Below are 269,000 nucleotides of genomic sequence, written 5' to 3' on the forward strand. Positions count from 1 at the left end.
TCGTAATGGTTGGCTAGCCATCTCGTCGTAAGCCGTAAGTAATGGTAAGACCTCACACTATCATCGGAGCATTGAGATATGAATAGGCTGGTTTTGGCCAACAGGGCACGCTCTGTAAGTAATGTCCCCGAGCGCGGTGTTCACCTTTATTACGGGGCTAGAGCAGTATGGCGGGTGACCACCAGCGAATCCCCAGTGTTGTAATGTTCTTTTATTTGTGGACACTTCGAATCAGTTTCTCCCTGTTGTTAGTTCAATGTTATTCTCCAATCATTTAGCTTTTTCTTCTTGTTCAGTGTACTGGGGGTTGCCGTAAGTCACCTATGAACGCCGCTTCCGTGTTGTGAGTGAGAACCTATCATATTGTTATACCGGCTGACAAGTTCGATTATACATGTTTATTTCCAACAACAAAACAAAAATCGAGCAAGTATACGAGTATTAACAATTAGTTCTATCTAGGCTGCAGTCTGACACTCGACGTTAAAGTTGGTGAGATACATGGATTGTGCATTACTGCCGGAGTCGACCAATTGGCAGGTTATAGTTGTTTGTGTAGAAGACGCAACAAAGTTGGCAGCACTAACGTAGTGTTGCCATGTGCTAGTGGCAGCGACACTCCAGCTCTTCACAACAGCATTATTTACGTAGCACGTGACAGTTGATGATCCCTTCACGTCAAGACTCAAACTGTAACTGTTGCCGATTACAGTGTCGAAGGTCTGTATAACATCGGCTTCTTCTTCTTCGTCATGAGCACCCATGAGTACAAGATGCACGCAGTAGTTGGATCCAAAAGCGTCGCAACCGCTCGCGACGTCCGCAGACGCATAGCTCCAGACCGCGGTAGACCATGGCGAAAGGCTACCATTATCGAAGCTTGGGTTGGAAATCCGGTTTCCACTCTCGCATGTGGCAAGCGGGGTCGATGATGATGTTGACGTTGATGTCGTTTTCTCCACAGAAGAGGAGGAGGCTGTTGTTGATGTTGATGTTGATGTTGATGCCATTTCTTCTGAGGTGGTTGTGGATGAAGAGGATTCGAAAGTATATGACGACACCACGGAGGTCATACTCGAAGAATCGAGCGAGGCGGTAGCTGATGGCCCGATTGAGCTGGTAGTCGAGTCTCCGGGCGTCGTCGTCGTACTATAAGAGGATTGAGTGCTCGTTGTGGACTCCTCTTCCGTAGAGGTCGAAGAAGCGCCCGAGGCAACCGACGACTCATATATAATAGAAGATGATACTGTGGACGCACTGGGCGAGCCTGATGTTGCCGAAAATGCTATCGATGAGGTCGAAGACAATGTATGCGACCCGTAATGAGAGGATGGAGCAGATGTCGTGTACACGGCGGTGGCAGAACGTGAGCGACAGGCACGGCCATCCACCAACACGCACAAGGCGAGGGACAAAAGGAATGAACGCATTTTCGAATACGGAAAGCTGGAATGATGGTGTTGCAGAGTAAACCACGGCGAGTGCAATGTTGAGAACTGCAGAACGAGCGTGCTTGTATTTATCTCTTAGTTGTGCTGGAGATTACAGAAATTGATGCATTTTACTTAAGTGGTCCACTCAGCTGTCCCGAAGCCAACTATTCTGCGCCACCAGCGCCCTTTTTTCAGCTGTCTTGGCTGTAGTCGTAAGATGGCGGCTCTGGTCTCAGCGCTAGAGCGCCTAGAGCCATAATAGTACTATTAAGAAGCGAAGACCACGTCGTGGTACTTCCGAGTACCCAGTAAATCCCTCCCTAGCCTCTTTTCAGCTACAGGCCATCCTGGCCACCACTAACTTAATACGCAGCGGAGCGTGGCGCTTGTGCTCGAGAGCACGACGGCATTGTTGATTCAATCGCTCACACTCCCTACGCCTTGCTCTTAACATGGTTGATCGTTGCAAGAGAAAGAATACTCATTCTTTTCTTTTCCCTTGTTCTTCTTCCCCTTTTTTTTTTTTTTTTTTTGGAAGCCATTTAGAAGCAAGTCCGGAAACCATGTTCGCGGCTTGTCAGTCATCACACAATACCCACTCTCGTCTGATTCTGCGACGCGCTTCCCAGCTGCTATGATTTCCGCTACATCCTTTCTTTAAGCATCAAACCAGAGAATGTTATTTTCTCTGGGGATCCGCCTGGCTCAACTTGCTACTCGGCTTACTAAGATACCTAGCGACGCCGAAGAAAGCTCCCTTTGCCAGGAGGTGCGGTGCTATGGTTCCTTAATCAATGTTCGCTCGGCAGAAGCTTCTTATGACACGATTGAGGAGTTCACGAATCAGATGATAAAGGCGCGATGCACCCTCGTTCGGTCTCACGCAACTGACTTGGCACCACATACCGTGATTGTGGCCTACGATACATTGGGAGTTGAGCACCAGGAGACGCGTGGAAGCTCTCCGCGCAAGAAACTCGGACAGCGTGTACAAGGACCCTCAAAGGTTTTGGTACGTGTAAGTAGTCAATGATCCAGACGAGATGGTTGGTTGAAGCTTTTTGTGCGCCTAAGTGACCGTGCATGATATCATCAGTGGGTTGTTTTCTCCTCGGTATATCACCATGCAAGTGACTAAAAGTCAAGGAGCGCCCTATGCCATCTATACAGTCGATAACGATGCCGTGATATAATGGCGGTCAAGATTCGTATAGATCATAAGTATGTCCTTGCATCAGAGTGAAAGGAACCCTCCTGCTACATCGCATCCACATGTTCACGTCATCAGACATGTAAGTGGATTGAAAAACTATGAAACGATAGAAAGCTGGTAACAGTTGTCGTTGTATTATATCATCCAACTCAAGACTTCTCTGGCCCTTGTGGGTCTTTCCACCATCCTCTAAGATGCAGAAACAAGTTTGGCTCGATCCTCATCATCAACGAGTTATGGTCATCTTCGTCTATGTGTGTGACAATACAAGCAAATATCATCCCAAGTGAAAAGTCCCAGGCGACTAAAGCTGCTATTGCAGCTTGGGATGTCTCATTGACTTGACTGCCTTTTGTTAGATCACTTACCAAGCCCTTAAAAGTGTCGTGTTGTGCACGTAGCTTTGAACGACTCAAAGGAACACGGATTTGCAAAACTTTGGGCTCAAAATACTGCAGTGATTTTGCCCGAGAGAATTGAGCTTTCAGGAGAAAGTTGTAATGAAGAAAGACTTTGTAGTGTAAGAGTCCAAGCCTGTTCTAATCAGACATGTGATAAACACCCATAGGTCAGAACAGCTTACCTCTGGTACTGCTCGCGAACAACAGAGTCTGAAGACGAATCGTCAATTCTACGCTGCTCATAGACACCTGCTTCCTGGAAAATATCGAACAAATGCTTTATAGCCATGACGGTGTTGAGTAAGTCCTCGGTTCCTCGGTAGGTTGAGATAATGAGCGGAATGAGAAAAGCTTGAAACTGCGGCAAGCAGTCCAATGAAGGACACGTCCAACGAGTTCTTTGCGGTTGCTTGCCAATCTGAGAATGCTCTCATCAGCGCCCTAATTCTTGGTCCATTTGTATTGTCAGAATATAACGTACGAGTATTTTGGTCATTTCCTGCATCATACTGTTATGTCGATTCCTGGCTTCCAAGCGCGCATCATGCGATGGTATCATCCACAGTCCCGCCAATAAAACAGCCTTCACCAATTGAGGTGCCTGGGGTGTATTCATATATGTGGTCTCATCCAGAAGAGGCCAATGTGGATGGAACTGGGAGAAGTATGCCCGCTCCAGTACTTGTCTACTGGTAACACTGGTGAACCCAGTGTTTGGCTCTTGGGAGAAGCCCACTTGTGGTCCGTAGGGAGCCGAGACATTACTGTAAGCTGCGGGGATGCGATTCAAATCTTCGAGCTCTCGAGACTCAGAAGGCGGCCCTAGACGCTTCAATGTCTTGACCCCATGAGATAGCCGCTCTTGCTCGATGGGCAGCGATGCGCACCTCGAACTTAAGCGCACGTGTCGCGTCAATAGATCTCTACAAAGCAGTCAGTATCGAGTACTTCTAATATAAGACGAATGTTCACCTTCTGTAAAAACTCGCACCACAGGAGTTGCAGCGGAAAGGACGGAGCTGTTCGTGGCTCTTTTCGTGCCGGACAAGATGCTCCTTTCGATTGTACGACCGGTGGCAATCGATATGCTGACAGGCGAAACGTCCCGGCATGCCTGATATCTGTGTCACTGCCAATAATGGCCTTTATGCAAGGGCGATGTGTCAATTATTCAACAATGCATATGATGACCGATGTGGGATATTAGCCCATGGAATGGCAACGATGGAATTATAACACGGTAGGGGGGTGGATGATGTGTAGAATGAAACGATGTGGGCGAGGTCAACCTTAAGTGAGCGTCGGAAATACGATGTGGGATACGCCATGTGGGGGTGGATAAGCGATGTGGGATACCGCCAAAAGATGGCCAGCCTCTGATGCGTCTTCGAACATAAAACAACAGAACAGCAGAGTCAACGAATTTCGCTGTTCTAAAGAGGAGACGAAGGCTGCCACTCATAAAGGTTTCAACTACTATTGTGATTCTGCCCAGTATCGACACATAAATTAAGGCATAGATGGCCGACGGCGTCCAGTGCTTCTGTTTTCGACAGGCGTTAGTATTCCCAAGGACCCCAGAGCGTGGACGATTGGCTTCAGCTGTCACTGAATGGACATTTGTTGAATTCGCAGAGAGGCCCAGTCTAAGTGCACATATCCGAAGGTAAAGACTAAAGGTGTAAGGCAAGATGTGTGAGAATTGCTCATATAAGAAGTGCAAACAATACCTCTTCCCAATCTCGGAGTCCACTCCCCAGATTCCCCAGATCAGTGCAAACCTAGCAGCCTAGATCCTTGCAGAGAGTCTGTCCAACTCTGATAAATAATTGTCAATAGTCAAAATCACGCCCTCAGTCTCCTCCGAGATCTTCGTCATCGTGTAGCCTTTGAACCGCTTTGAGCCATTAGGGACAATCACGGAGTGAGCAGGAATGTTTTGGCGTTGAAGTATGAGAATTTCGGCCTCGATGCCCGAACTACTGTCGCAAATAGCATTTCCGTCACCAATCATGATAATCACTTTGGTTTCGAAGACGCTCCCCATTCCCATGCGTGAACCAATAATCTCGTTCGCCTTACTCAGGCAATAAGAGTAATCCTCAGTGCCTGCGGTGTTCACGCTGTTGAGCAGCTGCAAAGTCGTCGTTGTGATCATTTCTGGAGGAGCCACATCAAGGTTATTGGGATGTCCATGAGTAATCACTGCTACTTTTGTGTCGCTGTTCTTGGTTTTTAGAAAAACAAGCAAGTCTCGGTAGACCTGCTTAACCTGATGGAATACGTCTTGCGAGCTGTTACTAGCGTCCACGCAAAGAATAACGAGTTGATCCACGAAATCGACCTGACGACCACGCTTTGCTTTCTTGGTTTCAAGTCGTCGTGCTTTTGCCAATGCCTGGTCTCGCTCGCCTATGAGTGATTCTCGACTCTCTTGGACCAGGTGCAACTCGTCCTGGAACTCTTGTAGTGTTTTGTAACTGGTATCAAGTAGTCTCTGCATACGCTCTATTTCGGCATCATGCGACTCTGTTATATTCGCCATGTGTTCTTCGTGGCGGTCTGCGAGCCTTTTTTCACGTTTCGACGCATTGTCTGCAATTTCAAGAGCCGATTGAAGTTCAGATATCGTGTGTCTATGTGCCTCAAGTTGTGCAAGGTGTGATCGAATCTCTGACTCGTGAATCATTTTTGAATCTTCCATGTCCTTGGAAAGTAACTCAAATGCGGCTTTTGCATTGCTGGCCTGTGCCTTGGATTCCTGAGCTAAAGTCGAACTCGTGTCCCTTTCTTCCTGGGCAGTCGCAAGTTGTGCCTTGTATCCCTCAAGCTCCGAAAGAAGGTTATCGGTTACCCTTCTGTAGTTCTCACTCTCAGAGTGATGTTGATTGCGCATTCCCCTGATCGATTGCTGAAGTTCGTCTATAGCCCGCTGGAGATATACGGCATTTTCTTCATGTTTGAGAGCGTCACTTTTATTGGCTGATCGTAGTAAGCTGTTGTCGGCTTGTAGACACTTGATTTCCTGACACAGGTTCTCACGCTCCTCTCGCTCAAGTATGAGTTTATTTGCGAGTTGAAGGACTTTCATGTCCAGCGCCCTCTCTGTGAGGGACCATGTCTCAGGTTCGGTTGGCTCGGAAGCATTGCATACTGGTGTTCGAGCTGCCTTGAAGGCCGTCGCAAGTGAAACAATACTGGATCTTGGCGTCGTCAAGCCTAAATTTGGGCCAACGTTACTTTCAGGACTCTTGACTGCTTCAGATGCCAGCCTCATCATCAGCGATATGTTTTCACGAGGGCCGCTCGCCGGTGTTGGTACAGCCTTCGGCGATGAATTATCTGTGAGGCCTGGTGTAAACATGACAAGCGATCCCACACACGCACGTCGCGTCTTTTCGTTGAGGTCAAACCAAAAGGGTAAGGTGAATTATTTGAAAGGAAGACCGCCAGAAGTGTTTTGAAGCCGAAATGGGTAATTTTGAAGATAACGGGGACCAACCCCCTTTCTTCTTCTGTGTGCGGGGCACTTCGCTGAAGGGGCCAGAGGCGGCCATGGCTCCAGCTCGTTATCAAAGGAAGTAGGGTGTCCTATTATGGCAGACTGACCTTTCAATGGCGCGCTATTCGCTGTCAAAATGTAAACCAGGAAGAGAAAAGAAAAACTTAGTGCGTCTCAACCAATGTGGAGGCGCATGCCACCGCAGTGGAAGGCCTCGTGGTGGGCCTCCTGCATCGCTGTCAGGCTCCAATGTTGCCTGATACGAGGCAATATTGGGTGACAAGGTAATAACTACAAGATAGTGGATTGGCTGGTGCGCTGCTCGAATAAATCCCAAAAAGAAAAGGCATCACCAAGAGCACGTTAGAAGCAGGGAGTGGCGGTGGCAGCCACTAATTCCAGCCCTGGAAACATATTATAGTCAGAAGAAACCCAACCTTTTTGCTCCACCTAGACTGTTTCCAAGCCGTTCACTTCTTGAACCGAGACCCATTTAACTACTCTCTACCCCTTTGACTCAGTTCGACACCCGTAGAACACCTGAGATCGCGGGTACATATGTCCGAGTATACCAATACCAGCTGATTGCGTAGCTGCTGACCGCAAAACAGCCATCTACTAAGCCTGTGGGCGCCTCGCTGCCTCAAAAGTAGGCTGTACTGTTCTACAGCCGCGAAACCTTCAATATTACAGCGTGTCCGCGGTGGCGAGCTGCATTGCGCCGATAAACGCCAGCTTTGTAGTATCCAGTACAAAATGGCGATATCATCATACGAAGCGGGCCAGGTTATGAAAGCATGTCCAGGCTGCTCTTATCACAGGGCTATCAACCTGCTAGAGGTACACATAGCATCTTATGTCAAAACTCATATATAGTCGGTCGCTAATACTCACGAAATATTAGATGTGCGAAGGGAATTTAGAACAAGCCATCGCCAAATACAGGTTCCTGGAAGAGGAGCTTCAAGATGGTGAGGAGAGCGACAGAGCTTCACCTGGCGCAATCTCTCGCACTGAGTCCAAGAATTACGATGCTGCTGTAGGGGAATGCAGCATAGCTTCGGCGGCTGAAGAGGATCGACACTTCGCTTGGTCTACTCTGCCATGCATTCCAAACCCTGGTAAGCTGACCAACAGCGGATCTGATGAACTTTGCGCGCTTGAGCTAGAGAGACTTGTTGGAGCAATTCAAGCAGGAATCAGTCCTGAACGCCTGCGCGAGTATCTCGGGTGTTATGACGCCAAGAAGCTCCGCAATACCATCAACACATTGATCCGAGGGTATCCTGCAATATTCTATGTGGTTCAAACTCACAAAATTTCCTTGATACGCCAATGGATCAAGCACGGGGGAGACCCAAATGCAACATGTGGCAAGGACCAATTTCCCTTGATTGCTTTTGCCATACTACAACAGACCAATACAGGTCGCACAAACACCCAGACCCTGGCAACCCTTCTTCGATGTGGTGCCACACCTACGAGTATTCCTCAATCGTTCTACGATCCTTATCATGAAGACCTGCGTGAAGGAGGCCCGGAAAGCATTCACTTGCACGATATCATGGATGAAAACAAGGCTTGGTGTACGCCCCTCATACGCGCACATCTGGCTGCTGCGTTAAATATAACGCAACGATATGAGTTGTACAGGGCCGGAAAGAAGGGCGAGTACTCAGGACGAGAGAAAATGCTTGTCCAGCGTCAAAACTCCGAAGATGTTCTTGGTGTATATCAAATGGTCATTGGACAGTCGATTGCTACGAGATGGCTCAACGACAAGTTGCTCACGTAGGTCGTGCCAATTACAGAATGTGAAATAATCCGCTGACGGTAACACAGTTACTTGGCGAGGCAGGTAAAAAGACCATTAGTACTTGTATTTGCTGGTCCCAGTGGTCATGGAAAGACTGAGCTTGCTCGACAATTTGGTGGCTTGATGTCATTGGACATCCATGAGGTCGACTGTACTATATTCAAGCGTGAGAATGAACTTTTCGGTCCAAGAAAGCCCTACGAAGGTTGGGAGTCTGGATCGCCGCTCAACAATTTCTTGTCTCGCAAGAGTGGTGAGCGAAGTATCGTATTCCTGGACGAGTTCGAAAAAACCGGCGAAGAGATCCACAACACTCTGTTGATTCCATTCCAGGATGGTGAGTCCTACAACCACTTGCATAAACATACTTGGTCCTGGTGTATCTAACGCATAGTCTTAGGTCGGTATGAGGATCGGCGTGATGATTCACGTGTGGATTGCTCCAACACAATATGGATACTGGCTACTAATAAACTAGACGAAACGATACACTCCTTCTGCAAGGAATACAGAGACACTCTATTCGACTCCGACGACGAAATGGCGCAGGATAAGCTTGTTCAAAAGCTCTGTAAGCTACTTCGGAAAGAATTCATAACCCACTTTGGGGCACCGATTACAGGACGCATCACCGAGTTCCTTCCGTTCCTTGTCTTCTCTCCCCCTGAACAGACAATTGTGGCACACAAGGCATTCCTGGACTTCGAAGCAGACGTTACCAAGCCGGTATACTTGGCTCCCAACAAAGACGAAGACGTCTACATTGGACAGGTGAAAATTGAAGTCAAACGTGAAGCTACAGTGTTCGCCACGATTGCTCACGAGGAGTACATACCTGGGCTGGGAGCTCGGAGCGTCTTCCACGGTGTAGAGCGTATAATCTGTGACCCTCTTGCCAGATTGTATCTGAAGAACGGCGATGAGTTCTGCGCGGGTCAAGGTACCACCAACTTTGTTGTCGGTTTAGATATCGATCAAGAAGTGGAGGTAAAGGTGGTCTCAGGGCCTAGTTTAAATTGACGTTGTTGTCTGGCAAGACGGGGGAGAGCATGGCCAGAGGGTGATAGAATGCAAGTCAAATATCCTACTGAGCTCAATCTCATATTTTAATATATTGTTTGCCATGTCTGTTATGTTGCTCAACGCAAACCACAAACCGCAAACCGCAAACCGATAACTAAAGCCGGCAACAAATGAAGCGCTGGCCCTAACTACCATGCACAGAACACAGCTCAATAGTTCTTGAAATATTCCTGAAAGAGACACTATGTAATCATTTCTGGACTCGTATATTCCCTTACAGAGCCTTTCGGCTGATTGTGTGGATCTTCTTGTGGAAATTCGACGTCGGAATAAGCCATTTGCATACATTTGTCCCCTAACAGTAACGCCAACTAGCAGGAGGTCTGCCCCACCTTGCAGGCTCACACTCATAATCCTGTCTCAGCAGGCCATATCGGGCCTAATCTCAGTATAGGTATACCTACAGGTGGGTATGCATAGTATTCTCCCGCTGAATCGTATGGCCTGGTCAGTAGATTTCTATTGAGGGTCTACAACCTTCCAGTCCATTCACAGCAGAATGGAGAGCCGCGCGCCGAGCTTCCACCTGTTCCCCCTCCTCCCCACCGAGCTCCGGCTCAAGGTCTGGCACCACGCCCTGCCGTGCCGCACCATCCCCTTCCGCTTCAAGCTGAACCTCGACGCCTGGAACTGGGCCTCCGAGGGCGACTGGTGGTCGCAGCTGTACATCAAGGCCGCCGACGGGCCCTACCGCCCGCACACACTGCTGCGCATCCCGGCCGTGTGCTTCGCGAACCAGGAGACTTACCGCGAGCTGCGGCCCCAGTACCCCAACTTCCGGATCCGGCCGGAGGCGTTCGCCCGCGTCGTCCCGGACCAGGGTGTCCAAGGATCACCGGACCAAGGGGGCGGCTCAGACGCGGCGCCGCACTTCAACCGCGACCGGGATGTCATGCACTTCCCGAGCCCGTACCTCTGGAGTGGCGCCAGCCTGGAGGGGACCCCGGACACATTGCACACTGGCGGCCCAGGCGCGCTCTTCCTGGCCGCGGCCCTGAGTGCGCGCCACGTGAGCGTCGACCTCGAGGAGTGGGGGGATCTCGACGAGGCCTTCAAGACCCTCACGCTCGCGGTGCTGGACGCAACGGGCCCGCTGCGGAGTCTTGGGTTCGGGTTCACGGTGAACGAACGGCATGTGCGGCAACACCGGCTTGCCCCAGTGCCGCGCGATGCGGAGCGGTATGTGCTCCCGGCAGAGTGGGACCAGGACAGCGTACGAGACCTGGTCATGAGGCGGGGTGTGTGCCTCCTACCATGGTTCAGGGGCGGATGGAGGGCGTCGGATTTCGCGGACCAGGGAGATCGTAGCCGGCAGTATTGGACCGACGGTACCAAGGACGGCAGGTCACTTAAAGCAACGACGGACGGACGTAAGGTAGATGAAGGCTGCGAAGGCGCTGGTGGGGAGCAGGAGTATGCCGTGTATGCGGTCCTTAACTTCGAGGAGCGCAACCTGGTCAGCCGGCCGATGACCGACGTGCGGTACCGGCAGGCAGTCCCGCAGCTTGAGCAGCAATATGCTATGTGCTGCTCCGGCGATGGAAGCCAGAACTTGAGGGATAATACTAGACTCCCGTTTGAGCCGTGGCTTTCGGTGCCCACGGATATTTCTTGGTCCTGGGAAACCAGGAGAGATCTCATTCATGGGTTCTGCTTACCCACTTATGGATTGCCGGCCTAGAAGGAAAGCATAGACTGTAGACGATAGACTGGCTACGAAATATCCAGTGTGCATGACTCATGAGAAGCAATGAGGAACTATTATCACCTTAGGTAGGCCCCAGGTAATGGGGAAGAGAGGGGCGTTTCACGTCTACCACAATGTCTCCCTACAACTACAACGTGCTTCAATTGACTGGAACATTTCGCACGTCTAACTGAGCGAATAACAGTAAGCGATCTACCAACTCCAGAGCTGCCTGAGTGCTCTCCTATCCGATCAGGCTGGGTATGTGCATGACGAATCTACGATGTACCAATGATCAAAAGAGACAGGAGACAAAGGAAACCAACTACCGCCACCTTCCGTCCATCCACGGACACAATGCTCATCTCAGAGCCATAGACCAGCCCCCAGCACACATTGTCCAATCATGCGGCGAGTCTATTCTCGCAAATGAGCAAACCGCCCGTTGCCCTGCTGCTGGCCGGCGAACAGACTCCCGATGCCGGGCATTAGACTCCCACCAGTCTCAAACGTCCCTGCAGGCGCCGCTGGGCTGGCACCGCGGCTTGCTGACCCGCTGGGAACCACTGCCCCTCCTCTGCCGGTCCTGGGGCTCGACACACCCAGCCTAGGACTTCGCGGAACACTACTCTGCCTCGTCTCCCTTCGACCGTTCTTGGCGCTAGCAAGCTGTTGGTGCACCCGATTGAGTTCTGCTTCCCGCTCTCGGATGATGGTGCTCTTGTCTTCAAGCAAGCGCTTGAGCTCGCGGACTTCGTTCCGGTCTTGGTTCTGGTTGATCGTGACGATATTATTATCGGCCTTTCGTGTAAGCTCAATCACATGTTTGTTCAACTCGTCGTTCTCCTTCTTGAGCTCGAGTGCGCGCTGTGATGCTTGCTGGTACTGTTCTCGGGCGTACGAGCAGTCGCTCTGGGAAAGGTTGAGCTTCTTCTCAAGGTCGGCTGCCTTTTTCTTGGCATCGTCCGTGTCCCTCTCCATCTGTACCATTTTCGCAAGCTCGGGGTTCTCGCCCTTTATCAGAGACTCCTCTGCCTCAGAGAGTTTCCTCTGAAGTTCTGTGTTTGTCTCTCGAAGGATTAGAATTTCCTTCTCATGTGACTGCACACGCAAAGACAGCTCTCCCTTCTCTTTAAAGCTGTCGTCAACTTTCTTTTGAAAGATGCCTCGATCTCGGAGTGCAGCCATATACCTTGGTTGTATTCTGTTCATCGAGGCTGTCCAATTCTCAACCTCTGACTTCGTCCGATCTGCCAGATCGCGGAATACGTCGCGTTGCCCTCGCATTTTCTCCAATTCTGCCTCCAGTTTCGCGATCTAGGGTGCATTAGTTGAGTGTATGCCGTGAAGTCAAGCTGATCAACCTACCTTCGCCGCTAAAGCTTCAGCTTGTTCGACAGTGATCCCCACAGTTGGTTTGCCCTCATTACTTGACTCACCGATGAGGCCGCCCAGAGACTCGGGGATATTTCTGATGGCAATTGTAGTTGTGATCACGTTGGGCTGGGCTATCCTCGGGCGTTTAGGTTCAGTTTCATCTTGGTCGTCCTGCTCCTTGTTAAAGTTGTTAGGTTGGGACGGCGAAGTGATTTGTGTGCTTACAAGTGAGCGCTTCCGGCTGGGGGGCTGTCCTATGACTCCAATGGGAACAAGGCTCGAGTTGGTCCCCTCAGCCTGGGAACTGGCAGCAATGTGTTCAAAAATTGACTGGGGAAGTTCCTGCGGTGTCCAGTAGAACTCTTCATCGTCGGGATTCTCAACGTAGTTGGAGAAGAGCTCGGCGACTTCATGGGCCTGGGGGAAGCGACCTTCCGGGTGTGTAATTTCTTCTACAGATGCGCATAGAGCAAGCATGAGGTAATTCTTTCGACCCAGAGGCTCAATCTTTTCAGATATTCGCATGTTGATGTGCTGTATGCTGGCGCTGGTGACAAGCGCCAGAACAATCGGAGCCGCCTCTTGATTTCTGGTGGGTAGTAAATCTTGTCTGAAAGTGTGGTCAAAGGCAATGATGACGTCAAAGTCCTTATGTATAAGGGTGAGGTCGTCAGACGTTGACGCCACCATAACGGTAGGTCTTTCTCGGGGCTCAGGGGATTCAACAAGACTGGAGCCTCGAAGTTGAACATGATGGTAGCCTTCGGTAGTGACGAGGTTGTTGAGCAGTTCTATAATCTTTCCTGGTCGGGCCAATATGAGGACACTTTTCTGAGAGTCCACGTTGCACAGGTTCTCCAAGAAGTGACCAACAAACGAGAATTTGCTGTTAGTGTTTCTGACATGTTTTGTAACCTGGACTGGCGTGATCTGTGGTAGCGTTTCCAGGAAAGGCGGTAGATCACAGACATCAAAGAGACGCTCGAACATCCTATCAACCTTTGCAACCAATTCCGGCTCAGGAGTGCTGAACGGAGGGGTCGTAAAAGCAGCGTTGTAGGCCACCAAGTCATCGTTGGTCTCCTTGATGATCTCGACGTACTGCGGACGGATATTACTGGCCAGGGGAAGAGTCAGGATATGCTCGTCTGCACCATCTTCAATGTAGACGTTCGGCAATACATTCGAATTGGAGGCTTCATGGTCGCCAGAATTGGAAAGGACCGATTCATGATGATCATTTGGCATCTGGTCGTCGTCAGTTGGAATGGAGGGGCTTGCGGTCTGTTCAAGCTCCGGCTCAAGCTCGGGTGCGGGCGCCAACCCAGTCAGATGAGGATCTATCGACAACGTCAATGCGGCCGGGTCCAATGTTGCAGGTTGCTCCTCAGGCATCGCATCGAAAGAGGTTGGTATGGTGGAGCTCTCAAACATATGGGTCTCCATCGGCAGATGATCTGCAGGCTTGTGTTCTTCAACGAAATCCGCGTGGAGTGCAGCATCCTCCGGGTGATCTGTCTCCACGGAAGGCACCAGGATGGATGGCGAGATTAGAGGCTCGGCGAATTCGGCCAGTTGCTCGGGATGAGCGGTGTGGTCATCAGCTAGAGTGTTTGCTGGTTCCTGAACAGCCAAGTTCGGCACCTGGTTGGAGTTTCTGGGCCCCAGGTTGCGCTCTCGTATCAGTCGCAGCTTCTCCTTCATCGACATGGGCGTCGAGCTTGTCGTTGGCGCGTCATCCATGTTGCCTGTAGGGGTGACTGACCGTCTTGGGGATAAACTAGATCTTCGCCCCGTGCGGTCAGATGAATGCAGAACAAAATCAAGTGGCTTGGAAGAAAGAAAACGAGGCGCGGCAGCGTCGAGACTCTCGACTCCAATAACCTCAGACAACTTGTCTATGGATTGTTTAGAAATGTGTACGTGCAACGAATCAGAGGGTGAAGCGTGTTCGTAGCTTTGGGGGGCAGATGATGAAATCTTAGTGTTACCATCTAACTCGCTGAGAGCTTGGCTTGAGTTTTGAGAGAACTGGACGGTTCTGCTCGCCAGATGAGCTGTCTCTGGAATGACTTCGTCCCGTTCTGCCGTGCTTTCGCCGTGGTCACTGTAGACACTAAAATCCGGTTCGGCGATTTGGCTCTGAAAAGCCTCCGAGTGACTGGCGAAGCGGGGCACTATTTGAGCCGCCTGTGGGGAAGCCTGTGAAAGGCGATGTGATTCACTAGCGATTGCAGGCGTCGAGTAGCCAGAGGTTTGGAGAATTTGAGAGGTAGGCTCGGGTGGCTGCTCCCTTTGGGAATCGACTTCCTGGCCGGACGGAGTTGGCAGGGCGCTTTCGTCAAAGTGGAAGGGTACCTGACTAAGAAAGCCAGGATCCTGCGTAAACTGTGGTCCTCGCGATAGTGACGCAGCGCTATGGGTTGCTTGCGACTCGTCGCCAGCTGGGTTGGAAATATCTCCGAAAGGGGGCCCAGCAGGCGGCGCTGATGCTGATTCGAATAGTATAGTCCCAGATTGACTGGCTGCCGGCTCTAGTTGACGGGACGGTATATGCGATAGAGAATCCGGCACAGTGGCTTCCTCACTTCGTGAGCGAGCCGCAAGTTTCGGTACACTATCTTGACTCTTCGTCAATGCGTACAGGTCCGCTCCGGGGCCGCTGTTGGTCGTATCGGATATTGAATACCCCGACACCTCCTGAGAATCCGGTATGGTACGGTTGCTATGCAGATGTCCCAGTGCCGGTCCGACTTCAGGACTGGACACTTGAGAGGAGAGCTTCTGACTTGATTGTGTGGCAGTCTGGCTCTGGCTGGCCTGCGACAGCTGCACCTGCTGGTAGTCGTTGGGATTGAATCCCGGCCGCCGCGACAGCTCGACAGTAATCTTGCTTCGGCTACCAACTAGATTTTCGGGGGGAGCTTCTGCAGTCGTGCGTGCTGGAACGCCCAGTGATGGCTCCTCCGTATCTTCGGCGTCCTGCGAATCAAGCACCAATGTACGGTCACGGCGGTCCCGTCGTTGTTCTAGTCGCCTTCTCTTGGCCTCGCGTACCTCGGCCAAGCTGCCAGGTGCGAAAACACCAGCTAATGGTGTGCGAGTCTCGCTCGTCCAAGGCCGCGTCCCTGGCTCCTGTATGATGGCTTGGGCTTGCAACGGGTAGGCCGTCTCGTCACAGGATGCCAATGCACCACCTTGCGCTTGCTGCTGTTTCTCTTCCCACTCCGCTATGGCATTGGACGTGATGTTCTCGGCCGGTTCCTACCAATGGTGTCAGCCGTGCGCCACTATATGTAGTCTATCCGTATTGCGCAACCCACCCAGGTCGGCTTATATGCCCTGCCCGTGCTTTCGTCGATGCCCTCCCACTCAATCAGGTAGTAGAGCTTGCGCTTCTCGGTTTTCTGCCGCAGTATGCCCTTGATCGTCCAGTACTGGTCCTCGTCCGCGGTCTCCTGGGGCGGCGCTGCCCGCGACTTGCGCTTCTTGGCCGTCGTCGAGGGCGCTCGAGATGTACTACTGGCCGGCCGTTTCCGAGGGTTCTTGCTGCTGGTCGGGGATCGGGGAGCGCTGGGGTTCATCGACGCCGCTCTAGCCCAAAACGATGCGCGCTGCAAAGAGGACCGGGCCCATAGTCAGTTTCGCCCTGCTGTGCAATCGTAGAGGAGCCCGCCCGCGATAGTGTTTCTCTCACCTAAGCGATCGTCCCGGGCCACTTCCACGATCGACGTTCGCCCAGGACCTTGGGAGCCTTGCTGCTGCTGGCTGGCCACGGCGCCGCAGGGGTCCGAGGCGCGGGAGCGCTGTGGCTGGTGGGGAATAATTTGGGGGGTCCTGCGCCACACAGGCTGCCAATAGGGCACCCAGAGCAAGAATGAGATGGGTAGCAGTGTGAAGTTGCTTCTGCCTTGTGCAGAGACCGCACCTGTGGAACCAGAGGTTTGGACCTCTCTCAACGATAGATCATCGGACGATATATAGCGATTGATGTTGTGTAGCTCCCTGACGCAAAGTCGCTTTGTTTTTTTGGCAACACGTTGCAAAGGCGCCGTTCTCTCCCAGGGCCAATGATCGTGCTACGGTGTCACCAATGGCAAAGGAGTGTGTGAATTCAACAAAGATACGTGGGATCTGTCGGCATGTCGGCCCAGCAATAACAAACTGCGTCCTTAGTAGAACCATACATCATAATGTCAGATACGTGGCACACGCATCGCGATATTTCGACGACGTCGACACTCAAGTGAGCAAGTAAACCCAAAAAAACAACGGGGGCGATGGTGGTCAATTAGCGGACAGACCAACTAATAATGCGAATGCTGAGTGAACGGAATAGAAACACACTGTAAGGCTGCAGCAGCCATGAAAGCGAAGTTTGCGGCTCTACTTCAACTTTCAACTTGGGCTGCTTGCTACTACCACTGGGGGCGAATACTCGATATATCATTCACCACAGATGCGTGAAGTAAGCCAGTAAAAGTTTCCGTTGGCATATCGCGGAAATGCCAGGAACCTGATCAGTAGTGATGTAAATCGAAACTTGTTATAAGGCAGAAAGTTGATTTACTCTCTTCATTGACGTGAAGTATGCCCTTAAGGGTGCCCTTTCTAACTTTGTATCTTCCCTTTTCCCTCTAAACCGAACTCGGTCTCCAACGTTGTTCTTAGCTCCACTTCCCGCTCAATGAAAGACAGGATGAAGGACAGTGCTGGAAATGCGATGCCGATCAAGAAGACTTTACTCAGCGCTCTTGTAAAAACTTCAATGATCTGACCGCGGGCAGGCTCAGGAAAGGACTCCACGAAATCCCGCGTTGCGCTGGAGTACGCGTCTCCATTTTGGAGCGCCAATCTCGCCGCGGGGTCCGTTATCATATCGGCAGCGTACTGACTGCTGTATATATTGAGAATGGCTGCAGGAATCGCGACGCCCCAGATGTTGCCAAAACTGCGGACAAACGACCAACTTGCTGCAGCGGCCGCGGAATCTGCTTCATCCACACCTGCTTGGAACGCCGGTAGCAGCGTGTCCAGGACCATACCGGCACCAACAGATGGGAGGATCTGAAGGCAGACCCATTCTGCTGTGCTCGAGTTTGCGGTAAGCACGGAGAAGGAGCCTATACCTGCAGCGAGGAAAGCAAAGCCGATGATGTGAAGCAACTTATATCTGCCCCACTTTGACAAGGCAACCGCTCCAACTGCGGCCCCAGGGACGGCAATGAGGGTGATGGGCAGGATTTGTACGCCAGAGCGGGTGGGTGTTGACAGCTGGACGGCTTGGAAATAGAGAGGCAGGAAGAAGAAGATCCAGTAGTTCAGTATCGAGATGATGAAGGTGTTCGCGTATACTACCGCGGAGGTACGGTTTGAGAAAAGACGAAGCGGCCTGCCAATGGTCTCAGTCAGCGGATGATTTTCCATAAACACTTTCTGAAGGAAATGTTACAGAAGTCCATGAAATAGGGCTACTATGATCACGGCCTTCGGTGAAGTCACAATCAACTTTTGAAATGGAGACCGACAGATCGACATGGCCCGAGACTGATGCGTTGAAAAAAAAAAAAAAGGTCGCGGGAGACAAACATCACAGGCTCCAGCACCCATGTAGAGCCTTCAAGGCAGAAGAAACCAACCAGGCCGGCAAGACCGACGATTAGCGGGACAAGAACACGATAAGATGACCATGGGTACTCAGAGCCTGCCCAAGTCAACGCCATGAGTACCGAAACCGTGGATGCCACCAGGAGGCTGTTGCCTGTGAGATCAATTCGCTTGAGCTTTTCTCTTATTTTGGTCTCCTTGTCCCATTTGACGCGTAGGAATAGCCATAAGAGGACCAGAGAGACCCCGCCAAAGGGCAGGTTGATGTAGAACACCTATCGAAACCATGGTCAGTGGACTACAATTGCAGTGCAAGACATCATTTGCAAGTGCCACTAACCCATCTCCAGGTCGTGTTCTGGACAATAGCGCCGCCCACGACGGGCCCAATGGCCATGCCGATCGCGTACGTCATGGCGAGGATGGCCTGGTAACTGCTTCTGAGCCGGAGAGGGACGAGGTCGGAGATGACAATTCCCATGATGGCCGTCATACCTCCGCTCCCGGCACCTTGCACGGCGCGACCAGCGATCAACATAGCTGGCCCATTTGCTCCTCCAGCTACACCGCTGCCGAGTGTGTAGATGGCGACAACAGAGAGTGCAACATGCCTGCGTCCGAAGAGGCCTGCAAGCTGGCCAGTGAGCGGCTGCACAATGGAACTGGGTTCTATTCAGCAGAGGTTATATCATGATAGAGAGAGAATAGGCGACAGTTTTTGTCTTCGTGCGAGGATTCTGAGCTTACGTGGCCAGGAAAAATATATTGGTGACCCAAATATAGCTGCTCCCCAGTCCTAGTTGCTTGACAATGGTGGGAAGGGAGGTGACCACGACTGTATTCTCCAGAGAACACAGGATCTGCATCGTACAAAGAGCTAGGATAATGGACCAGAATCGGTAATCTCGGTTGTAGGCGTACTGATCTTGAGGTTCACGACTTATTTTGTCAGTCGGGAGCTGGGGTTGGTCGACATCAGGGTTAGCTTCGACTTCAGTGTCGGCTTGTAATGCGATGTTTGACTCGATCTTCATGTCCACCGTTTCGGACGTCATGTCTATGATGTCGATTTCTGGTGAGAAGCATCCAAAATTGTAATATTGCGAACTATGAAGGGATTGATGAATAATACCTTTTTGCTTTAAATTATCGTATGGTCCAAAACTAGATTACTGTTCAGGGTTAGGTAGAATATTTGTTAACAAGGTAGTACGCAGTGTACGTTGTCGTTCGTAGTCGGTACAACCAAGATCGACTAGTCTCCGAAAATGGGGCAGACAAGCCAGCAGCACACCGGAGTTGTTCATTAAGTATATAACAAGGTTTAATCGGCTTCGCCGCCCCTCCCTCTGCCATTTCCCGTAGATATTGCCCTATTTTGAAAAGTTTCATCAATTCGCTTCCAAGTCCCTTGCCTTGCTGGAGCATCTAATTTCATGCAGCGAGGAACTAACAGTTCGGCAGGCCGGGTGTCGTTCGAAACTAGGTATATCTGACCACAGCGACTGCTAACATTTCCGTTTGCCATGCGGAGAAGTCAGTGGCAGCCTTCAATTTTCAGCCAATTATGTTCACTGCAGGCCTTTCCGAAGCCGATGGTCACCGACCGAACAGTTGCAGCGTCGACTGATTCCTCGCATGTAAACTTCACACAAATGCAGTTGGTCAAATCGTGCAGGACGGCCAAGGTTATCAGACAGTGGCACTCTCCGGGGGGTGTTTCTCTACCAGAAAATGTCGTTTATGAACTCTCATGTGTCTGTGAGCCTGTCCTCCCTTGACAGTTTCATTGGCCCCCGCGTCCCTTTATTCTATGTTGCAAAGCGGCGCATGCATCAAGGGATGCAATCGATTTGTGGGGCTGTCGAGTTGGAAGAATCCATGTCCAGTATGTCCATATTTCCGCTCCTGGTTTTTCATGCCTTGCGTCCTGTACTCGGTCACTAGGTCAGATCATCGCGAGATTAGTTGGACTGCGTGCAGTGCTACCCTAGTGCATGAGTTCCAAGGTTGGTCTACAGTGATAGGGATATACATAAATTTAAAAAGTAATAACACCAAGATTCCTTCTACATATGAAGCATCCGTCAAAATTGAGTAGCCGAACAGACTTGTGAACAGAGTCATCTCTTCCCTCCACCTACCAAGCATTCTGCAACTTCTTTTGAGTTGATTTATTGGACAGCAGACCCCCCTGGGAGAATTAGCAATTCTTGTCCTCTTCTTTCCTTGATTTGGCGCCATTGTGTTCTATCAATCACTAAAATGTCATCAGAGACTTACGACGTTGTCATCATCGGTGGCGGGACCTCGGGCCTTGTTCTGGCCAATCGCCTCTCTGAGGACCCAAACTTACAGGTTATTGTCCTCGAGAGCGGCCAGGACCGTAGCGCAGACCCGAATACTCTAACTCCAGGAGCTTGGCCGTTGCTGTCCAATTCTCCGGCTGACTGGACATTCCAAACGGTCCCAGAGAAAGACCTCAAGAGACAGATCACAATCCCGCAAGGAAAAGCCCTCGGGGGTTCTAGCGCCATCAACAGCTTCCTCTTCACGTCCACGTCCAAGGCGAATGTGGAAGGATGGAGGAATCTTGGCAATGAGGGCTGGGACTACGCTACGTACGAGGAGGCCCTCAAGAAATCATTTACTCTACACAAGTCCCAGGGTGTGGCTGAAGGCCAAGGTCCCCTCCAACTTACACTTGCCACGGGAGAGACTCTTTGGGAAAAGGCCTGGATCAGCGGCCTTGAGTCCGTGGGGTTTCCAAGGACTGATCCCCTCTCCGGCCGTCTCGGAGGAGCAATCATCGCACCGGAGAGTATCAATGCTAGCACCAAGCAGAGGAGCTATGCCGCCAATGCGTATCTAGATCCAGTGAGATCGAGACCAAACCTGGCGGTTCGAACTGAGACAACTGTGACCAAGGTGCTTCTTGAAAGACCTTCGACAGATGCCGATGCTGTCGCAAAGGGTGTTCAATTTATCTCCAAGGACGGATCTACCCAAACCATTGGAGTTCGCAAAGAGGTGATCATTTCTGCCGGAGCCATCAACTCACCCCGACTCCTCGAGCTCTCTGGTGTAGGCGATGGTTCTTTACTTCAGCGCTTGGGGATCAACGTCGTAGTCGACAATCCGCACGTTGGCGAAAACCTGCAGAATCACCTCTTCACCGGACTGACGTTTGAAGCACGCGACGATGTGGACACGATCGATGCCTTTTTCCGCCAGGAAGCCGATGCTGTTGGTGCTGCCATGCAGGACTATGCCACCAAGGGGACGGGTCCTATGGCAACCAGCAACATGGTAACAATGGCCCAGCTTCCATTGCCCGAGTTCCATTCTGAAGAGGGACGCAAAGAGCTCGACGGGCTCTTCAGTGCCCTAGGCGCCGGTTCTGGCTCTCCAGCGACCACGCCGGCCTTTGCCGCCGCACACGAGAGGTTCGTGCGCTCTGTTCTCACCAGTCCTTCGGAAGCAGTGGGCAACTACGTCTTTGGCTCAGCATATGCGCCTTTCGACGCTCCAAGCCCGACCTATCGCGCTCCGGGCAAGCACGTCTCGGTTGCAATTGAGTTATCGCACCCGCTCTCCCGCGGCTCGGTGCATATCACCAGCGCCGACCGGGAACGCACCGGCACGAGTGAAGGACTGACCGTTGACTGTCGTTACCTGTCGCACCCCCTCGACCTCGAGGTGCTTGCGCGCCAGGTTCGCTTTACGGAGGACATGATCAGCCGCGCGGAGCCCCTCACGCGCTACTTGAAGCCGTACTCGAAGCGTTTCACGGACCTAGAGGCAGCGAAAGACTACGTCCGCCGTACCGCGGACGGCGCTTACCACTACACTGGTACATGCTCCATGATGCCACGTGCTATGGGTGGCGTGGTGGATAACAGATTGCGGGTCTATGGTTGCTCCAACCTTCGCGTGTGCGATGCGAGCGTAGTGCCTCTGGAGCCAACGGCAAATCCCCAGGCAGTTGTCTATGCGGTCGCCGAGATGGGTGCTAAGTTCATCAAGGAAGATCTGCGCTGAGTCAAGGCGGCTTCTGAGGCCCTTTACGTATTCGCCGTTGACAGCTGCGAAGATACGGCGATCTGAGAAGACTCTTCCAATGTCCATAGACTTATAGTCATTGTTTCGACCTTGGTAATAAATTATACTATAAATTGAGTAACCAATGAGAGACTATTAGCACTGATTGCTCAACAACTTTACTCCCCGTGCTCACTGGGGACCCATAAAACTGCAATTGATGAGATACACCTGGAATTTTTGACTTAGATGATGGGTTGATGGGTTGAACGACCCAGGTTAACACCAGCGGTACAGCATGTAGTATGTGTCTGCCACTCCTGATTCCAAATCGAACACACTGCTAATAAAAACCACAATGTACAAAAACTTGACGCAGCAACGGCTCGACTTGCCACAAGCTTTGTAGATTCATTATTTGTATTATTAGTACCGTATCTTTCTATAGGCCATTGCGGATAGCCCAATTGCCTGGCTTCGATCCGCCTACACGGCTATATGTAAAACGACACCCACAAAACCATCTAGATGAAGCCGTCTCGTTACGGATGCAGCAAACAGCCCTCCGCTCAGATGACCATGATCTAACCCTCCGCTCCCCTTTACTCGGCGCCCACCACCGCTTCGTACACTTATCTACACACGCGATCAACCGCCACGAGTCCAGTTGACGTTGATTCATGATAACCGCTCAAACGCCAGGTCGTCAAGATGCCAAAAAGCCACTAATACAATGTGTTGGAGAAATGGTGCCCCACGAGGAGGCGCTCCTCTTGTCTCAAAAGTCCAGCTTGCCTTCGCCCCCCACTCCACGGGAGTAGGCCCGAAACTAGAACAGAAGTCACCGAAGTGCCGACGCACAACAGTCGCTTAAGCCTTGCGGGATCGGGTGGTGACGCCGTTGGACTTGGCCTTGGTCTGGCTTCCGGAGACGGCGGCGGCGACCGTGTGGGGCTCGGGGACGGGGGCCTGCGACATGCGACGGACGGCCTTGCGCGCACTAGGCGCCTTGCCCTCCTTCTTGTAGGTGGCGAAGTAGAAGGAGATGAAGAGGACGAGGTACGAGCTGAGAACGCCCATTCCAGAGAAGGCGGCGAACTCCTCTCCGGCGCACTTGCCGTGGTTGGGCATCCAGGTGAAGTAGGTCGAAGTGAAGTAGGTGTAGGATGCGAAGTAGACAAAGCCTGTGAAGACGGTGAGCACGCGAGGGAAATAACCACGCAGTGTGATAGCAACATACCGAGGTCGATGATGAACTGGATGATCTGGCCCTTGGTGACCCACTCCTTCCACCAGATGCGGACACCACGCGCGCTCTGGAAGTAGTACCAGTACATGATGACGTGGACGGCCAGGTTGAGGGAGATGACGACCCAGGAGACGGAGGTGTGGCCGAGGAGCTGGGAGAAGCAGAGAACGGCAGTAGCGCCATGGTGGTAGCAGTGGAGGAAGGCTGGCAGCATCTGTTAGCAACGAGTCTTCTGACGGAACTTGTCGGGGGATCGGCGCAAAGCTTACTCAGGGGCTTCTTCTTGAGGAACAAGAAAACGGTGTCCAGAAGCTCGAGGTACTTGGTGAGGTAGTTCAACTGCGGGCGTGTCAGCACATCAAGCTCGCGGAGCGGAGGCGCAAACAGGGCGCGCGGGGAGACGTACGTAATACAGGACAACCAGGGGCTGGGTCCAGCCGCCATCGTGGTCGCAGATGGCAAAGAAGAGCCCCCTGCGCACGATGGTGGGCAGGAGCTGTTCAATGAACAGGGCCAACAGACTGGCGCTGATGGCGGTCAGGTAGAAGTTGTGGATGAGGAAGAGGGACTTGAGCTTGAAGGGCTCGCGGTTCCGCATCAGCTCGCGTCCACCAAAGATTACAATGTAGTATATGACAACGAAGATGGAGGTCTCCTTCAGGGTCGACATGGGGGTCTCGCCGGCGACGAACTTGAAGTCGTCGGCAGGGTAGCCGGCGACATACTCGAAGGCCTTATTGAAGATGGGCCAGAGGTGGATGCCGAAGGGCCGGTCGATGGTCGGGATGGGGAACGACTCGTAGAGAGCCGCGGGGGGTGAGGTCGCCATGGCGCCGACTGGGGTCGATGTGCAGATGCCGAGGGAGAGGTCCAGGGGAGTAGAGAGAACAAAGGGCGCCTCGAACTGGAACTGAGGTCGCGCGCGAGACGGTGGGCGAGGACGACAAGGACGGCGGCGAGGTCGCGTCGGTCGTCTGTCTCGAGCAGAGTGGGAATGAAAAAGGGCCCGTCGAAGGAGTGACAAGAAGAGAGCAAGAAAAACGGAAAGAAGAGGAGAGACGGTGCTTCGCAATCAGACCATCAACCCGACGTGCGTGGCGTGCGTGCTGAAGGAACGGGGGAATGCAGAAGAGAAGTCTAACAAGTCTGTCTACCTGGGGGGGGGGGGGGGGGAAGAGGAGGACTAAAGGTCGTGTCGTCCCAAGGGCAGGCCGACGAAAAGGGGAAATTGTCGTAGTCTGGGTAGTCTGTTATTTTTTTTCCCCCTTCAGAAGTTTCCCGGCCTGTCATGGCGTGCCATCCGGCTGACAGGCCCCTCGAGCCCCCTGTCGTCAGCCCAGCCGTGCGCCTGTCTGCGCCTGTCGGGCCCTGTCGGCCCCTGTCGGTCGCTGTCGATTAGCGGGCTTGGGCGCATGTGGGCATGGCCAAATGGGCGCCGTTCGGGGCCCAGACACCCCGCGAGCGAACCGGCCGACGGCGTTTTTAGCAGGTGCGTGTTCTGCACTCCCAGCGTCTTTTTTCTGGGTCCCAGCTAGTTAACTTGGCCACGGTAATTTGCGCTGCTGCATAACAAAATGTCCTCAGGGGCCGTGCCGAGCCAATCACAGGCCGTGGTGATAATCTTCAATCTCGGCGCCACGTGACAGTTACTTTGGAAGAATACTATGTACCGCTGAGCAGGATGGACGAGAAAAGACCGAGCCGAAACAGCTGGGTTGCGTCTGTCTGCTGTCCGTTCTGGTTGACGCGATGCGAACCGTTGCGGCGGGCAGACCGGCAGACCGTGGTTGGCCGACCTTGCCGACAGGGAATCGGATCAGATCCATCTGACTTTCTGTCTGGAGAGTCGATGGTTGAGACCAGGGCCCATCCATGTGACAGCAGGACCAGGACGACAGGACAGGTCAGCCAAACAATGGGCTTTCCAATTGGCATCCAGAGCCCCAATCCCGGTCACCAGTCCCCAGTACCAGTCCCCAGTCTTGCCAGTGGCTCCCAAGTCCCCCCTAAACAGCCAGCTGCCATAACCTCGGATGAAAAAAAGACGTAACATAACTTAGCAGTAATGTGGATCTGCAGGCCAAGAGCATATGATAACAGGCTGGATAGGAGCTGCCATCGGGTTGTAATTACACCTACTCCTGTGGATGTCTTTCAACAGATCTACGAATTAATAGTGTGTAGTAGACTGGTCCTATGATGAGTCTATGAGATGGCATGTTCGAATTCTCGAGCATTCGTTGATTCAAGATGGTGTGAGGCTTGAAAGTCAATTGGTTTCCCGTCGCCAGGGCGTGCTTGGGGGAAGGACCACGATACGACAACATGACGTTGGTGAGCCGAACGGTTGGAAGCGTCGTTCCATTGGGTCAACTTGTTGCTTGACGGTTCGCTGCTCGCACCGCCACATCCACGGAGGGCATCCATACTCTCTGTACGAGTTACATAGTAGACGGTACACAGTGCAGGAAGATGCCGAGATGTCCTGCATTGACCACCTACAGCAGCACCTCTGCAGCCTGGCAGTCTGGCAGCTCTGGTTGTCCAAGAGTCGAGTCTGGAGAGCCACCAGCCCCAACCCGGAAGCCTCCCAAGCTGGTTGGTGCAGTCCAGTGCCACAAACAGCGGGAGAGCTGGGGCTGCTTGGGGGTGATCAGTGGCCTGATGATGACAAGCTGTGCCGCCTGTGCAGCCGGGACCGCCAGTGCCAGCTGTGGCTTGAGCACCAGCAGAAAAAGCGAAAAGCTCCCCCTAGCTCCACTACCGCCCCCCGCCGGCCAATCAGCGGCCGCGCATTGAGCGACTTCCTTTTCTCCTTGGGCGAGCCTTTTGAGCCACGATAATTCCAAACCAATTCTCACGACTCCGTCCGTTGCTGCCCGTTGCCCGTCTCGAAAGCCCCGTCCCCCGTCGACATCACCACACATACGTACCATCATCCACCGGCACCCGCACGCTGCCCTCGCCATGGCCTCGACCTCGATCCTCCGCACCGTCGCCCGCGGGCCCTCGACCGCCTTCTTCCGCGCCTACCGCCCCGTCGCCCCCAGCCGCGCTGGCCTCGTCGTCCCGGCCCTGATTGCCGGCTCGAGCCTCAACTTCAGCACCACCGTCGCCCGCCGCAGCGACCCGCACGCCGAGGAGACCTTTGAGGAGTTCACTGCCAGGTGAGCATGCCCTTTCTGGGACGCCAATGGGTGCGCGATGGCGGACAGCGCCCGCTTGCTGGCTTGCTGCCTTCGAGCTCCAATTCCACCTCGGACCCTCTCGGGGAGAGGGCTCGCGCGTCGGAAGCTTGGACATCGCCCCAATTGAGCGGCACACCCATCGACGACGACATCAATGGCTGACCGGATGCTTTCTACAGATACGAGAAGGAATTCGAGGGCGTGCAAGATGTTTTCGAGCTGCAGGTAAGCGACTTCTCGTCCCGTCATCCGCGCCTCCATTTTTCGGCCCATCGTACGATGGTTCCAGCACCCAGCTCCGGCTCGTGCGTCATATTTCCCAAGACTGCAGCACGACACAACATGACACAGCAACACGACATACCACCAGACCTCCAATAAGCTCTAGGCGACAGGATGCTGACCACTACCCCTCCACTGCAGCGCAACTTGAACAACGCCTTCGCCTACGATCTCGTCCCCTCCCCCTCAGTCATCATCGCCGCCCTCAAGGCCGCCCGCAGAGTCAACGACTACCCCACCGCCGTGCGCATCTTCGAGGGCATCAAGGCCAAGGTCGAGAACAAGGGCCAGTACCAGCAGTACCTCGACGAGCTCAAGCCCCTGCGCGAGGAGCTCGGCGTCCTGCTGAAGGAGGACCTGTACCCGGAGCAGGCCAAATAAGCGTGCACCAGGAAATATGATAAGATACCCTCGGCAGACTCGGTTCTGGAAAGCGTCAATGGACCCGACTAATTGGAGCTGGACGAAGAGGGGGCCCTTTTCTTTTTTTCCTTGACGGCCGCCGGAGCACAGGGGCGCGAGGCTGCCCATCCTCCCGGGTGGGCAGATGTGTGTATATGTCTACTACTTACAACCTTTAGAAGCAAAAAAGTCCGAGGCGGCAAATGGTGCAAGGGCAGACACGGATTCTGGTGAAGACTAGAGGCGACACTTTTCTTTTGTCTGTAAAGCATCAATGAGAAGTTCATCTCACTTTTTACTTTGCTCGGTATATTCCCGTGGTCTCGTCGTGACATGGAGCTTTCAATTGTCCACCCACTTTGAGACCTCATGCCCCCCACATATGACTTGCTCACGCGCCAGACTACGAGTAATCAGAAGCAGGATACTGATTTGCCTATGACAGCAGCCATGGTTGCCTTGATCAAATTCTTTTCCTCAGAAGCCCAAGCCTCCGAAGATAGTTGCATAAGATCGCAGGGTAAATATTGCTACGATCCCCGTGGGTCCGATCAAGCTCATGCTGCGGCAAGAGACTTTGCTGTTGCCAGCGCACCTAGCTGTACCCCGTCTATCCGGCCCCAGGCGGAAGTATTTCCATTTCGGCCCAACGAGTGGCACCCGTATATTCATTCATGTTCCTGTAGGGGATATGTAGTTCATTTAGTGGCCATAGTCCGTTGCAATATCCCTTCATTCTCTCGGGCGCTATATGCCTTGCAGCTTCTCATGAAAACTAATTTGCTGAGAGCACACAACGCCAAGAGCTGGTGCCTGAGTCGAATCTTGTTCTGAGGTTTCGACTACGCAGCTCATCTCGGTATCAAAGAGGGGACCCATCTCGTTGAGTGGCCTCTATACGTTTGCTAGAGGCTTCTAAGATGGCCGCGGCATCTGGCGGTACGACTATAGATTCCAGCCGTATGCTCGACCCTTTCAACAAGTCAGAACGCCTTCTCGGTGGGTTGAATTGCCGTAAAATTAAAGAAGATAGGAACCACGTTGAGTGGAGTATGCAATCAGTGTCACGTGTATGCCAGCCTCTGGGTCTCCTGACTGTCCAATGGCACCCTGAAACGCCTTGCAGCCTGATTTTCGCTGAATGCGCCTCTGCTTCCGCCGGTAACACAAGACCGCGCTTTCTGTACAACTTCAACCTAGGTACTAGTCTGTCTGTAGGCACTTGATTATCGTATTACCATGATTCTTATGCAGTCTGCCATGGTTCTTCGAGTTGAAAGGTAAAACCCGCTGGGAACTAGACTTCCTATAGCACACAGTTCATTAGTGGCCAATCCCCACTTTGAAATCTTTAGTCGCGACTTATGGCACCAAGCACTCGCCAATCTAGACCCAGATGACAAGAGTTACCTTGATTTTGACGGTCACGACCAACTGGATATTGTCGAGCAGGTCTTGAGTTTAACCGACGTCGCTCAGAAGCATTGTGAGGCGAAAGCCTGGAGTTTCAAGAGAAAGAGCGGGGAGAGGGTGATCGTCCGGGACGTGCTTGCGAAGGTAGCCAGATGGATCAAGCACTTTGTCGCCGTTGGCGATGCCGTGGTGCAGTATGATCCCGCCCACGCTGCCCTTCCCTGGGCCGGTGTGCGTTTTATTCTTCAGGTATTCCCGCCTTTCCTATAATCGCTCAGTTCTCCAGTTGATCTCGGCAGATTTGTATCGATGATTTCAAGACCTACGACTTCCTTGTTGAGAAGATACCGGTAATCGTACGGCAGCTATGCCGCAGTGCGTTGATGGAGGAACTTCTTGCTCACACCCCACGAGCTGCGGCCTCTGAGCTCGAAAGAGCACTTATAAAGCTCCATAGCGCTACCATTATGTACCTAGCACGTACCAAGGCATACTGGGAGCAGTCAACCAGAAGTGAGTAGGGGTACATACCCTCCAGAGACATACTGACACGAGCAGAGCGGATTCTGAGGAGCTTGACTCTCTCTACGTCGGACCTTGAAATCTCCTTTGACAAGATTACGGACGCACAAGCGGATGTACAGACATGCTTCCAAATAGCCAGCGTACAAGGTGAGTGGCTCTTCAAGGAAGTCCAAACACATACTCACAGGACTCAGCACAACTGACGAAGTTGGACAATCTCCGCGTGGCCCTTGACGAGTTTGATGGGCCATTCAGTCGCTGGGATGACAAGTTGAACAAAATCACAGACGAATTAGACAGTAGAGTTGCCATACACATGTTCCTATGAAATTCTCTAATATGATTCTAGGATCCAAAAGAGCAGACATACTCAAGTGGCTTTCAGGAGAACCTTATTTGAAGTACCACAAAGCCCAACGGGAAACCTTTCTCGAAGGCACTGGGCAGTGGCTTTATCACATCCCACGTTCAAGAGATGGAAGGAGGAAAGTGCATCGTCGATCCTATGGCTACACGGCATTCTAGGCTCAGGAAAAAGCAAGCTAACGTACGTTGCGCTATATCAACCAAGAACACATTAACTGACAGCCACAGCTCCTTGGTTGTCGAAGATGGGATTGAAGCCTTTAAGAGACAACAAGCTCCCCAGCCAGCGTACTTCTACTGCTCACGCAACCCTGCTGAGCCAGAGCGCTCGGACCCGGCATGTATCATGGCGAGTATTGTACGACAGTTATCCTCGCTTGACCCGGGCAAGCCGCTTCTCCAACCAACAATCAGCACGTACCAGTCTCATGAGGACGAGGGTTTCGCAGCTGGGAGCCTGGGGTTGAAAGATAGCCGTGACCTGCTTTTGCAGCTACTGGAGAAGTTCCCCACAGCTACCATTATCATTGATGCACTTGATGAGTGCCGTACCGACACAAGGCGGCAATTACTCGACTGCCTGGAATATATCCTTCTCGAATCTACTACCCTCGTGAAGATATTTGTGTCCAGCCGAGACGACCAGGACATCGTCTGCAAGCTGCAGGTCTATCCCGGCCTAGAGCTTTCATCTAGATTGAACTCAAAGGACATCACTTACTTCGTCAAGTCGGAAACGGATCAACTTATCGCAAGAGGACAACTCCTTCGATCCAGCACGAGTAGGATTGAGTTATCTGCAAAAATTGTGGAGGACGTCACCGATGGTGCCCAGGGCATGTAAGTTCTAGTGCAAAGTGTTTTGAGAAACTCAAGTTATTGAATGATAATACATAGGTTCCGCTGGGCTAGCTTGCAATTGCAGCTTCTCTGCGATCAAGTGAGTGATGCAGCTGTCCGGGAACGTCTCGGACGGTTACCGCCCACATTAGAAGCCCTGTACCAGGAGCTTCTTGACAAAATTCGAGCGTACACCGCTGATGCTGATCGACAATATGCCCGAAACACGCTGGTATGGTTGCTTTGTGGCCGGAGGCGACTCAGTTTGAATGAGTTCCTCGCAGCAGTATCAATCATTCCAGACCATCCGCCATCGGCCGTCACCAAGGGCCAAATATTGCAACTTTGTCACAATTTGATTACCTTCGATTCAACACAGGACAGTTTTCGATTTGCGCACTTGTCAGTCCGAGAGTTTCTCGAGAACGATTACAATTTCAATCAGATGGCAACCAACAGTATAGTGGCTGATTGCTGTCGCTGGGCACTAATGAGTTGGACGAAGCCTGTTATTTCAGATAACTCTGACACAACAACCTTTGCCGTGGCTCGCTTAGAAGATATCCAGCGATATGCAAATACCTACTGGGCAGAACACTACCAAGCTGCCGGTGAACACAGGAAACAGGGCTCCCTGTACGAGCGTATGCAGGATTTCTTGTCAGACACTGCTACAGATTCAGCATTCGTTTTGTGGCATCAGTTCAAGACCTCCTCGGATGTCGATATTTGTACGCAACGGAAAATACGCAACTATCAGGCTCACGGCCCATCCAAGCTGGTCGTAGCAAGTACGTACAATCTGTTTGAGATAGTCGAGGCAGAGAAACAGCATGGTATCTCGCTGAAAGAAAATGAGGGCAGAAACTGTCTCACCAGCGCTGTTGAGTATGGAGATATATAACTTTGGTCCAGTTTGTTGGACATAGAAGAAATATCGGTATCCGAAGATGCGCTGATAGTTGCTGCGGGAGATCTCGAGGACAGGAGAGATTTTATGAATCTGATCTTCGAAAAGCGAGGAGAACAGGTCCAGATTACCGAGAAGGTCGTTCAGAAAGCTGCTAAAACCTTTCGTTACGGTGGTGACATCATCACTTTGTTTTTGCAAAAACGAGGAGAGCGGCTCCCAATCACTGAGTAAGTAGTTCAAGCTGTTGCTGAAAATGGTATTTGGGGCTTAAAAGTGATGGCTTTGCTTCTGGAACTCTGAGGAGAACAGATTCGAATTACCGAGCAGGTAGTCCTGTGTGCCGCTAAGAATAGGTCGGGCGCCAGAGAGATGATGGCTTTCCTTCTGGAAAACCGAGGAGAGCAGGTCCCGATTACCCAGCAGATATTTGAAAGGGCTGCTTGGAATAGGTTTGACTGCGTATTCCCTTTGCTACTGGAAGAACGAGGAGGGCAAGTCCAAATTACGAGCATCCTAGTTCAGGCCGTTAGCAGCGAGTTTCAGGCCCGACAGACGATGACTTCACTACTCGAAAAAAAAGGATACCAAATTCTGAACGAGGAGGTAATTCAAGTAATAGCCCGGAGATTTGATGAGGGCATATTAGCTCTCCTTTTTGAAAAGCAGGGAGAACAGGTCCGGATCACCGAGGAGGTGGTTCTGGCTGCTGCCTGGAATCATCATCATGGCCCAGAGGTAATGGCTCTACTCCTCAAAAAGGGAGGAGACCAGGTCCAAATTTCTGAGGAATTACTTGAGGTTGCCATCGAGAATTATCGAGGCGGCGAGCTCTTAGCCGTCCTTCTCGAAAGAGTAGGAGACCAGGTGCAAATCACAAACAAGATGCTTAAGGCTGCCGCCAACAATGTTTATGGCTATATGACAATGGCTGTGCTTCTCAAAAAGGAGTAGACCAGGTCCAGATCACCAACGAGGTTGTTCATGCAGCCGCCAAACGTTGGAATGGTGGTGCAGATACGATGGCTTTGCTGCTCGAAAAAGGAGGAGACCAAGTCCAAATCACCGATGATATTATTCGGGCTGCCAGATTAAATTATTGTGGTGCAGAACTGAGAGCTGTACTTATAGAAAAGAGAGGCCATCGGGTCTAAAGTACTGATGTGTGTTTGAGGCTGCTCTTAAGAATCGGCGCGTTGACACTTTAGCTAGCTAGAGGCACATAAATGGCCTTCTCGGAAACTCAATTCAGACCACTTATCATACCGCCTTTCGAATCAACACCATGTGTTGTGTACTTTATGGAACCGAACTCCCCTGAGAGCGAAGCTGATGACAAAGCACAGTGGTGCGAGCCCTATGTCAACCTGCCAGCCCCTGTTCAAACCATCCACATTACATGTGAAACATCGGGGGCCGGGCTCCAACCGTGTGGAGCGATACTGCCGCCTATTGATCCGGTTGGGAACCGATCTCCCACAAGTACGGGCTCCGTATACATCTGGAAGCATAATGATGTAGTTTGGTCATGGCCATTTAACTCACGAGCAGCATTGCTGTCTTTCGAACTTGCTGCGTCGTTTCGCAGCGGCAATTACACCGCCTTCCTGACATTCTGCCAGCGCCCCACAAGCCGGGGCACCTCATGTGACTTGGGCTACCTGGACATTCAATAAGCCCAAGTGGGACGTCATCCAAAGCAAAGCCTACGGGTTATACAAACCTACCCTCTCTTTTGAAATCCTGAAATCTGCAGACCCCAGGGACTCGTGTCCACCTCCCGCGGCCGCTGTCTTTGCGCTTTCTTTGCCTTTTGGGACGATGGCTTCAGGTGGATCGGGCGGATCGGCCCGTGCTGAACCTTCAGCATCTTCGTCCACATCGGAGTTACAGTCGGCATACAATGACCTGCGGCGGCTGATCCCGGCGCTGGCTGCGGAGCTTGATCAGCTGCGTGCGGCACTGCGGGAGCACAATCTGTGGCTTCAGCGCTATGGGCACACGGCGCGCGCAGATACAGCAGCTGACCCGTCTGCCCCTCCAGCGACTGCGTCGGGTACGGGAGCATCAACCACAGACCCGGAGCTGCCGGCGTACTCTGCCTCGGATGTCCCGCCCTATACTGGTGGCCCCAACTCAGTCACGGCCTCGACGTCAACCCGGGAAGAGGTGCAGCAACGCCGCGATCAGCTGATCGAGTGGCTCGGGGAAGGCGAGGATACGCTGAGAGAGTACTCGGCTAGGTTCGCACAACTAGGCCAAGACCTGGAGATGCCTCCTGAGGACTTATTGGGCACATGGAATGAAGCTAGCCCGGACAACGCATTGCCGGACTATGAGAGGATTGAAACGAACGAAGAGCTCATGGTGGGTGGGGTTGGGGAAGTTCCGCCGCCGTATGTGAGAGGGCAAGCAATGTCCAAGGGACAGGACCACTGATCCAATTACCCCATGGATTATGAAGGTCTTGAAAGTGGAAGGAGACCCTGACGCCAGTGCATACTATTCTTTCCATCGTAACGGCCGGAGACGTTTAGATTCAAGACGTCTCCTAGTTGTCAGAGTGCCCGATAGGTATGTGAGCTTCTGTGCATCATGGAATAGAAGTCAAGAGTGCCAACATCTTAGAGCATGCCATAGCATTGAATTATCCTTGTGGCTGCTGCGCGAAAGCTCCGCACACGACACAGATCGTATTCTGATGCTTGCAACGATAGCCATGCCTCGTCCAACAAAGCAGAAGCAAAGACGATACTTTCGGGTCTGAAGAACTTTGACCGCCTAGACGACTCCAGTACACATTGCCCTTTGTAATTGGGACCTCGGAAATACGCAGTCCAACGGTAACGCAGAACAAGCCCCGAGCGAGCAGTGATCAGGAGTTTGCCTTCCGCCTTGGTATGGCCCGGCAGTCCAAACAGAGGCTCAGTGGCGATGTAAATGACATAAACCGGTGTGCAACCTTAACCTGAATGCTTCGTATCTCCAGTGAATGCCAAGATTCCAGGTCCATATCGATTAAGCATGTGTCAGCCCGATGTGGGTTCCTCCCGGATGGCAGAACCTTGATATGATTATCCAATCCCTGTGCCCCACACATCACCCATGGCAATAGACTTCATAAATGACAAACAGGCCGAAGGCCAGGTTTGATTCAAATCATACCAAATGTGAATTCCAATGGTGTGGTTTGTGCAGTGACGTGGTTCTTTCAGCCGATGAAGCCAGATAATTTTTCTAGCGAATAGCAATGACTCGGTCTACAGCATTCAACAGGGTTAGGCAGAAAGATGTTGTAGCCTAGAGGCTTCAGAAAGAAAGTCAACTATGGTACTGCACACAACCGACATTTCGCCCAATACATCCAGACTTGAATATGGTTTCGTAGTGAGTTTGACCGGCAGATCCCTAAACAGAGTTGAGACCCTGTTATTTCTTGAGCAAGAGATCGTCAGAACAGTAGGTAATCTTTCGTTCACGCTCATTTACCTGGACTGTAGCACCACAGAGCAGGACGAAAAGGTCCATAGAGTTATGATCCGCCTTCGTTAGGATTGTCAAATTGGGTTGTCGTCTGAGCGGTACACATACCATGCCCGGCTGGCTCAGGGAAACAAAGCGTAATTGTGGTGGAAGAGGCGAAAAACAGCTCTGTCATTGAATTGCTACAATTCAAGGCTTGATCAACATATTTCTAAACGAGAAATCACCGCGAATTCTCTTTTCCTGAAGACAGACTTTAGGCTGGGGAAAAGTTTGACTGTGAAACGTGCGCTTCTCATTCAACGGAGGGGAAATGCCGTGAAAAGTTATGAGCCAAGATATTCGAACGTCGTGTCAGTCAACAAAGCGTAACCTACTTATATAAAACCTTTATTTGAACCAATCATACCGAAGGAGCTACTCACTAACTTCGAGGGTTCTGGCGGGGTTGATGTATAGATATGGTCTCGAAAACTTTCCTAGAAAGATGTGCATCTTCACAAGAGGAAGACGAATTCCACTACCCCCGACATCATGTCTATATAAAGGCAGAGGCCAACCACCGATCCTAGAGAACAATGAATCAATTGTATAACATCACCTTCTAGCTCTTAAACCCACACACTTCTAAAAATGCCGTCACGTTCGACGCATGGCACGTTCACGGTTGGCTCAGATTGGGGTCAAATCGACTTGACATCACCCAATGGGTCCCTCATGCTAGATCCTAGACATCCTGTTTCTCAGAGCATGCAGGGAAAGGTTACAGCAACCGACAATACCACAATTGTATGGACAACAGGTACAAGAGACAGCTTGGCGAATGCGACAATTCCCTTCTTGATTGAAAATAATGGCAATCCTGTTGATATCAAAATTCAGCATGGAGATGATGGACACTACCCGTCCGACAAGCAAGGTTGGGCCACGGCAAAGTTTGGTCAACACAGTTACAAGAATGACACTGTCAAAGAAAATGGGTACAATGCCGAGTTCTACACTGAGTGCCCTGTTGACAAGGATGATTGATCTTCATTCCATGGTGGAGAGTTCGGGTTGAACAGGTGTTTTCAAACTCAACACCGAGCTTGGCTAGCAGGGATGATTTGAGTCTTCAGGAAACTGACTGAAAATACACTTCAAAAGTACTTTAGCAGCAGACAAATCCGGTAGCTAGGAATGAGTCAGACATCGGGACATTCATTTAGTCATATGCTCTTGACTTGTATAAATAAACACTCGTTGTTGAATGAGCTGAAGCATCTTGCTAGTCAATTGATTGCCATTCCTTGTTAATGTTAAGAGACACACAAAAGGAGCTTTATGTATGTCGAGATAAAGACATTCATTTCACAGGGAAAGAACAACTTACTTTTCATTCCGAGTTTAGATTGTTCACTCCAGTGGATTCGCACGTCTTTTCAGGCAACATTTCCGGTATTAGTAAGTTCTTGGTCTGCTTGAGCGAATCATGTCGCGAGTGAGTTGTTTGAACGACCCACTGAATAAGCTTTGTGGCCCTCGTCGATCCTAGTTCGAGCTGTGGCTCCGTGCCTCTATTCGACGTCTCGCCATTGCCATCGGGCCATTTGTCTACGGAATCAACATAGCGGATTGTTTGCAATGTTCGCGCAATAGGGGCTGCATGAGATAGGGACTTCATATAGACTCAGCCTTACACCCGCAAGGTCGTACCTATATTCAGCGTTCCGAAAGTAATGATTATAGCTCAGGATGCGGATAATCAATCGCGAAACACATTGCGTCCCATCGTCTGCTAATTCTGCACGCTCATCTGCCAGTACTTGCCAGCCGCACCACTCTGTCAGAAGCGGAAATCCGAGCAAAGAAAGATCGCACTTATGTCACAATTTAGATTTACGTTGGAAAAGTGAACTCGCACTCAAAGTAGCTTGTTTTATGGTCCAATGCTGGCTGCACTGTCCTTTCTTTTAAATTAGTCTAGATGGTTCTGCATTATGTATATGTGTATGTGTAAAAATCAAATAACTTTTAGTTTTCCAATTCCCAGGGTATTCGCTTCCCGAATTCTAATGCCAGTATAAGATCAAAATCATAGTCTATGCAAAGACTCCTTTAGGTTCATACTTCGCCAGGAAGTAGCGGAATCCTCGCTGAAAAAAATATGAAGAGTGATTCTTTCTCTGGCCGATTATTCGCGGTCCACCGAGACACGGGGGGAGTTCTCAGTAGAAGAGGCAGGAGTCTGGGTTCGGGAGGTGCCGATGCCGTAGTAGGTGGTGTAAGCGGCAGTGACGCCCTGGTGGTGCTCACGGGCGTGCTTCTTCACCTTGCTCCAGGCCTTGTCGACGGACGAGCGGCGGGGCTCAGTGGATGCCGTGGACGAGGGGCGGCGGCTGGGCGCGGGAGCAACAGTGGTAGGGGTCATGACGGCGCCGTAGTAGGCGGCGTATGCGGCGTTGGTGGACTCGTGGTGCTCCTTGGCGTGGCGCTTGACAGCAGCCCAGGCGTCCTGAGCGGTCTTGGTGAAGGAGGTGCTGGAGGGAGACATTGTTTCTTTGGTTGGTTGTGTGTGTGTTTGGGTGTGTGACAAGAGTATAAGAGTGTGGGTCTTGTAGGACTGAACAGCTGAGTGATCTGATTGGGTTGCTAGGTAGCTTGAAGCACTGGAAGTGTCTTATAGAGCTGGTCTGTTGACGGAGATGTGAATGTGATGATTGAATTGCTTGTTTATCTTGACTCCACCCCATTTCCTCCACGAGGACCCGCCTCTACTTATACCTAGCTCACTCCATTCTATTACCTGTTTCTGCGTCCTTGCTCTGAAAATTTTCCCGTCATCGTGGGTTGAACAATTCTCACCTGTTAGTCATCGCTGGACGCGCCCTGCAGCTGAGGCGATGCAAGCCGACGCCTTGTGGGTCCGAAAGCGGGAAGACGAGATGGCCCTCGATCCCTTAGCGGCATAGCGCTGTAACGACGCCTGGCCCAGGACGCGCTCGGCCTAGCATCGGATCCATCATGGATTGTGATTCAGGTTCGGCCCAGCGCCAATGAACGCCCCTTAGCAGAATTTTCAGCTCCCTGTAACCACCCAGGCCACCTGCGATCCGAGCGGGAGCGGCTGTCATCACACGCAATCCTAGTTTTCCACCTTGCTGTCGGATGGAAATAACATCATCAACGTACCAGACGCTTCCGCCATTTGTCACGATAATTTCGAGATCCCCGACGCAACCAGCCTGCGAGCTGCACTAGAACAGAAGCAGCCACCTCGATCATGCGTGTGACTCTCTCGAGTTTTGTCGTACCACCGTTTTCACCGCTCGGATACGTAGTTACATGTTGGCCCAGAAGCACGAGGTGACCAGGAGGCGTCTCACGATTACCTAACTGCAAGTCAATTGAGTGTTTCGAAGAAAATTCCTTGCAGAGGCAACAGCAAACAAGGCAAGTTCCAGGGGCACAGCTATTTTTGTCGCTCCAGAATTCAGAATGGGAGGCAGCGTATTAAGGTAAACCGTGCAGAGTGTCGGCAGCGCATGCCCTTAGAGGCAACCTCGTAGCGCCCGCGGGTGTGGAATTTTCTCGCTAAATTTTCCTGCCAGTCGCCTGTTTACGTGCTGGAACGTGGCCTGGCAAAACCCACCCAGCCACCACGTCCACGACGACACGACCAAGGCACTGGGCAGCCATGGGACTCTGCTGGCGTACCTAGGTAGGTATTCAATTAAGTAATAACCAGCCCACTCAGACATTTTCTGCCTTCGCTGAGCCGTGAGCTGCCGCTGTGGATCCGATCCGACCGCGGCCTTCCGATCCGAACCCCGTCTGACTGAGTACAAGGTACGATCATATGACTCTTCGCCTAATTTTGTTGGCAAAACCATCACGATCTCACACTTGAAGCACCACGTGGGAGTGAAAGCGCACCGAGCTTCAGATCCATGTCGGGTCTCAAGATCTGCTTGCGATTAGTGTGCGGGTCGAAGCAAATGGTCAATTTGTTTCTCCGTGTCCACTAGATTGACCACGGGCTCGAACTCAAGGCAGTATTAGAGCTGATCTGGGCTCAAGTCAACCTGAGCGTGAACTACCTTTCGGATTCAAAAGCAACAGATCATCACCCAGGGTAGCGACACAACCCTGGGGATTCGTTGATCTATAAGTCAAGATCTCTAAACCAACGAGTGCTTCACTTCCTCCATCGACAACTTCGCCGTCTCTGGACGCAGACCACATTACAGACCATGTACAGGCTGGCGCACTCAGCATACTCCCTCTTCTTTAGGGCACTGGCACTAAGCAAGGTGGTAGTGCGTGGATAGTTAAGTATCCTGTAGTGCATCGCCCCGAAAACTGTTCAACAGTTCCCAGAGATGACTAGCCCACTGCTCAGAGGCACCTATCTGCTGCGCATACAAAAGTGGTCAGTATCAGTCAGTCAAACAACTGTATAGACGAATAGAGTAGATTGCAACCGTCTCTGGTCCCTTGCTAACGCATATATGTTAGATTAGCATAGGATAGCTCATCCATACAGAGATCTAGATGATCCGAATGCGCCCTATAGCACACAGGTGCTGAGACTGACTTTCAAGGCCTACTCTCATTTCCTCTAAGAAAAACATTAAGACTTTGAGGCTGGCAAGAAAGTAGGTAACCTCAAAGTGCCAAGTTGGCCTAAGCACCTGTAAATTTCTCTTCTGCATGCTCAAGTCTTAAGTGTCGACGAGTAACATATCCCCTGAGTTGCGGGCTAAAGCCGGTTGGCTACACCGGCAGTCCCGGGAAAATTTTGCCCCGCTGTATAAGCTCATAGAGGGCTGGGCACGCTAGGCCAGGCACCCGTCCACTCCAGCCAGCGGCTGACTGCGGAGACTGCGGACGTAACAAGAATCAAGGAATCTGGAACGATGTAGCACTACCACCGCAGTCGCATGACATGCTCTCGACTTGCGGCCCATCGTAGCGCGAAGCCCCTCGGTATTCACTCCTGTCACCATCATGCAGCTGCTGGATCTACCAACCGAGCTGTTTCGCGCAGTGCTAGTAGCCGTTGTCACGGAACTTAGTCCTCTGCGCTCACTACATCTGAGGCGGGTATGCAGTGGGTGAACTCACACTACTGGAAGTCTAATAGCATCTGACATTAAACTCTATAGAGATCTTTGACAACGAGATACTGGGCTGCTTGGAGACCGTAGATGTGTTCGATCTCAACTCACCACTCCGCTGCTTGAATCTGAACCGCATCAGCTCACGAAACAGAGCCAGGCAAAACCCGATCATCCCTTTCCTTGTGAGATTCTTGCAGCGTGAGCCTTACATCAAGCATGACCCTGACTGGACTGCAAACTTGTCGGCGCTGCTCAAAAGGGTTCTTGACGAACTGCAGCTTCAGCCCTCGGCCCGATCTGATGCTCTACGCTCCTTGTGTGAATCGTTCGACGACTTCAGGCCGACTAGGCATGGCTTCTATCTGGTGCAATGCCTGAAGAGGCCCATCAGTCAAAAACCGCTGCATGCTCACGTCTTGCCTGCAGCTATCTTGTTGAAGAAGCCAGAGATCTATGAACCGCTGCTGAGTCAGATGCCAGACCGTTGGTACCAGGCTGGGGTCTTCGGTACAGCGCTATACGCTGCAGTCAGATCCCGGCAACTCCACCTTGTTCGTCGATTCGTCGAAGACCCTCTGTGTCAACCGTCGGCCTCACAACATCAGGTTATACATATGGCCGCCTCGAACAATGACTTTGACATGATGGAATACCTCCTGGAGTGGTACGATGGAGATTCGGATCTAATCGAATCCGCGATCTGCAGCTGCGCCAGATGGGGACATCTGGAAATGGCGAGACGCCTGCTGGAATTCACAAGATCGCGGCATCAGACCGTGCCGCTGGACAGCCTAGGGGAAGCCTGGTATTGGTCGGCAATGTATGGCGAGATCGCTTTCATGGACCTGCTTGTTGAGTACGGGCATCAGGAGTTCTTGACTGCGTGGTCGACGTTGGTCAGATCAAACTCGATAGGTCAATTCTGGAATCATGTTAGGCCGATCGATTTGGCTTGCTGGCGCGGGGACGTCGCAATGGTGAGATGGATGCTAGACCAAGGCGTAGCCGTCCAGTGCAAGGGTCCCGCGGACGCGAATATCAACCGTACCCGTGCAGCCGCGCTCGGCGACAGCGCCGAGGTATTTCGCATACTGCTGGATGCCGGAGCACACAGAGGCCGTCATGCCTCTTATAGTTGGGTTGCTGAAGCTGAGTTGGCTGTCAAGGTACGTGCCAACAAGGTCTTCCGTTTCCTCCTGCAAGAATCCGGGCTGCTGAAGATCTCGACCGTCATCAACTTCCAAACAACCAAAGACTTCCGGCGCCTCATGCTCCTGGCATGCACGTACGGCAACCTTGAGGCCTTCGATATCCTGCTGAGTATCGGCATGCCCTGTGACATGCCTCTGGGGCCGTTTGGCCTCAGCTCACCTTGGGGCGGCCGACTGGACGTGGACGAAGGGTTCGACAGCTCTTGGACACCCATCATGTATGCCCAGGCTACCACAGATCCTGGCGCTCAGAAGATTGTGGATAGGCTGTTACAGTCCGGTGTTGAGCCTCTGGATGTTTGCAAGTCCAGTGCTGCCCGCCTCTTCGAGGACGGCGTGTTTCCACGGCGCCCGGCGCCAGTAATCCACCGCCTGACCGAGATCGATCAACCAAGGGTCCCACCGCGGACGCCAAGAGGTAAATACGAAGAGAAGTATGGGAGTGCAGTAACCCCAGAGGAAAGTCTTGGTGCACAATCCAATCATTAGTATAGTTAGGAATCGGTAGGAATCTCTAGTTCCACTTGATATTGAGCATTCTATCATTTGGATCGATTACACGCCCCTCGATGATGCTGAGCCTTTCAGAATTTGTAGAATTGTGCCATATTCCCTTCCGTCTCTCCAATTTTGCTGTCTGATGACCTATCTGTGGGATGTGGAAAGGCATCAAGTTAAAGCATCACATGGCTCAAGCAAACTCAAATGGTCAGCCGCCCTCATCGCAATATACAGCTGCAAGGCCGGCGACATATTCTCGGCCATGACAACAAGACAGATGGCTTAACGCTGAAGATCGTCTCTCGAGTTGAGAGCCTTGTTTCGACATGCCAGAACTGGCAGCAGGCTGGTTGCAAGATCCAGCCTGGAGCTCATCAAAACTGGAGCATGTACCTGTGTTTACCCAATAAAGTTTATCAGTATGACGGAACTCTCAGAGTATCTGCCCCTTGATCGGGATCACCAGCTCAGCGCCTACGATAGACATCAGATCCCAAATATACACAGCTATGATGATCACCTACTTCAACGTTGGCTTCACTCATGTCTTGTTGTCCTTCTAGAGAGCAAATCTGGAGGGCCAGTCGCAGGCGGTCGGATCAGCTCACCAGCTGCAATAAGAAGATCGGGGGTTTCCGTAGACGGAGGTACAAAGTATAAAGTTGGAAATGCGAGCAATCCTCTTCGGAGAAAGCCCGATTCTGTCTCGATACGCAGCACGGCTCAATATAGGTTTTCCATCAAAGTTTACCATCGTGAGGCAGTCGGAGAATGGTGCTTTCGCACAACTGCAAGGCATAAATACAGGCTTTCCTCCCCAGTCTTCGTCGTAGGGCTTTTCAAACCATGGATGGTCCCCAAAAACACGTACCGTAAACCGGATCAACCACAGCATCCCAGCACTCAACACAACAATCAACAACCTAAGGCTACATTCATCCAAAGCAGTCAGACTTTGTGACTCGACTTTGGTCCGAAGCAAACAATCAACCTACTGATATAAGCTACCCAGCATTGTCGGCCACTACCAACGTAGACCTGACATTGTTCAAGTCACAATAAACTATACGCCCTGGACAATCGACCCAGCTGTCTACATCCATCGTCTTATAATCAGCCCATCTCTTTACTTCAACATGGATCCTTTCAACCCCCAGAATTTCAATGATTGGGTCAACCTAGACGGGAATGATAGCGCTTTACCCAACGAGTTCGATTTTTTCAACATCCCAGACAGTGAACAAAATGCAGAAGTCCTTGGTGTGCCCATGGCCGAAGCCCACACGGAAGAGAGTATCGCGGCTGAGTATCCAGCCAATCTAACATCTTCGCCTGAGTATTCAATGTCCGGACTAGACTCAGGACTCAACAACGACCAAGCCAATAATCTGCAGCAAACCACCGCTTCCGGAAACGTGCCACCAGTCGCAACTCCAAACAATCTCGAGGCGCCTCATTTTGACGGCTTGCAAGACTTCAGCGTGCAACGCCCACCATTTCTGAACCGACCAAGGGTGGAACAGGCACCGTCACCGCTGAATGATGTTGCTGGAATCGAAGCTGCAGCCCCGGAGTCGTCAGGTACTGGCGATGAACGTCAGACTCCTCCTGAAAAATCAAAGCAGCAGATGCGATACGAGAGGAAGTGTCGCAAACAAGAAGAATGCCGGCGGGGACGAGAGGCCAAGGAAGCTCAGAACCGACAGAACTTCCAGCAGCCACGCCAGTTTCCTGTGCGTGCCCCCGTCCGGACCCCTAACATAACGAGGACGCCCATTGCGTCGCGACACAGGGCCGGCCCGCCTCGTCCGCGGCAACACCAGAGCCGCCGCGCGTTTGGACATCGTATGGCTGCCGACGATGCCGTGGCAGAAATGAACCAGCACGGCTACACATTCCCCGTTCCGGCCAGTGATCCATATTCAGGGAGGCCACGCCATCCCACTCCCCAGCTCGACGGCGCGTCTGGCCTTGACCACATACGCACGTCGCCTCCCCTCGGAGCTCCTGCTGCAGAGACTGTAGCAAGCAGTGAGCCCACTCAGAAAGTGTGGCAGATGGGCTTCGGCCAGCAAGCCATGGGTAACCTGCCCAGCCAGCAATTCGTATTCGGTCCAATTCCTCAAGGGCCGGCATCGGCTCAAGGGTTTCCAATACAGGCTAGCTCTGTGCTTCCGCAGTTTGCACATACGCCCCTGGGAGGTCAGAGCCCCGGATTCTTGAATGTAGGAGCTCAACATCAAGGACTCTTTCAGCAACAAGCACAAGCCGCTCCACCTCTACTCTCGCCGTGGCTGCAGTTGGGTCTTCAACAGAATGCCTCGATCAATACCTCGAATATGCTGAACGGGAATGGTATAGCCACACCATTTCCAGTGCAACCTCTGCTTGGATATACCAATGGCACACAAGTCCCATTTGTACCGGCTCCCGGAAACACCGCAGGTCAAGCTGCACCGGCTGTGGCCCCAATGAACCCTTTCAACGGCATGGAACTCGATCCGATGCTTGGCCAAGTTCCGAATATCCCGGCTCAGTCTCTTTCGAATGATCCTATGGTCCAGGGTCTTGCAAACACTCAACAACCTGTACCGGACAATCTCATGCCACAGAACGGTCAAGGCTCTGCCACTGAAATACCGGATCAAGCCGACAACCAAGTTGCACCCTCTCCAGATGCACAATCCCAAGACGGGCAGGACGAACAACCGGCCCCAAGATCATCTCCCGCACCACTCTCCCAAGCGGAGTTGGATATGGAAGAGTTAAATGAACGGATATCATCTGCACATGAGGCGGCCATGCGAAGTGTCGAGCAACCAAATGGCTCCATAGTAGGGCCAACGCCGCCTTTCACGCCCGCTCCTCGAGCCATGAATCCGGGGCAGATGGCGACAGCGTCAACGAGTGGCCCGAGTGTTGGCGAACAGCCTGGCCGACCTTCTGATCAGGGGGAAGCGAGCCGGTCTCAATCCAGACCGCAAGCCACCCGCGAGACAGAAACACCTGCACCAGCCGCGCAGGTAAACGGACTGGGCCGGCGCCTCAGGTCCATAGCCTTGAACGAGCAAGTGGCCGAGCGCAATCATCACGGCCTGAATGCACTTCAGAGTCGAGCTGGTGTACGACCCGACCACCACCATCACCAGTATCCTCGTGCAACCCCTTCTGAGCCTTTCCCCGTGCGCCCAGCGCTTGGAGAGGTACGGGTCGTCCACGGGGCGCACGGCCTGGATGGCGCCAACACGCTGCACGGGGTGGCGCGCCGGACGAACAACGGGACCGTGAGGCCGACGGATCTCATGATCGGGCCCAACCCGCGCGACCTCTGGGCCGGGGCCGAGGCCGCGACTTCCAGTTACCACGAAGGGCTGGAGCAGCGAGGCTTGGACAACTTTGGCTTTGCGGCTGGCGACTTCGAGGTGCTGGCCAACGAGGAGGGGCCGATGGACTTGGGGCTGGATGAAGAGCCGAACGAGAATGACTGGACTTCGATGTGAGGTCGTCGTGCCCGGTGGAGGTGGAGGGGACAGGATTTGATGTCGGCATGGATGGAAACCAGCGTGGTGTTTTGGAGTGGCTTTAGTGTATGTTTTCGAATGCATGGTTTACCTCGCATAAAATGACGATGCCCAACATAGCGTGGGCAGCCCACGGTCGTCTCAAGTACGACGCACCTTGACAAAGGAGCTAGAGCAAACAGATCAATAGAAATTTATTCCCCAACTTGCCATTGCATCCAGCCATCTTCGCTACGTGTAAATGCCTGCCAGCTATACGCTCGATGTGTGTTTCGGGAGCATTTCTGGAAACCCTGGACACTCTGCCCTCTCATCGCTGTTTGGGGGGGATGGGTGGTAGTGGACATTGTAGCAAAGGCCTAAGGGAGGGGCTTCTACCTACAGATACTTAGTTATAGTGATACGTGGATCCTGTAGAAGAAGTAGCTGGAGCTCCTCGTTGCAGGTGGCGCTGGGAAGTAAAAGTTGCAATCGTTCAGTGGCATTCACCAAAGCAGGCTCAGTATATGGGTTGGGCTAGAACATGTAATGCAGATGTTACAGGGATCATTTCAGCGGGTCCACCACGACCCAGAGGGCAACTTGGTGCTTTTCCTGTTGTCAGTGTCTCAAAGAAGGGCACTGATGTCTGATGGTAAATGCTATCTGGTACTCTACAAGGCCGCGCCGATTCTTGTGCGACTTCGCCCTGACCTGGTACCTACATGCATTGCCATGATTGGAGGTATGTTTGTTTGTTGGCATCTCCCATCCTGCAGAGACGAGGCAGCTAGTTAGGCCATAGCCAGGAGAATACATAGTAGAGCAGAAGTTGGGAGGATTATGTATAGTGACTACAAAGACATGATTGAATGCAACGCGAGTGCACTGCACATCGAGACTGGAGCCGGCCGGACTTGACGATGTGCCCTCACACCTGAGTAAGACATGGGAAGTCTCCACTGGCCCTGGTTGAAGTTGACCTGGGGCCAATTGGGACAGGGAAGCCTGGAAGATTGGAAGTAGGTTGACACAGTCACATGACCGAGACGCTAATCTGCCGAAGCTAGCCCGGAAGCAAGTCGCGAGTGGGTCTGATCTGGATTTAGTTTAGGGAGAGAAGGCGACGAGGGCGAAGGGACCTCGAAACTCGAATCTTTCTCAGCACTCATCAGCTAGCTGGTTGTGTCGCATCCATCCTCCTTCGTCGCACCTCAGAGAGAGAGAGAGAGAGAGTCCGACTCGTTGGCCATTCTCATCGCCTTCATTTGCGCACCCCATCGACGCACCCCATCGCATCCGAGGCAGCACCTGCGCCATCATGTCCTGGAGAAACCAAGGCATCACGGGGTCGAACAACATCCCGCTTGGGAAGCGTCGCTTCGGCGCCGACGACGAAGAAGAGCCTCCCCGCCGCGAACCGTCCCACGATGGCTACAGCAACGGCAACGGCAACGGCAACAGCGACCTGAAGCGTGGCCGCAGCCCCGAGCCGCGCACCGACGCCGACGGCCCGCGACGCCGCAAGAAGCGCAACCGCTGGGGCGATGCCTCGGAGAACAAGGCCGCCGGCCTCATGGGCCTGCCCACCGCCATCGTCGCCAACATGACCAGCGAGCAGCTCGAGGCCTACACTCTCCACCTGCGTATCGAGGAGATCAGCCAGAAGCTGCGCATCGACGATGTCGTCCCCGCCGATGGTGACAGGTACGTCCACCTCCTCTCTCTGTCCCCCTCCCTCCGCCCCTGGCCCTCATAGAAGACCGTCGGACTGACATGCTCTCTTCCCAACGCTCGCAGATCCCCATCGCCCCCGCCCCAGTACGACAACTACGGCCGCCGTGTCAACACCAGGGAATACCGCTACCGCAAGCGCCTCGAGGATGAGCGCCACAAGCTGATCGAGAAGGCCATGAAGACCATCCCCAACTACCACCCGCCCCAGGACTACCGACGTCCCACCAAGACCCAGGAGAAGGTCTACGTGCCGGTCAATGACTATCCAGAGATTAACTTCAGTGAGATTACTAACCCTCTAACCTTTCTAACCAACTCCCTTTTCCTTGCTTGTAACGCACCGTGCCAGGCCCCATGCCGCAGCTATGGCACCCGGGCTGTGCGCTGGTACCGGCCTGGCATTCGCCTAACTCGCACACTTACACACTTGCTATGCTCTCTTTTCACCTTGTAGATAATCAGACTAACACTTAGCTCCTTCCTCAAGTCGGCCTGCTCATTGGCCCTCGTGGTAACACACTCAAGAAGATGGAAACAGAATCCGGCGCCAAGATTGCCATCCGCGGCAAGGGCTCCGTCAAGGAGGGCAAGGGCCGATCCGATGCCGCCCACGCCAGCAACCAGGAGGAGGACCTCCACTGTCTGATCATGGCAGACACCGAGGAGAAGGTCAACAAGGCCAAGAAGCTGGTTCACAATATCATTGAGACCGTAAGTCCTGCTTGTCCTCCCCTTCCCCTTTCCTCTCCCCGACTGTGGATCATATGCTCACATGACATCCACCTTAGGCTGCCTCCATCCCCGAAGGCCAGAACGAGTTGAAGCGTAACCAGCTCCGTGAGCTTGCCGCCCTCAACGGAACACTCCGTGACGACGAGAACCAGGCTTGCCAGAACTGTGGTCAGATCGGCCATCGCAAGTACGACTGCCCTGAGAAGCAGAACTTCACTGCCAACATCATCTGTCGCGTCTGTGGCAACGCTGGTCACATGGCTCGTGATTGTCCCGACCGACAGAAGGGTGCCAGCTGGCGAAACGACGGTCCTCCTAACCGACAGCCTGCCGGCCGCATTGGTGGCGGTGATGCTGTTGACCGTGAATACGAGGTATGTTCTTCCCGTTCCCAACCCAAGTTGCATCATGCTGACAGTATCATAGCAACTCATGCAAGAGCTCGGTGGAGGCTCTGGCGGTCCCCCTGCCCGCATCGAGGCCGGTCCTGGTGCCTATAACAACGGCGGCGGTGACGCCCGACCCTGGCAGAAGGGACCGACTGGTGGCCCTGCCCCATGGCGTTCGCGTGAGAACAACAGCTCCTCCGGCAACGACGGCGGCCCGGCTCCCTGGCGCTCCCGCGACCGTGGTAATGACCGCCAGGATACTAACGACTATTACGGCGGCCAAAGCCAGGGCTACAACGGTGCTGCAGCTTCTGGTGGTGCTGCACCATGGCATCAGGCTCCTGCCGCCCAGCCCGCAGCTTACCAGTACCCCGGATACGCCGGTTACGGCGCTCCTGGTGCGGCTGCTCCTGGTATGGGTCCTCCCCCAGGTCTGCCAGGTAACGCGGGTCTTGGCGCACCTCCTGGATTGCCCAACAACCTGAGCGCCTTGATTCAGCAGTACGCCGGTGGAGCTGCTCCCCCGCCTCCCCCGTCGGGTGAAGCTCCTCCGCCGCCACCTGGTGATCAACCACCACCGCCTCCTCCTCCTGGTGCCTAAGGCGAAGGCGCACGGATTTGCAGCACTAACTCGACCGTATACCGACGACATTTCGTCCACAGGATCAGTTTCTGACGCTTAGATTTCTTCCGAGTTTTGTCTCTGACCACTGACAGTCGTTTCCTTGAGATTAGTAGCTATGCCCATCGCGGCCTCACTAATACTAGTACTGTAGTGCAACTGAGGCAGACTGGACATGGCTTCACGAACGTAGGCCTCGGGCCTGAATTTGTATATTAGTTGATCGGCTGTAGCAAATGAAACAAGAAAAGGTCAAGGAAAATTGAATACACTTCCACGTGCGCTGTATCGTCATCAGTGGTCCAACATCAAACGGCGGCTATACGTATGGGCAGAGTTTTCACCATGAGAGCCGTGGATTCGATCACTGGCCACCATCAACATACCTGAAAGGATATCTACTACAAGTCTAGTGGGCCATGCATTTTTACACGTTGCACCACTGCAGTAGAGATACACACCACTGCCAGGAATTGCTACTTGAGAGATGTTAACAGACATAGCATGTCTCTAAAGTCTACCTATATATCAGCGTCGTTTCTGCTAGTTGCCTCCTTAGCTGAAGTTCATCCCGCTCACTCACGCCGATTTCAACGGGCACGGCCTGATGCTCCAGCTTCCCCGTCCTTTGCCGAGCCTCGAGCTCGTGTATCTCAGCAGGGTTCGGTCGTCCCTGCGCTGCAGACCCCTCGACCTCGTAGCCGTTGAATTGTGTGTCCGCCAGCTCCGGCTTGGCAAACCACCCAAACCCGTTATCATTGCTATGCTCTGTGCTTGATGAAACTCGCCGCCCGGCCCGGTAAAAGAACAAGGCCACGCCTCCGAGGACCCCGATCCCACCTATCGCTGCACCAACACCAATTCCGGCCCTCGCCCCAGTGCTCAGTCCACCGCCACCACTCCCGTCGTTGGACTTTTCAGAACCAGATCCAGGCTCACCGCCAGGGCTTGGCGCTGTCGTATTGAGACCAGGACCCATCGCTTCTGTCCTGGACTGTGCGCCGGTGTTGCTATCGATACGGGCTGCGCCAGACGATATAGACGATGGGACAGTACTGGCTGCTGTAGAGGCTTCGAATTGCAAAGTCGAGGCCGTGATTGGGACCGTCGACAAGGGCATACCACTCGTGCCCGTGGAACTCAGAAGACCACGAGTTGGGGAGTCAATTGGTATCGCACACTGCGATCCTATTTTGTCATAGCATTCTTGCTTCTGCGTGTCCGACGGATTCCCAGCCCCTAAACACTGGTTAAGAGCTTCCACACAGATATTGTTCGGTACGCTATCGGTATAGTATCCCATTGCGGGGCGAAAGCCATCTGGACAAGTGCAATTTGCCTCAAGCGTTTTCTTTAACACGTGCCGATGTTCATTAGCCCTCATGAGCGCCATGAATGGAGGCTACAAGACAGAAGGCAGCATACGACTGTCCAGCTGGCGTGACTTACAGGGTAACAAAAGCTAGTCTCCGCATCAGAGCAGACCGCATGGCAGGTTTGGAGATGATCGTTGCACCATGACGCTAGTAACCGATCATTAGTTTCGTGCTTATCTGCCTGAGGCTGAAAGCATACCACTTACCTCTAGCATTCATACTAACAGTATCGGCATCGATTGAGATGTTGCCACCGATCCCACCCCAAGCGATCGTGGCCTTAGTAACCGATGCCAACCATAATACGTAGGCCAGCAAGAACGCAGTTCCGGAGCCTTGGCGCATGGTATGAAGTTAATGTTTCGCGCGCAAAAATACGGATGAAGTCCGCCTTCACAAGGCGCGATTGGAATTGTGTTCTGGAGGGAAGGACAGAAGAAAAGAATGTTCACGTTGTAATGAAGGGGCAGGCACAGATTGCACCCCAATCATGGACAAGATACTGCGCCGCCTCTATGCCTTCGCCCCATTGAAACACCAGGAGTAATGAATAACGCGGGGTGTGCGGCTGTTGGTTCTACAGCTGTTGCAGATTACCCAATCGGGTCTTGCAGATTGTCGCGTCAGGGGAAGAATCCTCCAGCTATAAGTCTCATTTCCGATGTGCATTGTTTGATGAAGAAGCGAAAAGCCACAACCGGCACGGTTTCGTGGGAGGGTGCTGCCATGGTTTGGCCGCCAGATACATGCATTCTGGTGAATCAGTATAGGTACAAAGCACTAGACGTATGTGTTGGAGAAAGTATTCACTCAGTGCGGCATTGGCTTATAGGATATCATCCGTCAAATTTCTCGTGTGTCTAAGTCCTCCCCTTGATTCGATTCATTTCCTCGACGCGCTTTTTGACCCAGTCATGGCAGCTGATCTCTTGGTACTTTTTCTTCTCACCCGGCGCTACGCAGCTATCCAGCACATCACAGCTCTCATTCAGGTTGAAGCCAAAGAAGAAGGGCATGCTAATGCGTTCCTTGCCACTCCAATTCTGTACGCGGTGTATCGTGCTGACATACCTTTTTCGACGTCGCTCAGCATACGCGCCAGAGATATTTATGACTGCGACTTACAGATCGTTCGTGATTCGTTGCATATAATCCGCAATGTTCACCACAAATGTGCCCTCGATAGGTTTGGCTTTGAGCCACTGTCCCTGCTTATTGAGGACCTGCAAACCGCCGGTACTATCTTGCCAGAGCATAGTAAAGAGCTGGAAGTCGGTATGCGACCCTATGGAGACTTGGACAGACTCATCAAGGGCTGCGGCTGGCTGTTCCAAAGGTGGGTAATAGTTGACGCTGTCATGGCGGCAAGACTTAGTGGCAAGTGGCAACGGCGGTAGGATGATACATCGATAAGTCGGCCCAAAACTTACCTGAAGGTCGCATCGGGGTGCGAAAACTTGTCGTCAAAATAGTCCTCCGGAAGGTGCAGCGAAAGCGCAAAGGACCTTACCAACGCCCGTGCCAGTTTCAGGCAAGATCGCCAGTACTTGAGAATAGCATCCTTGAAATGTGGCAAGTTCGCAGTCGCATCCCACAAGAACTCCTCGCTGGTCGGGCACTGGGAAACCTTGGCAGGAATTGCGTCCATGTCAGTGACAGATTCATCATATTTCGGGTCATATTTCCAGGAAAAGCTCTCGCGCACGTCGACAGACTCGAACGGGTTGATGCGCTGAGTCTGAGGTGGCTTGTAGCCATTGTAGATTCGCGACTGGCTTGCATGGGCCCGCTCCTTGACGGCCCGAGGTTGGCGGAAGAATTCCAGGCTGGCCGCGTGCGCGGCTTCGAGCGCGTCCGCCGGGACACCGTGGTTGGTGATGTAGAAGAAGCCGGTGTTGGTGCAGGCGTCACGCAGCTGCTGGGCGACTCGCTGGCGCGCGGCCACGGACGAGCTATAGATGGGAGAGATATCAATGATAGGGACCTCCGAGAGGTCGGCATCACGCGGAGGGGTCCGCAGAACGGTTCTGGTCACAGGCCCATCCCCGGAGGTGATGCGCAGTTCTGTGGTAGGGCATTCGTCCACTGCGACGGTCTTGGTGGTGGTTTCGGTCGTTGCCATGGCTTATATCGGATGTACGGCTATATCTATTACCCCATGCGGCTATATGAGCTCAATGTAATAGAGGCTTTGACAACAAGATCAAATGTGGGGAAATGGGACGAGTATAAGTTGGCTGAATTCTTTTGCACCTCGATGAAATTCAACACCAGCCTGCACAAGGCTGATGGAAGATGCAATGATCAAAGGCTGACCTAACATGATGTCTTGTGTCCCAAATCGGGTGCGTGAATAATGGGTTTACTTTAAGGTTATCAATCGCTAGCGGCCGAAGAACAAGGCGGAGCTGCCGGCTCAGGCCTTCCGATCGGGCATAACCGAGATAGCTCCCGAATCGGACTCCGAGGGGTTTTCCTCATCGTTCCGTGCCTCGATGACAGCCTGTGAGGAGCCCCGCGCGAGCTCCCGCATTTCTAGTGCACGCACGACCACCACCCACAGACACATACCGCAGATAAACCCCAGACTAGCCTTGAATCCCTTGCTGAACTGTGGTGCATCTGTGACCGGGTAGAGGAATTGCTGGATGACAGTGCTCAACGCTGTGCCAGCTGAGTTCATGACAGCCAAAGTCAATCCGCGCACTTGGCGATCTCCCGACGTCAGGATGTTGGCCCAGGAATAGTAAATTGGGCTCAGCGGGCCATCGGTGCCGGCAAAAAGATACGAGACGATCTTCAAGCCCAGTGGGATATCCCAGACAACCAGACATATTGTGCCGAATATGAGGAGGGCGAGATTGAAGGCAACAACGGCCATGCGATAGCCTGTCGCATCGACAAATACATTGAACAACAGAATCAGGACAATGTTCCAACCGTTGATGGCAGTCGGTACATTGTTCACCTGGTAGATAGACCAGCTGTGCTGTGTATCGTTCTTAAGGTATAACTGCATCACTGTGTTGGCGACCTTGCCGACCGTAGTATTCCAAAACCTGAGAACAAGGCGATGTCAGTACATGCCTTTCCCTTTGAATTTGAAAAAGCATCTGGGGAAGCAGATTGTACCCACATGAACAGAACGGTGAGAACATAGAGCTGCCACGTCTTCGCAGCCCGCTTGAACATGTCCCAGCTGAAGTGGTTGATCGTTTCTTGCCTTCCGTCTTCGATGATGCGTTCAAGGCATCTAGCCTTCTCTTCGGGGCTCAGGTAGAACGCCTTGGTATCATATGGGGTGTCTGGAAAGACAATGAACCCGTAGATGGCTACGATCACAGTAATGATTCCATCGATAATGAAAACCCTGTTTGTAAACTCCAGTGTCAGCGACCAAACAGCACGAACCGGGATTGACTTGAAAATAAAATCGAATGGTTTGCGCCACAGCCAATTTCGTAGCAATCGCAAGGAGTTGTGACTGACCACCTCCAACCTGCAATCCCATTCCTCCCTTCCAATGTAGCCAATGCTGCTGACTGCAAGTATCCGGATATCATTGTGCCGACATACGCAGCGCAGGCAAAGATGGCAGTCCGTTTTCCTATTTTGAGTCTATTAATATACTTGATCTGTCTCATTTCATGTGATTTACCAGTCAAGCTTACCTAGCTCTGTCTTCTTGTACCAGCTGCCGAGAACGTATTGGACGCCAACAAAACAGGATCCTTCCAGAAATCCAATGAAGAACCGAAGGGGATAGAGCTTTAGTGTATGTTTAGTGCTGGATCAAAATAGTTGTTTCTCCTATCTCTATAACATGTGTCACTGTAGCGCGTACCTGGTTTACGTCATGGATGGCATACGTTCCAATTGTCAGAATGGCCCATAGGAGCTCCAGCCCCGGGAGGAGAATACGCGGTGGAATCCAAGTCAAGAGAATGTTGGCAGGAATCGCGCCAAGGATCTGCCCGACAGAGAAGCAAGTAACAGCCAGATTGTACTGCGTGCCGTACATGGCTAGGTCGTCCTTCATACCAGACACATAGGCATTACTCAGGTTTGCCTGGTCCAGCCACTTGGTGAAGTACGCGAGACAGCCATAACTCAGGATGAAGAAGTCGATCTTGAAGAGCAGCTTCTTTTCCGCAGACGTCGTCCCCTCAGGATACCAGATGAAGAACTTGGGACGGTCCTTGCCATAAGACGACGCGAAGAGGTTCTTGACATAGTAAGATATTGGTAGGGACATCTTGTACTGAATATGTATCCTGCCCAAGGTTTTCGGTGTATAGAAAGTCCCGGACTTTGGTTATACGAGGAACTACAGCGGTCAAAGATGCGCCTGGGACACGGTTGATCTGCAGCCCGTGGATTATCACATTTGACAAAGTGAAGAGCGTCTTATCTTGAGAAAGCATGCGATTGGACCAGATACAGCGAGTTCTACAGACCAAAAGACTAACACAGATGGTTCAGTCCCCAGAGCCGACGGCTGTGCGGCAAGTGGGGATAATCCCGATAGCGAGAGGGGATTAGCGAGACGATCTCGGCGTTGCGCTGCTAGTGCGACTGGCCCTCAACGGAGTGATCCGCCTTAACGTGCTTCTTACTCTGCATTCAAGGCGTTTTGCGCGAGTGGCAGCAAATTTACTTGCGACAAGGCTGTTCCTACTTGCGTGTTAGATGCCGATAGTTACTCAAGGTGTTATTCATGCCATTACTGAATCTCACCATTGCGGGGCTGACATAGATTAACGATCCAACATTGGTAATCGGCGTCCAGAGGCACAATTATCTCGGCCACCAACAAAACAGCAGCGGCATGGCGGAGGTTGCGAAACCGATCCCCAGTGGTGGGCTGGAATCTGTCAAAGACGTGAGTCCTCGATCATTGCAGTTTTCAGTTCTCTTATGCATGAAATATCTGACCGTCACGTTCTAGGGCTCAAAACACGTGTATTACCATTCAGGCTCCGAGGCTACCTATCGAAAGGTATCCGATAAGCCGACAGGCTTTACGACCATTCCAACTGTCGATTTGACTGATTTAGACGGCCCTATTGCTCTGCGCAAGAAGATCGCGGAAGAGATTCGCGACGCTTGCCACACATGCGGGTTCTTTTACATCAAGAACCATGGCATTCCTCAAGAAGTCATCACCGAAACCTTCGAACTTCTGACGAGGTTCTTTGCGCTAGACTTGGACACGAAGATGGATGCCCATGTTCAGAAGAACCCGGCAATTCGGGGTTATGAGCCAATGTTGGAGACTAGACTAGATCCTAGGACGGCAGGAGGTAGGTGTCTGGCACTAAACATCGTATATCAACACGCCGAGTTACTTATGTGCCAATAGATATCAAGGAAGCATTCACTATGGGGGACTGCGCCATAGAAAAGGAGCAGGACTATGTCGGAAGGACTGGGAAGCAACCACCTGCGCACATCACCCAACCACAGAACATTTGGCCGGAGAAAGCACCGTGGTGGCGCGAAGGGCTATACAAATATTATCAGTAAGTTTAGCATCGCAAGTTCAGAGTCAAACTGTTGGGAAGCAGTATCGGGGTGGTTTACTCACATTTTGGCAGTCATGTATTTCCTCTGGCGATGAAACTCGTTCGAATATTCGCACTTTCCTTTGGCCTGGAGGAGACTGCTTTTGACAAGGACTTTCAATTTCCCATAACGGGGATGCGTCCGCTTTACTACCCGCCTACGCCTGTGTCCCAGGACGCAGCTAGCGTCGGGCTCGGAGCTCACGCCGACTTCAGCTGGCTGACGTTGGTCTTGCAAGAAGACAACGTGCCAGCGCTCGAAGTGCTCAACCCCGACGGGCTGTGGGTGGACGCGCCTCCACAGCCCGGGACACTGGTCTGCAACGTCGGGCAGTACCTGGAGCGTCAGACGAATGGCCAGTTTCCCGCAACGGTACACCGCGTGCGGAACAGAACAGGCCGGGAGCGTTACTCGCTTCCTTTCTTCCTGACCATGGACTCGGACGTGGAACTAGATGTCTTGGAGTGCTGCAAGAAACCGGGTGAGACACCACACTACGCGTCCATCAACGTTGGGGATCTGTATGTACGGCGTGTCTTGCCTGCCAGGAAGAAACACCCCACGAGCATCAAGTACCAAGACGTTCCTCAAGACGAATGGTCCTACAAGATGTTGTTATCGTAGACAGGATATAATAAATTCGTGTAAGATCAATGAACTTGATTTTTCTGGTTGTGCCTGGCCAGAACAACGACTATCAACTTGTCTCACGTCGTATCGTAGATGTTCTATGTTGTTGATGGCCTACCACATTTCGTGGAGATCCGCAAGGCTAGTCCAATTGTACAACCTTTTCCCTCCGGTCAAATTTCTTTGTGAACTTCCTCATCGTCAGAGGGACCTACCGAATCAGGGTCTAGTAGGCTGGCCCAATCCTGACGGTTTTCTGGTCCCACTTTCGGCGCCATGTCGAGCCCCTTCAGTCGGTGCCTCAACATTAGAGTGACATGAGAGTTCGGCAGACTGTATTGAACGGCTGTAATCTTATCGCGTATGCATACTCTCTATTTCTCTGTTCATGTGAATTTTGTCAGCGTGAAGGGATATTTGGCAACCCGAAATATACGCTTCCAATTTTCAAAAGCGATTAGCGTAAAAGTGGACGATACTACCCTGCCCCCCGCGAAGCAATGAGAAAACCAGGAAATGACGCCATCCGCTCCATAAACAACAACATTCTGGTCAATTTCACTCGTCCCCTAGTCATAGCATGTGCTCGTTGGCTTTCAATGTTTTTCATTCCATTTGTATAGGCTGCTCATGGTCACCCGACGGTCGGGCGACAAAATTGTTCCAGTAGGCTAACCCAATGCTTCAATCCGCCGCGTAGCCGTGATTTCATTCATTAAGAAACTTGACTGACAATTCTCAGGCCGGGCTCTCATTCAGAGCAAATTCAACTAAGTAGTCGTGCAAGACGGCCGTCTCATGGTTGCTCTTTCATTGAAAATGTTGTGGACCGTTCTAGCACTCGTCGGGGTGGCCCTAGCTCGTCATGGCCAATGTGGAATTAAGAAACCCAACATCATCCTCATCATGAGCGATGACCAGGACCGGCTCTTGAATTCGTGTGACTACATGCCGGTTCTGCAGCGGGAGCTCGTGGCCAAGGGCACAACGTTCACGAACCACTTCGCGACAGTCTCGAATTGCTGCCCCAGTCGTGCATCACTCCTCAGAGGGCAGAATGCACACAATACCAACATCACGCACGTTCGGGCCCCGGGGTACGTTGTTTCTCTGAAATACTAGGATTTGGAGCAAAAGAGCTAACCGTTTTCCAGAGGAAACTACGATAAATGGCTCAGGTCCGGCGAGGATCACGACTACTTGCCGCATTGGATCACGAAGGCGGGATATAGAGCTGAATGTAAACCCAGTTTCACAACACGTTGATACCAGGCCATAACTGACAGTAGAAATATAGATGTTGGTAAATTCCTCAATGGGTACAATACGGTGAACTACAATGTGGCTCCGAAAGGATGGGACCACGTGGATACTCTGGTAGGTTGGAGTGCACAGCTTCTTTTCAGTCGCATGTTAACGACATCGCGCTAGGTTGAACCATATATCGGCGATTACAATAACCCAGTCTGGGCGCTGAATGGACAGAGACCCGTCGTCTACAAAGGCTACCACCAAACGGACACGGTGCGAGTGAAGGCGTAAGCAGCCCGAGCTGGGAAAGATTTGTTTCCCTGTTGATTGTTTGCTTACCTGTTGCAGCCTTGATCGTCTCGACTATCTGACGAGTGAAAACCAGACAGCTCCTTTCTATCTGACCATTACCCCATACGCACCGCATGTATCGGGGTCCAACCCGCCAGTGCCACAATCTCGATATAATGAATCGTACAGCAACGTAACCGTGCCGCGCTTTGCCAACTGGAACCCACCCGACGATATCCAGCAGCAGAAGAGCGTCTTCCTGAAGAACCTGCCGCCAATGAACAGCACGCAGATTGAGTATGCCGACTTTCAGCACCGCCAGCGTCTTCGGTCTCTCCTAGGGGTCGACGAGATCATTGAGGATGTGGTTAAGATGCTCGAGGAGAAGGGCCAGCTGGATAACACTTACAGTGAGAACCTAGTCTCCCCAAAAATTTCCCAGCATTACATGGCAGAATGAAATGCTGATAATACATCTCAGTCATTTACACGACCGACAACGGCTACCACATCGGTGCCCACAGGCTGCCCGCCGGCAAAGCGCTGCCCTACATCATGGACTCCAACCTGCCGCTCTTTGTGCGGGGCCCAGGGATCCCCGCGGGCGCGACCTCCAGCGTAGCCAGCGCCCATCTGGACTTTGCGCCCACCTTCCTGGAGATCATGGGCGTGCCGCAGGAGCAATGGCCAAAGTTCCTCGACGGGCGGTCCCTGCTCTCGGAATGGCAGCAGGACCCGGATGCCGGGCGGCCGCCCTTGCCGGTGGGCGACGCGCGCGAGATCATCAACATCGAGTTCTGGGGCGACAAGGTGGTCGAGGCGCCGTTCTCCGTGGCGGGTCTGCTGAACAACAACACGTACAAGACGCTGCGGGTCGTGTCCGAGAGCAGCGCGTGGATGTTCGCCAAGTGGTGCACCAACGAGATGGAGCTGTACAACACGACGGCGGACCCGTGGGAGGTGCACAACCTGGCGTGGGGCGGCAGGGAGCGGCGCACGCCCGAGGTCCAGCGCGTGCTCGACCGCCTCAACGCCCTGCTCATGGTGACCAAGAGCTGCGAGGGCGACAGCTGCCGCGACCCGTGGTCGGTGCTGCAGCCGCCGGGAGCCGAGGGGACGCCGGTGGCCAGCCTGACCGCGGCGCTGGACCCCAGGTACGACGATTTCTACGCCGCCATCCCCGAGGTGCACTTCGACAGGTGTATGATGTACCAGGACGAGGAGAACGAGAAGCCCTTCTACCCGCCGGGCGCTGAGAGAGGGCTCGGGAAGGCGTACCGCAGCCCCACGGATAACTTTGTCACGACGTCGCCCAACGGGACCACGGTGCCCAGCAATGCGTCTCCGGCGGGTGGTTGGGACCAGAGATATATCTCGATTGACCAGCTGAACGCAGTAGGCCGTGAGCTTACCGATGACGAGCTTGGTCTTACTCCAGGCTTGGTAGCTCGCGAGTACGATGGCCCTGCCCTCGTGGACTAGACATCAAATGTGCACCAGTAGCTACAGTGTGATCATCTCTATATTCAGGGACCGCGGCCTCATCGGGCCGAGTGAGGCACTTGAGCATATTTAATTGATAGTATATTATTGCCCCAGACTCCGTGAGGTTGTAGTCTTATACCGTGTAGAACTTATTACCGTTGACCAGTCCAGTGCTCAATTTCGTGATTGCGACCCAGTCAGGGGTATACTGCAGCGCTTGGTCAAGCGCGGGAATGGTGCCCTGGATATTCGCATCGTCCCATTTGCAGTAGACCTCGAGCTCCACCTTGCCGCTGGCCTCGGCATCCTTGGACCATTCTACATCAACTATCCATGGCTTACTCCGGTCACGACGATAGAGCATCAGGCTGTCCACGCCTCTTTCGGGGATCGCCCCAAAACGATCGTCTGGTCCATTGCCTCCCAGAACCGAAAAGCTGGTAATTGGTTGGGGAAACCGTACACCACAAGTCTTAGTGTCGAGACCATCGAGCTCAAAGCGCAGCCCGTTGGAGCTGGATGTGCGCGTGGCATTGAAGTTGATCCAACTTGCGAGCTTCTTGTTTCCTCCGCCAATATTCGGCAATACGCTAGAGCCGTTGTATGTGCAGAACCCCATGTCGGGCCTGTCAGTCGCCTTAGCTTCGCAGGTGACCTCCCTGCCCATAGCTGAAGGCACAACAGCCAATGCCTGTCGCACATACTCTTCCACTCCCATGAAATGGACAAGCGATTCCCCTGTGTCCAGATTGACGTCTTGCGAGAAGTAAATCTTGTATCTGCTTGACGCGTTGAACGGGAAGGCGACGAGGTTGAAAGCCAAGGTGGCAATGAAGACGACGAGAAGGAAGAGAGGAATGTGGTGCGTGATTCGGTGCATGAATGGAGTCATGGGAAGCAGGAGCAGCACGCTAACAACTGCCACCAACATATAGGGAACCAAGGTGCTACTGCCATCCGCGCCAGTTTCTTTGACGGCAGCCACTAGCTCAAGTCCGAGTTGACCGAAAAGCATGAGGAAGAATGGTCCCAGCAGAAGGAATTGGAAGATCCACAGCCAGCTCGGAAGTCTACCTGACCACAATTGTTCGTGGCCGAATGGCTTCCTCTTGGAGTCTTCCCCCGGTGTTGCTTTATCCATGATGGCGGAGATAGATCTTCTGTAAACTGTGCCAAAAGTGAAAGGACGCTTCTTGTTCCTGTTTCCACCGACTAGGGGGCTTGTCTCATCCGTTTCCTCGCCCTGCCCATCATGGTCAGCACCATTTTCTCCCACACCGGCCTCATCCGTCTCTTCCTCGTGCGGAACATTGGAAACGTGATCATCGACATCAGCATTCACGAAATCGCGTATGTCGTGATCATCGTGGACTTTCTGCGCAAAGTCGGTCTTTTTCTGCAGGGCACAGAGTTCAAGCAGGTTTAAAAGGGTAGCCAGGAAGACTGCAGATTGAAGAAAGACGACTGGATAACCAGCCGCAACGTGGAAACGATCCTCGAAGACTGTGACTACCACGAGCAGAGCCCAGGTGATAATGAACAGCCAGAGTATGGCGTAGCCTCGATGAAGGGCGCTCGGCCGGGCGAAATTTGCCCCCGCCATGATGGCCCAGAATACGAAGTAGAACAGAGACAGCATCATGGCCCACACGGTATACTCGTAGCTGTAGATGACGAAGGGGTTGATCTTCCTGACAAGATACGCCGACGCCACAACTAAGGCTCCAGCAACGGCCAGGGCGAAGGGAAAACGGATGATTCCTTTCCAGCCGCCAAGTAGTACCGGCTCAAGGACAGCATCCTCGTAGGCTGACTTTTTCGATGAGAAATAGTAGTACTTGTCATTCCGGGATAGGATGAAGGTCAACATCAGTAGGGCAAGAGGGGTCACAATCAAAAGGCTTAGAGACCAAGCAAAGAGGCCATGGAGCTCAAAAATGGCAAAGGATTTGCCGAACAGATCAAACCAGACGCCGTCAGATGGAGCGCCGTTGGCAATCTTCTTTCGATTCCCGTCGGAACGGTCCCCGATGAAAGTCTCTCCCGTATCCCCCGAGAGGCTCTTCATCGTATGCACCGAGCTCGAAAGCATGTGCCAAAGGCTGTCTATAGACGTGTGACGAGTGTCATCCTGGTTCGTGTGGTAGCGTGCGCGTGGACGGTAGAAGGCGAGATCGAGGCCACGCATGCCGTATACATCATTGAAGATGGAGTAATCAGTGCCGCTGCGAATAACGCCCAGTTGCCAGGCATCAGAGAAAACCACGGATCCAAAGGGGTTGGGGCCTCCTTGGTAAGCCTTGGTCACCTCGGCATCCGTCGTCCTGAAGAGGTTCGCCCTGCCTCCCGCAGCCGCTCCCTCGAGGTTCAGGAAGACGTGACAGAAGGGCATGAGGGGATGGTTTCCAAACACGCGCGCGCCCCAAAGCCAGTCCTCCTCGTTGTTGTTCAGCAGAGCTACAATTCCTTTCTGTGGTTGGTGACCCTTCACAGAAAAGTACTTGATGAGCTGGAGGACAGACACGACGGCCATGCCATCGTCAGTCGCACCGTAGCCTGTCGAGACAGAGTCGAAGTGAGCATTGACCAAGACGCCGCCCTTGCCGATCATCTTTTCCACATGGGCGACATCTTCCCACCAGTTCCAGGTGGGGTCATCTTTGCCGCGGATGTAGACCATGATATTGTTGCCTTCGAAGTAGGTGCCGACGGTGGTGGGCTGGAAGTCGGGGCCCTGTAAGGGCTTGGGGGCGCGCAAGTCGCCGACGGAGGTGACATTGCCGGCCAGGTCGTCGAAGATGACGAAGGCCGAGTCTTCAGCTTTGTTCTCGGCCTTGATCTCGCGAATGCGCTCGAGAAGCCAGGCGTGGACTACATCATTTTCGCGGCTGTTGTAAGGGTGGTAGGCCCGGGCGAGAGTGGCTAGATCGGACCAGGCTTCGTTGAGGTTGAGCCCGACCTCAAGGCTGTCCGCGGCTGGGGCGGGAGGGACGGTCTCGTGGATAATGACCAGAGGTATAAGGAGAGCCAGGTAGACGACGGTGGTCCAGAAGGTGACCTGGGCGGGTCTGAAGGCTATGGGGTTTGGCGCACCCATGCTGGCGTCTTAGGTGAGGGAGACGACGTAGCAATGCCAGACGAATCTAGGGAGCCATGAGACGAAAGTCGATGGGGAACACGAGAGTTTGAGATGAGGTCCTGGCCTCAGTGCTTGACTTCGGGGTCGGACAGTGTCGTCATTGCCTCCAAAGTCGAGTGTTGATTTGGGCCGTGACTGGTCGAGGTGCCGCGAGGCTGGGGGGAAGGAGGGGACCTCGGAAGGGCGGCCCCAGGGATGGGGCTAGCACCGGCCGTTGGTTCACTGAACTCCCCCTCAGAACGCCGGCCGTCGCTGACGAGAACGTTGGAAAGGCCGCCTACAACCCGCTAAAGCCGCTGTGGAGGATGCCCAAGCTCCAAGCTCCAAGCTCCTGTAGTACCTAGGTATGTAGTGGGGGCACTAGATATGCATCGGTTGTCTCTCACCTTCCTTATCTGTCTTGCTAAACATCCTCCTCCTCCTCCTCCTCATCCACATCACCGAGATGGATCTGATATTGCTCTCACGGCTGCGACGTCCATGTTCCCCCAGTATTTATATTACGTAATTGAAGTTCTTTTAACTATAATGATTATCCAAACGCTCCTTAACATATAATCTTCGCGAGCATGCACTGCGCGACGTGATATGCTGACTTAGTAGTCATTTGTGTGTAGGAGCTGATCTGAGCCCCAGCATAGCCGCCAGGAGCTCCACTAACCACCTAATCGCCCCGAAGTGATAAGGCGTCCGTCACTGCGCTCAAGCTGACTTCAGATACTCACTGCTCCCCACTGTGCTATTGCGAGACGGGCCTACAACATATGTTGCCCTAACATTACTTCACACCAGAGTTGCCCATCCAGCCAAGGTTCGGGCTTGACAGTGGGAACATGATCATGGACCGAGAAATGGAAAAGGAAGCACTCCTGCCAGGCGGGAACCCACCTCCGGCAGCATCACCATCGCGCCGAGCACCCGGTAGCGTACGTGCCACAATATCAAGGATCTTCTGGTGGCTTTTCTGCGTGGTGCGCATCGTTGCTTTGGTCCTCGTGGTCGTCCAGGCCATCACACATAAGCCCATTTTCAACGCTGGGACCGGCCGTGATGAATTGACTGCTGCGTCTCTCGAGAGCTGCGCCTGGGACATCTTGGAGCCACATGCCTCGCTGCTCTCCGTACCGCCCATTGGGCGGGATGAGTACATCGCTCGACAGGCAAGACTGGCTGATGCGCTCAGAGCAGCGGGGGTTGACGCCTTCATCGCAGAGCCGTCGGCTTCCACGGCTTACTACGCCAATATCTCGTACACCTTTGAGCTATCGGAGCGGCCTTTCCTTATGATCCTTGATAAGGATGGGCAGTTCTCCTATCTGGTACCCAAGTTCGAAGCCGGCCGCATCGCAGGGCTCGACATGGTGTATGAGGACAAGAAAGTCATTGTATGGGCCGAGGAGGAATCGCCGTACGAGGTACTTGCCAAGGAGACCGGCTTCGGCAAGGTCATGCTCGACGAGCATACAAGGTTCATGATTGCGGCCGGTCTGCAGAAGGCTGGCGTCGAGGTCGTTCCCATGTCGGAAACTATTCAATCTTTGAGAGCCGTCAAGACGGAAGCCGAGATTGCTATTCTGAAAGGTATCAATGCCTTCACGCTTGAACTCATTCGCTCGCTGCAGAAGTGCATCAAGCTGGGCATGACACAGGAGACTGTTGTCTCATCGGCACACGCTCTTTTCGGCCGTGCTGGGGTTGGCAGCGGATTCTGGGCCATTGTGCTCTTCGGGGACCAGGCAGCCTATCCCCACGGAGGGAAGCATGGCAAGACTTTGAGTGACGGCGAGTTCGTGCTCATCGATATCGGCTCAAAGCTGCACGACTACGGCAGCGACGTGACTCGAACCATCTTGCCATCAGATGCAGTCGTGAGTGATGAGCTGTTGGGCATCTGGCAGACTGTCCACGCAGCACAGTCGGCAGGCTTCCACCGGATGTGGCCCAATGAGACTTGTTCCGTTGTCGACGCGGGCTCGAGGGAAGTGGTGAAGAAGGCCGGCTACGGGCCATACTACACGCACCGCCTTGGCCACGGTTTGGGTTTGGAGATGCATGAGCACCCCTACCTAAACGGCGCAAACAGCGAAAAGCTAAAAGTTGGTGAGGTGGTTACGAACGAGCCGGTATGTGCATGATCTTCCTCTCCGTGTTCGTGCTATTGTCTAACATCTCTGAAATCAGGGGATCTACGTAACCACGGAGCAGGCTGCAGACGTAGGGAGGAAGGTCGGCTTTGGTGTCAGGTTGGAGGACCCAATCCTCGTAACAGAGCAAGGAGGTGTTCCGATGACGGGACGGCGTGCAAAGTCGCCATATGACCCCTAAGCCAGCTTCGTGGTGCAGAATGTGGTGACAGGTGGTAATTGTTGACCACTCGTCTGCTGCGAGTGAATATCAAGGCCTTGCAACATCAGCCCTGGGAGGTCTACGGTTCCGAATCGATGGATAATTGATTTCTGATACAATCCCACATCACCATAGACAGTCTCCCAGCCAGGTAAAGTATACAGTATTTCATCTGCAGATTTTGCTCCCAAAAAATGCAAGCAGGGGGGCTGGAAATCCGCTGAGCTCGGTCCCGAAAGTCGGTTCACATAGAAATATTTCATAAAATGGGCGACTAGGTTCAGTGTCCATTTAGTTATTCTGGTCTTATCATTCTGATTGCTATGAACTCAGCTCTGAGGTATTGCTTGCCTAGAAATATATCAGATATAGGGCGGATCATATCCTAGATAGAACAATCTCACATCTTGATGGCCTCATAGAGAAAACTTGGGACCACCCGCGAAGAGAAATTTGCGGTATTTATCGGTCATTGTCTTTTGACCACTCGCTGCTGCACTTTGGGCCATAGAGATGCATTATAACATGCTCAACTACCTTGGCGCGCCACCATCTAGGGGGAAACCACCAGAACAACAAACTTTGATAGCAGGGTCGATCTCGCGATCACCTTCGAGACCTCTCGTCTTTTCTCACATATCGTGCATTAATACTTCATTTTTACCGGCAGAGACCGCCCTCCGCTCTTTACTGTCCGGGCCGTAGAGTTGCGTGTCGGGTGTCTGTACCAGCACGGGCAACGGTTCAATGTCTGTGGACGGCTTAGCAATGACTAATACCACGATGCCATGGATCGGCCTAGGTACCAATAGCGACCGAGCAGTTAATTCCCTGACTCTTGTGTCATGTGTCTTGGTCATTGCCATTGCAATTCTCACCTATCTGAAGTACCAACGTATCCAGGAGGTACGAAGGGAGACTGGACAGACACCTGAGGGTATGAAAGGAAGGAATGAAGACACTGATGTGGTTATGCCTCGTTTTCTGAGACCACAGATCCCAATCTTTGGACATATTTTTGGTTTTATAAAGACCCGTCACGGGTATTTTGTCAGTCTTTGGTGAGTTCTCCCCAGTTGATGTCAGACTACGTGGCTACGAGCTCAACAATAAAACTTCTATTAGTGGTTCAACGATAGCGCCCTTGTTCCGAATCTCACTGGCAGGAAAGGAAGTAACAGTTGTCACCCCTGAATTGGACCGAGGTCTCGGTAGAATCAAGAATCTCGGTTTACATCCACTGGCCCTTATCGTATTCAAGACCAGCTTGGGGCTTGGCAAGTTCGTCCAGAGATTGCTCAAGGAGGAGGACGAGTTGAGCCGGCAGTTTCATCCTGAAGGGACCCGCCTCTTCCATGAAGAATTCATTGGAGGCGAAAAGCTTGCGTGTTATGTCAAGAAGATTGACGGATACATCCGCAGAGATTTGTGGGACTCTCTGATCATCATCCTTCCGCGCACTGAACATCGATACTGAATGTGATCTAGATCCAGAATACCTGATGGTGGCCAAGTTCAAATCGAGGACTGGATCTTCCGATGCCTCTTCGGTGCCCTTGGCAAGTCTATCTGGGGAGAAGAGGGGCCGTTCAAGGAACCCGCATTCCTAGGTCATCTCCGGTAAGTCAACTAAACATGACAGCCATCTTGCAGAGCACTAGTCACTCACTTCTTCCAAGTACTCTCTTACTCAACCTATGGGCGTTAAACAACCCCATTGGGTTCCTAGTTCCACGGAAACTGCGGGAGTCTCGACAGTTTGTACGAGATCGACTGGACGGCTGCGGCGCCGAAGCCTACGCGAGGCGTTCCTCAGGGCAAGATACCACGGACCTCACCGGCTCTAGTCTCCTCAATGGTGTTCAGAACCTATGCATAAAGGCCGGGGCGCCGCTTGACGGATGGACGGACTACCAGTTGTCGCTAATAGCCGGGCTCGGTCCAAACATAACTGCAGCCGCAGCATGGTTGATCCATCACATTCTGTCCGATACGAACCGGCTATCACAGATCAAGGCTGAGATCCAAAACTATATCAGAACGTCGAATGGTGTGGTCTACGTCTGTGAAGTGAAAGATAAGTGTCCCCTCCTCCAGGCGACCTGGTACGAAGTCCTTCGCTACCACGGTGATTTCACACTTGGTCGGTATGTCCACGAGGACACCAGAATCTCTAAAACACGCAACTCGTGCAGGTACATCCTCAGAAGGAGCTCGTATGTGCTTGTGCCCTTGGCGCCTTATCACCACGATGCTGGCACCTGGGGTGAGGATGCCAATGAGTTTGCTCCAGAGAGGTTTCTGAAAGATGGCCGCATCGACGAAAGTCGAAAGCAGGGACTGCGTATCTATGGCGTCTTCGAAACGCGGTGTCCCGGGAGGTTCCTTGCAGCACACATGGCCATGATGTTGACGATCCGGATGCTTACGGAATTCGAGATCCAACCGAAAATGGAGAAATACGAGGTCCCGGACGCTGTTAGAGATAATTTGACGGGAATGGCACCCCCGGCACATGATATCGAGGTGGCAATGTACAGGTGTGACGATAGGGTGAACGGCCTTGAGATTAGATACCAGCGGCCGAAAGTAAAAGATGATGGGGGAAAGCCCCGTTGCCAGTAGCAATATAGATAGACCATCAGACCTAACGCTTTCTGCCGATCATAGATAGGTTGTGGTTCATCACCCTAGGGGATGGAAGAGCATTTCTAAGTTAGCATAATGTACATGCCTTTCTCACGCATCACATCCCGCCAGTCTATTGGGCCCAGTTCAGAGTCAAGGCCTCGGGAGCTGTTCCATGAGCATCGGTCCACCCTCCGCCAAACCTCCTGTACAAAGGTCTTTGCTTTAGCTATATTGCTGATTCGATGCCTCTTGGCACGTCCGAACCAGGCGATCGCCCTGTGGCGTAATCCCATGTCGACCGCTTCAACAGCAGCAATGAAGCCCACCCACAGTGTATCTGCATTTTGGGCATCGCTCGATAATGCGTCAATGTTCTCCAGATGTTCCAGGGCCTTGTCTACGAGATACTGCCCTGATAGGTGAAGTGAGGTGTTCTCGCCAGTAGAATCGGTGGGTTTCCGGGATGAGCTCGGCACCGAACCGCCATTGCACAGGACTCTGCGGAAGAAGATCCCTGTGCTGTAGTGAAAAGCCCACAGGTGGTTCTCTTTGATCTCGTCATTTACAAAGTCGGAAACCCCCGCACCATCCCCAGGTGTCTGAGTCCTGAACGCATCCGGATCATTGAAGACGTCGAATATATCGGCTTCCAGATAATTGATTGCTTCTGCGTTGTCTCGAAGCCACGTCCCGCGGCCCGAATCGCGGTCGATTACCCTTGAGAACTCAGCGATCTGGCTTAAGCACCTCATCGTCCTCATGGATATTCCAAAGGTGGTATCCAACGTATATTGGGACGGGAACGAAATCGGAGGGTTTGGCAGTTGTGCTACGTCCTGCATGTCGCCATCTTCGTCTTCATTGCCCTGTGAAGCGGCCCAGCCAGAAGAAGTTGCGATAACCTGGTTGCACCTGAAAATCTGCAAAAGGGTCTCGCCCTCGGTATCTGTAAGCCAGCAGTCAGTACCGCCAGTCAGCCTTATTATCTTCCTGCCCAACAGCAGGTTCTGGTACCCATTTCCTTCGTTTTCTCCGCTAAAGACCTTTTGAATAAATGATCAGCCAAGCATCCACGGTGTCAATAAAGAACACTTACCTCTATTGATGACATAGAAATGGCTGCTGCCAGTAGAGCTTTCCTATCTGTCGTGTTGATCGGAGGCGAGTCAAAAAAGGCGATGCTATCTATAGCGGATCTCAAACTCTCCGCGGCTGCCCGTTTACAATGCGCAGCCCGCTGTAGATAGTGTGCCCTTTCGTGAGGCGAGCATTCAGCCTTGTGATATGCCGCAGCCGAAACTACAGCATTCAGTAGGCTTTCCTTGGCTCGAGAAGGTGGCTGCTGTAATGCCGTTGGGATGTAGAGTCTTAACCACGGATTATGGGACGGCGCAAGAACCGGCATCATAAGATGTGCCGAATGTTCTTCCCAGTGGGTGAGTAAACCTATGGTACTTTTGAGTGGCTCGGCCACCAGTCCAGCACTTGGCTGAGGTATGTACCACGACATGTCGTGAATTGGTGGGCAAGCGTGAGGCACCTGTGGTGCCAGAATCGAGTCGAGCGTGCCTTGGACCTCATCCTCACGAGGCATGCCCAGTGAGGAAATAATGGGTTCCGTGCCGTATAAGAAGGATTGATCCGTATCAGTCGATCCATTGCTATTCCAGAGACATACGCTGGGGTTATCTTCCCAAGCGACATTCAGAGCGCTACCCGATATATTGCTCGGCACCGGGCCACCTTGTGTCATCAAATCGCTTCTTGGCGTACGAATGCCCATTGATGGGCCCAACTGAATTGAGGGAGACGAAAGGGATGCAGCGCTGGTTTCAGCTGTGCCATAACCATCACAGATGTACCGCCTTGATCTCTCGCAATTGTAGCACGTAGGTTGGCGAAGGTCGCACTGGCACGTTCAGCATCTATTTCTTGTGGACTGGGTCACAACACAACTAACTTTGATTTTCCTGGTACGGCAGATACTACAGCCCTACATATTTTAAGGCTTGAATTAGTCTTTCAGCAAGTACGACACTCTGCAGGGATCATTTCGCACCGAATATAGTCTGCTGGCTTTGCGGCGCTTGCGAGGTGATAGCGGGGCATCCGTCATATCTTCCGTCCGACTTATTATCCACTACAACGAGGAGCGCCTGAATAGAGTCAATAATCGCCGTTTTCAAGCGTTCGCCGCGAATTTGGACAAGGCCAAGTTTGGAAAGATAAGAGGTCAACGCTGACATCAAGGCGATTTCGGCACGAGCTCGACTCCACAGGCTAGCCTGAAGCTATTTACCTAGTAGGCATAGTCCAAAGAAATAGAGACCTGTGCAGAGGGGAAGCCTGGAGGGGTAACATGGAAAAGCACCGTCACCCCACACGTATCGAGTTCCAGCGCTGAGTGGCATGACTTGGATTCCTTTTTCTCGACAATGACATGGTAAGTTATGAAATTAGTGAATATAGTCGACAAAGCATTTGGCTTATCGGTTTGTGGTATTCTTGTCATACGACTCAGTTTAGCTCAATCCTGTAACAGTCGAACTCTATGCTGACTTGTAGCACGTCGGGTGCTTCGTATAATTTTCGACGCGTGCATCACGAAGATTCGTAATGGCTCATACCAGATTAAACAAGACTTATCTACAATGTGATCAGCATAACATAGCTTCCCTTTGAGAATGTGGGTGCTTTGATGTATGATACTCCAAGTCTTGTCACGTCTCGAAGAGCGTCAGAATGTCATCCCATTGACGTGATTAGAGGCTTCTTCTGGTGTGAGAAATCTCATAAAGATCATCGCATTAGCTAGAGTATAAGGCGAATGGCTCTTTCCTCTGTGTTGGAGGCTACATCTGATGTCGTCCATGGTATCATCATGATCCACGTTTCACACTTGCTCCGGTCCTCCTAGACTATGTTGACCTCCAATCAACGTGACGTAGCGACCCTAGGCTATCACTAAATGTACGATTATTCCTTCCGCTGTAGTAGCCACAAATTCTTTCAGGGAGCTCTAAGGAACGGTTATTGTTGGACTCGCATTCATTCTTGCATATTACCGGAGGGTATAATTTCCACATACGGCGATGCGAGCTAACGCTCCGTGGCAAGTGTAGACGAGTTGAGTTGATGTAGATAGACTAAGTGGGGGTTGCGTCCGATTGACTAACGTCGATGGCTCATTGGTAGAAAGTTCGGCCCGAACTTATGGGCTAGAAATCAGTATGGTATCGATAATCCTTCGAGAAGTGAGCCGGTTTAGGACGATTACTCACACTGTTATGTAAAAGCCGACTTTTCCCAGCACATTGTATACACAGAGACTCAAGTTCATGTTGTTAACTCCTGCCTTCTTACCGCTTCATGTGCTCATCTCTCTTTCAATATGCCAAGTACCGCTATGGCTTTTTCCTACACACTGCACAGCCGCCCGGTTGCAGCAATTGTCATCGCGACTCTGCTCGGCGCGATAGTAGTGAAAGTACGTCAACAACCCTTTCTAATCTAGATCAAACGTATCGTGCTCATCAAATATACTCAAGTGGATCTATAGCAGACTTGCTCAGCGTAAAAGAGCACATGGATTTGCGAGTCATGAAAAGGCAATCATTGAGCCTCTTGTTGATTTGGAGTGGCACAAAACTCCAAGACAACAGTTGCGCCCTTTCAAGTCGATCTATCATATAACCATGGGTGAGTTGGACGCTGATAGCAATTGAAGTACACTCGCCTTACACCCTGATGAATAGCCATTCAGAATGACACGCCTAGCGAGCTTGTTACCATCGACCAAGATTACCTTACTCGTGTCCAGCTTCGCCGGGCTATCCTGGAAGAGAAAGGCTCGGGGGTCCACGGATTCACACCGGATGGTGTGGGCGCAGTCGGCGAACTATACGCATACTTGTTCGAGAACTACCTGCCCGTCCGTTTCCCCACGGTATTCCGGCTGTCGAAAGACCGGGCGACACTCACCAACTTGGTCACCAAGAAATCATTTGCGGTCTCGCCTCCCATGGACAGCGCTGAAGCACTGAGAGTTATTGGCGAAACCATTGAGGAAGATGTTTTTCTGCTCCAGGAGACTCCCGATGGCCACGTTTGCGTCGCCTTTGTTTGCTGCTTCCCATCGGGATTTGATCCGTCAGACAAGCTTGGCAAGAACCTCAATGATATCCATAAGCCGGTTCCATCGTACGGTATCATTCAAAATAGCATGCAGCGATACCTCAGTCGATTAGTCACCGGCAAGAGTGTCAAGCGTGTCAACGTGAGTTGAGACCATATGGCCCAATCTTCCCAACGGCCAAAAGACTGACCGGAAACATGACGCAGTGGACCGTGCAAACGCACAAGGAGCTATGTAATATAAGTGGAAATCATATTAACAGCGAAGAGGAGGCAGCTTCCATGCCAAAGGACGTCAATATCGAAGAAGTGAGTAGACATCAATCACGTGCGAATGACAATGTGCTAAATTTTCGCAGACCTTCATGCGCAGCGAACTGCAGCGATTGACACGACTACCGAAGAGTAAAGCCGTGCTCTTCTCTTTCAAAACCTACTTATACCCAGTGCAGGAGATCAAGGATGAGGGCTTAGGACCGAAGTTTGCGGAGGCAATCGAGGGGATGGGCAAAGGCAATTGTCCCGGAATGTGGACTTATAAAGGCGCTGTTAGGTGGAGCGAAAGCGTTTGTCGTTATCTGAGATCCTGATACTAGGTTTTTGTTTGCCCAAACTGCCTATATACAGGGGTATATTGGTTCGAGCATTTCTGGACTATTTGACGTGCTGAAGTTATCGCTTGCCTTCTAGGCCCTATTGCAAAAGCTACAAGTACACTGTGGCTGTGGGTTACACTCAGGTTATAGGTCTTCCTAACTGGCAGCCGTATCTTTCCAAGTACCCTCCTGTGAGCACCATCTTGATTCTCCGAACCCTTTGAAGCGTATAAAGAAGGATGCTTATTCACCTGATGATGTAGGTAGACTGACTGTCTGAAGGCTGGCCAACGGAGTCACGGTTGGCTGATCTTAATACTGGTGACTTACATATGAATAAAAGTCGCGTAATTTAAACCGCTGGATGCATTCGCCTCCCACATGGAAACAGTTCCGTCAATGGGGATTGCTTTGTCAGGTTGACTGACATCTCTGTCAATTAGGTATTCGATCAAAAGGCCTAGGCATCACGGATAGCGGTCCCGACATGCTGCTTCAGCTTCGGGACACACAAAACCACAGATGCACACGTCGTCAGGACCATCATAGAACATTTACGAACAAGAGACTACTTTTTATATCCCACTTCAATTAGCAGCGGGTAGCGGATCAGGTCGGGGCAGCAGCAAGTCGAGCATCGTTCTTTACCATAGGAGCGGAGTTGTCCGAGGATCTTCCGGCACCGCGTCCGGTACCGCGACGACTTCCTTTGACCAAGCTTTGGACAATAGTCCTCCCTACAACGATACTGCCATTGTTTAGAGGCAAGCGTCTGCTTGCCGCCGAAACATAAATATACGAGGTCGGCTGCCTAACATGCAGCATTCCGGCACTTTGCGCGTTGTATAGGGTTAGCTCTGCACGACCAACATGGGGCTCCGAGACTCGCGCTGGGCTTCCTCAGCCCGCGAGCCGTCACTTCGCACCTGGCCCCAACATGTCACCAACGTACAGCCAGCGACACCTCCTCCAGAGCAGAATGCACTACTTCCGGCATCCATATCATCCAGAACAACAGCTTCAAGCACTCTACCGTCTCTCGCGAAGTCATCGCAGAGGGAGCTTGACCGATACCTCAAGCTGGTCGCGCGCCTGAAATGGAAATTGCCGTTCCTGGCCGAGGGCTACCGCATTGCGACAGATCGACTCGGCCGAGCCCCGCAGGACGTGGCAGCGAACGAGATCCATTTCAAGATCGACTTCTACGAGTATTACATGCACATCGAGCGGGCCCTGGTTCACCTGATGGGCGTCTTCGGCATCGCGGTCACTGGACTGGGCGACTCGCTCCACAACCCGTCGAGCAAGCACCAGTCTAAGAGCGGCGGCGAGGACGGACACGGGCTAGATAGGCGTGACCGTGGTGATGGCACGGGTGGTCTTCAGAGGAGCACACACCGCTTCCACGCGAACGTGCTGGCAGCCCTGGACCGGCCCGACAACCCGCTCCACGAGGCGCTCGGCCAGGGGGAGGTCAAGCAGCAACTGGCGCGGGCTAAGCAGCTGCGGAACCGATGGAAGAATGCCGACTTTGAAAACGCCGAGCAGGCGCGTGGCTTCACGCCGGCGCCTCTGGAGGCCTACAACCTCGAGAAGATTCTTGAGACCTTGTTCGCCGGCTTTGACGCGGGATACACCTTGGCGGAGACGTATGTGCGCAGTCTCGACGGCGGCGCTGGCACCGCCCACGGCGAGCCCGGCTCTGATGCGGCCATGAACTGGGAGAGGGAGGAGGAGGACTGGTCCTTTATCGCTGACGCGATGGACTGGGAGGCTGTTTAGTGAGCGGGTCTCGGATCACAGGCTTGGTGCTGGTACAGGTTGACTGCATGGTTGTACGGCGTTCTGGAAGACTGCTTGGGATTGAAGCGCATGATACCCACGCTGGTTGTATAGATTGTTCTGCGCTAAAAATAGACTTCAGCATGACTTATGTGCTCGCGATGGAGCATTGACATGGAGGATCTCCTTTCTCTTAAGTGTTAAACTCATGATGAATCTGCGAGCACCAGAATCCATGCCCAACCCATGATTAATACATACACCATCGGGCAGACCGAGACAGTATTTTGGGAGCGCATATCAGGGCAGGGTCTCAGCCATCTTGGCTCCCTGCATAGACCTACCGCCGTGCGGCAAGTTGACTCTTGGCGGGTTGAAACAAACACGAGAATCCTATGATTGCCATCATACGCTATATCGCGCCGTCATTCCTATAGCTATTCCGTTATTACATGACCTTCAGCCGAGCAGTTCACTTACACCGGCCTGTGCCAAGCCGTGGGTCTTCCAATGACAGCCCCAGGAACTGCCCATGTGCTGCACGGCCGCTATCGTTATCAGGCCCGCAACCCCAAGCAGCTCAGCCCTACGCGACGTCATTCCTAAGCTCGCGATAGGCCTTCGAGCTGCATCAAATGCAAGCTCCCCCTTTCTCCGAGTTATCACAAACCTATAACCCTCCGAAATATCCTGAGCCTGGCAATCCACGACCATGGCTCCGCCCGTATCGATTCGCGGGCTCCTGACCTACGCCACTAACCTGTTCTCACAGGTCCCTCTCCACTTATCCGACGTCCCGAGCCCGCTCTCCATCCTCGGCAGCGGGCCAAGCAGCCCCAGCTCCGACGTCGCTCAACAACACCAGCAGCCGGGCATCACGCCCTATGTCCCGCTGACTGGCGCGCCGTCATGCCCGCTCGATGGGCCCATCAGCTGTAACAACAAGACAGCCGGGGACTCGTGCTGCTTCGTGTATCCTGGCGGACGGCTGCTGTTGACGCAGTTCTGGGACGAGGTGGTGCATGTCGGTGGGTCGGAGGAAGATTGGACCCTCCATGGCCTGTGGTAAGCTGCATTTGGCATCCGAGGCTTTCGGGACGGCAATCCAAGGCGATGAGGTGCTAACTTGGTTGATGTTTCGCAGGCCCGATCTCTGCGATGGCAGCTACGACCAATACTGTGGCATGGCACCGCGCTTCAACAATATCACCGAAGTTCTGAAGCACTATGGGCAAGACGAGCTCCTAGGATTCATGAACAGGTACTGGGTTGCCAAATAGTAAGTGTTGCTTATTTCACAGAATACATACAACGGCGGCGGGTTTGCTCAGAGCTCGTGGGCGCTGACATCGTTGACACAGCGGCGGCAATGCCCACCTATGGGCCCACGAGTACAACAAGCATGCGACCTGCATCAACACGCTGGCGCCCAGCTGCTACGGCGACTCGTACTCGGCCGGACTCGAGGTCGTCGATTACTTCGTGCGCGCCTTCGGGCTGTTCCGCATGCTGGACACGTACGTCGCCCTGCAGCAGGCGGGTATCGAGCCGGACCACGACAAGACCTACGACCTGGACCTGATCCGCAACACCCTGGAGGACTTCAGCGGCGGCAAGGTGGTCCTGCACTGCACGGGACGCAGGCACGACAGACTCCACGAGGCGTGGTATGTCTACTTTGTGCAGGGCAGTCTGCAGAGCGGCGAGTTCGTCCCGGCCAAGGACAGCTTCAAGGGCGACAAGAGCAACTGCGCCCAGAAGGTGCGGTATGTGCCCAAGAGGCGGAAGGGCCATTCTGTATAATAGTTTGGTTAGCATGACCCTGTATTGTAGTTTGCTCCTGCTGCTATCGGTAGGTGTTAGGACCATGGAAGGCACACAGCCAGCCAGGTATCGATCCATATACACGAGGCAGCAGCACAAGCAGTTCTCAAACCTACCTGAGTTGTCTTCCAACTACATTCCAAGTGAACCTCCAAGTAGCATCATTGCCACGAGTACTTCTATTCACATAGCCGTCTCAGTAACACCACCGTGATGGCGTATGCACCCGCGAATGCTCAGTCCTACCGGCGCCCACCGGCTCCTCCTCCCTTGCGTACGCGATGGCCCCGAAAAACAACAGTGTCAGTGACAAAAGCTTGGTCTAGTGCCTTGAAGCCGTCCATGGACAGCAATGATTCATTTGTCTTGTTTCGGTGGCTACCAGAAACGATCCGCAACAGAATCTGGGACTTGTGCTTTCCGCCGTCACGAGTGCAGTTAACAAACAGTTTGGATTCCGGAAACCTCCCATTTGTCAACAAATTTCCCGCTGTAGCCTACAGCTGCAAAGAGGGATACAATGCTGCCAAACGAAGATACCCAACGGAGGCCATTGACGTACGCCTGAGGACTTCGCGCAGCTCAGTACAGTCTCGCCAGTCACGATACAACCCGAGCAAGGACATCGTCCTCCTGGGTTTCAACTCACAGTGTCTGGCCTGGTACCTGGAGATTACACCTCGGTATTCTTGTGTGGATATAAATCAGGAAAAGATTGCGGTCATAGAGAAAGTGCTTGGACACAGCGTGTTCAGAGCAGGGTTGCTACCCGGAGGGCAACTGAACAAGGTGCAATGCATCTATGTCCCAACTGCGGTTGTTGAAATAACACCAGACATGAATGATTACGAACGATGGGAGGCGTTGGTAGGTGTTGGGCATCGTAAAGAAGACGCTGTCGGTATATTTGACCTTGCTCAACGGGAGACCTTTCTCATACTCGAAGAAGCCGCATCTCGGTACGATGAAGCAGCATTGGACGCCCAGCCAGTGGGAATCACTCCCCATATTCGGCTCTACCACAAGATTCTGTATGCCAGAGCTGCGGCCTATGATTCTAAGTTCGCTCTCATCAACACGGCTGTTAAACGAGAGCCTAATATGACAATCCGGCACCAGTTGTATTGGAAACTAGTGCGAATACTCCGCCCGGCACTGGCGATTATCATCAAATACCCACCAGCGCCAACGAAATGAGATGGGGATTCGGTAGATTACGACAGCACTAGAACAGAAAGCAGTACTTGCCCAGCTGGGACCGTATATGTTTGGTGAATCTTGCCGACTTCGTTGAAAGTCCATGATATGCAAGAAACTGCCCAGATTCCCTTGAATTATCTGCCAACCCGAAATGCATCTTGTCCCAACTGCTCAGGGCACAACTAACCTACCGCAGACCCAGATGTCAGTCGACGCCGAAGTCAAGCAGTAGCGCTTTGCAGCAACGGAGCAGACATCAAAACGATGAAGAATAAGAGGCTGACATCTTTACTGCGCCGAGACTCTTGGACGATGACATTCGACCGAGGCAGGCGCACTGGGCTTGATAGTCCGGGCTTGAGGCTCTTCTGGGGTTCTACCTGCTAAGCGAGTCGGAGAATGGGCGGAGTTGAGTATCAAAGTCTTGCTAATCAGCGCGGAAGGCGAGCTTGACAGGTCGTTGACAGGCTTAATTAGAGCCATATGGATGCATGTGCAATGAAACTCTAATACTTCACAGCGAAATATACTATACTCGAGACGCTTTAGTTGACGTCGCATTTGAAGGAGTGCTATCGGACCGACATGCGGATGGAGTGATCGTGAACAGCTTAGCTTGCGGGGGGACGATGAGCAAGCGAACCAGGCCTGGGGTTCGCTCCGCATCGCACAGGCACGCGGAACTTCGCATTCTGAAGCCTTTCCCGTTCGGTGCGCATGGGCATCTCTGTTCCTGGGGATGAAGCGAGCTTGGGATCGAAATACAATGCATATCTTGCGCTGCCGAGACGACAAGGCTGTCGCAACTCGGCCGTTCTCGCAGTCGAGACGTGCACCGCAGCTGCGCAAATGCAGCGCTGCATTCGACCGTCCGAAGCGTGCAGGCAAACCGCTCGCTCTCTTTTCAGGTACGGCCGCCCGGCTGGCGCTCGCATCGTTCCTGGCGAGTACAGGTGAACTAGGTAGGACGCGCAGGTGCTGGGTCATACATCCAGCGTCTTTGTGCGACGCATCTTGCATGCCCAAGAGTTGCAACGAGATTTGAGCACACAGGTGCCGCTGAGACGTTACTAGCATTTCAGCCTCGAAAGCGCGACGATGACCGTCGAGGAGTGTCATTGCGCACGTTGGAGCTGTGGCTGAGCATGGAAAGACAGCATTAGTCAATCAATCACAGTTCGGTCTGTGAGGCTGACCTAAGACAGCGGGCGCATCAGGCAGCTGAAGGGAAGAGAGGCGTCAACGGCAAGGCCGATGCTAGCAGGAGCCGGATGACGGGATGATGCTGATCAGCAGCCCGCCGTTGCTCCCTTGCCGCCTATCTTCGCTAATTCGTGCCGACTGGCACGCTGGGTGCTGGCAGACAGCAGCAGACTGGCAGATTGGATTGAGCAGCGAAGATCCAACCAGGCCTTGGCTCAACAAGTCTATTGAAACGGGGCCAGCTTTCACGCGTTTTGGTCGTCAGGCCATTGAGGCTAGAAGGTGACGAACTTTCGACAGCTCATGACTCGCTTTTAACAACAGCATCAGAAACAGGACCAGGACCAGCCGACCACAACTGGCCTCTCCCAACGATTGCGACCTCGAGGCGTGCTTCCCACTTCATGTCGCACGGCATAGAATGTTTCGATGGCACCCCTCTCGCTCTTCTACGCTCTGCCCCTCCAACCCAACAGCGGCTGCAGCAAGGGATAAAGGCGAAAAAACGACCCTGTGTGCTGCACGTGCAGGTTCGACAGCAGAAACTCAATTTGTCGACTTGTCACCTCTAGAAGTAGTCCGTACCGAGAAACTGCAGCGGCCTGCATGCTAAGACCAAGGTCAAGAATATCGCGCTGCCATGACCCGGCCAATGAGCTCCGGCAAGCGTCCCCTTCTAGGCCCGACCAGGTTTGGCGTCCCTGCAATAGAAGCCACCAAGAAAAATTCCTTTCCCTTGTAGGTTTCGACGATCAGGGCCAAGAGGCCGGCATCGACTTTGGATCATCTGCATGTGCTTGCGCATCCATGATGATCCATTATTAGGGATGTACCACCCAAACGAACACGCGAGAAAAGAAACCAAGGTACGTAAATACATACCGGACGGCTGTACCTACCACAAGGCATTCCGGCTCCACCTTTTGTCGTCGGTATCGGTCGTAAGAGCTACGATAGGGTGTGCCAACGCGTAGGAGTCGAGGAGGGGCCTGGCAGAGTCGATTCAACTACCGATGTCTTAAGAGTGCAATAAGTTGAGTTCGACTTGATGTTTGCTGCGCGGTTACAGACTGGCTGGATAGTATTGATGCGCAATAGATGGAGGCAAGGGCAATGTTTCACCTCACTACAGGACACCGTCTACCCGGGTGCAAAAGGCGCGGATCCAATCCTTCCAGTGAAGAAACATCCAAGACAGCCTGGAAGACACCGCGTTCCAGCACAACGGGACGTTTCGTGCGCCTTCTTGAGTGGTCGCGGTTCGCCGCAGCCGCAGCATTCACCGAGATGCTATCTGGCTTTCGGCGTTTCATGCAAATCGCCAGTCATCGGGGCACGCTGAAGTGAGATACGACGGCCATATGGAAAAGCCATCAGCAATACGAGTGACCAGGCCGTGTCGTCCAGTAGACGACGAGTCGGCAGCCATGACTTCGCCTATTCGAACTATTTACGTACAGCCAGCTCCAAGGGCGTCGTCGCACAACTTGAAGACGTCAAGCGTTTGCTTCACCGTTGACTCGGACCGGGACCCATCGCATTACCCAACACATTCGACACTTGCTTGGCTGTGTGGTGAGGCTTGCAGTGTGTCTCTCCTTTGGGTTTACAGCACTGCCAGACAGGAACCGCTCCACGCGTGCCTGAGTATCAAGCTGGCCAGGCATGGCCTGCCCTCACTAGTGCTAGCCCCCGGAAGTACGGCTTCGTGGGCTGCCAACCCGACAGGTCTTCCCCAGACAGCAGCAACGAGGAACTGCACTAACCAACAGCCACTGCCACGGGTGGCTCATCCTTTGGTGTACGGCGAGCACTTTGCATTGCAATGCAATTCCAACTCGCAGCCCGCTGGTTCATTGAATTGCCCTGGGCTGGGAGTCCAGGTTCAGAATCCGCTTGGGCTAGCGAAACTGGGGAGCAGCAAAACCAATGACCACAACGCCGCTCCGCCCTAGGGGAATGCATGAAGCCCGTACCACAAATAGTAGTAGGACAAGCCCGTCGTGTTCGTACTCCTTCGACGGCCTGTTAGCAGGACAGTGAGCGCGGCGCCATGCGCACACTGGGCGAGTCGACGACGCAGACGATAGTTCATGGCTGAACCCGCCAGACCATTGACCAGCGCTCCAGGCGTGCATACGCCGCGTTTGGCCATCTGCCGCTCGTCGCCTGGGAAATGCGGAAGTACCCCGTAATCTCAGCGTCCGCGCCACAGGGCTGCCTGCGTTCCGATGTGGATTGCCCGTTTTGGCAGTCTGTCCCCAGGCCGTCCCTGTTTCTCCCACTGTAAATGCGGAACGCGATGCTAACAGGAGCGGACTAGTGGGCGCTGTCCCCCCTGCCCCCCGGTCTGGCACGCATGGATTATTCATGGCTTCGTCCAATTCGCGCGCGCCATCGTCGATTAGTCGGGGGCCGCCGTTTTTTTCTGCCCCCAGCTTTGCCCAGAGCAGAGGCGAGAAAGAGTCTGGAGGGAGTTCCGGAGTGAGAGAGGCCCTCCCCCCCCCCGGCTGCCCACTGCCCAGCGCCCACCACTGCCAGCAGCCCAGAGTACGGCACGCTCTGTACGTACTCAGTAGCGCAGTCCTGTGGCGGCGCTGTCGACCTGTAGCAGTGTACTGGCGCCGTGGTGTCTGCGTGTGTGTGCCCCAAGTACTGTACCTGAGGACTGGGTGTCCTCGTCCGCTCGTGCCCTGTACCCGTTCCCCCATCTGCAGCGACTGTACTGCAGCGACGGTACTGTACCGTCTGTACATTCTGTACCATCTGTCCCGCGTGGTCCGTTCACGCTTTTCCCAGCTCATTTCCCTCGTCCTCCCCCATGGTTTCCACCCTCCACCTCTTTCTCATCCTGTCCAGTTTGTCCCTCTCGAATTTCGTCACCCTCGAGCCAACTGTTTCCTCACGATAGTCTCTCCTTTCATTGCAATCTGGACGCTCGAGTGCACCTCTCACTGTCGCTCGGTATATCGGAGAGGGTGACAACTGCTCGTCATCTGTTGTTGTTGCCCAACCACAGCCCCTGGACCACAACATCCCCGCGTTTCCCGATGAATGGTATTCCTCCGCCTGGATACCAACGACGGGCCGATTAACGACGCTTTCCAACACCCATCACTTCTCACCTCCAGTCTCTCCGCAAATTGGTCCGTGGAGCACACACGTGTGTCGGTGCTCTCATCCCGCACAACGCCTATTGTGCATAGTATTTCCTCCCAGCCAACCCCCCGTGGGACGGTATCACCCTCGCCATCCGCCAATCCTTCGTCAACCTCATCGTCGACCGTCAAAGTCTGACTGGAGCCGTCGATCCCCTCGATCCCCACCGACACCATGTCGACGGCCGTAAAGAGGGCCTGCGACGCCTGCCACCGCCGCAAAGTCAAGTGCGATGGCATCAACCCGTGCCGCAACTGTTCGTCGGCACAGCTAACCTGCACATACAATGCGATCCCGCAGAAGAAGGGCCCCAAGGGATCGAGAGCCAAGGTCATCAGCGAACTTCGCGAGACACAACGGGCTACCAGCCTGTCTGCAAAGGTCCAGAGCCGTCTCAATGGCATCAACAGTCCGCCATGCGCTCCCACGCTGGCGCCAAACGCCGGCCTTCTCGCCCCGGAACTGGTCAAGGAGACGATCGATTTCTTCTTCGCAAACATGTACCCGATGATGCCCATCCTGAACCGTCAGCGACTTGAGCAGCAAGCATTGTATATGGATCAGAGCCTCGACACCTACTGCCTCGTCAGCGCCATGTCGGCCTTCATGCTTCTGCAGCCTGGCTTCGTCATGCCCGGCGGCGATCCCCTCTTTGAACATCCTGGCGCCGGCATCACATCGTGCCACCTACTGATGGAGGAGGCAATTCGAGTTCGCAAGGGCTATGAATACACAGAATCGCCGACCTTGAACGGCCTGTGCACCAGCTACTTCTTGTTCGGCTGCTACTATGCTCTGGAGATGCACGACAAGGCATGGTATCACCTGCGCGAGGCCACAACCCTGGCGCACATGATTGGCATGACCCAGGAGGACAAGTACTTACAGTTTGACACAATTGAGAGTTCCAGAAGACGTCGCCTCTACTGGCAGCTCTTTGTAACAGAGCGGTAAGTCACCCTAGAGATGCTTTCTTTCCGTTCGTCGTCTAATGATAGTATTAGGGCATATGCCTTGAAATATGGTCGTCCCGTATCGTTGCCGGCTTCGATCAACCCTCCCACTCTGGGTGACGATCCTACCGATCCTTTGGCTCACCAGCTCAATGGCCACATCCTCCTTGCCAACCTTTTCAGGCCATTCGACGACACCTTCATGCTTCTCTGGAACAAAACCCGCAGCGAATGCACCCCGGCTTACCTCGGCGCTCTTCAGAAGCAACTCTCCGAGACCCACTTACCGTACGGCGCAGACTCCGACCTTCGCGCAAACCAATCGTGGTTGAAGACGGTTACTTGGAACCTCAGCATGCAGAACGGAATGTCGCCCGGCAGCGATGACATGTATCAGTACCCTATCGACATGTCGCGTGACCTGGCTTCCCTTACATCGCATTTCTCGACTCAGAGCACAGAGTTCTTGGGAGTGCCACTTGTAGCGAAGCTGTTGGACATTTCCAGCAACCTGGCCGACGTTCTGTCGATGCAGCCCTCGTCGGGTGACCCGTTCAGCATCACACCTCAGCAGCAACTGCAGTCGCTCCTGCAAGTAGTTTCAGTCCTTCGAAGTGGCGAGCACCACTTCTTGCCTCTGCTTCTTAGCAAGGTGCACGATGCTCTGCCGCGTCTGGCCAACCCACTCCTCCAGCGTGTCCCAGACAACATTTGCAATATCGACATCTTCGATGGCTTCGGCAACGCAGGCATGGCACAGCCGCCGGTTATGACGGATTTCAAGACAGAACAGCACTTCAAGCCCGAGCCCTACACGCCCGCCCCGGTGCCTCGAGTCGATGAGATCGCCAACGACTCTGGTAGCTCCAATGGGGCGCCAACGGCCACCGATATGAACTCGCCCTTCGCCATGGCCAGCTCCCCTGCTGTCATGTCGCCTGCTGGCGTCGAATACCCCCACATGGCCGAATATAACTCGATACCTGACATTATGGGTTCGATGGGGCAAAGCCAGGCTTCAAGTCTTGGCCAGGCTGGTCATCTGAATCAGCAATCGATGCAGCACCAACAACAGCAGCATACCGGCTATCAGCAAGGCTTGCAACAAAGCCACACTATGCACAACCAAATACAAAACTCAATGCACAGCCAAGTAAATCAGGCAATAGGTCAACAGCAGGGGCTGACAGGACTGAATCAACAACAACCCGCGGCCGGTCACACCCAAGGGTATAACCACGTCAACCACGGTATGGCTCAAAATTTGATGAACAACATCTTACACCGTCAACCGCCACAGCGTTCAAACAGCTTCATTCTACAACAGCCTCAGCAACAGCAAACTCCGCAGATTCCTCGGACTGTCGGAGACTTTCATGCACTCCAGCGTGCAAACTCAGACAACGTTGGCATGAGCACGCTAGGCATGAATTCAATGGGATCAGAGATGGACTTCAGCACAATGAGGTAGTCGCACTGGGAACAGTGATGACGCTCAAGTTTAACGAACACGATTTCGCCTTATCTGTTTCTCATTATTCAGCGGTCCACTTATCCGCCGGACCACTCCTGTTATATTTTGTTTCTTCGGCACATATTATAGAATGTTGTTCTCATCTTATCATCGCGCATAGCGAGGCGAAGCATATCTAGCATCGCTTACATGGAAAAAAGTACGCTGGCTTGGTTTGACACAGCCGATGGCGGGGTTATCCTTATCCGGAAGGGGCTTCGGGGAGGACTTTCTGCTTTTCACTTGTATTTCATTTGTCACACGGTGTTTTCTGCGCAAAGTGGATCAGGAGTCCTGGATATCCGGTGTTACGGTCATGGCTTTTACTGGGTATGAATAATAACATTCACGGATGTTGGAGACTTTTGAAAGAAAGAGAATGGACACATGACGAATTGGCTGTTGGATGAGAGCAACACAGAGATGATTGATCCTGGCATTTAGTAGCCAGTCCCAGGGATAGGAGAAACCTTACCCCTGTTAGGATGTTATGTAGTTGAACAATCTAGAACTTAAGAATACTTTCAAGCATCCCTTATCCTGCCATCTATGCACAGGTGACGACTTTGTGAGGACCCCGGTAACGTTTCAAGTTACCATATAGTCACATTTCCATCCAACAGAGCTTCCCTGTATCCTCAATGAGGCCTCTTCATAACCCAGACGCTAGCCAAAGATTTGAGAATCGTCAATCTGGCCAGCAGCTAGCAAACAGCTCGAAATGTTACACCCACAGATACTGTGATAGACGGCGTCGCTAGATAGATAGAGCCCGTTCCATTAGCGAGGATCTTGAAGGAGAACACCGTCCGGAGCCTGCCCTGCCATGCAAGCAGGCCACAGCACGTGGTCTGAGTCTAGATGCACACGCGGGACAGAGAGCGCTCTTGAGGTTCCCTAGCGTTGCGGAGAGTGTGATGGGGCAGATTGCTGCGTCACGGTATTTTTGACTAGGAGCATGTATATTAAGGTAGGTCGATAATCGCAGATCTGCCTAGACAAGCGCGCGCGGTTGCTTGCATTTAGGGCAAGGGGGGAAATTGTTGAGCGCTTCATCTTCGTTGCGAGGCCCAGGTACGGCTCGGGCTGGCTGAGTTCGTGAGTCGTGTGGTCTGGCGCTTGTGTTGCCGGACGCCGGCTTGGTGTCTTAGCTGTACGCTTTCTAACAGACTACCACCCAAGGGATCGCCCGCACTACCGCCCGCATCCTAATATTAGAGCCAGGTTATAGACCGTCGCACTCGTGGGTCCTGTTGTAGGGCTGTAGTACTATACTAGCTGATGGGAATTCGCGTGGTGCTGCTCTAGCATCTGCGCCGGTCCTTGTGGTGGAAGACTTCTAGAACCCCAGCTCTCAAGATAGTCGTGCAAAGCTATGGTGTATGTGGTTTTCGCCGGCGTATCTCAGTAGGCATCATCAAAGCCGAAGCCAAAGCGGCTCCTTCACCTGCTCATCTTAGCAGGCGTAAAGACGACAGTCATCAATACCCAGATACACTTGCCAGCATCGACCGAATCGCAGCGTGACAAAGTGCAAGATAAACTATATGGAAAGTATGGAGATGTCATGGCTGTGAGAGTCACCACAGCTTATCACATTTCCCCGCTAGACAGCGGAAGGCTCTCAGCGCAAAATTTGTCGACCGCTTTGGCAGAAATTCAGAGCCATCCGACTTGTGCATTGGTAGAGAAGGTCTGGTGAACCTTTGCCCACACATATCGTTCTCATGGAGCTTTCTGAAGAAGTGGAATGACAACAGGAGACTCCCGACCTTCGCGACTCGGTGCTTCAAATGCTTCGACAACCTACCTACATCTGCTCCATATCCGTTACTAGTACAACAACCGAAACTAATGATACGGAGAAAGCACCATATTTCGAAGATAGAGTTGAAAATGGTGTGGTCACTGCCACTCTTCAGAAGGATACCCCTAGCCAGGTCGCTCGAGGACGTAACGGCAGAACACGAGGATTATCGCGGCTTGCTATGCTCACACGTGTATTTCAACGACGAAAAACTCAAACAAGCGTTCAATCGTATCTGCTGGAGGAGTCGTGAATCTACGGCTGAGAAATGGGCCGACTGCGACCTGAGGAATGACTTTTGTGGGCACGAGATCCGGTGTGAGTTTTGTCCTTCGGTTTACCGATGGGAAGTCCATGGAGAGTACGTTATCCTAAAGCAGAACGTGAAAATTGACATCGATTTGACGTTAAGTCCCTCTGAAGTGGGATCAAAGATGTCTTACGAATGGGCCAGCCTACTAGACCCTGAGTCGTTTGGATTCTACAATGACCAGGAGACCCGATTCAGCGTTTGGTGCCAGGAAAAGGGTTGTATAAACGGATCAGGCTGGGGTACGTATCTTCGCAAAATGTGGTAAACAATTAGAATAGAAATTTTACGATATAATATCAATTGTTTTCAGGAACGTCTTGTTATTTAATGCGAGTGGGTGTTTTGGTCTGCCGAAATCTGGTGGATCAAGTGCAAGTGATAGCGAAGTAACACAAGAGCTGCGCTGCGACAAGACTTGATCGTTGGAAGCTTTGCGGCTCGCCATCCTTCCCTTGATGAGATTGAACAATAGTGAAATGGTGTGGATGGCTCACTCATGTCAGAATGTGTCTGCGCGCTTCCCGTGCACTAACTGCGGCGACTCTCGTGAAAGATGGCCAGTCTCCTCTGGCCGGCTGCTCACAAGACTATCAATTCTTCTGGACGCAGCGTGACAGCGTTATTTCTGCGTATTAACCAAGGACTCAATGTGGAATTATCCGGCTGGCGTCGTCGCTGGCTAATGTGTAACAGCTTCCCAAGGCTGCGCTTCGGGCAACCCGACGCAAAGTTATCGAAATGAAATCAGCTTCGGAGACGTGGTTGTTGAGCCACCAATAGTATCATAAAATGCTTGAGCTAGTTTTGATAATCCTAGAGCTGGTATTGGGACGGTTTGACTATCCAGATAGAATCGTAGACTATAAGCACATACTAAGAGCGGGTATGTAGTTATATCCCATTTCATTTCCCGCCTCTCCTTCCGCAAAGATCTCGTTACTTGGTCTTCGCGTCCTCCTCAGTTTTGTTGCCATGTTCTAAGTACCACTTTCGGGGTTAGCAGCAAGTCCAACAAGTCAGCGGCGATGGATGGGCACCCAACTTACCTTTGCGGCTCTGCGGCAGCCCTCCTCCCACCCAACGCTAGGGTGGTACCCGAGGAGCCTCTCCGCCTTCCCGATCTTGTACCATCTCTCCATGGTACATATACCGACGGCGACGGTGCTGATAACCGGGGGTGTACCCCATGCCCACCCCCACCACTCACACGCCCAGGCTACCCACATTGCCACGTTCGTCGGCACCACCCTGACGTTCTCGTACTCTGGACTACCCGGGCCATCTCCGACGCCTGCGTACTTCCATATGGTCCGCGAAAAGTCATAGTAGGAGTGCTCGGCCCCGTTGGTGACGAAGAAGGCCTGCCCGCCAACCGCATTTCGGACATCCGGGTCCGGGGACAGCAGCTTCTCCGCCGCGAGCAGGTGCGCTTGCGTGCTGTTGCCGACGTATGTCGTGGCGAAGCGGGTCTTGTTCTCCCCGATCTGGAGCCCTTTCATGGCGCTCGTCCGCATAATGATGGGCGTGACATCGTTGTCTCGCTCGCCATGGATGGCGGATGGCCTGAGAGACGCCGTCCTCATCCCATCCGGGTCATCAGCGGCCGTCACGAGCCGCTCGCTCTCGGCTTTGGTCCGCGGGTAGATCAGAGCCTTGGTGTCGGAGTCACCGATCAGCGGCCAGGTCTCATCGGCATCGCTGACGATGACGCCAGGTTTTTGGATGACGCTGACCGAGCTAGTGAACACGAAGGCCTTGGTCCCGGCTTTGGCACACTGCTCCAGTAGGACCCGGGTGCCGTCTACGTTGATGGATCGGACAGTTTCATCGCTCACGTGTTTCCGCGCACCGACCACGGTGGCCGCGCAGTGAAACACCACCGTTGGTTTGCACTCGGCGAGACACGAGGCGATAAATGGCGCGTCTCTGATGTCTCCGCGGTGATACGTCACGCCTTCGAAGATATTGACTGTCGGATTGCGGGTCACCACTGCCACCTTGGCCTCTGGAAACTTGGCCCTCAGCGTCTCGACAATGGAGCTCCCCTGCAGCCCACAGCCACCTGTGATGAGGTATGATTCTGTCGCCATACCGATCAAGCCGCCTGCAGCGGGATGTGAAGGTCAATTGACAGCCCCGTCAGGGAGCAGGCAATTTGAGGTCGCCGTCAGTGAGCGTGGATGATACGTTTGCTGACTCAGGTCAAGGCATTCCGGCTGCCGGCCCACAAACTTCGATAATATTCGAGAGAAGCTGGGGGTAGTTCATTGAGGTATTGCCGAAGACATTCGCACCTGCTGAACGATGGACGATGGCCTCTGAGGTTGCATTTCTCTCACATTCATGTGTGCAAACCATTCCATCTTGGTCCCGGGTCCCGGGCTGATCGGACCGCGGGGCTAACCTGGGAGCTGAGAGTAATCAGCCAATGAAAGGGAAAGGTTGCAGCGGGAACAGCCTTGTATCTGCACAAACCTGCTAGCATGTCTATTCAAGCCTGTGATTCGCGCGTACGATTCTGAAAGCTGAACGGACTTGTCAATGGTTGTTGCATAGTTGTATAAGCTATAGCAATTGCGATACAATGAATCTGTCTTGCAGTCCATCACCTGTTGCGATTGATGACGTAGCGAAATTCAAGCTTGGATGCCGCCGTACCTATGCCTCTTGAAATAACATATTTCTTCCGCCTTCCCCCGTCGAGCTGCCATGACCTATTGGCCTCGCCTCTTACGAGCGGGAAAGAGACATTCGACTTTGGCGTCAGCAGTGGACAAGAACTCGTATTTCTGCACTATGATCCGTGACTTGGCCAGATTGAGACATCAATGGTCTATTGATCTGACATGCTTTGCGCAGAATGGTGTGCTCAGCCAATGAGAGTAGGCGGAGTTTTCAGCCCGGGATACCGTGCGCTTGGAATACGAAGTCTACTATACTGCCGTGTTGCAATCCACATCTGAGGTTGCTGTTTATAGGAGGGCAGTATAAAGCTGAGGCCTCTCGACAGATCTTTCTTCGGTATCAATACCTACCCCCATCAAGCACCCGACAGAGCAATCCAGCAACAGCCAATTCCACGCTCGTTCACCATGTTCACCAAGACTCTTGCCCTCCTTTCGGCGCTTGGCCTTGCTACCGCACAGAGCAACTATCCATTTCAATCTGCACCCTTCAATCTCGTGATTTCCAGCTCTATCAATGAGACTCTCAATGGACGCAAACTTGGGGGATGCCATAGTGGCGCGGCAGTCGAATCGCTATGTCTCTACGATGGTGCCGCCCAAGAGTCGTTCTACACCTTCTACTTCAATACAACAAGCGACGCAGCCGACCCCGATACGCTGCAGACGGGCCTCTTGACGTGGAATCTGCCGCTGGGGGACGGCAACTTCAACGAGCCCATGTCGTTCAGGTACAACCCGGCGTCGAACCTGGCTTTTCCGTTCATCTGGCCCAGCTACGATGATGCGCAGCCCGTGGCGTTCACGACCGAGGACCTGCTGGCCGTGCCCGCGTACGTCAACGACGCCATTGAGCCCCCAACGCCGTACCGGCGCGGAGTGACCTTTTGGAACAACCGGTGGGTGGTCTGCCAGACATACTGGCAGGGGTACAGCTATACAGCGCTTCAATGGGTGCTGGGAAACCAGGCGCCGCAGAACCCGAGCTGCGATGCCGTCACTGTGAAGAGGGTATTCATCTGACAGGGGTGGCGCTTTTCTGTAGGGAATGAATAGGCGCGCTCATCCAGGCTTGTGGACGCGAGAGATGTGGCAGAGCAAGATGCATTTGTTGAACGAAGTCATGGACATAGGTCATTGACAGCATGATGGATCATGTCTTTGAGAATAGTAATATTGATATAATAGTAATCGAGAGGCCTAGCCAGTTGGTCTTGCTATATGAGCACTCAACAACTCGAGCCCCTAGAGACCCTATCAACAAGTGACGGTACACAGTACTATGTAGTTGCCCATGGCCTGGGCTGCCAGTGGGCGGGCCGATGTCAGGGGAGGACCCCATCGAGATCGCAGCCAATGACCGCCCGGGTATTGTCAGAAGGCCCAAGCTTCCGCGGGGTGCAGTGGGCCGCTCGCTGGAACTTTGGCTGCAGCTCCACCAGACTCTGGGCCGACTTCGCCCCAAATTTTTGAATCACCCAGCTAAACTCCCGACTGAGGCTTCTGAGCTGACCCAGGAGCTGTGCTGCACGCAAAAATCGGGACTCACGACTCGGGGCCCATTGACTCACCCACAAACCTCTACAAAGACCGCCATCTCGTCCTGGGTCTTCTGGGACGCCAATTGACAGCCGTCTCCTTTTTCAGCCTCCCTTGACGTTCCGATCGAGCTATCGTGACCTCAAAAATGGCCTTCCAGACCCTGCTCCGGGCGAGAGCCCCTGCAGCTCTGGCTCGAAGCTGTCGGGCTCCCTCGAGCCAGTATGCGTACGTCAATTGAATATGCCATGGAATCCCTCGGGATGTGAGCTGATCATCACGCTGCAGTCGCTTCCTGAGCTCGACGCGATCCCTCCGTGCCGACGACAGCGACCTCAACAAGGTCTCGCGCTCCATCACACAGCCCAAGTCCCAGGGTGCCTCGCAGGCCATGCTGTACGCCACCGGCCTCGACGATGCCGACATGAAGAAGGCCCAGGTCGGTATCTCATCTGTGTGGTTCGAGGGTAACCCCTGCAACATGCACCTGATGGACCTGTCCGTCATCGTCAAGGAGTCCGTGAGGAAGGCCGGCCTGATCCCCTACCGGTTCAACACCATCGGAGTCTCGGACGGCATCTCCATGGGAACCACCGGCATGAGATACTCCCTCCAGAGTCGTGAGATTATTGCCGACAGCATCGAGACCGTCATGAACGGCCAATGGTACGACGCCAACATCTCCCTCCCGGGCTGCGACAAGAACATGCCCGGTGTGTTGATTGCCATGGGCCGCGTCAACCGCCCCAGCATCATGGTCTACGGTGGTACTATCGCCCCCGGCTGCAGCAAGGACGGAGCCCAGATCGACCTCGTCAACGCCTTCCAGGCTTACGGACAGTACATCACCGGAGAGATCACCGAGGAGCAGCGTTACGACATTATCCGCAATGCCTGCCCTGGACAGGGAGCTTGTGGTGGCATGTACACGGCCAACACCATGGCCACTGCTATCGAGACCCTCGGTATGTCGCTGCCCAACAGCAGCAGTATCCCCGCCGCCCACCCTCTCAAGAGGGCCGAGTGTGAGGGCGTGGGTGAGGCCATCAAGCACATCATGAAGGAGGATATCCGGCCTCGCGATATCTTGACCCGTCAAGCCTTCGAGAACGCCATGGTCGTCGTCAACATCCTGGGAGGCAGCACCAACGCCGTCCTGCACCTTATCGCCATCGCCGACAGCGTGGGCATCAAGTTGACTGTCGACGACTTCCAGAAGGTCAGTGACCGCACTCCCTTCCTGGCCGACCTGAAGCCCAGTGGCAAGTACGTCATGGCCGATATGCAGACCATTGGTGGCACACCCGCTCTCCTCAAGTTCCTGCTCAAGGAGGGTATCATTGACGGCAGCGGCATGACTGTCACCGGCAAGACCATGAAGCAGAACGTCGAGGAGTGGCCCGAGAGCTTCCCCGAGGACCAGAAGATCATCCGCCCCTTCAACGACCCTATCAAGCCTACTGGTCACATCCAGATCCTGCGCGGCCAGCTCGCTCCGGGTGGCAGTGTCGGTAAGATCACTGGCAAGGAGGGTCTCGTTTTCAAGGGCAAGGCTCGCTGCTACGACAGAGAAGATGACTTCATCGAGTCTCTCGAGCGTGGCGAGATCAAGAAGGGCGAGAAGACTGTCGTCATCATCCGATACGAGGGTCCCAAGGGCGGTCCTGGTATGCCCGAGATGTTGAAGCCCTCGTCCGCCATCATGGGCGCCGGTCTCGGCAACGACGTTGCCCTGCTCACCGACGGTCGCTTCTCTGGCGGTAGCCACGGCTTCTTGATCGGACACATTGTCCCCGAGGCCATGGAGGGCGGTCCCATTGGACTCGTGCGAGACGGAGATGAGATCACCATCGACGCCGAGAAGCTTACCATGAACACCAACGTTACCGATGCCGAGTTTGCCGAGAGGAGAAAGGAGTGGGTTGCACCGCCACCCAGGTACAGCAAGGGTACTCTGACCAAGTATGCTCGCTTGGTGAAGGATGCCTCCAGCGGCTGTGTCACTGATGGCCGGGACTAAAACCTGTGTCTATCCAGGGGCTTGAGTGTTATTTGGTATTTTAGAAGAGTGTGGGTTTCTGCCGAGGGGATGTATTGCAATCCTGTGTATATACGATATCATTCTGAGCTTTGGGCTTTCCACGGTCGGCTGGTCTAGGTCCGGAAAATCGGCGTAGCGATATCTTTTTGTTACTCGTTATTTACTACTCATCATCCTGAAACTCCTGCCCACAGCCTGGTGGATCAACTGACTACTCCTACTGGACAATATCACCAATACTTGTACGAACGGACTCGGTCAATATCGATCTAACGTGATTCCAGTCGGACAATCGCTTGAGTCCAACCCACCCTGGGTTTATCCGAAGTTGTGAAACTGGAATAATTAATAATGAATGTCTCCTTTCTTTACATTATATCGTGATGCCAGTTCATGCCGAACGCCTGATGCGAATTACTCAACTGTAATCTTTGCCTAGGCGGATCCTCAGCGTGACCTGATCTAGTGGAGCGCGTCTGAACGCCAAGCAACCTAGAATGTATTCAAAATCTGTGAGGCGTCACAATGGAGTCCGCGATGACGTTTGCCCATTGACAACAGTGGCGGCCGATTCGTCCAAAATAGGCAATCCATCTTACAGTTGGGATCCGAGACATGATTGCCTCTACAAGGTCTCTGCTGTCAAGCCACTGCAAGCAATTGTTCACGGACATCCGTGACGGTTTTAAGTTCAGAACCACCCCATCCTTGGGAAATTCGGATGGACTGGCCTATCGCATTCGGCACAATTTGACGGCTGGGCCTGCGAAAGCCTAAATAGACAGTCTAGATTGAGTTCACAGTGGACTTCCGGTGAGACACATATGCTTATCATGGATCCGAGCAGTTGCAAAGCAATCGATTGCAGCCCCTCGGCATGACAAAACGTTTGTCTCTCGGTGAGAGGGAGGTGCAAAACGGTGCGTAATTATCACAACCAGATCGGCGCCAATCGTGTTTGCACAAGAGCACCAAACACACAGGAAACGAGCGGGCTGTATCAAATAATAAAAAACTACGTTGCAAACTTCATCTTTCCTCCAACCCGAAGCCGTTGACTGTAAATAAACTGGTTCCAAGCTCGAGCCAGCTCTAATTCTTCACTTCGAACCAAACGGGCTGCCCCCAAACAACATGACGGACAAGAACAATGGAAAAGCCTGGGTAGTCATGCCTCTCTACTATTACCCATTGGCAGAGAAGACATGGAAACCGCTTCATGATGCGTGAGTCCTCCTAATCCATCCCGACGCAATCCTCCATAGCTCCAAATTCTTCATCTATCTCAGCCGTTCCTCGCCTTATTTCTGGATGAGTACCCGAGTTCACCACCGCTGACCTTGGAGCACCCCGATCCAGGATTTCAGCTCATCCCGATACCAACTTTCTCGTCGTGGTAAATCCACGTAGTGGGCCGGGTGACTATCCGCTACCCGGACAAGACTATGTCCGTGAGATACCGCGGCTGAACGCGTTCTCGAACGTCTGCACCGTGGGATACGTCAAAATAGACTATTGCCGAAGACCAATCGCCGAAACCTTCGCAGAAATCCGGCAATACGCCAACTGGACCACGCATCACAGTGGCCTCTATGTCGAAGGAATCTACGTTGACGAGACACCGAACCACGTATCCGCTGAGAGGTCGGTGTACCTGGATGCGGTTAGTCATTACATCAAACATGCCCCAGGCATACATAGGGACCGAATGGTGTGTGGCACCCATTTCTTATATCACTGGATCTCCAGCGTCTCAACATTCTGTTTTAGCCTGCACCTCTTTACAAGTGTTAGCCATTTGCGGCCGAAGGTCATTCATTGCAATTTCTATGGGAGTGTTTCGATACTGAATGGTACATAATGAGCAGGTCGTCCATAACCCTGGAACTCCTCCCGAAGGCGACTTGACTGCTTTTGGCAATCCGGATCTTGTATGCATTTGCGAGGAGCCCTATCACAGACTTCGCAGCGAGAACTTGCAGAAGAGACTGGAAGATTTTCGTATCGATCGGAGCCGTTCTATATATCAGATTTCTGGAGTTCCAGCTGGCGAAGTTGAGGATGTCGCGCAAGAGTTGTGCCGACGGGGTCAGTACGTTTTCGTTACTGATCTAGTGGACGACTTCTACGAGAGCTTCGGTCCAAGTTGGAACGAGTTTGTCGGGGCAGTTAATCGGTCTCGATGTGTTGAAGTAAAATGAGCATTATCGCTTTGGATAAACAAACGAATGGGACTCGTTTCACAATTATGTGGATCTGATTGTCGTGTTCCACAGCGGACTTGTGTAGGACGCAGTGGAATTGGTCTATTGGCTGCGAATGTCCGAGATGTACGTACAGCAACCCAGGTGCTTTTCATAATTTCTTAAAAGATGCACTGCATACTTATGCAGTTCCTATATGCACAGCTATCGCGCATGCGCCAACATGAGCCGATTGGGTATCTGCGAGATTCATCGCAGGAATTTTCGATCGGTAAGTTGGATATATTTGGTAGTATTTCCATCATTACAAAATTTGGCACGTATGAGAAGTGCGGAAGCTCATAGTGCTATGGCATGACACTGTATTGTAGATTGGCTAGTAAAATTGAAGGCAGCACCCGTTGGTCTTATATCATCATGGTCAACGGACAGGTCAGACGTACGAACTATCATGCCCAACCTAGAGTGGCAATCTGAAGTGGGAGTGGCCAGGTTGACAGGTATTGCGTACTCGTCACATACGAGCTTCTAAAGATTATTCGATGTCTGCCAATAGTTTCTTTGGCTATGATACAAGCTCTTCGGACCAAGTTGGACTTCACATGACTCATGAGAATGACCTGACTTACTTCCGGAGCAAAATTCCCCACGCTGACCCCTGAGAGGAAACTGAATTTGCCCCTTAAACATGTTGGTCTCTCGGCCTCGTGACTGGTTTCTCAAGGTTTGCCCAAGGTTCTCCTGGTGCATCCACAAAGGTTAAACGCATGAAGCGGATGAGATCCGTACAAGGCCTCCTTCTACTCCATGTCCTGTTCAACGCCCCAGTGCCAAATAGATTTAAGACTCATTCTTCCATCCGCTGACCCATAGCATGAAAAACATTGTACACCAGTCACTAGCAGCCCGCCGTAGCTACTGTGGAATTTAGTAGTTGACTTAACAAAACAAATTGGCCGGATCGATAAAGGGTGGTATAGGATATAAGGTTGTCACGAGCAGAGCGCGATGCAAGATTCACGTTTACGGGCATACGCGCTACACGTCGACATACGTGTTGTCCGTGGGGCGATCTACCACACGAATCTAGATGCGACCCCTGACGCCACGGCGGACATGAGCTCGGTCGATAGACCGTCATAGGAACAGGAGGCCATCATCCAATCTTTCAACGTTATGCTTCCCGAATCATGTGTGAAAAGCATACACAAGCCACATCCGTTTGCCGCTCTGTTCGGATGATTCACCAACACGTGTTTGAGCCATCAGATGGAAAGCAAAACCAATTACACTACTTGTCAACTGATGAGCGGGAAGGTTAACTCTTATGAATCGTTCGTCATTTTAATATTTCACATCTCCAAAATATAATCAGCCCGAGAATCTGGGTGTGATTACTGAGCCTTGCCTAACCTCATAAGTGTTCACATTTCCTCTTCAAGATGACTCGTGCATGATCGATTTCCTTTTTAACGCTGAGCGGCTTGGGTTGAGAACGGATTTGGACTAACCGCATTCAAAGGAATACAGTCGAGATGCAGCCAGATCCAGCTCTTAGGTTGGTGATATGTAGGCATCCTGGTATTCAACCACATCTGCCTGCACGATCCATGTAGTAGGTTCCGCATTACATGAAATCCACGAAGCCAAGAAACCCAGTCCTGAAAACGCTACAAAGAAATGACAGGTGGCACAGCGGCCCGATTCCTTAATGGCTATGTCGACTTTAACTGATGTAACTCAATGTTTTGCTTCCGCGCCCCAATAAGACGAACACCAGGCCCAGTTGGACTCGAATCCCCCTCAGAATAGATTATCGTTTTCGCCCGAGCAGTTGCCAAGATGCATCATTGCCCCTGGAATTAAGCAGATGCCCTGATTCTGTGAAGCCCATCAGCCGATTTCAAGACCATTGCGGTGCCTCAATGTTCCATTGGGCCTGTAAGGATCTTGTTTGGCCAAGAACTTCACGCGGGATTTGTTTTCATAAGCGCCATACGGGAGTGGACATCGGCCTAATTTGCTGGACTTCGTCTGTTGCGTTTCCTTCCTCAGCTCTTCTCTCAACTTCTGTTGTTCTCCTTACCGTGTACTTGCTAGAATGGGGCTCAGCCATTTGGATCTGTCACCTGTGGGGTGGCAAGGCATGACAGATTCTTGGTGGGATAAAGCTGTTGCTGGCTTCCTCCTTGGCTCATTTATCCTGGGCCTTTTGTATTCATGTTATCATGCGGCTCGGTATACGCTGAAGAAACTCAAGGTAAGCCTTCCGCACTATAATGGAAAGCATTTGGCTGGCTCTCAAAATGCGATTCTTGTCCTTGGGCTCACGCTAACATCTGACATAGCATCGCCAAAAAACAGCGATATCCCCACCAGTCGCTCGATATCTCCGAAACATGCGACGAAAAATCAAACATAATCCACCAGCCGCACTTGCTGAGGAACCTGTCGGCGAGAGAACGAAGACATTTGGCGTCTTTCTGGGTAGCTTTTCCGATCCACCGACCCAAGCACAGCTTGACCTGCTCTCGAGGTGGCAGGTCTTTGCTGTGGATCCCTTTCAACCTGGCGTCCTGAACGTTCTGCAAACCAACCGTGCCAGTTCCCAGGAGATACTCGCACGCCTAGATGTCTGCAAGTTTATAAGCTCAAACTCCATAGTCAGCCACGATGATGTGGTTCAGAGCCTGGAGAATCTTACGCAGACATTTGAAACACTCTTGGGCAACGCACAAGGCGGAGCTACGCCCTTCACCGGCATTCTCCTTACCAATTTCAGGTCATACTACCAACCAGCAATCATCAACGAACTAGCCAAATACGTCAGATATTTGGGTCGAGAACTTTGGCTTGAGCTGTCCTATCCACACTACCTGACCAAAGCAGAAGCTCAGGAAATCAACATGAGCTTTGTCCGAGGCCTGGTCTACCGGAATGGCACCATACGACCCGACGGTGACCGGCAGAACTATTTTCAAATGGAACCAATGAGAGCGGTGATGCGGGCTGTGGCAGCTCAGTGCGCTTCCCATGGCCCAAAACTCGTTATGTGGGAGTCAGTGGATGACAGCGATCAGTTGCAGTACTCTGTTGTCACACGTACTTACAATTGGTGCACGTTCAATAGCGCACTCTGCTGGATTGGCCACAACGACGCGTTGTATGATGCCGACATTGCAAATATCCGGACTCTTACAGCAAAGCCATTGGGTGCTTTGATGTGGCTGAAAGACGAGGATAACATGAGAGCTCACGATGCCTGGCGTAAGAACGACCATATCGCTACCACTTCGCAAGGGCATGAAGAGATCTATGAACATCTGGCTCCTTTCATATCCGACCTACCTGCAAGGCTACGACTAAGTACTATAAGTATACCTAGGCCAGTACGTCTGGACAACATCTTCGCGAGACGCCGGCCTCGTGCATCTGACCTTTACAACATCGGCAAGGGTCTGCGTGTGGCCATCTCAGAAGATGAGGAGGTCACTGGGCTAGGTTGCTTCCAGTTGGGTCATGTGGCTACATTTTCCGAATTCCATGAACTCGCCCAAAATCAGTCGAGACTGAAAGACTTAGATCTTCTCGCAGAAATTGATCATGACGACCTTAGACTTGCCCGTCAACGAATCCAGGCCCTCCAAGGGGTTGAAGATTTGAGTCTTGTTGCCTCACAAGCAGTCGACAAATTAGTGGATCTCCTCAGTACACCTACTGATGAGAACGGAAATCATCGCATACAGATATATTCTGGTCTCCGTTCGGGATTCCAGACCGAGACGAAAACTCAATACTGGGGTCTGTATGAGATTGATCCTGCATCCGACTGCATCACACTATACCTCTCAAATTACGCTACGGACCGAGCATCGACGATTTTGCATACGTTTCTCTCTAGCCAACAATGCTCCCGTCTAGAATGTTTCATGGCAGAGCAAACCATGGCCGAACTCAATGGGCAACTTTCGCCGCGCTGGCAATTGCCCGAACGCATTGTTCAAGATATCCAGCAGCTCTCGCCGGGCGAACTGCTCCAGTTGCATATGCGTCTACAGGCTGCAAAAGAAAGAACGGATCTCTTCAAATCCATATTTCGCTGCCTGGAACATCAATTGATGGACGAGACAATGCTCACACAGCAGCGTGCTTTTAATGCGGTAGCATATTTGGGCGGAGACATATCAGTTGAAGAGCTGGTCACTTCTCGCTTAACGTGGCTATCTAATCGAGGATGTCATACCCCTGGGCTCTCAGAGGCCATCCAACTTTTCGAGGAAGTGGACCAACGCGTGGTTTCCGTCCTCATGAACAATGACAGCCATATCTACGAACGCCTTAGTTCCGCAATGCAGGCGTTGATGCTGGCTGATAGTATTGATGCTGGTGCCGACATCCTTGCACTGTCGGTGTTCTGTGCTTTCCGAAAACTCGCCATGGATGAGCTTTACCTGGAGGTCATGGATCGAAACCCTTACCCAAATCATGCCGCCGACCAAGCTGCTTGCTTCGCTGAGAACTTTGGCCTGGGCTCCCGCTGTGATTCATTTTTCGATACGACACCGAGGATCGTTGGAAAGATCATTTCCGACCGCTATCGGAGGTACTACATGAAGCATCAACCGCCGAGACGTGATCATATATCCACAGAGCTCCCTACGACCTACGCGGCAATGCAGGCCGACTGCGATCCGGGGGATGGTAGCGACAAAATATCATTCAGGTACCGGGTCACATTCTTCAGCATTTTCGCCGTACCGGCGCTCATCGATGTCATGTTGTTGACAACAGTTGGACGTGGTCTATACTTAACGACATTCATGACTTCAGAACAGAAAACCATGGCCACCGTGTCGCTCATGTTGGCACTACTACTCAGCGGCGCCTTCGGTCAGTGGATTTGTTCCGGAGGAAGTTACGTACGTTCTTCGCCACCCTTCTCAAGATTTCGGCGGTCAATTGACTGACAACACTCTTAGTACTTTTACGCCAATGCGTTCCCGGCAATGAACCTGTTTGTACTCACTCGGTTCACTGCAGGCATCGCCGTAAGCTTTTTGGTCGCTATCATTGGCTTCATTGCCATTATTATTACACGGACTGCTACGGCCGCTCTAATATTCGTGTTCTACTTCATCATGCTATCCACATACTTCTTGGTGCTAAATGCGCTCTCAATCTACCAGATGCCGGGTTCTGAGTTTCTATCTGGAAGAACTACCATCATCACATGCATACCCATTTTGTTCATTTCCCCGATTGTTAGCATGATCACCGAGAAGGAGCTTAGCGTCTATCTGCCCGTATTGAGCGCCTTTTTGGTAGTATTTCTTTGGAAAGCTCGAAATGTGGTTTCTCGATGGAGCTCCTGGTATCTCAACATCCCATCCGTTACCGACTCCGAGATCATCAACTGGTACCGACAGAGCGCCAATGACACCGGAGTACAACTGAACGGCATTGGCGATAACAAGATGATGCCCATTGCCCGTGCGGCGTTTTTTGATGCCGTCGTCCGAGAGGACAGCCGCTGGTTCTTCACCAAATCCACCAAAGATCCACTGGTCAGAAAAATGGCGAAAGGCTTCAAATCGACGCTGTTCCTGATGCGATGGTATTGCCGCCACAAGAGATCATGGATGCCTCTTCCGTACAGCACCACTTGGAATCTCACGCTCAAGGCCGGTATGGAAAACATGATGAACATGCAAAAGGGGCTGAAACTTCATAGTGCGTTCCTGCACTGGCGATCGACCGGCAAAGACGTGTGGTCCGGCTTGCTATACTTTGTAGTGGCTCTCTTGGACAAGTGGGCCGCACTCTTGACTGGAAGCAGTCTTGTTGGTCTTTCAGTGGATGCCGGTGACAGATTTCGACTTGCGCTCGGTTTTGGTCTATGTTACTACCTCTTTGGCGCCGTCTCTCTCGACATCATATCGCAGCCCCTCTGGGAAGCCGCGCACGAAGCCGTCGACATTCCCATCACTTCGCTCGACTCCCTCAAGCAGGCGAACGCAGAAGATGGCCTTGCGAGGCGCAATCTGTATTGGAGATCACTCTGCAAGCTTTTCTTTTTGCACCTCTGGGGTGCTTCGCTCTTCGCGGCACTAATGTGGACTTTTCAGTCCTCCCAAGACAATTCGGTTATGTTCCTCGCCTACGTTGGCGCATACTCGGGTCTCCTCTGGTACCAGTACAACAAGATTTATTGCGGTCCCGACGGTGCTAAGCCCTTACTAGCAGCCTCGATCGTCGGACTTCCGATTGGTATTGCGCTGCACATCTGTCTACCCAGTTGGCCGTACAGTGGTATTGTTTCCTTAGCAGTCGCAACCTGGATAGCCTGCATCTACTCCATGTTCCTCACAAACATCGGCCGGCCACCCTTCCTAATCTGGAAGCCAGAGTGGCGATCCGTGGAAACGGAAGAACAGTCTCCATTGGCAGTTACTTATTCTGCGAGTACTCTACATCCCCATCATGACATTTCGCAGTTCACGTTGGGGCGAATGTTTGAATCCATCCGTGCTGTCCCTCCCGAGGATCGATACATTCTGGACCCGTCTAAGCACCCAGGCAAGCGAGTGCTTGAGCTACTTTCTCTTCGGAGACAACTGCATTACCCCCCGACATTGAAAGAAGCATTTCAATCTGCTCGCGGTATTGTCGACCTCGCTGCTAAGAGCTGGATTGCTGGCGATCTGATCGTCGAGCTCAGCTCTTCCCGTAGTATGCCTTTCGGAGAGACCAAGGTCCAAACTATCAGTCGCAAGACTAGAGACCGACTGCACATAATAGTCATCCTGGGCCCTGATAGTGTCCATCAAGAATGGGTCATGAATCTGGAACGGAACTGGAGAATCATCACCGAGGCCATTGTCCAATCCTTCTCCGAACACCAGCTCGGCATGTCTCACGAGGATGCAACATTAGCACAACTCTTGGTAGTGGATCACTTCAGCCATGATGATGTGTCTATTCCAGAGGGTATCAAACACCGACTCGAGACTGACCCATCTGGACGAGTCAAATTCATCCAAAAGAGCGACGATACTCTGCTGCGTTATGTTCTCTTGGGAATCGATTGCGATCGAGAATGGGAGATGCTTCCCGAGTCCGTCCAAGCATTCATGCTGAGGCGGTGCAGCGGATCATTTGATGCCCCTATCGTCGAGGTCGAGGAATGGATCTGCTCGAGATTTGGCTCGCAGAATTCTCATGATGCACGCACGCACATTGCTCGGTGCGACCTTGGAGCATCTATGATACAAGGTGTGCTAAGCTACGCAAGATCCGTAGAAACCGACGGCTTCTACAGCACGGAGGAGACCGAGTATGGCGGCAACAGCGAAACAAACAGCCTCATCCCCAGGCCGAATACTCATCAGGATCCAACCTTCCTCTCTACACTCAAGAGAATGGTTGCCATTTCTCTACGCAGCATCAAACTCGGGATCAAATTTTTCATCCTTTCTTTCGTCGCAGACCCTGAGTACCAGCGAGAATTGGACTTCTTAGTCTGCCAAACCAATCGGTATATCTGCTGGCCATTTGTGTTGTTTTTAAACACCATATGGGCATACTGCAAAGTTCTACAAACGATCATTATTCCTGTTGTCCTATTTCATGGCCATGAACACGTCTCCAGAGTTGAAAAGCTGGTACGAGGTACGACGACAATCCTTGAGAAGGACAAGATCATCACAGAGGATTTTGATGGCCCGTCAACCTGGTTCTGGACCACGACGTCCGACGGTTCACTGCGTGTGTCCCAGTATAACGGGCGGCATAATCGTGAGCCCAATGACTCGGCACAGCTTTTGTGTGTCAACACCTACAACGACAGACTGGTGCTTCAACGCAGGAGAGTGTACAGGAATGGCAAAGTTACCAATATCTTTCACTACGATTATGATAACCGTCAAACAAAGATGCCATTGCAGCGCCATTGCATCAGAGGAGAACTCGAGGGCCAGATCGTGAAATATGATCATCGTGGTTACATCTCAAGTGGCTCATCCATACGTGGTGACAGTCTGGTCAGCTGGAAATACTGCTATCGTCGGGATGCCAAGCACGAGGACGAACTTCTTTGGGCCGAATACACATTTCCCGACACAACTATCAAGGTGTTATGGAGTATGCCACACCAAAACCCCGATAAGAGACTGGACGAATGGGTTCCTTTCTCCGTGGTGACGGAGGCAACTTTCATCCAGGGTCATAATACCTTCCATGCGTCTTGGGATTTTGAACACAAGCTCCACCCTGAGGTCTCGGTTACTCTAAACGGCAACCCTGTGTCCGCACCCCCTATGATCAGTGAGGATTGGTTTCACGTCCTGAAGAAGCCAGAGAACTGCAGCTTCTTGAATGAGAACCCACTGCTCTCATTTTCTTCTATCAAATCCAGCCTTGTTTCACGAATTCTTGGTCTGAACGCAAAACGCTACCCAATCTCCACCGCCGCTGCCCGTACCCAGCTCTGGAAGGCATGGAAGAATGGCCGCGAGATCGATGCTATCAGTGCCCAGTGGATTGATGAAGCGCTGCTGCGTTCTGATCAAGTGATGCGGCCTTACTGGAGGCGTCGAGACTTTGGTCTGCTCGGGGCAGCCAAGAGGTACATCGACACTCAGGCCGATACTGTCATGGCAAGAGTGGATGTCGACCCTCAAATCAGCTCATGGGTTCATATCGCATTCAAATTAAGTGACTTGTCTACCTTTGGTCGGGCGGGGGATGCCCGAATTAACACACGGCACTTATCCTCGCAGATCATGGACAACGAGCATGAACTCCACGTTCTCTGCATGGATACCTCAACTTGGCCAAATGACCCTGGTGGTGTATCCGCCTGCCGTCGGGACATGATCAACGACCTAAACACAATCAAGTGGCATGTTCTTGCTGAATCCGCCAATGATTACGGTGTGCCGCGGTTTCAAATTGAACGAAACGTCCAGTCGCTTACCATCTTGCCGCTTTGGGGCCTGGACTTTCTCAATCCTGTCCACGGGATTCTGGAGAGCAGTCTCGATACCGCAGTTGTTCAACGCTCCTTTGATACGTGTGCTGCAGATATAATGCAGAACTTCATTCCTATACTTGGCAGCTTGGTAAAGTGCGCCCGAACTGTCAAGCTAACCCGCGAACACGTCGAGGAGGCTACCAATGCGCTGGTGCATTTGAATACGTACTTTGAGACATCTCGCAACTGGAGTGACGTTTGGAATCACCCTATTGTCAAGGAGAGATGGCGCGAGCTCTGGCTGAGTGAAGACATTGACGATGCTTTGAACATTTCCGAATGGTGGGATTTCGAGATGCCTACGATCAAGCAACTCGACGAAGCTTTGAATCTGTGGTCACGATACCTTTTCATCTTCTCCCTTCCAGTCCCGGAACACATACCCGACGTGTTCCAGGCATCCCACCATTTCACTGGTGCCACCTATGGTATCGTCTGCAAGAAGAAGCGGAACATATCCCTGCACATCTGGGATCATTGCATCAGCTACCGAGAGTTCACCACGTTCATGAGCTCGGCTGTTTCTCATGATGCACCATTCGTCAATAGTACCCTGATCTCCCTGACACATCTTAGTTGTGTGTTGCTGGAGCACCATGCTGACGTTGTACTTCCCTGCTGCGATTACTTCAACCCCGGCTGGGAAAAGGAGCTCGGCACTGGCGAAGGCGCTATTGAGCATCGCCGGTCTTTTGCACGCAAAATCGACCCTGTCATCAACGGAATCTGCAACATGGAAAAGTTCGAGCCCACTGAAGTCGTCAGAACGAACCAGCCAACAGTTGTTATGCTGTCGCATGTCCAGTACGTCAAGGACATCAAGAATGCTATCATGGCCGCCAATTTGATCGTCAATGAGTGGGGATTCAATGACTACCATTTACACATTTACGGCGATCAGGAACGTGCTGCCGTTATTGCGACTGAATGTCAAGAGCTCATTGCCTCGAAGAACCTTCAGAATCACGTCATTCTCAAAGGCCTCGGCGCTGCTTCTGTCGTTCTTCAAGACGCCTGGCTATTTCTCAACTCATCGATCTCTGAAGGTTTGCCCTTGGCCATGGGTGAGGCAGCTTTGACTGGCGTTCCCGTTGTCTGTACTGATGTCGGCGCATCGTATTGTGTGGTCACTGATCGTGCCACTGGTGACCGCTTCAGCGAGGTGGTGCCGCCTAACGACTCCGAATCTCTTGCCCGTGCTCAGATCAGCATCCTTGCCCTACTGGGTCCTTGGAGCAAACACGCCGAAGATAGTCCTGGCGTCGAAGTGCCAGTCCTCGAGTATCCGGTGCCCTCGCCCGAGTCGGTGAGGAAAATATCTAGGCGCATGTACTCAAAGCAAGAGCAACGCCGGTCTCTTGGTATGCTGGGCCGAGAGAATGTACTGAAAAACTTCTCGTCCGATCGTTACCTGCGCGAACATGAACAAATGTTATGGATTGGAAAGCTACGCAGCCCCGCAAACCGCAGTCGGAATAACGTAAGCAGCACATCCGAATTGGGGAGGACTAGTACTTGGTCGCGGGAGATCAAGTCGCCGTACTCAAACTGGGCTAGGCCTGGATCCAGACTCACACCCGAGTCGTGGGTTTCCCTCACAAGTGAAGAATACCCTCGGGGAGGCTGGCTATCGGCGTCATCGAGCACACTGATCTTGAAGGAGCTTTTCAGCAAGGAAACTTATAGGAAGTCTAATTTGTCAATCGTTGAGACCCAGGCTCCGAATTCTTGAGTATCGTTTTCAATAGTTCCTGGCAAATCGTAAATAGATTATATATAGATCACAATATCCCCCTGAACGCAGTCTGACCGAGTTTGTCCCCCGTCCCTGCGTTTTTCTGTCCACCTGTATGTTTGTATGAGTGACTTTGTCGTGCATGCGTTTATGATACCACCGGCAGCATTGAACAACCAAGACTGGTGAGACATGCAAAAAACACACGATGAAGTCTGCCCGCAGCTCAGCTCAGCAGCTCGGGAGCGCCACATATCTCAATGCTCAACTATAAACATGAGCAAAGCAATGTGGAATAGCCTGATGAAATGGCGTTTATAGCGCCGTTTCTGTTGCTTGCACCACTCAGGAACCGAGTGGAATTCATTGGCCGACACAACACCCCGGCTGCAACCCAGTCCGAAAGCTCCTAGCTCTGGGGTAGCCCAAGATACTAGTGTTGGTCCATAGCGTTTCCAACTTTATGTGCAGTCGCAGCTCACTAAGCCAAATGAATGTGGCTTCAGGCCCGCGATGGCCTTTGCGCCACAGCCTCTAGATCAAGTCGGCCCCTGAGGCGACAGTTTTTAAGCTATAGTCAGCATCGGGAAAGAACCGCATTCGATAACTGAAGCTATCTGCCAACGGCTGAGCGAAGAATTTGCAGAGAGGGAGTGAGGAAGAACGCCCCGGTCCATCTTTAAAATAACAGAAGCAAGAAAGTGACTAGACAAACTCTAGGCGCATTCTCTAAAGAGCGAAAACCGAGCTACTGGCTGCACCAAATCAGTCTATAAAGTGCCCAAGATGCCGCTCACCCAGGAGTACCATTACATAAGGTTATTCTGTCAAATCTAGATCCTGTGCGTAGATTTGTGGTCCGGATCTGCAACTATGGTATCTGTCAAGCTTCCGGTTGGGCTCATGTCCTTATTGGCTGTAAGCCACGTCGAATGCACTCCCAGCAGGCAGGAATGCCCTGCAGACCGGCACGTCATCCAGGCCCTCGCAGGTCTCACCTCGAGAACAGCATTTTGTTCTTCCTCCCTTTTCCATCTTACGGTCATGAGCACCGGAACTTCCATCAGTTCTATTCCCACGACAGAGGTCATTACCAGGACTACGGGAACCAACACTATTTGCGCTCCTGCTGTCACCTCTTATGACTCCACGTAAGGAATGAGACAAGTTGTCCGTTCCAAGACTTACATTCATAGCTCTACTACCGTCACCGAATGTGCTTTCACCGCCGTCCAGAAGCGCCAAGTGACAGCAGAGCCATTGCGAAGACGAAAGTGCTCACGAATCACAACCACCTCGAGCTCCATTTCTTAAACCTCGGTTGTAACGACCACCACGTCGAAATGGCTTGAAGTTTCTTGGTATAGTCAACCTTTCGAGCCTGCGTACAGTTATAGCCCTATAGACTGTCAGAGCACCGACGCCAGGACGTCTACGTCAAGTTATGACAACGACCATTCGAGTACCGAGTCATCGACCTCGATATCCAGCTATGCCGATATCATTTCTTCAAGCAGCCAATTTTTTGAACCCAGTTCTACTTACAGCGATTTTATCTCGCCAAGCACGCAGTTATCTACTTCCTCAAGCAGCTGCGGGAACAATCTGAGCTCGACGTCCGGCTATAATGAGGGTTCGTCAAGCAGCCATTCCGTCGAGCTTACATATATTTCTAGCGGGACGTTTACTTATTTGAGAGTTTCAAAGTTTATGAAAGTTGTCCAAGGAAACTCTATCAACACCAGTCAATTTCCCTACATTTCTTACCATATTTGCACTAGTATCCACAGTAGGCAATAACGTTATACCGGTAAACCAATTGGTGAAGAAAACTTCACGGCGGAAACATATATCTATAAAAGCCACCTGCTCTATTGCCTTTCTTCTAGTGAAAGAGAACAAAGGTTACACAAAGACTCGCATAGAACTAGGAGAAATCGTTGACCTAGTTATATCAGTCCAATTAGACACAGCGACAGCTCCCAATGTTCTCGCTTGGCTAATCACTGGACTTTCTACCTGCCCAAGGCACGTACCGGAGAAATTTAGATACCAGAAATCCCCTCCTCCAGAAGCTCTCGAGCCATCTGACATAGTTTTCAGGGTGATCCCGAAAGCATGGTGGCTTTCTGAATTTGCATCAAGAGCAATGATACTTGGAGCATCCGTCAAGCATGGATCTACACTCGTATGCAGTGGCCCTACACTAGTGAACCTCCCACAAACGGTCTTCCTCGTCTCTATGCAGGAAACAATAACAAGGGCGGTCATTGCGATTGCCAAACCCATTGTGTAAGATTTGTACCAAAGTTGAGATATGCAGGGGATAATCGTTGTCGTATGACCCCGAAGTAGGTAATAGGTGCAAGTTGAGAAGGTTGTCGAGCTGATTGCAAAGTAGAGCGTTGACACTAGCAAATCCGTGACTGTCATGATGTGCTCTTGGGAGCTGGAGACTGGAAGAACTATGACATAGATGATGGTGAGAATCCAGCATCCAGACAAGATGATCAAGTGGAACGCGCGGATAGCCCGGCTTCGTTTACAAGACAGTTGGTGGTAGCGTTCTTTAAAATGGCTCAGTTCCCCACGATTGCCTTGCACCTCATCGAGATAAAATCCGGCCTTGTTGCCTGTTGGACTTTTTGAGTTTGTTTCCGTATTCGTGACGTATCGCGTGGTGTAGGCAAAATCAGCAGTCAACCACGCCGCAGGCAGCAAGCGTAGCAAGCCAAAGCTGGCTAATGGTATAAAAACACTGTCCAGGGCAAAATATCGATTCCCAAGGGAAGCTCCGGTCCCAGGAATATATCGATACACTACCTGAACACCTTGCAACGCGGTGATTGTAGTCTTGAGCATTTCGGTAGAGATGATCTGCAATCGGGGATGCTCGGGCAAGCGTGTACAGTAGGGCAAGCTGTCAAGCACTATGGCCTCTGATCCATTCCAGCCTCTAGAGGTCCAGAACAACGCATTAGCGCCTGCCATGTCCAACGGTTGCCACGATCGAGCCCTGATGCGTCGCTCTGCAATAGCCATATATCTCCAAATAATTGTCGTAGGGTTGTATAAACATATACGATCATGCCATTTCGGTTTTGTCAGACATACATAAGAAGGTTGTGGAGCTCCTGAAAGGATATGAGCCAGAAGAGGCGCCAGACATAAGGTCCAAAGAGTAATCCAGTCATCTAATGAGATGTTCCCACTTTGGTGGTAAAGCGGTTGCAGGATCCACGTCATAGTAGTTCGACACGTGCTCGACCATCGTAAACCTTGTACAGACAAGTCGAATGAAGTATGCCTCAGTGAAATTGGTCCGAGGAAAGGTTTATGCCAGTATTGGGTGGTTGTACTCGACGTGGCTACATTTAGGCCCCTCAGCAGCGACGTGGCTGTGTGGAGGCTGTGCAACAAATCAACGGCAGTTGAATCTGATGCTGACATGCGGTATTCGTGCGTCGGATTTAAAGCCAGAGGGACCTAGATATGTCGAGTACTTCAGTCTAGAGGCGTAAATCAGGAAAAGGCAAACGTCGCCAAATATATGCTTAAAACGTTACTTGTGACTGGCTAATCGGGCTCTTTCGCCTCCCTTCTTTCGTTGCAGATTGAACACAAGTGTACTGCTTGCAAATCTCTCCTATTGTCCCTATATAATGGGACGCCAACATGCTTCGTGAATGTGAGAGACTTATTCATTTGCTGTGAATAACTGAAAAACTTCAAGCTACTCACAGTCCGAAAGTTGCAGTTTTCGTCCATCATCCCATACTCTTATCACAACGGATAGTAATTGCTGACAGTACGACAACGGTGTCAACTGCAATCGCTAGTGATAGTCAACGAGTAATCATTCAAGCGCAGCCGCGTCCGCCGGCACGGAGCAGAGGTCAGCTCCTGTGGCTGCGAGCTCGTCCTGACTTTTAAGAATTGCGGCTGAAAGAAAAGAATGGGATCATTTTCCTCACAATTTCCTCACTAAATGGGGTCATTAACAACTGAAATTTTGGGGAAACGCAGAAAAGTAGACAATACGGTGAGTAGAAGTGCACATTCCAAGCTGGGTGAATAATGGAGTCTGGAAGGTTTGTATTTCCCTCCAATATCTCTCGACGGCGGTGCAACTGGGATGGTCCTAGATAGTTTAGTTGTCTAATTACAAGCATCATTTCCAGTGCAGTAAAAGGGTGTCATCATGCTGCAGGCCTGCATACTTCACACTACCCTTCCACACCATTCTTCGCTTCTCTACGTCTTGCGCCTCCCCGCTCACCTCGGCCCGCACCGCCCCTTTGAAGTACATACCCTTATGACTGGCCCCATTAATCCAGCCAATGTCGAACATGGCTGCCACAACATCTTTTGCTGACCGACCAGGGGTGCGATACATGCCGCTGGGCTGCATCCAGGACAGGAAGCTAGCCACCCAGGGCATAACAACGCTCACTACAGAGTACATTGGATGCCGCCGGGAGATTGCGGTGGCCATCCAGCCTGGATCAACGCCCAGTATGGCGACGTTGTTGAGTAAAGGATCGCGGTCCAGACGCTGCTGTAGTTCACCTCTAGAACCGAAAGTTAGCCAATATATATCACATGGCGTTCCATTTGATATACATGCATCATCATAGCTAGGCAAAGTTTTGAGGCTCCATAACGACGCAAGCCTGCGTCTGATGGATCCCCATCGCCATAAGGACTCCAAGTTCCCTTGGAGAGCGGCTCAATACTGTCGCCAAGAATTTGCTTCCACCTGTCATCATCAAATTGCCCACCCATCGAGCCTTTGTTGAATTTGTCATACGGACTAAATAGTCATGTTTTAATACGACTTCAACGTACAGAAAGCAAAACTCACTCGTGGGTGTGGCTCCCAAGTACCACTATTCGGCCGTTTTCTCGATCCATGCTTTGCAACAGTAGCAAAGTCAAAAGCCACTGACTCAAGTAGTTGACCGTCCAGGTCGCGTCCAGTCCATTTCCCAACCATCTCTGGTTCTCAAGCTCCAGGTAGCCTGCGCTGAGCACGAGTGCGCGGATTCTGGGAATGTTACCTGTAGCCACCCGTTGGTTGAGATCGGTGGCTAAGGCGCGAACGCTGTCAAACTGCTCAAGGTCCAGTGACACAATCTCATGAGGGTGAGGAGTAGTTCTCTGTCGTCCCTGATCAAGAGCGTAGGATAGCGCCGTGGTCTGCGAAGGGTTGCGGACAGCATAGATACCGCGGTAAGTAGCAGCAAGTTGGGGCGATGAAGCGATCTCTGCGGCAATGCAGCTGCCGAGGCCTCCAGCCGCCCCGGTAACCACAATCACGCCTTGGACTGAAGAAGGTTCCATTCTCAGCCAACGTAGTGATTGACTTGATGGAGATATGAAAAGAGAATCCTTTCTTAATCAAGCAGAGCGCAGTCCTAAGGTGGAGGAAAGCAGCGGTTCTGTACGTCAGAATGCAGAGAAACGGAAGGAGCCCAAGGAAGACAGGGGAGCAACGGGCTCGTTCGTATTGTCTTGCCGTAATAAGGTACCGGGCCACTGTTTATGATATATAAATTCAGTTGTTATGCAATGTTAAGTATTTGGAAGGGGATTCATTGAAAACTCCAGAGCGTATGTTATGAACTGGCTGATGCAAGTGGTTGTTGTAGTTGGGTACCTGTACAAGAGCCAAGAGGTAAGGGATGGTCTACCCCACATGTAAAATAGTAAAGCCGGTAACTGTGGAGGGAACTCCTCTTTCCTTCCTCCCTTGCTTTAGGCTTTTGCAAAGTCACAAGATTTGCAGCAGTCTTAATCTACCTGTGGTGAACTGAGAGCGCAAGCATAACTTTTACACAATTGTTCGCCAGATTATCTCTCGAAGTAACGCTGGAGAAACCAGGCGAGTGGGGTAAGTTACTTCAACCGAGCTTCGTAGGTCTATACTGATATCGCATAGCCGGGCCTTGGGGCAAATTCCTTATTTTATGGAAGGATCTCTTAGCAGCTTCAAATTTTACAAAGGAGGGTGGTTCCGGGTGTTGCTGTAGACTTCTGGGAGCGGAGCGACAAGGAGGTTCAGTCATACCTTTGGCAGTTTGAGAACGCATATCAGATGGCGTGCGTCAAGAGGAGAATTTCTCAGTCCCGTGGGGAGGACGATGCTTTCTCACATAAAAGTACAAATTTGGTAAACTCTAAAAGACACCGCCAAAAATGGCAGCGTATTCTGACACGGTTGCTGTGCCAGCTGGGTCAGAGTCATAAACTCAAGAGAATGCATAATAACACCGAAGTGTTCCACTATGCTGCTTCTGTGCCTTATATCACGCGCTCCAGTAGCCCCTTCGAAAGATCCCAGGGTCCACATTATGTGCAGTATCTTCCATACCCTAGGCCCTTTTGTAGTGTTCTGGCGAGCCTCATACAAAATTCTTGCGCTGTATCAATGCTACGGCGAAGTTGTTCCTACGGGTCCAAAGTCTGTGTCTCTTCTTAGCCCTGGGCATGGAAAGAGAGTTACGGTCATCGCAAAGTTGGCACTTCCGAGAACCAGGAAAACTCTGAGTTCTTTGGGCAAGAGTGACATTGTGGCGTATCCGGAGAACCACAGTCGCATGCGGCAAATACCGGTCTGTATGCAGGAAATCAGAAGTAGATCCGGCCACCATCCGCGTTGTGAGTCTTCTCGCATTCTAAGTTCAATCACTTGTCCCTGGGCTTTCTGGTCAACTAAACGCTATTTTCTGGCCATAATTGTATCTCATACACTACTGATGATGTTTTCTTTCAGAATTGTTAGCATCGCACTCGTCAGGGTGTAAACAATTGGTTCACCCAATGCAGGCCGCCAATAGTGGTATGGTGGCTTCAAGCTTTAGCCATAACATGGCGTGTGCTAAAAGTAACGGAATGTATATGGATAGCTACCTTGTCATTGAAGAGATGTAGCCGCCCAGATCGCTTAACGATCACTTGCCTGTGCCTTTGCCGTATGGGTACTCATAACTCTCCCCATCGCTATACTCAGTCCTGCGGGGCTCCCATGTAACAGTCTCAACTTCACAAGTGATGTTAGACTCCGATTTGCTAGACTTCTTTTTCTGTCCTCCACTGGATCCTCCGCCTGACGTCTTGCCGCTGCTGCTCCCACCACCACTTAACTTCTTCTTTGAAGACTCAGATGGCTTACTTTTGGACTGGCCTTGAAGAGAGTACTGGGACTTAGACATTTTGCTCAATGTTTACTCGTCGGCGTGAATATATTTAGATAGGTATATAAATGTCGAAAAATGCGTTTGTAGTTGGAAGGTTTGATGTTGGAAAGCAGGAATTCCGCAACCAGGAATTATGGGTTTTATAGGTTGACCCCTTTAGCGAAACACTCTTGCACCAGGCCTATGAATCACTGTACTATTGATGATTTCACTTGTATTTCCTGCAGTAAGAGAACTTGGAATCGCCGTTTCAGAGACGTTGTGACTGCGTGGGAGTGGTGAAATACCCTGTGATAATTAGTATTTATGAGTTCTTGCTGAACAAGATTGACATTTTTATACATTGAGTGTATTCAGAAACACAATTCCTTAGCATGGGATGAGATGGCTCAGACTCATGACGAGGAGCTGACCCCCACATCAGACGCGTAACCATATTCCAGGTGACTGGTAGCGAATGACCCTGAATAGTTACAAATGTGATGTTTAGCGTCTGTCAAATGTTGCTTTGAAGTGTATGACGAGAGACACACTGATTGCTCTGCTGCACTGTGCTCAGAATTTCTCAACGTATACTTGTTGCGGCTCTGTCAGATTGACAAGCAACAACGGCTTCTCCTTCAATAACAATAGCTTTTTTGATTATGCAAATGAATGCCGAAACACAAACAATTGTAGGTCCTCTCCGTGTTGTTTCTTCAGAGGCTTTATGCTAGAGACTACAAGAACAAAGCAATTGAACTTCGTGGTAGACACAAATATATAAAGCTTTGCTTCGGCACCCATTCTTGACTCATGACTCGAATGCAGTTGCCATCATCATCATCTTCACCGCCATCATAATCCAATCTCACAATCGACATTTGAAACCATTCCCGTGCACAAAGTACGCCGTGTGACAATATGTGCAGGCTTTTCGAAATACTCAACACACCACAATCGGGATCTGGCGCCTTTGCCACACGCGACATACCAGTTGGAACTGTAATTCTTCGCGAAAAGGCACTTCTTATTTCTCCAAGGATCAAATTCGTTGACAGAGAAGACCAACCCGGGCCATATGACCCGTGTATTCCCGGCCTTGAGGACTTGATGGATGCCTATGATGGCCTGACACAGGAAAAAAGGAGCAGGTTCTGGAACTCAGCTCTTATCGACCAGTGCGGTGGGTTAGCCAGGTCGATCAGGCACTAGACTTGATCATGAGCCGCAGTGGTCGATCTCCTGACACGCGCGAGCAGTACTTGCAGCTGTGGTTCGCCACCAGAACCAACTCATTTATAGAAGATGACGCCGGCTACCGCAGCCGGATCCCTGACAAGTCCTTTCCCAACCTATTTAGCCTTGCCATTACACAGGTGGCACTCTTTACCGTCGCCAGCCGCTTCAATCACTCGTGTGCCCACAATGCTCTCCATGCGGTTGAGGCTGGGTTCATTGAACTACGAGCCCGATGTGACATTAGGAAAGGCAAAGAGATCACCTTGACCTACATAGACCCCTGGGTAGAAGACCGTGCGGCCCAGTTAGAGCGCTCTTGGGGGTTCCGGTGCTGCTGCCCGATCTGCGACGAATCCAACACCACAATGTCGCCCGAGGTGCGTGGAAATTACGAGAAGATGTTCAATTAGCTTATCTAAATCCCGACGAGAATATTATTGGAAGATTCTCAAGTTAGCCTAAGTCGAGTTTAATAATTTTCAAATACTAATAGCTGGCATTGTGGCCTCAGCTTTGATGTGCGCTATGCATTGTTCACACCGTAGGCCTTAGAAATGGCTGCCACGACAGTTGTGTCTGTGACTGGTTTTATAAAGTTCATATGTCTTTATGGTACATAAATGGCGATTAAAAGACTCGACATTATCTCTGGCGAGGAAGATGCGTTTTCATGGTAGTGCTATGTAAAACTTGTACGGGTATACGACTCCCCAATCTTCCTTCCAACTTGATGCATGCTTGTAATTTCCTTCATAGTCCACTCAACCAATCAATTCCACTATTATCGCGTGTCACCTTATCCTGTTGCAACTTGGTGGCTGTGGTTCTGAGATCTAGCTTCCTGGGATTGGACAAACTACGTACGACGGGAAAGAGTTTTTGAAAATCACCTGCTTGTTCATGTATAGATTGCCCCTGGGGCTTCCCATGGCACTTTGACGAAGTTGGACAACTCGGAATTCAACCCAAGTATTACACACTCGGCTGACCCGTGAAATTGGAATGATGAGCGAGGAGTGTTGTCACAAACTAGAACAGGGGCACACTAGGAGAATTTGTGGGCAGGAGTTGTATCGTCGGTGCCCTGCCGACTTGGTCCATAAGCGTAGCCGGGGAACGTGGGGAACCGTCTGCCCTGGATCCGCCGGCGACAGGCCGTGCGTTGATGGGAGTCGTGTATGCAGATGGTGGTCAGGAGCTTACGAATCCGCCACCGGCATATACAAGACTAGCTGGGGCAAACGGCCAGGCATATCTAGACGTATCTGGTCACCCACTGCCCGCGCACACGTCATGAGGCTCTTTGTCTATACTGTCGGAATGCACAAGGGCAAGAAGAACAAGCCAGTTCTCGGAGAAATTTCGTTTACCTGTCTCATTTATCTTTCTGTCTTTGTAGGCACCATATCGGTGTATGATCTAGATTGCGTTCGACACCGCTTATGACCAGTTTCCTACATTCTGGGGTATCATATGTGTTCTTTAAATCTTCTTTGTCTTCCGCTCTAAGCCCGGTTCTTGGCCGCTTCGGCAGCCCACAGCTTCTTCTCCTTCTTCAGCTCCCGCTTGGCGTACCAGAAGGTAGCCAGGGTCCAGATGCCGGCCCAGATAAACGGGACGCTCCAGCCGATGGTGTAGGCGGCGTCGGCGTTGTTCAGACCGAAGATGAGCGCCGTGTTCAGGATGGCGCAGCCCTGCGCGCCGAACGCCCAGAAGATGCCCAGGCGGCGCAGCATGGAGCGGAAGACGTGGCTGGCCTCGTAGCGCCGGTCGAAGGCAACGCGGAAGTCGGTCCCGCCGGAGCCGTCCACGGCGCACACGTCTTCGATCAAGGAGTAGATGCCGGGCCGCAGCTGCGCTCCCTTGGGGATGGAGGAGATCCGGCAGGGCGCGGTGACGTGGAAGTATCGACAGCCGTCAATGGTGAGCAGTAGTGTGCCGAACACGAAAAGCATTGTTGCCAATGGCATGGCAAGTAGGCGGATGTAGGGGTCTTCTGGAACGGAGCCTCTGCGAGATTTGTCAGTACGGAGAAGGGTTGGGAATTCGGTAATGATGAGGACGTACACAATTAGCTCTACCATGACAATAAGCCACGCCAGGGTGAACATCCAATGGAACCAATCGAGATACCATCTTCGGGCGCCGATGACCTGATGGCGGTCGTTAGCTTTCGTGATCTTGGCGAGAGACACGGCAGGATGAATTGGCCTGACTTACCCGACAAGTACTATCCTTCTTCCACAGCCTCCAAAACCGGACGAAATACTCCAGGATACTCACACCACCCAACGCGGCCGTGACAATACTGAAGACGGTGTTGGCACTCAGCTTCTCGTTGGCCGGGTTTCCTGGTCCTACACCATACCACAGACCGAAGTAGAGCCCGATCGGCATGACGGTCGAGTCGAAGACGACGACGAACCAGAAGATGAAGATGGCCATCTTGCGTGTGCGCAGGGTATAGTTCAGCTTGGGCGGCTCCGGCTCGTACAATTGGACGTGCAACTGCTCGCCGCCGCCGGGCATGGGCTCGACCGTCGTGAGCTGTACAGCGTTCTCGGTGGCATCCTCTTCGGGAAGGCCGGGCTGTTGGGATGAGCGTCTCCGGGCCATGACCAGGCTCGGCCGGCCGAACGGTCCATCGTACCGGCGGTCGAACTCCTCGCTAGCGCGTACGTTGCGAGGCTTGGTATTTGTTGCTCTCTGCATATTCAGGCTCGTCCGGGGATGCCCGAGCGCCGGCTGCGATGCCAGCGGCGAGGTAGGCGAGCTGTGCACCGCGGTGGCAGCGTTGATTGCGTCGGGCGCGCTCTGCGTCCTCCTGTCATCTTGCAGCGCGGCTATGCCAGGCGGCGATGGTAGCGCATCCGGCACTTCGGCGTCCGTACGAGCTCGGTCTCGGGTTTGTTGTGTATCAACCGCCAGATTCGCTTGCTCGCCGGTTGACACCGGCGGGCCTCCTTTCTCTTGTGACATCCTAAGCGTGTGTGCCTGTATCCATCTGCTTCCACAGCGGCGAGGGTGAGAGAGAGAAAGTCCCGGTGTCTGTTATACAACAAGGTTGATGTTCCAGGTAGCCTGATGGAAGAACGATCGGCTCTGCGACAGTGATGAATGAGTCGATACCGGACTGGGCCGCCGGCAAGTCCCAACAGCACTCTAGATTCTGACCGCGGACAAGAGCTGATTCGCGCCAAATATAAGTGCAGCGCTAGCTCTACTATCCCAAGGTAGAGTGCGGATTCGCGGTGGATTCGTGGGCGAAGAACCAGCAAGGCGTGCAATTCCAGCGAACGATTGTCGAAGGATGAGGTATGTATGTGGTCTGGACGATCGATAAGATGCGATAGTGCAATGTCTCGGAGGATAGTGGAAAGAAAGGAGTCAGGAAGCGAGAGTCTAGAAGTGGAAAGCCTTGGTCCTACGTTGCCGAAACGTCACTCGGGCATTGGCACAAGCATTGGCACAAGCACAGGCACTGGGGGGATATTTTCAGGATCTAGTCAGTGGATAGAATAGAAAACGGATCACGGATCCCCAAATCGGGATTGTGATGTCATTGTAGACCGTTGACGCCAAGCCAAAGTTTACAGGGCTAAACTGGACGTAGACGGGGGTGGCACGGGCCGTCCGGAGTACTTCCTCCACTGATCTACACGTAAAGTCGACACCCAGCAGCCCAGGCCCACCAGGTACCATGGAGCCGTAGGGCAGTTGGCAGGGCCTGGGCTTGCTAGGCCTGCTAGGCCTGCTAGGGGCCTCGGCGATGTATGATGGTATACATGGCTCGTATAAACCATTTTACGAAACAGTTACTGTAGTCCGGCTTGTTGATTACCTAGGTAACTCCTCGACATATAGGCGCATCATCCCCTGCGAGGCTGTCTATGACTTGGGAGCAACGGAGCCATGGCGGGGTGGAAGCAGACGGATGAAATTGACGAGGCAAGACTGTTGCTATCAAGCGGTGCAATCAAATCCAGCCCACAACATCTGAAGCACCAACCTCGCTAGGTCAATCGTGGTGCGCCCGTCACGATGCATGCTGAGCGTGTTGATTGCTTGAATTGCAGCGACAAATCCTCTCATGTCATGTAAGCAGGTGATACCCCCACAGGGAAACCTGAAATGTAAACAGCTCCCCAATAAACGCCAGTATGAATGACCCCCCGGTAACTCAGGCGGCACAAATGCTATACCCGGCCCAACATGACTCTAGAACTCCACAAATGCTATGATGCTGTGTTAACCCTTTCTTGCCGCCCATGTATGAACTTCGTCCGTCCTCGACCGCGGCAGCTCCGGACGGAATCACCACCAATCCCGAGCGGCCGTATCCCAAAGGCTCGGGCACACCTACGGCTCGCCAAGCAGTCGCGCCGTGATGTCGCCCATGTATGCCTCCTCGAGGATGTAGTCGCGGCCGTCATTCTTGTCAATGCCCACGAAAAGGAAGGCGTCGACGACCCTATCCACGTCGAAGCCCATGTTGACGAAGCGGTCGACAAGATTTCGGTTGTAGCCCTGGTACCTGTTCCTCGCGTATGTCAGCAAACAGACCATCCGAACTCGGCGAGCAGCGGGCTCGCCGGGGAAGTGGACAGGTCCTTACCTGGCGGCGTCGATCTGCTGCGGCTGGGCAGCCGCCGACGTCGCGGCCTGACGAGGCTTGACGCCCGAGAAGGTTGCGTTCTTGGGGGCATCGGCGTGGAGGACAGCCCACTCGTGGGCCTTGATGTTGAAGGCCTCGGGGTCCGTCATCATCATCTTGGCCACCTCGGCGTCCTGGGGGTCCTTGGGCTCGGGGCTCTCGAAGAGGGACTGCAGCGACAGCAGCGTCGACTTGATGGTGAGGACTGGCGACCACGCCGTGCTAAGGGTGTCCAGGCAGATGGCGCCCTTTTGTTGCAGGGTGAATCCGTCAGTGCGTGCTCAATGATGCAGCCCCCAGCAGATGGGGACTTTGGGCGGCGGTCGAGAGACTTACAGTTTGACTGCTGATGTTGGGGTGCCAGACCTTTGTGTCAAACTTCATGATGGGCGGGCGGAAGGGGTACTCGGGCGGGATCTTGACGTCGACGACGAATTGGCCGCCCTCGTAGGGGGTGCCCGGAGGCCCGAAGATCTGGGCCTTGAGATGGGTGAGGTCGCCGGTGGCGTCGGCAGGAGAGGCCGTGATCTTGCTGAGCTTGGCATCCTTCTCAATGTCGGCGAGCTCCTTCTGGATGCGCCGAGTCCGGGAGCTGGCCATGTTGTCGACAGTCGGGGTCGGGAGGGGAGAGGGCGGGAGCCGTTGGAATGGTGGTTCGCCGAGGTTGGATCTAGATTTAGACCAACGGCAGTGCAGTGTGTTTCAAGCAGAGCCGCCGATGAGCAGCGCAGCAGGGCGAAGACAAAGGGCGAGGTACGGTGAGGCGCGTGCAGGTTCTGGCGGGCGTTGGTCTGCCGTTTCGCAGCTTCGGTCGCGTGGTCATGTGCAGACAGACAGTCGAGACAGCCCAAGCCTAAGCGACCCCAGGGCAGCAATAAAGTGCAATGGAGGGGTTCTGGGTGGGTTTGGATGTGTAAGACACTGCCAGCCTGCATCCATGTGGTGGTGCTGCTGTAGAGGCTCCCGATTCCTGAGTGGTCGGCCTCCTCCCCTCCTCCCTCCTCCCCTCCTCTAGCCGGCCCCTTGCTCTGCCAATCAGAACCTGGTGCACGGGCTCCGACGTTCTTTGTCCCTAAGGTTGTCCCTGGCCCCTGACGACTGCTGCCGTACCAGCTTCCACGGTTGCCAGCTTCTCGACTCGCCAGGTTGATTGTTCACGATAAGTACTTTCCATGCGCTCCGCCCCGAGCCTCAACTCTGTTAGACTTCATGACTTTAGTATGTTGGGTGACTATGCTTTTGTTTTTCTGTCTCCATGGATGAGTCGAGCACTTTGAGAAAGCTGTCACCTCTGTTCCCCGAGACTTCGTTCAAGACTTCGTTGGGCAAGGCGCTGGCGCTTTGCGTCTTCTATTTTATTGTAAAGCGAGACTCTCCTATTGCTTCAGTTTCGAGCATATGCTCAGATGAGGGCGGCTGCAAAGTAGACTGCTGGGTGCATCCCCTAGAGGGAGCAAGTACTGCACTATCTGTTACGCGCTGTACCGCATTTCAGCTCAGGCGGAGAAGCCGTCAAGCCATGCCAACGCGCCCCTTGACGGTCGGTTCAATAAATATAATTCAACAATAGCAGTTCGATTCTAGCAGTTGATTACTTCACCGGTGGAGAGCACCCGGGTCCCGCTGTCTAAAAGTCTCTGCGGCGGCCGTTCCCAGTTTAAGACCTTACCACCCCTGTCCCGCACATCCTGCCGGCTCTCATCCCAATCTTCTACAGTCATGTAGGACGCCTGCCCATGTGCGTCCATGAAAGTTTCAGTCTTCTGCGGTGGCTTGGGCATGGAAGGCCAGTCAATGGCCTCTGGAACGTCGCCTGGATGGGCGGCATAGAGGGCTCCTGCCCTTCGCTCCCGCCATTCTTGCAAAATGAGCTGGTATGATGCAACCGGGTGGTTAAGCTTCACCCCCGGGTGCTTCACCCACTCTAGTCCAAGGTCATCGAGGTTCTGCTCTTCGTGAGGCTTACTCCGGAGACTACTGAATCTCGTACGCGGTGAATATAACGCCCTTGACATCGTTCCGGTCCTCGCAATAAGACTCACCCTCCCCAGGTGAAGGACGATGAATTCGGGCTGCAAAATTAAAGTCGAAGAGCATGATAGAGTCTGTTGACTCGTCAACCACGAGGTTTCGCGGGGCGATGTCCTGGTGCGCGATACCGTATCGGAGGTTCAACTCGTCTACAACCCTTATGAGCTGCTGTAGCCACTCCAGTCTGAAAACGCGCGACTGGTTCTGCTGTAGACTGCCACCAGGCACGTAGATGTTGGTGAATCCAACCACCCGACCCTCGAGCTCGTCAACGACAACCCGGTCAAACGGAACAATATTTGGGTGGCGGGGCAGGCGCATCCACAGGTTCATCTCCTTCCAGGACCATTGCGCATACTGCCACAAGAAGTAGTATTTAAATACAACCTGCCCGAGGGTCAGCTTAATCACAGGGCAAGACAATCCATGGCCGGCACTTTGGTTTCACCTTTTTGGCAGATCCGCCCAGGCATGGAGGGTATGCGACAAGGTCCACGTCAGGGCCAAGCCTGTCGAGTTCCTCAAGTTCGTCCCGCCGTACTGTCTGAATCCCTTCCGGGAGAAAGACTTCGTGACGGAATGGATAGTGCACGCAGCAGGTCGGATCGTTCTCCGGATCAGTATATGTCGAGATGATCTCGCCGGTATGCGATACATGTATCCTATAGATGTCGCGAGAAAGTTGGCTGCTATAGCGGCTGTAATGCTTAATGGCAATACTATCGTCGTCCTGCTCCCCGTCCATAGTTACTGAAACCACCCGTCTCTGGTCCCAATCGGTAACGTGCCAGGTGCTCGACTCACCGACAGGGATGTCGCCACTCAAACAAAAATACTTGAACTCGTCCTCAATCATATTGCTGTGCTGTTTGGCAATCAAGGCGTTGGCATTGAACAGGAATGAAGCAGGGCACTGGAACTGCGGTGAGATGACTGCAGAGTGTGCAAATCGCTGCGGATGAATTGTTTTATACGGCTATAGTCTGGACTATGCCTGACGAGCTATACCTCCAGAGACTCCCGAGGTCACTTGATATAAACACCAACAAGAGTGCATACCTAGGTAGTATTATGAATATGCTTAACCAGCTACGTCGCGAGTAGCACATAAAACTGCAACTGGATGTACCAACTGGATGTACCCATGTTGGTAACATATCATGGCTTTTAATGGAGGGGTAAGTCTCCTTTTCCCACACGTGCTCCCTCATTGTCCACTCCCGGGCCGGTGTGCTCCTCCCCTGTAACCGGGCAGCCGGGCTATTCGCTTTTCCTCTTCCGCCCAGATTTGACGAATCAGCCGCCTCTCCATTGGCGGGCGGCCTAGCTCGAGGCGAAACCCCACCAAACTTTTCTGGACAAGAGAGCATCTGAGGCTGCAGATAAAGACACACACACGCACACACATACGACCATACAACACCACGAGAAGGGGCTCACACATCTCCCACCGACAGAGCACAGACCCAAGGCAGAGAGGGAGAAACACACACACACACACACACACACACACACACACACATACACACGCCTGCTCGGATGCTCATCACCACACAATGGCGACCACCACGGTGACAACCACCACCACCACTACCACCATCCGCACCAAGAAAGATGCCGGCCTCGCCACCGAGAACGAGCGCTACCTGCGCTGCTGCGCCGAGGTCGCCAGCGCCCTGATCGAGGACTACGAGGCGTCCAAGGACCCCAAGAAGCCGAAGCGCGACATCAACCTCAACAGCCTGCGCTCCAAGCTGTCGCGCAAGCACAAGCTCGCCAACCTGCCCCCGCTGACGGCCATCATCGCCGCCGTCCCCGAGCACTACAAGAAGTACATCCTGCCCAAGCTGGTCGCCAAGCCCATCCGCTCCTCCTCGGGCATCGCCGTCGTCGCCGTCATGTGCAAGCCCCACCGCTGCCCGCACATCGCCTACACCGGCAACATCTGCGTCTACTGCCCCGGCGGGCCCGACTCGGACTTCGAGTACAGCACCCAGTCCTACACCGGCTACGAGCCCACCTCGATGCGCGCCATCCGCGCCCGCTACGACCCCTTCGAGCAGGCCCGCGGCCGCGTCGACCAGCTCAAGTCCCTCGGCCACTCGGTCGACAAGGTCGAGTACATCATCATGGGCGGCACCTTCATGTCGCTCGCCCCCTCCTACCGCGAGGAGTTCATCGCCCAGCTGCACAATGCCCTCAGCGGCTACCAGACGGCCAACGTCGACGAGGCCGTCGAGGCCGGCGAGATGAGCAACAACAAGTGCGTGGGCATCACCATCGAGACGCGACCGGATTATTGCTTGGCCCCACATCTGACCGACATGCTGCGGTACGGCTGCACCCGCCTAGAGATCGGTGTGCAGTCGCTGTACGAGGACGTGGCCAGGGACTCCAACCGAGGCCACACTGTTGCCGCCGTCGCCGAGACTTTCTGTCTGGCCAAGGACGCCGGGTTCAAGGTTGTCTCCCACATGATGCCCGACTTGCCCAACGTCGGCATGGAACGTGATATCGACCAGTTCAAGGAGTACTTCGAGAACCCGGCCTTCCGCACCGATGGCCTGAAGATCTACCCGACCCTGGTCATCCGCGGCACTGGTCTCTACGAGCTCTGGCGGACGGGCAGATATCAAAATTACACCCCGAACGCTCTGATCGACCTGGTTGCTAGGATCCTGGCGCTAGTACCGCCGTGGACGCGCATCTATCGTGTGCAGCGAGATATCCCCATGCCACTTGTAACGTCCGGCGTCGAGAACGGCAACCTCCGTGAGTTGGCACTGGCCCGGATGAAGGATTTCGGCACTACCTGCCGTGACGTGCGCACACGAGAAGTCGGCATCAACGAGGTCAAGCACAAGATTCGGCCCAACCAGATTGAGCTCATTCGCCGCGATTATACCGCCAACGGAGGGTGGGAAACCTTCCTTGCCTACGAGGACCCGAAGCAGGATATCCTGGTAGCTCTGTTGCGGTTGCGCAAGTGCACCGAGAAGTACACATATCGCGAGGAACTTACCGGACAGCAGACCAGCATGGTTCGCGAGCTCCACGTCTACGGCACGGCAGTTCCCGTGCACGCGCGCGACCCCAAGAAGTTCCAGCACCAAGGTTTCGGCACCCTGCTCATGGAGGAAGCGGAACGCATCGCTCGAGATGAGCACGGCAGCGACAAGATCAGTGTCATCAGCGGAGTCGGCGTGCGCAGCTACTACAAGAAGCTGGGTTACTGGCTTGATGGTCCTTACATGAGCAAGTGGCTCGACGGCAGAAAACAACCAGGCGCGTGAGGGGATAAGCCAAGTTAGTTACTTGAACAGGCTACGTGTGGGAGTCAACGCCACGCGCCGCGGACGTCTTAGGGCCACGCGAGGTAGCCGATCAGCCCACTGTTGGTCACCGGACCCGACGTCGTTTTACAGATGCTATAAGGCCAGCGCCACGAATCACGCACGAGGCGATCACTCAACATGCTCGCAGTACGGACGCAAAATATGTGAGCCGACTGAGAAGCGTTGGGCCGTTGCCAAGAAGGATCCAACCACTTGCGGTGGAACTGTCAGCTAAAACACTCTATCTGACATAAAGCTGCCCAAGTAAGCAAGGGTTCATAGATGAGAACACTCCTGTAGGCGTGGAAAAAAAAAAAAACCGTCGTTTCGGGGGAAATCTTCTCATGGCGCATCGACGAGACCATGTCTAGTCAGGGCCACGGACCGGACACTACCCATAGTCGCGGCATCTTTGCTGCGAGCCTCAGCTTGGCGAACTGCCAGCTTTACAAAAGCTTATCAACTAAACTACACTGCCCACGGTTATTATAAGCTCGTCCGGTGGGGCACTAGACTAGATCCAATAGAGGAACCTGGCGGCGTGAGCTCGCGCGCACATGGCTGTCAGCATCTTACTTCGGCTTGTGTGTATTCACTGGATCCTCCCAACAGCCGCATTCGCTCGCACATGGACATGTGATTAATCTTTGCTTCTCCCGTACGCCGACCCCAATCGCTGTGACGCTTCGCGTTACGGGATCAGGCCAACACGGCAGTTTGCTTCATTGGGGGCGATGCGTCATGGTCAAATGATGGTTTAAATTCCTTATCCGTCGCCCAATATTCGCTGCACCGCCCCCATAGCCCTATCAGTGATTGTAGACCAGCATGGCCGAATGCGTGATCATGCAGATGGACCCCCATAGGGTCGGCGCCATTGTTGAAGATTTACTGCAACGGGTTCTTCCGAATATACGCATCGTCCCCACTCGGGTGGGCTGAAGTGAGCCCCACGTATCTTTATATAGAGTTTTGTTCCTAGCTAAAAAGTAAGGATAGGTGTCTCACCATATACTGCCCCAGTGAACTTGCCTACCTCTCGGAACTGGCTCAACTAATTCCCAGTCTTTAGATCGCTCTGAGTTTCAGACTCTTACAAAGGTCTGCCAAGGCCGTTGGAACAATTGCTACACCTACTTTTTAATACCTTGCTGATCCACCTGGGCGCCCCGTTAACTCGTTATGGTGGCACCCATCCTAGGATGCTCCGCCCCCAAAGTTGTGGTTGGGCTGAGCACCCGGCCGCCCATATCGTCAAGGTAAGCGAAAGCGGGCGGTGCTGTTGCTGCCGACGGGACCAACCGCTGAACCACATACGTACGAGTCGAAGGTTCCAATTATAGACGAACCCCACACGATAGGCGCAATGATTAGGTCCATGGCCCCGGGTGTTGTGCTTGTTGGCCAGCCTTGCGATACCAGTGTGACAACCACAACAGGGTGTGGGTTGTGTGGAGCTGCAGTATAGGATCGAGGTCCAGCCATGCATATAATACCATTGGAGCTCCCGGAAAGATGGCTGCGGAATAGGCAATGCAGTATCTTCTGTGTTGCGCAGGCTCCAGTCTTGGATGAAGGCAGCACACGATGGCAGTCCAGTTTGAGCAAGAACCACAGTACGATGTCTCCTCGCTATCGCAGGCGGAAGACGGGCGAGCAAAGGCCCAGCCCGAGGACTGGAAGCCGTCCGGTCATGAGATTCTCATCATCATCACACTGGCTATCGTCAGTCTACTCGTGGCGCTGGATGCTAGCATCATCGTGACGTCTCTTGGTGTAAGTCACTGCGTACCATCTAACCTACTTCCTTCTCCCATTTCAAACCTGACCGAAACGTAACAGGCAATGGCCAACGAGCTCCAAGCCGACACGACGGCGGCCTTCTGGATCGGGACGTCGTACCTGCTCGTCAACGCCGTGACCATGCCGGTCATCGCGGCGCTGTCCGAGATCTTCGGCCGGCCCATCTGCCTCGAGTTCGCCCTGGCCGCCTTCACGCTCGGCACCGTGCTTTGCGCCACGTCGCACAGCGTCGCCGTCATGCTTCTCGGCCGCTGCGTCCAGGGCGTCGGCGGCGGCGGCGTGCACGTGCTCAGCGGCGTCATCCTGACCGACATCGTGCCGCTGCGATTCCGGCCCAAGTGGTTCGGCGTCGTGCTGGGCGCCTGGGCCCTGGGCACTTGCGTCGGGCCCCTCATCGGCGGCGCCATCGTCCAGAACACGACTTGGCGCTGGGTCTTCTACCTCATGTTCCCCATCTGCGCCTACGGGCTCGTCGCCGTGCCGCTGCTGCTGACGCTGGCCCCGCGCGCCGAGTCCTTCCGCGACAAGCTGTTGCGCGTTGACTGGTTCGGCAGCTTCCTGTTCATGGGCAGCGCCACCAGCTTCCTCGTCGCCATATGCTGGGGCGGCACCCAGAAGCCGTGGGACAGCGCCGCTGCCATCGCCCCGTTGGTCCTCGGGTTGCTGGGCCTGGCGGCGACGCTGGTGTGGGAGGCTCGGTTCGCCAGGGAGCCCATATTCAAGCGGGAGCTGTTCAATAACGTGAGCAGCACCATCACGTACGTTTGTGGTGGCGCTCAGGGATTCTTGGTAAGTAGCTGGCCCAGCATTATTATTCGTACCGTCAACAAGTGTACTAACACTTGCCAGATGTGGGGTTGTTTCTACTACTTCCCATTCTATTTCATGTCCGTGATGCAGACGACACCTCTCACGGCCGGAGTCAACTTGCTCCCAGCCGTGTTGATCACTGTGCCCGGATCCATCATCACGGGCCGGCTGGTGACACGGTACAACAACTACCGCATTTTCGTGTGGGTAGGGTGGGCTGTGGCCGTGTTGTTCTCCATCCTCAGCGTGGTCTGGCGGTTCATTGACGTCACAACGGCCGTGTGGGCTATCTCTTTCGTCTTCTTCGGTCTCGGTCAGGGCATGGTGCTCAACGCGCAGCAGTTCGCCGTCCAGGCCATGTGCCCCGCCGGCGACGAGGGCCACGCCGCTAGCATGTACCTATTCCTGCGGCAGTTCGGCGCTGCAGTCGGCGTTGGTGTCGGCGGGTCGACGTTCCAGAACGTCATGGCTCTGAAGCTGGGCTGGGAAGGCCTGCCGATTGAGATCGCGGCCCAAGCCGAAGGCTACATTGCCGAACTGCACCAGTTGCCCGACGACAGCCCTGTTAAGGCCAAGATCATCGACGCTTACCGCTTCGGCTTCGCCGGCGTCTTCCAGGTCTACCTCGGCGTAGCTGCCGTGGCGCTGCTCCTCAGTCTACTGTTTGTCAAACACTACAGCCTAGACCGTGATCTGGGAACGGAACACGTGCTCAAGGAAAGCAAGACGAGCAAGATGCTTGTTGGCGAGGGGGGAGCCAGCTCACGAGCTTTGAGTGGATCGTCTACAGCTCCGCCGTCGAGGTCGAGTTCTAATACGGAGATGAGTAACAGCAGCATGCACGCCATGGCAGAGGCACAGCCCCTGGATATGACAAAGTACGGTTGGAATCCTGTGGCTGCATCCGATCTGGAGCCAATATACCCACAGTGCGGCTCTCACCCTGCCGTAAGTTTGGTTTATACAGAGTACACCCCGTACGCCCCAACATCCGGCTACATGACGGTGGACAACGCGTATAATCCCTCGCGCTACCCTGCTTACTCGGCCGCATCGGGGAGCTCGATGCCGGACACTGGATCGTGTGACGCCAGCCATCAATATGCGCAGCCGGGTGGGTACATGTCACAACGATATTAGCCTACTTGATAGGGCAGGCAATGTGGGCGGCATGCATTTTCCTAGGAGTCCGGGATTGTTCTATGCATCAACGGTTGAGGCACTCGCAATGGACTTGGGTCACGCCCAAGACAGAAGTTTTTCCCTACGGTACGGGGTGAACAGGGCGTGGTAGTGTGTAAGATGCGTTTGTATACGAGTTAGTAACGATATGATACCCTAGCGTCATGAGGCTTTCTCCTATGGAGAGTTAGACAACAGATGACGTTTTATCAATGCTTTCCTAATGTTCACGTGTATTGAAAATGGGAGTCAGACTGCATAGGTAATTCACAAGAATGCCGCGCACGAAGGGCTCAGGAAGGAGAGGCTTGAATCTAAAGCAGTATATATGAGATCTATATACGAATCGACTACCGACATCAACAAGCAGCAAGCATCGATGCAACTCGACCAGAAAAGGGGGGCCCGGCATTCTCCCGATCTTCTCCCGAACCAGTACCCAAAGATTTGCCTCCCCATTGCCCCTTAGAAGGTATATATACAGAGTCCGACATACAAGCAAGACGTCAGGCCCAAGGAAAGTTAATTCCCAATCGATAGAGAAAATGTGCAAACAATTCCAGCGCAAATGCAGATACAAAACAGGCGACAGAAGTACAGCCCAGAGCAAAGACAAGGAAAAGTACTCGGATAGTCATCGGAACTGTAGTCCCACTCATTCTGCAAGTCCGTCTTTCTTGGAAATGAGTGGTGCATGTGTGAGTGCGTATGATCAGAAGTTGATCACCTTGCTCTTGACGCAGACACCCTTTGCGAGAGTCTGGATGGAGCCGCTGGAAAGCAGCTCCAGGACCTGCAGGGTGGCCTCAAACTCGCGTGTGATGAAGTTGCGGATCTCGATAGCGACGAGTGAGTCAAGCGGGTAGTGGGACAGGGCGCGCGTCACGTCTAGATCCTCTTTCTCCATCATCATGACGGCAGCGCACTTCTCAACCAGGCCCTCGCACACCACCTGCTCGGCCTCTTCGAGAGTCTTGGCCGCCTTGGCCGCTGCGTTCCACGAGACAGCCTTGGAGCCGCCCGCGGCAGCGTTGGCTGCCGCCTCTGCTTCTGCCGCCTCGCGCAAGTGCTTGCACTTGGCATCCGGCGTCCAGAAAGGCTGCACGTCAGCCGAGATACGCATGCCTGTGATGGTATGATTGTTGCACACGGCACCGAGCTCGCCACTGATGGCGCATCCGAGGAGGGCGAGCACCTCGGCTTCGCAGATTGTGTCACCAGCCAGGTTCTTGGCAACTTCAGCAGCCTTCTCAGCATCCTCAGCTAGGTATCCCGTGTCCGAAATGGCTGTGAGATCCAGCGACGAGGCCGGCAAGCCACGAGCCAGGCGGTATTGCACCAGGGCATTGAGGAAGCAGTTAGCAGCGGCGTAGGCGGCTTGCCCACGGTTTCCAACAGCGCCGGCAACGGACGAGATGGCAACGAAGAAGTCAAGCGGTGCGTTCACCAGCGCATTGTGGAAGTTCCACCCTCCCTGTACCTTGGACTCTATGACAGTAGTATACTGGTCATATGTCATCTTCTCGAACAGGACGTCGTGAAGAACCATAGCTCCGTGAATGAGACCGCGGACAGGGGGCATGCCTTCAAGCCCCTGGTTGACGAGGTCTTCAACGTCAGCAGGATTGGCGACATCGCAGCGCCGAACGACAACGTTTGCACCTTGCTCGGCAGCTTGGTCAACCAGTTCCTTAACCTTGCCGGTTGCCGAACCGGATCGAGAGACCAAAACGAGGTTGCGTGCACCGCGACTGATCATCCACTTTGACATGCTCCGACCTAAACCACCAGTACCACCGATGAGAATGTAGGTAGCGTCGGATTTAAGTAGCTGCTTCGGTCTCTTAGGAGGGGTTGCCTGTGTGGTATTGGTCAGTCACGTTTTCCATGATATGAGACACAGTAGCGATATACCTTGACAATGTCTGTCGCATTTGGCACGACGACCAGCTTACCATGTGCATTGGCACCCGTCTGGAGACTCTTGAGCGCAGACTCAACCTCCGAGATGGGGAATGTCGTGATCGGTGAGGGTGGCGCGACCTTGTTGTACTTGATCAACTTAGAGACGTCTGTGAGGACTCTCTGCATCAACTTCGGCCTCTCAGCAGCTAGTGCCATCATATCGACAGTCATAAAGCTGGAGTTGTGCTCGAATTGGTCCATCTCGAGCTTCATGCTGGTTGACGAGATTCGCGTGCCAACATCGATCAAGCGACCAAACTTGTTGAGGCAATCCCAGGACTCGCGTACCGCGTCACCGGCAAGGCAATTCAGCACGACATCGACGCCATTGCCGTTAGTGACTTGGCGCAATGACTTGCCAAAGTTGTTGTTGCGGCTGTAGAAGATGTGATCTTCTGGGATGTTGTACTCTTTCATCAGAAATTCCTTCTTCTCGGCGCTACCAACCGTCACAAATACATCAGCCCCGATCATCTGAGCCAGCGATATAGCAGCCTGCCCAACTGCACGAGCAGCAGCATGAATGAGAACCGATTCATCGTCCTGCAGGCGACCCAACTCAATCAATGAGTAGTAGGCAGTGCTATAGGCTAAAGGAAGCGATGCACCAGCCTCGAAGGTCATGCCAGCTGGCAACTTGAAGGCGAAGGATGCCTTGGTACGGGTGGTGGTTGCAAAGGCGCCTTGGGTCATGGCGGCAACACGGTCACCTGCAGTGAGGTTCGTAACGTCACAGCCCACTTTCACAACGACACCGCTGGCCTCGACGCCAAAATCGTCAGTGGCAAGCTTGCCGTGTGCAGCCGTGAGATCACGGTGGTTAAGACCAACTGCCTTGACCTGGATTTCTATCTCGTCAGGGCGAAGAGGCGACCCCTTGCTTTCGTCGTCGACGAAGTGCAAGGTCTCCAGTGCGCCAATATTGCCGATCTTCAGCTTCAGCGATCTATCACTCTGGCCAAATGGCGTGGGCTGCAGAGCGGCCGACTTGGTCTGGCGATGGACGACAGCATTCATCTCCGGATCGTTGATGATGCGCGGGGTCAGGAACTTGCCTTCTCTTTGCATGAATTCCATTTCGCAGTTTGCTGGGCTATCTTTGCTGAACACAGCCTGGAAGACCTTGAGCACAGCTTCGACGACCGCATCAGCCTCAAGCGGAACTCTGCCGTCAAGGTCGAGAGTCGAGAAAGGCAGCAGGGTCTCCGAGCGGATAGTCCTGCTTAGCCCAGTGATCATGTTGAGATCGGGCGAAGTCGCCTTGTCATAGGCCCCACGAACGACCCAGAGAGCGCCTGCGACTTTAGTGAGGATCCTCTGCAGAGCTTCGAACTCTTGCGCCTTCAGCGTTGAAAGCAGGGGCTTCTCGATCTCTGGCAGGAAAATGGCGACTTTGTCCTCTGCATTCGCGGAAGCCAGGCTGCTTATTTGAGGCATCTTGCCAGTAAGCTTCTCTAAACCTCCAGCGAGCTCTGTTGCGATCTTAGCTTGAAGCGCTGTTTCGGCGTGTACGATGACGATCTCCGAGTCGGTTGATTGTGAAGGCTCGGCAGGCTCAGATTCCAAGGCGGGTTCCCAGTCGAGCTTATAGCACAGCTCTCTATGGGACTCCTCGGTTGCTGCCTCACGGTCAATGATAGGTGCGATCATGAGGTCCTCAATGGTGATGAGAGGCTCAGATGGATCATCCATGGAGGCAGCAAACATGCTGATCTTTGTGGTCATAGGAGCATCCATTGAAAAGTGACCCTGCGAATAAGCATTAAGTAGTTTACCAGGCTCCTTTGTCGCTTCTGTGATTTTCTTGGAGATGGTTATGCGATCGACCGATGATGGTAGGTAGATAGTATCGATTCCACCGTGGCCACCATCGGCGATTGGCCAATAAGTTGATATCAAAGACTCTAGCAGCGCTGGCTGAAGAACGGCTGGAGATATGTGATGATTGGGCATTTCCTTGGCAATATCGGGCACGGTGATCTCTGCCTTGGAACAATCGTTATTTGCAGAGCAATTGGTAATGCCCTGGAAAGTGGTACCGTAAGATACCCCAAGCTCACCTAAAGTCTCATAGAGCTTCTCTGATGAGACTGGCGCTGAAGCGCGAGCTTCGACTGATAAGATAGTCGACTTCAACATGGCCTTGGCCTCGTATGCACGGCGAGAGTCATCAACACCATTGCACTCGTCATTTTCGACAGCAATGAAGCCTTTGCAGTGCTCTTTCCAGCCTTGCGACTTGCTCCAGGAGCAGATTCTGAATTCATCCCAAGCTCCTTGGGTGCTCTCCTGATCGGGACGCAAGGTCGTCGTCATCTCAACATCTTCGTCTGGGATGACCAGCGGGGCAACCACTGATACGTCTCTGAGCTTGTATTTGTCAAAGGTCAACTCTGCGGCAATAGCTCTCTGAGAGGCTGCCTCGATTGCCATTGTGATAAAACCAGACATCGGGAAGACCGTCAGTGACTGAACCTTATGATGTTCGAGCCATGGGAGATCCTCAAGCCGAACAATGTTCCTCCAGGTCGGCTCTAAATCATTTGAATAATGTGCGACGGTTCCAAGGATATCGTTTCGAGGAGCATTCCTGTTCTTGTGCTTCTGCGTCAAGCGTGAGTCGTGCCAGTACTTAACGGTCTTGTTCCAGGGATAACGCGGCAAGTCAGTAAGAAGCATAGGTTCTGTCTTCTGTGACTTGGGGAAGTTGATCGCGTCGAAATTCAGAGTCTGTCCCTTTGTGAACAAGCTTCCTGCAAGGGCCAAAGCAGTCTCGACAGCATCCTTTTTCCGCGATAGGGCCGAGGCGTATGGCACCTTGGTTGCATCAGGGCCAACAGCCTGCATGATCTGCTTGATGGGCCCCTGGAGAGCGGAGTGGGGACCGAGCTCAATGAGCATGTTGACACCCGTTTTGTGCTCGCCAATAGGAGCCAGCATGCTCTGAAGAGCCTCATTGAATCTGACAGCACATGTTAAATTCTGGACCCAGTAAGTTGATTCCAACTCAGAAGCGTCGCATTGTCTGCCCAGAAGAGAGGAGTGGAATCTTGTCTCTGTCGGTGCAGGAGACCCGATCATTTGGATGGACTCCTGGTAATCTTTGGCGAGCAGATTCATGTGGTGAGAATGGTACGCAGTATCGACGAAGAGTTTCCGGTTGAACAGCTGCTTCTCGTCTACAATCTTCTTGAGCTCATCGATACCCGACTCGTCACCAGAGATTGTCAAGCTGGTAGGCGAGTTGAAACAAGCGATCTTGACCTCGCCATCGTTGAGTTCAGAGAGCAGGGGTTCGAATTCTTCCTTGCTTCCACCAACCGCCAGCATGGAGCCGCGGAGGTCTGGGTATCTCTCCTTCAAGACTGGGATAAGTCTTCCGCGGTGGTAGGCAATAGCCATGCAGGACTCAAAAGGCAGAATTCCAGCAGCGTAAGCAGCACCAATCTCGCCACTGGAGTGGCCTGTTACGGCTGCCGGGCGGATGCCCCACGAACGCAGCAGGTCAACCAAAGCGAGTTGGACTGCTGTGCATGACGGTTGGCTGATGTGGGCAGCGCCCACTTGAGAGGTCTTCTCATCTTTACTGAGCTCCTCCACCAGCGACCAAGACGCACCGAGCGATGACAAAACACTGTCGGCACAGTCGATGGCATTCTGGAAGACGGGGTATTGGGCATACAGCTCGCGACCCATACCATACCATTGAGCACCCTGACCGGTGAAGACAAACCCAATTCTCAAAGGGTCAACCTCCTTGCCAGTAGTATAGTTACCAGCTGAAATAGCCTCAATAAGGTCAAAGGATCGGTTTGCGGAAATCGCCACTCTGTGCTGCAGCAATGATCTGCGTTGACCAAGAGTGTAAGCCACATTTCCCATCAGGTCCTTCTGGAACATCTCAGGCCTCTGCTCCAGATAGACGACCATGTTTTTCATGACAGTCTCAAGAGTATTCTTGTCATTTGCAGACATGACAAACAGTTTGCGTCCAGGGTTGTCATCTTTGAGATCCGCGTCATCCTTCGTCGCTCTAGTCGCGAATGGGACCTTTTCCAGGACAACATGCGCATTCGTGCCGCCAAAGCCAAAATTGTTAACACTGATGTACTTCTTGTTTCTCGGCCACGGTCGTTGAGTAACGGGGACTTTGAAGTTCCATTCCTTCCACGGTATCTTGGGGTTCGGCACTTTGAAGTCATAGTTTGGTAGAACAAAACCCCGCTCAAGCATCATGGCCGCTTTGATGACTGCCACGATACCCGAAGCTCCTTCCAAGTGTCCGACGTTTGATTTCAGCGACCCTAGGAAGAGGGGATCCCTCAATGTGCGACCTTCACCAAAGACATTGTGAATGGCAGTCGCTTCAATTGGATCTCCGACTCTTGTACCGGTTCCGTGGGCCTCGATGAAACCGGTGTCTCTGGGGTTAAGACCGGCATTAGTGTAGACCTGGTTCATCAGATCCGCTGCAAGGTCGGCCTGTTAGCAAGCTGTATCCTAGGCTGTATCTGTGTGTAGGGATAACTCACTCTGTGCGTTGCCGCAGGGCATCGTGATACCGGGAGTCCTTCCATCTTGATTGATGCCACTTCCGGCAATGATGGCTTTAATAGAGTCTTTATCTTTGATGGCTTGATCGAGGGGTTTCAAGACGATGACGCCACAACCTTCGCCGCGTCCAAAACCAGTGCCTCTATCGTCGAAGGAATATGATCTACCCGAGTCCGAAAAAAGTCTAACTAGTTAGTGCGGCACTGATATGTTCGCGTTGCCAGATCATACCTTGATTTTGCAAAAGAAATGTAAAACTCTGGAAGCATATTGAGATGGCAGCCACCGGTAATAGCCATGCTGGACTCTCCCGTCCTTAGACTCTGACATGCTAAATGTAATGCAACTAAACTAGAGGAACAAGCTGTATCGGAAGTGAAACTGGGACCTTTGAGGTCAAAGAAATGAGAAAGTCTGTTTGACTGCATGCCATATGCGCAACCTAGAGTGTCGATCAGCTAACAAGGCCTTGGGCACATAAACCAAGAGACTTACCTGTCGCCTGATGCATGGGAATAGTATCCGAGTCGCGGAAGAGATGCGACTCATACTCTGGAAATGAGCCACCGATGAAGACGCCGACATCCTTTCCTACAATAGACTGCTTAGGGATACCGGCGTGCTCAAGAGCCTCGAATGTGCCTTCCAACAGCAAGCGCTGTTGAGGGTCCATGGAAATGGCCTCCTTCTCAGTCAGACTGAAGAACGGGGCATCGAAGGCGTGAAGGTCAATGTTCAGAAAGTGACCACCAACTGGGTTGGCGCAACCAGCCTTTCCAGGGTTGGGGTGGTGGAAAGGGGCCAGGTCGAACCTCTCTTTGGGTATCTCTGAATAACCGCTCCGAGCTCGTGCCAACATCTCCCAAAACTCCCCTGGTGTGGCAACGTTCCCGGGCAGGCGACATGACATGCCGACAATCGCGATAGGCATCTGAGGTGGTGTTGGGCGGGACGACAAGGGCGTTGAGGTGCAACTTGCGTGTCCGCTGGTGGTATATTCACTGGTATGTCCATCTGGGAGGCCGTTGGTATGACCATTGGTATGACCATTGGCAAGGCCGTTTACACTGCCATTTGCAGTGCCATTGGACAGACCATTGATGTGAGAGCCGAGTCCATTAGCTAGACCGTTCACTGTGCTCGTGGCACCCTCGCCGCTGATGGCTGTTGGCGCCATGGCTGCAGGCTCTCGTAGGGTTTGTCAATGTTTGCAGTAGTTCAGAGAGGAAAGCCACCGGATCTCGTCATCTAAGTGAGGTATAGTGGTTTATATGCCATTGCCCTGTGGGTCGGAAGCCAGCCGCCTTGGCCGGGCAGTCCCCCTTCATCTCTGTATATGGCAGGCGCGAACAGATTGCACATCAGTTTCTGCGTCTAGGGATGGGCACTGGGCCTCGGGAAAGGGGGTAATCTTTCCGACCTGAGAACGGAAGGGTCTAGTGGCTGGTGCCTTTAGGCGAAAACGCCCCTGTGATACTTGCTCGAGTATATCGGGAAGAGAGGTCTTGGCGGTCTGATGGAAAGAGACGGACTCGACCGATCAGGGCGACGATTGGCCAAGTGTGATTCCTGGTTACTCAGTCCAATGTCTCGAGACATGGAGCCCAGGTACCATGTAGCGTGGGCACAGAGGCAGCTGCTTTGGGGAGCCGCTTAAGGCATGACATCAAAGTGCCGGAGCTGGACCCCGGTTGAGGCAAGAGGTGAAGACTAACGGCCAGCAACCGCAGCAATGGAAGTGTTCGAGATGGCCGTAGGTTGAGCGTTGCATTACCGGGATACATGTGCGTCGTTGTGCCCTTCTTGGCGAGCATGGAGCTGCGCTGTAGCTATCACGGGCGACTGGTGCGTGTTCCTGGTATGATGTGGAGAGCGATCTGCTTCGTTCCATGGACAGGGGTTCACTGCGCACTCCTGGGCTACCATTGGCACCGCGCCGTACCTCCCCTCGCATGGTACGAGAGGGAACATGGAAACAGACGTACGTAGACGAGCACAGACGGTGTACTCACTCGCCGTGGCCTGCTTAACGGCGACTGATTACGTGTATCCATCCTAGCCCAAGCCCAAGTCCATCCAGTCCATCAATCAAGCCCATGGACGGCTCGATATGACAGGCTTGCGCAGCCAATGGCCTCGGCCAGTCGAGCAATAGATTGCTCAGATAAGCTTGATTTGATCCGCGGCGGACTGGCATAGTGCTGAGCGGCTCGCCGATCAGAGCCAGCCGTGGAAGAAGCCAGCCGGTTGTTTGCTGGGCCAAACGGATCGCGATAGGTAAAATGCGAAAATGGAGCTTGGATTAATTCCATATAGGTAAGTGACGCCAGGATGGAACTGCAGCCATGCGAACAGGGGGGGCGACGGCGGCCAGGGTGCATGTGAATAGATTGAAAGCTTCCATGCGTCGATCTCAGCCGGTTCCATAGACTGAGGTCAAACTTAGCGTTGGCGGCCGAGGCTGGCCCTCCCCTGTGGCGTCGGCACTTCCAGCACTTACAGCACTTAGGAGCCTAGTGTGGGGGTGGGGCCGGGCCAATCTAGCGGCTATGATCGTATGTTTTAGCGCCCCCCTGTAGCGTGCTACTGTCAGCCAGCCAGCCCATGCCCCCTGGCCCCCTGGCCCCCCTGACCCCTGGGCAGTCAGTCCGTCGCCGATAACAGCAGCCGGCGCACTCGTCACATGAAGCTGCTATCGGCCGACCGCATCGTCGTTATGCTTAAACGTCTCAACCTGTCACCTTCCACTTGAGTTTACCCGTGGTTTATCTGTGCTATTCCTCTAATCGCAGGCGCCGGTCATAATACCCGGAACTCGCGTAGTTCTCGGCGACAGAGCCTCAGTTACCAATCTGGGCGAGACCCCCGGAAACGTTGCCCCTAATCTCGACGAACTTTGTGTTTGACAGAGTCGAAACGTGCCGAGACTTCTGCTTTCCTCGGGCTTTCGGCCCCTATTGGCCTATACCTCAGACACGGATATTTCCTTCTGCCAACCATGGTTCCCTCTGGCGGCCCATGGGGATGGGTGGATGGCATTGGCACATGAGATTGAAAAGACGCCCGTTCCACATTCCAAGTTCAATTATTCAGCGATGCATGTGAGTGGCCCGACCAGCATAGATTGTGCCTGTTGAAGACAACGTCTCTGTCCCGTGGCTTCGGCGCATGCATGTGAATGTGAAGCTCGAAGAAAAAAAAAATATTGATCTTCCGCCGGGCTGAACCTCTGTTTTGCCCAGCTTTTGTCTCTTGCTCGTCAACTTTATCTTTCAGTTCGGGTGTCGGCATCTGCAACCACCCCAACTAGATCGGTTTCTAAGATTACTATTTCAAGATGAAGTTCCTATGCCTGCCAGGTGCATACGGGAGTGCGGAGGTGAGTGATCACGTCATCGGAGCCTGGCATCTATATACTGACGACAGTCCAAGAAATTCCAAGTACAACTCGGTATATCCACATATTCGATCCCGACTGAGAGTTTAAACTGACACATTCTCAAGCGCCGCTTGTCAATGAGCTCACGGGCGACAAGTCGGCCGAGTTCCATTTCATCAATGGGCCATGCGAAGCTGTCCCGCCCAAGGGTTTCGAGGATTTCTTTGGAAAACCGCCATTCTACCGATTCATCGAGCCCGATGACAAGACGAGCGAGGAGACCGACCCTCTGTCACGTATTCGAGACTTCCCAGAATGCGATACGCCCGAGGAAACCATGAGGGAGCTGATGAAAGAGGGCGTGGCCAGCTGCATTCTGAGTACTATAGCTGCCATTGACTATCTTTTCAGAATCATGGAAAAAGAGGGCCCATTTGAGGGAATCATTGGCTACTCTGAAGGAGCAACCGTTGCTGGAACATTGTTATTAGCTGAGCAGCGGAGACGCGAGCTCGAGGGAAGAGAGCCCATGATTAAATGCGCCATCTTCTTCGCTGGATGGCCACCATTGGACCCCAGCACTTTTGCCATGGTTCTGTCCGACGAGTCTGAGGTGATGATTGACATTCACACTTGTCACATCAGTTGGTCTCTCGATTCCACTTTTAGGTTTCTTTCGCTAACAGGGTGCAGTCGGGTCACTGGATCCCTACGTTGGAGGCTCCTTGGCACTATATAACACGTGCGATCCCGACGTCGCTTACATGTTTGACCACGGGAAGGGACACACATTGCCAAGAGAGAAGGCCGTGATCAAGGAATTGGGTGATGTCATAAGAAACATGATCACAGAAGCAACTGGGGCGTAGCTTTTAGACAGCGTTTTGGGTATGCAGCTCGGCGGCTTTCTTCAGCATATAGAACTTGGCTTTGTAAAACACAAAAAGCAACCCTGCAATCTAATAAGTGTAGGTACCTAGGTACTCAATTCTAAACGTTTTCGCAGCTCAAATTACGTATGATGGCGCCCAAGCACCTTGTTCGCATAGATTGGACGGGCGTGAAAACGATCCGCGAGTCCGGGATGCATGGGCAAGTAGGACCCATCAACTCAAGCGTTCCCGACTGTTCTGTCAATGGTTGGGTCCGACAAGTCCTCGGATATGTGATAGTGCAGCGGTGTTTCGTCCAATGTACGGCCATCACGAGCGCCAAGACTTGAGGTTGTCGGTTCTAGTTACGGAAGTGGAAAGCCAGAATAATAGGGGCATTATAGCGGTCACATCCTCGATGCATAGGGAAGCCCAGTTAAACACCCCTGCTTTCGGCAGTCCGATAAGGGGTCGACGTGGGCCGCAATCTAATCAAATTGAAGCGCAACGTTCCTGCAGAATCCACGGAGGCATGCCGGAGAGCGCCTCCGTACCGGCCGTGTCATTTAGCCAGGCGACAAGTTGAGCGCAAAGCTTTCACAAGGTTTCGCAGGCGCGCGCCGTTGGCCAGCGCCATAAGGTATACCTGAAGCCCCTAGAACTCACTTCTACAATGTTTTTCTCCTCTTCCCAGCCTTTTCGCAGGCCTGTAATCCCCGATTAGAGCTTATTTCTTGGCGCAGGATGCACTAACTACATCCCTCCCATGCAACAATGCAACATGGAGAACCCGGGCACCGACAACCGCCCGCGCCGAGCCGGGCAGCATTCGAGTGATGCATCAGACCCGGTACATGCAAGAACACCGTCCGAGACGTCATTCTTGTCACTATCCGATTCTAGTACCGACACGCTCAGTGTAGCAAACCCTGTTGGTGATCCGGCACTGGCAGTGCCACGGCCTGACTTGTCTGTGAATTCCTCTTCACAGCACCTGCTCGACGCTGCGGCGCCAATTGCAGACAGTAGGGACAGGCCAAGGCCGCCGCCACTCTCACCGTCAATAGCATCGTCAGCGACTGAACATCTGAAGTCGCCGGCGCCATGGATAGACCCCCATTTGTCGCGAGACTTCAGGCATGTCAACAGAGATACTACAGCAGACATTATCGATGAATACCTGGCACCAAGATCTCCTAAGTCTCGAGCCACTTCAGTGTCTTCAAGACTGTCTGTAGAGTTCGCCCCTGAAAATGTTGGCGCTTCAAAAGCACACCGCCCGGTGCCTCTGAAACCTACAACCGCATTTGAGCGGCGACAGCAGAGGAAACGGGCCAGAGATGTTGCCCAGGATGCCCTGTCACCCATCGAGTCAGTAACGGCGTATAGCGGGTCGCCAACTAGTCCCACAAAACCACCTACACCAGTAACACCAGCGGCACCGGCGACACCAGCGACACCAGCAAAACTAGGCATTGCTGAAGACCACATTTCTCCTGGCCCCACAGATAGTCCTGGTAGTATACAAAGTCATAATGGCCCTAGCGGTCGTGGTGGCCTACGAGGTCGCGGGGGTCAACGAGGACGCGGCGGCTTGCGGGGTCGGGGCGGCCGACAGGGTCGCGGTGGCATGCGCGGCCTCGATGGTCCACGAAGCCTTGAAGGTACAGGAGGGCCTCAGGGATCCAGTGGTGCGGGCGCTAAGGAACCTAATGATAAGAAGAAGTCTTCCCAAGAAGAGAAGAAGGCGGAAGCGGCACCGCCGGGGCCTCTCAATGATCGGAGGAGGAAGAGGTTGGCGAAGGGCAAGTATGGAGACACGATCAAGGATTTCGTTGTAAGTAGTACCTGCCTTTCGGCACGCAAACATATGTCTTACCAGTTGCAGAGGATCTTCTCTTATACCACCAAACGAGACCGAGTTTTCATAGCTATTTCAGCCTTTGCTGCCATAGTGACGGGACTGACATTTCCGGCAATGACCATCGTTTTTGGAAACCTAGTTGGAAGTATTACCACTGCTTCTTTCGCCGGTCATGACGTTAAGTTGGTTTTGACGGGGATCATTAATCAGAGCGTGTAAGCAACCATCGCGGATCACGAGTCCGAGAACCCCTTGGCTGACGCAATCCACAGGCTATACATGTTGTATCTCTTCGCCGCGAGATTCGTTTCGGAATACATCGCAACAGTAAGGTTATTTGCGCGCCTTGGAAGCTCCATACTGATGCAATCACAGCTTGGGTTCAACATCATGAGTATTCGCGTATCTTCTACACTTCGACTGGCCTATCTGCAGGCTCTCATGAAACAGCGGGTATCGATGCTGGATACTCAACCTCCCGGTCAACTTGCAGCAATCATTACTGCAACAGCCAACACAGTGCAAGACGGTGTCTCGGAAAAGTTTGCTCTTCTGATTCAAAGCATTGCCCTGATGATCGGTGCAATGAGCAATGCCTTCTATCACAGCTGGAAACTTACCCTCGTCACAAGTAGTGGCTTGGTCTTGATTATCATCTGTTACTGTATCACAACACCATTTGTCGTCAGAAATATGAAGGCAGTCGAACAAATCAACATCAAAGCTTCTGGTGTTGCGAGCGAGGTTTTCGGGGCAATACGAATGATAGCGGCGTTTGGCGCCGAGGCGCGAATGGTGAAGAAGTATGAAGATTGGGTTTCGCAGTCTCGACAGCGAGGCATGCGGCTTTCCAAAATTGTTGCTGTGCAAAAATCGATAGGTGTGTAATTCCTCATAATAACATGATACTTTGCTAACTTGAGCAGTTTACTTCAGTGTCATCGGCACATTTGCGCTGTCTTGCTGGTTTGCAGCTAGAATGATTGTTGACGGTGAAATACCTAACAACAGCATTCTTATCATGTACGTTCTCTACCAAGCTCCAACCTGAAGTAAACAGCACTGACATCCATCAGCGTCTTGATGTGCGTGATGATGACAACGAACACGATCGGAAATATTGCTCAGCCTCTGTCTGCTGCCTCTCGAGCAGCTGCCTCGGCTAGAATTCTTTTCAATGGAATCGAGGCTCCTAAACCCAAGCCCGGAGGGAAAAAAGCGCCGGAAGTAAACGCCGCAGATAGACTCGTCCTTTGGAACGTCAATTTCACCTACCCATCCCGGCCAAAGCAGAAAATTCTGGATCAACTGAAGCTGGTCATACCAGCCGGTAAGGTTACTGCCATTGTTGGCCCTTCAGGCTCCGGGAAGAGCACAGTGGTAAATCTTATTGAAAGATGGTATGAACTCGATGGTGCAGCGAACAAAAACAAGCTAGTAAGTATAGGTACCATTGAATCGCGTTGAAAGTCGCTAAAACTGACCGACCTTGTGCAGGTCCAATACTTCCGCAACGGTTCGGTAAAATGTGGTGGTGTACCTCTGCATGAGATTGATCTCAAGTGGTGGAGATCTCAGATAGGACTTGTCCAGCAAGAGCCATTTCTGTTCAATGACACGATCTTCACGAACGTTGCATATGGGCTGATAGGAACGGAATGGGAAAACGCAGAGGAGGACAAGAAGCGGGAGCTTGTGGCGCAAGCCTGCAAAGAAGCCTTCGCCGATGAGTTCATTGCTAGGCTTCCGGATGTAAGTGACCAATGTCAAGGAGTGAATCAGAAACTGACCTATGTCTAGGGCTACGATACCGCCGTGGGAGAGTCAGGTGGCAAACTAAGCGGTGGTCAGAGGCAACGGCTCGCGATCGCCCGTGCCATTATCAAGAAGCCGAAAATTCTGATTTTAGACGAGGCAACAAGCGCGATTGATGTTCGGGCTGAAAAGGTGGTACAAGCAGCCTTAGACAAGGTGTCGAAGGGCCGTACGACAATCATGATTGCCCATAGGCTGTCAACTGTCAAAAAGGCAGACCACATCATTGTCATGGCCAAGGGCAAAGTCTCGCAGTGGGGAAAGCATGAACAACTGATGGCAAAAAAAGACGGTCCATATTACTTACTCACTCAGGCCCAGCAGCTTTCCCTAGGTGATGAGAAAGAGCCATCGGAAGATTCATCCGATATCACCGAGTCAGAGGTACGCACAATGGATTTGATGGAGAAGGATGAGGAGACGAAGAAGAAGAGGGTGTCTATGGGTACATCAAGCGATGGAGACGAGGAATCCGAGCCAAAATCCAAGGGCCTGATCAAGTCTTTTGGTCCCCTGCTCCTGGAGCAGAAGCAGCATTGGCCATGGTACTTGACCATGTTCTCTGGTGCGGTCGTAGCCGGAAGTATGCATACACACCAACTTTCTGCTATTAGGGAGACTAATCACAACGTTACAGCAAGTTCGCCCGTACAGGCGTATCTATTTGCCGCTCTTTTGTCCTCATTCAACGTTGGAGGACAGCTATTGCTGATGTTGACCAATTTTTGGAGCCTCATGTTCGTCATTCTGGCGGGCTGTGTTGGTGTTGGCTACTTTGCGCTCGGATTTGCCTCCACGCGAGTCGCCTTTGTGAGTTTACCAGTCCACCCAAGAAACTGGGACTTGTATAAGTTAACAATGCTAGATTATTACCACTTCATTTCAGCGCGAATATTTCAACAACATTATCGCGCAGCCTATTTCTTGGTTTGATAAGGAAGATTCCAACCAGGGATCCTTGACGTCGCGACTTGCGATGGATGCACAAGCACTCCAGCAACTTCTGGGTATCAACATGGCTTTCGTCATCATTGCCATATTGAGTGTCACCGGATGTCTGGCAGTGGCATTCTATTTTGGCTGGAAGCTTACAGCGGTCGCACTATCTTGTGCTATGCCGTTAGCCATCGGTGCAGGTTTCTTCCGTTCTCGCATAGAGAAAAAGTTCCACAAAATGAACAACAAGGTGTTTGCCGAAAGTGCCAAGTTTGCAACAGAGTCTATGGGCGCCATTAGAACAGTCACTGCCCTCACACTGGAAGACAGCATATGCCGGAGGTACGAAAATCTTCTCGATGACCATGTATCGAAAGCATTCAAAAAAGCACGCTTGGCTACCATCATATTTGCCGCCAGCGATGCCATCCCTCTACTCTGCATGGCTTTCATTCTTTGGTACGGAGGGGGGCTCCTAGTTAGCGGTGAATACTGGTCCTTCCAGTATCTTGTCGTGTACATTGCCGTCATCCAAGGCGCAATGGGTGTCGGCCAATGGCTCAGCTTTGTGCCAAATATGGCGCAAGCCACGGTAGCCGCAAACCGTCTGGAAGAATTGCGGAAGAGGGAGTTTGATGCTGAGCATGGTATCAAGATCGATGATGAAATTCTTGAGTTGGATGACAAGAACGACATAATGGGACCCAAGATTGAGCTCCAAGATGTTTGGTTCAAGTATCCTACGCGTGACGTCCCAGTACTATGCGGGTTGGATATGACGATAGAAAAAGGCCAATTCGCTGCAATTGTCGGGCCTTCCGGTATGCTATCACCACTAGACGTGTACAATCAAGACTAACAATTGCTTAGGTTGTGGCAAAACCAGCGTCATATCTCTACTCGAGAGATACTATAACGTCAAATCAGGTAGTGTTCTCTACAACGGCTTCAACATAGAAGACATCAACCTCCGTGACTATCGAAAAACGATCTCGTTAGTCGCACAAGAAGCCTTCATGTTTCAAGGCTCAATTCGTGAGAACATTCTTCTTGGCGTCGATGAGGATGCAGTATCAGAAGAAGATCTGCATCAAGCGTGCCGAGACGCCGAGATCCACGACTTCATCATCTCTCTGCCGGACGGATATAACACCAAAGTAGGGTTTAAGGGCATCCTACTCTCCGGTGGCCAGAAACAGCGAATGGCTATAGCAAGAGCCCTGATCAGAAACCCGCGTCTGTTGCTTCTCGATGAAGCTACTTCGGCCCTTGACTCCGAGACGGAGAAGCTGGTACAAGGCGTCTTAGAGAGAACAAAGAAGTCGAGAACTATGATAGTCGTCGCCCACAGACTGTCCACCATACAGAATGCAGATATTATATACGTCCTAGGCGACGGTAGTGTAGTCGAAAGCGGGACACATGCCCAACTATTGCAGAAAAGGGGGGTGTACTGGAGTATGGTAAGTCTATATTCCGCTCTCTTCGTCACTAAACTCCTACTTACTACGAGATTAGTGTCAAGCTCAAGCTTTGGATCGATGAACTGCCCTCTGCGCATGTCTGCGCGACTGCGGATAATGTCCTGGGCAACTGTACTCCTCGAAGCTGTAAGATAGGATAGATGACCGAGCAATATCAAGAGTGAATAGACACCCTAGAATTATTGTGCTTATCGAAGAAGTACAATCTAGCAAATGTTCAATTTGTGCTTCAAGTGAATACACCACTACCTATTCGAACCCCATAATGCGCAATTGTACGGCCGAAAATCCAATATATTCCTTCGCCTCGCATTGGCGTCGAGGGGCGTAAATCACGCCTGTTGATCAGAGCCAAGGGAGTCGTAAATAGTTTTTCCATCAATATGCTTCTGCCGGGTGCCTGTGAGGTTGGCAGGAGTACTGTCAACGGCAATGATCCTCTCCTCCGCCAAGTGGCTGGGGTCAGCTGCAGTGCCGAACTCGGTGAAACTTGCATTCTTCGCCTCATCGTCGCCGATGCTGTTGTCCTCCGTGATGTTCTTGCCGTGGGGTCTTGAGTGGGCCCGGTCGTATTGGCTGTGGACGTAGCTAGGTGCCTGGGGGACATGCTTGGCTTCAGTGCCGGTGCCCGCCTGGGCATAGCTTCGGCCCTCGTGGGGTTTTGAAGCGGATGCAACATTCTCACGCGAGGACTGCGAGGCGGCGGCCTCATTACCAGCTTGAAATGCTTGAGACTCGGCAGCCAATGAACTTGCATGAACAGCACCTGGGCCTTCGCGGGTCACGGGAGCATTCTCGCCGAGAGTCACCTTCTGGCCGTGGCTAGGTGCTTTGTTTGGAGACATGATTTCAATAGGCGTCACTGGTATGTGATTTCTTTTCTTCGAACGGTTGTTCAATTCTAGAGTTGAAGGATGGGTGTAAATGATAATATTTGAATTGGATTAATCGAATCTAGAGGCAGATTGAAAATGTGGTGACGAGCTTTCTTATTGGGAGCTTCGAGCTGTGAACTGTGAAGCTCCGGCTATGACGACATAGCGTGTCCGATGCGCCATCAACGTCAGAGCAGGCGGTTAATGACTTCACTTGTGCCTGAATACGCCGTATTCTGTTTGTTTCACTGATTATCGAAACAGTTTGGTCTCCAGAAACATTGGGTCCGTTGTGGGGGTAGAAGTCAATGCAATTGCTGATTTCTACAGATTTATGCGATTGGTGTGGAGTTTTGGCCGCCACATTACCGGAGTTTTTGTTCCGACCACGCAGCGTCATATTGCTAAACCTTTACGTGCATGCTTTTGAACTAGGGCACTTGCGGCTCTTCGCAGAGTGATATGTCGTACTTGAAGCATTCCACATATTCCTTCTCGTGCGGTTTTCAAGTAAAATAGAAAATCAAAAATCGAAAGTCCTTGTACGTGTGCAGCAAATACTCACTATCCCTACGGATTATAATGCTGACAAGATCCATTCAAGCTTAGCACTGGAAAGGCGAAGGCAATAAACCCGCCTCAGATGCCATCTGCAATGCCTTGATTGTTGCATACAGCCCTCCAACGCAGATGAAGGCCCCGGCCAGAATGGTAAGAACATTTACCACCAGCATGAGCGGTCTTTTGACCCAGGCGCGTGCTCCACCTTTGAAGTGGTAAGTATCGTGGAGCCAGAACATTCCCGCGAGACCATAGGTGTACCAGGCCGCGAACAACGATGCTGTAATACCAACCAGATAGTTGAAGGATGGGATGCCGACAGCCAGCACGAAGGCTGCAACGTTAGCAAGAAGTATCAGAAAGGTCCACATGCCCCAGCCGGTAAATGTATGCGAGTGAATATGCCGGCTGTGCCTGAAGATCCGCACGAACACGAGTTTCGCTGCCGTGTGGCTGTATAGTGCCCCAGCGATGAGGAAGTTTGGAATCGCGAGACCAAAGCTGATCTTGGCCCACAGGGGCTCCAGGCTGAGAAGACTTGGGCTCGAGACCCCTGAGCCTACATACCAGTACGTAACAACTGCGAAAACGATGTAGAATGTCGTGGCTACTATTTGCAGGGCCCAAGCGGCCTTCATGGCATCTCGGGGTCTTTGCATCTCAGATATCCTTTGGACATATCAAGTTAGCATTTCTCCAGCCAAGCACTTCTGGGGCGTCGAGCTCCTGAGACACTAATCCATGGAGCGGCAACATCCCAAAGTCGGCATATTCCAGCGTCGGACTACGTATAGTATTCCAGGTGTGCGTAGGAGAATAAGACTCAAGGTGGTTATGCCAGCATACGGGGGGGAATGGACGAGCCAAGAAATTACCGATTACGCACAGGATGAAAAACATAAAATGCCCGGCATAGGCGAAAACGGGATTGGTGATGCTGATGAAGGCCGACGTAAAGTCTGTCGAGATCGTGATGGCGATATCACCTGGCGCAACAGGAGACGCTCCAGCGCCAGCCATTGCAACGATACCAGCCACAATGATGGATATTCCTCCAGCTACCGAAAGCCAGCCAAGGTTTCCAAGGGTCCTTGGGAAACTGACCATGACTGTAGCGGCGGCAAAAATGCCTGTAAAGGCCAGGGCACATAGCTTAGTGTCCGAGAGGACTGTTAACGCAAGTTGGCCGGCAAGCATCTGACTGCCTGTAGCGCAAACGGCGAAGATGATAGTCCCGCCGGCGAGTATCTCTCTCCCGATAGGCCCAAACATGATCATACCAGCATCGCCCATGTTGTGGACTTCCGGGTGTCTGAGCTTGAACTGTATTAGTGCCCATGCCGTATACGTCGCAAATGCGCCGAGAAAGAAGATCACGACAACTGCCGGGACAATGCCGACCGCTGCTAGACTACTAGGCAGACTCAGCATGCCATTCGACACGATCTCGGTGATCATGAGGAGCGCCACCATTGGCCATGTTAATGTCTTGTATTTGATGTCATGACCCTGTTCCTCGCCGAAGACGTCGTTTACGAAGCCTGGGCCTGTATAACCGCCTCTCTCGCGGTCGCTTTCTGCTAGGACACCAGCGTCGGGATCGCCCGGACCTAGTCTTTCACCTTTCTCCCGTCGCACATGGCCAGGATGGTAGGTGTTACTGCTCATAGTCGTTTTCTGACTCGAGGTGGTATGCCGGTTTCTTGTCACGCGTGTATGAGCGCCCCTCTCGCGAGCCGAGCGCAGCAGGTGGAGTTGTTGTCAATGATAAGGGTAAGTAACACTGAGAAACCAATTGAGACAACTGCCCGGCATGTAACAAAATCCGCCTGGGGTAACTCGCTGAGTGCGTTACTTGTGATGAAGGTTCCTGTACTTCCTCGCGATACTATCGTGTCAGCATGCCCCGCGCGTGTCTCACTCGTGACATTGCATTAGCGATGATCATTCCCACTACCCTCTCAGCCGTAATCCTGCGACTCTCCACTGCACAGGCGCACGGCGCGGGGTTATCTAGTACAGTAGCATTGCCGACAACGACGCTGCCACATGGCTATGATAACGATTTACAGGGGTTTCGAAAGACTAGGGTTGCTGAGCTAGGCATCCCCATAAAACCTCAACTTCCTGTTTGGGAAGGAGAGCGATGTTTCATTGCTTCACTTAAGGTTGTCGGTGACGGCTAGCACGGTTGTCGGACCCTCCCGACTACCTATGTTGCACAATAATTTGGCCAAGGACAGTATATTGTTACCTTACAATCTCGTCAGTTCACGTGCCATGGGCATCTACAAGCGATCTTGGCGTTATCGTCCTGCACCGAGGAAGGGTCGGTCCGCCAAAGCTGGGTTGCAAGCTGGTCATATCCAAAGTCACAGTCTAACTCTTTCTGTATATGCGGAGCAATGTTCATTGAATCTAAGTCTTTAGAAATGCTGTAAATATATCGATCTTTCAATATGGAATCCGGTTATGCGGCCCCATCTTGGTGCCCAGTAGACGGTTCGGATAACTTCTAATACGGTGACCCCTCAGAAAAAGAATAAACCGTTGAAGTTTGAGCTACACAAACTGAGCTACATTGCAGCAGCAAAACGTATTCTGGTAAATCGATTCATTGTCCACTGCATTACTGGAAAAGTCACCCAAAAAAGGCAGGGGAAACTAGTGATGTAATCAACCCTTGCACATACGACAACCACATGAAATCAAAACGAGATGTATCGTTGGATTTCCATCGGCCAGTAACGTGGTCTGGCTTCAACTTGTCATCTCTCCAAACTGTTGAGAATATACATGCCATGTATGGACGCCCTCGACTGGTTTTCTGCAACTTCCATGCACTCCATTCGTGAGAAGTGGCACACTCAGCTATATACATTAGGCCGCAGCATGGTAAATATCGTAGTGAGGAATCATATGTGTGATGATTGATCTTGCCTAAAGCAAAAGAAAATGTTCCGTTATGCATGTCTCCCAGATCGAGGCGAAGAAAGCGTCGTGCGCTCTACCAAACTCTCAGTAAATAAACGCCCTTTGCAAGTGTCATAACTCGCGACATTGACGATGTTACAAAGTGCATCTAGCTGGGAGAAATGCCAAGTGGAGCTCATTAATGCGGCTTTCGCGAGACCATGAGGGCCCTGCTTCTGCGTGCGATTCCTTCATAAGGGTCGACCATGCGCTCCGCCGAGACTGGTTATTATCCCATCATGGAGTCAGAGATCAGGGTGAACGGTAAACCCACAATGTCAATTATACAATTATGCGTACTCCGCTTTCATGTTCAATTGCTTTACCAACTGGCTTATCTAGGATCCCGCCAGGTTTGCTAGTATCCGTCGGTTCGTTACCGTCTATATGACTGGAAATAACCTTTTGGGAAATCAGACGTTCGAGTGATCAACAAGCACTGTAATACATGCACTGGAACGCAACAAATTTCAACGGAGTGATAAGCAATGTGCTATGAGGCCTTTGGGAAAATCAGGGCACTGGTCGGCCACGAATTCTCGAAACCATTCTCACGCTATTATACTGAACCTGCTACCTGAGTAAGTACGTATTGCTCGACACATCATTCCATCATCGGCTTTGCCGAACCTTCACGATGAGCCAGCATATTGTATCTGATTAATTTTCAAATTTGCTGAAAGTAGCAATTGTTCTCATGCTATTTATAGAGTCCAATGGATGAATTGGCTGAGCAGTTCGCTAAACTGAGGAATACCCGCATATGGCCGTTCAGCCTACAAGAATGGCCACGTGCAGGTGGACGAGTTATCTAACATGAACTGGTACCAGTTCCATGGGATGATATGGGGTACATCAAACCCCACGCGGGTGCTTTAAGATATGCAGCTTGAGATGCCTGCTGCGTTGGTAGCTGCATTGTTGCAACCCATTCGAGTGCAGGTCGCATCGAGCGATCGTATGCCGTGCTTGGCCCTGTACTAAAAATGACACAGGGGATCATTCAGGCGAGTGGCCATATAAGGGACATCCGCAGGTTCCGATGCTACTATTACCAGTGCTATCAGCCACTCAGGTCTCAATCACGCACCCGCTAGTAGATACTTGTCCTACCTTGGTTTATATGCTTGAAAGCTCTCCAAGGTCTTGCAAGGTGAGAAATTTAGAAAATAACCCCTTCTGGTCCTGATGAGGGTCTGTAGCGTGGACATCCAAAAGCAGAGGTATTGGTAGGGTCAGATCATGTTGTTGCTCATTCGCCCCTTATACGCGCGCAGTGAGCACCTTTGCGTCTTCCAATTCAGAGCTAGCAAAGAGTGTACTATACCAGCATTGCGTTTCGTATCAGTTGTGCTTTCACTATGTTCCCAATACAGCTCGTTTTACGAAAATTACTTGAAGTATACGGAGATTAAGTTTCTTGAGAACAAGCACGCAAGGCTCCGCTTAAAGCACCCGTAGCTGCAGCTACAGCCGATTATGGCCGTATACAGTGCTGTTGAAACGTAACGATTACCCATGACAGAAATAGACATATCAAAAGTGACAGAGTGGGCTCATTGCTTATCCTGGTGTAGGAATGTATTAGAATCAACCGTTGATTCAGCGTATCATTTCATGGCCAATCTCAAAATAGCACTGTCTAACCGCAATGACACAAGGTATTACATAACCTATGATACTTTCCACGTGATTCCTCCCAATGCAGATGAATAGAACACGTCAAGTAGTAGCTCCAAGAAGACTGAAATGTCACATGTTGATGATTTGACTTTGAACAGGGGTGTTTCTTTTCCCTCGAAACTCACTTTCGAACTACCCAGCCCGATCCCAAGCTACTTTTTTAAGGATGCTAGTATGTTGGGAATAATATAGTCATCTGTGAACTTCCAGAGGACGCTCGAATCTTGCGTCTGCCACGCCGCTCCATTGTAGAAAGTATTCCTCTCGCCCTGCAACGAATAGAGCTTCTGATAGAATCCGGCGGCAATCGCATCATTAGAAACCATGAGATTAAAGGGAGAGTGACTGGAAAAAACCAGCCATTCGGGTTCCGTCACCGGCACTCCATTCTCTTTTTGATAGCGCTGTATGCTCGCCACAATATCTGCCTGGATCTGTTCGTTCGGGAGCACTGTCGGTCTTCCGTATTTTATCGATGTTATTCCACCACTGATAGGAAGTGCAATCAAAGAGTAGAGACCTGGTATCTCCGGAACATTGTAAGGCTGATCTGGTTCCGCGGCCGAAATAGATATGTTCAGGTTTGTATTCTTGAGGATACCGGTGTAGTATCCATTGGCGAAAAACTGGCCAAAGAGGTCCTTTTCATCCTCTGAAAGATCATACTCCTGCAGATTCTCGAGCATTGGGGGGATAGTTGACAAAAGTTTCTTCGCAATTACCAGCTTGGGGCCGGTGGGTGTCTGAACGGCAACTCGTACCTCGTCAGGGCATGAACGGTCTACTTCCAACACAGTGCTGTTAAACAGAACATCAGGGCCGAGGAATTCTGCAGCTTTGTGGTATAATTCCGTCGTGGAGTGATGCTCAGTAGTCCGAAACCCTCGCTCAAGTTGTTCAACCACTTCGGCGTTGAGGTACTTGAACGTGTAAAGCATGCTGATGTTCAGGAGTGGTGACGCTCCCTGGTTTACGGTGAAGACCAGGGGGATCATGTCCTGCAGCCCGCACTTTGCAACAAAATCTCCGAATGAGATAAGCAGCTCTGGATCGACTGGGTAGGACAAGTTGAAGCCGTCTTGTAGGGCCGGGTACTTATCCAGATGACTCTTATAGACTGCTAACGCAGCGCCCACTGCTTCCTGGCTCGGTGGGACAAAATCAACCATCTGCCCAGTACTGAAGTCGGCATATATACTTGGGCCTGTGTCTGACAAGGGGGCCAGTGATAGATTGAAACGGGCAAAGTAATTATCGACTGTTTCCGAGTATGCAAATACAATGACCCCGATATCGATTGCCGTACCAGTTGAAGGGTCAATCCAGGCTTCGGCGTGACCACCCAGGGTAGCTTTCTTCTCGACCACGATTATCGATTTACCATGATCTCTAAGTCGGATTGAGCTGTAGGTTCCTGTGGAGCCGCCTCCAACAACAATAACGTCCCGCTTAATAACATCTTTTGGATCGTATTGGGTAGGGTTGGTCGCAGTAGATGGAAAGTCTCTACAAAGCACGGGGATGACGAAGGTGCTAAGTCCGCATAGAATGCTGCAGATCAAATGGGGCACCATGACGACCACGCTATCACGGCCTTATTACCAGTTTTTGTGCAAAAGACAACAGAGTACTGTTCGAAATTTCTGTGATATGTTAAGCTGGTTTGATGAATGTTGCGAAATATCTTCATCGTAGACTTTCATCACTATATGGCTCGATCAGGAGGCCGAGACACCGTACAAATATTTTTGCATCTGGGAAATGACCGCATGACTGCTTCTGATAAAAGATCCTTGTATACGGCGTTTGATGCAAGCTCTGACCACAAGTTCCGATTTTGAGCCTATGATTACGAATCAGCTGGATGCAACAGGAAATCGACATGACTTCACGTAGCACTTGACGTAGTGGTGGCGCGTTAGTGTGCCAGAAGAACCCACAATACAAATAAAAGAAACCCTGGAAGGCAGCCTCATTTGGAAGTGGCTTGTAGGGAGAAGAGATGTAGGGGTAAGTCTCCGAGATATTGGGATCACCATAGGGTGGTGCGAGGGGCTTACTCACCACCGCATAAGGAAATCCTTCGACGTTCTTATCTCATCTGAGGAGACTATTTCACAACTTGTATACACGACGTTTTTAAGTCTACGAGCTAAGGACAGGTGTCTCCCTGCGGGTTAAAGTATAACGAGTTTCGTGGCGGTCTTTTGTCCCAACCCCAGTGGAACCTAAAAACACATGTACAGGCACCATTGAACCGACAGACGTCATACCCAGGTCTATCCAGCTCCGGAAGTAGCCGTTGTTACCGACTTGCGGTGTACATATGTGCTCCTAGAGCGTACAGTGAACACCCTCTTCGTCTCGCCGAAACGCCAATCAACTCGCTCAAAGCAAGGCTGCTCACACGCCACTAGCTGCTGACTGCATGCTGACATGGCCTCCCCGGTGCCGAAAATGCGTATTGGCAATTGAGTCGCATCTCCGAATTGAGCCAGTCGATTTGTGAAAGCCTTCACAGCCTGCTTTGAGTTTCTGCTGCAGAGAAAGGCACTGAATGCTGGGTGGTGTCTCGCTATAGCTAGGATGGGCGCCGTAAAAGACCTTCATGGCATCGCCTTGCCTGGTCGATACGAGATCCGCCCGATAGAGCCGCAGCACGAAGAATGGTGTCGCGCGTTGCTCGCCCAAGCACTGCTGCTGCGTGCGCCAATCTGGCGACCATTAATCCCTGAGCCGAAAGTCAAGACGATACTGACAGGCTGGCGGACTCTGGAGCCTTACTATGGCCACTCTCTACGCAATGGCCTCTCCTACGCCGTCTACGATAAAGAGTATGTCTTCAAGCGTCCTGAATCTGTTGCCAGCGGCGGTGCATTCTACTGGGATGAGATTAATGCCGAAGACCCGGCACTTGAGGTCAAGGGAGAGCAGTGGATGTTGGATGGGCTAGACTTTCCAATCGTTTCCCTGGCTCTGTCATACGACCTGCTTCAGCCGCCACCCAAGGAAGCATATGCGGCCATGGGCAGGCTACTCCCCGCCTGGGGTGCGATGATGGCGCAGTTCACAGACACGGCCCAAACCATTCCCAATCTCCCGCAGCCCACTGAAATTGGTCAGTATGCACACCGATCCGGGTGCGTAACGCGTTCAGAGTACGAAGGGAAGGGACTGGGGAAACTGGCATCATGGTGGGTGATGCACGAGATGGCGGCCAAAGGGTTCCGGGGGCTGTTGGTAGGCGCCGGAAATGACCAGATTTCGAAGATTTGGCTGCATAAAGATGCGCCATTCAAAGTCGAAACAATCATCAAGGAAGACCTTTGGGAGGTGGAGCTAGAAGTCGATGGGCAGAACATACGTCCGTATAAGGGTCATCCGTTGCGAGACTTCAGATACCTTCAGTGTGATTTGAAAGAGAGCAAGACTGGACTGAGTTCGGAGGCAATGGGCCGAGAGTATTAGAGTAACTCATAGAGTATACAAGAATGGTGAGTAGCACCCTGAATGTGCAACTTACACTTGCAAGCTGTTTTATAGCAATGTCTGGACATTTATACTACCATAAAACATACCAAAGTCGAAAAACTCAAGAACTTCAATCCCCGCTAGGGCTGAGACACTACTTTCCACTATCTCCCATCTTTAAGTTCAAGTAGAACATATTTCAGACCCTATGAAGTGGTTCACATGGCGCATTCTCACGTTTGTCGAAAGTGTACTGTAGGGCTTGGTCTCATTAACAACAGGTTCAATAGTGTAGTACAACTCAGTGCTGCGTATATCGTATCTCTACTCTATCGGGTAAATATATACACATAACCCTACCGGAGACACGACAGGTCATCCGCGATCTGGTTTCTAGTATGCACTCCTGTCTTAGCCACCCATTCTACAGTTTCATGGACAGACTCGTGTTAATTTTCAAGCTTGACCCCCAACGCATCATTGTCTCGTTGGTGGAACGACACAATCATCGGTATTCGCAAGCTGAAGATCCGTTCTCGGCGAGCCTGGCGGCGGCGGCAGTGAGAACGTGCCGTCCCACCAGGGGTTAATCTCATCAGCGTAGAGCAGCTTCTGAATGAGCCATGCGACGGCTGTGGGCACCCACTTCACGTAGTCCAGGTGGACAGGCATGACATACAACGTTCCGATGCACACCAGGTCACCGATGTTACAGATGATCAGGGTCTTGTTAGCATCGAAGCCCCGGATCTGGCCGCCGTCTTGCCACGTTTGCGTGTCACCGAACGTGACAACGCCGGCAATCTTATCTTTCACCGGGTCACTCAGCCCCTGGATCGCACGGTGCGTGAGGGCTGCCCCCTGGCTATGTCAAACGTAGCGAGTCAGTGGTGTTCATCGTCTTTGGCACTACCTTGCCGAGAACTCTTACCTGTAGCCTGAGGCCACGATCTTCGAGTTGGGACACTTAGCAGCAGCACTCAGAAGTACCTGCATCAGCCCAACCCCAAACGGTGGCGCGCCTCCCGGGAAGAAGTTGGTGTCCGGAAGACTAAGATAGTCAACCCCTTCGGTGGCCACATAGGTCACTCCAAACGCAGCCTTGAGTGCGTTGGATATCCGGGGCCCAACCGTGTTCCCCTGCGTAACCATGAGCCTCCTCATTTCCAATATAGTCTACGAGATAAGAACATATGAACAACGAATGGCCTACCATATTCCCAGGCTCTATCGTCGCCCGGGCAAAGATGAAGATGACGGGCCTGCAGCCGTACTTGCTGAACTCCTGGCTCCAATAGCTGCTCGTCCAGGACTGGCGAGCGTCCAGGTGGCTGGACTCGGCTGACCACGTTGGGAATGCGGCCAGGACCAGCAGCATCAGGTTTGCTGACGGCCACATTCCGGACCACTTGCCGCGCGATCTTGCCGCCACAATATGACAGGAAATAGTCTTTCCCGGACGGTACTGAGGAGCGGGATGGAGACCTCCCCGGTCTGTGCCTCTTTTTCTTTCCAACGTGGCTCGTGTGTAGGAGGGGAGAGATGTTGAAAAGTCTTGGCAAAGGCAAAGGAAGCTAGCCCCTATGCTGAAGATTGCAGAGATATAGGCTGCAGCAGAGGGCCGCCAGAGGCCCGGGTTGACGGAATCGGGGTGGTGTCTGAGGCTTGCGTGATCTTTCATTTACATGGAGTCATATGCAGGGTCGTTTTCTATTCCCAAGTCCCAGATACCTCTGCGGCATGTCACTTTTTTCTGCATTGGCCCGGCTCCGAGTACTGACGCGGCCAGGTGATATCGACGCCGTCGCTCCGGTTCCCACATTTTCCCATCAACCGCGTCTCTTTCTTTCTTCTCGTTGCTTATCTTTGTAAATTATGGCGAGATATGGGCACATGTCTCGGATTAAACAAAACGGAAGCATGGCCGTGGTGTTAAAGTTAGCAATTGCCGGTAGAATTGGGAACCCCCCCTGAACCCTCGGAGGAATGGCTGCCGCAGATCCGCACACGAACCTATTTTACCGCAACAACCGGCTCTGCGGTGCGACAGATCTGATTTTCCTGACGAGCTACGTTACAGTCCTCCGCGTTACGCCATCCTCCCCCGCTATGTTGTTTCCTGATTCTGGCGTGATGTGGAAGTGCGAACCCTGCGATGCCCATACCCCGAGAAGAGGCCAAACGAGAGTATAGTTTTCTTCCCTTTCTCAAGGGCGTACACCCGCTCGCAAACCTTGCCCAAACAAGTCAGCCGGAAAGAAATGTATTCTACCTCTTCCGCGACCCGTTAACGACGCGGTCAATCATCAACCCCCCGATTGTGCTCTCCGTGACGTGCCTCTTGTTCTTGCGGTCACCGTCCCCTTTACCCACCAACATGGCCGTGGCGGCCGCACCGCCCGCTGCTGTAGCCATCCGTGCTGTCCGCTCCGGGTTGTGCCGCGATCGCCACCCTTCGATCAGGCCGGCACTGACGGCAGCCTCTGTGGCCTGTCTCCAGCTCGGACCGCCGCTTGCGGACCGCGCACGGTGGCGCCGATGGTGCGATGAGGTCCTGTGATGGTGGTCACGGGAGTCCGAGTATACAGAGCGACCGCGCCGCCGAGGTCGTTCATCTTCATAGTAATAGTTATCTCTCGGCGTGCCTCTTTCCTTATCGCTGTGGTGGTGGTGATGATGGTGATGGCGACGGCGGGGCCGCTCTTCTTCGTAGTGAGCGTCGTCGCCACTGTCATCAGTCGTAGGGTAGTATTCCACTTTACGATCGCGTCGGTGCGCTGCATGATAACTTCTCTCCCGTCTGCCATCGTCCGAACTGAAGGCACTGATGGCTTCCCGTAAGTGGCCTCGGTCTAGGGCGTCGAGGAATTTGTCCGTCTTGGAGGCGGGTCGCGGAGGTGGGCTCGGGCTGTGGTAGCGCCCGGGACGGCGGTCGTAGGCCGGCATGGCGACTAGATTGCTTTCCGATATGAGTAAACGCAGAAAGTCAATTTGCGCGTTATTTCGGTATCAAAGAATCTTTACCGGCGATTGTAGCTATGAATAGGAAGTGACGTCGACTTGGTATAGTGTGCACTGGAGAGACACACATGATATAATCTTCCCGCACCATGCCCCAAGTCAGTCCACCACCACCCACGGGCAGACATATTTATATCACCGCTGCACCAAGATTACACACCGGGTGCCTACCATTGCGTGAAAGCAGAAACTTCTTCTAGAAGGACAAAAGGATGGGGCCAGCCTGCATTAGCATGTCTTGTCCGTCGCGCCCGCAATCCCATGATGGACCCCGATCCGGCAATCGGCGCCGACTATCACGGGGCTGTGTGGGGCGGCCGTGGGAGCGGCGCTGACGCAATTCTGACATGATTGCGGAACGGGGCAGCCTCGCCCGGGCAAACTCGTCAAACTCTGCACACCCACACGGCGAAGAAGCACACGGTGAGTGGCTCGGCTTCGTCGGTGAGGCCAGGTATCCGACAGATCCGATGACTTGCATGATACCATGTTTTGGCGTGGTCCGATCTCAAGGCGAAGGGCCGCCCAGAGCCCTGCAGATCTTCACTCAACCTAGACACATACAAATTGACACATGTACAGGCCGTTCTCTGATGGGCAGCAAACACCAACGAGGACTTGACCGTAATGCACATGGATGCGAAAATCTGGATATCAACTGAGAGTCTTCTTCTACCAGAGTGTGTGTCCTAGACACAAATGTACAGAATGTCCACAGCCTCATTCGACCGAAGGGGACAGTACCGTCAACTTTAGCCCCTTAACCCCATCCAACCAACAATCCAAGCACTTATTGTCGAAAGGGAATAGATAAGCTGCATAAAACGGAGCTCACACTCTTCCACTTTGTACGTGCCCTGCCCTGTACTCCTGGTCCGGTTATAAACATGCCGGCATATCCACATGCAGAACTCCAACAAAATAGGTATTTTCTAAACAAAGTTCGTCTCAACCCGCACGCTCAAAACTCAAGTAATATTTGGAACAGGGCAGGCTGTTGAACGAGCCGGCGCGACGGCAGGGTGATTGGGTCGCGTCGAGCCGTGATCGGCTATCGCTTCTTCACCGCGCCGGACCGGCCCGTCTTCACAGCCTTGAGCGCACCTCCTTGCTGTCCGGGCTTGGCTTTCGAGACCTAGAACACGCATTAGCAAACCATCCTTATACTTGAACGTAGAGCCGGCAGAGCACTTACTGTAGTGGCAAAGTCCAAACTGCTGATCGTTTCCTTGATATCCGCGCTTAGCGGGCTGACCATGACAAACATGAGACTCTTGCAGTTGCCACCCAGGCAGCTCTCCAATAACTTCGTGAGAGCCGAGTCGCGGTAGGGGATGTGGCTTGCGTTGTCAGCCAGGGCGGTCATGACCTTGCTCAGGGTCGAGAGCGAAGTATTGATGCTCGTAGCTTCCTTGAAATTCTGTCCCTCGACTTGAGATTCCTTGACGCGCTCAGAGCCAGCGAGATCGATCAGGTTGAGCACGCCCTCGCTCCGGTTGCCATCCATATCCACACCTTCGAGCTTTAGCGTGAAGACCGAGTGGGATCGCGACGAGGCGCGGTTCATCTTCGTCGAGGCGACAGTGCGGTTCCTAGCCGCCGTCTCGAGCATAAGCTGAACCGCCTCGGGCGACTCAAGCAAGGTCGCCTGAGAGTCAACATAGTATTTTCTTGACACAGGGTCCTGACGAAGATCGACATGGTTCCGTGTGCCGTCACGACCCAAGAGATCGTAAAGCTTCTCGTTGTAGACCTCGGTGAAAGATCCCCACATCTTGTAGGACCACCCAGCGTCCTTGAGCGCTTCGGCTTGTTCGTAGATCATGTCCATGGCAGTGGGGATGATGGAGTCCTGTTCGGAACTCATGGTGTACGTCTTTCCGGAGCCCGTCTGGCCGTAGCAGAAGATGCACACCTTCTGTCCGTCCAGCGCACTTTGCACAAGTTGGCTGATCTCCTCGAAGACAACCTTATTGCCTTCTTGTTGCTCGAACACACGCTCGAAATCGTAGGATCTGGGCTCCAACAGCTCCTGCTCCAGGTAGTTCTTGGTGGGCACCATGACGGTCATCTTGCCAACATGGTCATCATAGTCGCCGACCTCGGTTTCGATCTGCGCATTGCCGGAGTCATTACGTCCTGGTCGAATGCGACACATGACGCGAATGTTGCCCTTGAGAGTCTGCAGCTGCTCGAAAAGCTTTCTTCGCCTTCTCTCCTCGGTCCTGAGTTTGGCCTTGTACTCGTCGGCTTGCTTCAACGCCTCTGCTGCTTGATCCAGCGCCGCTTGCTTCTCTTCTCTCATAAGTCGGAAGTTGTCGAGTTGCTTCTGTTCGTCTCCCTTCAGGTGGATCAGGGCCGTGTGGCCGGCTTGGACCTGCTTCTCGAGATCTGAAATGCGGGCCTCCTTGAGTAACAGTTGACCGTTGAGCTCATCTTGGGTTCGTCGGGCCCGATCGAGCTGCTTTCTGGTGTCCTCAAGCTCCGACAGCTGCGCTTCCAGATCCTTGCCGTTCGCCTCGCTTCGCAGTGCCGCGTTCTGCTTTTCCTCCTCCAGAAGCTTCTCCAGGTCCTCAAAGGCCCTGTGCGCGTCATTGAGCTGCTTCGCGAAATCGTTCGCCAGCTCCTCCTTCACCGTTTCGAGTTGCTTGCGGGCTAGCCTCTCCAGGTCGTCCTTCTCTCGAGTGAACTCGCGGAGCCTGCTGTCAATATCGTTCCGGTGGTCGCGCATCAGATCTTCGGCGTCATTACGCCTTGCACGCTTTTCATCTTCAAGCTCACGTGTCAGTGTAAAGATACGCCTCTCGGCATCATCTAATTCGACTTGAAGTTCCGACTTTTTGGACTCAAGGTCGCTCTTCAGTTGTTCGAGTTCGCTCGCTGTTTGGCACGATCAGTATCGTAGACATAAAACATGGGCAGCACGGTTCTCGGCAATGACTCACCTTTTAATCGTACGGCAGCAACATCTTCCTCCAAGGTCTTCTGGCCGTGGATCGAGGTGTTGATCATCTCCTTCATGGCCTTGAATTCGGACTCGAAATTGCCCAACCGCTCGTCGACGTCCCAGGCTACAAACGCAAGTGTGTTAGATTCCTTAGTTAAAAACTCGGCCTTTGTAGGCGAAGCGGACAGCAGGGGGGTCTTGGCAGCTCGGTAAGATGAATCTAGTCTTGCAAACTGTTGCGTCATCTCTTTTGCGGAAGGTGTCCTGGGGACCACTGGGCCGTCCTGGGACTTATCCTCCTCTGAGGCAGCTGACTTGCTACTTGCCGGGCCACGATTGCGCAGCGTGACATTCGGTGGTAATTTGAAACTCGGTGTGGGTGATTCTCGACCGGAAGCCACTGGATTCCGCCGGCTGCGTCTTGATCTTATACCAACTCCAGTGATGGTCAAGGAGTCGAAGGCTTCGCAGATAGAGGCTTCTCTAGCTGTAGGAAGGGGGGTGCTGTACGCTGCCGCCGCCGTGCCTATAGCACTGACAGAGTTGCATTTGCGCACTTTCTTGTGGGAGATGGGCAGGCTGCTTGAACTCGGCTTCTTGCGCACGCGCTGCTGTTGGGACGTGGGTATCGTACCATTTTTGCCCTGCTGTTGCTGCGGTTGCTCCTCGGCCCGTAGTCCCATAGACGTCACGGGCCTGCCGTTCTTAGTGGCTGCTGACCGTACGCTGGCCGACCGGGCGTGGGCAGATCGTGATGGTGGTCGGCCGTTGGGACCTATACTGCTGGCGTAACTGCTGTTGGATGTGTTGCGCGAAATGGTCGAGCTCGCGGAGGGTGCGTACCGGGACCCGGAGGTATTGGATCGGCTCTGTATATCATAGCCCCAGTCAGTTTGCTCTGAAACCCAATTCCACTCGAAGAAGTAGTTGTAGTAACATCTCATGTTGCAATGAAGGTCATAGGATCGAGGTAGAGGGAGAGGAAGAGTGACGAGGAGGCGGAGAGACTTTGAGACTGTCCCAATCCACCTCTTCGAGCTCCATGTCGTGAACTCCGACCACGGTATAGTCCTGAGACATGTTTTTGTCACTGAAGCTTGCATCTATGCGCAGAGAAACACTATTTCCCTGTGGTGTCTCTTTATTCAGCCACGTGAAGAAGAAACGAAAGCCTTTGATCCGATTGGGGATAAGGCGGGCGCCGATAGTTACGAGTGAATCGCAGCATTTTGTCACGGGACGAGGTATCGTTGTCTGCTCCCGGCGGGACAGGGACACTGAGGTCCTTGGATCTGGGGCGCGTTCTGGTCCCGGGGGCTTCGGATAGAGAGAAGCCCAGGCAAGCACAATGGAGGCCAGGAGATGCTCGGCCTGGTCGTATGTGCGGTGGAAGGCGAGAACTAGCACGAGGCGGAAGAGTTGTACGAGAAGCTTGCAGAGCTTGCTGTGGGGTGAATCGTTCAGATGGGCCATAGTATCGATGCAATGCTTTGAGATTCGGCTTGGCCAGGAGGCTCAGGCTCCGGACGGGTATGGGCCCGCACAAGATGGCAGCGTGACGAAGGTCCAGGCAAGGGGCAGCAGACAGGAAGGAGGTACGGCCAGAAACGCGGAGGGAGTTGCGACTTACAAGTTGCATGTCTTTCAGAGAGGTGCCCTTGACCATGCCGCGCACGGGAGTAGGGGCGACCAGGCCGGACCGGGTACTGCCAGCGGGGAATTCGCCTGCCCTGTCGGCGAGGGTCTTGCGCTTGGGGTCGGGTTGGCCTGCTGCATTCATGGCGCGTGAGTATGGCGAGCCCGGGACACGAGGCGGGTAGTGAGGGTCTGGCGCACCGGGTCCTGGGAGGGCGCGCTTCATGGCGTTCATGGCCGAGGGGGGCGCGGCCGAGTACTGGGCTCTCGTGTTGGTCTGCGACTCGGAGATCTCGTGCAGGCCCTGGGCGGAGGTGGTGGAGGACTGGAAGTGGGCGATGCGGGATCCTGGGCGCGGCAGACCCGAGGGGCGGTTCATCTGTAGGTCCCGAGTCAATTCGCGTTCGTCCATGTGCTCGTGCTCGTGCTCGTGCTCGTGCTCGTGGCCGCGCCGCTGCAGCTGCGACGGGGCGCGACCAGATTGCATCCCGAGCCGAGGGCTGGGGCTAGGGCGCAGGTGAGAGTGAGGGTGAGGGTGAAGGCGAGGGCGACGCACCGCGTTCTCCGTGTCCATGTTGACGGGGTTCCTTCGGCGGACGACGAGCTGGTATGCGAGCGAGGCTAGGAGCAGGGCTCCGGACGGAGAGGCGCCAGCTGGAGAGGAGTTGATAAAAGGCGTGTTGACGGCGGGCAATGTAAATAGTGGGCTGCAGTGTTCATCCGCATGGGGGCCGCGGGCATGCACAAACACACAGAGAGAGACCAGGCGATCCGGGCTCAGCGATCCTCTAGCGCGTCGGTGCCGGCGTCGACGTCGACGGGGGGGGCGATGAACAAATAAGTTAGCACAAAGTGTGCACAGGTGGGCGGGCAGCAGCAAGTCCGGGATTGGGACGAGATGAGATTGAGAGCAGACGGAATATCAATAGCTTAGTGGATGGGCAGTGGGCGGATAAGGCGGTAGCTCGTCGTCACGATATTCGTTCGGCAAGGCTTGGACCTGTACAAGTCTCTGTGCACCCGCGGGTCCGTTTTCGTTTTGGGCGGCGCTAATCCCGTCCAGCGCCGCGAATCAAAATGTTGACCCGGGCTCCACGCTGGGAAAGGCGCCGCTGCCCGGGGCAACCAGAGACCGCCCGCGCGAAACAGCGGGGAGGAGAGGGACCCCGACCCACTGGAGCACTGGAGCACCAGCCAGAGTCGCACCGCCACTGTTCAGCCTGAGCCAGCTTGACTTTGACAGGGGCTCTTCACTACCCCACGAGCCACACTTGGCTCAGTATCCATCTGAACCTGCAGGTTCACACAACGTCCCCGTCACATGTCATGTCATGTCATGTCGTCTGCTAGCTTAGTTGGACCCTAACTTGAGCAGACGGAGCATCCCTACACGGCACAGCTGCCCAAGCTCTATTCGGGCTGCAGAGAAATGTGCCGACGATCCTGACGCCATTATCACCCACCGACCTACCGGCATCTTTGGACTTCTCAACGGCTGTATCCCACCACGCGACCTTCACGGAAAACCTCGGGGGTTCTGTCTCCCCAGACGAGGCCCGACCCAGTCAGTCAGTCAGTCAGCCAAGTCAGTCAAGTCAGTCAAGTCAGTGTCTGCAGCCAGATCGTATGCCTGGCCCAGGCTATACTTGAGCCCTGACCTCCGTCGTCCGCGGCCCCAGTCCATCTCAACCCGCCGTCAGTCCATCAGCAAGCCAGCCAGCCAGCAAGCAAGCATCCATCCAGACCCATGGAGAGGTTCAGTCAGTTCCGCGATCGCGGCAGCGGCATCTCGCCCTTCATCCCGCATCGCACCCCCGTCTCGGCCCTGCTGTCCGTCGGCCACTTCTTCCTCTTCGTCTTCCGCCTGCCGCTCTTCCTCCTCTACGCCGGCTTCTACTTCGTGCTGCTCACCCACCTGCCGCTGCCCCAGTTCGTGCGCAAGCTGCTGCTCTGGGGCATGCTGGTCATCCCCGGCATCTGGTGGATCGACCTGCAGCTCGACGGCGTCAAGCGCGGCCACCTGCACAAGAAGTCCATCGAGCGCATCCCCTACGAGGGCACCCTCATCGCCGCCCAGTTCACGAGCCCCATCGACGCCCTGTACCTGGCCACCATCTTCGACCCCATCTTCACCGTCAGCTACCCCGGCACCCAGAAGGTCACCCGCATCTCCACCCTCGGCGCCATCCTGCGCGCCCTCGCCCCCGTCCAGCTGGCGCCCCCGAGCCCCAAGAACCTGACCAGCCTGCGCGGCATCGTCGAGAACAACCCCCACCGCGTCGTCGTCGTATTCCCCGAGTGCAGCACCACCAACGGCCGCGGTCTCCTCCCCTTGTCGCCCAGTCTGCTGAGCGCCCCCGCTGACACCAAGATCTTCCCCGTCAGCTTACGCTATACGCCCCAGGACATCACGACCCCGATTCCAGGTGCATACTTTGGCTTCTTCTGGGAGCTGTTGTCGCGCCCAACCCACTACGTCCGAGTCCGAATTGCCGAGGCCGTCACCACAAAGTCGGAAGCTGTCACCGGCAAGCCCGCTGCTCTTGACTCCGAAGACGAGGACGCGGATCCTGGGGAGGACCCCATCACGCCCGAGGGTCGACAGCTGCTGGATCACATTGGCGAGACCCTGGCCCGGCTGGCTAGAAATAAGAGGGTCGGTCTCACGCTGCGCGACAAGGCTGCGTTCGTCGAGGCTTGGGGCAAGCGCCGCAAATAGAAGGGCGACTAAAATAGGCACAGAGTACGTCTCGATCACGGGGTTCCGGTGTTCCGGTGTTTGTGTTAAGGCCCATGTATGGATACAAGAGTATGTCACCACACGTTCAATGAGAACTGAGCCATCTACGCTGCCCTCGATAGTAAGGATTTATGTATCAAGAAAGTAAAAAAGAGGAACAAAAATTAAAAATCAAGTTTCAAGTGCACACTGCTTCGTCTCATGCACATGCGCAAATATCTCCATGAGCGATCAGCCACAATATGCAGCCGCTCGGAGATGTTTAGCTATGCTGTCAGGTTGCCTCTGTTACCATTTCCTCTTGTTATTGGAAACAGCAAGAGAGGGTGCCAAGCTCGTGCTTCCCATGCGTAGCGGCATGATTGCATGTTGAGGAGCACGAGGCTAATGTAGCCCCGTTGATACTAGCTGGTTTTCAAGTAAATCAGCAATTATATAAAATTCGTGGAGCGTTGAGTGTCAACGAAGCTGACTATAGTCAAACTTGGCTACAGGTAGTGCGACGTTTTTGATTGCATCACTTGAGAATATGAACTCTTGGCAACGTAATCTATTAGCCAAGCCATGACATTGCTACTACATGCCAGAGCTCTCTCCCTCTCTCTCTCTTTCTCTCTCTCTTTCTCTCTCTCTCTCTGTCTCTCAAGCCCGCGGCTTGTGCCCCAACGACGACAGCATACCTGTCCCACCATGGCAGTTGATGTACTCAAACACCTGCTGCTCCGGCTCCAGCACCAACACCTCGTGGAACAGTCTCAGACTGATGTTATTTTCCAGCGTCTTTGCATATTTCAGAAAGCCTCCAAAAATGTTCAGATGCGTCGGGTGGCCCTTACTCCAGCCCTCCAGAGACCGCAGCTCGTCGAAGAAGGCCAGGCCAAAGGTCCGCTCCCGGCCGAACTCGAGCGCGTCGGGCCCGTCCTGCACCCCCATGAAGCGGCAGCTGTAGCAGCCGACCTCCTCCCCGTGGTCCCGGAGAAAGTCCATGCCCTTAGTCAGCGTCGGGTGCATCGTCTCCAGGTACAACTTGCGCTCCTCGGGCAGCGTGTCGGACCAGTCCTGGCCAGAACGAATGATGGCCAGGTTGGGCTTGCCGGGAACACGAACGCGCCGGTGCAGGGAATCTGTCGTGGTGTCAACTGACTTGGAGGCGGCGGGGTCCCATTTCTCCCCGACTATCTCGTCCGTCTGGGAGATGGGCAGCCGGTCTCGCATGCTTCCCCAGTAGACGTGCTCCTGAATGGGGCGGCTCATGCCTTCTCTCATGTGCGCAGCGCCTTCAGCAACTTGGTCGTTGGAGAAGACCGTCTCCAGCCGGTCCATGGTTGGGAAGAACGCTTCGAAGAACCACCCGTGCTCTTGCGCCTCGGCATCGAGACCTTGCCACCAGGCCCTGAAGCCGCTGGCCTCCGACCAAGCATCAAAGTCTCCCTTGCTGGGCCAGTATAGGAAGTATGCGATGTTATAGAAACCGCGGTTGTCGATGACGGAACCAAGCTCTTGGAATCTCGGTCGGGACTGCTCGGGCACGTTTTGGGATGAGGTGAAAGAAGAAACTGTGGCTAGGGATGGCTTTACGTCTGCGTCTCGAGACTCATGCTGTATGCCAATCAAGGCCATGACAAGATCTTTGGCGCATTTTAGATAGCGTGCGATGTAAGCGGGAAAAGGAGGGTCAAACCCGGGAGGAGTGCGTGCTGGCAAAGCCCTCTCGGTCCGGAGGTGTTCTGGAATGGCTGCTTCGAGCATTTCGTCTTAGTGTTAAGCAGATAGTAATTTATAAATGGGTCTCAGAACATGTATCAAAGTTCGGTGGACTACATCTCTTTTTTAAGGAAATAAGAGGTGGCTATCAACTCCTTTCGAGTTTCGCGGCGGAGCACGTCACACGTGAAAGCCATACGTAAGTTCTGACCAAAGGTTACACAGGGCGTTATACGCGAGCACGCGACCTGCATCACGAGCCCATAGTGACTTGACTATGCCCCCTATTCGGGTGTCTACATGATGCCGGTGACTGCGGACCTGTAAGGACCGCAAAGATATTACATACTCTGTACGATGAGTGGCTGAATACCTTGAAGTCCAATGAGCCCAGATCCGGCAAAGTGGCACTAGACCACTGACCGGGGATAGGAGTTTGTAAAGCCAGAACGAGACGGTCATGGTCTGTTGTGCGGATCAATGGCGTCCGCAACGATAGCTTCATGCACAATTTCAAGTCCACGGAGTTGGTGTGGTCATAGCCCAGACTAGTCGTAGTCGATCTGGGGCTAGTGTTAGTGCTGGAGATGGGTTTAGAGTTCGCGACTATTCTCCACGTGGACGAGTGCCACGACCCCACTGTCAGTTCCTTTACCTCCCACTCAGCTGCTAAGTGCACTCTCCGCCTTCTCGATCTGACATCTTCCTAGGTCTATGAGCCTTGTCATCGTTCCATCGGCCGGGTGTTCGACGGTGACTTTCTCCGAAACGCTACTATGGAGCCTAGAAAGCAGGTCAATTTCGCCTGCGAAAGCTGTCGTGAAGGGAAAAGGAAGGTAAGCCAGTCTATCCACTCGTAGCCAAGCCGTATATATATACCATGACTAATCAACACACGTATAGTGTGACGCAGAGAAGCCACAGTGCTCCCGGTGCAAACGCCAAGGCAAACACTGTGTCTACGCGACCGAAGACAAGCCTAAGAGGTCAGTTTGCAAGCATTTGTACCCCCAAGGAGTGTCCCACTGATGCTGTTGGCGCAGGCGCAAATACTGGGACGAGGAATACGTGCAAAGTCTTGAAAATCAAGTCAAGACACTGCTCGCAGCCCTGGAAGCTAGCACATCCCAGAAACCTACCGCTCCAAGAGTCGAAGACGGCCCGTACTCCGGCCAAGGCACCGCGTCAACACCCGCCGAAACCTACCAAGGGATTGCACTGGTAGAGCATCCTGTGGCAATACCACCACAACGCATAGAACCTACGGAGCCCGAAGACCGCTCGCTCACGGCCATGGAAGAGCTCAGTGTCATGATGTGGAGGACCAACATTGGCGACGGCGTCACAATCATCGGGGATTCCCCGTCTGGCCCTCATCGGGTGGATCCGGCGGAAACCCCGAGGCCAGCAGACTTCATCACGCCGCCGATGAAGATTCTTGACTATTGCGGTAATCAGGAGCTGATCCACGGCCTAGCCGACCTCTTCCTGGAGAACATTAACAGCGAGCACCAATTCACGTCTTATAAGTCAAGCGACTTCCTTGTGGGGTATCCATACCAGAACTTTGGCTATACTTTTCTTCACAGCGCAATGCTAGCCACGGGAGCTGTGTTTTCCGATAGGGCGGATGCCGCAGAAATCAGTGATGCGTTCGCCCAGTTCGCCGAGTCTTTGGTGTTCATCTGCTTCAGAAACGATCCGGGGATCCAGGTACTACAGGGACTTTGCATGCTATCGTGGCGATCCCTGGCCCTAGGCAGAGACCACTTCGGGTGGACCTTTATCTCCATGGCAGCCGGGCTTTGCGTGCATTTGCGACTACACGTTCTGGCATTGGACGAATGCTCTGCAAGAACGTGGCAGCCGCAGGTTGCAGACATTCGTACTTTCTGGATGTTCTATCTCATTGATCGCACGGCCATCTCGATTCTCGGAAGGAACTGCGTTCTGCCATGGAGGCGCGTCAACGTACCGAATTTCGAGGGAACCATTGACCCCTTGACTGCCGATATTGCTCAAATATCTTTCACCTGGCAATGTAAGCTTTGGTTTCTCCATGACGAGCAGATGGATCAGATGTAAGTAAATTGTCTGCATCGAATGGACCTTTCTCACGTTCAGTTTTGCCTCAAAGTTCGACTCGATGCCTGCGCAGCAGCAGATTCATCTGTTGGTCTCTACACACGAGGCTCTGAACGGCTTTTTCAAGTCACGAGATCGAAGACTCGACCTGAAGGGTCGTGAGACCTGCAGACATGTACTGTTCTTTCACTTGGCGTATCAGATGGCGCTCCTGATCACTTTGCCCCCGTTTTTGAGGTGCTTCTGCGCACCAAATGCCGACCACTCCGGCGACTCCGAGTTCATGCTTCTTATCTTGCGATCACTAACCAGTGCTGCATCCAACACGATCCGTCTAGTGCGGGTGTATAGGGATGCGCATCCAGAGCAGTGGAGAGCCGCCAACCCTGTCGTCATACACCATCTTCTGAGTGCAGCCATCGTTCATATGATGAACGCAACCAGCAAATCAACATCTCTCCGGACGCGAAGCACGATGTGGCTGAGGGTCTGCATGGATCTCTTGTCTCAACTGAAGAGTCCTTGGCCTAACAGGGCGAACAAGACTATCAACATGATCCGTGTCCTTGCTGAGCGATGGGGGGTGCTTGGCGCCTTACCTGTCCGGTTCAGCTCAAAAGTGGCACCATCCGCGGCAAGGCACAACACGTCTTGTCATAGTCTGTCCAATAACGCTCCCACTTCAGCCCAGGATATTAACATTTACAGTCTGAGGACACACTCTCCGGAACTGCGATGGAGGAAGCGTCATTCTGCATGGCCGACCATGTCTCTGCCGTATCTTATCCAAACCCTGAACTTGTTGGGCCCGAAGCTCTGGAATTTGGGGCTGGAGCTCAGCAAAAGTTTGCCAACTTCTTGTCAATAGATGATACAAACTGGCTTTCTGAGGGAGAATTCTTGGACAATTTTGCATTATGGGGGGATTGATTAATCAGTCAATTATCGCTATCGGACAAAGACGCAGCACGGATCTACAAAGCCTGCAGCTCTGATGACAGCTCGTCCACAGACTCCTTGGCGGCCCTGACGGTACTCTTTACATCTCGATCCGTGCTGAGCCACAAAAGGTCGGGTCTGCTATAGTGGCCGGTGCAGTGGGCAAACATCTTGATGCGTGTGATCTCATCAAGGTCGAGATCAGCATAGAGGATACCCTCTGTCTTGTCATCCAATGGCTCCGTGAGCCTTCTTCCATCGGGGCCGAAGATGGCTGAAGTACCTCCTCCAGCACTCGACATCAAGGCGCCGCCTTGGGTGCCCTGAATTTCGGTACCTTTGTCGGTGATCATTGCCGTGCTGTGCAGGACGAAAGCCGTGGACTCGATCGCATAGGTCTGCGAAAGCGTGTGGCACCCTGGAAGCTGTCAGTGTACGCGGCTTAGGCCGAGATTCTTCGCGCGACTTACCCTCAGCTGACATGGACCACAAATCCGGGCCACCACTGTGGGGTGTCAGACTTGGCCAGGCACTGACGTGAATCTGCTCCTTCTGAGCGATGGTGTTGAACTTGAGAAGGGGCTGAATGTGCTCCCAGCAAGAAAGCTGGCCTACTCTTGCGAATGGAAGCGCCGCCACGGCCTTCAAGCACTGCCCTGACGCGTCGCCGAAGATGGTCCGCTCCATATGCGTCGGCTTCATCTTGCGACGGTGGACCTTGACTTCACCATCTGCCCCGATCAGGACCTGGGCAATGTAGAGTGAATCATCGTCGTTCTCTGAGAAGCCCAAGGACACGGCAATGCCATTGTCTCGGGCGGCGGTCTTGATCGTCTCCATCTCGGGAGACTCCAGCTTAAGAGAGTTCTTGATGTATTTGACATTCATCTCAAAATCGACCAGCCGACTCCTTTCACAGCGGCGTTTGGTTAGTGCGGTTATGCTTCATGGCTCCAGTAGTGTCGCTCACCAGATCCAGCAAGGATAGCCTGGAACGAAGCATTCGGGGAATGCGATGAGCTGGGCCTTGTTGTCGGCGGCTTCCTTCATCAATTTGCACACCTTCTTCACTGAGCCGTCCAGGTCGAGCCAAACGGGCTCAGCCTGAGTAACTGCAACACGGACCTTAGAGGACGACATGATGGGTTCTGGGATCGCAGAGGAAACAGATCTTTAGAATTAACAAGTGCGTGAGTAATTGGGGTAGATGACTGTTCTTGGGGCTGCTTCCCGCAGTCAAGTGAAGTGGAAATAGGATCTGGTTTGGGTATGCCAATATCCTTCAGCGTTACACGGTAATCTGTGACTGCATGCTGCATGCGGCAAGATGTACTCTTATCCATCAGAAAGGGGATATGCGGCAGTGTGAGCACCGCAAGTCTAGTGCTTCAGGGATCGGCAGCATGGCGAGCTACCCCAGATTCCACTGTTGTGGGACCTGTGACAGCCCGCTGCGGCTCTGACATGTCCGCAACGATTGAGAGATGGTTACGAGTCACAGGTCGTGTGATGCTGCCAGCTGGGTGCGGTGGTTTGACGTCCGCACTGATACCCCAGGTGCCAAGAGAGAATTAGTTGGTGAGCCGAACGCCAATCCAGATCAAGTGGGACGTGGCACGATCAAGGCGGATGGCTACCTAGGTAGTGGATTGGGCTGGGTCCTGATGGCGCTAAACCCCGCCAGGGGTACCGGTATCAGGCTTTCATAGTGCTATTACTATCAGGCGGCGAAACATGGGCCCATAGACGTGGACTCAAGTCATCGCGAGATTGGGAATCTTGCTGGTCTGCTCAATCCGGAGATCTTCACGCTAAGTCTTTTGATGATTTGATTTACCGTTCAATATATACAAGTAATGCTTTTTGTTTGACTATTGCATTAGTGCTGTTACAGCCCCGCTGGTGTGGGTTGAAGAGAAATACGCGACATGTGCAGCGCAAGGTCATTAGGCAAAACAATACCTGAGTAGGGAATGGTGTTGATTAAAGGCAGGTATCAAAGCCTTCAGTACCAACAAGCGACTACCTTTCTGGAAAAGTGTAGGCTTATATGCACTAGTTAATCTGAATATTATTAATATCTTTGTGTGGATGAACCCTTGAGTCTTAGATGTGTCAACGACCTTTGGCATGGAAGGACTACGATTATTGATCTGGATGACAAAACAATATTATAAAAGAAATTTCACACAAACGACATCCTCCATGCCGATTATGGTTCCTTTACTCGGACTCATTCCACGGGTGCTGAATTCCGCCCATGTCAACGCCACGTCCGCCTGCGTCGAAATTTGCAAGGTATTGTCATGTTCGAGGCTTTTGATTGCACCTTCTCTGGCTGGAAACGGTGACTAACGCTCATTTAGATTCCAATTTTTGCTACCCTTGGACATGTTCCGATGTCTATCTTGTACTCTGCTCGTTGATTTACTTCGATACCTGGTCTTATCTCGCCCTTGACGTTTTCGATCAACCCTTCCACCAACATCTGTTTCTGTAACTGTCATATTGTGTACTTCAATATTTTATTTCATGTCCTGTTTTCTCGCTCTCTTGCCTCGCTCCCTCTAAATGTCTCGTGTCCTACTGTATACATTGCTTCTTGGCATTAGAGGGTATCATGGTATGCTAGCTTACTTATGCACAAATTCTCATGATACTTTGAGGATAGAATGAGAGTCATAGGTTTCTGGAAAGTCTCTGTTGATACGAGTGAGTATACTGTTTGAATGCAGATCAAGCAGATGGTGCCGCAGAGACGTTTCGGAGATGGATGATCCGCTGGTTTCTCACTTCATCAGCATAATAAAAAGTGTTTATTCCATTTGGGCAAGGCCTACTGGTATAAACCTCACTGAGACTGGCTGCACGGGAACTCAGTAGTGATATTGTCTTGTCTGATGTAGTGGCTTCGGATCAATGATCACAAGCTCGTCACAATGCGCATTGATGCCTCTTTATTGCACTTCACTCTATGATGTCTACATCTGCAGACCGAATTATCACATCTGATGCTACGTGCAAGGAGCCAATTCAACATCCACTCCACCCCTGCACCCTCATTTCCCCCCCCCCCCTTGAAGGTTAGGTTGGTGTTGTGTAAGGTGAGAAATATCCATTGGGAACTGAAAATATTCCAGTTGAGCTTCTAAATTACCGACTTAGACTGGCCTCGCCCAGTGGCCAATGAAACGAATCCTAATAGAAGCGCTGCTTCGGCACAGAAGAAAGAGTACCAACCGGGTAGTGCTACTTCCAACTGCGTCGTATCTTGAAAGAAACTTGGGACCCGGCACCTTGGATACTGCAACTCTTCCTTCTGCCGGATGAAACTATCCGGTGTACCATTATTCGATGGTTTTGCCGCATCATTGCATTAGTGCATTTGTGAAATGGCAATATTCAAATTGTGAGCATTCCTAGAGGGCGACCGCCCCATCGATATTTTCTAAGGCACTGCCATTGAATCCACTGCCCATCTACACTACCTTGAAGGCCCCCACACGAGCTGGCTTCCCCACGTAAACTGATCGACCGTACCGAGGGCAGGGAGGCCGCACCAACCCCCGACTTGGCTTTCTTTGGGGTACCCTAAGCACCAGCGTCATTGGCCTATCCACAGTGAGGGGAAGCCGCTAAAATGAGGGACAACGGTGGCACAATCTTCAGGGGTTTCCCGCGTTGTAATTCACACCTTGCTCGCAACGCGCCGGGGTCCAGCGGCAATGGCGATCTTGCCCACAGGCAGTGCAATGCATCAGCCCAAGGCGCTGTATTGAAAAGCTGTGTAACTCTATAGCGGATATACCGCTATAATTTGAGAGGTCGCCTTGTTGCTCTAGCACACCGATACGAAAGCTTGGTGTTCACACCATATAATCCGAAAACTATTCTATTGGCCTAATCCTTCACAGCGTGTGGCAGCATGCGTGAATACAACCACTGCGCGAACCTGACACTCGGCTCATCAATCAACCTCGTGACAATATCCGCCAACCATATAGTGGCTGGCAGCAGTATAATGTGTGGCAGAATGAATGAGATCTCGAGTCCCAAAGGTCCTGTCTTTGATAGCGCAAACTTATCCGCCCAGTGGCTGAGGTTTTGCAGCTGTTGCTCCGAATGCCACCCAACAGCAGTATAAATACGGTCGCCCAACGTCCACAGAACCGGACCGTGAACCAGGTACAACGCATACGAGATGCGACCGAGATACTGGCAGAAGCGGGTCTCGAAGAAGCCTTTGAGCCACTTGATATGCTGCGACGAAGCCACGAGGAATGTAGCGGCCCAGAGTAGGTAGAACCATTTGTAGTCGAAGAAGGCTTGCGGTTTCAGCAGTGACAGGTAGTACCATCCTCTCTGTTTTCCGAGTTGTGCTACGTCGCGGGAACCGGATTCCGGAACACCACCAAGGTACAGGCTGAAAGCAAGCAAGTGGTAGAATACGAAAGCCTTTGCTGACGAGAGCCTGGATATCCACCGAGGCAATTGCTGTTTCGCAGCCAGTAAGTCCAGGTCGCTCAGCAGCATGCCCGACACAAACATGGCGCAATACCAGCCATCCGCAATGTAGGAGAAATAGAAGATGAGTGCCAGTTCGCACCAAAGACGGGCGTTCCGAGAGACCCTCGATAACGCCACAAGTGTAGTGTAGACCACAATAGACCCTTTCATCTCGACTGGGATCGACCATAGGTGCATATCATATGAGAGCCATGGTTCACCTCCACTGAACACGAAGTTGAAGTTCTTCATCTCCGTATACCACGACCAGACCTCCGCAAGCCATGTTGACTTGGGGCTGGCATCTTCGACCCACATGCCCAGCAAATGCCATGAACTGACGTATACAAGTGTCACGGCCATGAGCGGGATCCAAAGGCGAAGCCATCTTCGGAAGAGCGCCGATGCGACATTATCCCCCAGCTTCGTGAGTTCGCCCTCGTGGATCAAGCTCAACGGCTTCGCAGAGAGAACGTAGCCGGAGATGACGAAGAATGTGGCCACAGCATAGTGTCCTCCATTGAACAGGATCCGGACCCCTGGGAATGCCACGAGATGGAAGTTGCCGTTATATCCGAAACTGTTTTCCAACAGCTCGTTTTGTCCGGTTGCTTTGTGAACCCACAGCTCATGGTGATGCCAATACACCAGAAATGCTGCGAAGCCTCGAAGTCCGTCGAGATAAGCTGTCCGCCTCGGCTTTTCTGGAGGGTTGGCCGATTTGAGCCAGAAAGGCGCGGCGCATCGTCGGATGATAATCGCAACCGTATGAACTGCACGTCTTGTCCCCATCCGTATACCCGCCGCCGGCATCCAGCGCGAGGTGGAAGCATTGGCTTCTAATTGCCCTACATCAAGAAGGCACTCATGTTTTTCAGACATGACACCCGCAAAATAAGCGGTCTTCAGGGAATGGAGATGTTCTTTTCGAAATGCGTTCTGCAATGGGGGATTGGGCGTCGGAATATCTGCTGAAGCCTTTTCAGACTCTTGGATCTTGTCGGTAAGGTCTGTCCACGACGCCATTCACAGTTCTGGGGGCGCATGCAATGCATCAACTTGAAACAAAAGCTTTCGTGGGAATACGAGCTAGGCCGGTTGATGAGGGGGGCGAAAACCTGGTTTCTAGACTGCGCGATGCTCATTCCGGAGTAGCGCAGCTTCGTCAAGTGTGACGATAGTTGAGAAAGATAACCTTGACTTTCACAAGCACGCAAGGTGCTGGTCTTCTTTTCTAATACCGAGGCGAGATTACGTCTATGCGCAGATGCGGAGGGGTGGTTCAGTCTGATTGGCCGATGCAGATCGTCGCCAAGTATGGAGTACAGGGTCGAAGTATGGGGAAATTTGCATTGACTGGGAAGAACTTGTGGGGATGTTTGCGCATGACATTACGTGACGCATCATTGTCTACAAAGAAATACTGTCCAGGCAAATGACTTGAGAAGCTGAAAATCGGACTGGCTGCAGAAATGGGTGTGTCTGCTCGGTAGCATGTGAATAATTTGCAACAGTGCAATGCAACCACACCTTCGGCACAGTTGGCTGGCGACCGTTGTCCCTGGCGGATCGGCATTGACGATCCCTGCATCTGGGGTATTATTGGCTCCATACAGTTAGCTACCCGAACCTAGTTCCGTGGGGACTCCCTGTATACTACGGGGAAGTGTAACCGTGGGGCAAGATTGACCGAGTCGATGTTGGAGAGGACGTGCACGCGAGCTGCAAATGTGATGAGGAGGAATAAGAACTCCAGTTCTCGACTCGACCAAGGTCACAAGAGAAAAAGAAAAGAGAGAGGGAAAAAAACCGCTCACTTCCCCCTTCGCGGCGATGGGCCGAACAACATGCAAGTCTTGCCGCAACTAGCGTACCTGATACGAATGAGCATTTGAAATGGTGCATCGGAGGATGCTTTGAGCCGTCCTAGCCGCAGCCGCATTCACTTCACAACCTGGAAAGCGGCCGGGTTCTTAACAAACCCTGCTCGTTATCCTCACAGACGCATTACTTGCCTCGTTCCTTTCTCATCCTTTTTCAAGTTACACCAACATCGTCAGCTTAAAGCTCACTTTCAAATTTTGGTGGGTTCGATTAATTATGAACTCTCCTCTAACACCTTTATCGCCTCGGCTGGCGTCGACGACAGCGAAATGGAGGAATCGGATACCCACGCAAATGCGGAGGCTATTGCCCATCTACGCCCTTTGTCTATGCCTCGCCCTCATCCTTCTCAACGCAGATATCCTTCCATCGCGGTCGAAAACGAACATCTTCAAGCGCAACGCGGCTAAGCACAAGCCTGAAAAGGGACACGAGGGGACAGGATTTCCCAAGAAGATCTGGCAAACCTGGAAGACGGATCCTTTCGCATTCGAGCAACGAGACCTTGACACAGCCAAAACTTGGGTGGCCAGGAATCCCAACTACAGATACGAAGTCTTGACGGACAACAACGACCTAGGCTACATAGAGGAGAAATATGGCCCCAATGGATTCGACAGACCGGACATCGTTGAGATGTATAGAACGGTCAACGTCACTATCATCAAGGCAGATCTGCTGCGGTATTTGGTCATGTATGCAGAAGGGGGTGTCTATGCTGATATCGATGTGGAGGCTCTTAAGCCTGTCCACCGGTTCATCCCGGAGAGATACGGCGAAGAAGAGATGGATCTGGTCATCGGGGTAGAGATTGATCAGCCAAGCTTCAAGAGCCACCCAGTACTAGGCAAGAAGTCGGAATCATTCTGTCAGTGGACATTCATGGCGAAGCCTCGACAGCCTGTCATGCTCAGGCTTGTTGAGAACATCATGAACTGGCTGAACGACGTGGCTAATGAGCAGAATGTCCCAATTGGCGATATCACTCTCAACTTTGACGAAGTCATCAGTGGAACGGGCCCATCTGCGTTTACAATCGCAGTTCTTCAAGAGATGACGGCACAAAGCGGCAGAAGGATTACTTGGGCCGACTTCCACGACATAGATGAGTCAAAAATCGTTAGTCGAATCCTTGTGCTGAACGTCGAGGCCTTTGCCGCCGGCCAAGGTCACTCGGATTCGGGCAACCACAACAGCCGTGGAGCGCTGGTCAAACACCATTATCATGCATCTAATTGGCCGAGTAGACACGCGAGGTTCTCTCATCCAGTCTATGGAGAGGTGGAGGGGTGCAATTGGAACCCCGACTGTGTCAGAACCTGGGACGAGAATGTGGCTGCATTCGCCAAGATGTCACCCGAAGAACAACAGCAGAAGCTGGCAGAGCCTAAGCCAGAGCCAATGGGGCCAGGGTTTCAGCAAGTTCCGGTTTTCCAAGCTGTAGCACCTCAACAACCGCTAGTACCCGCGGTGCCTGGCGCTCAGGAGCCAAAGCAACCAGAGCCTGCAGCTTGATCGCGGGTTCTGCGAAGAAGCATAGAGCATACCGTGCAGAGCCTATATCAGGATAGACGACGCACATAAGGGCTGGGGCTAGTAACGCCTGATACTTAAAATCCCGAGGCACTATTCTACCAACAACAGGTGTAATAATGCTGAGCCTCAGTGCAACCCGCAAAAGCTTCGAACACATTGGATACCATAGTATCGCCATTGTCGCCACGTCCGAGGAATCATATCATAGCAGTTATAGGTAACGCAGACCATGGCCCATGTCCGGGATGGACTCGCATCTACATAAACAGTACATATTTAGATACTACCAAATACTAAGAAAGTCGATTTAGCAACCTGTCCAGGCCGGCCCGGCACAGTATCGATCAAAACATTCCCTCGCCACCGCTGCGGACGGGTTTGCAGTATCAAGAATGTGAATAAAACATAAAGCCCTAAAGCTACATTATGACGATGCGTGACATATAAAGGAGATACTTGAGGCAATAAGCCGACATGATTTGCGGTGCAAAGCGTGGTGGAGTGGACTACATAAATGTTTGGTTCCAACGTCTACGTAGGTCTTGCCGTGTACTATGGTACGCCAACGCCGCAGACCGTCAGCCTTGATACGTAGATACTTTTGACATATGCTAGCATCGAATGGCTAATTAGTAGGTTACAAAAAAATGGACCGATGTGGACTGGTGAAATGGAAAGTGACCATCGCGTTGTCACGATAGCTAACCTTGAGAATAAGCGACTGAATGGGTGGCACCGTAAATTGAAGTTGACGGTCTTCGCAGATTAATGAATTCAACACCGTGAGGTTTATTGTTTAATAATGCTCTGGAGGCATCGAGTGGTTACATAGCAATGCGTTATGAAGACATATGCCCCAATGCAATAGCTGCTAGCGATGCTGTGGGGTTTGGTTGATATCTGCGAGGGTGATGAATGAGAATTAGTGTTCAGATTTTCACCAACAGCCGGCGTAACAACTGGTGTAGTGGCCTGATGGCAAGCCCGCCGCTCCGTATGGCCAGATGTTAGGGTACGGAAATCTTGATCTCCAGGAACCGGAGTTCAAGTAGGGGAGCCCCAAAACCCACTACTTTTTTTTTTAATTCAAGTAAGCCTGCATACCGCTTATGACACCGCAACTGAATTTCGTAGGGTAGGCGTCATAGTGTCTTTCCCACTCTCTTGGTCCTTTCCTCACTGGTAGATTTAGGTCTGCTGTTCATTATTGATATCTTAGGGGTCTTCTGATAAGATTCACCAGATATTCCTAATCTTCAGCCCCGCTTCTTGTTTTCACATTGCATTCCCCAGGGAGGAAAATCATTTTCACTTTGAAGAAAACATCTTCGTTTGGATTTGATTTCACTTTGAACTCGATAATCAGCCCAAATACTGGGCCCTATTGCGATTCTATTCCCCAATACTCTACTCATCGTTCATATTCATCTGATATTGCTTCACATAAGTCTTTGGAGGGAGTATTAGACTGGTGCTTCGCTAATCTCACTACGTTCGCGTATGGTCAACAGACTGATCTTGTGTTTCGTCAAGTCCCGTCCCCATCAAGCTGCTACAATGCCGCTACGGGCCGCCAAATCTTTCAGACAGGCTGGTTTCCAGTTTGGAATCGGCTTGGTCTTCTCCAACGCCGATACCCTCAAACGCGTTCACACTGCTACTGTCGGCCCATTCGATCACATTGAGACAGGCGTGAAAACGCGTCAAAGACTGTCAAGGGACTCTCTCTTCCGACTTTTTCAGACGATGAAAGGCAAAAAGATGCTCTTCAAAGCATTGAGAGACACAAAGATCTTTTGGGACACCGTTTCCGTCAACTGGGAAATCCTCGAGGACCTCTCGGCTGAAGACGTTCGAGTCGTAGCGATCACATTCATACAGGGTCGCAAGGCATTCAATGATGATCGACGACTGTGCCTGAGCAGTCGCAATCAGAAGACACCTCTGATCGAGGCCGTTGATGCTTGGATGACCATACACGACGAAGTCAGCGCCTTGGAACCGCCGAAATCATTCGAGCTCACTCTCCGTCACCCTCTTTTGGATACTACAATCCACCAAGCCAAGGTTTGGCCACCTCAGTACCTGAATGCCCAGGAATGTGCTTGGATCTCTGATGATCACATCGAGAACCAGCTCCAGGCACGCCAGGGCTCGTTCCCATTCACACCCGAGAGTGGCAAGGATATCCCTTGGATTCCCCACAACGTTGCATTCCCTCAAGACATCAAGTTATTTCTATGCTGGGCTGTGTTGGCACGATATGAGCCGTCGGTCTCGAAGTTCTCCCTGTTTATGGCCCCTATTGCTTTCAGGGATGAAGATGATCGAAAGGACTGGTATCTCGCCACCGGTTCCCTGTCCAAGAGACACGCTACAATTGGGGAGTTCTTCGACTATGCAATGAATATGCTAGAAGAGGAGGGCCGGGAGCTGGTGGTCGGCATGATGACATATTGGATACCCGATGCGCGCGAATACGTGAATAACTATGACGATGACAAGGAGCCGGGACAGACACGAGCAGAGTACTAGAACGACAACTGCCTGCGCTACGGCATCGGTCTCGCCCTTCGCGCCATGCCCAAGCGAGCAAACTGCACCCAGGGGTACCAACTCATCATGTACGACATGGACTACAAGCACCTGAAGTCGCATCCCAGAAAGCCCAGGACCGGTGACGATGAAGTTGACGAGCTCATTCTTTGCATGAACGAGTGGCGTGAGGAGGTTGAAATGGTTGCTTACCAGAAGCTTGGGAAGAAGTTTATCGAGCTTTGGCGTGGTTGCAAGAAGCCGGTTCTTCTACTGCAGAAGGACTACGATCTTGAGCCACGCATCTATGACTCCGTCTCGCATACCGCGGCGTGGATCTGGGATACTATCAACGGCCACTTCCCCAGCAAGGAGGCCTTCCTCGCCGAATTGGAGGATGAGTGGGAGTTGGTGCTCCAAGGCACGTACGACGTCGATAGCGCAGACGAGGAGAATTTCTCCAGTACCGCCGAGGGCTCGGAGCGTGGAGCCAAAGATGATTACGAGAGCGGGCAGGAGTATGACGACGACGATGAGGACTCGCTGACACTGACTGAGAGTCACGAGTCTGACGAGGACTATGTCGATGAGTCGGAGGAGTCGGAGGAGTCGGAGGAGTTGGAGGACTAAGTAGTGGACAAGGGACTGATCTTGACTACAAATCGAGAGATGGTTGATGGTTATTGTAATATTATAGAAAGGTAATCTTCGGTATGGCTCCTCAGCGTGGAGCCGTGAGAAAAACCATGATGATCAGATGAACTGTATTCCACCAGAAGCGCGCTGTGCTCAGGGATTGCACCGCACGTCGACGTAAAGCGCAGGAGTCCTTATTTCGGATGCTTGCCGGCCAGCACAGATCAATTCGTCTGCTCGGCAGAGACTCCGATCTGAGGCTTCTGGAAACGAAATTGTTACCTGGCTTACCTTGGCTTGGTGATGCCACAATATTCCGCTGGTGGATCCCAGGATCAACCGTCCCAACGCGGCACCCCACAATCAACGGCAGATAGAGTGTCACCTTGCCCATTCCGGGCTGCTCAGGCCCAAATCCACCAATGGGACACAACCTAGTGCCCGCCGGGCAGGGATTGCTCGCTAACGGCGTTTCGGCCACAGCGGCGCCCGAGTGATTGGTAACCTCCACAAGAGACCTCCACCTACAGAGGGGATGTTAGTTAAACGATGCGCAATACGAGAGTTATTAGGCACGGACTGGCTGGAGCTCTTCCCACCGGCATCCATGTCACCACGTTGGGGCCAAGCAGTGGGCCGAACGCTTCAGCAGGGGTTATCAAGTCCAATCTGCCTGCGGCGTTTGGTTTTCCGGCCCTGGATGGGAACTGATCTTCTCACATAAAGGTTGGTTGAACCCCATCGTTGTCATCCTCCGGTCTGTAGCTACGAGTCAATCATCGGCGTCAAAGCCAGGAATCCATTCGTTTACAGACCTTCACTTACTTTCCCTGCTGGTGCCGGCGCCATGTTTACTTCTAGCATCCTCGCTGCTTCGGCGGCGCTCATCAGTACAGTGGCCGCATATGCCAACCCGGGGGCTTGTTCCGGCGACTGTTGGACTCACGATCCGGCCGTGATCCGCCGCAGCGACGGCACTTACTTCCGCTTCAGCACAGGCAACAAGATCGGGGTCTATTCAGCCCCCGCGCTATCAGGTCCCTGGACGCTGAAGGGCTCTGCCGTCCCTGCTGGATCTTCCATCAACCTCAAAGGGAAGGACGATCTATGGGCACCTGATGTCCAGCTCATCGACGGCACGTACTACTTGTACTATTCGGTCTCGTCCTTTGGTTCTCAAGACAGCGCAATCGGCTATGCCACGTCCAAAACCTTGGATTCCGGCAGCTGGACAGACCATGGCTCCACGGGCGTCAGCTCTTCTTCCGGGAAGGCCTACAATGCCATCGACGCCAACGTTTTCGTGACTTCAGATGGTAAGAAGTACATGAATTTCGGCTCGTTCTGGTCGGACATCTACCAGACGCCCCTGAACTCGGCCGGCACCAAGAGCTCTGGCAACCCCACTCAGATCTCGTTTACATCCAGTGGCACTCACGCCCGTGAAGGCGCCTTCATGTACTCTCGAGGTGGCTATTACTACCTGTTCTGGAGTGAGGGCCAGTGCTGTGGATATGACTCGTCCAAACCTGCCGCGGGCAAGGAGTACAAGATCATGGTCTGCCGATCCACAAGCCCTACTGGTGGTTTCGTTGGTATGTTTGAAAACTTATTCTCTCACATTTGAGTTCCCACTAACAGATACCCAGACAAGACTGGTGCCTCGTGCACCTCAGGCGGTGGCACAGTTGTCCTCGAGAGCCACGGCAACGTGTACGGTCCTGGCGGACAGGGTGTATTTGCCGATCCGAAGTATGGCGCAGTGCTCTACTACCACTACGTCGACACCACCGTCGGCTATGCAGATGGTAACAAGAAGTTCGGATGGAACACGATCAGCTGGTCAACTGGCTGGCCTGTGGTTTAATTATAGTCCTGTCGCATGAGCTGGCAGGAATGCCTTGCACCCCGTTCTCTGTACATATTTATCCTAGCACTGTCCATAACCCCAACCAATCCATAAAGAAGTATCTCGAGCGCGCGGACGCTCGGTAGTGCGCCTCTGTCTGTTCTATCCGACCGAAAGACGCCTTGAAACAGGAGCATAATGGCGCAAAGAATCAACCGTCCAACTTCAATCACGAACCCTTCTGCATAGCAGAAGTTGCTCACAGGGTCCTTCGGTGTTCATCGTCGGCTGCCCAGCTCCACCTTGGTGCTCGATTTTGACTTCTTCTTGCGCTGTGAAGATAAGCTGCTGAGATCTCTGACCTCAAAAGGCACAGAGTATGACATGAGCGGGCCGGTAGTAAGGTCCCGAGGCCTGTATCCAGGAACCCTCAAATCCCTCGGGTCCCAGGTTGCCACGGGCGTTGAACTGGAGGTCTGACTCGCTCCCGAGTGTGCCATTGTGGTGTGCTTTGGTACTGCCTCACACAAGGTCAAGAACGATTTGCCAGTGTATCTTAGTATCCAGTTAAGACTTAGGTAGGCTCTGAGGAAATAGACAGCTTGATGATACGGAACTACAGACAAAATATCATAACACTTGGGGCCATTTTATCCTACCTGCGTATCCCTCGACGGGAGAGCAACTCTCGTCCGGGTTTCGCGTAGTGAGGCCATTGCAGCTGGGAACTTTTGCAAGGCCGAACCTCAGCAACAGACAGCTGCGAGGCACTTTACCAAGCGCCGCATTGAAAGCAGTCCTACCGCTTAGGAAAACATCGACATGACATGGTCGGAAGGGGACTTTTGCAGAATCGCGGGTCAAGCGCGTATATGAAGATGTCTGGACCTTTGGCAATTCAAGGGTTGTTAGGCATTCTCCGTGCTGTTGGCTGCGGGGACCTTTTGCAATCCGCTGGCAAATTCCGGCAGGTCGCGGGACAACCGCTGGAAAACCCCCCAGCCTTGGTCAAGACGAGTCGTCTAGCCACCTTGTTGAGCCTCAAGTGAGCCTTGCCCCACGTGCAATACTAATGTTTCGATATGCCAGCAGCTACGCGAGGTCTGGTGTACGGCACTTCTACCACAAGTGAGCCTAGGGTCAGGTTGAACACGTCGACCTAGTGAAAGGCGAACAGGCCCCTGAAATCGGCGCGCGATCATGCTCAGCCCTCCACCAACTCACACGCACACCACCAAGACGCTAATGCAGGGAACCTTTTCGGCGAATAAGAATCGGAGGTGTGGTAAGGTCGCACCTGATGGCATGGCTCATCGGCGAAGGCACGGAACTTTTTCCTGTGGCATCCTTGGCCGAAATGGCCCTTCTGCGACATCATCAACCGATGTCGCATTCTTCTAGCCCCGACCTGATGGTTCATCCTGCGGCACGGTACAGCAACACGCGTCCATGTACGGGGTCGCAACATGATTGATGGCGACTGAAACGGGCTCCAGCAAGGGCCACACCCGTCCTATTGAACTCCGTCCCGCCGACCTTGCACGCAAGCGCACCGGCACGGTTGCCGTCCGGGGCGCCAGCGGTAGGCCCCGCCTACACACGATCCAGGAGTGGGAAGCGCTCTATCCTGTCATCAGGCAACTGTATGTAACCGAGCGGAGAAAGCTTAGTGATGTTATGACTATACTCGAACGCCTTCATGACTTCCGAGCAACGTAAGCCTCCAGCCGGTGACCATTGTGTTATTGCTGGACTCAAAACTGACGGCTGTCAGAGTGCAAATGTACAAGAAGAGGTTTACCGCGTGGGGGCTGTTCAAGAACAGGAGGTCTCGCTCTGGTGTTGATGTCGGCCTTCCAAAGGACTGCCGTAGCTCGCAGACTGCGCCCGAGCAGCTCGATCCGCGCCTTCATGCTCCATCTCTTCTCTGCAAAGAGATGGTGGCCAATTACCCTGGTGAATGTGCTGTGTACAATATTTCATCCTGGGCAAACAGCAATTTTGACGGAACAAGATGGCTGTGGATTACTCAGCGGTCAAAGGGTCCCGCTGCTGGCGCACCCGTCACCTATACCAGCACACGCATGTATCAAGACTTCATCTTGTCTCGTGCCCTCTTGGTCCGGGGCCAAGGCGCGCTGGCTGGCATGGCTGTTCGGAAGGCATTCTGGCAATTAGAAGAAGTGATCCAAGAGGGCGACCCAGGAATGATGAGGAATCTGGTTGATTTCTTTTTCTTCATGATTGACTCTGGGCAGCACGATCTGGTCAAGCAGTTGATGCTTCAACTAGCTCGCCTGACGAGCCATAAGCTGCCGGCGCTTCACCCTCTGGCCCGTTTCTTTGAGCAGACGTCAAAGAACGATGGGGATCTGGCTGACCTGCTGGGACGAAGCTGGCGCTGCTTCGTGGCACTTCTCCATCGGCGCATGGGCCACAGCTTCTACTGGATGTATGAGAACTGGGCTTGGGAAACTACGGTTCGCAGCATTGATACTTCGCCTCGGGACGACTACAAGCGGATGACGGAAGCCTTGTTAGCCCTCTCGATGAGAACGGAAGAACTTGAGGTCGAGGGCCTATCTAGATCCCATCTCCAACTCCTCAAATCTACCGAAATGATGCGGAATGACGGGTTCTACAAGTCATCAGCAAGCGCGATTCTTCGGGCAATAGAGCATATCTCGAATGGACAGGACGCGCCCCTTGACGTGAAGATGGGCGGATACGCGGAGTCGTATCTGAAGACAGCCAAGGTCAAGCGAGCCATGGACAATGGCAATTGGGCCGAAGCCGAAAAAATCATGAGATCAGACATCCAGTCCCTGGAGAATGTGTATGGCAGGGGTAGCCGCGAGGTGATCCGAGAGATGTGGTCATTAGAGAAGGTGCTGAACGAGGCTGGGGCTCATGACAAGGCAAGTATCGTCGCTGAAGACGCTATAGACCGCGCCAAAGACTATCTATCGGATGTTGGTAAATACATGGACGAGAGCTGAGAGTTTCGCGGGTCTATCGTCGCCATAACTCTCACTCCGACTCGGCTCGTCTTCCGTAGATCTCCACGCGAAGCCGACTGCACGGCACACCCGAAACTGGAGGAGCCATCAAATCTAATGGGTACGATGGTCGGGACTAACAAAGGGCAGGGTTCGCCGGGCGGTGTCTCTGTGTGGCGAATGGTCCGCTGGTCCTTTGGGTACAAACTGCTCGGGGTATGTCTGTTCCCAGCGGTGTTCCGGTAATCCATAAAACACCGCTGATTCCGTTCAGTAAGAGCATTTGCTGAGCTCCGCGGCTGACGTGAACCTAGTCTCACAGCCAATGCTGTCTTGGATGTGCCGCCCAGAGAGGTAGAGATGTGATTCAGTGCTAATGGTAACATAAGTTGGTTCGTTCAAGAATAGTTCAACTAGACATTCCTGGGGAGGGACAAAAGCCAATCCTCACCTTGAGATAATGGGAATCAAGCTTATGTACTAAAAGCCGCTTGTTTACTGTGGCGCACCCATCTTCCAGCGTGGCGCAAACGCAGCGTCCCAAGCCTCAGGACCACCGTCAAACGTCATTCTTCCCAAACAGCAACATAGGAGCGCCTTCGTCATACGCGGTGATGAACGCCGTTGCCGCAAGCTTGCAGTTTCATCGTTATCGATGGCATGATAGGCATTCTGTGGATTCCACTTGCAGAGACCACGTTTTCATGCGGCATCCTACCTGCGATTAGGCAACTCGTCCCCCACCGTCCATCTCAATAACACAGCCCTCTATATCTCCGTATTCCAGCAGAGACAATGTCCGCCGACAGCGAATCCAGGATCCAGTCCTCGGCCAGAGGCGTGTATACATATGGCCAGCGACAAGTTGATCGCGTCATCAGCCCAGAGACTCGTCAGAAGCACTACAATGCCGTTACCAATTTCGCCATGGAGCGGCCTCTCGTCTTTGTACGTTCATTGTGTGATCTCGCCCTCGGGGGTTCAGTGACTGACATTTAGCTTGATGCAGGCGTTCATCGCCTCGCAACTCCTGTTCTCCGCCCTCCCGCTCGCCCTATTCATCTCCTTCTCGATCTCCACGGGCATCTTTGCCTTCGTATCCGCCGTCGTCTTTTCGCTGTTCTGGATCGGCGTCGCTCTCCTAGTTCTCGTACCCATCCTGTTCGTGAGCTTTAGCGCCGCTGTGCTCGTCTGGCTTTGGGCCATCGCCACTTTCCTCGTCGGCCGCTGGATATACCGCATGATGCCCGTCAGCATGCAGGGAGACATGCAGGTCAAGATGCCGAACGGCAAACAGGTCATCTTCCAGAAGGAGCGCAACAGCGGCGTCGGCCTCGGTTTCGACGACATTGACATCAAGGAGGGGGCTGCGGAAGTCAAGGATTAGGTTCTTAGCGAGGTCATGCTAGTCTTTTTCAAGATGGGAATGCTTTTGATACAACAGGGGGCCAGAGGCTTCTTCTGGTCCTGGCACAGATGGTAATGCCGCCGAAAACACGGTGCTGGCTGGGATGGAGCTGGTCAATTACTGGGATAACGACGGACTGGCGTTTGGTCATGGAATGAGATACCCCTACGTGCTGTTCCCGGGTTTACACAAGAACTTGGTGTATTCAGCGGAGTCAAAAGGCACTATCGCGGCATCATGATACAGAGTTTGAAGCCGTATCGAAAGTGTTGGTAACAACAAGCCTATTGATAGTATGGAATGAAATTGTAATTCTTCGCGATGCACGATTCTCTGTTTCCGGTTCAACCCTACTGACCGCCCCCCGGTGAATTCTAAGAGCGTCGTACAAGACTCCCGTGGCCACGAACTTTTGGATCTGCGCAACCCTCACAGGCCCGTGTCGTTGCCTGTCTCCGGGCGAGATATATGGACCGTATTACCGGACCATGCTCTAGCAAGTTTGAACGACCTTGGGAACCACTCTGGCTCCGTCCCAGTAGTGATGATATGGACGAGCGCCTCGGCACTGCGGAAGGCCATGGCCATTCCGTGACCATTCATGCCTACAGACATCCACAAGCCCTTTTTGCCAGGAGCCTCACCGACCAATGGGAATGTGTCAGGGGTATAGCATGTAATCCCAGTCCAGTCCATCACCGCTTTGCCCTGCTCGCCCCAATTTTCACGTCCGAAATGCTGTCTTGGCGCTTGCCGAAGGTAGGTGGCGATCTTATCATTGATCTTTGAGTCATCCGTGATGTCCTCCTCCCGGGAAATGAACCTCCCTCCTCCGTAAATTACATCCCCCTCGCCATCGAGACCAGGGGCCCTCACATGGAAGTAATCGCCGAAGCCAACATCATTGAGACCAGTCGCCAGTCGCAGCGCTGGGTTCCCTGCAACTTTACTCCCAGGGCGGACTGCGGTGACTTGACTCCTTCCAGGCCGAAGAAACCCAGTCGTCGCAAGATCCGTGTAGATGGCGTTGGTGTATGCATTCGTAGCCAAGATGACTCCCTTTGCGTGCACAGTGCCGCGCGGTGTCTTGACAACCCACTTTTGTAACTGTCTGTTATCGGGGACAACTTGGGTAACTTCGTGAACAGGAGTATTCGTCTGCAAGTTGAGGCCTTTGTCGAGAGCTAGCTCCAGCATCCGGCACACAAGCCGATACGGATTCTGAACATGTGCTGGCCATGTGACAGCGCCCACTGCATTTGGGATACCAACTCGGTCCTGGGCTGCCTTTCCCTCGTACACTTTTCTTGGATTGCGATGGGCCGCGTCGGGCCTCCTTTCCCTAACCTCCTCCTCCATTCGGAGGACCTCCTTGACGTTGGCCCACGCCTCCTCGGTCACATATGTGTCTGCGCTCTGCAGGTCCACAAAGTCACAGTCGATATTGTGGTCGCGGACAAAGTCAGCAATATCCTTCACATTATCCTCCTCGAGCCTCAGGAACTTGAGCGCCTCGTCCTCCCCGAGCGTGTCCTTGTAGCGCTTGTAGTTGAGCCACCAGCCGGCGCGGCAGTGGCCGCCGTTGCGACCCGAGGCTCCGGACGCCGCCGTTCGGGCCTCCAGCATCAGGATGGAGAGGGACGGATCCCGCGACAGCAGCTTGTATGCAATCGCCGCCCCCGATATGCCGGACCCCACGATGACGAAGTCCAGGAGCTCCGAGGTGGGGAGCGACGGCGTCGTTCGGTGCTCCGCAATGCGGTGGGGTTGAACTTGCCAGTAGCTGACAACGGGGTTGGGGACCGGGAGACCCGGGTGATGCTCGCCGCCGCCCATTATCGCGAGCAACTCGGAAGTACTCACCCGAAATCCAAATTAGAGTCAAAGGTATCGTTTAGGTTCGTTGCTTTAGTTGCGCTGGATGAATGCAAGCAATGGGTTTGGAGAGGCACGCCTGTCATACGTAGTTACGACGCACGCCGTGAGTGCCGTGAGTGGAGCTGGAGGTTGGCTTACAGCACCCCTGGCAGATGGTTTACAAAGTACTTAGCTATTAAAATACCAAAACGGGATCCGCTGCGTTCATTAGGCAGCACTGTTCGAACCCCCTCGGCCCCATACAGCAACTCTTGTTCCGATTCGCAGAAACGGGGAATTCGGAGTAAAGCGAAGCCCATGCTTCCGCTAGATAATGACATGATACTAATTACTCGTACACAAGTCAAAGTAGATACCCCGGATCGGTACAGCGGTTGCGGGGTCGAGTAGGTGGTTCAAGGCCCAGTTCTTTGCACCTTGCGGAGTAAAATGCCCGGAGCCCACTCACCAACTTGAAGTAACCTCATGGCCAATCACAACACTGGACCACGACATCAAGACACGCAATGAAAATACCAGGCTAGCTTTTCCTTTTGCTGCCTGTTGCCTCCACTTTTACATCTTTGGACAATCCACACGTCTATTCGGCTTGGTATCAGGAAGTCAAGTAATGTTGGTGCGGGCCGCGTAAGGCCATGACGCACCGTGTACTTTACCAAAATGCGATCTTGCCTCTGGGTGAGTGAGTGGATTGAGCCACCGTATCAGGGTGAGGAGGTTGGGATGTTAGGCAATGTTAGGCATTGTGACATAGCCAGCGGATGAAGGCTCCTCTACCAAACTCCTACCCATGGTCATTCTAGCGGCTCTTGTAGCCATGAGCATAGGTCATATCACAAGATTCCGGGGTTATTAAGAGATATCCACCATTAGTACAATATGTCAAAGTATACTAATATCTTAACCGGTGAAACCGTACCTCAACCGTTGACGCCAGTGACGCTGAAATGAAACTCCGAAAATTACATTCGTTAACCATGATGAAGCTTGAGGGACCCATATCCTAGTTCCTGTCCGGTTGGTGGCGCCTATAGGCCTATCCACGAATACACTCCTAACCCAGCCGCGAGAACAATCAACGTGATAATACCAGCACCGGCTCGATCACCGGTCGTTATCGATGGCAACGCAGGTATATGCTCGGACAAATCGGAACCAGCGTTCGGGTCACCTTTGCTGGTACCCCCGGAGTTACTTGTAAGGACGCCGGTGCCTGGGGTAGGAAGCAAGCTGAGTAAGGCACCGAGCACGCTCATATCCTGGCAGGCGCCAGTTTTGCCATCGTACACCCCGCTTGTCCACCTGAATCCACAAGCCCGTCCGTTCGCGCCAGCTGTGCATTGTGAGACGGCAGACTTGGCAGAACTCTTCAGCAGGGGCATGATCTTGTCTGCGTATTTGGGGGCCAGATAGGCGGTATTAGCGAGCCAGCGATGCAGGAAGCCTTTAAAGGACAGCATATCCGTCGTGCAGCTACCTTCCCTCTCGCAGGACCACTCGTATGCGGTGCCATTGGGGAAGAAGAATTCGAGAGTACGGGGAAGGATATGGTCGAGCTTGCTCCCCCACTTCTGATCCCCGTCGGACTATACACAGCGTTAGCACACGGTATTGCCAGGACAAGAAAGCCTCGACGAACCATGTTATAAAGGTGGGCCAGTCCCTGTATAAGAAGGGCCGGATTGTAGGAGAACTGGGCCCTATTGATGACGGTGCAATCGTCACCCTCATGGGCCCCATCGTACACATTCCCTTCGTCGTCGATGTACTTCACCCCGACTAGAAGATCCCATGTTTCCCCGACCTTGTCGGCAAGAGTACTGTTGTCAAAATAGCGGGCCAGGCGAGCACCGATATTGAAGTAGCACGTATTGGGAATGGTGTTGATGTAGTCCCAACCATTGTTGAGATTTATGGCTTGCCAACGGAGGAGGCCATTGCAGTTGCCGTAGTTGATGCGCCGGTCCTTGTTCGTCTGTTCGTTGAAAACGGCCTGAGCCAAGGCCAACCAGTCCAGCTTCATCTCCTCAGGCGGGTCGGCAAAGCCTGTTTCAGCGGCGGTGAGGGCTGCCAGCGCCCAGAAGGCTTGGTCGTCATTGCCCATCGAGGCGCTCCAGTTGCTCGGCATATAGTCCTTCAGCTCGCCAACCTGCCATGTCATGGCCTGCATTATGGTGGCATCATAAGCCGTGTCTTTTGTCAAATAGCGGTAGTCCATCAACGTGCCCCCTTGGTTCTTGTAAGCATGACTTGACAGGGGCAAAGGGAGAGCAAAACAACACATACACAGCGCTCCGCCAATCCACCAGTAGTAATCGTCTGCCGGTGGCGGGCCTGGCAGAATTCCCGGTATCATTCCAGGCTCATCACCACGGTAGACGGCCAGCAGATCTTCGACCTTCAACTTTGCCGCGGCCTTGATGGAGTCTGTGGGTATTCCGTTAGCGAGATGCGGCTATGAAATGGCGCACAGGCGAACATGCCTAGGGATTCGAAGTCGACTTCCAGCGCTCCCAGGACACGGCCCGGCACGACGCTGAGGCCGGCCACGAGCAAAGACGACAGTCTAACCATGGTGCAGCAGCTCGATCACATGGAGATGGTGAAGTCAGAGTCAAGCGCGCGGAGAGGCAGCGCGGGAAGAATTGAAAGAGACCACCTGCGGCGCGCAGCGACAGGGTGTGACGAGCACCAAGGCGAGGGCGTCCGTCAGCAATGAAAGTCGTTGTGGCGGAGCCAGTGAACCCGGATGCCAAGACAACAGGCGAGCCAAACAGATGCCCACCATCGGCGCATCCCATCAAGTTGGGAACCCGTATCAAGCGTATGTGCTCAAGCAATCTACGCTGCTACGATGCGCCGCACCGGCACCAAAGGCCTGGCCCAAAATGTCTCCTGCTGGCTGATCCACCTCCCACTTTAGCTACCAGCTTGCCAGCCAGGCCAGCCCGTGGGGATTAGACACGATTGTGCCACAGGGATCGCGCGACGCCCACATCGCAACTCGCCTGAAGGATCCGATGGTGCGGCTTGGCACCGTTCATTCCACTGATGGCCAAGGATCGAGACGAGTCCACCCCTGCCCTCCCGCGCCGGCTGGGAAACTGTGTGGGTTCACTGGCCGTTGGTCTGAATGCTTGAAAAAGCTTGTTCGGCCACCAGTGAGCTTGAGTCTCGGGACAACAAGACGCCCAGCGCCTTGCGATAGCAGGCGCGCATCATGTCAACACACATGGCGCTCCACTCTGTCAGCTCGTGATCCTCGCAACCACGGTGTCGTAAATAGTAGTATTGGGTCATCATGAGCTTTATTTGCACGACCCCTGGCGCTAGGCCGTAGAAGGCCTAGGGCGTGTACTGTAAATACCATGTATGCATAGCCTCCACCCAGATTGGCGGTTTGTCGGGGATGGAGCATTACGTGAGACGGCCAACCATGCTGCTTGCACGCACGGAAAGTTCTCATCACAATCCACTATCGTGGGGCTTACTGAGAAGCAATTACCGCGCAGAGCCATCATCACCCGTAACGAACTGATGCACAGTCTCTCCAGCCACCCTACTGCTTGGCTCTCGCCTGTGGCATGGACATTGAAGATGTTCAGTTCTATCGTTCATGAAGAAGAACTTGGAACTTGGGTCGCCGCAAAGGTCATGCAGCAGCCGAAACCCAACACGCATATATGATCTCCTGTTTTGAGGCATACGAGTAGAAAAAACGATGCATGCCTCCGCGCACAAGCGGTGTGGCATATGCCAGTTGGACGACAAACCATTCGACACGAATACAAGCAAAGATCCCAGCATATCAACAACCTCATATTGGAAATACGGATGTGTACGTATAGATCCTTAAAGGCGTAAGACTTGCCTCAGCTCAATAATAAGCTGTGGCACAAGACCAATGATACCTAGAGGGGACATTAGGATGTTTAGCATACTGCGTTTGGTTCTGGTGTGCTGATGACTGAGCCTGAAAGGGTGTGCAATAGCAATACACTGTCTCGCTCATCTGGCGAGCCAAAGGTTGCACTCAACATCACATGAAGGCTTCTCGTCGTGGCCATCGATTCAAAAGGAACACGGCACCACATATTGCTACGGTTGTACTTAGAGCCAGTATTGAGGGCCATATAGATCAGCGGGAAGCCAACCAATACAGCAACTTAGACGCATAGCTCAGAGGAAGCCTCGAGATATCTAGGCATGCTCAACACAGATAATCGGCCTTTCGCACTTGCTTTCTTTGCTTTCCCACTATTCATCGACTCAAAATTCGTCATGGAACACGAAGTATTCCCGTTGTTCTGAGACCCCGCGTAATTACCAACATGCCGTGTTCGCTCATCTGTCGACTTGAGGATACTTGGGACTTTTCCGAGGTTCATTTGGACTTGATCCACACTGCGAAAAGTGGGGAGAACTATCCAAAATACCCCTGTGTTCGGCGGGCTGCTATTGATCTAGTGAGTAAGAGCTGGGATTCCGAGAGTATGCACAGTTCAAGACAAGAGCCCAATGCATTTTGATTAACTGCATTTCAATTTCACAGTTGCCATCTGTCACACTAAAACGCGCGCGAGAGCATGGGAATTGACTTGAGTTGATCCTTGAGGAGCTACAAAAGAAATAGGCTGATAAGCCTGCTATATAGGGGGTGATCCCCCGGATTAACGTTGTTCCGCTCCTCTATATATCCCCTATATCGTGACACCATTAAATGACCAACTAATAGAATCGCGAATGATCTGGGCTACGACTCTTGGTTTCACGTTCCACATGCCTCGAATGATGCCGCCTGGACCCCGTAGAAGTATGATAAGTAGCCGTCGTGTATGATATAGGAGTTAGAACGAAAGCTCCATGACGAATGATGAGGACAATATCATCTCCTGTATATGATCGAGACCTCCATAGCTACTACAGGGTTTCTCAATTATACCATTTGCTAGCCCTGACTTATTCCTCGTCCGATGACTAGAAGCTGGATGTCAGTCACGATTTTGCCACTTGATTAAGGAATTTTTTTCTCCTCCAGTTTGCAGCCATGCTGTTCTGCTCAGATTTTGTATTCCTACTACCATTCAACCGTGCAATATCCACTCCGGGGAATAGTTCAACCAACTCCTAGACAGAGCAGTAAGCTTGGTTTCTTTCTTAAGCGGTAGTAAGTAGTTTGCTCACAAGGGCATGACCGTGGGACAGGTTGATCGGAGTATCAGAGATGGGGTAAACACATCAATAGGGTGAAGCTGCCCGAAACAAATCCGTCACACTTGGGAATTGGATGGTGCTGATTCATTGCTAGACCAGCTGATGGTTCCAAAGAGAAAAATCAAGTTTCAAGACTAAGGTCATCGATAACGCGCACCATGGTGATTTGCGGCAGTGTATCTCTGTACTGGTAGAAATGGTGACGTAGATGTCATATTAAGAACACTATGCGAAGGGTATGATCTGACGGATTTTCTGATTACTTCTTGGACCGAAACCGCGCTGTAAGGCAGTTAGACATAACACGTGTTTTGGGGGCTCTCAGAGATGTTGAAAGATAATAGAGACGGAACTTGAAAGAAAGTGCGTAAGAAAGTGCTTGTTACCACTGGAAATTGTTAGTTCCCACACACTGGTGATATCGGCTATCTTCCGCAGGGACGCCTGAGTATCAGACAGTGAAAGAGGGATTGCTACAGGCAGGTACGGAACAGTCACTAGACCTTCTGGTAAGAGTGGTCGTATTAGTTTGTCTCCCTTGAATCATAAGGATTATGTCCGGACCCGTCGGCTTCGTCATGTGCCTCTTCGAGGTTTGGAAGCTCTCCACTTTTCTCCGAGGGACATTCTATCCCCGCAACCTGTGAAAGCGGACTTTTCCCGGGTGGATCTGAGCGCTGAGCACTGCAACCGGAAACTATCCGAACCCCATGCAACAAGTCGTGGGGTAGTCGTGGGGATTTGGGGATCGCTACTCCGCATGTCATCCGCGACTCGAGGCAAAAGTCACCATCAACTCATACTCAAGCGGCGTGATGCCGATAGAGGCACTGCCTATGATCCCGAAATGGCCTCCATCTTCTCCTTCTTTACTTCTTTCAAATCACGCTACGAACCGAGCCCGAAAATCCCCGGCTCAAGCTGTATTAGTACCCATTTACATATAATCGAGGCTTTTCTCATGTGTTTATGAGTTTGATCGGTATCGTTATTCATACAAGGATATCTGTTAGAGTTGACCAGATTCATCTGCCTTTCCGAATCTTTCTGTAAATCATATTTGACGGCCAAGTCACTTGACCCTCAGCAACCAGCACATTAACTCCCCTGCCAGAACTTACCTAACACATCATCCATCATGGGTTCCCTCGGCGCCAGCCCGGCAGTCAGTGCCTCGAATCCATTCCGGACCCGCATTTTGGCGGGTGAGGTCTGTGCCGTCATGTCGGTGAAGCTCGTTACGAGCAACGAGATCGCCATGATGACCAAGATGGGAGGCATTCACGGCATGTTCATCGACATGGAGCACTCATCGCTCGACCTTGGTCGCGTTTCTCAACTTATACTCGCATGCAACTACGTTGGAGTGTCGCCCCTGGTCCGCGTGCCGTCCAAGTCACATTGGCACATTAGCAGGGTGCTAGATGCCGGAGCAGCCGCCGTCATCATACCTCATATCGAGTCGGTGGAGGAGGTGAAGGCGCTAGTTCAGGCTGCCAAGTATGCTCCGCTAGGAGCAAGAGGTTGCGCCAACAACCAGCCCATTTTGAACTTCCAGGGGTTGCCCAGCAAGGTCCAAAACGAGGTTCTGAACCGGGAAACCATGCTTATTCCTATGATCGAGACGCCGGCAGCTGTCGAGTTGGCAGACGAGTTCCTTGCTGTTGACGGCGTGGACGGTATCTTGATTGGTTCAAACGACTTGTGCTCGGATTATGGAATTCACGGCCAATACGACAACCCCATCTACCAAGATGCTGTGACCAAGATCGTTCTGGCCGGCAAGAAGGCCGGCAAGCCCATTGGCATCGGTGGCATTGGTGGCCGGGTTGACTTGTTGGAAAAGTGGTTCGCCATGGGCGCTTCGTGGTCATTGAGCGGTGGCGACCAAGCCATGCTCATCGCTGGCTTGAAGGCACTTGGTGAGAAGTACAATGGCATCAACGAGCGCGTACAGAAGGCAAGAGCTAGCTCATAAGAGCTTGGAAGGATTGCATGAGTAGTTCCAAATCGGAGTTTGGTGCATAGAAATTCAGGTTTTAACTGTACATAATAGATTCAAATTTCAAAGCCATGATGTAAATAGACTTCAATGAATTGGTCCCTTGCGTTCAGTATGCATCAAAATCAGATTTCACCATAAATAACATGAGGGTCACTAGCTGCATGAATTTCAGTCCGTACAATGCTAGACCTCCGTATCGTCTTACAATGACATAATTACTTAGCCCACTCTGTGTATAAAACTATCAACTGACTGCAGTCACGTAAGACTAAGGTCTTTGCATAGGATCATGTGTTCAATTCCAGGGGCCCGAAGTGATAGTTTTTAGGTCACATATGACTGTACAGCGATTTTTTTTAAATACAATTAATTTTACATTTTGCCTTGCTGATTCGTGCGACATTGTGCACGAAGCCCAAGAGTCTAAATAGTGGTGTGTAAAAGGATGGATTTCGAGCTTCTCTAAAGCCCATGCTGGAAAGCTATTCTGCACATAGGTGGGTAAGTCTGTGTCTTACCCCATGACTCACATACAGTAACACATGGATTGGATTATTGCACTTTAGAATATGTGAAAATAAAGTGGATCACATCTAAAGCAGGACTTATGGCTTGGACATTAATTCTTGTAATCATTTAGCTATTTAAACTGCATGCTTTGCGATTGTTTTAGTTGTCGTGCACCACCTTAGACTTCTCCAAGTCATCATCCGTGCTGGGAGGACGTGCGGAGTGCACCATATCCTCAGGCCTGGCGTAGGCCACCTTCCAAACCGTGTACCAAGGTCTGTCAAACAAGGACTCCATCGACTCCAACGAGCGACCAGACGTCTCCGGCATAGCGAAGAAAACGTAGGTGAGTGAGATAACACAGATGCTCGCGAAGAAGGCAAATGCTCCATATCTATCGGTGGCAGCCAGGAGAGACGGCATGGCCCGCGAACATCCAAAGTAGAAAGCCCAGTGGAAAGCCATAAGGATAGACACGTTGAATGAGCGGATACGAATGGGGAACACTTCAGCCGAGACGAGGTAAGGTATAGAGAACCAGCCGACCGACCACGAGATAGCATGAACGTAAATGGCCGCGATCGCAACCTCGCTGGCTCGACGCGCGGAGGGATCCGAGGCAATATCTGTAGCGCTTCGCCCATTCGTGGCACCCAAGAAGGCACCAACGATAGCCAGCGTGGTGATTTGTCCGCAGATGCCTGTCATTAGCGAGCGACGTCTTCCGATGAAGTCGATGACGAAGATGGAGACAACGAAGGTTGAAACGAATTTCACAATGGAGTACAGACCCGTGGCAAGGAACCGAGACTCCTCGCCCTGGATGCCAAGGTAGCCGAAGATGCTGGGGCTGTACTGTGTGATGGCGTTCGCGCCGGACCACTGAGAGAACAAGTGGGAGAGAAACATGAGGAAGAATCGGCGTCTGTTGCGGATGTCACCAAACGTCTCCTTCACGAGGCTCAGAGCCGAAGCGCCCGCAACAATCTCCGTCTCGAGCGCAATCTGAGCTTGGATGCCATTGATCTCATCCTGGATGTAAGGGTGATCCTCAGGCAACCTGCGGAGCTTGACCAAGGCAGCCGTGCCCTCAGATACCTTACCCTTCGAGAGGAGGTAGCGTGGCGTCTCGGCGGTGAAGAAGGTTCCAACGCCCCAGATTACGGCGGGGACTATCTGAAGTGCGGTAGGCAACATCCACTGCGTCTGAGTGCCGGCGTAATTCTTCGTGATGCCGTAGTTGAAAAAGAATCCGAAGACGACGCCGAGCTGCTGGCAACATGCGTATTGCAAGGTAAGGAGACCGCGGATCGAGCGAGGGGCAATCTAGCCAGTCGGCATTAGCTTGTACTCTCGCGAGGGCAGCTCTCTAGGGTTCATACTTCTGAAAGGTAGATGGGCGGCAGAATAGTCGTAACACCTATGCCCAGACCAGCTACGAGACGACTGGCGTATAAGCCGCCCAAGTTTCCACCTGAGAAGGTTTGCCCCAAGATGCCCGCGATATAAATCATGGTGAAGAGTTGCATTATTAGGCGACGTCCCATACGAATAGTGAGAAACATGCATGCCAAGCATCCGAACACAGCACCGGCGGTTGCGATAGAGACAATCCATCCCTTCGTGTCGGCATATTCCGACTCAGATTGATTGTATACGCCGAACCTCTTCTTGAAAACTTCCATCACCACCAGAGAGGCAATGTTGCCTGTGAGCGAAGTTGTCAGCAAAACTATGCGTTAGGTCCCATTGGCGATATAGGCGGGTGCTTGCCTTCATCAAAACCCTTGGCGACGCCTGCAAAGCTCCATATGCAGCTACAGAAGATGATGTGCCAGTTGAAAATCTCCCTTGGATCGTTTCGGATGGCCGCGGCTGTAGCCGCGATCATAGAAGGCTTGGCCATAATAGTTGAGTCTGTGCCAAGTACGACGAGTGACTGCCAAGTAGATGATCTAGTTCCTGTGAGTGAGTGAGTGTGAGTGTGAGGGAGAACTGGATGGGTTTCATTCGACAGTCGGGGAAAACATTGCTTGGCTGCAGGCCTATATATGACATTGGCAACGTCTTGGAGAATTTTAGGAGGCCTTGGTTTTCTTGGGTGCATGCGTCCTTCGCTGGCTTGGCGTACCCCAGAGACCTACGTATGGCGTACCCCAGGAGCCCCAGAGCCTTGGACCTCGTTCTCCACAAACATCAAAGCTGGGATATTGGGGAGACCCGATAGTCCCAGCACTAGCTACTCGTGGTCAAACCTAGCAGCATCTAGCACAGGTGTCCAGCGTTTACTGTGGTACGCCTTGTGAGGGGAAGGGTCATCGGGGAAACACCGAGCGGATCGGAACCCGACCGCATGGGTCACCCTACCTTACCCATTTATCGGAGTCTCCAGATTCTCCAGTCCGTCGGACACACGGGGTTTAGTATAATAGGCAAAGCCAAGATGAGCAGGAGTGCCAATACTGTCTGGCATTGCAGAGTGATTCACTAGAGGACCCCTGTCTAACTAGCCACCGACATCCCGTGGCCATGAACTTCTACCCCCCTCCTCCGGTCATCAAAGCCGAGCTCTACGTCCAAATACCGGATGCTAAGCGGTGCATAGGGCGTGAATCCGAGTGGCGAGGCGGGTTCGCTCGCGCATTCCAGCACATATTCCTCGAGGGTCCCGTGGCAGCCGCTAATGGAGACTTGTACGTCGTTGATGTACCCTACGGACGAGTGCTGCGAATCACGCAGGACAAGCAAGTAACAGTATGCGCCGAATGGGACGGCGAACCGAACGGCCTAGCGCCGCTTCCAGACGGCACACTCCTGGTAGCCGACTATAAACAAGTGAGGCTGACCAAGGCCCATGTACCATCCCTCGGGTCTCGCTCATTCTGGCTAACTCATCACGTGCTATAGGGGATTCTGGCCCTGGACCCATCGACGGGCAAGGTCACGCCGAAGATGACTAGGAGGCACCTGGAGCGGTTCAAGGGCCCAAATGACCTGATTGTCGACTCCAAAGGGGATATATACTTTACTGATCAGGGCCAGACTGGCATGACTGACCAGACTGGCAAGGTTTACAGACTGCGGACGGACGGCAGACTTGACACGCTTGTTGAAAACGGTGTCTCGCCTAACGGCCTTGTTCTTTCCAACGACGAGAGGTTTCTTTATGTTGCCATGACGAGATCTAACCAGGTTTGGCGGCTGCCGCTCCACGAGGACGGAACCACTACCAAGGCTGGCGTCTTCTTCCAGTCGTTCGGTAATGTTGGTCCTGATGGGCTGGCGCTGGACGAAGAAGGAAATCTCTTCATCTGCCATCCGAGCCTGGGGTCGGTTTTCGTAGTAGACAAGGACGGTGTCCCAAAGGCTCGGATAGTGAGCGGATCCAACGGGATTAATCTCACGAACTGCTGTTTCGGTGGACCCGAGAACAAGACGTTGTATATTACTGACAGTCTGGAAGGAAACGTGCAGAAGGTTGAGTGGCATTGCAGAGGCGCGTTGCCTGTACCAACGGTTAATTCACCATCGGAGTGAGATAGGGAGGCCATAGCTTACCTCTTGAAGATTTTCGAGTACGCTTAGCCTTGTATAATAAATACCAAAACAGTAAAACCACGGCCTTGCTTGTGATACCTGCACTGATTAGGGAATGCCTCATTGGGGCATCGTTTTCAGCTATATTCAAGGCGAGCCAATCAAATCACTGCCGCGATTTCCAATAACCGCTTCACCCGGCAAGATTTCTGCTTAAGCTTCACTTGTAACCTAATGTCTTTCGAACTCGGGACCAAATCAGTTGATACCGTGCCAGAGAGGCCCGACGGGGTTGAACAATATCATCAAACTGAGCTTTTCTGCTTTAGTGGATGGAAGTATTCCTCCATTTTCTAAAATAAACACCACCAAGTTGTTGAGAAGCGCCAAATGGCATGCAGTTTCTTGCAAATTCGTCGCTGTTCACATGTACTTCATCAGAGACAACAAGTGAGGTATCTATTATGGTATCTATTTCCGTGATGCAAATTCCAGCAAGTACTTCGCTGCCGCCGTTCCAGTCTCGATCTGCGTCTGCTCAGTTGCAGCACCAATGTGTGGGGTGCTGACGACGCCGAGTTCCCACAGACGGCCGTACTTCTCCTGGCTGGGTGGTTCCTGCTCGTGACAGTCCAAACCTGCGCCCCAGATGAGCCCCTCCTCGAGAGCAGTCTGGAGGTCTGCCTCGTTGATGATCCCGCCACGAGCCGTGTTGATGACGATTGCCGTCTTCTTCATCGTCTTGAGCTGCGCGTACGAGATCAGGTTCCTTGTCGATGGCGTCAAGGGGACATGTACCGTGACGACGTCCGAGTCACGTAGCACCTCCTCGACGCTATTCACGCGGGTGTGCTCAAGGTCTTGCCATGCATCCGCGGGCATGTACGGGTCGTATGCTATTACGGGAGCATTGAAGGCGCCTCTGAACATCTGGCCCACGGTCTTGCCGATGTTGCCCATGCCGATAATTCCGATGGTCTTCCCGTGGAGGATCAGTCCCTTGCAGGTTTCCTTGGGAACCACCTGCCCCTCGGCCTGAAGCTTGGCGATGCGGCCCACATCTCTGCCCACAGCCATGGCCAGGGTGAGAACCAGCTCGGCAACGGCACGGGCGTTGACGCCTGGCGTGTTGAAGATCTTGATGCCCCTCGCTGCGCAGGCGTCGGCGTCGATCTTGTCAATGCCCACGCCCTGCTTGCCGATGGCAACCAGGTTCGGGCACGCGGCTATGTCCTCGGCTGTAAGCCTTGACGACCTTATCAACAGGTACTGCGCCTTCTGTTTCCACTCTGCGTGCTCTGGCATATCCAGCGTGATGGCGTTGAAGTTCTCCTTGGTGAACTCAAGCACAGAAGGGTGGAACTTGTCCATCACATAGACCGTGGGCTTTGCGCGGGGCATAGAGTCCTCCGGCTCGCTCAGAATTCCAGGCGCCATTTTGTGTGGGGTTTATCAGCATGCACTGATGATGTTGGGAATGTTTTAGACGTGTTCTTCCGAGTATAACAGATTGCTGCAAGCCTGGAGCAAATAGGGAGATACCTGAACGCAGCAGGTATTACAGGGTTGGAGGACGAGGTGTGAAGTGAAGTGCAAAGCGAAGGGAGGGCAGGGAGGTGTGTAGCGGCTATTGGTCATATATATGGGCAGTATATATGTATGTAAGTATTTCTGTCTGTATGTATCGCACCCATTGCCACCCCGTTGCGAGCCAAGTTCGATTGGCGCTGGCTTGGCGGACCGTGGGGCCCCAAGCAACCCGGGCGTCCTGGGTTCTCCACCTAAACTCCCCACCCCGGAGCCAGCTTTCAGGGGCCCCTAAGCACCCCCAGTCCCCCCAAAAGGGCCCTAGACGGGTGCCGGCCGCAAATCGCCCCTCCGTCTTATCCATCCATCCAGTTTATTAAGTCGGACTCTTCCCGAGCCTCATGTGAAACTCTCCGTCTGCCCAACTTCCCTCTGGAAGAATGGCCCTCGCTGCACCTCGTGCGTCGGAGTCACCCCATGCCGTCGTCGCTGATCCCCCAGCGGCACCTGTCCGAAGGCGTAGGCAGGCCTGCGAGAGATGCTGGAAGCGGAAGAACAAGGTAACGTCGCGGCAACATCCCTTACCTGATGGTAGCCGCGCGCATGTGCTCACTGAGACTTCTCCGGGGAATAGTGCGATAAGCTTCTCCCCTCGTGCTCCACGTGCTCGGCTGCCGGGGCCGAGTGTCGCGCCCGGGCAGTAGACGAGACGGGGGTAACCAACACGTCCATCGCCAGGTACGGGCATTACCTCCTCCACCCCATACGGGGCTGCTTCTCCCCGGGCTTGACTAGTTCTGATGATGATCGCGTCATGTTTAGTTATGTCGAGTCGTTGGAACTCAAGGTGCAACAGATAGAGGCAGCAGCATCGTCTGCTCCTCCTGCCAAGCGGAGGCGGCTCGACAGCGCCGTGAGCCCCCGGCAACATATCCGCAATGCCTCTGTCGTGTATACGCCCCTATCGGAGGCCGGGTCGGCGGGGACAAACCCGCAGGTCGCAGACCCCTCGATCCGGGACACGATGGGCGAGATAGGCTTTCTGTCCCGGTCCGCCATGGCCGAGCCCCGGGACGAGCGCACCAATCTGCCCCGGAACCTCGCCCTGGATAGTATTCTTCAGGCGGCCCTGGCATTGGACGGGTCAACCCCGCCCAAGACGGCTCTGAGCGCCGCATACAACTTTGAACCAGAGGGGTCCTCGTCGCCGTTGACCACATTGCCCCGCGACGTTGCTCTGGCTCATCTTGATCGCTTCTTGGAGCGCGTCTGTGTCTTCTATCCGTTCCTTGACGCACGCAAGCTGAAGAAGCACTATGAGGACAGCGTCGAGGTGGCCGCGGATGCCAACGTCGCGGCGCTGCCAGTAGAGAGGTCGCTGTCGTACTTCAGTGCTTGCCTGGCGATTGCCACCGGGGCGCTGATGACGTCGAGTAATCTGAGCTCCTCGGCACTGATCGCTCGCCTGCGTCATGCGGCTCTCCGATGCCTCCCCACCATCTACGATAGGAATAGTCTGGACTTTGTGCATTGCATGCTGTACCTGGCCATCTTCTCGACCCTGAGCCCGAGTGGGGGCTCCTCTTGGCACATAATCGGCCTCGCCATGCGGGCTTGTATCTCTCTGGGACTGCACAAGGAGCCCGAGGAGCACCTACAACTCACAGATGCCGAGATAGACGAAAGGAGGAAGCTATTCTGGAGCGCTTACCTTCTTGATCGGTGAGTAGCCCGAGTGAGTCAGGTGCGGGCTTCCTACTAACCTGTATAGCTCGATATGCCTGTCATTAGACCGACCTTTCACGGTACAAGATGAGGACATTACTGCTGAAGTAACGGCGAAACCGCTCTTTATTATGGGTGCCTATGCTTACATGATTGCGCAGGTTCCGGCACGCGATGAGTCCCTCGAGGATGGGAATGCATCCTTGATACCTCATCTTCTAGCACAGGCCCGGTTGGCTTCAAGCATGCACAATAATCCCGAGTCATCCTTCACATACAACTACGGAAACTACTACTTTTGGAACCAGCTGCCAGCCAGTCTGAAGCACTTGGCCGAGGGCGAGAGGATCGTCTCGGACATCCTGAACCAGCTGGCGTGCCGAACGCTCGTGCTGCTTTTCAAGGCCGCACCATCCCGGCAAGATTTGGAGGGCATCTCAGGGAATGCAGATGACGTCGAGGAGGATGTGAGGCAGACTTGCAAGTGCTTTCTGGATCGATGCTACGAGCGTTTTCAGGAGCTACACTGCTCCGGGTCCTTCGTCGATGCCTACGATATGTTCGGCGCGGCCATGACATATATCTCCCTGTCACGCCGCTCTGCGTCCTCCACCTCGTCGACATTGGACGTCATTCACAAGTGTTCCACCTTGATGACGGTCGCTGGAGAGCGCTTCCCCGTCTTCAGGTCATTTCAGAGCTGCTTGCTATCCATTTCGATGCATCTGCATAGCGGCGGCGATGCGCTCACGGACCTCGGCGCCTCTATGTCGCGAGAGATGAGGTCAAGCTCCGCTGGTCAAAGCAATTTGGTCATGCCCTCTGGCTGGCCGCTAGAGGGTATGGCTCATCTCCGATACGCAGGCGCCGATTTGATACGGTAATTATTCTCGCCGTACAACGACCAATTTCTGCGATGTGCCATTCTTAAAACCGCATGACGTCTGCGCCCGCAAAAATGAGCTAGTCGGTAGGCCTTCCAGGCATGGCTACGACGAAGATGGGCGCTAAAAGTTGAAATCCATACCATTCCATAGATTCTGAGCATCACCAGGGTCGACAAACGAATAGTTTCCCATGTTCCAGATTGTGTCGTACGCCAGTGAGGCCCACCCTGAAGCGTCAGTGCCGTTTAGCACCTCGTTTGCGGCCATCATACCACTGTCAACGTGTGGCTGATACAGTGAGTGAAGATCATATATGTCTCGCCCCGGCATGTCGCCATGCGCGGTATGTGTAGGCTGCATCGTCTCGTGGCCAAGACCGCTTGAAACTGCATTTGTGGATCCGAGGACGGATTGGGGTTGAGCAAACCCTCCATGGGTTGGCGAGGCTGGGATTGAGGGCTGGCAGGACCTGACTTGATCTAGTTTCTGCAATATGTTGCGATGCAATGTTTTGAAGACAGTCGCATACGGACTGGCATCGGGCAATTGCAGCGCCATCTGCTTGAGCGTCTCTTCGCAGTCGAGCAGTGCGTTGCACGCCTCTTCGATATCGGCTCGCTTCATCTCCGTAGAGACGGTCAGACAAAAAAGTATAGAGAGGCCGGCTGTGAACATGGTCTGGAAGTAGCTCCTGGTATATGTGATCCTGGATTCCCGGAAGAGAGAGGAATAGAGTGATATCGACCGGGTCGCCGAGTGTAGACACAGCCTGAGAACCCACGGGGATGGGAGCCCGTCGCGTTTCGGTACTAGGTCGACGGCCTTCCGGACGAGAAGTAGTCTCTCTCTTGCTACCAGGAGATCGTACCATGCCTCGCTCTCGTAAAGACAGCGGGGCGAGTCGAACTTTGGCGTCGCCGCGCGCCACGCTTTCAACTCCCGGGTGAAGTCGTCGACCATCTTGTAAACCCGGCCAGAGATGAGTGGCAGATCGGGCTGGGAGGATGGTGAAGCGTACAGCTTGGAGAGTTGTGACGTCTGGCTGTGGATGCGTGACGAGATTTGGCGCAGGCTGATGCAGCAAAGAGCGACAGACATCTCGTTTGGCAGCACAGGGACGTGGGTAGCTGTGAACGAATCTAGATTGAATGCAAGCTCGGAGGCGGCCGCGATATACTCGTCTTCGGCGTGGGCCGGTAGGTTTACTTGAATATCCCGGTCCGCAATGGCAAAGGGGCGGTTCAGGGTGTAAGAACTATACCTATCCATCAGGTAGCTGGTCCAGAAGACCCTCCGGTGCAGCTGCTCCTCCAAAGGTTAGTGCGGCATGTGCATTTCGCATGTAACCCTTGCTCTATGCACAGCCGCATACAGAGTTGCGAAATCTCCCACACAGATGTCCCTGCGCCGTATCAGTATATTCAGGGTGGCGATCGTCTTGACTACCGAACATGGTGCGTACCTGTTTGATGGTATATTCCAAATCGACAGACTAAGAGCAGATCCTGAATCGCAGAAATTCCCCGGGCCAGGAAATTCTTGTCAAAGTGCCGCATAGCAGACAGGTAGTAGCCGAAAGGGTGTCTCGCGTGAAGCCCCTTACGGTGCGGAACGACAGATGCGACGGCGAGAATCATGAAAGTCCGGAACAGAACTTGATCTGACAACGGCTTCGGCTGGCTGTCTCCCAGAAATACCTGCGCATACAAGGTTTGCACATCTTGCCGCAGCAGGAACGGATGCTGGATATGGGCTCCCGCGAGGCTACCCAAGATCATGTAAGCAGCAGCACGCCTTTCTCCTTTCACCTTTCACGGGAGACGGTGCGACCAGACTTACTATGAATCAAACAACTGCCTCGCCTCAGCTGGGGGCGGAAGTGGATTGTATTCGACATGAATCTCAGCCGGCCTGGCAGCCGCAGCCAGTGTCTGGAGAAGATTGGCATTGGTCTTTCTCCATTCTGGGTCGGTGAAGAGGAGGCTCATAAAGCTGGTTCGCGAGTAAGGAGGCCGTCGAACGAGAGGAGCACCGAATCTTCCAAATTGGCCTGCTTACCTGAGACCGCCCCCTGGCAGGACGGTTGAGAGACTGTCGGCCGTCCTACCCCGTGTCTCGTGCGTGGTGGAGGTAGTCAATGGCGAGACAGATGCAGAGGTGGACTCCGGGGCTTCGGTGGGCCAGGATGCGACTGGCAGGCCGCGAGCTCTTTGCTCCAACTCATAGATGTATCTGCAATAAGGGAGAAGCGCTGGTAAGTTGGTGGCTAGGGTATTGCACGATATATCGCCAGATAGAGAGAGACAGAGAGGAGAGACAGTGACATACTGCCGGGAAAATCCAGGCCCACCATCTGGGTTGATCATAACACAGGCCGCACCCTGGGCGGCGCATGGCGCACATTTCGGTCTCTGGTTGTCGCACTATCTCGAGTAAGCGCTTCAGCCTTGCCAAGACAAGCATGATGTGTGCAGATACAATAACGCACCTTGACCTTTCTGTCGTGGCACGACCGACACGCCGGCAAGTGTGGCAGGTCGCCTTGTGTGTCCGAGGTGGACTCCTTGCTAGCCGACGACACGGAAGCCATCACGGCAGGCCCTGCTGAACGTGAGCATGAGTATGAGCATGAGCATAAGTAGCAGCATGAAGCATGAACATGAGCACCGGTCAGTGGCCGTTTGATATGCCTGTCGACCCTACAGGGCCCCCAATAAGGACTGGCCAAGAGCGCGCCCGACGTCGACGTTCGCAGTCTTCATCCTGGCAAGCTCTGAGCCGCGCTGGTGGCTTTCGTGCGGGGTGGTAGTGTCCCGACTCCAGGGCTGTAAGTCAGTTAGTTATCAGGCTGCGGGGTAGCTAACATTTGGCACCAAGGCCAGTTCCCCGCCCGCTTCCCCAACTACGAGCTGCCCTTCCAGCCAACCAGCTTTTAAAGGTGCCCCATTAAGCCTCCGCGCCGTCCCAGATGCAAAATGCCAAAAATTCTCCAGAAGGCTTAACTTGGAACCCCAAGGCGGTCTGGCTAGCCTCCAGGGCTGCCTAGGAGGTCCTGAACGCGCTGAGTCAGGAGTATGGAGCATGTGCTGAAGCGCCGTGTCGTGTGTTGCGCAGTGTCGGACAAAGCCCGACCACAATGGATCCCTCTCTCCTCATTTGGAATTCGGGCAGGCTAGGTACACACAGTACTGACATAGGCCCGCAGTGGTGGAACGATCCCCATGGATGCATCTCATCTCGGGGCGTGACTTGTGCAACTGCTGGTACATCCAACCGTAACCTATCTGCAGGTATAAGTTCTCCAAAGGGATTCGAGCCAGCGCCAAGTCTACAGCCGGAACTACCTAGGTATACGTGCACTCGTCCATGCTCCAATCTGCCGGGCTCCATCAAGACGTCCACGGGTGCCATTACCGTCGAGAGTCTCACCAGCGCAGACGCCCATCTCAAATCCGAAACCATGTCAAATACGCCTGCCGAATCATGGGACTGCCATGTGCACGTCTTTGATCCTGCACGCTTCCCGTTTCGCAGGGACCGGGCTTATACACCAAGTCCAGCCCCAGTAGACAGCCTCCAGGAGAACACACAATCCACCAGCATCGTCCTAGTTCAAGCCAGCCCGGAGGATGGGCACCATGGCCTCGTGACACAATTGAGGGAGGCAAGGGAAGACTACCCAGGCACGACCTTTTGCGCCTCCATCATGACTGAAGATACACCAGAGCGCGATGTGGCTAGATTCTCGCCTGCGTCGATAGACGCCTTACATGCACTAGGAGTGCGGTCTATACGCCTCCAAGGGAGCTACAACAGCTTTGCATCTCGTGCAGATCGGTTGAAGGCGTATCTCTCGACCCTGGCGAGGTCTTATCCGGTGAGCACTTGTGGTTGGTCTATTTCCATGCAGATGGACCTCGCAGTCTGGAGCGCCATCCACGACTTCCTGGCCGACGGCCAAGGCGGCGCCGGCGGCATTTCCCCTACCGTTAAGCTGGTTGCAGAGCACGGGGCTTGTGCGAGGCCCAGTGATGTCGGCAGTCGCGAATTTCAGTCTTTCCTGGCGCTTTTGCGTACCGGACGCGTCTATGTCAAGATATCGGCCTTATACCGAAGGGCGCCGGGGAATTTCCGCCTCATGCGAGACATCGTCCAAGCTTACGCCCAAGCTGCACCAGAAAGGATTCTGTGGGGTTCAGACTGGCCTCATGTGGACGCGTCCAAAGGCGGGCTGGAGCCGACACCCCACGAGCCGGCTGCGGACTGGCGAGCAGAGCTAGACACAATCCGCGAATGGCTCACGGAGCAGCAATTCTTCAATATGCTCGTTACAAACCCAGCCCGACTATACCACTGATCGTGGGGTGCTGGGGTGCTGGGGTGCTGGGGTGCGGGGGAGTTAGGGACACCCATGCGGAGAATGCGGCGCCATATCCACGCTACCCCGTAATATACCCCATGATTCCAGCCCCAACAGAGGGCCCTGGTAGCCAAGAAACACTATAAAGAGTAAGCAATGCTTGTTCATTGTCGCCCAGTCTCGTCCTGTTCCCTTGGCAAGCCAATCTTCTTGACTTACATGTCCAGTCCTCTTGGCTATCCATAGTCTCCTTGGCGAACGTCAATACCTGTACCAAAGAAAGGCTGATTTTTTAAGCCATGGCCAGCGCAAAACATGGCGATGCCCTTGAGGCCATTGGCCGCGCCTCCGACCAGTGGGTCGAGGAGCCCGGTAAACCCCAGACGGTCATCGAGAGATATCGAACGTACGATCCCGAGCACGCGGCTGAGGCAGAGAAGAGGCTCGTTCGCAAGATCGATCTGAGGATTCTTCCGTTTGTTCTTGTCATCTACATCTGCAACTACCTGGATCGCAACTCCATCACACAGGCTCGTCTTTATGGCATGCAGAAGGACACCGGAACCAATGGCACCTTGTGGAATACCGCCATCTCTATCTTTTCAGCTGGCTATATCGCCATGCAGCTTCCATCTCCCATGATCATGTCCAAGTTGCCACCATCTCTGTTCTTAGTAAGTGGTACTCTATCAGCTTCCTCAAACACAGGTGTGCTTACATGTGTTTCTCTTCTCAGCCTTGCTGTATGATTCTTTGGGCTATTGTGTCGGGATGCACGGCTGCTACGAACAGCCCAGCCAGCCTGTTCGCCGTCCGCTTCTTTCTCGGAATCGTTGAAGCCCCTTTCTTCCCTGGTGCCATCTACTTCCTATCTTGCTGGTACACCAAGAGGGAGATTGGGATCCGAATGGCTCTTCTGGTGAGCGGTATCGTACTTTCCAATGCCTTCGCTGGTCTGCTGTCGGCGGCCATCCTCTCTGGCATGGACGGTAGGACTTCGCTGGCAAGTTGGCGATGGCTGTTCATCATCGAGGGCCTCATGACCATTGCCGTCGCCCTCGTTGCCATGGTATTCTTGCCAAACTATCCTGCTACCACCAAGTGGCTCACCGAGGAGGAGAAGACGATCGCACAAGCACGTCTGCTGAAGGATATGGGAGCTGAAGACGCGACAGAGGAGGAGGATACGTCCCTGATGCGTGGTCTGTCCGCCGCCGTCAAGGACTACCGGGTCTGGATATTTGCTTGCATGCAGATGGCCACCACTGCCAGCATATCCTATTCCCACTTCTTTCCGACCCTGATCAAGGAGCTTGGATTCTCCGACAACCTCCTCGTACTGCTTCTGACCTCGCCGCCATATCTGCTGGCTTTCTTCTGGAGCATCGGGTTCAGTTGGCACGCGGACAGGTCGCAGAAGAGATCTCCCCATGCCTCCATCTCCATGTCGACCGCCATCATGGCTACGATCGTCCTTATCGCGGTCCCCTACAAGTACCAGTGGGTGCGCTACGCCTTCACATTCCCGCTCACAGCTGGTATCTTTGGGGTGTACTCAACCACCTACGCTTGGCTGTCATCGACGATTGTGATGCCACGCACCAAGAGAGCTGCTGCTATTGGACTCGCTAACCTTTGTGCCAATGTCGCCTCGCTTTACGGCAACTACTTCTGGCTTGACGAGTACGAGCCCACCTTCCAAGTGTCGTGGGGAATCCTCTTGGCATTCCAGGTCCTGGGTCTGGGCTGTATTCTGAGTCTGCGTTTCCTCCTGAAGAGATCGAACCGGAAATTCGAGGAGCTCAGCAGCAGGGTATCGGAAAGCAATGCAGCGCAGTTGGCAGAGTTGGACCCCGTGGAGCAGAATGCTGTTGTGGGTGGCTTCCGCTACATTACATGATGGAGCACTCCTGTTTGGTGATTTGAAATTAAGATTAATTTAACTGCGCCCAGGGCCCGTGATAAACTGATTAGCTTATAAACAAGCTTGATCTTGTTTAATGTGAGCTGTGCTGCGCTGTCTCCTAGCAAATCGACTCCATATGTGACGGTGATAGCCTCTAGACGGCACTATAGAATCGTAGCCTCTCGAGGTCGACCAGAAAGAAATGCCCATAGGCTGCTCCTCTCATTAAAGCAGGCTTCTTGATGGTCTTTTCTCGATATCATTCTATTGCTCCAATGAATATCTTATTCAGAAATCCAAGCAATGCGTACCAGCTTCGTCAGCTGATAGGCCACAGACACTATTACAGACAACGCATTTAGCCTTACCCTGAAAAACGGCTAAGCTTGATACGAGAATGTGGATCTGGATATGGGTTTTACATACAATGTGCTTTAGGTTGCATCATTAGCTGGTATTTCTTACATGAACAAGATCCGAACCGGATCGGAAACGTACGACCAGTTATCGAATCTTCCCTGACACATACTAGAGCAAGGCAGAGCCTGATCCATAGCCACTGCTGTTTCAAGGTGACTAGCATCCGACATGCCATTGGCTTTGCCAGACGTGCAAAATACGCCGGCCAGTGAAACCCCGTTGTGGCCCGACAAAGACAAAGAAGAGGTGGCAAGATTATGGAAATATCCCGGAGCTGCTGGTGTAGGGAAGCGGCCACTTGTTGCACCCCAAAATACTGCATGAGAGAGAGCCCATCTACAGCTTCTTGGTGGGTCTCACGAGCTCCCCATCGTCACTTCGTCACCGACCACAGAACCAATAACTTGCTCAGTCCGCACCGTTCGTCCCCAGCCCTCTTAATTGTCAGTAAAGCACCGGATTTTCAACCAATCAGAGACCTTGGATGCCCATTGGCCAAGTTGGTTTACGGCGTCCGACTGTTAATCGGGAGATCGTCAGTTCGACCCTGACATGGGCAGCATCTGTCTCTTCTTTTTTTCTGTTTCTTCCCAGCAACTCTATTTTTTGTTTTGTTTTTGTCGTTGATTCGCTTTTCCACCTGCGTTCCGGCCGCGGTGGAATCCGAAAATCAACCGCCGTCTTCATCAGCCAATCCAAATCACAATCACCGGATAGCGCACTAAGTTAGATAGCCGTCTCCATTCTGGGCACTAAATCTAGTCTTCTTGATAAGGATGCAGGTACGCGACTCAGCGGCGCGAGTGAAAGCCTCTGGCGCAAAGTTTCTTTTCTCGAAAGTCCCTGTTCCTGCATGCAGGAACTGTATACCCCAAAAGCTCGGTCTCGTTGACCAATAAGACAGCTGCCTCGATTGTTCGGGAACTTGTATTCAACTGACGTTCGTCATGGGCTCCTCCAGCTGCCCGCCTCTCCCAATCGAGATCTGGATTGAGATTCTCAGTTACCTGACCGACAAGAGGAACCTGCCGACATCTTGGCAGGCTTGCCGTCGTGTCTCTCACGTCTTGAAAGCTGCCGCGGAAGAAGCGTACAAGAGCACTTGCCTCAGAACATGGCAGCTCCATCTGCTGCTTGGTACTCGGAAGTGTCGTCCTCGTCTCGGCGCGACCTCCGAGAGGCGCGTCAAAGTCACGGCGACCATGAGCTTTGACAAGATGTCGCCAGACGGCCAGCGCGTATTTTTACACTATCCTCACTGTGATTACTGGGGTCTTGAGGATGTAGACTTGATCGCCGGCGACCTCCGCCTGGTGGTGCAGTGCTTGCCGGGAGGCGCGATGGAGCTATGGATCGGTTCTGGCTGTTCCAAGGTTGGATCCATGTCTCCCATGTTGGACGTCGGTGAGGGCGGGCTTCCGGGCATGGCGCTTGAGGTGGATCGCGAGGCACGCACGGTGTCCTATTACTGGAGACCTCTACTGAGCACCTTCTTGGCAAACGCACATGATGGGAACCCGCGTGCCTTTTATGGCATATATGGCAAGAAAAGGCCTGGAAGAGTGGTCAGAGGAGTGTGAATGTTGAGTATACCCTCGCCTGTCATACCTACGCTCATAGACTGGCGCGACGCCTCGCTGGTAAGACGTGATGGGATTCCACTTTAGAGCTCCTCAAAAAGCAGAAGTCAGGGTCTCGTTTCCTTCGGCCTGATTGGAGCGTCGCGCACCGCATCATCCTATCTGCCCCGGAGCGCTAAAGTATTTGAAAGAGGCCGCCGTGGGAATCTATCAAACAGAACTCGACATAAGGCATCAAACTCCTCCGGCAGAAAACGACGGTTGATTGGTACCGGAGTTTTCTCGGTGATGGCTATGCCGTCATACCTTCCGTCATTGCGAAGGACTGGGCATTGAAGTACCAGCAGGCCGCATTTAGCTAGTTGACTTCACTCGACAATACTGCACTTGACCTCACAGATTCAACTATTCGGACAGATGAAAATCTCCCTTCTATATTCGGCATCAACACGTTCAATCACTATGGCGTCGTACATGAGCGCTTCATGTGGGACATCCGGTTATATCCACGGGTCATCGAGGTGTTCGCGATACTATAGGGTACCGATGAAATGCTCGTATCCATCAAAGCATTGAACATCACGTGGCCCCTTCGTCCTGGTCATATGCCTCGGACGAAATGGCCACATGTGGATCAGTCGCCGCTCCGTAAAGGTCTGCAATGTGTCCAACGCATTGTAGACCTATCCCAAGCTGGACCCAACGACGGTGGGCTCACCGTCGATCCTGGGTCTCATAAGGCTCCCGAACCCTTCTCCGTAGAGCATACCTATAAGTCGATTTGGAGCAGAAAGGACTTTTATACTGATATCCCGGAGGAAATATCCTGGTTCGAAAAACAAAGATTCCACGGGCACAAAGTTGTTGCAGAGCTAGGTGATCTGATCATATGGGACTCCCGTTTGATTCACTACGGCGCAGAACCAACCAAGAAGAGCAACACGATACGCATGGTAGTCTATATATCATACGCGCCTGCGGCATTGGCAAGTCAGGCGGCCTTTCTCGCCAAAAATTGGCCGCACGATGATATCAAGCCTAAGATCAAATTTTCCTTTGCGCCCTGATGGTAGCCAGGATACTAGAAAAATGGAACCACTTGATAAGCCCGACTTTGAAACCAAAACTGTTACAGCTTGCGGGAATGGAGCCACACTGAGAACTTTGCTTGCGGCGTCAGATAACCATCTGCCAGCGAAGGCGTCGGTTTGCATCCAAGGCGAGCATTCCAGTATATCAGCATGCGGGGGGTGGATAAACTAAGGTATCAAGATTCATCAATAGAAATACTTTTTTTAGACTATAAGGCTGTGGGTTGACTGTGTGCATTGGATATTACATGTATACACCCCAAATTGCACCTTGCCTAGATTCCACTCACTTAATCAGCGCCCACCATCCCATGGAAAACTTTCACCAGATAGTTTACATGCAGGATTTCGAGCTCTTGAGACCCATGATATTCTCCGATAGATCCCCACTGTCAGTCCGGCCAAGTTCCACGTCATTTGGACGGTGGAGTTCGTCCTGGCTCCCCATCCCGCTGCCACGCTCATACGTGCAGCGGCTGCTCTCAGAAGCCTGGCCACTACCATCCAGGTTCTTGTGTAGTTGTTGCGATTTCTCGTTGGAATCCTTCGTGGATCTACGAATAGTACTAGCAAACATTGGAAGCCACCTAGAGACCAACGGTCTCAAGGTAGGGAGGCATGCACACGTGATACCAGAGCAAAGCTCAGTAATAGACCAACAGGACGAGTCTGTATTCTCGTATGTGAGGTCTGCAAAGAGCTGGAGGTACTTTATCCGGATGATAGATATAGCAACCGTGCTAAGTTTGTTTTCGTCAGTCAAGTATAAGTTATCGTTAGGGCACGAAGGGGTGACTTACAAGAATCCCAAACTGAAGATACCCAGCAGGATGAGTTTCTGTTGCTTCGGCAGATGCAGATGGCCCAGCACTGGTAAGGGCAGGACGAAGACGGCAACGTCAGTCGCGATGTTGCCCGCGGCGTTAACGTACCACTGGGGCAGGTTTGGGATACAGTGGCCGTCGAGGCTGTCGTTCCAGAACTTGGCAATAGGTTGGCAAATGAATATACCTACGAACACCTGAGACAAAGACCACGCTCCCACGACAGCCATTGCTATCTGGAGAGTGAGTCGCATCTTCCTAATCGACAGCACTCGGTAGTACTGGGCCAGAAAGGTCATTTTCGTGAAGAACAGCCCCGTATTATATAGGGTGATGGACACGTAGAAGTTCTGTGACACTGTTAGTGCCAAAGCGATACTACGCCAAAAGGATCTGGCTTGCCTCGAGGTAGTTACTGATACCCTGGGGTCCTGCCTCGTAGAGAACATCCCATACATGGGCTCCAAGGCCAAAGTGGGTATCTTGGTCGAAATCAGTCGCTGCTTGGCACAGGAAGGTAAGAGTCCCATACTAATGCATTGCGAAATCCCTGTGGCCCATGCGAATATCTATGCGAGATCACGGTATTTAGTGTACTGTACTTTAGTGCCAAAGTCTAGACACTTACGAGAGCTATGGCGGCGAGGTAGTCGTCTGCACCCAATTGTCGGACAATGACGCTCCGTGTGTAGAGCCGCATCCCGGTCGACACGGTGGCAACAGTCAGGACGAAGCAAACCGCCCCGACGACGACGCTGCCTCGGTTATCATGAGGCAGGGCCGCGAAGACCTGAGGGTCTGAAAAGTCCATGGCCTATATGGATTCAAACTCCTAAAAGAGTGGGTTCAGTATGGCAAAGAGGCAGCTCAACGCCGAGACGTTCGGAGGGAACGAGATGAGTATAGATCTCCCGACAAAGTTCGGATCTAGGAAGTTTGGTTTCTTATACTTGAAGCTTAGTCAATGGAGAAGATCGGCCCCCGTTGCCCCACACTCTTCGTTTGGCAGGTCTTGTCTACATGGGTCCTGACGCGAACAGACACCGGTGCGTTCGCAAGTCGGTCGGTTTATGGGATGAACGGTGAGCTACCCTAGGCCGTTGCCTCTCTGCATCACGTACGCGCCACATACACATACCAGACAGGCCAGACGTCAAAAACTTGGCCAGCCTGGCCTTGCCTGGCCGACCCAGGACCTCGTCTATACTCAATCCGGTCTCAAGACTTGAACCTGCTGTATAGCCGACGTCTGTGCTTTGCATACAACCCACTAGGACCCCTGGCTTCTCCACATCCCATTGACACATTGCAGGTCACTGAGCACAGTCCGCTTGTCTGCGGGAGCCCCTGCCCCCCTATGCAGCATGCAGCCACTTGCTCGGGATCGTCCCGTGTCTTGTATAGCTGTTTCGCCATGATTCGCCCGAAACCACATTCTTGGGGTTCAGTGGTGTGCCGGCGCTCTCTTCCGAGACGACCCTTTTCGGTGCTAGCTGTCTGCATGACCTCACATCCGGATTCCGACGCCTACGCCCTTGGGGACATGCAGCCGAAGGCTTCTGTTTCGGACCTATGCACAACAAGCCCATTATCGAGCTAATCTGCGGGCAGCCCTTGGTGGCAAGGGGCTGCACATGTCGACCAGTCAACATGTGACGTAGTACTGGAGGCGCTGGAGGCGTTGACAGTCAGAGACAGTCCCGAAAGGGCCCCTCCGTTCGCTTCGATAAAGCTCAGATATAGCTCCAGTGCCAGTTTGGTCGCGAGTGCGGGATCTAAGTCCTACTAGTGTCGGGTGGTATTCCAGCGAGCTGGTTTCCTTGTTGGACAGCAAGTGCACGGATCGCATGGCCTCGGACCTTTGTGTTGGATTATGGGTTTTCAATGCTTTGCAATGCTGGTCGGTCATGATGCGAGAACACGACATAATCGTTGGAAGTGAGAGCCGATGCGGGACGAGGGGTCCGATGTCAAGATTTGCATTCGTTCGCCGGATGATACGAAAACGGCAGGCCGACCCGCGTGTGGAGAGGGATTCGTAATTCGCTCCGAATTGAGAATACCAATAAGTCTACTCAATGGTCATCTTGTTTACTCATTGTTACAGGGAATAAGATGTGGTGCTCTTCGGAAATAGACAACATCATGTTTCTGAGCACCGGATAACAAGGCCCCACAGCCAGCCTAGCCTCTGCCGGGAATATCCTCAGGAGCATTGCATTGGAGATCGTCACAAGGCCCCGTAAAGATCAGCAGAGATCGTCTGATGGGGCTGGACCCAACCGACTGTGTCGGGAGAAGAAGAAGACGGGGGCCCTGGCTTGGTCGGTAGAACGGACCGGACTAATGCGAACAGGTGGTGAGGCTTCTCCTTATTGGTCACAACAGACATCCAAATGTCAAAGCGCGCATATATATATATAAGCGAGAGCTTGTTGCTAGCAAGCCTCAAGCGGCGAAATCGAATACTACAGACAGTCAATGACAAAGACAATTGATTGATGGAAAGGACAAGTTTGGCATTGCGTGAGATAAAGTTGAGACAGTTCTCGATTTACACCAGTCCAGACGTGGCTATCAGCTGCTCACCTAGTCAGTAGCAGTAATACCTACTTTTCTAACATAATTTCGCCAACCTCACTACTAAAATGTCGACCATTCGGATCCCTCGGTCAGAGCATTCCACATGGGCTCCTCGTCATTACCCCTGTTGTATATCAGAAGAGCTTGGTCACAGCGCCACCAGCAACTAGGGAGCCGGCCAAGGACCCCAATCTCGGAATGAGCATGGGCTGGACAGAAACGCTTCTCCTCACCAGAACTAGGGATTCCAGGGCTAGGCATACCCTGCTCCATGACCGTGCGCGCTAAGCCACTCGTCAGCAATGAGATATTTCCTCTTCCGGCTTCAATGTTATTGGGGCGTATTCTCGTCGGGTTAAACACTAACCTATGGATTTCGGCCTTCGCAAATCTTTCCACTTCCAATGTCTCGCTTTGGTGTGCCTCATCTAGGCTGCCGGGTGTCTGAGTGGGCTTCTCCTCGGGACACTTGCGCGTTTTGATCCTGCATGCTCCAAGGGAAATGTCTTCGACGAAAGTGACCGCAGTTTCGTCACTGTGAATCGCCTCGCATATCTCCTTGTCACATAAGGGCATATTGGTGCGCTTCATCAGACCCCTCACAGTCCCCAGTGTGCCTGTGTGTAATCAGCCGAGAGATCGGGTATCGTTAGATCTTGGCACCTAATGTCAGAGGGTCCCGAGGGCTAGGCCTGGGTTAGCAGTGTGATTATATAGAACTGAGCTAAAGTTGAACGCCGCTTTGTCCTTGAGAACAAGGTCATTGTACTCGTCGGAAGTCTCGTCGTATGAACGGCGGCCAAGACAAGGGACATGGTTCTTGGGATCAAGCGTCAGGATGTGTCATCTCTCTCGGGTTCCATACTTCCAAACCCTTACGTGGTCCTGCTCTGTTATATCTAAAGTGAACACAAGGCTATCTATCGAGTCTTTCTAATCTTCATCAGGAGTATCAAGCGCAGAACTATCCGTAGACGACTGGTAGCCACTTGAACAGTCAGAGTCCGCAGGTTGGTCAGTAACAATTCTGAGGGTGCCTCTTAAATACTCCCCTGCTCTTACTCGCGCGCAAAGCTGCTTGAGTACATGCGCGCCCTTTCGAAAGTCTGCTTCCTCGACATAGATCATTCCACTGATCCGCCACCACCAGTTGCCGCGGTATAGGAAGTTTTGGAAATATATACCACTCTCTGTGCAACCAACATGTTTGATCCAATCAGAGACCGCATTAGCATGCCGAGGGTCTACCTTGCCGTCTTGCTCTGCGGTTTCTCTGTTGTTGACTTCGTGCGCCGTGCGCAGTTCAAGGGGCATCCGAATGTTGGCAAAATTGCACTCGCGCATCCTGGAGCCTGGAACATTCATGATATGAGTACCTAGTATTTCAGCAGCAATAGTGGCCCCTCGCTCTGTGATCCACCGGCAGTACTGCTGGATGGAAGCCTCGCCGCCGCAGACATCGTGTCGGAACCTCAGAGCTGCCTCGACGCAGAGATAATTTGTGGTGTCGGAGGTTCCTAGTGAATGTCAGCATGTACTCTTTGCCAGCTCTGTCAGCATATACATACCAGTGAAGTCAAACAGTTCCTCGAAGGCGTTCTCCTCGGGCGTGGACAGGAACAAGGGCCGTTTCGGTTTGAACCCGTGGCTGGTAGGCAACGATGTTCTAATTAGGGCCTGGTTCTTCTTTGGGACATAGAAGGCCGCACACCCTCTCGGCACAAAGAACCATTTGTGTAAGTTGGTGACAAAGAAGTCAGGTTTCAACACGCCAAGGTCAATGTCAACATGGCCAATGCCGTGGGCACCATCCACAAGCACCATGGCGCCCTCGGCTTGTAGAGCGGGCACGAGACGCTCAAATGGCACCCGTGCGCCGGGCCCACTGATGATGGTATCGCAGATGGCCAGCCGCACTCTCTTGCCGGGCTGTGCGTTGATCTGGCGCGTCGTGTCCACCATCATCTTGACTATGTCGTCGTCCGCAATGGGCCACTCGCGGAAGATCACATGGGGTTCGACGCCGCGGGCCTCCTCCAGCCAGCTCAGGCCGTTGGCGACGGAGCCATAGACCAGCTCATAGCACAGCACGACGTCGCCTGGCTTCCAGTCCAGGTTCTTGAGCACAGTGTCGATGCCCGTCGTCGCGTTGGGCACAAAGACCAGCTCATCCGAGGGGCAGCGCAGCAAGCCGGCGACGGCGGCACGCGACTTGGCCAATCTGCTAGCAAAGTGCAGTGCGATGAACGGGTCCGGGGCAGCCTCGACCTCGGCGCGGAGAGCCAGGTGGGCGGCACGGACAGATACCGGGTGCGTGCCGTAGGAGCCGTGATTGAGGGGCAGGTAACTCGGGGAGAAGGCGAAGTGGGCGTGTCGCATGGGAGCCCCGAAGGGGACTTGCGGCGGCTGCGGCATCCTTACAACAGTTTCACGACCAGCAAAAGAGCCCGGAACATTGGTCTATACACATGTTTTATGAGTGAATGAAGTGATTGCGCAGGGTTGATCACTGGGGCGAGAGCCGTATCAAGACCGCAGTGGGGCTCTGCACTAGACACTGGACACTGGACACTGTCTCGGTTAGGTTGATGTTGGGGACTGGGGACATCCGCGCATGCTATAGCCGGCCGGCCTTGGATCACGGGTAAGCTGCACATCCTGAGGTGTGATGGGCGTTGCGAGATGAAGATAAAGCCACGGTTCACATGGAAATATAGTGAGTGGCACTCGACTGCGTGATGACGCGCGAGAGACGAGGAGAGGGCAAGTCTCTTGAGAGCACACTGGAATAAGAGAAGAGAATCTCCGCGCGGCACCTAAGAACGTTATGAGAGGACTCGGGGGGTGTTTCTGCTTGGTGCTCTGTGATGTCATGTTCCCCGAACCCGCGAGACGCCGTTATAGTATCTTACAACCAGCGACATGGGTATACATATCAAGCCGCTCTGCATTGCCGCTGATCACCCACTTATACTGGAAGTCTGGTTTGGTGACTGCATGTAATCTATCAGAATGGCATACTACAGTATGTACCGGGAGGGAATGATGTATCGTGCACGGCCACAATCAACTAAACGCAGTTAAGAGGAGAGCCCGCGCCCCTTCCCCCCCCCCCCCCCGTGCACATCACTCCAAAGTTTGGGGAACCAAAAGTGGCACTGAGATCGCTGACGTCGATCCTTGGGGGGCGTCTTTGGGGCTGTCTTTGGGGCCGTCTTTGGGGCGCTAGGTGCTAACTTATGGAGCCCGTTCCCCATTCGGGTAGACGGCCTGAACGAGGGGGCAGCCCACCAGAACTGCGCCACAAAACACTTCGTCACTCTCTCTTGGGCGAGACCCACCTCCCACCACCACAGCCCACCAAGGCACCACCGCGGACGGCACCACGGCACCTCCATCACGAACTTCGCAACCAGTCCATCGCCGCCATTCTGCTCTCCCGCCCGCTCTGCTCTCCCGAGCTGGTATTGATTCCTTGATATCCGTGCACTCTGTGTTACGAGGCGACAAGCGACGACACGACCAGATACCACACGATACCGGACCCGATCCCCACCGACTGACGGAAGATCAGACCCAAACCTCAGCTTCCCACCAGATCGCGGCATCCCACATTGTCCGACCAAGGAGCGCACCCAGCACAACCGCCAACATGTCGTGGGCAGGCTTCAAGAAGAATGTCAACCGCGCCACGACGCAGGTCATGATGAAGACGGGCCATGTCGAGAAGACCAACGACCGCGACTACGAGGTGGAGGAGCGTCGCTTCCGCACCATGGAGGCCGCCTCGCTGCGCCTGCAGAAGGAGGCCAAGGGCTACCTGGACTCGCTGCGCGCCATGACCGCCTCGCAGATGCGCATAGCCGAGACCATCGACGCCTTCTACGGAGACGCCGGCGCCAAGGACGGCGTGAGCAGGAGCTACAAGCAGGCTGTCGAGGACCTGGACGCCGAGACGATAAAGGCCTTGGACGGCCCCTACCGGACCACGGTCCTCGAGCCCATCAACCGCTTCTGCGCCTACTTTCCCGACGTCAACGAATGTAGGCAACACCCCTCGCCTCTCCCCTCACCCCTCGACCCCAGAAACTCGTCCGCGGAGTACTGACTGCATCCCCAGGCATCAAGAAGCGCGGCCACAAGCTGCTGGATTATGACGCCCTGCGCGCCAAGGTCAAGAAGCTGGCCGAGAAGCCCGACAAGGACGTGACGAAGCTGCCCCGTACCGAGAAGGAGATGGAGATTGCCAGGGCCGCCTACGAGCAACTCAACGAACAGCTCTCGTCCGAGCTCCCACAGCTGATCGACCTCAGAGTGCCCTATCTGGACCCCAGCTTCGAGGCCCTCGTCAAGATCCAGTTGCGCTTCTGCGCCGAGGCCTACAGCCGGATGGCCCAAGTACAACAGTACCTAGACGCCGACACCAGAGAACAATACGCACAAGGGCATCTGGACAGCAGGGTCGAAGAGGTTCTGCAGGAGATCAGGGAGCTGAGTATCAGCGGAACGGTCTAGATGATACTGGCCAATTGGTAGTCCGGGACGGGAAATTACGAAGCTACGGTAAGCGGCTGTCATGGGTTTTGGAGTTCAACAGGCATCTTGGGTGGGCCGTCTTGGGGCATGAGCTCCGGCTCTCTTTCTTTGGGGCCTTTTTGGGACCGTGGCCTCCCGATAGATATTAAAACGGCACGAGAAGTGGATACAGTACGGGATAATGCATGATACCTGCCTCAACTATGTGCCAGCAATGACCAGTTGCTGGATTATCGACCATGGGTACCTTTCCACATCATGCTGTTCGTCTAATCCCTCTTCTGCACCGTATACTCGTTGATAGGGGTATGACAGCTTGGTCCGGCCAGTATTCCATCAACAAGAGTCAAAAGGCCCTTGCCATGGCCTACACATGTATGTTCACCTACGTAATATACGGCGAGAGTGCGAGTATCTGAGGTCAGTCGACCTAAGCGCCCTACATAACAACTTGTCTCGGGAAGGTGAGACAGGCCTAGAGATCCGAAAGTGTAGAGGGCATGGGATGGTATTCACCATCAGCCACCAATGGTAGTAGCGTCCGTAGTGTAAGGTTCGAGACGCACAGGCAAGCCACTTGTCTGGTGTAACACAAGCACGGGCCGAGGATCTGGGAGTAAACCTTGTTGCTTGTCCGGACGGGCCTGATCTGTCCGTTAAGTAATTATTCTCGAGTGGCTCTCGCTGCCCTCCTCTGATACCCAGTTAGTTACACTTCGTATGGTAGACGCTCACTTGTAATGGTATTAACTTGAAAGCGTCACTCAGGGAGTGCATTTCAATCTGTCGTCTATTGCCTAGACCTAGGGAACGACAGTGCTCTATTCGGTAAGGCTTCGACGCCCGTCTTCACCCCTATGTCCAACCTCGCTGCATGGTTGACAACCGCAAATACACAAACGTTATTTGGCCGTAGGATATCTTGGCATCATCTATGCAAGGTTTACAGTGGATATTCAACCACTTGCTTGTGCCTGTGTATGCTATTTGTGCCCACCGTCGGCATCTTGACATGATGGTTAGAACTCCTTGCGTGGTATGGTACAAGAAGTCTACCATTACTTGCAAAGCACCGTGCATCCTATAATGCACGTTTTGGCTATCATACTCTTCGATCGTCGGACTCGGGCCTTTGGAACGGATGGAAATAGAAGCATGATGCGGGGACCATACAGAAGGATGTTCTGACGTCTTCCGACCACAATATCCGTTAAATCCTCCAGAGGAGTCGTGGCCAGGACTATACGGGCTCACCTGAGACAATATCTATAAAGAAACCTCCGTAGTTAGTTCAAATCGTGCCCAGGAATCCTCTGGTTCATCTTTAAAACAATAGCCTGACTATCTTGTATCACGAAACCCATCTCTATATGCCCGCAAGTTGCTTCGCATTCCACTTATCATGACTCGAACTATATTCCTCACGGTTACCTTGCCTTTTTTTATACACTCAGTTCTAGGAGGTTATCTCAATGTTCAGAACTCTTGCTCTTTTGCGATCTTTTGCCAGGGAGCAAAAGGTGACGGGACGGACACGGGGGCTGCCACCTCCGTGGGCGCCGGATCCTCGTGGACGTCTCCTCTCGCCGCGAACGACGACAACATCGGGGCCACACTCAAGGTAAGCAGGCGTTCTACATTGACCTCGGTATGGCGTTCAATGAATAACAATACCGTCTTTTCCTCACCAACAGTGCTCTTTGAGCTCCACCCTCAGCTCGCCGTACCAGCTCGAGATGGCCGTTGCAGCAGGACGGTCTTGGCTCGATCTCTCGCGCGTTGATGGCGCGCCATTCGAAGCCTTCCACCGCTCTGCTGAATGGCCAGGGACCTCTTGCCCGGTTCTTGATGTGAGTATCCCTTCTCTTGGAGGTTTCCAAGGCTATTACTCGCCGAGTTTGATTTCAGTTGGGTCTGGTGGTTGGGGATAAACTCAAGGGGATGAGTGCAATGGCTGATAGCGGATTCTCTAGTGCCCGGCCGGATCCTCGGCGTGCGAGTGGCCAACCCAGATTGATTGCGCCACAACGGCTGATGTGTGGATGTACCTTTGCTGAGGAAATGACGTCCAGTGGGTTGGATTCATGTTAGACAAACCAGATCAGATGCACAAAGTGTTCATCATGCTAAGGCGCAAGTACGGATAGCAAACCGTTTGTCTAATGAGCATTTCTTTCCATCACTGGGAGTTGGCATTCGAAGTTCACTTCGGATAGTTGTGACCAACCAAGGACCGGTATTTCATGACGTCTCATAGTATCTAGTCACTGCTTAGGTTGGTCACTGGGGGGTTTCGAAAAATTTCCATGTGGCAAGCTGATCGGCCCGACTGACTTATAGACTATTGAAGGTGCTCCTCATACAATGTTCTGCTTCTCGTCAGAAAAAGCAACTTCTATAAGTCTAGGTATAGCTTAATAGCACCTGGAACTGCTTTTATTTAACCGACTAGGCTTTTACAGATGCCGGAGTCGTTGCAATGTTCCTGGCACCCTTGGCAATGGAAGTGAGGACAGTATCATCCGCTTGCTCAACCTGGAAGCCATGGTCCACGTTCCAATCCAACACCTGTTGGCACATCCCTTCGATTGTAGTGCAAACCCCCTTGAACCCTAGGCCTCCTTCTGCAACGGATTTCTTCGCGGCAGTGTCAATAATCGGTACATGAGTGGTGGCGCTGAAAATAGACGGCTGTAGCATGGCGAGGTCTCCACTTGGCTTCACCCACTTGAAGCCAGGAGCGCGCGAGAGACTGTCGAGAGCCTCCACGACGTAGGCGAAGAGTAGCAGGGGTACGGGAGGTACGGGGATGACCTTGGTCGGCGTGACAGCAAGTTTCTGCATCAATTTGTAGTAATCCTGGAACAGAGCCGCCGGGCCCGGGTCGGTAATGTTGAAGGGCCGGCCAGCACAACCAGGCATCTCCTCACTGCCCAACAACGCTGCCTCGAAGAGCAGATGCGCCAGAGATACGTGTCCGACATGGACACAGTTTTGCAAGACATTAGGTGTCCAAGTTGGAGATGTTCCCGCACGCAGCACCATTCCCACAAACTGGTCAGCGTGACTACTGCCGTAGATGCCATTGCCGGGACGAATCGTCCCGGTACGGAACGTAGGGCTGTTGGCTCCGCACACCAAGCGCTCTGCGACCGCCTTCGAGTGGGCGTAGTTGGCAAAGAAATCAGAGTGAGGTTTGACAGGCTTATGGAAGTCCGATTCAGCGAGCACCTGCACCCAGTTTTTGGGCCATGGTCGCCAAGGTGGCCCCCAGAATCGCGTAGGGACCAATCCGATCGAGGCCGACGACGTTGCGATGAAGACGTCCGCTCCCGCGGCTTTCGCAGAGCCCAGCACATTCCGAGTACCATCCACGTTGACACGCTCGACGCGGTGATATGTTGCCACGGATCTCTCGTGAGGGACGATGAGCGCGGCCACGTGGAAAACTGTCAAGGGCAGCTTGGCGACCGAGGCCGGCCACGGCTTGGTGAATGCCGCCTCAGTAGATGAGGCTGAGGATATATCCGCGTGGACGAACTCGACGCTTGCCGCCGGGCCGGTCAGCAGGTCCTTCCTCTCCGGGGCTCGGAAATCGACATTGCGGATGCTCTCGGGAGGCTGACCGCGCTCCAGCAATTGCAGAATGACCTGGCCCCCAACGCCTCCAGAGCCTCCCGTTACGATATATCGACGGTTCAACTTGGGCGGAAGATGCTCCGACCAGGAGATTGGATTCTTCTTGACTTTGTTATATGTCTCCTCAATCTCCTCGTCGGTCCACCGGTGTGGAGAAAGCGCGAGGATCTCGGGAGGCGTCTTCTTAAGGACACGGTTCAAGTTCCACAGATAGAGGAGACAGGAAAGCGCCACGCCGAATATGGCGGCACGAACTGAATCCATAGTAGCCAGTCCAACCAAGCGCGGCCGTAGTTGTTGTTGTTGTTGTTGTAGTTTCTTCGGGGTTCTCAAGGTGCTGCGAAGTCACGTTTGATCCTCGGCCCGTTCGATTTAGAGGGGCGTTGACACAGCACGGGCCCAACGGATACGAATACGACCTGGCAGAAACGTCTACCGATCCTTCACTACATGTCCGAAACATAATCCTACATGTACATGCCAGATATGGTTTACATTTGCTTGCACGTATGATTTGCGCAGTTCTTAATTTATGTGCACCATTTCAGGTTTGTGTTTGAGCATCAATTGCACTTATATTTGCACCAAAACCTTACATTCAGCCATTTACTACGCTTTCGGATGCCTCTTGATCACTACAACTATGAATAACCGCAAGAACGCTCAGGAAGTTGAGCTTATGCCAACTATGCCATAAGATTTGGTGTTTATAGTCTTACGAGAACCGCTCAGCTAAGTAAACCGCTGCCCGTGGAAACTACCATTCGCCACTTATACAATCTAGCTTTCATGGTATATCGTTGAGGACATAGTGGTGTGAGGAATGGGACATCTCAATTAGATAGAGAACCATGTAATTTATGATTACTCGTTGTCGCGATCAAGGTTATGTACCTACGCGGCTTGTTGCGCGATTTCTTTTGCTTTTTGCAAGTTGCTATGCACCATGTTTGCAAAACCCCAGACGTCAAAGGTAACTGCAATTGCTCTGTATCCTTGTTGAATCATCATTGGAATCATTTCAGGGGCCATTGCTCCACTGTATACGTCAGTAAGAGAGAAGTGCAAGAATAGGTTATGGAGTTGAGTACGTACCCAAAGAGAGGGCGATTGTACTTCTGACCCGCCGCAACGAACCTGGCCATGGCGGCAGCAAAGGTAGGATGTGGTTCGCCGCCCATCTTGATAGGAACACCCGCGTCTGCCATGAAATCGCCTGGGCCGAACATGAGGGCGCCAACACCCTCAACTGCAGCAATCTCTTCTGCATTCTCGACTCCCTTGACGCTTTCAATCTGCGGAATCACGACGATGTGACGGTTAGAGGTCTGCATGTTGAACGGGTCGTCCTTGTACAGGGATGTGTCTGAGATTCCAGGCGTAAATGTCCATGGGCTAAATGAGCGGCCGCCTATGGGAGCTGGCAATTTCATGAGTACTACGATAACATCAAGGATCAGTCAGCGCTTACGATAATAGATCTCCTTGATCATGTCTTTTACTTCTTGGGCACTTTCGCAGTGAGGAATGACGATTCCAGCTGCTCCAGCATCCAATGCTGTCGATAAACTGACTTCATCATGCTTGGGCACCCGGACAACCACCATGCTCTTGCCCTCCGAATGGTGTTGAGCGGCATGAATCGCACTGGGAGCAATCAGAACACTTCACTCTTCACCCAATGGCAAGTGGACATGACTCACTCATGAAGCGTTAGGCGGTCGAACATGCCATGCTCCACATCAATCCAGATGAAGTCCGGCTTTGTTGAAGCAAGAATCTGTGCCGGAAGTGAGTCTCTGCGCGGAATCCAGGTTGGTGTGAGAACGCACCTTGGTCACGAAAGTGCTGGGAATCCCTTGGGCAATACCAAACAGCGTCTTCTTCGGGTCTGCCGTTGCTTGACGCAAAGCCTCTTGAAGGTTACCGGGATATGTGAGCAACGCCGCCCTGAACGGCGCTTCCGTGTGCAAGTTCGACTGTTGAAGGTACGGTTGGTCTGTCATGGCAGCTGGTGTAGGGCGGAACTACTCTCTGAGAAGAATGAAGAAGTTAAAGGAGAGATGGACTTTGCACGTAACAGACTTCGGATATTTATACTCATATAACATGAGGGGGGTCGGGGGCGGAAGTTGTTGTTGAAAGACTTGGTCACCATTCTATTTCAGGGAGCCCCATATTCTGTCTCCTTCCCTTGCCTTGGGACTGGCGTACCTTAGTGGCTGATGAGAGCACTACTTGGCTCTAAGATTGAATCAAGGCCACAGCGACCCAGTTTTTTCTAGACCTATAGTTAAGTGCTTATCGATCGGTGTCCTTGATTGCCCAACATGCCTAGAGAGCTTACGCGCCGTCATCGACTGTTCGTGACGGACTGGTGAACCCGGAACACTCGGGGTCTAGCGTACGTTGACCTAACCTCATGGTACGCCAAGCTAAAAGTTAGCGGCCGCTTACTTGCCAAGTTAGCTCTCCCACCGCCTCAGAGCCGCGACACAACTTTGCATGCCTAGAAATTAGCAGAATGAATCACGTTCATCGGCATCGGGGTATTATTGCGCGTTGTTTCCGGATGTGGCTGGGAGTAGCCGGACTTAACGCCAGTGCCCGTGGCCTTCGATATTAAAGTGCCCGCGTATAAGGGTAACTAGCGCCAAGCTCCTGCTACCTCTTAATCACTTCGCTGCCTTCGGATACTGCTGTATAAATGTACATCCCAGGAGTGTCCCAAGCATTGGACATTGCCACGTGGAAGTAGAAGTTTGGCTCCCTACGCTTTGTGGTATCGATCAACAGCGTGACGATATTGACTGCGGTTCTAAGCGAATATATGCGCGGTTGATACAAGAGATATGTTCCAAGTTCACTTAAGAGCAGCACATGAATCCGAATGATATAGGAGCTCAGGATGTCCGATTAGGGTCTGTAACTGTATGCGCCCCGGGGCTTGTTGCCCACAATCCATCTTTCATCAGAATAGCAGGACTGCCCCACAACCTTCGTGTCACTTTGAGGAGTATGCTAAGAGTAACTACACACCTTCTAACAAGCCCGTGGTAAACTCTATTGAGGCTTCTCCAACATAACCATACGAGTCTCCTACCAACCCTTTAGCACTCTGAAGTCACTGGGCTGATAGGTCATGACTGCCGTATATTCCTGAACGTGGGACATTGTCTTCCGAATGCAACCGGCACAAGTGCGTACCACATGCCACCACAGACCTTGGGAATTAGAGGCTGTCTACTGTGTAATCAGGAAAGTCTTACACATGGAGCAGATCTAGCCCAGAATGCATAATTTGCAATCACAGACGGGTATCCGAATGGCCTGTGCGCAGTAATACGCTATGCCTCTTTGGCCCACTGCTTAGTAGGGGGGGCTGTGCCGCGCTTGAGCACCCTCCGAAATTGCCTCGTATCTGGCTTACTCCTGGCCATTCCTTCCAGGTCGCAAGCGTCGTGTTGCTTCTCTTTGGACCGTTGAAAGATCCAATGTGTGCTTGTTAAAGTGTTGGTCAACGCCCTCCTCCATTGATCAGACCCGGACCTGCTAAACTTTCTCGCTGCCAAAACTTCTATTATCCGGTGCACCCTCCGACTCCGTAGCAAGATGTCTGACAAGAGGAATGATGACCATATCGTGAGGCTGCCAGATCACTTACCACGGTCCAAGAGCGGCACCGAAGCGGCATCACAGTTCGGCCATGTGCCTTCGTCAAAGCCTCTCTCAAAGCTTGACAACAGCCCGGGGGCCGCCATTGCGTCGTACTGTCTTGCGTCAATCAGCATGACCCTCATCAACAAGTACGTGGTATCAGGAAACTCATGGAATCTTCATTTCTTCTTTCTCTGCATTCAGGTACACTTCGCAATTGCACAATTCTACTGGGTTCAATGCTAATTCCGGCTAGTCTGTTGTCTGTAGCGGAGCAATCATATTGTGCAAGCACCTTGGTGTGATCAACGGATTGGCCCCTTTTGATACGGGAAAGGCAAAGAGATGTACGAGTTCGCCCAGTGTGCATTCATGAAGACCCTTTACTGACTGTTCTTAGGGTTTCCAATCTCCGTGCTTCTTGTAGCCCAGATATACACCGGCAACAAGGCGCTTCAGGTTCTCTCTGTACCGGTGTTCACCATCTTCAAGAACCTCACCATCATTGTGATCGCGTACGGAGAGGTCCTATGGTTCGGCGGCAGCGTGACTCCTCTCATGCTGCTTTCCTTTGGCCTGATGGTCCTGAGCTCTGTTGTTGCAGCTTGGGCTGATATACAGGCTGCAATTGGCGGCGGTGATCTCGCGGAAACATCTGCATCGATATCGACTTTGAACGCGGGATATGCATGGATGGGCTTGAATGTCATGGCGCAAGCATCGTTCGTTCTGGGGTTACGTCGAAGGATCAAGAGTATGGGCTTTACGGACTGGGACAGTAGGTCGAACTCACAGGCAAGATGGAGAACCAATTGCTAACGCGCACCACCAGCCATGTTTTACAACAATCTGCTGACGATTCCTGTGCTGGCCGCTGGCACAATCTTGACCGAGGATTGGTCACGAAATAACGTGGCCAGCAACTTTCCAGCCGAGTCGCGCAATGCCATGGTGATTGGCATGATCTATTCAGGGGTTGGTGCTATCGGCATCTCGTACTGCACGGCCTGGTGCATCAGAACAACGTCGTCGACGACATACTCCATGACGGGGGCTTTGAATAAGCTTCCCCTGGCGATCAGCGGTCTTATCTTCTTCCACGCGCCTGTAACATTTGGCAGTGTATCGGCAATATTTTTGGGCTTTGTTAGTGGCCTAGTGTATACCTGGGGCAAGATACGCCAGACAGAGCAGGCCAAGATGTCACTTCCTACGACAAACCAGCCGGTGTTGAGCGCCAGCGCGCAGAGCAACAAAGACGTGGCGTAGACGATGTGTCAAACAACGAGTCTTATCATGGCTAAGACGGTTTTCATATCTTCATCTAGAATTGGCATAGAAATCATGCTCTGACGAGATGCAGCCTTTGGCTCCATCTTATGAGTTGATAGAATAACTAGAGTGTACATTACAAGCATCCCATTTTGCAGTTACCATCCGTAAACTAGAATTTATCTCACCCGAAGCTTGTCAGCCAGAGATTATGATAGGCCATGATCAAAAGCAATACCATAGCTGTGTCGTGGGCGATGTCGTTTCCCTTGCTATTGCGTTAATCGTCATCGTCAAGAGCGCCTACAGAGTGGGAGTAGTGCTGGCCTCATGCCAGTAGTCATAAAGAGTTTGCTGCCAGTAAGGGGCCTTTCGTACTGAACGCCCCTGGCAAGCCTGGGCCGTGGCCCTGGACTGCCCGTGCGGATCACAACCCCGATTGACTGACTACCTCCTTAACCAGGTAACTAGTCGCAGCGCTAAGTCGAGTGACTCGGCGGCGGGATCATCCCTGACATACTATTACAGTACAGCATCGAGTACACATATACTGCGATGACTTTTCTAGGAATATCCTCCACTGAGTGTTCCGGCGTTCCATCGCTCTGGCCCCCGGCACGTAACGTTATCATCGACATCGAACTACCGGGATCGGAGATACTGTCCGCTTGCCCTGATAACCCCTGCTGCTTTCGCTTAATCCGCACGTGCATTTCTTGATACCAGGATCTGATCCACGACAAGCCCATCGCCTTTCTCCCCCAGGGTGCCGAAACAACGTCCAAACTTTCTCGAGAGACAGGAGCTGTAGCTACGGCTCAGTGGCTGACATGCGAGTTTGATGGTCGCTAGTGTTGCGAGGCGCAGGTAGATTCTTACCGTTTCCATGTTGCCACGACAAAACATAGGAAACAATGAGGCCGTCGCTGAGACTATACCCGCCAACATGACGCTTGCCATGCACCCCAGAAACACACGGCCGACAGGTGCGGATTGGGATACCCACAGGCCTGTCATTACCCGTCTGTACTGGGACGAAGGAAAGCCGTTGAAAGAAGTCAGGGCGATCATGGCCAATGAGCATGGTTTCAAGGCTACGTATGGCCAACCGTTACATAGCCAGAGATGCGTGTTATACTGAACACTGACCGCTCGTGATCTATTAGGGTGAAGATGTATAAGGTACGGTTCAAGCAATGGGGGCTAACCAAGAACCTCTCGAGCCGCCGTGTGGCACATATTCTAGAAGCCGCCATGGACGGGAAGCCTACTCAGCTCCCTGTCATCCAAGGGCGGCAACTTGGCTCTCAAAGGGTCAAGAGATGCATGCAGAATCTAGCAACAGCATTCGGTGCCACTATCATTCCGCCGCAAACGGTCAGAAAACAGAGCCCGCCCATATTCGTATCAGCGCCAGACATTATGCGATTCCCCGAGGGATGCTTACAGGCAGTCATTGACTTCGCAACGGGCCGTATGGATGGGGACTCGTTCGGCTTGAGCGGCCCCGAGTATCCATGGATGGAAGACAAATCGTTGAATGTATGGCACAACAGTCGCATGGCACTAACGAAAATCGCCGAAAAACGCAACTCACCCCTTTACTTCAGTCTCCTCAACAAGGCCTTTGATCAATACTCCGTCGCGATCGACCGCCTGGAGCCTACGCTCGTGTGGGTGTCACTGTTATGTATTCTGCTGCTGGCGCAGGTCGGTGAAGACCTCGCCAGGACGTTTGTCGAGTACTCCGCTCGGCTCTGTGCCATCAAGTTGGGGCCTGTCCACCCTCTGACACGACTGTGGTCCATGGTGAGGTGTATGAGCGTCGACGAAGTTCGACGGGCTGTAGTCGTCATCTTCGAGGCATACTTTGCCAGTTGCCAAAGTGATGTCCGACCCGGCGAAGAAGTTCGCCGGGTATCGATCGTTCATGTCGCTCGGGCTTTGCTGAGGGTGGGCGCAATATCGTTTGAGACGGCGTCAGCAACCATAAAGAAGATTGAGAAAGAATTCAAAGACCGCTGCGTGAACACGGTTGATGCGGAATGGTATTGGTGGTGTCGTATTTTCCACTGTCAACTGTTGTACGACCACGGAAAGTTCGACGAGGCAGACGGGGATATGCCTGCCATTGGAAGACATCGTGAGTAATTCCCAAGAGCCAATTTCCTAACCCCCTAGGACAATTTGGGGCTCTAAATAGTTTGTGAGCCATCACTTGGCGCAGATTACACACCGTAGGGCCCAGACAGAAGCTCTACCGTGCGCCAACGGGTCTGATGAGGTAGTACTGACCCCCGACATTCCTAGTTCATTGCGGCAACCCCGATTTGAATTTCGATGACATTGAAGACGAAGTTACTGTCATGACCTACTATGCGCTGAAGCCGTTAATCCTGGAGGCTCGTGGTCTCATGGACGAGGCAACACGGTATTACGTTGCGTCTTATGAGTTCACCAAGAAGATCAGAGGCCATTCGTACAGTCGTATGGTGAGTGTGACTGCGAGTCTGGAAGGACATTACCGTCGGAAGGGTGATCTCGAAGCCGCCGAGAGAATCAGGGAGGAGTTTGAGAGCGCATGGAAGACACTAGTCAAGGTAGGGAAGTAGGCAGCTGTGGGTTCGCGCCTTTCTTACCACCATGGTCTTCGGTCACTCGTAAGGAGGTTGCATTGGCAGACCAGCTAGGAGGATATGTACCCTAATGTCGTCCCACCACGATAGCCTAGAGTATCGATCACATCTCTCTATAAAGTGACCGCCTCATTGGCATCAGAACGCACACATTCTCTGGGCCGCCGGAAGCATTTGTCAGAGAATGATGGTTCAAGAAAGCGCCAATTGTACGTAGCATATAGCCTCTCCCCAGCCTCACACGCCTCCGCTCCTGCTCGTCGAATTTCAGGAGGACCACAGTAATGGGCCGTGACCCTGAAGCAGTCCGGTAGACAGGCTGCCCATGGACTGTGAGACCTTGGATGGTGAAGTCTGCAATGATGGAACCCGTGGATCGGCGTATCCTGAATAGAGTTGCCTCAGTACTATCGAGTAAGACATCACTCGGTTTCGTGGGACGCCAGAACCTTGGTACCGGCTCTAGCCACTGAGGGCCCAGGAGCTCCAAACACTGGTATAAGACAGTGTCCAGAAACTTTGCTGTGTCTCTTGTGAGTTTCGTTCTTTCTCTCCGCCTCAAACGAAGTCCCCTGCTAGTGACCGGGAGACTCGTATCTCCGCGCATGCGCTGCAGATGAAGCAGATACTGGTCATTGATCAAGAATGAATCGGTATTTAGAATTCTGCATCCCTTCTGAGGGGTGATCCGGCCAGTCTCCAGACACCAAGCGACTGCTTCTCTGGTATCTCTTTGTTGTGTGGCTTGAGGGTCCTGCCATATAGCCTGGTCCTTATCGTAAACCCCCACTCGAGGATAAATGATGGCCCATACCAAGGCTATAAACTCTTTGAAACCGCTCTGAAATCCATCTGACTGGTCCAGTTTCTGGTGTTTCCCGTCCAAAAAGTCGTTGACCAGGTGTTTCATCCTCCTTCGTCTGCAGAAAATACAGAACCCGGGGGACTCTGTCTGGTAGGTGTTTGGGTCTTTGTTGGTCAGCGGCACACTATCCAGGAAGCTTGTGAGAGGACTTGAAGGGACCACACGCAGGGGCCATGTGACAGTGCTCACCACTATAGGATTGAACTCCACGCCGCAACCCAGACACGTGAATTCCTTGCGGCAAGCAGGGCAGTTGATGGGTACGTTCTCAAGGTAGCGATTCGCGATATATCTCTCGGCACAGCCCCGTCCTAGTACATGCCCACACGGCAGTGCAACAGTCTCTTCGAAACCATGGTCTGCATAAAACTGGAGTCTGGTTCCGGCAGGTGTTTCGCTCGCCTTATCGGCAGCGATGAAGTCTTCGACTTGATGAGATATATCCAAGGTCGCAGCACAGATCATACATTCCGACTCCACACGTAGACAGTCACCGTTGCTTTGCCGAATTAGACCTGCCATAATGTCAGGTATCCAATATGAGCTTAGGGGGGAACCTCTTCGTCCGGTGCGAATCATTAGTGCTAGGAAATCAACGAAGTCACACACACAAGCACACTGGAACACGGGAATTGCTTTGGGGTCACTTCACTCTTATAGCAAAGCCAAAGTCGTGTCACTGGAGATATGATTCGATCCCTTTGACTCGCGAAGTCCTTCAAATACGGTCATTGTACGACTAGGTAAAGCGCTTTAGGAGGCCTTCTTTATGAAGAAAAGTGGCCTGGGCTGGGAAGGCACAAAGACATCTCACAACACTGATGAGAAACGGATGGTACAGGACCGCACAACTGCTTTAAACAGTCCCAATTACTGGAATTGTAGAGCTAAATCTACAAACAATGAAGGCTTCTGTCGGCTCAGATGTATTGGACCATGTGTACGTGTAAGAACACGAAATCGCCTGGTCCTCTTATGAAAGGTAACCGATTCATGAATGTGATGGCCTTGGGTAGGTTCGCTAGATTGTTCATGAATTTTCATGCTCCAACAAGACAGGTAGGGGTGCTTAGGTGACACGGCTGCTCAATCACTGAATATTCTTTCCGCATACTACGATGAGAGATGTGCTCTTGCCGCCAACCCCCGTCTTAGGTGGACCTGAGAAGTTAGGCCCTTTCTGATTGCCCGATTCACTCAAAGCGCCAGACGCCCACTTTGAGACCTACTGTTGCTTGCAACTGCGCCAAGCATATTCTCCCGGACGAGTACGTCTATGACTTCTGCGTGTCTTCAGTCCAGCTGCAGCTTTCAGTCTGTCAACGGCTGTATAGGTGGGTCGCAAAGGGCGTCTCAAGAGGAGCGTTATCAGAATGCCCGGCGCATGGAGAAGTAGACAGCTGGCTGCACAATACTTGGCGACACTACTGCTGGCATTCGGATACTCTTGCCCAAAAGATTTGGTAACCTCGATAACTGATGTTACCATGTGCGCTTTACCCGTCCTCCCAACACCTTCGCTCATGTCCATCCCATCACTTCTCATCTCGATAAAGATTCCCTAAGCGCGCGGTCTGATAATTCTATGCCTAAAGCTATAGTAGCACACTCGCGAACGAGAAGAAGCCAATTGGGTAAGTGAGACTAATACAACCATTGCCACCAAAAGGCAAAGGAAAAAAAAACTGCCCGGAGTTGCCCGAAGTAACATGGTGGGCGGTTGAAAAGAAACGAAACAAATGGGTTACTCCAACGAATGGTATCCTCTTTCTTACAGTCGTGATCATAACTCTTTCTCTTCAACGTCATAAAACCTCTTCGCCTTCCTCCTCCTCTTTGAACTTGGGTCCGCCCTCTACTTTGATGGCATCGCGAACCCATTCGATTTCTGCAACTTTCTCAAGAGGCCAGCGGCTTCTTGCCCTCTTGAGAAGTCCTTCTGTCACCTCCATGGCGCCCTGCAGGCCCTTGGCCTCAAACTTGGCCTCGTCGGCATCGTGGTCACCGTCGTCTCCGGCAAAGTCTATCCACCTCCAGTCGACACGCGCAATGCGATGGCTCGTACGACTGCGCATACGCAAGGCGTCCGATGCCCCCGGTGGCGGGTCAAATGGGAGGCGTGACTCGAGCAAGGCATAAAGAAGGACGCCCATTGACCAGGCGTCTATCGCCTTTCCATCGTACGGCTGTCCAAGTATAACTTCTGGTGCAGCGTAGTCATCCGAGCCGCAGCGCGTCTCCAGCTTCTCATCATCAGCCACGCGGCGCGAGAGGCCCAGGTCCGTCAACGTGATGATCGAGTCCGGATACGTGGCCCAGTCCTGGCTTGGATCTGCCAGCTGTTGTGGCGAGACATTGACGAGAACGTCTAGTGGTTTGATTAGTAAAAGGGGCTGAGCGCAGACCGGCCATTTTAGTTCAGACGCGGGCACCACGTTGGGCCCGCATGCATGATGATCTTTGAAAGAAATGGTGACCTACTCTCAAGCTTGATATCTCGGTGCACGATCCGTCGTTCGTGAAGATATCTAACTGCACCCACCAGTTCGGCAAATATTCTTCGCAGCAGCGATGGCGTGAGAAGCTCCCGATGTCGCGAAGCCAGATCGAACAGGTCACCGCCCGGACAGTAGCTGATGACCAGAAGTGCTCTGGTCTGCTCAATGTTCCAAGCTTTCAGATGCACCAGCGACGGGTGGTGTATAGTTTGCATGATCTCGAGCTCCCGCTTCAGGCTCATTTCAATCCGTTGTTCCGAGGCGCCACCTCGCGGGCCATGTTCACAAACCTTGACCGCGACTAGGGTCTTGAGATCTGGTTCAGGTGCACCAGGTGTGTCCGGGGCTTCGTTCTCATCAACATTTACCTGGCTCGTTGCCAACATGACACGACTGAATGTGCCTTCGCCAAGCTGCTTGATTGCACGCCACCTGCGGAGCTTCTTGTCATGACGACCACGAGCTTCGAAGTACTCGACCTTTGTTTTTCTAGACGACGGCTCGCTTGCTGAGCCGTCGTTGCTCTTCGAGGACTCACTCGGTGGTGGTGTTGGAGGCTGGTGAGAAGAGGGCACCAAGCCACGGGCCGCTCCCAGGTTTGGTTCGCGGCGCATCTGGCGCTCGTCGATGCTGTTCAGACCGACGCCGGCGCGTGCATGGGGCCCGGAGACAGTCGTCTGCCTCTTGGGTATACCCATAGGGTCTGGGACGTATTCGCTGACGCTCCTGTTGCGGCCGTGTGTCTTCTCCCCGTTGCCATGCTCGACAGGCTGGCCAGGTTTCAGCCCTACATACTGCTTCCTCTTCGTCTGGTAGGCCATGGCAGACGCAATGGACTCGCCGTTCGCCGTGACCAGTGCCGAGTCCGGCATGATGGTCGGTAGAGGTGCTTCCCGCGATGGTGGCCTCGCGCCGAGTCTCCTCCAGGGGCCGGGCGAGTCGCTTGCTAATAATGGTGAAGGCAGCGGTGTGATGTCGCCCATAGCTGTGATAATGGGACTAGGGTAGGCCGAACTGCAGGCGGAGCCAATGCTATTAGCTATGGCCTTCTTGAAGGACGGGGTTCGTGATATCGGTTTGAGGCTGGAGGTCGAGGTCTTGCGTTGGAGACCCAGGCCGCTGGTCGGGGCGAGTCCACCGAGCCCGTGATTACTATTACCGCTCTCGGAGCGTGCAGGGGGGGAAGGACGTCGTAGGTCGGTAGTCAGCGAGAGCGAGGATTTGTCGCTGCGCTCACTGAGCGGCGAGGGCTGGTAGGGCCTCTCGTCCTGGTCGTCGGTCAGTTCCTCGGAGCTGGACTCGAGCAGTGGCGGCGACGGCGCGATGGTCTGGGTGCGGAACTGGAGCTGTGCTGGCCGGGTCGGGGGGTTCGGAGTCATAGTCTCATCAGCGGACTGGCCGTAGCCATGGCGGGTGTTGGCGTAAGACAGGTCGAGGGCGTGGTTTTGGTGGACATGGCGGCGGTTTATCTCTCCCACAGCGGCGTGAAGGGCAGACGCATCCGCTGCGCTTAGTAGAGGCAGACCGTCCGGTGCACGCCTGCTGCTGCTGCTGTGATCCACGAAAGCGTCTGGTGGCAGGGTCTGGGGTGGCTCGCCCTTCATTGTTGGGTGGAATGGGGGTTTGTGGGAGCGAGCGAGCGGAGCGCAGCGCAGCGCAACAGAGCACAGCACAGCACACACGCAGCACAGCACACACGCAGCACAGGCGGGCGGGCCAGCCAGGCAGGAGAGAGGGAGACTCGGGCGTTGGTGGGGGGTGCGATATCAAAGTACCGGACGTAGTCAAACTACGTGAGTGTGAGTGGGACAGACGAATAGACCTCGAGTCGAGAGAAGGCCGTGGTCGTGCCCCGGGGTACGGGCGCAGCGGCGCAGATAGATAACTCCAGCGCCTAGTCTGGGCAAGACTGGAGATAGGGCCACGCTGGGGCAGGCTTACTGGGAGCTGGTCGGCAGACGCAGGGGCTAGTCCAGCTAGTCTCGACTCTCTTGAGAGCCAAATGCTCCTTACGGAGTAGTTGGTGGACTGGTGGTGTTCCCCGTCGGGGGCGGCGTGGATGGCTTGAGTGGTGCTGATAAGCCCGCGCTGGACACTGATGACTGATTGACAAGCGAGCGACTTTGACTCGATCGCTTGCCCTCCCCCGTGGCCCTGGTCAGTTGGTGAGACGAGACAGGCTTCTGGTCGTCTGTCTGTCTAGTAGTAGTTGATGGCACTTGCTTGCAGGCGAGTGACGATCGTCAGCTTTGCACAGTAGGGTTCACTGCAGGACGCCGAAACGTGTGCTTGTCATTCGCCGTCGCGCCCCCGGACCACACTTGTCGTCCTGCCCTTTTCTTCTCCCCAGGCTGACCTGTTGCTTATCTGTCCGGCTGTCTGACTAACTCAGTTCTCGTTCTGCGGGGGGAAGCTCGACGACACAGAGCTTCAACCCGATGAATGGAAGGATGAGGTGGTTGATGCTACGATGGTGGGCTGCCGCCGTGCCACTGGAGGGGGCGGATCAGCCTTCTGGGGATGCACGGTGATGTCCTGTAACGTTGAACTCAAATGCAGGTGGACCTATCGATGACATGGGTGTCATGCACGTCTTCCTCGTGGCACAGGCGGGCGTGTCCCTTGGAGCCGGGCAAAGAGAGAAGAAGAAAATTGCTGGATTAGAGTTCTGGAATATCAGCGCCAAGCGCAAGGTTGACGAGCAAGTGAGAAGATATGGAATGGTCCATTGGAAGAGTACCACACGAGAAGCAACTGAAGTCGCGCTGCTGACGTAGTGCCACACATACTGGAAGTTAGGCGCGATCGACAGAGGAAAGGCCCCTCAAGGCAAAGGGAGGGATGGGAGCATTCCACAACCAGCTCCAGCCAAAATACAAGCACCTTCCACTTCGGCACACATATAAGTTAACTATGTAACTATGTCAGTAGGTACAAACTTGGGTAATCTGGAGATGGCGACGCGGTGTCTCGCGGTGGGACTCTTGGATGATCTTGAATGTGCTGCGCCATGGCCATTGCACAGTATCGTTACCGTTCATGATCAATGAGCCGCTGCGACAGTGCGGCATGGCAGTTACTAACTCCCGTCGCCGTCTGCTGGCCCGTCACACGTAGCACGCATTGATCCGACCATCACGCCGGAGTGGCGTCCGACTCACAGCAGCTGAGGTCACGATCCAGAATCATCGCTGGGTCAAGGGTCACGAAGGGCTGCAAAACAGTCTGGAGCTGGCCAGCCCCGTCTACTCCTGTTCGCGGACGCTGCCTGATAAGTCGAGATACTGTAGGCATGTACAGTAAATTAGACTGTACATAATAGAATCCATTCCTCAGCCCCGTCGACGCGCTTTTCCCTCCCTGCTCTCCCCCCCGAGTTCAGCTAGGCAATGGTCAAAACTGCCAGTCCGCCGCGATACACATCCAATGGCCCCTTTAGCCCTTGGCCCCCTGCGCCGTCGGGATGCGACCCGGACGCTAGGCCCTTCAGTAGCGGCTGTCTAGGCCAGCGGCAGACGAATTGCTGGGCCACCATTGGCAGGATTCCAGAATCCCTCGAAGCCATCCGCGCCGTCTTACAGCTTTTAGCAGAACAACCTTATTCCAAGCTGTGTCCGCGTGGCTGGACCAGCACACGCTCGTCAGCTGATGCTGATGGGTATGGATTCCAGAGCCGTGCCTCGGTCTGAAATACGGTATACCCAGCAAAGGGTCGGGGGCCCTGGGAGTTGCGTGACAGTCTCGTCGCAGTGGATACAGATTCGAATTTTCTGCAAATCTCATTTTGCTTCCATGTCCCACCTCATTTCATCTTTTGGCATCCCGAGGACAGTGGGGGGGGCCCAAGCGAGCGTGCCATAGTAGAGACCCTCAGCTCGCAAGATTCAGCGGGCTAGACACCCCCGTAGGTATACAGCTTAGTCTGCAGGTCACAAACGGACCCTCCCCCGACTGCCGTATCGCAGGCCGAAACTCAATTATCGATAGCCGCCCGATTGATAAGATTTTTCCGTAGTTGCTGATGTCACGATCGATGATGCAGGGAGGAGAGGGAAGGTTCCGCTGCCGTCCCTTGGTCGTATACGAGTTAATTGTCTTCTAAACTCATTGATCGCTACACTCCCTTGCTCGTCTCTGCTCACTGCCCTCGATGAAATTCCATTGAGGTCGTTCTTTGAGCCCACGATCCAGCTTCCGGCATGTTCATTGGCTGTCAGAGATCCCTCCCAGGATACTTGAGCGACCCCCGCACTGCGCAAAGTGCCAAACCGATGAAACTAATCGCAACATGATCGGCTATTTTTAGGCCGTGTCTCCATGGCACCCCTGGTCACCCATCCCATAGTTCACGGCTGACAGACGAGAAAGACGTCAGACTACAGGATAGAAAGTAGTTATGTGCTGTCTGGTGATAGATTGGGGAGAGAGTACGCTATATGCTTTTTGGCCAACCCTTATAAGCGTGCGTCGTTCGATATCAGGTATAACAGAATCTGAGTGAGTTTCTGAACTACGTCGTCCCTATCGCGGCCTTGGCCGTGAACGGATTTCCTATATCAAGAACGGCTTGCCCTACCCATTGAGCCTCATGCGTAGCGTATGTGCTGCAGCTGCTTAAAGAACTCCTGTCGGTAGTTGACTTCACCCCTGGGTGCTCTTTTCTGAGTTCAATCCGCCACATCACGATTACCGCCAGCGTGAGAACCATGGTGGCGCACAGTAAGTGTCACAAACATGCCAGGCGGATGAGCCTCACGACCCCAGACTCCGGCCATACATACAGTTAGGTATATCAAGCTGGGCTTGCCGGGAAGATTAGCCGGCCGTGGCCATTTTGGGGGATCTCGGTTGCGGCATGACACTTACCCCTCCGGTAGGACACGATCATACAATGCCGCCCACGTAGTTGGAGAAGCGCCGATGTTCAGATGCGGGGAACCGATGTAGGTACGGGGGCCCAGGTCACGATATCCGACGTGTCGCATGTTGCAGTCGAGAAACCCAAATCAAACTTCTTGGAAACTCAATCTCTATCTATATCGTGCTCAGTCGATTGCTATCCTCCAAGTTGGTCTCAAAGTATGGGTTCCGCAGAGTCGCCTTACGCATTTACACTCAAGGATGAACCGATAGAAAACCAGCGCCGCCTCAAGGTTCGAGTCATTGGGGCGGGTTACTCGGGGATATACCTAGGTATCCGGATCCCGCAGCGCCTGCGCAATGTTGACCTCGCGATCTACGAGAAGAACGAAGGAGTTGGGGGTACGTGGTGGGTAAATCGGTATCCAGGTAAAGTTATCTAGCAGTGTGGCAATGCGCCCCTGTCTATAAATCTTCGTAGTTGGGGCTGGCCGCTCCCCGAGACTCGTAATCAACATGGACTGACGACGTTGCGCAAGGTTGTGCGTGCGATATACCGGCCCATAGCTATCAGTACTCCTTTGCGCCGAATCCTAACTGGTCGTCCTTCTATGCGCCACAGGCCGAGATATGCGCGTACCTGACCGGCATTGCGAACAGGTATGGAGTCATGCGGTTTGTCAAGCTGCGGCATGAGGTCGAGAGTTGCAGCTGGAATGAGGAGGCCAAGAAATGGTAAGAGCTCGATATCTCAGACAGTGGTTGCCGCCACTGACTCGGCCCGTGACGGGTATAGGAACTTGAAGGTCCGCAATACAGAGACCGGAGAGGTCATTGAGGATGACGCCGATGTCTTGGTCTCGGCCCGAGGGAATTTGAGCGATCCAGCATGGCCCGACATCCCGGGGCTCAAGGACTTTGAAGGCCAAGTAATGCACTCTGCACTGTGGAAAGAAGAGTATGTGGCCCTAGTTCTGACCCGATCCCGCCGTGGTTGGAGCTAACCGGGAATCCAGTTACGACTTCAGGGGCAAGAAAATCGGCGTCATTGGCAATGGATCTAGCGCAATACAGATTGTGCCCAGTCTCCAGAAAATAGCAGGTACAGAGCTCTCGTGCTTTGTGAGGAGCAAGACATGGATCACGAATCCCTTTGGCGACAGTATGTTGCGGGCCCCTATATCCAGACTAGGCAATGGGCTGACTTGATCAGTTGTAATGCATAAACTTGGTTTAGACCCTAAAAAACTAGATTGTAAGTGTTTATGAATTCTCATTACCCCTTTCGATGCTAACGTTATAAGTCTCACCTGAGCAACGGCGCGAGTTCGCGGAGAACCCAACGAAACTCCTGGCCTTCCGTAGGGCGATCGAGGAAGATGGGAATACGATCCACGCCGTCTCAATGCAAGGCTCGGATATGCAACGGACGGCAGTCGATGCCTTCCGTGCAGCTATGAAGGAACGGCTCTCTGCGAAACCGGAGATTGCAGATTTTCTCATCCCAACCTTTGCCGTCGGCTGCCGTCGAGCTACCCCTGGGCCGGGGTATCTCGAAAGTCTGGTCGAGGCCAATGTCGACTTTATCACAGACACCATATCCGAGGTGAACAAAACGGGGATAGCCCTCAAGAATGGTCGTCAGGTCGATCTCGACTGCCTCGTATGTGCGACCGGTTTCAACACCTCGGCCCCACCCCCCTTTGGTGTCAATGGTCGCAGTGGCATATCCCTCAAGGAGCGTTTCACGCCGTACCCCGAAGCATATCTTTCACTGGCGGTCGATGGGTTCCCCAACTTCTTCATGATGCTGGGGCCCAATTCTGCCATCGGGAGCGGCTCCCTGACCAAGATCCTGGAATCAGAGGGCGACTATGTGGTCATGTGCATCCGCAAGCTGCAAAAGGAGGACTATGCTTCCATGTGCATCAAGAAAGAGAGGGTGGCCGACTGGTCCCAGTACTGCCAGTCGTATTTCCAAGGAACAGTATATACCGATCAGTGTAACTCCTGGTACAAAAGCGAAGGGGGGAGGGGCAATCGCATCACTGGATTGTGGCCGGGGAGCACACTCCACGCGCTTGAGGCCCTGAGAGCACCGAGATGGGAGGATTATGACTGGGAGAGCGTGTACGGTGGCGAAGGTAACCAGATGAGGTGGCTTGGGAACGGATGGAGTGTCACCCATGTGGAGAGCACCGAAGGCGGTGGGTACGACGGTGATCCGGCGTGGTATCTGGATAGCAGGTTCCAGAGCGTTCCTGTGGAGTGGCGGCCGGAAGAGGATCTAGAGTACAAGGCTAGACCTTACTCTCATTGAATTCGGGTCCGTACCCGCGTGCCTTTCGAAAAGGGCCATTGAGAGTTCGGGGCGACTTCGACTGCCGTCGGTTGCGCAAGCTTCTTGCCCAGAATACACGAATCCAACCCAAGAGACCTTCCTTTGTCTAGTCTGCGAGTTCATCACTTGAACTACTTGAGCTTGTAAAATAATCATCAGGAGCTGGTTGCGACCATTTTCCATACCACGAGAAGAACGTGCAGTAGTAATTCATCTCAGGCTCGCGACTTCTTTTCGCCTCAAGCAGCAGCCGTTCGCCAAGCTCTCCGAGTGTCTGAGTCGCCGGTGCAAAGGGATGTGGCTGGTACGGCTTGATGGCGATGATCACACTGGACGTGCTGTTATCTAGGAACCGAATCCTCCGCCGCAGACACCAGGATATTCCGACCTTGGCAGGTGGCGCCCTTGGAAATTGTTTCCTGAAGGTTCGCGTTGAGTGTGCAATAAGCTTCCTCAGGCACTTATGGGCGATGTCTGGCGAAGGCGTCGCCAGTTCCAAGACGTGGCCCAGAATACTCACTGCCTCATCCATGTCCGCGACAGTCTCGACTTGTTCGTGCAGGATATCCCAAGAAATGCCCAGCACGAACAGATCAACCTTTTGTTTGACAATCTCATCCCCGCCAGAATCCACGATGGCCTTAAATGCAGGGAAATTTGCTGAATCGCATGCAGCGTAGAGAGCGCGACGCAACAATTCGTCCGGACAACTGTCTAGCGGCTGGTAGCGGAGTAGCATCTCCAGTACTTCGGGGTCCCGACGGTCTCGCTGCGCTGATATAGCTGCCTCCAGTGGCGTTTCCTCGACAGCTATGTCTGATTTTTCACTGCAGGAGCAAGAGCCGTTCGGCATGTGTATGTCAGCTCCAGCCTTCAAGAGCGCTTCTACCAGACCTAGTCTCTGGTTCTCATCTGGCCACACCACTGCCTGGGCAAGCGGAGTAGTTCCGTACTTGTTCCTAACGTTCGGGTTTGCACCTAGCTTTAGCAACTCTTTGGCAACCTCGACGTAGCTCTTCTTCATGGCTTGGGTAAGGGCAATCTTGTTGTCCTCCCAGGCAGCTTCGTAGTTGGCCCCTCTTTCCAGCAGCTTGATAATACAGGCTTCTGCGTTGTTTCGGAATTTGAACGTCTGCAAGAGGGCCTCATCAGATCTTAGAAGCGAATCATACTCATCGATTTCGAGCAGGAATTCTAGCTTTTCTAGAGGCGCTCTGTACCGTAACCCAAGCAGGAGGCGGATGAGGGCCGGGTAACTGGGCTGGTGAAGCGGGTGCTTGGCACACATCAACCGGCACGATTCAAGATCGTTGGCGACGAACGCGGATCCGAACGCAGACAGATACCACTGGTGTGACTCGTGCGGATCAGCTCCGTGGTCAAGAAGGAGACGAACGATGTCTAGCTTGGGCCCACTTGGCGGTGCACTGCTGATGACAATGAGAGCAGTCCGTCCCGCATGGCCCTTCAGGTTCACATCAGCACCAGCTTCGAGTAGCATGGTGACAATCTCGACGCGCGATAGTGGGATGAACGGTGGCCTTGGTGGGCCTCGGACTGTAGGAGGCCTCGCACGAAAGGGTGGAGGCACCATGGTGCAGGCCGACATCAATGCCGTGTCGCAGTTCACCTGGAAGGCATTGACGTCTGCGCCGTTTTCTAGGAGATAGCGTACTGCCTCTGGTATAGCACTCCTAGCAGCCTTCACTACAGGATGGCAAGTTAGCGTTTCTGTCTCGTGGCAGCGAGACCTGGCAAAGGTAGATGATGGCCAGTCTGCTGCTTGACTTCAGTTGGGCTGAAGTCAAGTCAATGAGATATGTAGCCAATCTTCTGCGTCTGCACCATGGGTCGAGCTACGATATTTTGTAGAATTCTAGTTTGATTCAAGAAGCTATAGTACTTACTGAGTGGCGTAGATGCAAAAGGGCCTGGTGTGAAGGCGTTAGCGTCATGTCCGGCTTTTTGGAGTCGTTCTATCAGTTTTATCCCTTGCCGGATTCTCTCTTCACACACGTTTGGCGATGCGGGCGTTATCCAGGAACGGTTTACACAATGATGGAGGGCGAACCGCATGTCGTCAGTAACCTCTATTGCATGGCCTCTATCGATCAACCGATTTGCGTCGGCAAATCTGTGGCAATGGATGGCGTCCGCGAGCATTGGCGGTGCGGTATCGGGCACGCTGGCCATTGTTGCACCCTTCTCTAGCAACCAGTCAAAGCACTCCCATCGTGCGCCCACGTATGCATTTGTCAGTGGTGTCCCACCACTCAAGCTACCGGAATTGATATCCGCATGATGGCTCTCTTCGTCCACAAGGAACTTGGCCAGGGGAAGCTGCCCGTACCTGCAAGCAGCGTGGAGAGCAGTATACCCTCCAGGCTTGGAGCTGTCATCATCCTGGGGATAAGGACAAGCTACGTATTTCGAGGCGCCTCTTTCAATCAGAAGTCTAGCCATCGACTCGTGATTACCACGTATTGTCATGTACAAGGGCGTCTTTAGGCCCACAAGCTGACCGGTGCCGGGTACCGTGGCCCTCCTGTACGGCGACAGGTCGGAGAAGAGGCCTCGTGCCAGCCTATCGATATCGGCCCCTCGATCGAGGAGCAAAACGGCAATTGCCTCATGACCTCTTAACGAGGCAAGGTGTAAGGCGGTCCAGTGCCAGGAATGCTTTCTTGCGCCATCGCCAGTATGCCAACGTACGACGAAGCCCGGAGGAACGGCCCGGTCCAAGGGCCGTTGGCCTATTCTGTTGGTCCACCAGGTGAGGTTCGGATCAGTGCCAGCATCCAGCAGGAGCTCCACGGTCCGACTTTGGCCTGTATCGGCTGCCCAGAAAAGGGCGAAATTCTTCTTGGAGTCCGAAGCCCGTCTGTACAGGAGCGGGTTGAAGACGGCATGCAAGCTCTTGCTTGTCCTCGAGGTTGCTGCAAGGTCAGCGTAAGTAGGGAGAAACCGACCGATAGTGCTGCTAAGTTCAAACGGCAGGGCCTCCAGGCAGGACTCCATAGCAGACTGCGACCATTTACAGGGACGCGACCCGCTTCAGGCCTTCATATACACTGGCCATGCGGCTTGAGACAGACGTCTTGGGTCCTTCTTTGGTCGTTGAAGGCTTAAGGTTGGCCCAAATCTCAACATCCCGAAGGGGGTTGGAGGTCAGAAGGCAGCAGCGGCGATGTCAGCCACCCCCACAATTAAATTAGCCACAACTATACTGCAGACCTCATAGGTCAACGACTGGGTGTAATAGCTATTCGACGCTGATAATAATGCTACAATGTAATATTTATTAGTATCGTTGTATTGTTTGTGAATTATCGCGCTATTAAGTGTTTGCTATACCGTGATTGGATCAGAATTAGGCCTTTATGCTGTGACATGGCCATGGGCCGGGCACCAGAAGCTGCTGGTTGCTGTGCTACGATGTGTTAGTCCTGTACCATTCATTCTCTGCATCTGTACAACGCACAGGTTGACTTTCCCTACCGTAGAATTTCATGTTGTTTTAGGAGTACTGAGACCACTCTCGGTTTCTTTGTCACATTTCTAGACATCGGACCAGAAGTGACTATATGCTTCAATGAACTTATTAAACCCATTTTTAATGATATACAGCCTCTGAATTCGTTATTGATGTGGCGAACCCGCCGTATATGACATTCCTTGCCATCTCCATCTTATTTAAGAGGTCTCGGTGACAATTCTTCAGTATAAAGGAGCGAATATTTACCGATATCACTTTAATTTAACGTTCAGTTAGTTATATTAACCCCTTTATATATAAGAAAATAGTAACATGTAGCTTTTGAACTATAAGGGCTGAAATGCCATAGGAATCAATGTTGCTGGATAGTTACCGAGAACCACGATCGAATAGCGTTTGTGTTGGTTATCGAGGTCAATCCTCCTATGCCGAACGGCTCGAGACCTGGGACTTGTCGCTTGCCCAGTCTTTATAGATCCACGGCGTTAGGCACCCTACACGGCCGGGAAAGATTTACCAAGGGATACCGTTGAGCGTCTATCGCGTTGATGGTCCTAGAAAATGCGCTCTGAATTATTAAGCTAATGATTTCCTTGCAATAATCACGGCATCGTCAAAGAAGCTCCTTTGTCTTGCATATGGATATGAGCTTGATGTTAGATCTAGCAGGTCCTCAATCTTATCGTGAGATCACTTTTGATGCTGAAGAAGAAGAAGTGCGGCTTAGGTCTCGAGCAATGTGTCCATACAAAAGCAATCACATCTCGATGGCTTGCCCCCAGGACTCTGCGAGCAATGGCTTTGCTCGTAAAACAAAGCAGCAGTTCGTGTCTCAAAGGGAAGCAAGACAATGCTTTCGTTCCACGGCGGTGCATATATAAGATGCCTCGACCAACCTACGGAGAGTCACGGGATCGGCTTCTACCAAACCGTTTCTTCCAGAACAGTAAGTACTCTTCCTTTTTTTCTTCTTCACAGACTAAGAAGCCATGGGTTCCCAGGCAGCGGCTTTACCGCCGATGAGCTTTGGAATCGAATTCGAGTTTCTTATGTTCGGAAAGGATCTGAAACCCGGGGCGACCCTCGAGGCGTTCCAGCGGAATCACCCTGGGATTATACCTATGCCAGCTGATGAGGACGTAATTGATAGCTCTCGGCAGTGCGTTATCGATTATCTGCGCTCCAACGGAGTCCAGATCAACGACTTCACAGAGTCCGATGCAGCCACGCCGCCATCTGCGCCTTTAGGTGGACATCTCCCGGCCATCCCGGGCCACGTCGTCCGAGTCCCGCAGGTAGAGTACCGCCGATGGACGCTGAAGTTGGACGCGACAGTTAACCTCTCGACTGAGGACAACATAGGCCGCAAATATGAAAAATACACGGCGCTGGGCTTTGAGCTAACATCGCCAGCGTTTCTGGACCAGCCTGCAAGTCATGCCGAGATACGGCGCGTCGTGGGCCTGCTGCACCATTTCCATGTGCACCTGAATGAAAATTGCTCGACTCACGTGCACGTCGGGACGGGGACGACGCGGATGTCGTTCGAGCCGCTGCATCGTATCGCGTTGCTGCTGTGGCATGTCGACTGCCTGTTGAGCCCGCTGCACCCTGAGTATCGACAGGACAGCATATGGTGTAGGAGGACCCGGTGGTACTCATATCTGGCACGCGGCATGACAGCAGAGCAGGCCGATGACGCCACTATCGAAGTCACGCTCAGCAAACTACCCCTGACGCTTGACGCTGGCCGGGCCGCGCTGCTTCTGGCGGAGACCATCTGGGCCCTCGGGCGCCTGATGGCGTCGTCCGAGAAGCATAACGCGGCATACGAATTCCGCAACTACGAGTCGGCTTATATGGCGGCCGATACAAAGCCGACCCTCGAGTTCCGGCAGGCAGGCGGAACGATGGACGGGGACTGGGCAGTCCACTGGGCCCGCATCTGCGTCCGACTGTGTGAGTGGGGAGCCAGAGAGATGCAAGACGACGAGCTTGAGGTGCTAGCACGGCAGTGTGAGGAAGTAGAGGCAGGCAAAAAGGACAGCTCAAGCGTACTATTCGGATTTCTTGCCTACCTAGGTCTCGACGCGGAGGTGAATTTCCTCCGGAACACCACTCCAGACAAGCGCAACGGGATCGCGAATGTTGTTGCGCTTGATCCATGAAGCTGAGATCATGGGCCGCGGCCATGTAAGCACGATGCAGAGTCAGGTAAGTAAGCAAGTCTCCTCCCATAAATCTCATCAACGGAACTCGGCAGCCACAGGCGGCAACAGGGAAAGTCGCCCGTTAGAAACCGTCAGCCCTTGGATTAGCAGCAGGTAAGCAGTGGCTTCGTACTTTGTAATTAACTGTACTGTGTTTACTCCGTCTCTTTCCTTAATAAACTTCAAGCTAGCCGGCCCGGAAGGGGTATAATGTAATCAGGCACCGAGCCAAGTGCTACTGCGTCCTCCCTAGTCGCCCTCTCCGCCCTCTCCTCTTTTGTACACGCCTCAGATGAACATCCACAATGCCTGCCTCAACTGATCTAGGGTTCTCTCCTCGCGCGTGAATCCTCCGTATGAACAAACCCAATCTTGAAATTTGAGACCGGTGCCGTGTGGCAACGGGAGATATTAAAACCATAAACTTTGCGAAGCAAGCAGAAAACACGAGTGCACGTGGGACATGTCCCTTGCCAGTCTCTCACAGGAAGGCCGATGATTTGGGGATACGTGCGGTAGATGCCAATGATAATGCAAAAAAATATGCCATTGCTGTCGCGGGAACAAAGTGATGTCCAAAACCAGTAAACGCCATGGGCGAAGGAGCCCTCTCAAAGTACTGTGGGATGCGATAATCGAGATGAACATGTCAAAGGAAGGGTTGGAGCTGCCTTCGACTAGATGAATGGGTGTAGTGGATGATGAGCCGGTCGTTGTGGGCCCGAAGCAGCGCGGGAAAATGGAAAAACACTGGATGCAGGTTGGTAGTCGGGTTGTCGAGAAATCAGATCTGGAAAAAAAATACAGACGCTTCAAGGCAAGGAAATTCGTGATGTCGTCAATGTGTGGTGTGGAATATGTCCTCTCCTAGAAACCACGGTTGATGGGGCCGGTCGAGACAGCCGTGTTGGTGGACGATGGATGGGTATATGTTTTACAAGGACGGATTTGTCGATGCCCCTTCACATGACGACGCAGCATCCGCAGCCGCCCTTCTTCTTCGCCGGTTCCGGCTGGTCTGTCTTCTCTGGCATGGGGGGCTGTTCGGGAGCGGTGGGAACCCTGGTGATCTGGGTGGGTTGCTGTTGCGGTTGCGGTTGAGCCATGGGCATTCTTGGACTTGCCAGAGGTGTGTCCCGCATCTTCGGCATGGTCGAGTAGGAGCTGGTTCCAGGGCGGCTCGGGGTTGGGCTCTTGGCATCAGCACGCAGCGGCCATTCGTCGTGGCTCTCCTTGTCATCGAGCTGCGGCCTTTGTAGCTCAGGTGGGCTCCCGAAGCCTTCGTCAGTCAAGGGCCTGAACTCTTTGTCGTAGACAGACCCGAACTTGCCCTCCTTCTCCCACTTCTCCTGGGCTAGACGCCTTGCGACGGTGGGCAGCAGCTGCTGGTCCGGGGGCAAGCGCGGGTCCGGCTTGTAGGCATTGATCATCCACGGCGGGTCCCCCTCGGGCGCCTTGGGAGAAGACAGTTCACCAGATCTCGTCGTGGGCCTCGTCGTGGTGCCCGAATCCTTGCCGGGCCCGGAGCGAGTCTTGGGGCGACCAGTCGATGTGGCCGTCTTGGACGAGTTGGTCGAAGGCTTCCTTGAGCCGTTCGTGGTACTCTTTTTTGGGGATCCATCGGTGGCAGACCGTCGGCCGGGCTGCAGAGGCGGGGCGTGGTCGAGAGCCGGTGTGCTACCACTCCGCTCGCGCGGCTTCGACACGGACAGCAAGAAGTCGTCGTCGGGCTGGAGGGTGCCGCTCATCTTGCGGGGGACGGGCGCGTCCCGATCTAGGTAATCGGCGGGAACGGGGGCCGGGCTCTGCTTGGCCACGGGCAACCGTGACCCGTTGGCGCCCAGCGTGTCTGCCGAGATCCAGTACTCGTCGGGATCTTCTGCTATCTCCTCGGGCATGCGCAGGTCCCAGGTGGGAGTCTCGACATCCGGGCTTCTCTCGGCCGACGCGGAACGGTTGGTCGAGTTCTTGCGGGACCGCGGGAGGGGCTCCCGCTCTGACGCATCCGTGGCGCGGCGGCTATGCATCTTCTCCGAGCTACGCTCCCTCCGTGGCCGGCTCTGCGACCTGGGCTTGGGCAGGATGATGCCGGCCGCCTGCAACTCCTCGCTCTCTATCCTCGCCAGCTTGTCCCTGTGAATCCACTTGGCGTTGTCCACCGGTGTCTTGTCGGCATCGTTGTGGGAGTTCGCCCGCCTGCTTCCCGGCCGCGAGGTGCTCCGCGAGGCGCTTCGTCCACCGGATCGTCCTTCTGCCAGGGGTTAGTTGACTGCTATCTCGCGCGAATAATGTCGCCACAGTCCCTCCGGGGTCCTGGGTCCTGCAGGATACAGTGAATCTTAAAGGGGGAGGATTATGTGTGATCCCGGAGAGCCAACCGACGATTGGGGGAGGTATATCGTACCTTTGGTCGCAGGGAAGGGCTCAGCTGGGTCCCGCTTCGCGAATGGGTCAACATGGGCGTTGCCGTTGGGTGTAGCCACGCCGTTCGTCTTGTCATGGTTGCTCATGAAGCTCCTGTCGTGCATTGGGTCCTGCATTGGGTCCTGCGGGGAGAGAAGCAAAAGCATCGTATCAGCCGAACAAGCTCAGGCGGTGCATAAAAGGGGGGGGGGGGGATGGGCGGAAATGGCTGGGTCTCGGGCGCCACGTGAGCCAACAACGTGGGGGATAAACGTGCTGGTTGAAGGGCAGAATGCAGAAAGGACCGAGGCAGAGAAGAGCAGACGAACATCTTGATATTCCAACGCGTACGATGACTTCCAAGCGGCGTCGTTGCCATAGGCGCTGGGCGGCGGGTCCAAGACGGTGGCGCCCGGTGCAGAAGAAGACATGGCAGCCATGTCGACCCTCGATCACCGGGGGCAAGGCGGACGACCTCTCGCGGTGAACGACAGGTTTTGTTGCGCGGTCGGCCTGAGGTGTGAAGAACGCAGGTGGTGATCCCAAAATGACGATGTTCTGGTTTTGGGGGGGCTGACCAGGGGCCAGCAACTAAGTTAACGTTCGGTCGACCTGGATGGAGCTGGCAAAGCCTCAGAGGGAGACGAGTGGGAGGAGTCGTCCGGATCACTAAATGGGGCGTCGTCTAATGAATTAGTCTCGCTCGGGGCGAGGTGGGCTTGGTTGGTGATGAGAGGAAATTTGCGCGGTGACGCGGTAACGGGCAGGTTGCAGAAAGGTGTCAGCCAGGCAATATTTTGGGTGTGACTAGGATCGTTGGTTCGTGAGTCTCTACTCTCTAGAGCGAATTGGCCCCGTCTAGCGGCTCGGTAGTCAGTTCTTCCCCCCAAGCTTAGGTCCAATGCTCGCCCAAGGTACACAGTAGGTGGTTATCGTCGTCCGTGTATGAGTGCGTGAGTGAGTGAGTGAGTGAGTGCGCGGCGCGGCGCGGCGCGGGAGAGGACGAAAGGTTGGATGAAGAAGGAGAATTCACCAGTGTTCCTTGTCCTGCCCCTCTCTCGACTCTTGCTTCACGCTGCCAGGTATCCTAGCGCTGGTGCTCACGCTCGCACCCGAGAGAGACAGCACGGTTTCCGGGACGGTCAAGAGACCAAACGATATTTCACAAAGTAGAACGGATGGAACAGAAGGTTGGTCTAAGTTACTGCATAGAGGGCGAGCAGATGGGCAGGATTGAATCGTGTCGAGGGGTCTGTACCATAGTACTGTACTCTAGGAGCCTATGCCGGCGTCACTGCGCCCATTCGAAACGATGAAGCAGCAACAGCATCAGCATCAGCATCAGCAGTAGAAGCACCAACCACGACTACCGAATTGCAATGCGAAAGAAATGATACTGACTGATGAGGCCCGTCCGTGCCACGGAAACGGGTCCAATTTGCTTTCCATTGATGAATGGTCCCCCCGTCCCCTGGCGTTACCCTGGCCGATAAGTTAGCAATCGGGGGGTTGGCTGGCTAGCTGGCTGGCTGGCAACTGAGGTCCGGATCCAGGGCCCCAAACCCGTCGAGGTCGCCTTTCACCCACTGCCCTGGTGCGCGCTGTGGCCAGTGCTGGCCATCCATGGGCCGGGGCGTGTGCCATGCTGCTGCATGTAGTTTACCGCCTGTCACAACCCCTTCAGCGTCCCCCCATCCGCTTTGATTACCGGGTCCGCGCCTCAATTTTGGAGGAGCACGGACTTGACGGGGGCACGGGGGCCATGCGGTCCTGGTAACTAGCAACAATCTGGGCCAAAAAATTAAAGAAAACCCTAGATCTGGGTCGCGGCCAATGTAAACATCTGACAGCATCTTTCAATGCGGCCGACCGAAGGATTCCACTTCGTGGACCACGGCGGCCATCGGCCCTGCCCACGCTGAATCTTGGGAACGTCCCGTCGTCCGTCTTCGACGTCCCTCGCGTGGGGCGGGCTAACCGGCATCCGTGTCTCGCACCCAATCGCTGGATGCCGAATGCAGGACCCTGGATTCCTTGGACGAATAGGACGGCCTTGCTCAGCTTATGACCCCTGCAATTCAGACCCAGCCCAACGGTTGCAGCTCTGCAAGTCCATTTCGGGCAAGCCAAAAGGGGGGGGCCACGCTATCAAACTTTGGCCCCAGCTGGGATGTCTGCTTCAGAGTCAAGGCAGGCTTGATAGCCTCATTACTCAAGTAATGTAGCATCGATGATATTGGGCGGTTTAACTTGAATACATTCGGTCGGCTGGGGTTGACTTGGTAACGGAGAGAGGTGTCGATGACTGCGGATTCATTGACCCGGGGCGGAATGGTGGTTTTGGAACTTGGGGCACTTGACTGTACGCAGTGTATCTCTGACTGCCTTCCAGCCTGAAAATTCGAGTTTGATCCGGGCTCTCCAGCTGCCTTACCATCTGCGAAGCATGCCAGGTCAATGGGCTGATAGAAACCATGACTGCATGTGGGGGATTTTGCCAGGAGTGATTAGAAGTCGTTGCAAGTCTTAACAGATCCGGGGCCTCAATATATATTTCGGATAACGACAGATTGCTCAAGTGGTTCACAGCGCATTCGTGATCAAAATCATCTTGCGACCTTGCCAATGCTTTCCTCAGTTGGCCCTATTTGGTGTGTTGTAAAACGGGTCGGTGGCTTGGTGGGAGAAAATTATTGGGCAAGGAGTACTTACTTTACTTTAGATGAAAACTTCCTGGTACTCAAAGAGGTATGTGAATAAGTGCTATACATCAACTGACTTCAGAGGCAACCATACAACCAATCTATCTTTTTTCTCGTATATCTGCGACACTGCAATACAAGGGTTGACAATGCTCTTTCCACTTGTTTACATAGGTAATTAAGCATTTTGCCTTGCCAGCAGAAACACTGACACGCCCCGAGCCCGTTCTTCTCCATGCCCTTGGGCTTCGCCGAAACTTGACTGCCAGAATTCTGGAAACAGATGTACGAATTGCCAAATCACAGCATCGATTCTCAATTCATTATACTACCGTTACTAGCCATCGATAGAAAATGGAACTTGGATATTGGCCGCCCTCTGGGGCTACCAGGTGCGCCGTGCCAATGGGGGCCAGAAAGACGACGTTCGTCAACATCTCTGACACATTCGGGCTGGAGAGGGAACTGGAAGATACGCAGCTCCTCCCGCCCGGTGATGTTCTTATCCATTGTGGCAACTTAATTGGGCGAGGATCATATAAGGTGTCAAGCAGGGAGATCAGGTGGCTGCGGGCACTGAAGGCTCGTAAACGTTCCCAGGCGGTCATCGTCGTAGCTAGAAACTACCACGTACTCCTTGACCGCGAATACTACGAAGAGACCAGGAAAGGCCTACCTGGCGAACCCGACGGCCAGTTCTCGGACACGACCTCGCAGACGGCGATTGATCTGATGGAGGATGACCGGGACATATCAACTATCTAAATCACCAGTCGGGAACTGTCAAGATTACAAAGCTTTGCGACCAGAGGCTTATGCAGTCTGTCCGCTTCAACATCTTCGGCTTGCCCTGGACACCAGCACAACCAGGACTTGGCAATAACCTTGATGGGGCGTTCCAGCGTGGAAGAAGATCCTGCGACGACTACATGCCACATCCGATCTTGCACACAGGTATTCCCACCAACATGGACATTCTCATCAGCCACGGTACCGGCATATGGACATCTGGATAACAGGGCTGTGGGCAAGAGAAGCAGGACAGGAACGGCCGGCACGAGTCAGGCCGGCTGCAGAGCTTCACGCAAAGCAGCGTCTCAGCAGCGCCCACGCTTGGCAGTGTGCGATCACATCTATGAGGCTCAAGGGACTGAGTTGGTGGCTTGAGATTCTGGGGAGTGGGACTTCCAGGAGAATGGACAGAAGATCTTGGAAACAACTGGCGGCATAAGACCGATCAAGACAAAGAAGAGTTGGGATTATTCCTTTGTCAACTTGTCAGCGTATAGGCGTACGCCACTAAAAAACGATTGCCAGAGTCAACACCGTGCAATTGCTCTTTTGCCCCCCAACCGAGCCTAGAACGACGAAGTAGCAAGCGGCACCAACAGACCCAAAATATGTTTGAAGCAGTCGCTGTGGAGCTTGATCTGCCTGTGTGAATTGAACCAGTTCAGGCTACAGGGGAGGATACACTCGATAGTGAATAGAACAGGGGCACGGGTGTAAGTCGTTCCTCACGCCAAGTGTCCTGCACTATAGCCAAAGGGCAGTCCTTTCACTGGCGCTGGCCATTGCGCTCATTCAAAATCTTTTCTTGATACAGATTAGATAGCACAATAGATGCAGGGACAGAAAAATTGAGCCTGGACTCCATCACCCAAGGCAGGATGCACCAGCGGGCGCCTTCAGAATACCCCTCGTGCATGCCATGGTTGAGGACTTGCAGACTATCGCGGGATTGCAATGTGTGAGTATGCATTAGAAGTCGGCTCCATCGATTTGTTGAATGACTAAGACAACGCCTCTGCTTTGTCTCGTTCGGCAGCTGCAAGACATCATGATGACACCTGGTTCTTGCTGGTTGCGTTACGTCATGACCGCTTTTATCCCATCTCGGGCCAAGTTCTGCTACTTGGACAGCTCTCCGCGTGAGATACCAACTTATCACAAGTTTTCCGTGCGTTCCTCGCTTGGGTGATGAGTAGTATAGATGACTGGCGTCCCAAGGATTCACCAGGGGCAGCGATTCTCGATGGCAAGGTCTGGGGTCACGTTCGAAATCCTCAGTTTTGGAGTGTCGGTTCTCCACCGGTTTTACTGTACCAGGCATCAAGTCCATCAGCCCGTCAGCTTAGATGCTGACAGGCTGTTTACATGAGTTGAGGCAATGGATCGAAGCCTCGTCAGATCTGAAAGCTAGTCAGCGGGTAGATCGTCCGGGGTTCACCGCAATCGGCATGTCTAAGTTAGCCTCTTTGCACGAAACGCTGGGAGTTGAGCGTCTGAGACGGCACAGTGTCTTGCATAATATAGGCTGAAAATCATATAAACCGCTCAGAGTGCATGTCTTGAGAACCAATGACGAATCGCGATGCGATTCCCCCTGTGATTCAGCTTTCCAAACTGCGGGGTATTGTCTGATCTCGCCTTCGGGTTGACACGGGGGTAGCCAAGGTGTAGGGCAACTCTAGCAATGATTGAGAGTACTTTGCTTGATGCATATTTACCAGACAGCCAAGTGAATCGCCTGGCAGTTGAAGCTTCGTGAGACACGACAGTCCGAAAGCGTGATCACGATCCCATCTTTGTGATGAGTCGGATCGCTTGGTAGGATACGGCGCTTCGAGAGGCCCTCAACCAAGGAATGCCCACCAATGAGGTCATTTCTTGGCTCCTGAAGTTGTGATGGTGGGGTTGACTGCATCCCACCTACGGGGCACGCTGCTGCGAGTGATTGGGTGGGTCTTGCAGACAGTGTGAAGCAGCGTGACTGGCAGAGGCTGGTGGCGATGGGTCCTCGAGAAAGCTCGCCAATGCACCAGGCAGCGGAAATGCGTGGTTAAGACGAATGTTAAGACGAAGGTGGCTAGGATGCTGCAGGACCTGAGGAAAGGCTAGCTTAAGGGTTGCAAAGAGGCTCGCGGAAAGCAAGGGCAACACCGATGAAGAGGCGTGTTGTACAAACAGTGTCAGATGGCATCAATGGATGGGGTCCGCGGGTGAGAGACAAAGATCAGGCGCGGCGCTGTAGGCAAGAGAATGCACCAGAAAAGGCTCATAGCCTGAGGACAATGGCATGGCTGACCCACGCTCACCGCCTTGCAGCTCTCTTCTCTCTCTTTCTCTCACTCATGTATATGGGCTTGAAGCGGTACGCATCTCGCCCGCCTTTTTCATCGCAAGGCATTCCATGGCACCTCAGGCACAAACAGCAGGAGGGTGAGCAATCGCCGAGCTAGAGTGCTGAGGATCATAGACCGCTGGACGACTTCCAAGGTTATATCCATGCGGGTAGGTCAACGATTGCGAAGAAAGGATGCGACGCCCCTCTGACTGCCCCAGTTCTAGCCGTCAGATCCAACGCTCAGATCGTGAGGACTCCCCGTATACTCCGTGTAAGGGGCGGCTGACTCGGGAATCTTGGATAACCTGAACTGAAAGCGTTGGCCCGATGCTGCCCCTTTTCTCGTGCATGATGCCGAAGCTCTAGCTGCCCTCTTCCTCTGAATCTACGAGGATGGTTAAACTTGCCGTTAAGCAAAGACGTCGGACAGAGCTGTGACCTCGCCCACGACCCCGCCCCCGCCTTCCAATGACATCCAGGGATGAGAGTGAGCCTTGGGAGCCCTGGGAGTCGTGGAGCCAAGCCCGTTAACTAATCGATTGCGATTTGCGGAGTCCACAGAGCAGCACCAAGGCGGCGGTGCACATCATTCCACAAACGGCAAATCAGGGACAAAGCCTTGAGCCTTCAGGATTGCTTATTATCTGGGTATGATGATCACCGGCTATCTAGCACAGTGTATAGCCATTCCCGAAGTCGCGGACAGCCTGTTCGTCGCCCGGATTGCCAGTGCCGTGCGTTGCTGAACAAAGTCGGAGAGTGGAAGCATACAGTTCGCTCGCGGGTTCATCCTTGATGTACGCTGCTAACGGGCTCACCGCCAAACCTGGCAAAGTCATAGCTTGCAGACGGTACTGTTGACGGAGCCAGTCAGCCAGTCAGATCGTGGCTTGGTCGGATACTTCGAGAGATGAGCCACGGCGACCTACTTATGAGTTGCCTGCGACGGCCAGTCCCTGGGCGGGCCTGGGAGCTGTACTGCACTGACGATTCGACGAATATCCATCCATGCCCACTCGGCCGTCTTGGAACGTGGTCCGGCTCAGATGCGCTATCCACAGCTTCTGTTCGTCTTGATTGGCTCCAGACATGACAAAGCAGATGGCTTGGCTCCCCCCTCCCGAACTCGAAGCCATACCCGTCCCGCCTGGCAACCACACGACGCTCATCCCACCACACCACCATTGTCTACTGATCCACCATCCCACCGGCCGTCAGGTATGTCTGAGGCCGAGAAGAGGCTCAAAAGAAGGACATGTGCAGTAAGCCAGATCGTGATGACAGCTCCTTCGACTTGTTTGTGTAGCACACCAAGTTTTCTCGACTGCCCTATGCAGGTTCGCAGGATTCGTACCTGCTTCGACACAGCTCGTGCATTGGCCCTTTCAGGCCCTCTGTCGACCCTATAAGCGACCAGATGCATACTTCAGCGTGACCACGACACCACAGGATGGTGAGGGGGGTTTCTGGGGTGGCCCACGGCGTATGCAGCCTGAGGAAACGGCGCAGGTTGACCATCAGCCTGACTGGCTGAATCTTGGGATGCCCACATCTGCTGTCCCTATCAGGGCCGCTTGCATAACCCCTAATTCCCTCGCTGCGGACAGCTATGGAGCCCTCCAGCTGCGATTGCGATACTACCAGTAACTTGTGTACTGTACTGACCACGATCCATGCTCGATCTAGCATCACCTGCCCGCAGCTCGTTTGCAAAGCGGGTATAACGACTAAATTATCGATCATCTGGTCGAGAACAAGTGAACCAAGTTGCGCCAAAGAAACTTCACCGTCAGTGGGCTCGACTGCACATCTTACTGCCACTCTCTTAACCAAGATAGAGAAGCATTCGTGAAATAACACGATGCAAGGCCTTCGGCTTGCACGCGAATCATCTACCTGCTGCTCCCAGCTACATACTCCAGTATGTACACTGGCAACGCCTCCACTGCTCCATTGGTGCAGGACTCCTGCAAGTGCCGGGGGCCACGGGGCATCAACTGGGCCAAGTCATCAACTGAGGCTGCCAATCCAACCCATTGTCCAATAACTTGACCACTTGGGACGCTGCAAGAGCTTACCCGGCGGGCAAGAGATCGGTCGACGGACCAGATGCAATCTGCTCGAAACCCCGGAGGCCCTGCAGCAACTGCCAAGTGGTTTTGGTTCATGGAGCATGGAACAGCACCTCGCAGACGTCGATTGGGACCATGTGGACCTAATAGTTACTATGGTGCTGCACCTGGCTAGCAAACTGCAGGGCATCTGGCTGCAGTTGCCGCAAACCAATCCGCGGCATCCAGTGAACCTGTTCCAAGAGTGCCGCAGTCGCACTGAGCTACATCCCCGTCTACCCAGTCGGAATCAGAGCAGCCGTCGTATCATGTCGTGGCCTGCGTTGGATCCCAAACATGTACCATGAAGCTCTTTGTTCCGGAGGCCAACACTGCTGGTCATCCGCAACTTGTTCGCTCGGCCGCCTTTCGGATGGACAACCAGGAGTTCAGGTGACTGAAGCCCGTCCTTTGAGTAACGAGCCCAACCTTTAGACGATGACATCTATAGAATCACGTTATAGCAAGGCTCTGAAGCTTGTGACCTAGCTAGCCCAGCGTTGGGGCAGTTCCCCACGGAATCTTTGTTCAAAGGTCATTCCATAAAATTTCTGATGCTTAGCTCTCTGCTGTGCTGTACTGCTATCGCGAGGGTATAACTGTATGGACCGCGCACTCACCGCCATTGCCCGCCCTTGGCCATCTATGCGACAATCCACAGCGGATACCACTTACAGCCGTTTCCCGTCTCAACGAAGTTTCGGCATGTCCCCAAAACAGACCGCAGCAAAACAAACAACCAGAAACGGGTTGTAAGTCTGGCGTGCGACGACCTGTATTCTAACGACAGACATTTGTTGCACCTACATTACATACCGCTGTCCTGCAAGCCGTGTTAAGCTGGAGGACCCTGGGCAATCGGAATCGCCTCCGCCAGAGGTGTTCCGTTCTGTGCACTATTGCCACCACAGCGCTCGAAGTAGCCACCGTCCGCGTATTGGTCGGCCCACAGTCTAGATCCTCTTGCTTGGTTCACAGCCCTCCAGGATATAACCAGCCTGAACAAGCCTGACAGGCGAGCGTGGAGTTCGCCTCCAGCCCACAGGCTCGAGACTCATATCATTAGATCTAGATCAATTCGTCTGCTAGAAGAAGTGAAGGTGAAGCACCACCAGATCAGAAGCTGCACCGTCAGCTTCCATCGCCCTCTTAAGGTATATATAATCGACCTGAGCAGTTTTCCGGTCGCCGCGCAGCAGCAATAACAAGCCGCAGGAAGCACGTGGTTGCATGCTTGCCGTCGCTCCTTAGTTTCCGGCCCTGAACGGACTCCAAGACTTTTATACTGTGTGCCGAGTTTGGCTGGCGGTTTCGCACACTCCGATCTCAGCAACGTTGAACGTCAGGTAGAGGTATTACATAAGATTGATTTGCATGACGGCAGGTCCCTTGGCTTGCTTGCCTGCGGATCGTTAGTCTATCCCCTGCGCTGCGTACACTTGGCCTGCTTGAATTTTGAATACGCGTGACACGGTAACCTCTTCGAAGTCTTCGGAGGCGTAGTTACAGCTGCATGAGGATTAGACGACACGATCGCCCGGGATCCGACTCACGCAGCAATCACGCCTTCTCGAAAGACGCCAAGGCGTGCCAACTCTCGCAAAGACAGGCACCTCGACAGGTGGTGGCTAGTGACTTGTCAGTGTGGGCTACAGGCGACCGAGGCTACGCAGCGACGGGCTTCTGGGTGCGGAAGTACCCTGGTACATCGCGACGTGTGTCTTTCTAACAGCAAGGTCACGTACCTTGGTAGAGAGAAAGCCCACTCACATCGCCGCGTCGGCCCTTTCCCAGTTCAGCTTGACACTGGGACCAGGCACCAAGCTACGCTGCCGCTACGGGCACTACAGAACCATCCAGCGGCAAGTGTTGACGCTATTGCTCGGCCGCCCGCTGCCAAAGTCGATCACTCCCCGATTACCACACCACAGGGGCCTCCAGCCCATCAGCGGCCTGCCAGGAGACACACACAGCCATAGCTACAGGGGGGGCCCCCCCGCCGAATCTGCCCATCACCCATCTGGGCCATCATCCCATCCCCCATCCCCCATCCCCCATCCCCATCTCGGGATCCACGCGCGCCTCAGCGGCGTCAGGCCTGAAAGTGGGCTCACACTCACAAGCACAAGCACAAGCACAAGCACCACCTCCTCGCTCGCTTCCAGTCTCCCTCCCGTTGCCCATCCCACCTGGTTGACTGGACTGGGTGCCCGATTCTCCGTGAGGTCATCCGTCTTCCTCATTCTTTCCCCCCTTCAACCAACCCGCCTTGGGGTCAATTCAAGATTCAACACACTATCGACACCTACCAACATTAGAGTTCAGCCAAACCCCTGGGACCGTCTGCTATCCGTCCGTTCTTTTCGTTGCTGCCGGGAGTTGGTTCTTAATTGTATCTAACTCGACGGTTTGGGCTTGTGATTGGCATTTCAGCCCACGATCACCACATCACAGCCACTTCCTTCCCGCGACCTTGGACGGTGGAAGCCCCCCTGCTTCGCTGCCAAACCAGCCGTCAATTGCCCGGCCGCCGATCTCCCTGTGCGACGAGATTCATCGCTTTCGCCACCATCCTGCATCACCACTACAGCATCTACGGCTGGGATCCGGGCTGCTTCATCGGACGGTTGTTCACAGTAGAGTTTCGGGAACCACACTTGCAGGCAACATTTGGAGACGGGCGACCGAACCCAGCAGACATGTTCACGCTACCAGATAACCCCTACGAAATCCTCGGCGTTTCCAAGAATGCACAGGTTCCAGAGATCCGGTCGGCGCACCGGAAACTGGTGCTCAAATGCCACCCGGACAAGGTAGCGGACCCAGCGCAGAAGGCCGCCAAGCAGGAGGAGTTCCAGAAGGTGCAGAAGGCATATGAGATGTTGTCGAATGAGAGCGAGCGGCAGAAGTACGACGACATGGTGCGCGCAAATGAGATGGAGAAGGAGAACGCAGAACGCCGCCGACAGCGCGATCGCGAGTTCACCCCAGGACGCACCCCGCCCCGGTACGACTCGGATTACGCCCGGAGTCCGCACTACACGGTCCACGTCAAGGATTCCGGCTCCTTCACGGTGCGCACGGCAGAGCCGAAGCCTGGTTTCGTCAAGTCGTCCACATTCCCGGCCACCCACGGCAGCAAGAGCCCGTACACCAGCACACGCACCCCGCCCCGGTCGTTCGAGGACAACATCAACTACAGCAGCTATGAGGAGGCGCCCCGTGACTCGCGGCGGTCAAGGAAAACGTCGGTCGTCTACGACGAGAAGTCATCGTCGAGGCAAGACGATGAGAGGCGCAGGAGGAAGAAGGAGAAGGAGGACGAAGAGTGGGACCGTGCCCAGGAGAAGGCGGCCCGGAGGAAAGAGCAGGAGAAGATGGAGAGGCGAGAGCGAGAGAGAAAAGATGAAGAACGCCGCGAAAAGGAGCGCAAGAAGGAGGAGAAGCGGAGAGTCGAGAAGGTCCGTGATCAGGACCGCAAACGCGACGGCGAGGAGAAGCGCTCACGCCACAAGACTCCCTACGTCGAGGAAGATGAGCCCGTCATCCTCAACGTTGCACCGCCGCCCTCCAAGTCCGACAAGAAATCCAAGTCAAGCAGCCGCGTCAAGGAAACCGTGCGAGAGGTACGAGAAGTGCCGGCCGCTTCCGCACGTGATGTCAAGCACTCCCAAACCCTCGAGTTTGCCGCGCAGTACCTGGACCGGAGCCGGAGCAAGGTTGCCCCTGGACTTGCTCGCGCGCAGACTTACCACTACAATGTACGCAGTGCATCGCCGCCGCCGCCGCCTGCCGTTGCCACACCGCCTCCCGCAGCTCAGAACGTGGCTCCACCCCCGCCGGGCCCATTCCCCAAGCAGTTCTACGAGGAGGAGGACGACGAGCCCATCCGGCGCTCGTCCGCCCGCCGCCGCATGTCTCACGATACGCCTCGCACCGTGAAGGAGAAGACGTCGTCGTCCTCCCATAAGAAATCGAGCTCTACCAGGGAGCCCGAGTATGTCCCCGAGCCTAGCCGGCCAGTGCCGTCTTTCAAGAAATCGGCAACAATGCCAACGTCGTATCAACAAGGCACACCTCCCAGCGTTCCCGAATCGCCTCCGCGGGTCTCTCGGTCTCACACCGAGCAATACCCGCGCCCTGGGCCTGGGCCTATGCCGACTATGACCCGCGCCCAGACCTGGATGCCCGGCGACGTAGACGATCCCCGGGAACGCAGTCGCTCCAGACATGCACGTGCGTTCGTAGAGGAGGACTCTGAGGAGGAGCCACCCCCGCGCCGGTCAAGACGACACCGCTCGCCGGATGAAATACCTCGCGGAGGAGGGCAGCCCAGCACATTCCGGTACACTGTCGCAAACGGCAAGACCGTCCGGTCGAGTGGGTATCGCGAGGAGTCGCCCACGGGCCGCAAGAGCAACAAGCACTATTACATGCCCCCTGAGGCAAACACCGGCAGGCCCATGGCGTATCGTCCTGCGATGCCCAGTCATGACAGCTACGGCGGTTCCAATCGGTTCTTCAGTACTGTCAAGACTGCGCCGGCTTACACCCCTGACGACGTTGCTTATGGTGAGGTTCCTCACGCAGCTTACCGCGACCCAGTCTTTAGCCATGGCTAGAGGAACACCCGCCTGGATGTTTAGCGCTGTCACATCCGCACCTTGGTGCGCAGTTCTGTAACGGCGGCCGGTTACCTGTTGCCCGCGTTTCGCCACCACTTGCCACCGGGGCACATTCAACCATGATACTGTCGGGTCACCCGAAAGTACTCGCTTATCTGTTTTAATGCCGTCAGAAGCTCATTCACTGGTCGAGGCCCCTCAGTACAGTCTGTGGCTTCTCACCATTTGCACCTAGAAAACTTCCGAAACGCAGTAACGAATGATGTCTTTGACTGGAGCTAGAGGCCTGAGGAAAGATGCAGCCGGTGAAGAGTTTCGTCACTAGAAGACCGACGCTATACGGTCTTGCCGAAACTGTTTCCCGCTTCGAACCACCTGCACGCAGAACGCCCACGAAAGCTTTCTTTGGTTTGAAGGAGCGAGCCACCCAGTCTAGTTGGCGGCGACCATTATCTACATTTGGTTCACCTGCTATTCTGCGACTTGCACCAGCTGTCGTACCTGCCGAAAGCCTCTAGCTCCCACGAATTTACTAGAGCTAACGTCACCCTTTCTGCCTGTATTTTTTTTTCCGCTGTTGTTTTTCCCCTGTTGTCCTTTGCTTACGACGCACGCACTGCTTTCAACTATACATACACATACACATATTGCATACAACCATGTCTGGAGATGCCATCTGGATTTGGGGCCGGTGTCGGATTCTTGGTAAGCGATTGGTATTTTATTGGTGGTGGGGCATTTTTGTTGTCATTAATGCTTCAATTCGCCGTTCATTTAGGGGGCGTTGGGCCTGGGCCTTCCGTGGTTGTCTACACTCGTTTCAAGAGGAGGTGTGGCCGAGAGAAGGGTATATTCCACACTAAGGGCAGGCGGGAAATGGGTTGGTTGGGACGCGGTCAATGTATCTGAATGACTAGATGAGATACGCCATGAGGAAACAGCTGGAGAAGGTGACCTGCCGAGGTCGAGCTGAATTTCAGTCGCACTATGAACGTTTGACTTAAACATATTGTTTCATTAAGCTCTATTTTTATCAGGTGTTGCAGATATCATTGTGAACTTGGTTCTCGCCAATGGTAGACGGGCCAAAGAAACCAACCCCGACCGAATACTTACGAACAATACAACATCGTCTGACCGCATCCCAGCTGGGGCCCATCACGTACGTATCCCCTCCCCCCTTTTCTATTCCACCTGCCCGTCTTGTAGAGTGCCACGTGCTGCAAGATCGAACACTGGCTGATGCACCCGCCCCCATACTTTGGCCTTTTCACGCACTCTTTACACCCATTCTTGTGGCTCCAGCCCTCAATCTTGCAATGAGCTCCGAGAATAGGTCTGCTGGACTTGCCTGGGCAGAATGGCCCACATATTCTACCGAGTTGATGAGCACAGCGAAGAAAAGTGTGACAATCATGAAGCATTGGCGAGAAATGAACCCCAAAAAGCTTTATGACGAAGAGAATCAATGCAAAGCTGTGTGTATCTGGCTGTAAGAGGTGGTGGGAATAGGAACTTATTTCTTTGCCTTCTTCTCATGCTGCCTGGCCAACATGAGTCCCCTTTATACCTTTCACTCGTCCATCTAGCGACATCCTGAACCTTATACTCCACACCGGATTGTTGTCCTTGCATTCCTCTCGGTTTACGCTGTATAGATACGCAAACAGAATTCGTGGTCTCCGTTCTGTGATGCGGACAGCATGATATTCGTTCTCACATGTCTCTTGGAATACTCTTGCCTTGGCAACGTCTCACATCTCAGTCATGACTTGCTCCTCAGCCCACCGGCTGTGGTCTCAACCAATCAGATCCAGCTATCAAGCCTATGAATATGAGAAGGGCTGTTGGTGGCTAAGCTCGGTGTATATGATGATACAAGCCTGAACACCAGCACCTCTGGTTGATTCCGAGTAGCTCTGAGTAGCGTACAGTATGTCCAAGGCCTTGCGATAAAATACACACCTCTGTGTTGCGGGACTTTCATGCGCTTTGTCCATAGCGTGAACCGGTTGCTTATGTAGCTTTGGCATGTAAGTATAGTGCTTTCTTCGGCAATGATCATCAAGAGCTTGCTCAACTGTATCTCTGCTGGTCATCGTCTGTCTTCCTGCCGTCAGATGCCCCGTGTCACGTTGTATTCGATCCATCATATCAAGGACTACGCGCGGTAAGTATGGGGCTAGCAGAACTCGGCAGATTCATAGGGAGGCATCAGGTACTTTTCGACATTTCGACTCGTTCTATTGGGGTATATAAATGGTATATATGCATGACTCCGTACGATGACGCCAAAAGCCCGTAGGCAATTTCGAGGCCCTCCATTGTGATCGGCTCGGTCTAACGCGTAACAAGTAGGAAACAGGAAAGGTTTGCTCGACCAAGACAACTCTGTCTCTGCCCTATTAAACCAAAACATAGAGAGAGCAGATCTGCAGTCAGAGTTAGCTCCTGAGCGCAAATATCAAATAAGACAGCCGCAGGACTCACCAAGCTCAAGCCCATGATCATGCTGCACCAGAACACGACGTTGTTTGCCGTCTCCCGACCTCTTACCCACTTTGTCTTTTGGAGCGCCACCAATGGCAACTGCAGCATCTGGCACACGAACCCGTAGCCCCGCAGCTTCTTGGTAATGCAGGCCATGACGATTTCGTGGCCGATTGCACTGATCAAGAAGGTGATGAGCGTCGCCATGCCCCTGCCGATTCTCGGCTTCGAGGTGGCATAGACGTGTCGACGCAGGAAGGAGTAGACAGGCACGTTCCACTCACGCGAGAACTCCATCCAGTCCGTGCTGTTCCACCAGTCGGCGTAGAAGTGACGATCGCCAAAGCATGTTATCTCGGCGAACGCGCCCAGCACGTACTCGAAGATGACAAGGAAGACGAGGAGGAACGTCAGCATGAAGGGGAAGAGGAGCCAGGAGATGGTCTCGGCCAGGATCAGAAGGGTGTCCCCGACCGATGAGGCCGACTCGATGCGCACATGCGACTCCTGCAGCACGGGAAGAATGTACTCCTCCGAGATGATGGTCAGCAGGAAGATGCAGCCAAAGGTGGCCACGATCTTGGCAATCAGGGACGTCCAGTTGACGGCCGCCATCCTCGGGTACTCCAACTCGTAGCACAGGGTAGGGCAGAGGATGTAGTCGAAGTAGTTGGCCCATGTGAGGTTGCGCGGGTACGTAATGTTGCCGATGGGGCTGGTCAGCTCCCGCGCCAGATCCTCGCGCAGTTGGTTGACGCCCTCGCCGTCGGAGTCGCTGTCGTGCGGCTGGCCGTCGTGCGCCAGAGTGCCCATGGGGTTCTCCACGCTGGGGTATTGGTATGCCGGCGCCTTGGAGGCCGTGGCGGGGTTGTCGAGATCGTGCAGACGCTTCTCGGTCTCGGAGAGGTGGCCGTTGTAGAAGGCGTACGAGTGCATCTTCATTAGGAGCACCATGGTGTGCAGCAGCAGGAAGACCTGGGCCGTCCAGGGCCACTTGAGCAGGAAAGGCACGGCGATCCAGAAAGCCAGCCAGAAGACCTGGTATATGCTCTGCACGGCCATGCCGCCCTTCTTCCACGTCATGCCGTCCTGGCTCTTCCTGACGATGCGGTGCAGCGGCAGGCTCACGGCGGTGCTGGCGACCATGAGGAAGTCGGCTATGGCCAGATGCCAGAGCTTGACGGTGAAGAGGGTCCAGATCTGCACCCTCAGGGGGTGTCCCGTGTCCTTGATGTTGCGCAGGCCGGTGGTGATGGCCATGATGGCCAGGCCGATCCAGAAGAGGTTGAAGAAGCCATGGAAGTCCCTGTAGTCGGAGGTCGGGTCGAAATGGGACACGCGCGAGGTGAAGTCGACGGTGGGAAAGAGACGGCGACGCTGCTCGGCGCGGACCTGCTTGCGGGCGCTGGACAGGGCCTTGGCCGAGTCGGGGGCATCTTCGGCGATGGGCGTTGATCTCCCACTGCGGCGAGCCGGTCAGCACAAGAGCTTCTTTTGTGTTCTCTCTTTTTGTTTCTCTCTCTCTCTCTTCTTCTTCTTCTTCTCCGAAGGGAGGCACATTTGTTCCTGGCCATTGGCTGGAAGGGGGGGGGGGGGGGGGGGGGGTGGGGTGTCGTTCCCTACCTCGTCATGCCAGAGGCGATGCCGTCGCCAGGCGCGAGTAGGCCATTGGCGGCCGTGTTGCTGTGCTCCCTGACGAGTTCGGACAGCTGCGAATGCTGTGGTTTCCTGGGCCGAGGGCGCAGAATGTGGTCATGGTTCCCGTTTGCCTCAGCGGGCACCTCGCTGCCGGTTGAAGCCATGTGTGCTGCGCTCCGGTGGGAGAGGTGTTGGCTCTACAATCTTCAGGAGGCCACGCTGAACTGGACGAGGGGCGAGGCGCCGATGACTGCGAACTTGACGAGTACTTTACCAGGTAGCTCTGGACGCGGGCTATCCCGAGTCCCTGGTAAGTTGTGCCTAGGGCCGCCGCTGGATCGCCGCTGGGTCGTGCTGGATTGCTGTGGGTATCTATGTAACTTGGCTGGACGACAGGTTAGGGGGGCAAGGGGGAGAAGATGAAGGGGGTAGCCGGGCCACAGTTTAAAGTAGAACTCGATGATACATGAGTATGAGCGCGCAGACGACGCAGAGTAGTTGGATAGATCAGCCGGCCATGACGATAGTTATTTCCAAACGTCTTGCTGTCTTTTCGCGAGCTCTGCCTCAGGTGAGCCAGGGCCCTGGAGACGGAGCTTACTGCGCGCTGGATAGCGCCGCCATGCCATGCGGCACTTGGTCGCAGGGATTGCAGTCCTTCGCGCGCGCGTCGAATCGAACCTCGGGCGACGAACGAGCAGGTGGGCGAGTCGCGCAGAGTCGCACTCCAATCCAATGCCAGTAAGGACTTACGTCACCGCCACCATCGCCGTAGACACATACCAACTTATACTACACACCCTGTCTCTCACTCACACGCAGCGCGAGCCTCGTTGGAAGCCGACTTATCCATCTGGGCGGAGGGGCCATAAGGCGTGGTACATACGTCAGGACCCGCGCTACCGTCAGCCCAAAGCAGTAATTGACATGCAATGAGCATTGCGGCTTTCGGAAATGATGCTACATCTTGCAGCCAGCGACCGTTGGCAACGCGCGCGGTTTCGTGCCAGGCGGCTTGTTGTGTTGGTGTCACTGCCTCCCTCCATTGGCGACTTGTGTGGCCTGTGGTGATGCGGCACTGTTCGCAGGCAGATGGATTTTAACAGATACCTAGCGTTGGGTAGGAAACTTGGTGTGCAACTTATGGCCAACAGCAGCCAACCCATCGCCGTGCCAATCTCCTCAAGATCCGGCCCCCGGCTTGTCTGATCTGATCTGACCGGCTGTCATCGAGGTTCCCCTTCGACCAGACTGTTATCCTTCCAACTGAAGGGGCCGAGGAGTTCGGTGACAATGTGGAAGTGAGATAGATACCTCCTAGCACTCGAGGTATAGTATGTTACTGTAGGGGACGGGTGAATGGTGGCATTCGCTTGTTGAAGCCCTGTAGCCCACCACGTACCAACCGAACAGGCTTGAATTGCTGTGTCCAGATGCCAACGTAAGCCTCTGCCTCTGCCTCTGCCTCGCCGAACTGTGAAGGAGTCACTGCCACAATTGTTATGGGAACAATCACGCTCAGCCCTATGGCTTATGGCCGTGTAGTGAGCATCGCGACTCAGCAGCACCTGCATGCAGAGAGTCTTTTGAGTTGACAGTCACGGCGATGCCCTTTCCCGACCACTTGGACCTCCGTTCCAACTGAAACCGTTCCCGGCCCGCCCCTGTCACATTTGGACCCCTGGACCCCAGCCCCGCGTCCACTGACCCTT

At 53.1% G+C, this 269,000-nt stretch overlaps 88 protein-coding genes across 88 annotated transcripts; 51 read left to right on the forward strand and 37 right to left on the reverse strand.

Annotated features, from left to right (window-relative positions):
• Positions 1 to 458: 458 nt before the first annotated feature.
• On the reverse strand, positions 459 to 1,430 carry JN550_008488 (uncharacterized protein; the record flags this gene model as incomplete). The annotated part of the gene is made up of 1 exon (XM_049320455.1): positions 459 to 1,430. The coding sequence occupies one exon, from the start codon at positions 1,428 to 1,430 to the stop codon at positions 459 to 461; it is 972 nt and encodes a 323-aa protein (XP_049169420.1).
• A 3,406-nt stretch (positions 1,431 to 4,836) lies between these two features.
• On the reverse strand, positions 4,837 to 6,411 carry JN550_008489 (uncharacterized protein; the record flags this gene model as incomplete). Its single annotated transcript, XM_049320456.1, has 1 exon — positions 4,837 to 6,411. The coding sequence occupies one exon, from the start codon at positions 6,409 to 6,411 to the stop codon at positions 4,837 to 4,839; it is 1,575 nt and encodes a 524-aa protein (XP_049169421.1).
• An 894-nt stretch (positions 6,412 to 7,305) lies between these two features.
• On the forward strand, positions 7,306 to 9,385 carry JN550_008490 (uncharacterized protein; the record flags this gene model as incomplete). The annotated part of the gene is made up of 4 exons (XM_049320457.1): positions 7,306 to 7,389; positions 7,454 to 8,340; positions 8,392 to 8,702; positions 8,766 to 9,385. 4 exons carry the CDS (start codon positions 7,306 to 7,308, stop codon positions 9,383 to 9,385), a joined length of 1,902 nt encoding a protein of 633 aa, XP_049169422.1.
• A 562-nt stretch (positions 9,386 to 9,947) lies between these two features.
• JN550_008491 (uncharacterized protein) lies at positions 9,948 to 11,129 on the forward strand (the record flags this gene model as incomplete). The annotated part of the gene is made up of 1 exon (XM_049320458.1): positions 9,948 to 11,129. The coding sequence occupies one exon, from the start codon at positions 9,948 to 9,950 to the stop codon at positions 11,127 to 11,129; it is 1,182 nt and encodes a 393-aa protein (XP_049169423.1).
• Positions 11,130 to 11,552: 423 nt separating this feature from the next.
• JN550_008492 (uncharacterized protein) lies at positions 11,553 to 16,096 on the reverse strand (the record flags this gene model as incomplete). The annotated part of the gene is made up of 3 exons (XM_049320459.1): positions 11,553 to 12,452; positions 12,504 to 15,776; positions 15,836 to 16,096. The coding sequence occupies 3 exons, from the start codon at positions 16,094 to 16,096 to the stop codon at positions 11,553 to 11,555; spliced, it is 4,434 nt and encodes a 1,477-aa protein (XP_049169424.1).
• A 1,027-nt stretch (positions 16,097 to 17,123) lies between these two features.
• Positions 17,124 to 19,174, reverse strand: JN550_008493 (uncharacterized protein; the record flags this gene model as incomplete). The annotated part of the gene is made up of 4 exons (XM_049320460.1): positions 17,124 to 17,904; positions 18,102 to 18,394; positions 18,460 to 18,781; positions 18,867 to 19,174. 4 exons carry the CDS (start codon positions 19,172 to 19,174, stop codon positions 17,124 to 17,126), a joined length of 1,704 nt encoding a protein of 567 aa, XP_049169425.1.
• A 1,210-nt stretch (positions 19,175 to 20,384) lies between these two features.
• JN550_008494 (uncharacterized protein) lies at positions 20,385 to 22,160 on the forward strand (the record flags this gene model as incomplete). Its single annotated transcript, XM_049320461.1, has 1 exon — positions 20,385 to 22,160. One exon carries the CDS (start codon positions 20,385 to 20,387, stop codon positions 22,158 to 22,160), a length of 1,776 nt encoding a protein of 591 aa, XP_049169426.1.
• Positions 22,161 to 23,030: 870 nt separating this feature from the next.
• Positions 23,031 to 24,238, reverse strand: JN550_008495 (uncharacterized protein; the record flags this gene model as incomplete). The annotated part of the gene is made up of 4 exons (XM_049320462.1): positions 23,031 to 23,344; positions 23,401 to 23,613; positions 23,679 to 23,748; positions 23,816 to 24,238. The coding sequence occupies 4 exons, from the start codon at positions 24,236 to 24,238 to the stop codon at positions 23,031 to 23,033; spliced, it is 1,020 nt and encodes a 339-aa protein (XP_049169427.1).
• A 2,138-nt stretch (positions 24,239 to 26,376) lies between these two features.
• Positions 26,377 to 27,260, forward strand: JN550_008496 (uncharacterized protein; the record flags this gene model as incomplete). Its single annotated transcript, XM_049320463.1, has 3 exons — positions 26,377 to 26,576; positions 26,777 to 26,822; positions 27,021 to 27,260. The coding sequence occupies 3 exons, from the start codon at positions 26,377 to 26,379 to the stop codon at positions 27,258 to 27,260; spliced, it is 486 nt and encodes a 161-aa protein (XP_049169428.1).
• Positions 27,261 to 28,520: 1,260 nt separating this feature from the next.
• JN550_008497 (uncharacterized protein) lies at positions 28,521 to 32,289 on the forward strand (the record flags this gene model as incomplete). The annotated part of the gene is made up of 10 exons (XM_049320465.1): positions 28,521 to 28,561; positions 28,637 to 28,943; positions 28,994 to 29,207; positions 29,253 to 29,366; positions 29,414 to 29,489; positions 29,569 to 29,766; positions 29,814 to 30,425; positions 30,483 to 31,216; positions 31,355 to 31,565; positions 31,692 to 32,289. 10 exons carry the CDS (start codon positions 28,521 to 28,523, stop codon positions 32,287 to 32,289), a joined length of 3,105 nt encoding a protein of 1,034 aa, XP_049169429.1.
• Positions 32,290 to 33,156: 867 nt separating this feature from the next.
• JN550_008498 (uncharacterized protein) lies at positions 33,157 to 33,774 on the forward strand (the record flags this gene model as incomplete). Its single annotated transcript, XM_049320466.1, has 1 exon — positions 33,157 to 33,774. The coding sequence occupies one exon, from the start codon at positions 33,157 to 33,159 to the stop codon at positions 33,772 to 33,774; it is 618 nt and encodes a 205-aa protein (XP_049169430.1).
• Positions 33,775 to 35,451: 1,677 nt separating this feature from the next.
• JN550_008499 (uncharacterized protein) lies at positions 35,452 to 35,847 on the forward strand (the record flags this gene model as incomplete). The annotated part of the gene is made up of 1 exon (XM_049320467.1): positions 35,452 to 35,847. One exon carries the CDS (start codon positions 35,452 to 35,454, stop codon positions 35,845 to 35,847), a length of 396 nt encoding a protein of 131 aa, XP_049169431.1.
• A 1,144-nt stretch (positions 35,848 to 36,991) lies between these two features.
• Positions 36,992 to 37,641, reverse strand: JN550_008500 (uncharacterized protein; the record flags this gene model as incomplete). Its single annotated transcript, XM_049320468.1, has 2 exons — positions 36,992 to 37,337; positions 37,604 to 37,641. 2 exons carry the CDS (start codon positions 37,639 to 37,641, stop codon positions 36,992 to 36,994), a joined length of 384 nt encoding a protein of 127 aa, XP_049169432.1.
• A 2,166-nt stretch (positions 37,642 to 39,807) lies between these two features.
• JN550_008501 (uncharacterized protein) lies at positions 39,808 to 41,620 on the forward strand (the record flags this gene model as incomplete). Its single annotated transcript, XM_049320469.1, has 2 exons — positions 39,808 to 39,903; positions 39,968 to 41,620. The coding sequence occupies 2 exons, from the start codon at positions 39,808 to 39,810 to the stop codon at positions 41,618 to 41,620; spliced, it is 1,749 nt and encodes a 582-aa protein (XP_049169433.1).
• Positions 41,621 to 42,768: 1,148 nt separating this feature from the next.
• JN550_008502 (uncharacterized protein) lies at positions 42,769 to 45,132 on the forward strand (the record flags this gene model as incomplete). Its single annotated transcript, XM_049320470.1, has 1 exon — positions 42,769 to 45,132. One exon carries the CDS (start codon positions 42,769 to 42,771, stop codon positions 45,130 to 45,132), a length of 2,364 nt encoding a protein of 787 aa, XP_049169434.1.
• Positions 45,133 to 46,453: 1,321 nt separating this feature from the next.
• On the forward strand, positions 46,454 to 48,591 carry JN550_008503 (uncharacterized protein; the record flags this gene model as incomplete). Its single annotated transcript, XM_049320471.1, has 5 exons — positions 46,454 to 46,839; positions 46,933 to 47,150; positions 47,357 to 47,580; positions 47,658 to 47,975; positions 48,028 to 48,591. 5 exons carry the CDS (start codon positions 46,454 to 46,456, stop codon positions 48,589 to 48,591), a joined length of 1,710 nt encoding a protein of 569 aa, XP_049169435.1.
• Positions 48,592 to 48,669: 78 nt separating this feature from the next.
• On the reverse strand, positions 48,670 to 50,333 carry JN550_008504 (uncharacterized protein; the record flags this gene model as incomplete). Its single annotated transcript, XM_049320472.1, has 3 exons — positions 48,670 to 48,814; positions 49,134 to 49,851; positions 50,195 to 50,333. 3 exons carry the CDS (start codon positions 50,331 to 50,333, stop codon positions 48,670 to 48,672), a joined length of 1,002 nt encoding a protein of 333 aa, XP_049169436.1.
• Positions 50,334 to 50,848: 515 nt separating this feature from the next.
• On the reverse strand, positions 50,849 to 52,110 carry JN550_008505 (uncharacterized protein; the record flags this gene model as incomplete). The annotated part of the gene is made up of 3 exons (XM_049320473.1): positions 50,849 to 51,059; positions 51,114 to 51,341; positions 51,419 to 52,110. 3 exons carry the CDS (start codon positions 52,108 to 52,110, stop codon positions 50,849 to 50,851), a joined length of 1,131 nt encoding a protein of 376 aa, XP_049169437.1.
• A 294-nt stretch (positions 52,111 to 52,404) lies between these two features.
• Positions 52,405 to 54,243, reverse strand: JN550_008506 (uncharacterized protein; the record flags this gene model as incomplete). Its single annotated transcript, XM_049320474.1, has 5 exons — positions 52,405 to 53,047; positions 53,125 to 53,358; positions 53,478 to 53,595; positions 53,660 to 53,756; positions 53,833 to 54,243. The coding sequence occupies 5 exons, from the start codon at positions 54,241 to 54,243 to the stop codon at positions 52,405 to 52,407; spliced, it is 1,503 nt and encodes a 500-aa protein (XP_049169438.1).
• Positions 54,244 to 54,816: 573 nt separating this feature from the next.
• JN550_008507 (uncharacterized protein) lies at positions 54,817 to 56,177 on the forward strand (the record flags this gene model as incomplete). Its single annotated transcript, XM_049320476.1, has 4 exons — positions 54,817 to 54,870; positions 54,937 to 55,291; positions 55,351 to 55,510; positions 55,586 to 56,177. 4 exons carry the CDS (start codon positions 54,817 to 54,819, stop codon positions 56,175 to 56,177), a joined length of 1,161 nt encoding a protein of 386 aa, XP_049169439.1.
• A 912-nt stretch (positions 56,178 to 57,089) lies between these two features.
• JN550_008508 (uncharacterized protein) lies at positions 57,090 to 59,207 on the forward strand (the record flags this gene model as incomplete). The annotated part of the gene is made up of 6 exons (XM_049320477.1): positions 57,090 to 57,280; positions 57,338 to 57,423; positions 57,481 to 57,560; positions 57,615 to 57,721; positions 57,783 to 58,135; positions 58,207 to 59,207. The coding sequence occupies 6 exons, from the start codon at positions 57,090 to 57,092 to the stop codon at positions 59,205 to 59,207; spliced, it is 1,818 nt and encodes a 605-aa protein (XP_049169440.1).
• A 136-nt stretch (positions 59,208 to 59,343) lies between these two features.
• On the reverse strand, positions 59,344 to 62,307 carry JN550_008509 (uncharacterized protein; the record flags this gene model as incomplete). The annotated part of the gene is made up of 1 exon (XM_049320478.1): positions 59,344 to 62,307. The coding sequence occupies one exon, from the start codon at positions 62,305 to 62,307 to the stop codon at positions 59,344 to 59,346; it is 2,964 nt and encodes a 987-aa protein (XP_049169441.1).
• Positions 62,308 to 63,188: 881 nt separating this feature from the next.
• Positions 63,189 to 64,674, forward strand: JN550_008510 (uncharacterized protein; the record flags this gene model as incomplete). Its single annotated transcript, XM_049320479.1, has 2 exons — positions 63,189 to 64,472; positions 64,531 to 64,674. 2 exons carry the CDS (start codon positions 63,189 to 63,191, stop codon positions 64,672 to 64,674), a joined length of 1,428 nt encoding a protein of 475 aa, XP_049169442.1.
• Positions 64,675 to 65,478: 804 nt separating this feature from the next.
• Positions 65,479 to 67,320, forward strand: JN550_008511 (uncharacterized protein; the record flags this gene model as incomplete). Its single annotated transcript, XM_049320480.1, has 5 exons — positions 65,479 to 65,632; positions 65,751 to 66,123; positions 66,184 to 66,315; positions 66,375 to 66,842; positions 66,891 to 67,320. 5 exons carry the CDS (start codon positions 65,479 to 65,481, stop codon positions 67,318 to 67,320), a joined length of 1,557 nt encoding a protein of 518 aa, XP_049169443.1.
• An 86-nt stretch (positions 67,321 to 67,406) lies between these two features.
• On the reverse strand, positions 67,407 to 69,109 carry JN550_008512 (uncharacterized protein; the record flags this gene model as incomplete). Its single annotated transcript, XM_049320481.1, has 2 exons — positions 67,407 to 68,369; positions 68,423 to 69,109. 2 exons carry the CDS (start codon positions 69,107 to 69,109, stop codon positions 67,407 to 67,409), a joined length of 1,650 nt encoding a protein of 549 aa, XP_049169444.1.
• A 1,912-nt stretch (positions 69,110 to 71,021) lies between these two features.
• On the forward strand, positions 71,022 to 72,050 carry JN550_008513 (uncharacterized protein; the record flags this gene model as incomplete). The annotated part of the gene is made up of 4 exons (XM_049320482.1): positions 71,022 to 71,025; positions 71,082 to 71,602; positions 71,668 to 71,769; positions 71,820 to 72,050. 4 exons carry the CDS (start codon positions 71,022 to 71,024, stop codon positions 72,048 to 72,050), a joined length of 858 nt encoding a protein of 285 aa, XP_049169445.1.
• An 876-nt stretch (positions 72,051 to 72,926) lies between these two features.
• On the forward strand, positions 72,927 to 73,838 carry JN550_008514 (uncharacterized protein; the record flags this gene model as incomplete). Its single annotated transcript, XM_049320483.1, has 1 exon — positions 72,927 to 73,838. The coding sequence occupies one exon, from the start codon at positions 72,927 to 72,929 to the stop codon at positions 73,836 to 73,838; it is 912 nt and encodes a 303-aa protein (XP_049169446.1).
• Positions 73,839 to 74,550: 712 nt separating this feature from the next.
• JN550_008515 (uncharacterized protein) lies at positions 74,551 to 76,859 on the forward strand (the record flags this gene model as incomplete). Its single annotated transcript, XM_049320484.1, has 4 exons — positions 74,551 to 74,903; positions 74,983 to 75,117; positions 75,200 to 75,604; positions 75,854 to 76,859. The coding sequence occupies 4 exons, from the start codon at positions 74,551 to 74,553 to the stop codon at positions 76,857 to 76,859; spliced, it is 1,899 nt and encodes a 632-aa protein (XP_049169447.1).
• A 4,539-nt stretch (positions 76,860 to 81,398) lies between these two features.
• JN550_008516 (uncharacterized protein) lies at positions 81,399 to 83,648 on the forward strand (the record flags this gene model as incomplete). The annotated part of the gene is made up of 2 exons (XM_049320485.1): positions 81,399 to 82,174; positions 82,406 to 83,648. The coding sequence occupies 2 exons, from the start codon at positions 81,399 to 81,401 to the stop codon at positions 83,646 to 83,648; spliced, it is 2,019 nt and encodes a 672-aa protein (XP_049169448.1).
• Positions 83,649 to 86,746: 3,098 nt separating this feature from the next.
• On the reverse strand, positions 86,747 to 87,900 carry JN550_008517 (uncharacterized protein; the record flags this gene model as incomplete). Its single annotated transcript, XM_049320487.1, has 2 exons — positions 86,747 to 86,797; positions 86,857 to 87,900. The coding sequence occupies 2 exons, from the start codon at positions 87,898 to 87,900 to the stop codon at positions 86,747 to 86,749; spliced, it is 1,095 nt and encodes a 364-aa protein (XP_049169449.1).
• A 1,002-nt stretch (positions 87,901 to 88,902) lies between these two features.
• Positions 88,903 to 89,517, forward strand: JN550_008518 (uncharacterized protein; the record flags this gene model as incomplete). Its single annotated transcript, XM_049320488.1, has 1 exon — positions 88,903 to 89,517. The coding sequence occupies one exon, from the start codon at positions 88,903 to 88,905 to the stop codon at positions 89,515 to 89,517; it is 615 nt and encodes a 204-aa protein (XP_049169450.1).
• A 664-nt stretch (positions 89,518 to 90,181) lies between these two features.
• On the forward strand, positions 90,182 to 92,053 carry JN550_008519 (uncharacterized protein; the record flags this gene model as incomplete). Its single annotated transcript, XM_049320489.1, has 2 exons — positions 90,182 to 90,261; positions 90,322 to 92,053. The coding sequence occupies 2 exons, from the start codon at positions 90,182 to 90,184 to the stop codon at positions 92,051 to 92,053; spliced, it is 1,812 nt and encodes a 603-aa protein (XP_049169451.1).
• Positions 92,054 to 93,208: 1,155 nt separating this feature from the next.
• On the forward strand, positions 93,209 to 94,275 carry JN550_008520 (uncharacterized protein; the record flags this gene model as incomplete). The annotated part of the gene is made up of 3 exons (XM_049320490.1): positions 93,209 to 93,300; positions 93,434 to 93,737; positions 93,943 to 94,275. 3 exons carry the CDS (start codon positions 93,209 to 93,211, stop codon positions 94,273 to 94,275), a joined length of 729 nt encoding a protein of 242 aa, XP_049169452.1.
• A 2,104-nt stretch (positions 94,276 to 96,379) lies between these two features.
• Positions 96,380 to 105,041, forward strand: JN550_008521 (uncharacterized protein; the record flags this gene model as incomplete). The annotated part of the gene is made up of 3 exons (XM_049320491.1): positions 96,380 to 96,538; positions 96,627 to 99,197; positions 99,258 to 105,041. The coding sequence occupies 3 exons, from the start codon at positions 96,380 to 96,382 to the stop codon at positions 105,039 to 105,041; spliced, it is 8,514 nt and encodes a 2,837-aa protein (XP_049169453.1).
• A 4,174-nt stretch (positions 105,042 to 109,215) lies between these two features.
• On the reverse strand, positions 109,216 to 110,387 carry JN550_008522 (uncharacterized protein; the record flags this gene model as incomplete). Its single annotated transcript, XM_049320492.1, has 2 exons — positions 109,216 to 109,615; positions 109,909 to 110,387. 2 exons carry the CDS (start codon positions 110,385 to 110,387, stop codon positions 109,216 to 109,218), a joined length of 879 nt encoding a protein of 292 aa, XP_049169454.1.
• A 2,759-nt stretch (positions 110,388 to 113,146) lies between these two features.
• JN550_008523 (uncharacterized protein) lies at positions 113,147 to 113,874 on the forward strand (the record flags this gene model as incomplete). Its single annotated transcript, XM_049320493.1, has 2 exons — positions 113,147 to 113,227; positions 113,371 to 113,874. 2 exons carry the CDS (start codon positions 113,147 to 113,149, stop codon positions 113,872 to 113,874), a joined length of 585 nt encoding a protein of 194 aa, XP_049169455.1.
• Positions 113,875 to 114,969: 1,095 nt separating this feature from the next.
• On the reverse strand, positions 114,970 to 116,443 carry JN550_008524 (uncharacterized protein; the record flags this gene model as incomplete). Its single annotated transcript, XM_049320494.1, has 3 exons — positions 114,970 to 115,474; positions 115,532 to 115,617; positions 115,685 to 116,443. 3 exons carry the CDS (start codon positions 116,441 to 116,443, stop codon positions 114,970 to 114,972), a joined length of 1,350 nt encoding a protein of 449 aa, XP_049169456.1.
• Positions 116,444 to 117,823: 1,380 nt separating this feature from the next.
• JN550_008525 (uncharacterized protein) lies at positions 117,824 to 118,718 on the reverse strand (the record flags this gene model as incomplete). Its single annotated transcript, XM_049320495.1, has 3 exons — positions 117,824 to 117,998; positions 118,080 to 118,366; positions 118,455 to 118,718. 3 exons carry the CDS (start codon positions 118,716 to 118,718, stop codon positions 117,824 to 117,826), a joined length of 726 nt encoding a protein of 241 aa, XP_049169457.1.
• Positions 118,719 to 119,698: 980 nt separating this feature from the next.
• JN550_008526 (uncharacterized protein) lies at positions 119,699 to 121,005 on the reverse strand (the record flags this gene model as incomplete). The annotated part of the gene is made up of 3 exons (XM_049320496.1): positions 119,699 to 120,042; positions 120,161 to 120,536; positions 120,598 to 121,005. The coding sequence occupies 3 exons, from the start codon at positions 121,003 to 121,005 to the stop codon at positions 119,699 to 119,701; spliced, it is 1,128 nt and encodes a 375-aa protein (XP_049169458.1).
• Positions 121,006 to 121,309: 304 nt separating this feature from the next.
• On the forward strand, positions 121,310 to 123,442 carry JN550_008527 (uncharacterized protein; the record flags this gene model as incomplete). The annotated part of the gene is made up of 2 exons (XM_049320498.1): positions 121,310 to 121,327; positions 121,760 to 123,442. The coding sequence occupies 2 exons, from the start codon at positions 121,310 to 121,312 to the stop codon at positions 123,440 to 123,442; spliced, it is 1,701 nt and encodes a 566-aa protein (XP_049169459.1).
• Positions 123,443 to 125,071: 1,629 nt separating this feature from the next.
• Positions 125,072 to 127,237, forward strand: JN550_008528 (uncharacterized protein; the record flags this gene model as incomplete). The annotated part of the gene is made up of 3 exons (XM_049320499.1): positions 125,072 to 125,260; positions 125,327 to 126,076; positions 126,137 to 127,237. 3 exons carry the CDS (start codon positions 125,072 to 125,074, stop codon positions 127,235 to 127,237), a joined length of 2,040 nt encoding a protein of 679 aa, XP_049169460.1.
• A 754-nt stretch (positions 127,238 to 127,991) lies between these two features.
• Positions 127,992 to 134,975, reverse strand: JN550_008529 (uncharacterized protein; the record flags this gene model as incomplete). Its single annotated transcript, XM_049320500.1, has 5 exons — positions 127,992 to 129,137; positions 129,194 to 133,713; positions 133,777 to 133,961; positions 134,030 to 134,240; positions 134,294 to 134,975. 5 exons carry the CDS (start codon positions 134,973 to 134,975, stop codon positions 127,992 to 127,994), a joined length of 6,744 nt encoding a protein of 2,247 aa, XP_049169461.1.
• A 2,160-nt stretch (positions 134,976 to 137,135) lies between these two features.
• Positions 137,136 to 138,046, forward strand: JN550_008530 (uncharacterized protein; the record flags this gene model as incomplete). The annotated part of the gene is made up of 4 exons (XM_049320501.1): positions 137,136 to 137,177; positions 137,231 to 137,249; positions 137,303 to 137,821; positions 137,871 to 138,046. The coding sequence occupies 4 exons, from the start codon at positions 137,136 to 137,138 to the stop codon at positions 138,044 to 138,046; spliced, it is 756 nt and encodes a 251-aa protein (XP_049169462.1).
• Positions 138,047 to 138,830: 784 nt separating this feature from the next.
• JN550_008531 (uncharacterized protein) lies at positions 138,831 to 144,209 on the forward strand (the record flags this gene model as incomplete). Its single annotated transcript, XM_049320502.1, has 12 exons — positions 138,831 to 139,886; positions 139,938 to 140,128; positions 140,186 to 140,240; positions 140,289 to 140,793; positions 140,840 to 140,936; positions 140,990 to 141,350; positions 141,411 to 141,665; positions 141,714 to 142,311; positions 142,366 to 142,538; positions 142,594 to 143,485; positions 143,535 to 144,127; positions 144,183 to 144,209. The coding sequence occupies 12 exons, from the start codon at positions 138,831 to 138,833 to the stop codon at positions 144,207 to 144,209; spliced, it is 4,803 nt and encodes a 1,600-aa protein (XP_049169463.1).
• A 271-nt stretch (positions 144,210 to 144,480) lies between these two features.
• On the reverse strand, positions 144,481 to 144,993 carry JN550_008532 (uncharacterized protein; the record flags this gene model as incomplete). The annotated part of the gene is made up of 1 exon (XM_049320503.1): positions 144,481 to 144,993. One exon carries the CDS (start codon positions 144,991 to 144,993, stop codon positions 144,481 to 144,483), a length of 513 nt encoding a protein of 170 aa, XP_049169464.1.
• Positions 144,994 to 145,628: 635 nt separating this feature from the next.
• On the reverse strand, positions 145,629 to 147,252 carry JN550_008533 (uncharacterized protein; the record flags this gene model as incomplete). Its single annotated transcript, XM_049320504.1, has 2 exons — positions 145,629 to 146,253; positions 146,471 to 147,252. The coding sequence occupies 2 exons, from the start codon at positions 147,250 to 147,252 to the stop codon at positions 145,629 to 145,631; spliced, it is 1,407 nt and encodes a 468-aa protein (XP_049169465.1).
• A 3,140-nt stretch (positions 147,253 to 150,392) lies between these two features.
• JN550_008534 (uncharacterized protein) lies at positions 150,393 to 151,814 on the reverse strand (the record flags this gene model as incomplete). Its single annotated transcript, XM_049320505.1, has 1 exon — positions 150,393 to 151,814. The coding sequence occupies one exon, from the start codon at positions 151,812 to 151,814 to the stop codon at positions 150,393 to 150,395; it is 1,422 nt and encodes a 473-aa protein (XP_049169466.1).
• Positions 151,815 to 152,826: 1,012 nt separating this feature from the next.
• On the forward strand, positions 152,827 to 153,708 carry JN550_008535 (uncharacterized protein; the record flags this gene model as incomplete). The annotated part of the gene is made up of 1 exon (XM_049320506.1): positions 152,827 to 153,708. One exon carries the CDS (start codon positions 152,827 to 152,829, stop codon positions 153,706 to 153,708), a length of 882 nt encoding a protein of 293 aa, XP_049169467.1.
• Positions 153,709 to 154,188: 480 nt separating this feature from the next.
• On the reverse strand, positions 154,189 to 155,110 carry JN550_008536 (uncharacterized protein; the record flags this gene model as incomplete). Its single annotated transcript, XM_049320507.1, has 3 exons — positions 154,189 to 154,576; positions 154,643 to 154,851; positions 154,925 to 155,110. 3 exons carry the CDS (start codon positions 155,108 to 155,110, stop codon positions 154,189 to 154,191), a joined length of 783 nt encoding a protein of 260 aa, XP_049169468.1.
• Positions 155,111 to 155,979: 869 nt separating this feature from the next.
• On the reverse strand, positions 155,980 to 156,657 carry JN550_008537 (uncharacterized protein; the record flags this gene model as incomplete). The annotated part of the gene is made up of 1 exon (XM_049320509.1): positions 155,980 to 156,657. One exon carries the CDS (start codon positions 156,655 to 156,657, stop codon positions 155,980 to 155,982), a length of 678 nt encoding a protein of 225 aa, XP_049169469.1.
• Positions 156,658 to 157,783: 1,126 nt separating this feature from the next.
• On the reverse strand, positions 157,784 to 161,726 carry JN550_008538 (uncharacterized protein; the record flags this gene model as incomplete). The annotated part of the gene is made up of 5 exons (XM_049320510.1): positions 157,784 to 157,867; positions 157,928 to 159,612; positions 159,678 to 160,548; positions 160,709 to 161,123; positions 161,224 to 161,726. 5 exons carry the CDS (start codon positions 161,724 to 161,726, stop codon positions 157,784 to 157,786), a joined length of 3,558 nt encoding a protein of 1,185 aa, XP_049169470.1.
• Positions 161,727 to 163,061: 1,335 nt separating this feature from the next.
• JN550_008539 (uncharacterized protein) lies at positions 163,062 to 164,033 on the forward strand (the record flags this gene model as incomplete). Its single annotated transcript, XM_049320511.1, has 1 exon — positions 163,062 to 164,033. The coding sequence occupies one exon, from the start codon at positions 163,062 to 163,064 to the stop codon at positions 164,031 to 164,033; it is 972 nt and encodes a 323-aa protein (XP_049169471.1).
• A 2,312-nt stretch (positions 164,034 to 166,345) lies between these two features.
• On the forward strand, positions 166,346 to 168,711 carry JN550_008540 (uncharacterized protein; the record flags this gene model as incomplete). The annotated part of the gene is made up of 5 exons (XM_049320512.1): positions 166,346 to 166,399; positions 166,469 to 166,594; positions 166,662 to 166,744; positions 166,802 to 167,839; positions 167,883 to 168,711. 5 exons carry the CDS (start codon positions 166,346 to 166,348, stop codon positions 168,709 to 168,711), a joined length of 2,130 nt encoding a protein of 709 aa, XP_049169472.1.
• A 106-nt stretch (positions 168,712 to 168,817) lies between these two features.
• Positions 168,818 to 169,922, reverse strand: JN550_008541 (uncharacterized protein; the record flags this gene model as incomplete). Its single annotated transcript, XM_049320513.1, has 3 exons — positions 168,818 to 169,200; positions 169,253 to 169,692; positions 169,753 to 169,922. 3 exons carry the CDS (start codon positions 169,920 to 169,922, stop codon positions 168,818 to 168,820), a joined length of 993 nt encoding a protein of 330 aa, XP_049169473.1.
• Positions 169,923 to 172,682: 2,760 nt separating this feature from the next.
• JN550_008542 (uncharacterized protein) lies at positions 172,683 to 174,314 on the reverse strand (the record flags this gene model as incomplete). The annotated part of the gene is made up of 1 exon (XM_049320514.1): positions 172,683 to 174,314. One exon carries the CDS (start codon positions 174,312 to 174,314, stop codon positions 172,683 to 172,685), a length of 1,632 nt encoding a protein of 543 aa, XP_049169474.1.
• Positions 174,315 to 175,388: 1,074 nt separating this feature from the next.
• Positions 175,389 to 176,687, forward strand: JN550_008543 (uncharacterized protein; the record flags this gene model as incomplete). The annotated part of the gene is made up of 1 exon (XM_049320515.1): positions 175,389 to 176,687. One exon carries the CDS (start codon positions 175,389 to 175,391, stop codon positions 176,685 to 176,687), a length of 1,299 nt encoding a protein of 432 aa, XP_049169475.1.
• A 1,578-nt stretch (positions 176,688 to 178,265) lies between these two features.
• JN550_008544 (uncharacterized protein) lies at positions 178,266 to 179,243 on the forward strand (the record flags this gene model as incomplete). The annotated part of the gene is made up of 1 exon (XM_049320516.1): positions 178,266 to 179,243. One exon carries the CDS (start codon positions 178,266 to 178,268, stop codon positions 179,241 to 179,243), a length of 978 nt encoding a protein of 325 aa, XP_049169476.1.
• Positions 179,244 to 179,288: 45 nt separating this feature from the next.
• JN550_008545 (uncharacterized protein) lies at positions 179,289 to 179,873 on the forward strand (the record flags this gene model as incomplete). The annotated part of the gene is made up of 1 exon (XM_049320517.1): positions 179,289 to 179,873. One exon carries the CDS (start codon positions 179,289 to 179,291, stop codon positions 179,871 to 179,873), a length of 585 nt encoding a protein of 194 aa, XP_049169477.1.
• An 853-nt stretch (positions 179,874 to 180,726) lies between these two features.
• JN550_008546 (uncharacterized protein) lies at positions 180,727 to 181,746 on the forward strand (the record flags this gene model as incomplete). Its single annotated transcript, XM_049320519.1, has 2 exons — positions 180,727 to 181,474; positions 181,529 to 181,746. The coding sequence occupies 2 exons, from the start codon at positions 180,727 to 180,729 to the stop codon at positions 181,744 to 181,746; spliced, it is 966 nt and encodes a 321-aa protein (XP_049169478.1).
• A 1,455-nt stretch (positions 181,747 to 183,201) lies between these two features.
• Positions 183,202 to 184,727, forward strand: JN550_008547 (uncharacterized protein; the record flags this gene model as incomplete). The annotated part of the gene is made up of 2 exons (XM_049320520.1): positions 183,202 to 183,443; positions 183,503 to 184,727. The coding sequence occupies 2 exons, from the start codon at positions 183,202 to 183,204 to the stop codon at positions 184,725 to 184,727; spliced, it is 1,467 nt and encodes a 488-aa protein (XP_049169479.1).
• Positions 184,728 to 185,522: 795 nt separating this feature from the next.
• JN550_008548 (uncharacterized protein) lies at positions 185,523 to 186,114 on the forward strand (the record flags this gene model as incomplete). Its single annotated transcript, XM_049320521.1, has 2 exons — positions 185,523 to 185,675; positions 185,737 to 186,114. 2 exons carry the CDS (start codon positions 185,523 to 185,525, stop codon positions 186,112 to 186,114), a joined length of 531 nt encoding a protein of 176 aa, XP_049169480.1.
• Positions 186,115 to 186,564: 450 nt separating this feature from the next.
• Positions 186,565 to 187,971, reverse strand: JN550_008549 (uncharacterized protein; the record flags this gene model as incomplete). Its single annotated transcript, XM_049320522.1, has 1 exon — positions 186,565 to 187,971. The coding sequence occupies one exon, from the start codon at positions 187,969 to 187,971 to the stop codon at positions 186,565 to 186,567; it is 1,407 nt and encodes a 468-aa protein (XP_049169481.1).
• Positions 187,972 to 189,041: 1,070 nt separating this feature from the next.
• Positions 189,042 to 190,587, reverse strand: JN550_008550 (uncharacterized protein; the record flags this gene model as incomplete). The annotated part of the gene is made up of 4 exons (XM_049320523.1): positions 189,042 to 189,599; positions 189,653 to 190,242; positions 190,300 to 190,440; positions 190,485 to 190,587. 4 exons carry the CDS (start codon positions 190,585 to 190,587, stop codon positions 189,042 to 189,044), a joined length of 1,392 nt encoding a protein of 463 aa, XP_049169482.1.
• Positions 190,588 to 194,365: 3,778 nt separating this feature from the next.
• On the forward strand, positions 194,366 to 195,205 carry JN550_008551 (uncharacterized protein; the record flags this gene model as incomplete). The annotated part of the gene is made up of 1 exon (XM_049320524.1): positions 194,366 to 195,205. The coding sequence occupies one exon, from the start codon at positions 194,366 to 194,368 to the stop codon at positions 195,203 to 195,205; it is 840 nt and encodes a 279-aa protein (XP_049169483.1).
• A 696-nt stretch (positions 195,206 to 195,901) lies between these two features.
• JN550_008552 (uncharacterized protein) lies at positions 195,902 to 197,256 on the reverse strand (the record flags this gene model as incomplete). The annotated part of the gene is made up of 2 exons (XM_049320525.1): positions 195,902 to 197,068; positions 197,125 to 197,256. 2 exons carry the CDS (start codon positions 197,254 to 197,256, stop codon positions 195,902 to 195,904), a joined length of 1,299 nt encoding a protein of 432 aa, XP_049169484.1.
• A 1,015-nt stretch (positions 197,257 to 198,271) lies between these two features.
• Positions 198,272 to 199,279, forward strand: JN550_008553 (uncharacterized protein; the record flags this gene model as incomplete). Its single annotated transcript, XM_049320526.1, has 2 exons — positions 198,272 to 198,577; positions 198,650 to 199,279. 2 exons carry the CDS (start codon positions 198,272 to 198,274, stop codon positions 199,277 to 199,279), a joined length of 936 nt encoding a protein of 311 aa, XP_049169485.1.
• A 471-nt stretch (positions 199,280 to 199,750) lies between these two features.
• On the reverse strand, positions 199,751 to 200,716 carry JN550_008554 (uncharacterized protein; the record flags this gene model as incomplete). Its single annotated transcript, XM_049320527.1, has 1 exon — positions 199,751 to 200,716. The coding sequence occupies one exon, from the start codon at positions 200,714 to 200,716 to the stop codon at positions 199,751 to 199,753; it is 966 nt and encodes a 321-aa protein (XP_049169486.1).
• Positions 200,717 to 201,246: 530 nt separating this feature from the next.
• JN550_008555 (uncharacterized protein) lies at positions 201,247 to 203,415 on the forward strand (the record flags this gene model as incomplete). Its single annotated transcript, XM_049320528.1, has 3 exons — positions 201,247 to 201,366; positions 201,441 to 202,528; positions 202,578 to 203,415. The coding sequence occupies 3 exons, from the start codon at positions 201,247 to 201,249 to the stop codon at positions 203,413 to 203,415; spliced, it is 2,046 nt and encodes a 681-aa protein (XP_049169487.1).
• A 123-nt stretch (positions 203,416 to 203,538) lies between these two features.
• JN550_008556 (uncharacterized protein) lies at positions 203,539 to 206,008 on the reverse strand (the record flags this gene model as incomplete). Its single annotated transcript, XM_049320531.1, has 5 exons — positions 203,539 to 204,720; positions 204,912 to 205,182; positions 205,258 to 205,410; positions 205,477 to 205,841; positions 205,907 to 206,008. 5 exons carry the CDS (start codon positions 206,006 to 206,008, stop codon positions 203,539 to 203,541), a joined length of 2,073 nt encoding a protein of 690 aa, XP_049169488.1.
• A 546-nt stretch (positions 206,009 to 206,554) lies between these two features.
• On the forward strand, positions 206,555 to 207,775 carry JN550_008557 (uncharacterized protein; the record flags this gene model as incomplete). Its single annotated transcript, XM_049320532.1, has 1 exon — positions 206,555 to 207,775. One exon carries the CDS (start codon positions 206,555 to 206,557, stop codon positions 207,773 to 207,775), a length of 1,221 nt encoding a protein of 406 aa, XP_049169489.1.
• Positions 207,776 to 208,077: 302 nt separating this feature from the next.
• Positions 208,078 to 209,678, forward strand: JN550_008558 (uncharacterized protein; the record flags this gene model as incomplete). Its single annotated transcript, XM_049320533.1, has 2 exons — positions 208,078 to 208,452; positions 208,515 to 209,678. 2 exons carry the CDS (start codon positions 208,078 to 208,080, stop codon positions 209,676 to 209,678), a joined length of 1,539 nt encoding a protein of 512 aa, XP_049169490.1.
• Positions 209,679 to 211,051: 1,373 nt separating this feature from the next.
• JN550_008559 (uncharacterized protein) lies at positions 211,052 to 211,684 on the forward strand (the record flags this gene model as incomplete). Its single annotated transcript, XM_049320534.1, has 1 exon — positions 211,052 to 211,684. The coding sequence occupies one exon, from the start codon at positions 211,052 to 211,054 to the stop codon at positions 211,682 to 211,684; it is 633 nt and encodes a 210-aa protein (XP_049169491.1).
• Positions 211,685 to 212,235: 551 nt separating this feature from the next.
• Positions 212,236 to 212,751, forward strand: JN550_008560 (uncharacterized protein; the record flags this gene model as incomplete). Its single annotated transcript, XM_049320535.1, has 1 exon — positions 212,236 to 212,751. One exon carries the CDS (start codon positions 212,236 to 212,238, stop codon positions 212,749 to 212,751), a length of 516 nt encoding a protein of 171 aa, XP_049169492.1.
• A 358-nt stretch (positions 212,752 to 213,109) lies between these two features.
• On the reverse strand, positions 213,110 to 214,410 carry JN550_008561 (uncharacterized protein; the record flags this gene model as incomplete). The annotated part of the gene is made up of 3 exons (XM_049320536.1): positions 213,110 to 213,515; positions 213,576 to 213,949; positions 214,228 to 214,410. The coding sequence occupies 3 exons, from the start codon at positions 214,408 to 214,410 to the stop codon at positions 213,110 to 213,112; spliced, it is 963 nt and encodes a 320-aa protein (XP_049169493.1).
• A 1,832-nt stretch (positions 214,411 to 216,242) lies between these two features.
• JN550_008562 (uncharacterized protein) lies at positions 216,243 to 218,597 on the reverse strand (the record flags this gene model as incomplete). Its single annotated transcript, XM_049320537.1, has 7 exons — positions 216,243 to 216,306; positions 216,446 to 216,466; positions 216,550 to 216,717; positions 216,786 to 216,868; positions 216,939 to 217,001; positions 217,245 to 217,699; positions 217,751 to 218,597. The coding sequence occupies 7 exons, from the start codon at positions 218,595 to 218,597 to the stop codon at positions 216,243 to 216,245; spliced, it is 1,701 nt and encodes a 566-aa protein (XP_049169494.1).
• A 1,237-nt stretch (positions 218,598 to 219,834) lies between these two features.
• JN550_008563 (uncharacterized protein) lies at positions 219,835 to 220,697 on the forward strand (the record flags this gene model as incomplete). The annotated part of the gene is made up of 2 exons (XM_049320538.1): positions 219,835 to 220,225; positions 220,303 to 220,697. The coding sequence occupies 2 exons, from the start codon at positions 219,835 to 219,837 to the stop codon at positions 220,695 to 220,697; spliced, it is 786 nt and encodes a 261-aa protein (XP_049169495.1).
• A 1,423-nt stretch (positions 220,698 to 222,120) lies between these two features.
• On the forward strand, positions 222,121 to 222,775 carry JN550_008564 (uncharacterized protein; the record flags this gene model as incomplete). Its single annotated transcript, XM_049320539.1, has 3 exons — positions 222,121 to 222,339; positions 222,413 to 222,568; positions 222,692 to 222,775. The coding sequence occupies 3 exons, from the start codon at positions 222,121 to 222,123 to the stop codon at positions 222,773 to 222,775; spliced, it is 459 nt and encodes a 152-aa protein (XP_049169496.1).
• A 391-nt stretch (positions 222,776 to 223,166) lies between these two features.
• On the reverse strand, positions 223,167 to 224,621 carry JN550_008565 (uncharacterized protein; the record flags this gene model as incomplete). The annotated part of the gene is made up of 1 exon (XM_049320540.1): positions 223,167 to 224,621. One exon carries the CDS (start codon positions 224,619 to 224,621, stop codon positions 223,167 to 223,169), a length of 1,455 nt encoding a protein of 484 aa, XP_049169497.1.
• Positions 224,622 to 225,251: 630 nt separating this feature from the next.
• On the reverse strand, positions 225,252 to 226,363 carry JN550_008566 (uncharacterized protein; the record flags this gene model as incomplete). The annotated part of the gene is made up of 5 exons (XM_049320542.1): positions 225,252 to 225,396; positions 225,453 to 225,777; positions 225,829 to 226,004; positions 226,061 to 226,137; positions 226,190 to 226,363. 5 exons carry the CDS (start codon positions 226,361 to 226,363, stop codon positions 225,252 to 225,254), a joined length of 897 nt encoding a protein of 298 aa, XP_049169498.1.
• Positions 226,364 to 227,969: 1,606 nt separating this feature from the next.
• Positions 227,970 to 229,283, forward strand: JN550_008567 (uncharacterized protein; the record flags this gene model as incomplete). The annotated part of the gene is made up of 4 exons (XM_049320543.1): positions 227,970 to 228,218; positions 228,271 to 228,361; positions 228,415 to 228,792; positions 228,847 to 229,283. The coding sequence occupies 4 exons, from the start codon at positions 227,970 to 227,972 to the stop codon at positions 229,281 to 229,283; spliced, it is 1,155 nt and encodes a 384-aa protein (XP_049169499.1).
• Positions 229,284 to 230,172: 889 nt separating this feature from the next.
• Positions 230,173 to 231,898, forward strand: JN550_008568 (uncharacterized protein; the record flags this gene model as incomplete). The annotated part of the gene is made up of 3 exons (XM_049320544.1): positions 230,173 to 230,384; positions 230,453 to 231,429; positions 231,597 to 231,898. 3 exons carry the CDS (start codon positions 230,173 to 230,175, stop codon positions 231,896 to 231,898), a joined length of 1,491 nt encoding a protein of 496 aa, XP_049169500.1.
• Positions 231,899 to 240,366: 8,468 nt separating this feature from the next.
• On the forward strand, positions 240,367 to 242,465 carry JN550_008569 (uncharacterized protein; the record flags this gene model as incomplete). Its single annotated transcript, XM_049320545.1, has 6 exons — positions 240,367 to 240,547; positions 240,685 to 240,880; positions 240,942 to 241,103; positions 241,162 to 241,307; positions 241,359 to 241,400; positions 241,450 to 242,465. 6 exons carry the CDS (start codon positions 240,367 to 240,369, stop codon positions 242,463 to 242,465), a joined length of 1,743 nt encoding a protein of 580 aa, XP_049169501.1.
• A 127-nt stretch (positions 242,466 to 242,592) lies between these two features.
• Positions 242,593 to 245,504, reverse strand: JN550_008570 (uncharacterized protein; the record flags this gene model as incomplete). Its single annotated transcript, XM_049320546.1, has 4 exons — positions 242,593 to 244,193; positions 244,238 to 244,284; positions 244,394 to 244,417; positions 244,558 to 245,504. The coding sequence occupies 4 exons, from the start codon at positions 245,502 to 245,504 to the stop codon at positions 242,593 to 242,595; spliced, it is 2,619 nt and encodes an 872-aa protein (XP_049169502.1).
• A 1,467-nt stretch (positions 245,505 to 246,971) lies between these two features.
• JN550_008571 (uncharacterized protein) lies at positions 246,972 to 248,150 on the forward strand (the record flags this gene model as incomplete). Its single annotated transcript, XM_049320547.1, has 1 exon — positions 246,972 to 248,150. The coding sequence occupies one exon, from the start codon at positions 246,972 to 246,974 to the stop codon at positions 248,148 to 248,150; it is 1,179 nt and encodes a 392-aa protein (XP_049169503.1).
• Positions 248,151 to 249,154: 1,004 nt separating this feature from the next.
• Positions 249,155 to 251,035, reverse strand: JN550_008572 (uncharacterized protein; the record flags this gene model as incomplete). Its single annotated transcript, XM_049320548.1, has 3 exons — positions 249,155 to 250,443; positions 250,597 to 250,738; positions 250,925 to 251,035. 3 exons carry the CDS (start codon positions 251,033 to 251,035, stop codon positions 249,155 to 249,157), a joined length of 1,542 nt encoding a protein of 513 aa, XP_049169504.1.
• A 2,616-nt stretch (positions 251,036 to 253,651) lies between these two features.
• Positions 253,652 to 254,062, forward strand: JN550_008573 (uncharacterized protein; the record flags this gene model as incomplete). Its single annotated transcript, XM_049320549.1, has 1 exon — positions 253,652 to 254,062. One exon carries the CDS (start codon positions 253,652 to 253,654, stop codon positions 254,060 to 254,062), a length of 411 nt encoding a protein of 136 aa, XP_049169505.1.
• A 7,172-nt stretch (positions 254,063 to 261,234) lies between these two features.
• On the forward strand, positions 261,235 to 263,157 carry JN550_008574 (uncharacterized protein; the record flags this gene model as incomplete). The annotated part of the gene is made up of 1 exon (XM_049320550.1): positions 261,235 to 263,157. The coding sequence occupies one exon, from the start codon at positions 261,235 to 261,237 to the stop codon at positions 263,155 to 263,157; it is 1,923 nt and encodes a 640-aa protein (XP_049169506.1).
• A 2,408-nt stretch (positions 263,158 to 265,565) lies between these two features.
• On the reverse strand, positions 265,566 to 267,452 carry JN550_008575 (uncharacterized protein; the record flags this gene model as incomplete). The annotated part of the gene is made up of 3 exons (XM_049320552.1): positions 265,566 to 265,592; positions 265,651 to 267,112; positions 267,274 to 267,452. 3 exons carry the CDS (start codon positions 267,450 to 267,452, stop codon positions 265,566 to 265,568), a joined length of 1,668 nt encoding a protein of 555 aa, XP_049169507.1.
• Positions 267,453 to 269,000: the final 1,548 nt, after the last annotated feature.

Source organism: Neoarthrinium moseri (genome assembly GCF_022829205.1).
Source record: "Neoarthrinium moseri strain CBS 164.80 chromosome Unknown scaffold36_Wmoseri_CBS_16480, whole genome shotgun sequence".
NCBI classification, from domain to species: Eukaryota; Fungi; Ascomycota; class Sordariomycetes; order Amphisphaeriales; family Apiosporaceae; genus Neoarthrinium; species Neoarthrinium moseri.